The sequence below is a fragment of the Rhinoraja longicauda genome, chromosome 30 (assembly GCF_053455715.1).
Source record: "Rhinoraja longicauda isolate Sanriku21f chromosome 30, sRhiLon1.1, whole genome shotgun sequence".
Taxonomy (NCBI): domain Eukaryota; kingdom Metazoa; phylum Chordata; class Chondrichthyes; order Rajiformes; family Arhynchobatidae; genus Rhinoraja; species Rhinoraja longicauda.
Genome location: NC_135982.1, coordinates 28,537,056 through 28,825,413, shown reverse-complemented (window position 1 = coordinate 28,825,413; position 288,358 = coordinate 28,537,056). Strand labels below are relative to the sequence as shown.

The 288,358-nt window shown below is 42.4% G+C and overlaps 1 protein-coding gene across 2 annotated transcripts; it reads left to right on the top strand.

Moving 5' to 3' along the window:
• The first annotated feature begins 61,900 nt into the window (after positions 1–61,900).
• Positions 61,901–277,910, top strand: vps13d (vacuolar protein sorting 13 homolog D). Of its 2 annotated transcripts, XM_078425504.1 has the most exons (70): positions 61,901–62,098; positions 68,028–68,105; positions 68,514–68,704; positions 75,134–75,214; positions 77,640–77,756; positions 78,338–78,442; positions 79,347–79,517; positions 79,958–80,058; positions 83,393–83,561; positions 83,794–83,895; positions 85,003–85,222; positions 88,008–88,190; positions 90,308–90,438; positions 91,865–91,940; positions 93,131–93,310; positions 94,434–94,564; positions 95,354–95,486; positions 96,509–98,731; positions 99,763–99,920; positions 101,218–102,255; positions 103,865–103,955; positions 107,704–107,830; positions 109,386–109,566; positions 115,303–115,485; positions 123,463–123,694; positions 123,921–124,131; positions 124,832–125,003; positions 125,800–125,915; positions 126,833–127,045; positions 129,693–129,955; positions 131,057–131,190; positions 131,777–131,932; positions 135,126–135,342; positions 136,532–136,606; positions 136,913–137,113; positions 138,450–138,539; positions 142,081–142,221; positions 142,987–143,103; positions 145,929–146,003; positions 149,160–149,177; positions 152,288–152,393; positions 153,001–153,153; positions 153,422–153,557; positions 154,600–154,647; positions 157,601–157,751; positions 159,763–159,973; positions 160,606–160,853; positions 162,046–162,237; positions 162,353–162,479; positions 163,532–163,674; positions 164,184–164,314; positions 165,782–165,957; positions 167,587–167,710; positions 170,264–170,499; positions 174,430–174,547; positions 175,033–175,196; positions 176,049–176,157; positions 180,946–181,122; positions 183,074–183,193; positions 184,132–184,281; positions 185,525–185,680; positions 188,867–188,963; positions 192,793–192,941; positions 194,283–194,417; positions 197,922–198,089; positions 224,389–224,521; positions 228,381–228,576; positions 262,115–262,246; positions 273,392–273,632; positions 275,709–277,910. In XM_078425504.1, exons 1-70 carry the CDS (start codon positions 62,002–62,004, stop codon positions 275,829–275,831), a joined length of 13,248 nt encoding a protein of 4,415 aa, XP_078281630.1. In that variant the 5' UTR covers positions 61,901–62,001; the 3' UTR covers positions 275,832–277,910. The 2 variants fall into 2 exon arrangements, with proteins under 2 accessions (XP_078281630.1, XP_078281631.1); XM_078425505.1 differs by lacking the exon at positions 149,160–149,177.
• Positions 277,911–288,358: the final 10,448 nt, after the last annotated feature.

Below are 288,358 nucleotides of genomic sequence, written 5' to 3'. Positions count from 1 at the left end.
GGGGCTGCACACGGAGGACCAACAGCATATTAGGCAGGTGGTCAATATCAAAACGAATTTCCCTGCAATGGCTGATCTTAGCACGGACTGAAACCTGCTCCTTGCTAGTTCCTTATAATTCTTGACTTCCTGAATGCCAAAGTTCCACCTGTGCCACCCTTCATTATACGCAGTGATTCAACCCATTCAGTTTTCTACGGTTCAGAAATCCCAAGATTCACAGACTTCTGTGAGAATAAATTTCTCTTCATCTTTTTCTTAAGTGAGTGATTCCTTGTTGTGAAACATCGTCTCGTTCCAGAGTTCACACATGAGAAAACATTCTCTTGGCATTTCCTTCATCCAGGTCCCTAAGTGTCAAATAATTCACTTGGCCTCATTGGAGTCCTTTGTCACTCAGAAGCACCCACTCTGCTCAATCATAGGTTATCTTACAATTACTTGTCCTTATGTGGTCATGGGGAGAACGTATGAACTCCATACAGACAGCACCTGTAGTCAGGATTGAACCCAGGTCTCTGGTGCTGTAAGGCAACAACTCTACCGTGCACCACCGTGCCGCCCCACCGTGCCGCCCCACCCTGTTAAATTTAAATATGGTGACGGTCTGAAATTCACTAACTAAACAATGAGCAGCCCGTCTGTGCATTCCAACAGTTAACCAGCAAAAGATTATAATCAACATCTTGAAGCTTCCTTTTTGAGGTCAGGTTTGGTGCCCATTTTGTGTAAGTCCTCGTGGACTTGCGTTCTAGTTTTGTGGGGAAACCTATCCCCAATCCTGAAGGACACATTTCCCCTTTAACACAAAGCTCTGACGCACATGGATGCGTTGCCTTCTACAACGTTATCAATTCTGATGCTGCTTCATAGCAGTAATTTCCATAACAGATTATTGATATAATGGCTTCATTATGTTGTCAGAATGTGCAGCATCGGAATGGTAAAATGCATCAGTACTGATATATTCAGAAGCCAAAGCCAAAAAAACAAAATGTTCTATCAAATATTTTGGCGTCGTAACACCTCTGTTTGAATCCACAGACTAAAAAGCTGTTCTGTCAGCTGACAAGAGGTGAACTATCAATCAGTTCATCATCTTAAACTGAATATGAATTCCATATAAATTTCTACACTGAATTTTTAATGTTCACTCCGCAATTCACTTGACAAGGGAATGCCACATGTTGAAACTGCTACCCTGCAGCCCAGCCATGATTGGCAGTTCTGGTAGATACTAAGGAGCTCTCAGTTCCATTTAAAGATGGGGTTTTCTAAACATCTTGGCCAATCTTCTTCCCTCAGTTGACATGACCACAGAACAAGTTACCTGACTACTTATTTAACTGCAGTTGACAGAATCTTGCTGTTTGCAATACTAGGCAATACACGTGCCTGCAAGACATTCTTACTGTACTTCAGAATGACAATCTGTCCTGTGCAAGATATCTGAATGATGTGATACCAAGTGCTTTGTAAATGCAAGTCTCCATCTCGTTCAGTTTAGTGGTAACCTGACAGTAAATTTGCAAATGCATTCAAAGACCCTGCAATGATGTTCGATGTATGGAATTGTGAAAAGTTTTAGTTTAGTTTCGTTTAGTTTATTGTTGTCACGTGTACCGAGGTACAGTGAAAAGTTTTTTGTTGTGGGCTATCCAGTCAACGAAAAGACTAGACATGATTACAATCTAAAAGTTATTCTCTTATCAAGTATCTATACACTGTAAATAGCATGACTGTCATCATGTTTTATCTTTCCGCTGACTGGATGGCAACCAACAAAAGCTTTTCAATGTACCTCAGTAAACTACGCTGAACTGAAACAATCAATCATTTAGTGCAAGATAAAGTCCAATAAAGTCTGATTAAAGATAGTTCAAAGGTCCCAAATGAGGTAGATGGGAGATCAAGACTGTTCTCTAGCTGGTGAGAAGACGGCTCAGTCACCTAATAACAGCTGGGAAGAAACTGTCCCTGAATCTGGTGGTGTGTGTTTGCAAACTTCTGTACCTCTTGCCTGATTGAAGAGGGGAGTAACTGGGGTGAGACTGGTCCTTGATTAAGGGGTGAGACTGGCCCTTGGTGGCCTTGCCAAGGCAATGTGAAGTGTAGATGGAGTCCATGGAAGGGAGGTTAGTTTGCGTGACGGTCTGGGCTATGCACATGGGGGCTGGAGGCTCCAACTCTGCACTTAAACACACTGCAGCTCAGAGTGTTTCACTCCACATTTTGGATCTTCTCTGATACCCAAGATTTGGATGTTAGACATGTTCCATCCCTCAGCTTGGCACCCTTCACTCTGATGAAAACATATATTTTTTTAATGGTCCTCATTGCCAGATTTTGTGCTTCATGAACTGGCTTTTAACAGCAAAGGAAGGAAAAGATGATTCTGCTTGGCTCTTTGTTGTTGATAGGCAGCCCTGTAAAAACCCGGAGGTTAAAGATGCATTACTGCAACGATCTTCCACAAACATGGCAATGGGTTAGACATCAGCCGCTAACTCACTTCACTTACAATTGCAGACTCCTCCAAACAGAAAATGCTGTTACACTTGAATAAATATCACAACTAGACTGACCAACTTCAGTCACTCTATCAGGTCACACTAAATGTTTCTTCATTGCGGCTTGTTTCAACAGCAGCTCAACTGAGGAGATAATGAGATAAACATAACCTCTTGTGCTGTTGACTGGTTACAGAGGTCCTTTGAAAATTGTACTGGGACAACCTCAACCCAGTTCTTTATGAACTGTCAGCCATGGCACAAACCCGGCACATACTCTTTGGTCGCTGGCACCACATTGCTCAGAGGCCTGAAGAAAGATGAATGTGAGAAAGGCGTGCCATTTTGGGGCAGGGGAGGAGGGGTAGTGGGAGGCTCCGGAAGAGATGGGACTCAGACGTTGGGGAGAGTCCCGGCCCAAAACGTCACTTATCCATGTTATCCAAAGATGCTGCCTGACCCGCTGGGTTATTGCAGCATTTTGCATTCTTTTCAGCTTCTGCAGTTCCTTGTTTCTACATTTTGAATGCTCCACTGCAAAATCTCCTCAAGGTATGCTTACTTTGAAGAAGTTCTCCTCCTCTCTCCAACAGGAGTTCCATGAGACCTTCTCTCACTGCTCCCCCTGTGTGATTCCTCCTGTTCTCAGTTTGAAGAAGGGTCCCTTACCGAAACGTCACCTTTCCATGTTTTCCAGAGACGCTGGCTGACCTGCTGAGTTACTCCAGCACCTTGTGTCCCTTTCAGCACCTGCAGTTGCTGGTTTCTACAATAAACCACTTTATAGATGACACTCTGAATCCAGTATACTGCATCACCTTAGGCCATTATGTGACCAGGGTTTATCTACTATCACAGGAGACACACAGGAGCACATTAGTATTTGCAGGTCTTAGCTCGGGTTACACGTAATAAAAGGCCTATGTTGACTTTTTTGGATTACCTTGCACTAGGAGTATTGACATTGCCTAACCTTGCCCAGAACACCGTGTTAAGACACTACGGTTTTAATCTCACCATTAATAAATACAAAAGAAAACTATTATTGCAATGCCTTTAAATTCCTAAATTTCTAGGTCCCCTTATGTTTTGGAATGTTAAAACTGAACAGACCCATGACTCCAAGTAACGTATCACCACTTTTTTCATATTTATATGCCAGAAAGTGAGGGAAGTTAGAAAGTTATAAAGGAAAAATGAATATTTAATGAGTTCCATGAGTCCCCTGCTGAGTGATTAGTTATAAATAAACGGAAGAATTATGTGCAGGGGGATCGTTACTGTCAAATTAAACTATTGTACAGTGAAAAGGAATCGCTACCAATTTTGTGACAGAACATTTAACCTCAGGAGGACATAAAAAACGATTCCAAATATTATCAACCTTTCAACTTAATGACAGTTAAGCAATAATGTGAACTGTCATATCCAGCAGAGACTAGGTTAGCAATTAAAGAAGACAAACGTAAAGGTTGAGCTATTTGATTATTCATCTTGTCAGCAACATGGTAACACATGCTGTATTATTGATGTTGTTCATTTACCACCACTGCCTTCCCACAGGGTCAGCTTATGCATTCAACTTCCTTTAATATTTTATTGTTTGTTTACTACTTTCTCTGCGCTTTAACTACACTCTTGCAGTCGTAATGTTGATGTTGGGTCAGGGGCCACATTATGTTTGAAGGGTTCCCACCCATCGGCTGATCCACCTTCGATTGAAACTCCAGCTAGTTTTCAGTGAACGGCAAGAGTCAAGTCTGAAGGGAATTATTGCATGGTGGTTAAAGTGCTCCGTGAGTAATCGAGAGGCCTGAACTTAAACCCCTTCTATATGAGTTTAAATCCCACCAAAGCAGTTGGGGAATTTAAATCCAGTTCATTCTGAAGTCTGGAATTAAAAAGCTGGCATTGGAAATGATGCCCACAAAACTACGGTACCAGATTGCTGTAAAAACCCATCTGGTTCATTAACGTAATTTAAAGAATGAAATCTGCTCTCCTTCTCCAACCTGGAGTCTCTGTGGCTCCAGGCCCATAGCAATGGCCACCGTTTAATTATCCTCTAAAATTGCCTAACAACCACCTGGTTGCACTGAACCACTAAAAAATAAACCCCACCTGGGATGTCAGCAACCCAATTTGATTTGTATTTACATCCTTGTGCAAATTAATCGAACCACAGGCTGATTTTGAATTTTTTTCATATGATGAGTTTCTATGTCCACAATTTGTTCTTTAGAGCCGATAACATTCAAAACAAATTAAAGATAAAATATAACGCGACACGGTGGCGCAGCGGGTAGAGCTGCTGCCTCACAGCACCTGGTTCGATCCTGACTACGGGTGCTGTCTGTACGGAGTTTGTACGTTCTCCCTGTGACCTGCGTGGGTTTTCTCCGTGATCTCTGGTTTCTTCCCACACTCCAAAGACGTGCAGGTTTGTAGGTTAATTTGCTTGGTATAATTGTAAATTGTCCCTCGTGTGTCGGAAAGTGTAAGTGTGCGAGGATCGCTGGTCGGCCATAATTCGGTGGGCTTAAGAGCCTGTTTCCACGCTGTATGTCTAAACTAAACTAAACTAAACAATCTCACACCAGCATTGCATCAGTATTGCAACATCTGCCCACTGTTTTAACATCGTTTGAGAAGAACTCATCAACAAATTCATAAAATGGATATCGCTCCAGGGAGGCAAACAAAGATCATAACCTTGCATCAAACCTTGCATTTTCAAGAGAGAGTTAGATTTAGCTCTGAGGGCTAACGGAATCAAGGGATATGGGGGAAAAGCAGGAACGGGGTACTGATTTTGGATGACTAGCCATGATCATGTTGAATGGCGGTGCTGGCTCAAAGGGCCGAATGGCCGACTCCTGCAGCTATTTTCTATGTTTCTATGTTTCTATGAAGTTACTCAGTCACAGCGAGAGATTGCAAATTAGTAGGGCTGATCCAAGCTACTGTGTGCAGGATTGTCAAGCAAGGGTCTGAAAACAGATCGCTATCATCCAAGAGGATGGGCAGGTACGGCTGCAGAATGAAGGCGACTCCAAGTGATAAGGCCTTGCTGAGTCGGGAAAATAAGAAGGATATAAAAAAGACAAGCAATGCCCTGAAGAAAGTTTTGAAGGCAGCAGGAGTCTCAATGAGGTGAAGCACTGTGTGCAAGCCTCATTGAGGTTGGTGCCGTAGCCAGAAGACCTGTGAAACAACAACTTCCAACTGCTGCGATCAAGAAGCAAAGATACCAGTGGGCCTTAAAATGTAAAGAATGGACTTGTGAAGACTGGAGAAAGGTGTTATTCCGTGACGAAAGCCATTTCCAGGTTGACGACCTACATATTCGGGGATCAGTCGGAGAGCTGTGAAAAACTGCAACATGGACCAGTTTATCAAACACCCTGAAAAGAAGATGTTCAGGGGTTGTTTCAGCTCCACTGTGTCGCGCCACTGCACCTAGTTGATGGAATGATGAGATTGCCGTAACGTATCGGTGAATTGTAGAGAACAGTGGTACCAGTGATGGCAAAGACCTTTCCAGATAGATCTGGAACCTTCCAGCAAGACTTTGCACTGTGCCACACGTCAAAGATGGTGACCAGTTATCTTCAGCAGAAGGGGATACGTGCCCTGGACTGGCCTGGTAACTCGCCAGACCTGAATCTGATTCAGAATTTGTGGTCAATGATCACAGAAAGACTGAAAGGAAATAGACAATAGACAATAGGTGCAGGAGGAGGCCATTCAGCCCCTCGAGCCAGCACCGCCATTCAATGCGATCATGGCTGATCACTCTCAATCAGTACCCCGTTCCTGCCTTCTCCCCATACCCCCTCACTCCGCTATCCTTAAGAGCTTTATCCAGCTCTCTCTTGAAAGCATCCAACGAACTGGCCTCCACTGCCTTCTGAGGCAGAGAATTCCACACCTTCACCACTCTCTGACTGAAAAAGTTCTTCCTCATCTCCGTTCTAAATGGCCTACCCCTTATTCTTAAACTGTGGCCCCTTGCTCTGGACTCCCCCAACATTGGGAACATGTTTCCTGCCTCTAATGTGTCCAATCCCCTAATTATCTTATATGTTTCAATAAGATCCCCCCTCATCCTTCTATATTCCAGTGTATACAAGCCTAATTGCTCCAGCCTTTCAACATACGACAGTCCCGCCATTCCGGGAATTAACCTAGTGAACCTACGCTGCACGCTCTCAATAGCAAGAATATCCTTCCTCAAATTTGGAGACCAAAACTGCACACAATACTCCAGGTGCGGTCTCACCAGTGCCCGGTACAACTGTAGAAGGACCTCTTTGCTCCTATACTCAACTCCTCTTGTTATGAAGGCCAACATTCCATTGGCTTTCTTCACTGCCTGCTGTACCTGCATGCTTCCTTTCAGTGACTGATGCACTAGGACACCCAGATCTCGTTGAACATCCCCTCTTCCTAACTTGACACCATTCAGATAATAATCTGCCTTTCTATTCTTACTTCCAAAGTGAATAACCTCACACTTATCTACATTAAACTGCATCTGCCATGTATCCGCCCACTCACACAACCTGTCCAAGTCACCCTGCAGCCTTATTGCATCTTCCTCACAATTCACACTACCCCCCAGCTTAGTATCATCTGCAAATTTGCTAATGGTACTTTTAATCCCTTCATCTAAGTCATTAATGTATATTGTAAATAGCTGGGGTCGCAGCACCGAACCTTGCGGTACCCCACTGGTCACTGCCTGCCATTCCGAAAGGGACCCATTTATCCCCACTCTTTGCTTTCTGTCTGTCAACCAATTTTCTATCCATGTCAGTACCCGACCCCCAATACCATGTGCTCTAATTTTGCCCACTAATCTCCTATGTGGGACCTTGTCGATGGCTTTCTGAAAGTCAAGGTACACCACATCCACTGACTCTCCCCTGTCAATTTTCCTAGTTACATCCTCAAAAAATTCCAGTAGATTTGTCAAGCATGATTTCCCCTTCGTAAATCCATGCTGACTCGGAATGATCCTGTTACTGCTATCCAAATACTCAGCAATTTCGTCTTTTATAATTGACTCCAGCATCTTCCCCACCATTGATGTCAGACTAACTGGTTTATAATTACCCGTTTTCTCTCTCCCTCCTTTCTTAAAAAGTGGGATAACATTTGCTATCCTCCAATCCACAGGAACTGATCCTGAATCTATAGAACATTGAAAAATGATCTCCAATGCTGCCACTATTTCTAGAGCCACCTCCTTAAGTACCCTGGGATGCAGACCATCAGGCCCTGGGGATTTATCAGCCTTCAGTCCCATCAGTCTACCCAAAACCATTTCCTGCCTAATGTGGATTTCCTTCAGTTCCTCCATCACCCTAGGTTCTCCGGCCCCTAGAACATTTGGGAGATTGTGTGTATCTTCCTCAGTGAAGACAGATCCAAAGTAACGGTTTAACTCGTCTGCCATTTCTTTGTTCCCCATAATTAATTCCCCTGCTTCTGTCTTCAAGGGACCCACATTTGCCTTGACTATATTTTTCCTCTTCACGTACCTAAAAAAACTTTTGCTATCCTCCTTTATATTATTGGCTAGTTTACCCTCGTACCTCATCTTTTCTCCCCGTATTGCCTTTTTAGTTAACTTTTGTTGCTCTTTAAAAGAGTCCCAATCCTCTGTCTTCCCACTCTTCTTTGCTATGTTATACTTCCTCTCCTTCATTTTTATGCTGTCCTTGACTTCCCTTGTCAGCCACAGGTGTCTCTTACTCCCCTTAGAGTCTTTCCGCCTCTTTGGGATAAATTGACCCTGCAACCTCTGCATTATTCCCAGGAATACCTGCCATTGCTGTTCTATCGTCTTCCCTGCTAGGGCCTCCTTCCAGTCAATTTTGGCCAGTTCCTGCCTCATGCCTCTGTAATCCCCTTTGCTATACTGTAATACTGACACTTCCGATTTTCCCTTCTGCCTTTCCATTTCAAGAGTAAAACTTATCATGTTGTGATCACTGCCTCCTAATGGCTCTTTTACCTCTAGTCCCTTTATCAGATCAGGACCATTACACAACACTAAATCCAGAATTGCCTTCTCCCTGGTAGGCTCCAGTACAAGCTGTTCTAAGAATCCATCTCGAAGGCACTCTACAAACTCTCTTTCCTGGGGTCCATTTCCAACCTGATTTTCCCAGTCTACCTGTATGTTGAAATCTCCCATAACCACCGTAGCATTACATTTGTGACAAGCCAATTTTATCTCCTGATTCAACTTGCACCCTATGTCGAGGCTGCTGTTTGGGGCCTATAGATAACTCTCATTAGTCAAGTCAAGTCAAGTCAATTTATTTGTATAGCACATTTAAAAACAACCCACGTTGACCAAAGTGCTGCACATCTGACTAGGAAAAAAAGAAACATACATTAGGGTCAACATTAGGGTCTTTTTACCCTTACAATTCCTCATTTCTATCCATACTGATTCAACATCGCCTGATTCTATGTCACCCCTTGCAAGGGAATGAATATCATTCCTTACCAGCAGAGCAACCCCACCCCCTCTGCCCACCTGTCTGTCTTTTCTATACGTTGTGTACCCCTGAATATTCAGTTCCCAGCCCTGGTCCTCTTGTAGCCATGTCTCAGTGATCCCTACAACATCATACTTGCCCATGACTAACTGAGCCTCAAGCTCATCTACTTTATTGTTTATACTACGCGCATTTAAGTACAACACTTTAACTTCTGTATTTACCTCCCCTCTCACATCGGTCACAAATGGCCCTGCCCTTAATCTCTTTTCCCCTCTAGAACTTCTGTTCCCATTCTTCCAAGAGTCTTCTGCAATATCTCCTGTATTCCCTTTAACCTCATCTTCATATTCACAATTTGTTAACCCCTGTGTTCTGCAGCTGTGGCTCACCGGCAGTCTCTCTGTCTTTTTTGTTTTGTTTTTGTCTTTGTTATCGTTTAAATGTTGCTTTTGATTTATTTTTAACTCTGTTTATGTGGGGGGTGGTGGGGGGTGGTGGGGGAAACCTTTTTTTCCAATCTCCTCCTCAACTGAGATGCGACCTTTACCGTGTTGTGTCTCCGTTCGCGCTACGGCCTAACACCGTGGAGTCGGCGGCCTCCAACTGGGATCGACCTTGAAGACTCCGGTCGCAGGGCCTGGACTTACCATCTCGGAGGCTTCGGCCGTGGGCCCTGCAGACCGCAACATCGGGAGCTCGCAGGTCCCTGGCTGGCGACCGGCTTTCGGGAGCTCCAGCCGTAGCAGCTTCGACCGCCCCGAAGCGCGAGGTTTGATTGACCCGCTCGCAGGCCCCTCATCGCCCTGCGTGGCACGGCCGCGGCACTTTTCATCGCCTGGTGGGGGCTCAGGACCTTCATCGGCCTGCTCGGCTCGGCCCTGGGACTTTCCATCGCCCGGTGGGGGCTTCAAAAGTTGGGAGCCTCGATCGCCTCGTGGCACCACGGGAGAAGAATGAGGAGGAGATAAGACTTTTCTTTGCCTTCCATCACAGTGAGGGTGTGCCTGGAGCAATCACTGTGATGGCTGTTTGTGTTAAAATTGTAATTGTGTGTCTTGTGTTCTTTATTGTCTACTGCCGGACCCTGACGTGAGAGGACGCTGGCGATATTTGTTCGCCTCTTCTCAGTCAGGATAGTTCGTTTGTTTGTTTTTATGTCTTAACTGTATTGTAAAGCGTCTTTGAGCATTTGGAAAAGCGCTATAAAAAATAAATGTTTATTATTATTATTATTATTATTATAAAAAATGACATTAGTAAGATAAAAAGACAATATTAAAAATAGGTAAAAAGACAATATTAAAAATAATCAACATATATGATTTGAAATGTGTTTATGAGTTCAGAAGCCTGATGGCCTGATGGTAGAAACTGTTGTTAAGTCTGGTGGTACACAGCCATACTCCTGTATCGTCTGCCTGACGGTAACAAGGAGAACAGCCTGTGTGCTGGGTGGCTGTGGTCCACGATGATGCTGCGTGCCTTCCGCAGGCACCGAGTATCAGTGAGTTCATATAACTGCATGCCTCTGACATTCACAAGTATTTAAAAGCTATTAAAAATTAATCACGCTATTAGATTTTCCAAAATGTTTTTCTTAAGATGTTTTAGACACTTTAAACATTTAAAATACAAGAAAACACTTTAACGTGAATAAAATTAAATTAACTCAATTAAAAGAAATGTAAAGTGAGCTGCTGGGAAATGGCAGAATGCTCCTCCTTGTGCAATCAAATACTGAAGGATGGTGAGGAAGTTGCCAGGGAAGACCTCCCTAAAAGTTCAAAAATTTGTTGTACAGGCCGCCTCCTGAGTTTCCTGACAATTACTTGTGTTCCTGCTTTTTTCTAACATCTACCTATCTGACATCTATCTCTCAGGGTCCAGAAGAGGTTTACAAGAATGAGTGGGTTAGCATATGATGAGCGTTAGACAGCATTGGGCCTCAACTCACTGGAGTTTAGAAGGTTCAGGGGGGACTTCATTGAAACTTACAGACTAATGAAAGGTATAGATAGAGTGGATGTGGAGAGGATGTTTCCACTGGTGGGAGAGTCTAGGACCAGAGGTCATAGCCTCAGTATTAAAGGGTGCTCTTTGAGAAAAGAGGTGAGGAGGAACTTCTTTAGTCCGAGGGTAGTTAATCTGTGGAACTCATTGCCACAGAGGGCTGTGGAGGCCAAGCCAGTGGATATTTTTAAGGCAGAGGTAAACAAATTCTTGATTTGAGCGGGTGTCAAGGGTTATGGGGAGAAGGCAGGAAAATGGGATTAGGAAGCAGAGATCAGCCATGATTGAATGGCGATGTAGACTTGATGGGCCGAATGGCCTAATTCTACTCCTATAGCTGGTGAACTGGTGAACTCCTGCTGCCATGTGAAGGTGTATAGAATAGCTGGACAGATCCTCTTCACTGTGCCTTGACAGACACTTCTCTGCAACATCAGATAGATACTGGATTCTCTGACCCCTTGCTTGTTGACATCTAATATCGAATATCTTGCCTTATCACTTGTGTACAAGTAGGGAAAAAACGAATCATCCATCGCGTGGTGAATTGCAATGTGATGGGATCTGCCACCTCCCAGGCAGATGGACAATAATCTACAACTGCCTCAACATAATCTCCAAACATCTTTGACGTTCACAGCCAACTCCAGCTCTTTTCAAATCAGTGAAATGAAATGATAACTCTTTTTCGGGCCGGATAAAAATTGAGAACCAGGTGAAGCCTTTGAGATTGGAGTAGGAGAGGCATCTAAGGTGGAGATCAGCTTTAATTATTGCATGGCAAAGCAGACCCAAATTGGCCAGCCCTAACTTTAGTTTAGTTTAGTTTAGTTTAGTTTAGTTTAGAGTTTACAGCACGGAAACAGGCTGTTCGGCCCATCGAGTCCTCGCCGACCTATGATCCCCGCACATTATCCCTATCCTACACATATTAGGGATAATTTACAATTTTATACCAAGCCAATTAACCTACAAACCTACACGTCTTTCGAGTGTGGGAGGAAACCGGAGCACCCGGAGAAAACCCACGCAGGTTCACAGGGAGAACACATACAAACACCGTTGTACAGACAAGCACAACAGTCAGGATCAAACCCGGATCTCTGGCGCTGTGAGGCAGCAACTCTACCGCTGCGCCACCGTGCCGCCAAACATTTTAATTTAAGGTTACAGCCACTACCAACAGCCACTACCAGCTATTTTTTTAAAGTTCCATCTACTTCCCACCACAACCTCGTTTGAATCCCAGTTACAAGTAACAATGGAACTACTGCTGCATTTCTTCCTGCAGCCTTGAAGCAGATAGATATTACTCAAAGTACATCAATAGTTTTCTGTTATGAGTCCTGTCATGGAAAGGATTTCTGTCAAAGCAAACAGAAAATAAAGCCTATCAGCTTTTATAACCTGTTTCAGCCAATCAGTTACCCTGTTGGGTTCCCCATTCATTTCAATTTCATCACACTATTAGGAAGAATAGTAGATTTCATTTTATTTATAAATTATTTCTCATCCATTTAAATTTATCAGTATTAATTTGTTTTGTGCATTTTGGAAAGGAAGAGCTTTCCTGCGTGCTATTAAGAATGCTTTTTATTACAAAACATTAATCACATAACAACATTTAAAACAGATTTACGGTTAAAATGCAGGATAATATATGCACGTGGAACGGCCTCTTATATCCGTGGGAAAGGGAGTAGGACTTCAGAGTAGGGTCGCCAACTGTCCCGTATTAGCCGGGACATCCTGTATTTTGGGCTAAATTGGTTTGTCCCGTACGGGACCGCCCTTGTCCCCTATTAGTAGGGTTGCCAACTTCCTCACTCCCAAATACAGGACAAAGGGTGACGTCACCGCCCCGCGCCCCACGTCACCTCACCCAGCCAGCGGGACAAACTAATTTAGCCCAAAATACGGGATGTCCCGGCTAATACAGGACAGTTGGCAACCCTATGTCGGTGCGAGTCAGGCTGAGGTCGGAGTTGGGCCGAGGTGGACGCGTCTCGCCGCCGAAAACAAAGAGGGACCCAGCAATGGGGGGAGCTGCCGAGAACAAAGGGGGCAGGAAGGAACTGCAGATGCTGGTTTAAATCGAAAATAGACACAAAAGGCTGCAGTATTTCAGGGGGAAAGCAGCATCTCTAGAGAGAAGGAATTGGTGACGTTTCCAGTCGAGACCCTTCTTTAGTCTTCTCCCCAGAGATGCTGTCTGTCCAGCTGAGTTTCTCCAGCATTTTGTGTCTGTCTTCGAGAACAAAGGGGGACTCGGCGTGAAGGGCCATCAAGAATAAACTTGTATTATACAAGTTTAAATATTATACGTGAGTTTGACGGTGGTATTTATCCATGATATATCTGATCTGATTGGATAGCATACAAAACACAGCTTTTCGGTACACATGACAATATTGAACCTGAATGTTAATACACCTTCTTTCATTGGCCACTATCCTGCAGTCATTGGTGAGAAACCTTTGGCTGGATACAAAAGTGATTCTTTCATGAACGCTTCATTAATGCCTTAGGGAATAAGCAGATCGATGAACAAAGCCTGAGAAACACAAAAGCACTATGAAAAAAAATTATAAATTTCCTCATTTAAAAATTGAACAGAGAAACAGAATTTATTGAATTTATTTCATACAGCGACAGTTGTTGAACTCAGAAAGGAATTAACAGAGACTGGAAATTAACTAGGGCTGAAACTGAAAATTGAATCAAATTGTTAATAGTGAATTAATGGAACTAAACCTGATTAAAACCGATCAGTCTGAAAGTGCAAGGTTCATACATGAAGAACATAATTAGTTTTGTGTGGGCAAAGTGTTTCGGTTGATTGAAATCGTACTTCATTCAAATTGGCATTATTCTCTTTATTTACTTCATCTTGGTACAACTCCACCAAATGTTAAAAATAGACAGCTTAACCACTTGCATTTTAACAAGAGAACATTGTTCAATGAAGTAACTCAGGGTCACATTACAGTGTGCAAATTTGCTTTTCACATTCTTACGTATGAAGACCCAGTAGCCTAGAAATTGTGCATTCTAAAACATTCATTACAGGGTCGTAACACAGTGAACCATTGACCGATCTGGTTGTGTCGTAGAGTCAAGTAGAATGAACCTGTCATGCCTCTGCCAACCATCAAAAACTCATCTATACTAATCCCATCTATCAGCACTTGGTTGATAGCTTTGGCTGTTAAATGCTTGCTTAGATACTTCCTCAATACTGTGTGAGCCTCGGCCTCTATCATCCTTTCAGGCAGTGCTTTACAAATTTCAATCAGGGTGAGAAAAATCCTTCCCACTGCCTCATTACATTGTACTCGTATGGAAGGTATGTGATAATTCACCCAACAGGTGGTAAACCTCCCAGCTTACTTGTAGAATAGTGTTGCAATTTACCGTAAGAGAACATCTGTTGTGACCTAACATAACAAAGTTCAATGTCCGCAATGGGATAGAGGTGAATCGGACAGCACCCTAGCTTATGGAAGGACTGTCAGAAGCCTGATAACAGAGTGGAAGAAGCTGTTCCTGAGTCTGGTGATGCACACTTCCAAGGTTCTGTACCTTCTGCTGGACGGGAGGGGAGAGAATAAGGAGTGACCTGGTGGGACATGTCTTTGATTATGTTGGCTGCTTTTCCGAGGCAGCATGGTATAGATATAGTGAACGGTGGGAGATTTGGTCTGTGTGATGGATATAATTTATGCAATCGTTTATCTGCAAGACATCCCAAGCTTTTACATATAATGGCTGTTCTGACAAAGAACATGTAACTAGTTCAGTAAACATCTCACAGCAGCAAATGAAATGTTCCCAATCATTCTGCCACTGGTGATATTGTGTAGAATATGGCGAGTCCGAAACTTGCTAGTTGTAGACGAAGTTTATTGCAGCCGCAATACACGAATACAGAATCAAAACAACAAGTTACAGGACAACCAATATAAACTTACTGTCTTCCTTGAAGACTTCGCCGAACTGGCTAAAACGGGCGCCAAACGCGCACCTGACATCGCTGGCCAATCAGCGATGTCGCTTGCTGGACCAATCCTCATGGTCGCGTTCCCACGTGACCTCGCTGGCCAATCCGAGGGTTCGACGACCTGGACCATTCTCTATGGTCGCTACATGACCCCCCCCAGAACCCGAGGTGCGGAACCTAGCAGGGAGCCGGATTTCGCGACCATAACGAGTACGGAGAGGGACAGCCTGAACCACAGGAGCCGGAGGTTCCGGACTTGGTGGAACAGCCGGAACGGGAGGTTCTGGAGGAACTACCGGAACGGGGGGTCCTGGAGGAACTGCCGAAACGGGGGGTCCTAGGGGAACTGCCGAAACTGGAGGTCCCGGAGGAACTGTCGGAATGGGGGTTTGTGGACTGGGCGGAACTAACGGAGGTCGGCCTCTTCTAGGGGTTTGACCGACCAGGACTGGTTGATCTGGGTCCAAATGGGCAGGTTTGAGCCGGGACACCGAGACGAGTTCACTCTTGCCGCCCATGTCTAAGGTGAAAGTAGCCGTTCCCTTACGTAAAACCCGAAACGGCCCTTGATAGACCCTCTGCAACGGGGCGCGATGGGCATCTTTACGCAAAAAAACAAACTCACAGTCCTTCAGGGAAGACGGTTCATGTACCATGGGACACCCATGACGTGAAGTCGGCACTGGAGCCAGGGAGCCCACCCGTTCCCGGAGAGCTGCTAACGCTGATGGGACTGTAGGGAGCAGGGCTGAAGTGTCCGGAAACAGATCTCCAGGTACTCGAAGGGTCGAGCCATATACCAGCTCTGCGGACGACGCACCGAGATCTGGCTTAGGAGCCGTCCGGATGCCCAACAGAACCCAAGGGAGTTGGTCTACCCAGTCTGGGCCTTCAAGCCTTGCACAGAGGGACGCCTTAAGTTGGCGGTGGAACCTTTCTACGAGTCCATTTGCCTGGGGGTGATATGCAGTTGTGGGTTGCAATTTGGACCCGTACAGTTCCGCCAGCGCGGCCCAGAGGGACGAAGTGAACTGTGGTCCTCTGTCAGTTGTAATAACTGCCGGGACCCCGAAACGAGCTACCCAGTGAAGGGCCAAAGTCCTAGCACAAGACGCTGACGAGATATCACACAATGGGAAAGCCTCTGGCCACCGGGTGAACCGATCCACCACCGTGAGGAGGTGGGTGTAGCCCCGGGAGGAAGGCAAAGGCCCGACCAAATCCACGTGGATGTGGAAAAAACGAAAAGGCGGGACTTCGAAATCCTGTACGGGGGGCTGGACGTGGCGCTGGACCTTAGCGGTCTGACAGGGCACGCAGGAACGTGCCCATCCCGCTACCTGTTTCCGCAGGCCATGCCAGACAAACCTCGCTGCCACCAAGGCAGAGGTTGAGCGGATGGACGGGTGTGCCAGCCCATGAATGGCATCGAAAACCCGGCGCTGAAGGGAGGGCGGTACTACCGGCCTGGGGCGAGGAAGAGAAACATCGCACCAGACTTTCGTGCCCTCCGACCCACAAGCTACCTGGGCCAACTTCAATCCCGAAGTGGTGGACTGGTACGTCGAAACGGTATCCGCCAGGAGCTGTGCCTCCGCGAGCTCCTGGGGATCCACTTCGCAGTCCACCGCCGAAATAGGGGGAAAAGCAGGTCTAGACAGGGCGTCAGCAACGGCATTCAGCTTACCCGCGACATGACGGACATCTGTGGTAAATTCTGAGATAGCAGTCAGGTGCCGCTGCTGGCGGGCCGACCATGGGTCAGACAATTTCAAAAAAGCAAATGTTAATGGCTTGTGGTCCGTAAATGCCACAAATGGGCGGCCCTCGAGGAAATACCTGAAATGACGGACAGCTAAATGGAGAGCTAGAAGCTCTCGGTCAAATGCGCTGTATTTCAGCTCGGCCGAATTTAGTTGCCGGCTGAAAAACGCTAAAGGCTGCCAACGGCCACCAACCTGCTGCTCCAGAACCCCGCCCACCGCCACGTCAGAGGCGTCAACCGTCAGGGCCGTGGGGGCGGAGGGGCTCGGATGGACCAGCATGGTGGCGTCTGCCAAGGCTGCCTTAGCTGCCGTAAAAGCCGACTCTGCGGCCGGGGACCACAACAACTCTACCGGATTACCTGCAAGGCATTGGAAGAGTGGGCGCAGGACTCGCGCCGCTGCCGGAACGAATCTATGGTAGAAATTAACCATGCCTACGAACTCCTGCAGCCCTTTTACTGTGGTAGGCCTGGGGAAAGCCCGGATAGCCTCCACCTTCTCTGGCAAAGGGACAGCGCCGGCAGAGGTAATTCTGTGACCTAGAAAATCGAGAGCAGGCAGGCCGAATTGACATTTGGAGGGTTGAATAATGAGCCCGTGGTCTTGGAGCCGCTGGAACACGGTCCGCAAATGGGCCTGGTGTTCTTGCACTGAGGGGCTGGCTACCAGGATGTCGTCTAAATAAATAAACACAAAGGGTAAATCCCGGCCCACGCGGTCCATCAGTCGCTGGAAAGCCTGTGCCGCGTTCTTTAAACCGAAAGGCATACGCAACCATTCAAACAACCCGAACGGAGTAATAGTTGCAGTTTTTTGTATGTCCTCCGGTCGCACCGGAATCTGATGGTATTCTCGCACCAAATCGATTTTGGAAAACACCACCGCTCCTTCCAGTCCAGATGAAAAGTCCTGTAGGTGCGGTATGGGGTAGCGATCAGCCGTGGTGACAGCATTGAGACGCCAATAATCGCCACATGGCCTCCACCCCCCAGATGCCTTGGAGACCATGTGTAACGGCGAGGCCCACGGGCTGTCAGACTGACGAACAATTCCCATTTCCTCCATCTTCCTGAACTCCGCCCGTGCCACCACCAGTTTGTCTGGCGGTAGTCTCCTGGCCCGAGCGAAAACGGGAGGGCCTTCAGTGCGGATGTGATGGACTACACCATGCTTAGCTGAAGGTGCGTCAAAACGTTGGACGAGCAGCTCTGGGAACTCTGCCAGAATCGCAGCATACGAGTCGGGGGCCGCGACGACGGCCTGGACAGTAGGGCTGGGCGAGGAGGCGATTGCCGGAGCGACGTGCTCGTCTTCAGCAGCGGGTCGGAGGTCGTTACCGCGGACATCAGGAACCAGTGAAAAAGCCCAGAGAAAATCTGCGCCCAGGATCCCTTGTTTGACGTCGGCTATGATGAATGGCCATTCATATGTGCGGAGGCCTAAAGCAAGGGACATCTTCCGTGTGCCGAAAGTGCGAATTGGGCTGCCATTAACCGCGATGAGGGTGGGACCTGTCTTACCCGATCTGGTTTCGAGGTCGGTCGGCGGCACTATGCTGACGATGGCTCCGGTGTCTACCAAAAATTCTGTGTCCGTGAATCGATCATGGACATAGAGGCGCCGGTTCTGGCCAATCGTAACTGCCCCTATGTACGATCGGCCGAGGCATTTCCCGCGAAGGTACAAGGCAAACGACAGTTGCGGGATTCGTTACCCCATCGTAGGTGATAATAGCACCAGCCGCGCTTGTGCGGATCTTTTTGGCGGGCTTTCGGGGAATTGGCGGGAGACGTGGCGCCATCTTTCCGTCGCTGTGGCGTGGTCACCGATGTCGAGACTTTGTTGATGGAATCACTGGCCTTGTTTTTTCCCGCTATGAGCGCGTCCGCTTTCGCTGCATATGCTTCGGGGTCCTTAAAAGAACAATCCGTAAGCAGCAGTCGGACATCCTCGGGAAGTTTCTCGCGGAATGCCTGTTCAAACATCGGGCAATCCGTATGCTCACCGGCTAGCACCATCATTTCAGCCATGCGGACGGAAGGCAGTTGGTCTCCAAGCTCCGGTAGGTGCAGAAGTTTTGCCGCACCACCATGCTTATTTAACCCGAAGGTTCGCAGTAATGCCTTCTTCATGGTTTCGTATTTGTCTTCCGCAGGTGAAGTTATGACAAACCGCATCATGCGCTTGGTTGTGTCCGGCGATAGAGCGCTGACGAGGTAGAAGTACTTCGTGGAATCGTCCGACACCTTCTTTATGTGGAATTGAGCCTCGGCGTGGATAAACCAAGCTTGCGGTGCGTACGTCCAAAATAACGGAAGATGAACGCCTGCCGCGCCTGACTCCAGTGTGCCCTGCTCGGTCATCGTCAACGAGGCGTCGGGTTCCTGCTCAGTTGGTGATCGTCCAGATCACGTTCGGGGTCACCAATATGGCGAGTCCGAAACTTGCTAGTTGTAGACGAAGTTTATTGCAGCCGCAATACACGAATACAGAATCAAAACAACAAGTTACAGGACAACCAATATAAACTTACTGTCTTCCTTGAAGACTTCGCCGAACTGGCTAAAACGGGCGCCAAACGCGCACCTGACATCGCTGGCCAATCAGCGATGTCGCTTGCTGGACCAATCCTCATGGTCGCGTTCCCACGTGACCTCGCTGGCCAATCCGAGGGTTCGACGACCTGGACCATTCTCTATGGTCGCTACAAGAACACAAAGTTAAGGGGTCACTCAGCAGATCAGTCAGTATCCAAGGAGGACATGGATAGGCAATGTTTTCTTGAGACCCAGTCTGAAGAACAATCCCAACCAGAAAGTCGTTCATCCAATGTCCGCCACAGATGCTCACCGACCCGCTGAGTTACTCCAGCACTCTGTGCTTTGTACACTAGATTCCAACATCTATCATTCCTTGTGCCACCACTGGTGATATTGCTTGTTCAGGAGAGGAATGTTGGGCTGGACAATTGTTTTTGTGCATACCACCATGGTATCTTATCCATCAACCTGTAACATCATACGTTACATGTGTCCTGATATATGGGCTTACTTCCTTCACCTCAATTTATCAACGAAAGTATTATTTATCACGATTACGTAAGGGGTGACATTAGGCAAGACATGAAACCATGTTGAAAATGATTCTGATGTGTGTGTAATAGATTCATGCACAAGTCAGTGAAGTGCACAAGTTCCATAACTGTCTCCGTGAATTGTGCGGGATGAAATAAGTAGTGTGCAAATTCACACACATTTGTCGTCTTAAAACAAAAATTGCAACATACCAAAGGAGTGTATACATAGCTGGCCTCCATCAGGCACAAGTACATTGTGTGTGTACATTGTGTGTACATTGTGTGTGTACATTGTGTACATTGTGTACACAAGTACATTGTGTGTGTACATTGTGTGTACATTGTGTGTGTACATTGTGTGTACATTGTATGTACATTGTGTGTGTACATTGTGTGCACATTGTGTGTGTACATTGTGTGTGTACATTGTGTGTGTACATTGTGTGTACATTGTGTGTGTACATTGTGTGTGAACATTGTGTGTGTACATTGTGTGTGTACATTGTGTGTGTACATTGTGTGTGTACATTGTGTACATTGTGTGTACATTGTGTGTGTACATTGTGTACACAAGTACATTGTGTGTGTACATTGTGTGTGTACATTGTGTGTGTACATTGTGTACATTGTGTGTACATTGTGTGTGTACATTGTGTGTGTATATTGTGTGTACATTGTGTGTGTACATTGTGTGTGTACATTGTGTGTGTACATTGTGTGTACATTGTGTGTGTACATTGTGTGTGTACATTGTGTGTACATTGTGTGTGTACATTGTGTGTACATTGTGTGTGTACATTGTGTACATTGTGTGTGTGCATTGTGTGTGTACATTGTGTGTACATTGTGTACATTGTGTGTGTACATTGTGTGTGTACATTGTGTGTACATTGTATGTGTACATTGTGTGTGTACATTGTGTACATTATGTGTACATTGTATGTGTACATTGTGTGTGTACATTGTGTACATTGTGTGTACATTGTGTGTGTACATTGTGTACACAAGTACATTGTGTGTGTACATTGTGTACATTGTGTGTACATTGTGTGTGTACATAGTGTATGTACATTGTGTGTACATTGTGTGTGTACATTGTGTGTACATTGTGTGTACATTGTGTGTGTACATTGTGTGTGTACATTGTATGTGTACATTGTGTGTGTACATTGTGTACATTGTGTGTACATTGTGTGTGTACATAGTGTATGTACATTGTGTGTGTACATTGTGTGTGTACATTGTGTGTACATTGTGTGTGTACATTGTGTGTGTACATTGTGTGTGTACATTGTGTGTTTACATTGTATGTACATTGTGTGTGTACATTGTGTGTGTACATTGTGTGTGTACATTGCTGGCCTCCATCAGGCACAAGTCGTTTCCTGCCAGCAGGAAGAGTTAGAGTAGGTTCAGTCAGAACACTGTGGCAATATTTTACCCTGCAAAGTGACATGTCTATACTGCTGCACAGTACATAACCTTTACCCTGGTAAATAAGTAGCATCTCCTACACAGTAACACAGTAAATAACTTTTATGGTCTTCGATAGGCACAAATTCTCATGGTAAATCACTGAGTAACATTTACCTGTTCAATTGCAGTGAGTTATTCTTACCCATATTCGGGAAGATAACCCTTGCGAAGCTATTCACACACAGCAGTCTTTTCCCTAATGCATAAAAGGTACACGTAGGAAGGAACTGCAGATGCTGGGTTAAATCATGGACACAAAAAGCTGGAGTAACTCAGCGGGTCAGACAGCATCTCTGGAGAAAAGGAATAGGTGGCGTTTCAGATCGAGACCCTTCTTCAGACTGAGAGTCAGGGGAAAGGGAAAGGAGAGATATATCTTCTGAAGAAGGGTCTCGACTGAAACGTTACCTATTCCTTTTCTCCAGAGATGCTGTCTGACCCATTGAATTACTCCAGCTTTTAGTGTCTATCAATGGGTTTTTGGTGAGTGAAGACATAAAGGAATAATGGGGTTAATAACAGCACAGGTAACAGTGGCAGAATGGCCTCTCTTTTTCTGTATCTCTAAACCTAATAAATGCCAGAACAAACAGCAAATCAATCATTGCATACTGACGGATCTATTCCTAGATGCTACACTGTTCAGAAAAACGAGCTGTAACAAAAGCTTACAGGTAAACACCTGCCTAGAAACCCACTTGTAACTAAGGGCTTTCTTACATTACATATACCTCCAGTCCTCTGCTGCATCAAAATAAATATCTTATTGCCTGTCATCACATGGATTTCTGCAGTTCATTCCATTGTTGACCAACAGAGATTTTAAACCTATTCCTTTGCCTTTTAAGTGCGCAATTATGTTTTAAAAAAAATAAACTTTCCTGTTAACAGTTAGAAACGAGGAAAAGATAAAATTCTACGAATTGTTCCAGTCAGTTATCAATCAATTAAATCTCCTCCTTCTGCCATTATTTAATGAGGTGAAGTCAGGGCTGGGCAGGATGTAACAGGTTTCTCTTGTTTCTTGAAACAGGTGAAGGTCACCTGTGGAATAACAAGGAAGCAGAGCTGCTCGGTGGCAGGCTGACATTTGATAGCTGGCTTGTTTGACAGAGGGGCAGGAGCAGCAAACATCAATGATTACGCAGTCCGTCGAGTGTTGGAACATGTCAGCTCACAATGGAATTTGCGGGGAAAGCCATTGTGTCGGCTGCTTTTGTGGTCACCCTGACTTTAATTTACAGGTACTACAGAATAAGATCTGCCAATGCCGCTCGAAGACGGGACCTGGGAATCTGTGAGCACCGGGACTTAGCAGAATCTCTAGAGAAAAGCACTTCGGATCCAGAGCCGTTGCCAAGTTTTCAAAGTCTCAGCAGCCAGGGAAATGTCAGTGACCCCACAAGACAGATTAATGCAGGTAAACACGAGGAAACCGGCTTGAAAACGCTGTCGGTGGATAAAACGGCTGATATTCGATGCACGGAGAATCTCCAAAAGACAGGTGAGCTGAACAATGGGGTTGGGAAAGTTAAAAGCCAGCGTCTGTGGGGAAAACATGGACAATCAGGTGCCTCCGGGTTCATGAGCAATCGTCTGGCAGAGTCAAGCGGTAAAGATCCAACTCCAAACAAACTCACCTGTGCTGCCGCTGGTGTGTGTGGGGTCAGAAACTTCCAAGCTGAGCAAAGTAATAACACAAAACCCAACCAGAGATCGGCAGCAGTTACGGACGAGAGCAAAAGTGGTGAGAGTGATCAAATTGTAGGGGAGGAGGATTATTCAAACAGTATCAGACCTCAAACAGGTACGGAACAAGAATTGGATGCTTATCATAACGGTGAGCCTCAGCCGGGTCAGAATGTTAGTGCCTTTGATGTTGTGATTGCTGACGATGACCCTAAAAAGATAGGTCTGTTTGTAAATGTTACCGAGTCCCTCCAAGATCTTCTCCTTTCACCTGCTTCTGATGCTGTTAAATGCACTCCGTACAAAACCGTTAATGATCAGCCCTCTGAACCTGCAGAAGATGAGATGTTGGAAGATCTCTTCAATGGCCACTGCACAACAGGTAGTGCCGGAGAACATAAGAACAACTCTGGTGCCTGCAAGATATACCCTGACATCCAAAGTCTAAGATCTAATACTCCATCTGTTCAATCTGCCTATCAAGTCAAACATGAAGAAGCCCCAGCTGGCAATGGATCAGAAGGTAGGCTAAACATTTTGCAGCTCTGCGTGGGAGTGAATCACAAGACCTTCGCTACTTCAGAAATGGCAGGAGAGGCAAATGAACAGCAGGACAGAAATAACACCTGTCTCATTGTTCAAATTACAACAGATCAAGTTCCCCTTGATACAGACAACCTCAACAACTCAGCTTTCCAAAACCGGATGACAGACCTGCCAGAGGTTTATTGTTCTTCAAATGCAATTCAGGATAATATAGTTCCCTCGCAAAGTTTGACTGTTGAGCCAAAAGTTGTCAGTTCCTCGTTATCTGACCTGAGCCCATCTGAACATCCAGAGACCTCCAGTATTTCTTACTGTCCAACCGAGTCTGACATCAAGAAAATAATGGAGGGAAGAATAGTCTCCAGAAAGCACAGTATTTCAGCAATTGCCGAGACCCCAGAGTTTTTAATCGACTTCCAGTCAGAGGCACAGACTTGTTCAGAGGAAAGCATCTCAGATGGCTTTCACTCTCGATCATCTTCACTCGCTGACGTTAGCTCCATTTCTCTGGGCTGTCTGGTAGATTCATTGTATTTGTCTCAGCCAGATCTCAGCAAGGAAACAACAGTGGAGATTGTGGCCGGAGCCAATTTCATTCCCATCCCTTTGAGCAATCAATCAACTGCAGAAGTCATGAAATGCCGCTTGGATCTGGGGAACTGTTATGAGATTTTGTGCGTTGCAAAGAAACATGACCTGAAGGACCTGCAAGGCGCTGCTTATCAAGTCATGAGTGACAATTACCTGCAGGTTTTGAAGAACCCAAGTATTTATGGTCAACTCAAAGCAGATGAAAGGGAACTGATCCTGTCGAGAAGGATGCATGGGACAAAGTATTTGATGGTAGCTGATGTCGATGTCCAGGAGAATGCCTGGACCAAGACCCCAGTTCAACACAACGTAGAAGGTGAAACCACTGCCCGATCCCTGAAGCCTTTTCAGAACAATCACAAGGTTTATTATTACAAGAATGATAATGATTCCTGGTATCCATTAGTCGAGCTGGAAATTGAGTCAATTTCCAAGGACTGTGCTTTATGCACCATGTATAATTATCTCTTTGTTGTGGCTGGTTGCCAGGGATCTGGTAAAGGGACCAAACTATCCAACAAAGTATTTTGTTACAATCCAGTGACTAACATTTGGAGTGAGATAAGTCCACTCAACCAGGCCAGACCCAATTGTAAGCTTGTGGCTTTGGACGGGTATCTTTATGCAATTGGCGGAGAGTGTCTTTGTACAGTGGAGAAGTATGATCCCAGGAAAGACAGGTGGACCTTCACTGCACCTCTACCACGAGGAATCTTTGCTGCTGCGCACAAAGCCACTGTGTGTAACGGCGAGATTTATGTCATTAGAGGTATCTCCTACAATCAGCTTCTCAAGTACAATCCCCGGGAAAACTCATGGAATGATTGCATCATGATGAGGAAGAAGGACAAGACTACTGACATTGCAGCTGTCAAAAACTTCATCTACAGGTTTGAGATCAACCAGGATTCTGGTGTCAGTGTGTTCCGGTATCATATCATCACCAAAACTGCTTGTGAGTGTGCATCGAAACAACTTGGCAAGATGGCGTCCTTTCAGTGTGCTGTCATGGATGACACGATTTACTGCATAAATAAACAGTTCATGATGCAGTTTGTAGCTCGTGAGATGTCACCTTATTTTAAAGCAGAAGATCGCACTGTCCTTCCTGGAGCAAAAGGAATTTTGATTCCCTTTGTTCTTACACTGCCAGATGGAAACTCACCACAGACCCGAGTGTAATCTCTATTGAAAATCTCCGTTTTGCAAAAATGTTGACAAGAAAATTGTTTGATATTGTTACATAAAATACTCACCAGGTAAAATTGCATTTGTGGAAAGTGAAACAGAGTTAACATTTCAGTTTGATAATCTTTCATCAGATGAAAAATCATTGACCTATGAAATATCAACTCTCTTTCTCTCTGCACAGATGCTGCCTTATCTGATCATCTGAGCATTCCTGAATTTTTTTTCAGATTTTCAGTATCTTCACTAATTAGCTTTTAACATTGCTGTGTGTTTGGTATACCAATAGCAAAATATGTCTGATTCCTTTTCTCTCAATCATTTCAAGTGATGTGCGCCCTCTTGGCAATCTCTTTCTGCCTAGAAGTCATTCGAGATTGGACCTTTCTGCACTGCCTTTCAATAGCTGACCATGAGGAAACTAAGTGAATGAGATCAGATCTTGTTCATCTACCCCACAAGCATTTGAAGGAAGCACAATTTCAAATTGCAATTTAAGTGAAAGCCCAATAGTCACAATGACAGGTACTGTCAAGGCTTGTAAAAGTATGAGAGAATTAGTGATTAGTTTTATTGATTGTCCAGGATGTGTAGACAGTGAGTAGCTATTCCTGGGTTGATTCTTGGTTGGGTTTCCAGCTCTGGTGGCGACATCGCGTCCACTCCTTTGGGAAGTGCTCATCATTAAACGCTGAGTAGGATTTGGTCATCAACCAGAAACATTAAATATGTTTCTCTCTCTGTCGATGCTACCTGATCTGTTGAGCATTTCCATCAGTTTCTGCTTAAGGGTCTCGACCCGAAACGTCACCCATTCCTTCTCTCCACAGATGTGTAAGGGTTAACAGTAGGTAAGCAGCTATGTAGGTGCTATTGCAAGAGTGCAACATATTCCAGCTTGGTTAAATCGCTGAGGCATCCTGTTTGTCAACACTTAGCGTTGTTTATGGCTGATCGCATCCGTCTGATATCAGCAACTGGCGTTCAAAGCTTAGATCTGTTAAGAAGAACATCTTGCCACATGGACTGCCCTTTGTTCCCAAGAATGGAGAGGTTACGTAGGTCACGACTGACAGGGAAGACACATAGGTCCTGAGGGACACATAAGATATGTAGGACATTGTAAACTTGCCTTATAAGGCAGCGATGGAAAAGTACTGGCACATGTATTACGGGTATAAAGTGTGTGTGTATGTGAGTTTTCAGAGAGAGAGGCTACCATAGCTGCCTGAGCGTTTCTGAACGCTCCAGTGCCTAGGCTCTCTCCCACTTGGGTGAGTACAATAAAGAGGTTAAACGAACTCCGTTGTCTGACTGTTTCTGTTAATAGGCCACGAACTACAACAGATGCTGCCTGACCAACTGAGTTACTCCAGCATTTTGTGTCTATCTTCGGTTTAAATCAGCATCTGCAGTTCCTTCCCACACAGTTTCTGTTTATATTTGAGTGTGATCAGTCATACTGCTCAGTCATGCATTTCCAATAAAAATAATTCAGATATTCACAGTTAAAGTTCACCCATGGCTATGTCAATAAGATATCAGAAGTGCATCAAAACCAACTCAGTACAGCCCAAAGAAGCAGGAGAGCAGAGAACATGGCCAATTTTTCAAAGCACTAATCTACGGAGCTAAACCAGGGCTGGGGAGTCACAGGCAGACGCTGACATATGGTACAGGTCCTCTCAGCCACCATCACACATCTACATCTGTATCATGTTCCTTCTCACATCTCCATCAACCACTTGATTGTCTTGCCACAGCATGGGCAAATTACAGTGACCAATTAACCTTTTGAAAGAGCAGGCTTGTTCTCAGTCTTCATGCTTGTTGTCAAGTGCTTGAAGATCAGCTAGAGTATGCTGAGGAAGGGGAAGTGCCCTGCTCCTCCCTCTCTGGAGAGTGACATGCGATTGTGTATCAGGTCATAAGGAATAGGAGCAGAATTAGGCCATTCGGCCCATCAAATCTACTCCGCCATTCAATCATGGCTGATCTGTCTCTCCCTCCTAACCCCATTCCCCTGCCTTCTCCCCATAACCTTTGACACCTGTACTAATCATGTATTGCTCCTCTGAAAACAGTCTCCTATGACAGTTTTTAAATATTATTTATAGTAAAATTAAAATATATATATTTATTATTATCTATTCATTTCAGTGCTGAAAAAGTCATCAGTTCTAGAGCTGAAACTCTCCTGTCCATCATCACTATTTGAAAGGATTATTCACAAAATGCTGGAGTAACTCAGCAGGTCAGGCAGCATCTCAGGAGAGAAGGAATGGGTGACGTTTCGGGACGAGACCCTTCCTCCTGAGATGCTGCCTGACCTGCTGAGTTACTCCAGCATTTTGTGAATAAATACCTTCGATTTGTACCAGCATCTGCAGTTATTTTCTTACACTATTTGAAAGGAGGTCTCTTTATTAGCTCCAACACCACAAACCTGGAAAGCAGGGCATGCGGCTGAAACAATTGAGACTCTGTGCCAACCCCCCCCCCCCCCCAACCCCTCAGCATATCTCGAGCTAACTTTCAATCGTGCGAGAACAAGCTCGAGGAACTGCTGTTTCAAAGAGATGTTAACGACTGGTGTGTTCTTTGTTTCACTGAAATATTGCTCACCCCTGATTCACCTAATCCTGCTACACAACCTACTGTTCCTCCATTAATCGTATAGACTGTACAGAATCCTCAGGCATGGTGTCTGCTTTCTAGTCAATGATTCGTGGTGCACTGATGTGATGGTCTTAACTCAGATCTGCTCGCCTGACCTAAAATATCTCATAATAGAGTCATACAGCATGGAAACAGGCCCTTTGGCCCAATGCCCTACACTAGTCCCACCTGCCTGCATTTGGCCCATATCCCTATAAACGTGTCCTATCCATGCATCTGTCTAATTGTTTCCCAAACGTTGCAATATCTATCCATAACGAGCCGTTCCTTTTACCTACCTAGTGAATTCACCTTTGCTTTCATGTCAGCAGTCCACATACTATCTGAAGCCAACACCAGAGTGGACCAGATGAATTATACTTTCTCATCAACTCTCTTGAAACAATAAACCCCGCTGCCCTGTCTATCACAGCTGGTAACTTCATTCAAGCTAACGTCAGGAACATACTCCCAAATAACATCTGCATGTCTCCAGCCCCACACTTTGGACCACGGCTGCACCAGGGCCGTCTTAACGCATGGGCCTGATGGGCACTTGCCCGGGGCCCCACGAGCATAGGGGCCCCATGCTGATCTGTGTATGTTAAGTGAATTGCAATAAATAAATACTACTTTAAAAATGTAGGTTCAATAAGTGCTTTGTTCGCAACATTTTCGGTCCCTAAGTGTTTTTTTCGCAACATTTTCCATCCCTAAGTGCTTCTCACAGCGATCTGTTTCGCAACAATTAGCTCCCTAAGTGCTTTGCTTTTCCATCCCTAAGTGCTTCTCACAGCGATCTGTAAGTGCTTTTCGCAACAAAGTAGCACTCTAAGTCCATCGCTAAGTGCTTTCCGGTAAGTGCTTTTCGCCGGCACGACAGGGGGGGAGCTGGTAGGGAAAGGGGGGTGGGGGAGAGTAACGGTGGGGGCGACGGGGAGGGTGGGAGGAGGAGGGGCCCCAGTACACTGCTTTGCCCGGGGACAATAATGCTGTAAAGACGGCCCTGGGCTGCACCATCAAGTATGCCTGTTCTTCCATCCCTTGCCCTCATTTCAGCCAGTCTGATCCTCTGTTCCTGCTGATTCTACTAGCTGAGGACAGAGATTGAAACATGAGGCACCAACAGAAATAGTAAAGCTGAGGAGACTGCGGGTTTACTTCAGGTTTGCCTTGAGTTGGAGGACTAGAACATAACTGGAACTTCATTCAGCCTGAATAAATGTACCTCAGTCATCACCAGTTTTATCAACACATCTGTGTTGCGACAAAGACAGTTTGGATCTATTTAAACCAGAAACCTTGAATGAACAGTGAGACTCTCTCTACTAAAATCCAGATTTGAGGATCCGAGCCCCCCCATCCAGACCAAACGATGGAATCTAAAAGAGAGTCATGTCGATTTGAATCATTTAAAAACTATTTTGCTGAAATGCCCTTGAATTTTTATTGTTGATAAAACTATTAATTCTTTTCAGGGCCTCATTACATGAAAAATTCTCTTCTTAGTTTTATCACTGCCATCAAGGAAGCCAATTCTCATAAGAAGTTTATAACACTGCATATGCCATAAGCAAGATTTTATAGGCTGCCATCTGTAAGATATGCAAGCTAAAGCTTCGCTGTTGGGCTCCTGTGTACAATTCTCTGCTGCACGAGTATGTAAATTTTCAGGAACATCTTCCTGAAGCTGAGCTTCCCCTACAAGGGAGTGCAGGCGGTTAGTGTGGGCCAAGCCTGGAAAGGGCAGTTTTCCTTTACACCTGGACTGCCACGTTAAGGATCACGATGCACGTTATCTGCAATTATTTCAGCATCCGGGTGGGAAATTGCAGGAAACGTCACCTTATGTTCAGAGTTTTTCTCCCGTGAGCAGACGTGCCAGGAATGTAGAATAATCAAATCATGTTAAATCAGTCCTTCTACTTTTGGGAGCAGGTATGATTGCCAGGGCAACTTTTACTTCAGGCAGACTTACTCTGTAGGTTTTTCTGGTTTGGGACTGGCATCTTATGAGTGTATGCCACACACTACATACTTTGTAAGGCCTTGAATCACAGACATAAGGCTGGCACAATAACAGAAGAACCACATTGTCCTTGTTTAATACTTTCCTGAACAGTGATTTTGACTCCTATAAACATCGTTCATTATTACCTTTGTGGATTGTCAATTTATTTCCTTCAACAGAAGAGCAATACACATTAAAACCTTGATATTACCACATAATCATTTTCTTCCCTCATTGATTTTGAACACTTGTATTAAATGGACAGTTCTGAACATATCCAGAAACTATAAATTGGCCAGAATTACATTGTGACGTAGTTTACCACAAGCAGTAACTACCAGCAGGAACCATTGTACACTCCATCATAATTACCTATATATCCCTATTGAAACAATTAGCTTCAGTCCCAGGTGCGATATTGTTGAAATAGCTTTTGGGACATGAACCAATGTGATTTGCATTGCTATCAGTCTGAAGAAGGGTCACGACCCGAAACGTCACCCATTCCTTCTCTCCAGAGATGCTGCCTGACCCGCTGAGTTACTCCAGCATTTTGTGTCTACATTGATATCAAGTGATTTTGATTTAGTATCTTGTATCGTAATTCAGGATCATTCTAAAATGGCCTTACACCATTTCACAAGAACCACATTTTATGTATGATGTCATTTACTTTCTATGCAATATCATCCCTATCCCTGGAGCCAGCTCAGCAGCCTCTTGTCATCCTCAACACCCAGTCAGCACATGGCACACCAATAGATATTGCATTCCAGAGATTCACTACTCCCTAGAATGGGTAAATATCTCAATGTACCTCTTATTGTTCATTTCATCAAGTGTAACCTTATCCTATGCTCCTCTCCCAATGCTGTAACCTAACAACAGAGTACTATCAATTGCTATATCAATTTTAAGTATTTATTTCTGATCTCTCTCTCTCTCTCTCTCTCTCTCTCTCTCTCTCTCTCTCTCTCTCTCTCTCTCTCTCTCTCTCTCTCTCTCTCTCTCTCTCTCTCCCTCTCTCCCTCTCTCTCTCTCTCTCTCTCTCTCTCTCTCTCTCTCTCTCTCTCTCCCTCCCTCCCTCCCTCCCTCCCTCCCTCCCTCCCTCCCTCCCTCCCTCCCTCCCTCTCTCCCTCTCTCTCTCTCTCTCTCTCTCTCTCTCTCTCTCTCTCTCTCTCTCTCTCTCTCTCTCTCTCTCTCTCTCTCTCTCTCTCTCTCTCTCTCTCTCTCTCTCTCTCTCTCTCTGTAATTGAATGGCGGAGGAGATGTGATGGGCTGAATGGCCCAATTCTGCTTCTATGTCTTATGGTCGCCATCTTAAAACTGTGACCAGACTAGGCGGAATTTTTATGCTTGTCTTATTTGCCTCCTGGAATCTTCAGCCGGCGGTATAACTCAGATCTTATGTCCTTGAAGTCAGCATGGACAGGCACCTGCAATAGCACATCTCCACCAGTCTCTCGTAACTGAGTTACCATATTGTGGTTCCCGCTAAAGGGGACATGAATGACAGCATCTGACTTTTGCGTGGGTGAGATTTACATTTGAGGTGAATTTCCCAGTGTTTTGTGACATTGCAATGCATGTTCATCAGCACTGCAGTAGTGGCTTGTTCTGTCGAGTTACAGAAAGACACAATTAGTGTGAGACTGCACTTTATGCTACTTGACATTTTCTTTGAAATTTGCAATGTTGAAAGTGTTTTAAAATAATTTGCAATTTTATGGTGAATATATTGGTGGTAAAATTCACTGATCTTTGAAATCAAATATACTGTAAGCTAATAAAATTTTCTCATGGCAAAGCAACGACAGACTCCATAAATTCTTCCAGTGTTATTCTGAAGAGTTTTCATCTGCCACACTCAGCTTTCCCTAAGATTTAAACACCATTATTGTGATTTATTCCAATGTCATTCTCAACTCAGTTTTGATATCAACCCTACCAGTCCTTTCTATGGTGCCAAACACTTCAATGTAAATATCCTTAGCTCTAATGGCAGAGCATCGGCATGAAACATTAACTCTGTTTATCCCTCCACAGATACTGCCAAACTCGGTAGATGGTTGGTAAGATATATTCAGCACCAACTAATCAGGTCATTCATCCCCCTCTGACTTTATTCCCTATTCTCCTGCCAACACACAATTCTCAATATCTCATTCCTAACCCCATCATGTGAAGCCTGTTGAGTGGTGCAGGTTTAGTTTTGTTCAGTTTAGATTAGTTCTGTAGGGAAACAGGCCCTTCGGCCCACCGAGTCCGCACCGACCAGCGATCCCCGCACGCTAACACTATCCTACACACTAGGGACAACTTACATTCATACCAAGCCAATTAACCTACAAACTTGTATGTCTTTGGAGTGTGGGAGGAAACCGAAGATCTCGGAGAAAACCCACGCGGTCACGGGGAGAACGTGCAAACTCCGTACAGACGGCACCCGTAGTCGGGATGGAACCCGGGTCTCTAGCGCTGTGAGGTAGCAACTCTACTGCTGCGCCACTGCGCGCCCGGTGTGCATGGAAACCTGGTTAGGAATCGGAGCAGATTTATTTGAAATCCTATCTCTGATCGAAGAGCTCACAAATTCAATGTGGGTATGGTGAACGATCAGATCGTCAGTTAATGGAGGCGGCTGATTTCTGCCACAGCAGGTACAAGTGCTCTCAGGTGAGTCCTCAAAGAACAAAACGAGGCAGAAAGTTGATGGACACAACTTAGGCAAGGGCAGCACGGTGGCGAAGCAGTAGCGTTGTTACCTTACAGCGGCAGAGAGCCCGGTTCGATCCCGACTACGGATGCTGTTTGTACAGAGTTTGTACGTTCTCCCCGTGACTGCGTGGGTTTTCTCCGAGATCTTCGGTTTCCTCCCACACTCCAAAGACGTACACGTTTGAAGGTTAATTTGCTTGGTGTAAATGTAAAATTGCACCTAGTGTGTGTATTGGGCGGGTTCGGTGGGCCGAAGGGCCTGTTTCCACGCTGTATCTCAAAATTAGACTAAATATTGCGCTGGAGTAACTCAACGGGTCAGGCAGCATCTCTAGACAAATGGAACAGGTGACATTTCGGGTCGAGACTCTTCATCGCTACCACGTGGCAAAAGTTGCTCGTGCCCTCCAATTTTAGGAGGAAAGCACAAGAACTTGGAGAAGGTGCAGAGGGGATTTACAAGAGGAATGGGAATTTAGAAGCTGGGCTTGTTCTCCTTACAGCAGAATATGTCAGGAGGAGATTTAACAGATGCGTTCAAAATTGTGCAGGATTTTGATTGAATAATGAGGGAGAAATTGTTTCTCGTGATGGGAGAGTCAGCAGAGGACACAGATTTGGTATCATTTGCAAAAGAACTAAATTGGAGATGATTTTCTTTTTGAGCTGCTGTGCTTGTGAAGCAAAATGCACTGCCTGCATGTCTGGTGGAAGCAGATTTAACTGTAACTTTCAAAATGAAATGGGATATTCACTTGATAAGGCATAAAACTTGCAGGGCCACAAGGCAAAGGATCGGATCAAAGAGTTGGCATAAATACGATGACAAAATGCTTGCCATTCCACAAAGTCACAATAAATAGCACCCTCTTCCTAATTTACGGTTCCCCTCCCAAAGCATGCTCTCTGCGTAAGTGAAATAAAATGTACTTTATAACCTGTTTCTCATGCTTCGACACCTCCTATTACACAGATTGCAAGAGTCGGCAGCAACAGAAACTGGATTAGATATAAATGCCGGTTAGTCAAGCTTGCAAAGCAGAGCCTCTAAGAGTAGATTAAACATTCTCCTGCAGTTGCTTTGCTTCAAGCAAACATAATGTTTAACAATAAATAACTAGCTGCAGTGGAAAGCAATCCTTTGGGACACACGACAACGTGTGGCATTGAGTCTGCAATTGAAAATGAAACAACAGGAATAGAAAATGTTCCAAAAGACTGCTTTTGTTTAGTTCCAAACAATTGAACACGATTTGCATTCAAACTTCTCACATAAAACATTGTGATTTCTTCTTTTGCCAGTTGCACGGAATTGAATTGTAGATCAGCCTGATCTGATTAAATGGTAGAATAGCCTCGAGGGGCTGAATGGCTGAGTTTTGTTCCCATAAATCTGCTGAATATTCTGCAAAGAAGAAAACAAAAATCATCAAAAGTGCCCACTTTTGCTTTACAGCTTACCGAGAAAGGATGCAAAGGCAGAATGGAATAAACAAGGAAACAATTTCCTCATGTGTCTCTCAGAAAGAAGAAGTTAGATGTATGTGCAGTTCACAACGTCAATGTTAACTCCAATCAAGAAGCAGATGAGCAGAAGGTAAGCAGATGGCACACTCAGCTCACTCATGGCACACTCAGCTCACTCATGGCACACTCAGCTCACTCATGGCACACTCAGCTCACTCATGGCACACTCAGCTCACTCATGGCACACTCAGCTCACTCATGGCACACTCAGCTCACTCATGGCACACTCAGCTCACTCATGGCACACTCAGCTCACTCATGGCACACTCAGCTCACTAGGTCTGGATTTGCACATCAGATAGTACAATACAATACAATACAATATATCTTTATTGTCATTGTACCCAGGGGTACAACGAGATTGGGAATGCGCCTCCCATACGATGCAATAATTTAGGTAATTTAGACAGCAGCAACCCAACGAAACGAACAGTTGTAACAGTTTTGGACAGGGTAAAGTAACCGTACAGCTAGCCAGAGAGATCCTTGCAATGTAGGATTAATCCATCTTATTCATGTCCATAGGTTCTAGGAGCAGAATAATGACATTCCCCCCCCCCCCCCCCCCCCCCCTTTGTCTACACTGTCATTCAATCATGGCTGATCTGTCTCTCCCTCTCAACCCCATTCTCCTGCCTTCTTCCCATAACCCCTGACACCCGCACCAATCAAAAATCTGTCAATCTCCGCCTTAAAAATATCCATTGACTTGGCCTCCACAGCAACGAATTGCACAGAATCCCACCCATAGAATATAGAGAGACAAAATGGGCCATTTGCTTCAACTAGTCAGTGGTGGAGTTCATGCTTCACACCAGTTTCTTCCCATCCAACTTCATCAGAACGTGCTTTGTAGTGTATCTGTCAAATACTTAGTCTGTCTGACAGTCTGAAATATTATAATGAAAATGCCTTCTGACAAGTGGCTGTGAAATGTGAGTAATCTCTTATGAATTCTTACACACAGCAGTGTCACAGATGATGGCTCCGAGATCTACTGTTCTACAAAGTGGGAGTGGATTTTAAATTTGTGATATTGTGTAAAATATATGACTGCGTATTTCACATTAATACCAATTTTACTGGTTCTAAAGTCCAACTGTGCTTTAATTCCAGCTTGTTATTCATCCTCAGTTTTCATTGTTCAAATTTTATTAACTCGTTCTTGTGAAATGTCTTGTGTAAAACGCAAAGTGCTGGAGTAACTCAGCAGGTATTTATTCACAAAGTGCTGGAGTAACTCAGCAGGTATTTATTCACAAAGTGCTGGAGTAACTCAGCAGGTATTTATTCACAAAGTACTGGAGTAACTCAGCAAGTCAAGTCAAGTCAAGTCAAATTTATTTGTCACATACACATACTCGATGTGCAGTGAAATGAAAGTGGCAATGCCTGCGGGTTGTGCACAAAAATAATTACAGTTACAGCATATAAATAAAGTTAATAAGTTACTAAACATAGCCAAAAAGTGTCGACAAAAATTTAGTCTCTGGGGTTATCAAAGTTGACAGTCCTGATGGCCTGTGGGAAGAAGCTCCGTCTCATCCTCTCCGTTTTCACAGCGTGACAGCGGAGGCGTTTGCCTGACCGTAGCATCTGGAACAGTCCGTTACTGGGGTGGCAGGGGTCCCTCATGATCTTGCTTGCTCTGGATCTGCACCTCCTGATGTATAGGTCCTGCAGGGGGACGAGTGTAGTTCCCATGGTGCGTTCTGCCGAACGCACTACTCTCTGCAGGGCCATCCTGTCCTGGGCAGAGCTGTTCCCAAACCAGACTGTAATGTTGCCGGACAGGATGCTCTCTACAGCCCCAGAGTAGAAGCAATGAAGGATCCTCAGCGACACTCTGAATTTCCTCAGTTGTCTAAGGTGGTAAAGGCGCTGCTTAGCCTTACCCACCAGTGCGGCAATGTGCGTTGCCCACGTCAGATCCTCTGCGATGCGGACTCCCAAGTATTTGAAACTGCTCACCCTATCCACAATAGACCCATTTATCTCCAGTGGCGTGTACGTCCTTGGATGTTTAGCCCTTCTGAAGTCCACAATCAGCTCCTTTGTTTTAGTGACATTCAAGAGGAGGCTATTGTCCTGACACCAGAGTGCCAGATCAGCCACCTCCTCCCGGTAGGCCTTCTCATCGTTGTTGGAGGTATTTATTCACAAAGTGCTGGAGTAACTCAGCAGGTATTTATTCACAAAGTGCTGGAGTAACTCAGCAGGTATTTATTCACAAAGTACTGGAGTAACTCAGCAGGTATTTATTCACAAAGTGCTGGAGTAACTCAGCAGGTATTTATTCACAAAGTGCTGGAGTAACTCAGCAGGTCACACAGCATCTCCAGGGGATGTGGATTGACAACATTTCGAGTCAGAACCTTTCTTCAGTTTCTGCGTGTTCTACATGTTAAACATGCTCTAACAATGGAAGTTGTTGTTGTTGTTGTTGAAGTCAAGACGTAATCACGTTGAGAGGAGGAGGTCTGAACCTCCCTCAGAAGAGTTTCAGTTCAGTTTATTGTCACGTGTACCGAGGTACAGTGAAAAGCTTTTGTTGCATGCTAACCAGTCAGCAGAAAGACAATACATGATTACAATCGAGCCATTTACAGTGTATGGATACATGTTAAGGGAATAACGTTTAGTGCAAGGTAAAGCCAGCAAAGTCCGATCAAGGGAAGTCTAAGAGTCACCAATGATAGTAGTTCAGCATTGCTCTCTGGTTGCCTGATAACAGCTCGTTAACAGCTCGTTAAGAAGAGTGTGAACTGGCTTATGATAGCCTCCCCTTTTTCAAGTTCAATCGCCCGGTGCTCCCCTCTCAAAGCTCTTATGGGAAGTTGCCACTCAGCAGATTACTAAAGCTAATAACGGCTAAAGTGCCATTCAGAGTCTACACACCTGTAGCTGCATCAGGAGGAGCCCAAGAGTGTCAATAATAACCAGTGAGTGCAGATTTGGATCAACAGGAAATAAGGGAACAATTCCTCCTTCATTGCAGAGTGATAGAAAGAAAACTATTGCAAGCGATCAATTTTAAGCACAGCGAAAGGACATTCAAGGCAGCGGGTCCATGCTGGTGTAAACGCTCCACAGAAGGACCAGCTTTCATGTACGCCTGGCTCTAGCCCGACAACCTAGTGTTTGATGCTGAGTGCCTGAATTAGAGCCCCATTCTAATCCTGACAATTATATCATTGTCGGTACACAAGACTATTGAAAGAAAATGAATAGTGACGGAAATGTGGGTGGCTGTAGATAAGACAGAATACAGAATAGGAACAGCCTGGCAGCCATGGCAGAAAGAGGCAGCCATTCCTACACTCTGAAAAGCTAGGCTGTGATTCACACATTTTCATTCAAGCTAGCCCAGGGGAATCGAAACATTGAGCTGCTTATAAAAACCCAGTTTGTTTAATAAAGAAGAAAGGAATAATGCACATCACTATATCACTTCTTATCACATTCTCGAGATGTCCCAGAGCACTTCACAAACAATTAATTTTTATTGAAGTTAAACTGCTCTTGCCACCTAAGCAAACTCAGCTGTCAATTTGTACACAACCGACTCTCACAAAAAGAATGATCAGTTAATATAGTTCTTGACAAAATTTGTTGAGAGAAGGAATGTGGCGCCGTGAATCGTGAAATCTCTTAGTTTGGAATGAGATGTTAAACATCTGTACGGGCCATCAGAACAGGCAGGCGAGCTTGTGTCCAAGAGACCCCATGTTTCCTTATGTGCCTCCATGTCACATTTCATTCCATGACATCCTTCTGAAGTTAGACACAAAACGCTGGAGTAACTCAGCGGGACAGGCAGCATCTCTGGAGAGAAGGAATGGGTGATGTTTCGGGTCGACACCCTTCTACACATCCTTCTGAAGTGTCAGTGTACACTGTGTACCTCAGCTTGGAGTGAGGTTGGAACACGACCTTTTAACAGGGAGACAAACTGAATGATTGCTGTTATGAAATTCTTTGCAGTAAATTCCAAGTCTCTCCCCCTCATGGGAGAATATCGAAAACTGCCGTGACCTTTTAATGGTGGGAATTGCAGCAAGTCTCATGTCTGCCAATATATTCACATTATTTTCACATCTATTGATTTTTAATTATTTTGCTTTTGTTTTATAGTAACAGGACTCAAAACATTCTGTCAGAAATACTCACACCAGTTAGGATTAGTGCTGTGTTCTGAACAGGCTATTTAGCATATCAGCCAAACACTTAGGCTATCTGACAGCCTGACATTTTGAAATGAAAATGCCATTTGACAAGTGGTTGTAAAAGCTGAGTAATCTCATATGAATCCCAACACCTGGCATTGTCACAGAACCGATAGCTCTGTTTAACTAGAGTGGGCTACTTCTTCATCTAGTGTAATAGCATAAAATGAGTTCTAGCAAGTCAGTGCCCCATTTACATGAATCCCAATTTTTATTTCAATTGAAGTCCTAAGCTCTACCATATGCTGAGATCTTTGTGTGTCTCAGATTCTGCCCTGATGCACACTGTCAGCAACATTACTCCAACAAGAAAAGGCATAAAGTGCTGGAGTAACTCAGCGGGTCAGGCAGCATCTCTGGAGAACATGGATAGGTGACGTTTCACAGAGTGCTGGAATAACTCAGCGGGTCAGGCAGAATGGCTAGAAAACATTACTCCACCTAGGCAAGAAGGAATGGGTGACGTTTCAGGTCGAGACCCTTCTCGACCCGAAACATCACCCAATCCTTCTATTCAGAGATGTTGCCTGTCCCGCTGAGTTACTCCAGCATTTTGTATCTATCTTCGGTGTAAACCAGCATCTGCAGTTCATAGAAACATAGCAAATAGGTGCAGGAGGAGGCCATTTGGCCCTTTGAGCCAGCACTGCCATTCATTGTGATCATGGCTGATCATCCATAATCAGTAACCTTGTCCCCATATTCCTTGATTCCACTAGCCCGTAGAGCTCTACCTAACTCTCTTTAAATTCATCCAGTGAATTGGCCTCCACTGCATTCTGTGGCAGAGAATTCCACAAATTCACAACTCTCTGGGTGAAAAAGTTTCTTTTCACTTCAGTTTTAAACGGCTTCCCCTTTATTCTTAGACCTTCCTACACATTACTCCATCAAGAATAGCCTTACCCTTAGCTTATGGCGAGTCTGGAGGCTCGTTCTTTGTTGAATAAGTTTATTGCGACAGCAACATTCGATTACAAAGTATAACGAACGAGATTACAGACAACTATTAATTCTAACTGTTCACTTCGAAGAACTCTCCTAACTCACTGGTTTTGGGCGCCAAAACCACACGTGACGACGCTGTCCAATCAGCGGGCTCAACTCCCTGGACCAATCCCTACGGTCGCACTCACACGTGACCTTGCTGGCCAATCTGAGGGTTCGACTCCCAGGACTAATCTCTATGGTCGCTACAAGCTGTTGATCTCCTGAGTAGAATTCCTTCCAAGAACGTATTGCCTCTAACTCAATTTCAGTTCAGTTTCAGTTTTGGTTTATTGTCACATGTACCGAGGTACAGTGAAAAGTTTTTGGTGCGTGCTAACCAGTCAGCAGAAAGACAAGACATGACTACAATCGAGCCATTTACAGTATACAGATACATGATAAAGAAATAACATTTAGTGCAAGGTAAAGCCAGTAAAGTCCGATCAAGGATAGTCCAAGGGTCTCCAATGAGGTAGATAGTAGTTCAGGGCTGCTCTCGATTTGTGGTAGGACTATCTACCAGTTCTGTGACAATGCTGGGTTACATACTGCTGAGTTGTAAGCTACCCAAGTGAAATATGAGGTGCTGTAGCTTTAATTTGTGTTTCCAAGGGTTTGGTGGCAGTATAATGGATTCATTGGTAGATAATCTTAGTTTTGCAGATGAGTAAAGGCCCATTCTCTCATATGCTGCAGTGAATGAATCCATAATGACTAGGAGCAAGACTTTCAAATGTGTGCGTTTGTCAGCGTCATTGGCTTACTGCAGCATGGTCACTGAGGCCGGAGTGACCTTGGCTCAGCTGTGTAGGTTGCAGCAGTTGAATAGCTTCCCATTTAGCTCTACTCTAGCAGGAAGTTTGTTGAAGATGAATTGAAGCATTACACTGAGAAAAACTGAGAACAAATGTCTCACATGAGCTCAGACTACAGTAGCATTGATTCTGTTGTAGATATTTGGTTAGAATTTGTAAGGTTAAAAAAGGCCATACATGGTGGTTGATGCTGTTCCATGTCGTAGAGTTGTACAGCAGTGAAAGAGGCCCTTCAGCCCAACTTTCCCATGCCAAGCAAGATGCCCCATCTAGCCTAGTCCCACCTGCCCACTTTTGCCCATATCCTCCAAACCTTTCCAATCCATGTACCTGTTTAATTTGACTTTTAAATGATGTTATAGTACCTGCATCAACTATCTCCTCTGGCGGCTCATTCCATACACCCACCACCCTCTGTGTGCAAACGTTACCCCTCAGGTACCATGATGATAAAAGACTTGCTGGATTTTATTCACTCTTTGCGTCTGCAATCTGTACTTTAGGTCACGGACTAGATCTGCAAAGACCGTTGTTAGATGAGATTATTCAGAGAGAAGTGCGGAAGGCATGTTCACTAAGCCCTAGTATGTGAGAGATGGATGTGTGGATCAGCAGTTTGAACACTGCCCCTTTGCCTCTGAGACATACACAAGCAATGCCGATGATGAGGCCAGAAAATCTAAGAAGCAGAGGTTGTATAATCGCTTTGCTACTTCCTCATGTTTGAATTGAGTCTGAGTTTAGACTTGCTTCACAAATCTTCTTTCCCACAGCAATACTACTGCTGGGCCATTCTTTGTCACGTGGGTGACCAAAAATGTGAAAAATTGTGGAATACATCTCTTCTAATTCTGAAAGCATTACAGGTATATTGTTTTGTACAGTATATATGACTTATATATGTCGAAGTTTATCAAGTGAAAATTGTATATGTTATGATGACAATGTTTGTTTAGGGTAAGAGGTCAAATATGACTGGTCGTGTGTGTGTCCATTAGAAGGAAAGGGTAACATTTTGGGTCCAGAAGAGGGTCTCAACCCAAAACATCACCCATTCCTTCTCTCCAGAGATGCTGCCTGTCCCGCTGAGTTACTACAATATTTTGTGTCTACCTTCGATTTAAACCCGCATCTGCAGTTCCTTCCTACACATTTTCCCATTGTGGGCTCCACCTTTCCTAAATCTGGCTTTGATCTGTTCTTTTCATACCTTTCGTTCATTTGCTCTCTGTAACTTTTCATTCCTCTAGCTTCCCTCTCCCCTGACTCACGGTCTGAGGAAAGGTCTCGACCCGAAACATCACCTATTCCTTTTCTCCAGAAATGCTGCATGACCCACTGAGTTACTCCAGCATTTTGTATCTATCTGGGGTGTAAACCAGCACCTGCAGTTCCTTCCTACATATATACAAAACAAACTGCTCATTATCACATTTTTTAAAACTTTTGCGAAGCCTTGTTTGTAAATTCTCTGCTGTGATTCATACATCACGATAGTTCCAACATCTTAAACATACTTCATTGCTGTGAGTAGGTTTTGGACATCTCGAGAGTGTGGAAGGCTGAATATAAATGTCGTTCCTTTCTTTCTTTGAAAAGGAACCCGCCCTAGGACCAGCAGAAAGAGAAATGAAGGAGAGTTTCGCTGTCAGTAATCTGGGACAGAGGGTGAATGAGATCCAGAGGGCTGCTAACTTTAGTTACAATCGATAGCCTTCCAAGATGTTCAAAACCTAGGGACTGGAAAACAGGTTTAAAAAAAACCAATACCTGACAGTGAAAACAAACAGCTCATGATTGTGCCTGAAATTTATTGGAGTGTGTTATTAAGAATCATGAGTCATCAAAACAGCCAAACAGGTGCACCGTTATATTTTTGTACAGAAATTATATGAGAATAGCTTTCATTAAGCCCCAGATTAATGTGGTTACTGCCACCTACTGGTACATTAAAAATATTGCAAATGCCAAGGACAATGAGGCATTCCAATAATATTCACAATCTGTGTACTAGCTAAATATTTTCAGTGCTGCATTGGAATTTGGGTTTCCGTAAGGTCAAATTGAACAAATGCCCCAATTTTCCAAGGCTGAAAAGAAATTGTAGAAATAGCATTTAATGGCAGGGACAATTTTACAGAATTCCTGCAGGTTCCCTCCTGAATGTAATGTGGGATAAGCATCAGGCACTTAAAACGGAGTCATTTGCCAAAAAGAAAACCAAGTTAAAGCGAAGGAGGGAACAGCAGAAGTAGAGAGAGGTGGGAGGCAGGAAGGTTCCTAAGTTCTAGAAGCAGAATTAGGCCATTCACCCATCGGGTCTACTCCTCTATTCAATCATGGTTGATCTATCTTTCCCTCTCAACCCCATTCTCCTGCCTTCTCCCCATAACCTTTGACATCCTTACTAATCAAGAATCTGTCAATCTCCATCTTAAAAATATCCATTAACTTGGACTTCCACAGCCTTCTGTGGCAATGAATTCCACAGAATCACCACCCTCTGACTAAAGGAATTCCATCTTTGGCTTAGTTTAGTTTAGAGATACAGCGTGGAAACTGGTCCTTCAGCCCACTGAGTCAGCAATTCCTGCATTTTAACATTATCCTACACGCACACTAGGGACAATTAACATTTTTATACAAAGCCAATTAACCTACAAACCTGTACGTCTTTGGAGTGTGGGAGGAAACCGAAGATATCGGAGAAAACCAACGCGGACATGGGGAGAACGTACAAACAAACTCCGTACAGACAGCACCCGTAGTCGGGATCGAACCCGGGGCTCTGGCACTGCAAGCGTTGTAAGGCAGCAACTCTACTGCTGCGCCACCGTGCCGTCCATCTCGTTTCCTTTCTAAAGGTACATCCTTTTATTCTGAGGCTATGATGCCTCTGGTCCTAGTCTTTACCACGAGTGAAACATCCTCTCCACATCCACTCTCTCCAGGCCTCTATGAGAAAGCTTTGCCTGGTTTCTGAATTGAATGAATGGGAATCATGTGAAATTGATGCCATAGAAATGAAGAAGGTCTGCCATAAAAACAGGGTGATCACAACGTTAATTCTAGAGGCCGAGTGGTATCTGTGAACGAGGTATTTGTAATGCTGATGTGTGCACGTCAAACCCTTCTTTGGCTGACAGGAACTAGAGAGAATTACGTTTCGGTTTTGTTGTAATTGGGTGAGAACAAATGTAGAGCTTGATATTTATTTTTATTCACTAGTGACATTGGTTCCTACATGAACTAAGTGACAGTGACATTCACCATGAACACAAAGCGTAATGTAACTACAGATAATGCCAACGTTCAGTTAAAACAGCCATTGAAGCAACATGTGGGATGTGGGCTTGCTAACAAAACATAGGTCAGCACTGCCTTTATTATGGGGGCCACAGAGATCATTCTCTTACTTCAGGGGGGATTTTGGAATCTTAGAATACGAGTTTGTTTAAAGCATGTGTGTGTGCTAAAGTCATTCACTATATGTTCCAGTGTTACAATCCAACAATTCTATAAAATAGTTTCTGTCATTCAATTCAGAAAAAGCAATTGTTTATATGAATTCCAGTTTGCAACAGGAACGTTCTTTTATTTCATTTTTTTTGTGTGGCTAGTACAAATGATTACAGCCTCATAATATTTCAAATCAATCCAGTATGCCCCAGTGTTAGGTGTTTCAGTCATTTAGCATCATGTTAGATTGCTTTGCTACTTTGCAAAATTGTACAATGGGTGATCACAAGAGAGCAGCCTGGCTTACTTTTCCCCCTTTCTTCCACTGAGGTTAAAGTCAACCTTGGAGATAGTTTGAATATTTTAAAGTACAGCCTTGAGATGCAAGCATCCTGCTCTAAATACTGGATTTCTTCAGTGATCGGCTTCTGATCGACACCGTCTGCACTTCATCTACACTGCCTCGGAAGAGCAGCAACATAATCAGGGACCACTCACACCCTGGTCATTATCTCTGCTCCCCTCTCCTAAGCTTGAGAGCACATACCACCAGATCCCACAGCAGCTTCTTACCCACTGTTATCAGACTCTGGAACAGACTTCACATATGCTAAGGATGTATTCCTGATCTTCCAATCTACCTGCTAATGGCCCCTGCATTGTTTCTTATCTGCACTTTCGCTAATAGCTACAACACTATATTCTGCACAGGAAGGAACTGCAGATGCTGGTTTGCACCGATGATAGCCTCAAAATGCTGGAGTAACTCAGCAGGTCAGGCAGAATCTCTGGAGGAAAGCAGTAGGTGACGTTTTGGGCCGGAACTTTTCTTCAGACGTTTCTTTAGTGTCTGTCTACATTATATTTTGCATTTTGTTTCCTTTTCTGTTTTCTATTACCTACTGCATTCACGTATGATATGATTGTACTCATGTATGGTATAACCTGCTTGAATAGTGCGTAGAACAAAGCTTTTTGTCTTGGTACATATGACAATAATAAACCAATCCTCTAATACCTGATTCACAATGACCACTGTTCACTTGTAAGACTGCTTATTCTTTCACATTTATAACCAAATACTGCCAATTCAGTCATGTTTGCTTTGAAGCGTGAAAATAAAAAAAGCAAGACAGACAGGCGTACACACACACACACACACACGCATGTGCAGGCATATATACACACACACACGTGTAACACGAATAGTTACCCCTCCCTTGAAAAGGAGATAAGAGATAAAAGACATTGTGATCAATGGTGGTGTCCACCAACTACAGCTTTGTATAAAACCATCTAACGATAGCTTGGTATAAAGCATTTATTTAATGGCGATCACAGGATTTCAGGCCTCATTGCCCATTGCAAAGCATACAGAATATTTCACCAATGACAGTGTGCAGGAATCAGTTATAACTCGTAACCATTTACTGTCGAGTCTTTCAGATTCTTTAAAAAACACCAGTAATTCACTGTCAATGCCATGCAGTGAAAACATCTTTCTAAGCCTGCAGAGTATTTACTAAGCTTCTTCCATGATGGATCTTCTGATTGGACCTGTGCTCGAATAGTTATCAGAGCCAACTGCGGACCAAGTTGCACTTATTACCCAGACCCAAACCCTGCAAATATTACTACCACTATAACAACATTTAAAAGTCATTTGAACAGTGTATGAATAGGAAAGGTTTTGAGGAACATGGGTTATATTTGGGACAAATGGAACTAGTATAGATGAGCACCTTGAACAGTGTGGAGTGGAGTCTGTTTCTGTGCACTATGACTCTGTTCATCTTGTTTAATACTCCAATACTAATGATAATAATGGCAAAAAAACTATATCCCTGGTTTTGAATTCCAGTTTTAAATTGAGAGTGTAGATTCAAGTTTTAAGCATTTAAACCATGGCAATATTTCCAATGCAGAATGTCTTTTGGGTGAAACATTAAAAAGAAGTCCAAGTTTGACACAGAAGGATGTGGAGGCTTTTCTCTTATTTTCTTTTACAGCAGAGATTGATAGATTCTTGATTGGTAAGTGTGTCTAAGCTTATGGGGAGAAGGCAGGAGAATGGGGTTGTGAATGAATGAATGAATGAATGAATGAATGAATGAATAAGTTTATTGGCCAAGTATGTACACATACAAGGTATGTGCCTTGGTGCTCCGCTCACAAGTAACAACACGAACATACAGTAAACAATTACGAATAAAGCATAAAACATTAAAACATTAAGAATACAACATTATGGTTTAAACATGTGAGTGAAATAAACCAAAGCAAAAAGAGGCTACAGACCTTTGGTTATTGGGTAGAGCGACTACTCGTGGAAAAAAGCTGGTTTTATGTCTGGCTGTGGCTGCTTTGACAGTCCGGAGTCGCCTTCCAGAGGGAAGTGCTTCAAAGAGTTTGTGGCCAGGGTGAGAGGGGTCAGAGATGACCTTACCCACTCGCTTCCTGGCCCTTGCAGGGAAAGATAGATCAGCCATGATTGAATGTCGGAGTAGACCTGATGGGCTGAATGGCCTAATTCTGCTCCCATCACTTTTGAACATGAACTTATGTTTCCTTCTTGGATGCCACACCACTATTTCTAAGTACAGTATAATTTGTTCCGGCCAAAATATATCCCTTAACCACCAACCACTAAAATGGTGTATCTGACCATTCATTCCTGTGGAAGTTCCTGGCAACCTCATGATTCTGTTTTTGTATGGAACTATGTTTTATAGAGCCTTCTCTTTAAAACACATCTAAGTGCTGCTAAATAGGTGGGACATGTTTTGAAAAATGCAATATCTCTGCTTTATTGGCCATTATATTATACTTAGCAGATGGTAACAATTCCTTCTGAATGGCCAGAATACACACCAAATGACAAGGCCAAACAAAGTCAGAGTAACCTATTATAAATAGGAGAAAGAAAACCTGCTGGTTATTATACACTTAGTGTATTCTTACTGGAGTCAGAATACCACCTATATACTAAAACTCTCATTTGTTTGTTTGTTTGTTTGTTCCTGAACTACAGCCAAAACGGTACACGACAGTGCGACACGTTTAGGCCCACCTTACTCACCGTCGTCCCTTTGGTGCTAAAGGAAGAAGTTTCATTGAAATCGGTGTTATATTTTTTAAGTTGTTCACATTTTAAAGTTTAAATCTATCTCCGAGGGAGGGGGGAGGGAGGGAGAGAGGGGGGAGGAGGGAGGATAAGGGGGGTCGAGGGGGATGGAGTGGGGGGGAGGGGGAGGGGAGAGGGGAGGGGGAGGGGAGGGGGGAGGGGGGGAGGGGAGGGGAGGGAGGGGGAGGGGAGGGGGGAGGGGGGATGGGGAGGGAGGGGGAGGGGAGGGAGGGGGAGGGGAGGGGTGGGAGGGGGCGAGAGGGGAGGGGGGAGGACAGGGTGCTGCACCATTGCAGGAGAGGTTTGGCCCCAACGTGCCCACTTGGTCTAGTTAAATTATAAAAACAAAAGAGCATGGAAGTTGTGAGGTCATGTTACAGTTGTACAAGACATGTATCTATCATGGTAGACACAAAATGCTGGAGTAACTCAGCGGGCCAGGCAGCATCTCGGGAGAGAAGGAAAGGGTGACGTTTCGGGTCCCTTCTTCAGATACACTGTAAATCGCTCGATTAAGATAATTAACTGAGCTGATAGGAGATATACACAGATATAATTTCCTTCTGAAATGGCCATAAGTCTTAAAATTCGTTTTTAGTTGTAAAACTGCAGTTTAACTTGATGGAAACGTGCCCTTCGGCCCATCAGGTCCACGCCAACTATCGATCATCTGGGTTTTCCCACTTTCCCATCTACTTCCTACACATTAGGGGCAAGTGGGTTGTGGGAGGAAACCGGAGCACCCAGAGGAAATTCACGTGGTCACAGGGAAAAAGTGCAAACTCCACATAGACAGTACCCAAGGTCAGGATCGAATCCAGGTTACTGGTGCCGTGAGGTAGTAGCCCTACCAAATGTGCCACTGTGCCACCCTATGAATTAGGCCGTAAGAATTAGACTGATTGGGGATAATGTCAGGCATTACTTCTTTATACAAAAGGTAGCAGAAATCTGGAACTCTCTTCTCAAATAAAGTGAGTAGGATGGGCTTCAACAGAAAATTCCTCAGCTGAGCTTGTTGGATTTTGCTAAGGCAATAAAATTAAGGTTATGGATCCAATTCAGTCAGATCAGTCAATGACCACACAAAATGGCAGAAATTACTTAATGGATTTCCTCGTGTTTCTTTCATTCACAAGTTCACAAGTTATAGGAGTAGAATTGGGCCATTCGGCTCATCGAGTCTATGCCATTCAATCATGATTGATCTCTGCCTCCTAATCCCATTTTCCTGCCTTCTCCTCATAAACCTTGACACCTGTTCTAATCAAGAATTCAATTGTTGCCACAGGATTGTGAGCCGTACTAGTCAATGTTTGGCAAGTTTTAAAGATCATCTTATAGGTGATAGAGAGATGTGCAGGGAGGAACAGCAGATGCTGGTTTAAACCCAAGACAGACACAAAAGCCTGCAGTAAGTCAGCGAGTCAGGCAGCATCCGTGGAGAAAAGGAATAGGCGACGTTTCAGGTCAAGACCCTTCTTCAGATGGATGGGTTTAGACACAGAGTTCCAGTGCGGAAGGAATAGCCATTAATTGGAGAGTCACAATGACCAGATGGCAAAGATCTTATTGAGTTGTCGGGCTCCAGAGTTTATAGCATGAAAAAAGGGTGCAATTATGAAAGGATTTAACCACACAGATGAAAGAATTAGTAGACAACTTTTGCCAGCCAGAAGCCAGAATATGAATTAAGCTTAGGTTTGATCTGTAAATGGATCAAATAAGAGGAATGGTTTGGTAGAAGCTGAGATGAAGTTTATAAAGAATGGAAGGTGGGATGCTACACAAGAGAACATTGGAATAGTAGAATTGGGAGGTATCAAAAGCAAGGATGAGACTTTCAACATTAATGAGTTTAAGTGGGAGTGGGAATGCGTGATATAAGGTATAAAAGTCTTTGTTACAGGATCACACAAACCTGTGATACTGGGCTCATCAAAACGGGCTGAGTTGGGCAATAAATCCCTTATCGCTTTAACAAATGTCACATCTAACAGGAATAGATCATTGAAGAAGGGTCCTGACCCGAAACGTCACGTATCCATGTTCTCCAGGGATCCTGCCCGATCTGCTGTCCTTTTAGGAATAGAAGTCTATTCAAGGGTTTCCAAGTTATAGATAAAAAAGTTTAAAACATTTATCGAAAAGCAAAACACCGCCGATGTGCGATGCGGATTTTGTGAAAGGTCATTGATCTGAAACATTAACTCTGTTTCCATCCCCACAGTTGGTAGCTGGCCTGCTGATTAGCTCCAGCTTTTCTGTGTTAAGTTTAAACATTTATGTTGGTTGCTTCATTGGAACAGTGGTCTTTGGCGACACCCAGAGGCAATAGCTGAATAACTGCAGCAAACACAGCTAAGATCAGAGCTCCACAAGAGTTTCATCCTCCAATGGTGAAGAGAAAAGAGGAAAAATTAGGGGGAAAAAAAAAAAAAAATCAAATCAATAAGGATAGTTACTTCCCAGCTGTTATCAGTCAACTGAATGATTCTCTTGTTAGTTATAGTGTTATCCTGACCTCCCATCTACCTCATTGGAGACCTTTAGTTTTTTAGAGATACAGCGCGGAAACAGGCCCTTAGACCCATCGGGTCTGCGCCGACCAGCGATCCCTGCATATTAACACTATCTCACACCCACTAAGGACAATTTACACATACCACGCCAATTAATCTACAAACCTGTACGTCTTTGAAGTGTGGGAGGAAACCGATCTCGGAGAAAACCCATGCAGGTCACGGGGAGAATGTACAAACTCCGTACAGACGGCGCCCGTAGTCAGGATTGAACCTGGGTCTCCGGCGCAGCATTCGCTGTAAGGCAGCAACTCTACCGCTGCGTCACCTTTGAACTATCTTAATCAGACTGTACCTCGGTACATGTGATAATGAAGAACCATTGAACCATTAAACATCAGTATGAGCTCTATGGAGAGCAGGCCACAGCTATTATCAAGGCTGGGTGTTACAGGTTACAGAATGGTGAACTCCAAAAAGGAAAATGTAACTTGCATAGCAAATTTAATATGTACTAGACCAAGTGGACCCGTTGGGCCCATAACTCATTGGGGTGCCATTGTGATGTTGGGAAAAATCGCACTTTTTTCTTTAAAATAAATGCCTTAAAAAAATGTTTTTTAAATCTCAATGAAAATCTCAATTTTTTCTGCATTGGTCTAGCACCCTCCCCTCCCCTCCCCTCCCTCACTCCATCCCCTCAACCCCTCTTCTTCCCCTCCCACACCCCAGTCACCCACTCTATCCCCCCTTATCCCCCCGCCATTCTTAGGGGCTCTCTGGCGGCGCCACCATTCCCGCCCGCCGGGTTTCCATGGTGACGTGGAACATGGAGGTATTACTGCGCATGGGCGGCGGACGGGCACAACAAGTGGAAAAGGGATTTATTAAAGTTTAAAATCTGAATAACAAAATATAACAATTTGAAGGTCAATAGGATTTCTTGATGCAGGAATTTTCAACATCAGCATCATTTCCCCTTTTCACAACAGGAAGGAGTTGGCGAAAATCGCCACAACAAAAACTAAGAATGCCGCCAAAAGGCTCATCGTTCTTTTTGCATAGATGTCGAAGATTTCTGTCCACCACTTCAAAGCTCTCCCTCCTAATCATCGGGCACTCATCCGGAACAATCAGTCTCACACTCCTGATCAAATGAACCATGTTGGAGTTCTTCTCAATGTTGCACATGGTATTATCGGTCACTTCGATGGGTATCTTGAATCGAGAATGTGCAGTTCTTCCACCAGGCATCAATGTAGCTGCCATACCAGAGGACGCTACAGCAAAAGCAACATCAACTTGACCTCGAACTTTGGAGAGGATTGTTTTGCCCATTCCTGCTGGTGTATCAATGAAAAACAATGAAGGAACATTCCTTTCCAAGCAGCTGCACACATGGTCATACACTGCTCTTTGCTCAGCATTCAGCAGAGGCTCCTTCTCTTCAACAAATCACTGTTGTTTAGGTCTATTGTACTGCAGTTCACTCAGCAATTCTGGATTGTCACCATCAAGGTTCATCCTTCCATGTCTTGGTAGTGGCACATGAAAGTATCCCAGTGTCTTGTTGTAATTCACAAGCTTGTCTTGAATATACAACAGAGCCTGATCATGATGCCTCTCATCAATCATGATGCCTCTCATCAATCATGATATTTGGATCGTCAATTGTTCTCCGTTCTCTTTGAAGGTAATCTTCAGACATTGAATTCTTGAAGCGATCCCATAATTGTCATGGAGTGTTGATCTCAGCAATCGTCAGCAAAACAAACAAATCTCTTATTGCTTCATGGAGTCTTGTCCGCTCAGCATCTTCCATCGTCTGTTGCCAATGGTCATCAGTTTGCAACAAACCTCTTTCTATGCAGACGTCTTTGAAGGAAGGAAGAATATGTCCGTCATGTGTTCTCGATGAATCGAAGGATATCGGCCCTTTTACGTGATGGAGAAGCAGTCTCAAGTAGTAGAGGTCACATCTCAAGTAGTAGAGGTGAATCGGACAGTGCCCTAGCTTATGGAAGGATTATTCAGAATCCTGATAACAGATGGGGATCTGCCCAAAAAGAGCAGGGAGAAGAAGGAATGACCAGGGTGAGACAAGTCTCTGATTACGTTGGCTGCTTTTCCGAGGTTACGTGAAGTGCACATGGAGTCAGAGGCGGAAAGCCTGGTTTGCGTGATGGACTGGGCTATATCCCCACCTCACTGCAATTTCTTGCAGACTTGGATAGTTCCCAAACCAGTAAAACCTTTTAATGAGATTGCTAACAGTAAATAGTGTAATAACAAGTAACTGCAGATGCTGATTTACCAAAGATTAAAATAAATGCTGAAGTAACCCAGTGAGTCAAGCATCTCAAGAGAATATGGATAGGTGACTTTTCAGATCAACACCCTCATGCAGTAAATAGTGTAGATAGAAACAGAAAATTGAGAAACGGCATTAACAAATTGGGAGTGATGAAAACGATGACAATGGAGTTCAGCACTGAATGTGGAGTCATCCATTTTGGATTCTAATTAAACACCACAGATTTTTTTTTCCAAGAAGACAAGAACTATGGACGAGCAAGAATCTAACTGAAGAACCCTTTGTGGAAAGGCAAAATATATAAAAAGGTCAAATGGATTGTAGCCATAACATTTAAGGATATAACTCTAAAGTTAATGCGTGCACTCTCTTCTAGAATATTCTGTTCAGTGCCGGTAAATAAACCAGGAAGGAAATATGACCTTGGAGTGGCATAAAATGCTCATTAGCAACGATGATTTGGGACTAGAGTGGGTAGTTGTGTTGGCTAGGCCTGTATTCCTGAAACTTTAAATATTATCTATATTCAGCATTAAAACTGATTGAAGAATTAACAAAGAGAAGCTATCTGCTCTGTCATGGAAGAGCAAAGAATATTGGACGTATCTTTTGATAGCGTTTTATCTGTCTGTGGATGATGTCAGTAAGCACTTATTTCTCTTTATGACAGTGGAAATGTGCAGTTGTCTGCCTTGAGAACAACGGAGGTTTTGTCAGTTGTTTAGTCAGTGAAATTAAGATTTTTGTTAAAAGTAATGAATTTAAGAAATATAGAAAAGTGTTAAAGCACAAGGATAGGTGATAACAAGGGAAGGGGTAGAATGAAAAAAAGGAAATACATAAAACCAGATACATTTGAACAGACATTTATACTAAAAGTTAAAATTTGGTTTGTGTTTAATTTTGATTTTTTAAAATATATTTAAATTATATTTGTTGTTAACTATTGAACTTTGAATAACTGAAAAGGTTTTTTAAAGAATACCACTCTTACCTGCTGAGTTACTCCAGCATTTTGTGCATAAGATTACACTTATTATTGTTTATACTTTTAGTATTGTTATAAAGGTTTAATTTAATACCACCAAACCCTCCCAAAGTGTGGCAATTATCAGGTGGTGTCTCAAGGGAGCATTTATCAGTTTGTATCAATACTTTTTTAAACAAACCAAATCTCAGAACATTGCTCAATCCCAACATAAATAATTTTGAAAAACTGCCCAATGTTACAAATGTATAGATGAACAGGTGCCCAAGAATGCAAATACATAATTTCTGCAAAGAACATATGTAGCACAAAAAAAACTAGTCAATCAGTCCTGATGAGGTGCCACGGATGCTGAATTCCTACAATAGTCTGTTTTTTTCTCTCTAAATTACATCACCCACAGTCTCTTGTGACTCCAACTGGCCACTACATTTTAAGTTCATGAACAGAATTCAGCACTAGGGTTAGTGAGGGCGAGTTGTAAAGAGATAATATCATGGCTGATCTACCATTGAATTGTAGAGTAGGCAGGAGATGCCAAATTATTTTTTTATGATTGTTCTGTACATACAAGTGTCCGGGCCTCCAATGAGAACAAGATGCAATTTATCTTACATCCTCCGCACTCTCCTGCCTAAGTGGCGTGGCGTGGGCGGTGGAGAGACGCCCACCTACGGGCGAGTAATGGATGATGAGAAGAACACCTGTGTGAGGGCGGCGAGCATTTCCACTGGGGACTGGGGACTGGGGGCTGGGGACTGGGGACTGGGGACTGGGGGCTGGGGACTGGGGGCTGGGGACTGGGTGCTGGGGGCTGGCGGCTGGGGACTGGGGGCTGGGGGCTAGGGACTGGGGGCTGGAGACTGGGGACTGGGGGCTGGGGGCTGGGGGCTGGGGGCTGGGGGCTGGGGGCTAGGGACTGGGGGCTGGGGGCTGGGTGCTGGGGGCTGGGGGCTGGGGACTGGGGGCTGGGGGCTGGGGGCTGGGGGCTGGGGGCTAGGGACTGGGGGCTGGGGGCTGGGTGCTGGGGGCTGGGGGCTGGGGACTGGGGGCTGGGGACTGGGGGCTGGGGACTGGGGACTGGGGGCTGGGGACTGGGGGCTGGGGACTGGGGGCTGGGGACTGGGGGCTGGGGGCTAGGGACTGGGGGCTGGGGACTGGGGGCTGGGGGCTGGGGACTGGGGGCTGGGGGCTGGGGACTGGGGGCTGGGGGCTGGGGACTGGGGGCTGGGGACTGGGGGCTGGGGACTGGGGGCTGGGGGCTGGGGACTGGGGACTGGGGGCTGGGGGCTGGGGACTGGGGGCTGGGGACTGGGGGCTGGGGACTGGGGACTGGGGGCTGGGGACTGGGGACTGGGGACTGGGGACTGGGGGCTGGGGGCTGGGGGCTGGGGACTGGGGGCTAGGGACTGGGGGCTGGGGACTGGGGGCTGGGGGCTGGGGACTGGGGGCTGGGGGCTGGGGGCTAGGGACTGGGGACTGGGGACTGGGGGCTAGGGACTGGGGGCTGGGGGCTGGGGACTGGGGGCTGGGGGCTGGGGACTGGGGGCTGGGGACTGGGGACTGGGGACTGGGGGCTAGGGACTGGGGACTGGGGGCTGGGTGCTGGGGGCTGGGGACTGGGGGCTGGGGACTGGGGGCTGGGGACTGGGGGCTGGGGACTGGGGGCTGGGGACTGGGGGCTGGGGGCTGGGGACTGGGGACTGGGGGCTGGGGACTGGGGGCTGGGGACTGGGGACTGGGGGCTGGGGACTGGGGGCTGGGGACTGGGGGCTGGGGACTGGGGGCTGGGGACTGGGGGCTGGGGACTGGGGGCTGGGGACTGGGGGCTGGGGACTGGGGGCTGGGGACTGGGGACGCGGCAGCGGCAGTAGCAGCGGGTTGGTTGGCGCCAACCAAGCCGCCGCCGCTGCGCCAAACCGGCGCAGCATTCCTGAAATGGAAAGTAGTTCATTTCCCACAACTAACACCCCTGACCTTGATGACCACTAAGAAAAACACACTAAAAGGTTTTGTAATTCATTTCAAAATTGCTTCCATTCCATTTAAATTAAAAGGCCTCTGACAGTATTTCTCATTGGATTGCTGTCAGGAACTTTGCGATATATATAATCCTGTGTTCATTAATGTCACCACTTGCTCACTTTGGCAGCACATATCTTAAAACTGGAGTGACATAGAGGAGATGAACAAAATAATTGGTTTGTGCCATCACAGGATGAATGGTAAAAAGCCAAAGTGGAACAGTCTTCATATTTAGAGTGCACACATTCAAATACATACGAAATGTATGGTGAGTAAAGAGAATTAGATATTTTATAAATTATTCTTAATGGAGTAACTCCAACAAGTTTCCTGTGGAATTGAAGCAAATCCCACAGATTCACCACCCTCTGCCTAAAGAAATTCTTCCTCGTCTCCTTTTTAAAGGTAGGTCCTTTTTATCTGAGGCTATGGCCTCTAGTCCTTGACTCTTCCACTGGTGGAAACATCCTCTCCACGTCCACTTTACCCAGGCCTTTCACTATTCTGTAAGTTTCACTATTCGGTACGTAAGCCACCTCTGGACTCTCTCTTCTGCAATACAAGCATCCTGTGGTCTTTCTCAGTGCCTGTAACTTGAGCACCAAATGACATTAATCTATATAGTTAAGTTCAAGCTTCTCTCCTTCTTCTCACAAGCACTACCTCCTGGACATCTACAAGCACAGATATTCCACTTGGAGTCACTGGATAATGACTTGGAGTCACTGGATGAAGTGCAGCAGTCATGCCAGTCTTTCCTCTTCCTGTCTCAAACAGTGGCCAATTATAACGACCTCAATGCTGGTGTGATGACGATCAAATGACACAACACAGACCAAAATAATTAATGTCTTTTTTCACAAAATGCTGGAGTAACTCAGCAGGTCAGGCAGCATTTCAGGAGAGAAGGAATGGGTGACGTTGCGGATTGACACCCTTCTTCAGACTGAAGAAGGGTCTCAACCCGAAACGTCACCCATTCCTTCTCTCCTGAGATGCTGCCTGACCTGCTGAGTTACTCCAGCATTTTGTGAATAAATACCTTCGATTTGTACCAGCATCTGCAGTTATTTTCCTACACTAAAATAATTAATGTTATGCTTAAACCTCAATTAACTGACATTCTTTTCATTCCTTTGATGATGTTAAACCTGTGCACAGTAATCTAATGGGAGATTAGACTCAGTTACAAATAATTAAATGTGAAATTCATATTAACAAATCAGTTGAGCCTCTCCCAGTGGTGATGTACTGCTACTGTTATATATTTATAATTAAACTGATGATAATGTAGTGTGATGTTTACACTTCTCATTTATTGATGATATCGTATTGTTAGTTGTCACCGATATAAAATATCTTTGATAATAATAGGAACTTCTGTCGATTATGTTCTGCACAACTTGTAATGGATGTATGTTTATGTGCTCATCAGGAGTATAAATAAGTGTAAGAAAATAACTGCAGATGCTGGTACAAATCGAAGGTATTTATTCACAAAATGCTGGAGTAACTCAGCAGGTCAGGCAGCATCTCAGGAGAGAAGGAACGGGCGAGGTTTCAGGTTGAGACCCTTCTTCAGACTGGAGTATAAATAATATCAGTTTTTTTAATTGGCAGGCACTGATTTCCTGAATCAGAGAACAGTATGTTTAAGCCGCACTCTATCTTTCCTGTGTAATATACATTGACACATTGCTGCAATGCTGCTCTGTCAATGTTAAATCAAATTTGCCTGTTTAGATGGATGTTAAAGATGTTTTAAAAGTGCTTAGCAAATTTACTAAACCTGGACAGGTGGTGTGTGATTCACTCAAAAGAGGTAACTGACTGTTTATGTGTGAAGTAAAGTGAATGTCACGGCTTAGTACCACACTGCACAGAAATCTGCAACACGCATACATCCCTCATAATTTTATTTTAGCTTGAAGATATAATTTGTTTTACAGGAGACTGTTCAGTTTTGGTCACCATGTTATAGAAAAGATGTTGTCAAGCTTGAAAGGGTTCAGAGATAACTTACCAGGACTCGAGGGTCTGAGCTGCAGGGAGAGGTTGAGCTGGTTAGAACTCCACCCCTTGGAGCACAGGAGGATGAGGAGTGATCTTATAGGGATGTACAAAATCATGAGGGATAGATGATGTAATCACAGTCTTTTGCTCAGAGTAGGGGAATCGGGAACCAGAGCACGTAGGTTTAAGGTGAGGAGGGGGAGGTAGTTGAGGCAGGTACTATGACGATGTTTATAAACCATTTGGACAGATACATGGATAGGATAGGTTTAGAGGGATATGGGCCAAATGCAGGCAGATGGAACTATGTAGATGGGGCATGTTGGCTAGCGTGGGCAAGTTGGACCAAAGGGCCTGTTTCCACGCTTTATGACTCTATGACTAAAATTATGCCAGTCAAAACTAGAACTGCTGGCACAAAACCAAATGGACATGGTGGTTGCATGATACTGCCTTTTCTTAGGATCTAATTGTTCCAAATCCAAAACTTGCCACACAGATATGTAGGAACAAGCCTCAGAAAAAGATTAGGTGGAAAAATTAAATAAGATGAAAGAGATGGGAAGGGAAGGGATGAAGGAAGGGAGGAAGGAAGGGAGGGGAGGGAGGGGAGGGAGGGAAGGGAGGGGAAGGGAAGAGAAGGGAGGGAGGGAGGGAGGGAGGGAGGGAGGGAGGGAGGGAGGGAGGGAGGGAGGGAGGGAGGGAGGGAGGGAGGGAGGGAGGGAGGGAGGGAGGGAGGGAGGGAGGGAGGGAGGGAGGGAGGGAGGGAGGGATCAAGGAAGGAAGAAAAAGAAGAGTAGCTGGAAGGAAACAGAGACAGGTAAGGAGGGAGGGGGTAGGAAAAGAAGGTGGAAGGGAAGAAGGAATGAAGGAAGGGGGTGGAGAGAGATAGAGAATGGGCCATTTACGTTTACAATCTGTTCTTTTGTTCAACTGATGGTGCCTGAGCTGCAGCTTAACCTCATGAGGTCAAGGATTTCGGTCAATAAAAAATTAAAGGTTTAACATACATTAATACATACAATAAAAAACATATATCTGAAATATGAAAATATCGCTTTGTTAACAAAGACATTTTAAGTTATGATAATAAAACAATACATATTGTAGCTTTCAGGTTAGTCACCATGAGAGACAAAGATCGTGCGTGGTCTCGACAGAGTGGATGGGGAAAGGATTTCACCTCTTTTTTGAGAATCTAAAACAAAGGATTATTGACTCAAATAAGAAGTTACTCATGTAAGACATAAATGTTTTTTCTTCCATCAGAGAGTCATAAACATTTACAACTCTCATCTTCAATGGCCAGTGAAAGTAAAATCGTCGTTAAGGTAGCTTCTTGAATAAACTTAGTGATGAAAGATTACCACAAGTAACAGGAAGCAAACTTGCAATCAAATCGGCCATGATCTTAATGAATAGCAGAGCAGATTAAATGGGCTGTGTGGTCTACTCCAGCTCCCAATTTGAATCTTCACATGATAGTTATGATTCTTCATGTCTAAGTGACAGCAGAGGAGGGGCACGGAACTGTTGTCACTGATGTTCTGGTGAACCTAAAGATGGCAGCAATTGACATATGGATAGATCTCTTCTCTTTCATCTGATAAAGCCCCTTAGTATTGGGATTCGGTTTTTGTTGTCATGCGTACTGAGATGCAATGAAAAACTTTGTTTTGTTGATTTCCAGGCAAGTGATACCATACTTGAGTACATGAGACATCAAGTGTAAAATAATTCAGCACCTAGCGTTACAGTTCAAGAAAGTGCAGATAAATTAAAGTGTGAGGCCCACATCGAGGTAGATTGGAAGATCAGAAATTCATACCTAACAATCCTGTTGTACAAGTAAATGGTTCCCTGAAAGTGGCATCGCAGGTCGACAATAGGCAATAGACAATTGGTGCAGGAGTAGGCCATTCGGCCCCCCCTCGAGCCTGCACCGTCATTCAGTGTTATCATGGCTGATCATCCACAATCAGTATCCTGCCTTCTCCCCATATCATGTGACTCTGCTATCTTTAAGAGCTCTATCTAACTCTCTCTTGAAAGCATCCAGAGGATTGGCCTCTATTGCCTTCTTCGGCAGAGAGTTCCACAGATTCACAACTCTTTGGGTGAAAAAGTTTTTCCTCATCTCCGTTCTAAATGGCCCACCCCTTATTCTTAAACTGTGGCCCCTGGTTCTGGACTCCCCCAACATCAGGAACATGTTTCCTGCCTCTAGCATGTCCAATCCCTTAATAATCTTATATGTTTCAATAAGATCCCCTCTCATCCTTCTAAATTACAGTGTATACAAGCCCAGTCGCTCCATTCCTTCAACATATAACAGTCCCGCCATCCTCGTGATCCTACGTTGCACTCCCTCAATAACAAGAATGTCCTTCCTCAAATTTGGATACCAAAACTGCACACAATACTCCAGGTGTGGTCTCACTAGGGTCCTGTACAATGCAGAAGGACCTCTTTGCTCCTATACTAAACTCTTCTTGTTATGAAGGCCAACATGCCCTTAGCTTTCTTCACTGCCTGCTGTACCTGCATGCTTACCTTCAGACACCCAGATCTCGTTGTACTTCCCCCTTTCCTAACTTGACACCATTCAGATAATAATCTGTTTTTCTGTTCTTGCCACCAGAGGATAACCTCATTTATCTACATTAAAATGCATCTGCCATGCATCTGCCCACTCACACAATTCACCAAGTGCTCCAAGTCACCCTGCATCCTCACAGCATCCTCCTCACAGTTCACACAGCCACCCAGCTTTGTGTCATCTGCAAATTTGCTAATGTTACTTTTAATCCCTTCATCCGAATCATTGATGTATATTGTAAATAGCTGCGGTCCCAGCACTGAGCCTTGCGGTACCCCAATGATCAAGGCTGTCATTGTTCCTTTTAGCAAACCACAGCATTTTCTATCATGTGGCCAAATCATGTTCTATCACGTACTTCATATCATGTTCGATCATGAACTTCATATTGGGATCATTATTTTTGATGACAGCAATTGTTTTCTTGATGTAGAAGAATGACTTTGATATCGTGGTGCAATGTTAGTGTTAGTGTGTTTTCATCTTGTGATCCCCACTGCTCAAGATCTTAACAGATCCTCATTTATCAGCATTTGGCATTATATTCCAATAGCTCTCCACATCTACTTCATTAAACTAGTCTCATTGACTGTCTTGAGGTCTAGAGTGGCGTTTTCATCCTTTGAGTGAGCATGCAAGAGGGCAACCGCTTCCAAAAGAGCATCTCATCCACGCTAATAGACAATAGACAATAGGTGCAGGAGTAGGCCATTCGGCCCTTCGAGCCAGCACCGCCATTCAATGTGATCATGGCTGATCATTCTCAATCAGTACCCCGTTCCTGCTTTCTCCCCATACCCCCTGACTCCGCTATCCTTAAGAGCTCTATCTAGCTCTCTCTTGAATGTACTTGTTCATAGAGAAACCATCTCATAGAGTTATAGAGCATGGAAACAAGCCCTTCAGCCCTACTTGCCCATGTTGAGCTAGATTCCCATCTACATTAGTCCCACCTGCTCACTTTTGGCCCATATCCACTCAACTTTTCCTGTCCATGTACCTGTCCAAATCTCCTTTAAATTATGCTATAGTACCTGCCGCAACTACCTCCTCTGGCAGCTTGTTCCATGTGTACCCATTGTGTAGAAAAAGTTGCCCCTCGGGTTCCTATTAAATCTTTTATAGGCCCGGACGCTGTAGGCCCAGACGCTGTAGGTCTGGGTGCTGTAGGTCCGGACAGTGTAGGTCCAGAGGCCGCCTAACGGAGGTTGCGTAGCAACCCGCTTCCCGGCCCGGGCGGTCACCATTGGTGGAGCGGGAGCACGTGGCCGCTGGCTGGATGAGGTCACATGGGACGCGGGGCGGTTACGACACCTTGTCCCGTGTTTGGGAGTGAGATAGTTGGCACTCCTAAGCAGGTGGGACTAGTGCAGATGGGGCATCTGGGTTGGAATGGGCAAGTTGGACTGGAGGGCCTCTTTCCAGGCAGTATGGCATGCCATTAATTCTGATCTTCTTGCCACATTCGTATTTTCCATTCTCTTCATTATAACATCACTGCCATTAGAAGCATCTGATGTGCTTCCAGGGGTAACACTGGGTCTAACTTTTCTTTTGTCTGCATTAAGGATGGTTAATGGGCATTGTCAACGCCCAAAGCATTAATGAACAGCAAACATGCATCAATTCCTTGCCCTTTTCTCTTCTTTTACTAACGTTGACACAAAGAACTATAGATGCTGGAGCATGGCGTAGAACACAAAGTGCTGGCGTAACTCAGTAGGTCAGGCACCATCTCTGCCGGAGGTCGTGGACAGGCAATATTTTGTGTCAGTCCCTTTCTTCAGACTCACTATTAATTAATATTCAGACTTAGTATTACTGCTTATTGCCGTGTAAAAAAGTTACCATTGAATGATCAATGATATTTAGGAGTCCTGTTGTGCCATGAATCAGGGCCCCGGCCGCACCTGCTCTTCACCTGCTGGCGGCGCTGCCGCGGGAGGAGCACTGTCCGAAGCGGGCGGAATGCGCATGCGTAATCTGACTGGGCTGGTTGGATGGGCGTAGTGCGCATGCGCCCTCTGGATGGCTGGGCTGGGCGGAGTGCGCAGGGGCAACCTGGCTGGATGGAAGGGGCGACGGGGGCTGGGCGGAGCGCGCATGCGCCCTCTGGATGGCGGGCTGGGTGGAGTGCGCATGGGCAGCCTGGCTGGTGGGCGGATCGACGGAGCTGGGAGGAGCGCGCATGGGCAGCCTGGCTGGTGGGCGGATCGACGGAGCTGGGAGGAGCGCGCATGCGCCCTCTGGATGGCTGGGGGCTGGGCGGAGTACGCATGCGTAGCCTCGCAGGATGGACGGGCGGATCGACGGAGCTGGGCGGAGAGCGCATGCGCCGTCTGAATGGCTGGGCGGAGTACGCATGCGTAGGTTCGCAGGATGGATAGGCGGATTGACGGGCTGGGCGGAGTGCGCATGCGCAGCCTGGCAGGCTGGGCGGAGTGCGTATGCGCAGCCCAGCTGGCTGGGCGGGGCGACGGGGTTGCTCTGGGTGGGCGGAGTGCGCATGTGCTACCCTCCGGCAGCCGCGGGTCATCGCGTGCGGCCTTAGCAACCGCGGCCGCCAGCCCGCCCGATCCATCCTCAGGCCGGGTCCCGGCGTCAGGCCGGCAGCGACACCCACACCCACACCGAGTCCAGCCATGCTGGAGGGACTGGCAGCCTGGGTGCTAAACACTTACATTGGCAAATATGTCAATAACCTCAACACAGACCAACTCTCCATTGCCCTGATGAAAGGTACTTGCAAACTTTTTTAACCACTGTTTCTCTGTCACCCGGCTCTGTCGTAGTGAATATTTCATTAATAAATGCTGTCTGAACGCGTGGGCTTTAAGTATCTAAGTATCTAATCAAATGCAGTCCTGTTAAAAGTGTATTTATTAATCAGAACCATTGGATCAGTGACCTTGGAGGGGTGAACCACTCTGATACCTGAAGAAGGGTCTCGACCCGAAACGTCACCCATTCCTTCTCTCCTGAGATGCTGCCTGACCCGCTGAGTTACTCCAGCATTTTGTGAAATAAATACCTTCGATTTGTACCAGCATCTGCAGTTATTTTCTTACACTATGATATCTGTACATGGTAAACATGGACAACAGGTGCAGGAGCAGGTCATTCGGCCCTTCGAGCCAGCACCGCCATTCAATATGATCATGGCTGATCAACCACAATCAGTAACCCGTGCCTACCTTCTCCCCTTATCTCTTGATTCCGCTAGCCCCTAGAGCTCTATCTAAATATATTTTGAATGCATCCAGTGAATTGGCCTCCACTGCCCTCCGAGGCAGAGAATTCCACAAATTCACAACTCTGTGTGAAAAAGATTTTCCTCGCCTCAGTTCTAAATGGCCTACCCCGTATTCTTAAACTGTACTTTTCCTCTCAGGAAGCTCCTGCGTGCTATAATTAAATATTAAAAGAAACACACCCTGTCCTCGTGAATGTAAACATGTGGTTTCACTTTTATCCTCTGCCTGCCTCTGTGTTTAGGAATGGTTAACCCTAATCAAATATTTCTGCTGTAATTTTAATTTCCACTATGCTGAGTGACAGACGAGGTTATGGAATTCATTGAGAAAAGTAGATGGACTGACCTGATATTAGGTTCAGAATTAAAATCATTGAGGTTTGGGTGGGAGGGAAGGAAGCTGATGTCTTACGTCTGAGGAACTCCACAATAAGGTGACTTTAGAGTGATCTGATTGTTATGGCACCATTGATTGTAAGAAATAATAAGTACAAGAAATCTAAGATGTTACTACTTGTGATATATGTAAGGATTATTTTTAAATGAATGGGGTGTGTATGAAATTTCTTGACCTCCACCCATTTGACTCATATGCAACATTACAACAGTCGATTTATTCTTTACAGGTGATGTTTCAGGTCAAGACCCTTCTTCAGACTGAAGAGTCTTGACCCGAAAAGTCACCCATTCCTTCTCTCCAGAGATGCTGCCCGTCCCACTGAGTTACTCCAGCATTTTGTGTCTACCTTCGATTTAAACCAGCATCTGCAGTTCTTTCCTACACATTTATTCTTTATAGCTTTGCCCTGGGAAGCATCAGAGTGAAATGCTATTTGTTTCTGTTGTTTGCTTGTGGCAGGAACAAATTAGGGATATCATAAAATTTTAAATCTGATTGATTAAAGTACTTTTGCGTCATAGCAAGTTTGATCCTGACTTAGTGTACTGTCTGTGTGTGGATTACAAGTTGCCCCAGACCACATGGGTTTTCCCCCAGCGCTCTTCTTTCCTCCCACATCGCAAAGATGAGTTTGTAGGTTAATCAGCCTCAGTAAAATTGGAGTGGATAAGAAAGTGCGATAACCAAGAATTAGTATAAATGGATGATTGAAGGTGAGCATGAACTACGTGGGCCTAGGAAGTTATAGAAGTTGTGAAAGAAACCTGAATTTAGTGAAATAATTTAAACAATTATTTATTTGAGTGGGTAAATAAAGCTCTGTTATACCTGTTAAGAAAGTTTACCGTTGAGGGCTGGTCAGGAGATGTGATTTAGGTGGTGATGGATGAACTGTACGAGAAGGGTGACTGCATTTGAGCACTTTGATTGACAAAGAATATTACATGAAGAGCATATTGAATGGCATGATGTGTTAGCATGTGTTTTATTTCAGGTGGGCAATTTTGAACTAAAGCCTGATTTTTGTTCTTTAAAGTTTGGGAGGTAACTGAATCTGCCTGCTATGTTATTTCACTGCAGCTTGTTTTTGTATCTGTCAGTTTCTCATAACTGAAATATAATAGTGGTAATTTGCTTGTGTGTCATGTTGCTTTTGGTAAAGTCAACTAACCTTTCATTCCATTATCAAGTTTATTCTACTTTTCACCAGTTTGCTCCACATGATAAGATTTGCCCTGTTTATTCTTATGACTGTTTCAGACTGACACCTGATTTCATTGATCTCAATTTACTGCAGTGCATCCTTGCATTCTAGGATGCCCATTCTTTGTTATATATTTTTCACTGTTTGTCGGGAAGTAAGCTATGAGCTTGACATTATGACCATGAATTGGAGTTTCTGCATATTTGGTATTTATGTACAAAATTGCAGTCTAAGCATAAAATATTTTTCATATAATTTTGATATTCTGCAGGCCTGCCTTTCATCATACTGCTCTGAACAGTTAACATTAGTCAGAGTCATTGAGCCATACTGTACAGAAGCACGCCCTTCAGCACCAACTCATCCATCCAACCAAGCTGCCTAACCGAGTTAGTCTTGCTAGCCTGTGCCTGACCCATATCTGTTTCCTATCCATGTGCCTGTCCAAGTGTTAAATGTCAGAATTGTACCCACGCCTCCCACTTCGTTTGGCACTCATTTCATATACGCACCACGCTCACCTTAAATCTTTGCCTTCTCGTTATAGACTTCTCTACTCTGGGGAAAAGGTTGGCTACTCACATTATGTTGGCCCTCATGATTTTATAAACCTCCACAATGTCACCCTTTTGCCTCTTACACTCCAGCCTCTACTTTCAACTCAAACCTGGGTTTAAATAGTTAATCAAAGACAGTTGAGTTAAAGGGTATTTCATAATCAGAACCATTGGATCAGTGGCCTTGGGAGGTGAATCGCTCTGATATCTGTACTTTTCCACTCAGGAAGCTCCTGCTTGCAATTAAGCCGCTCCTTTTAACTCAAACCTTCCAGACCCAGTAGCGTCTTCATAAATATTTTTTATGGAAAAACCTTTCCAGGTTAATGACATTCTTCATATTGTAGGGTGACCAGAATTGTACAGTGTATTCCAAATATGGCCTCAACAAAGTATTATCCAGCCATAAAATGACAAGCTAACTCCCATACTCAATGCCCTAACCAATGAAGGCAAGCATGCCAAACACCATCTCAACCATCCAGTTACCTGTGTCACCACTTTCATGAAACTATCAAGATCCCACTGGAATCTTCGATCTTCTAAACTGTCTACAGTACGATCAATTTTACTGTGATCTGCAACTTCCTACAATGCCACATACATTTATATCCAAATTGATCATTTTAATAATGGACAACATTAGACCCACTGATCCAATGTGGCTCACAACTTGTTTGGACTGGAATGCTGAATATTATTTATCTTTTGATGTAAGGTGAATAATCTCGGTTAAGAATAAAGTGCTATCAATTAAGTTTCAAAGAGTTTCAGTGCTGTTATTATATATTGAGGTCCAAGGAGCGTGTGATAATCTCCTGAACCTTGCCTTGTATCTCCAGCCTATATGTGAACGAGAACCCTTGGTCATCTCAACTATGAATCTTAGTGATGAACACATTCATTTTCATTTGCCTATGTATATCGTCTTTAATATAACAATTTTGCAAGTTGACTAGCCTTAATGGCGACCATTTGGTGGCTCTGACATCCACCATCATCTCGTACTTCGAGAGGCTGGTCATGTGCTCTCAACTCCAAGCTCCCAGACAGCCTTGATCCACTATAATTCCACAAGTGGTTCGTGGTCGATGCCATCCTTCTGGCCCTATGCTCATCCTGCGACATCTGGCTAACAAGAACATCTCCATCAGATTCCTCTTTAATGACGATAATTCTGCTTTCAACATCATAATTCTAACCAAGCACATCACCAAACACCTGTACCTGAGACTTGGCACCCCTCTGCAACTGAATCTTCAAATTTACTGACCCTTAGACCGCAATCAGTAAGGATAGGCGACAAAACATTCTTGATGATTATTCTCAAAACAGGTGCTTCACGGGGATGCGTTCTCAGCCTCTTAATATATTCTATATATATGACTATGTAGGCAAATTCTGCATTTGCTGCATTTACAAGTTTGCAGATGATACCACTGTAGTGGAACGGGTCTCGAACAATAACAAAACGGAGTGCAAGAAGGAGATAGCTAGCTCAATAACATAGTGTCAAGACAATAACCTCCCCCACAATGTCAGAAAAACAAAGGAGCTAGTCACAACTTGAGGAACTAGGCTGGAATACATGCCCCAGTCTATATCAATGGGGAGATGGTTGAGAGCTTCAAATTCCTGGGCATAAATATCACCAACAGTTTGTGCTGCTCAAACCACATTGATACAACTGCTAAGAATGCACACCAGTATTGATACTTCCACATAAATTAAGGAAATTCAGCATGTTTCCAATGATTCTTACCAATTTCTACAGATGCACGTCAGAATGCATCCCATCAGGATGCAACACAGTTTAGTTTGGCAACCGCAAGAAATTGCCGAGAATTGTGGATGTGGCAGAGTCCATCATGCAAACCAGCACATTGATTTTATCTGCACTTCATGCAGCCTTAGGAAAGCAGCCAACATAATCGAGGACCACTCGCACCCTGGTCGTTTCCTCTTCTCTCATCTTCTGTTGGACACTAGATGCAAAAGCTTGAAAGCACGTACAGCCAAATTCAAGAATAGCTTCTTCTCTGCTGTTTTAAGGCTCATGAATGAACCTGTCACAAGCTAAGGGTGATTTACGACCTCCAAATGGATCTCGTGGCCCTTGCAGTTCATTTTATGTGCACTTTCTCTGTATACACCATATTCTGCACTCTGTTTCCTTTCTGTTTTTGCACTATATAATTATACTCATCTGTGATTTGATTATACTTGTGTTTGCCTGCATAGCCTACAAATCAAAGTTTTCACTGACTCAGTGCACAAGATAATAATAACCCAATACCAGTACTTTGTTGGAGCATGAGCTAATAAAATTTGACCCGAGTCACATAGACCAGTAGCTTGATCGATGAAACAAATTTTAAACAGCATTTTGAAGGATGTTGGGAGAAGGGTAGAAGAGACGGATGGAAAAAATTTAGTTGAGAGAGTTTTGAGAGAGCTGAAAATTAGGGATGTGCAAAGAGCCAGAATTTTGAGAGAACATTCCCCCGGCCTATCATTATCCATAATTTCTGCAAGTTTTAAATACAGCTAAAAGTGACTACTGTTCAAATGTGTGCACTTTGTCTGCTTGTTTTGATACTATGTCCCCATCTCTTTTTTTCCTTGGAGGGATAAATCTTGCTGTGAAAAGGTTGGCTTGCTTGCTCACAAAAATAAACACAAACTAAGCCTACATTCTACAATGGAGGGATATGGATTATGTGCAGGCAGATGAGAGTTGGGTTTGGAATTATATTCAGCACAGTCATTGAGGACCAAATGGACTAATCCTGTGCTGTACTATTCCATGTTCCTTTACAGTTTCCTCTTTTCATCAGATTGTATTTGGCATTACTTTCAAGGTTGCTGTTTACATGACAAATCCCACAGTGGACTCTGTCCTTTGTTACAATTTTATTTAGCCAAATATTAGATTGTTTGGGAATGTATCCGTTTGGAAGGGTTGAATTGCACTCATGGGAATAACTTGTGAATGGGAAACCATGGGAATATTTGATTGAGATGCAAAGTTTGTAACAGTATTATTAGATATGTTGTATTGATGGTGTAGCAGTTTGGAATGTGATGCTTGTACTGGGACTGAAGGAACTTTTCTCTACATTTAACCATGTTTACTTGATTTGAAAGCGCCTAATCCTGAAACTGAACCAAAAGACAATCTTCGTTTTAGCAAGCTCCAAACTGTTACTGTTTTGCAGAGCTGTACTACAATTTGTGTTATTATTTCAATGTAGGTGCTGTTGAATTGGAAAACCTTCCTCTGAAGAAAGACGCCCTCAAAGAATTGGATTTACCTTTTGAGGTGAAGGCAGGTAAGCAAACATCTTGCCTTTTTCCAGACACAAAATATATTAATATAAAGTCCATATTTTCCATTTATTTCTGTGGTGTATATATCTTATTTCAGTATTACCTTGTAATAAAATTTTCAACTTTGAAAATAAGGAAATGCATGTTGTTTAGTGTAATTACTGAAGAAAAACTAATTTGGGGCAGAATTGTGCTCAAGGTGCTTTATCACAGTCCTATTGTAGGGTTGGAAGGAGGCTGGTAGAGAAAGAGAAGAGGGCTCAATGTCAGTATTTTGTAAGATGGCCCACATTTGGCTCTGAGTTTTAAAGGTTAAAGTTAACACTGGTCTTGTCAGTGAAGCCAAGATCAGGAGAAAGTTCCTCTTGCTATATATATTGTGTGTATAAAGTGTGTATGCACATTTTCAGGTTTTATTGGGAAGATAACATTGCAGATACCATTCTACCGGCCTCATGTGGAACCATGGGTCATATCCATCTCCAGACTCCATCTGATCGGTGCACCAATTAAACATTCTGAATTTGATGAAGAGACGGAACGGTCACTGGACAGGAAGAGAAAGAGCGAATTACTGAATGCTCTGGAGGCAAAATGGAAGGTTGGTTTCTTAGGAATGTAAGTTGAAAGCTCTCTATGCTACCTGTATTATAGTACGGCGCAGGTCTGCACTAAGACTGATACATTTCTACATAAAGCCCAACTTTAGTGCTGACTCCTTAAATTGTTGACTGGTTGATGTGGTGTACAATCTGACACTTCACTGTGAAGATCAATTCTCAATTTTAATTTTACTGCATAATTTTGTTCAGTGATGATCGGTAATGTAGAAAAGGTTGAGATGTAGTAATGCAGTAAAGGTGCAGTAATGAGATGTTTCTATTTTCAGAACTTTGCAGTTTCATGTGCCAGACCCATTGCCTGAAGCTGAATATGCAGATTTTCCCTATTCTGCTTTTATCATGAGTGTTCTTAGAAACAGTTGTTCCTTGCCTGAGATTTGTGCTTGGGAGAAGATTCAAAGTAGCACACCATATATAACAACTTGTTGCACTTTGTCTATACTGATAAGAATCCAATAGAAGAATAGAAGAGTAAGTGGCCAGATAGTCTAATAACTATCAAATCCTGTTGTAGTGATTCATACACAGCCTCCTATGTCCTACCCCATAGAACGTGCCATATTCGTGGAGAGATTAGACAAATATTTTGGTAGAAATCTCTAACTAGTTTAGTAAAAAACTCTTGGAGTACATCTCTGACTCCTGTGGGCAGTAGCAGTTGCCGATAGTCACTGTGACTGGAGGCACATCAGTCAAACCCGATTACCTCACGTAGCTGCTTCATTGGTCAAACTCAGATGTTTCCAGTTCATTTTGGAATGCCTGCAGTGAATCTACACTATCTGTAGTTATCAACCATCTATTTTCTGAAGTAATAAGCGGCATCCTTGTGTATGATCTAGTTTGTACTTTATATAACTTAAGCCAGTCTGCCTAACCTATCCACAAAACGTTAAACTTTAATATTTTAAATACTTCAAATGAATCTCTTTGAAATCTATCATTTTCTACAATATAAGAGCCACTTCTTCTTCTTGCTTTTGAGGCAGCAGAAGTTATGAAGCTGCTTCTGCTCCTGCTGTCTCTGTTTGTTGTCGTTGGCATGAATGAGGTCAGTTGACAGGGCTCACCACGGGGAAGTCGACAACATGAGCCCCTAAGAGCCACTGTTCTCACCTGATAGTTTTCTGAGGACCCCTACATTCTGCTGACAGGTTTGAGGTGTCTTTTCAGCACTAATCGTGTGAGGTGACCTAAACTGAACATTGTAATCGGAATGAGCCATTGTAAAGAGACAGGATGGTATTTCAGTATTTAATTTCATCATCTTAGCAATGCTTTAATAAACAACCTTCAATAATTTAGATATGTATCATCTGGGCCTTGCTCTGATCAACACCACAAGCACACAGACCTACAGGTTGTAGATCCACTGTCCCTTCCAATGTTTAACATTACACTCAGCTGTGTTAAAAGATTTGCATCCTTATTGCAAGTTAATTGAATCATCTGCTGATTTTTGTTATTTTTCATATAATAAGTTTCTATATCCATCATTTGTGCTTATATTTTTCTGAAACACTAAATCTCTCCGAAAACGTTATTCTGGTCATTTTTCATTCTCTGGCTATTCATTTCCAGTGGTTACTGTGAAATTTGCCTTCAGTTGGATGGTGTGGCATATTAAAAATTAAGTGTGGTACAGCAGAGAATTTGAACATGGGTAATGGAGGAATGCAACAGAAATAAACTACTTCAGGAAAAGAACCAAGAAGAATTCCAGAAGATGAGGATGGATAAACAAAGTGGGTTACTAGAATTCACAAAATGGATATCACTCCAAGCAATTCACAAAATGGATATCACTCCAAGGAGGCATACAACGTTGCTCCATGTCACAGCGAGGGGTTGCAAAGGTAAGGCGGTAGGCGAGTGACAATTCAATGACGAAAGCCATTTCCTGGTTCAGGGCCAACATGTTCGGAGATCAGTTGGAGAGCAGTGAGAAAATACCACATCGATCAGTTCATCAAACACCCAGAAACAAAAATGTTCTGGGGTTGTTTCAGCCATTCCTGTCTTGGTCTGTTGCACCCAGTTGATGCAATGATGAGATTGCTGCAAGATTTCGATGTATTGCAAAGAAGAGCGGTGCCAGAGATGGCATAGATTTTTCCAGATGGATCTGGAATATTCCAGCACTGTGCCGCACATCAAAGATGGTGATCCAATTTTTCCAGCAGGAGGGGATACATGCCTTGGACAGGCCTGCTAACTCACCTGACCTGAATCCGATTCAGAATTTGTGGATTAAAAAAGAATCTGATTCAAAAAGAGAGACTGAAAGGAAAGGACTGTACCACGAGACAGAACCCATTGAAGCTACAATTCACCCATGGTATCGAGATGAAAAAATCCTTGGAAACTATCAGAATCTGGTCGATTCCATGCAAAATCGTTTCAAAAACTTGATAAAGAACCAAAGTTGGATGTGACATAATGGTGCGATGGTATGTGAATAAAAGGTAGCCCTGCAACATATATACTGATATATGTTATATCGTGAGTGTATGCTTGATTCAATTAATTATAGCAAGGCTGTGTTACAGCTACATTCCCAATCCTCTTGTACGTCTGGGTCTTCTGTTTTTCCAATTTCAGAGCTCCTCAAGACACTTTTGTGTTGTCTATATATGCACAACTAAATGTGCAATAATAGCGAAGAACAGTGGCTAAAACAGTGATCGATGCAGGACTCCACTAATAGTGGCCCCTACGTGAAGCATGACCATTAATTGCCTTGGTTTTGTAATGAGTCTTGCGGTTGTGGTTGACAAATGGATAAAGTCTGCATTTGACTTGTGCAGAATCCCCGGGCATCAACCTGCATTCCAAAGTTGCTGAGTTTGTTATGACGAGGCACCTTGACGCTGCAGAACCTTTCATGCGTAAATGGGTGGAGTGTGTGGTTGGATGTTGTCCACTAGAACTGGTTAAGCCCATCCAATAGCAGAAAAAATATTAATAGTTGGCTAACCATTTTTCACACTCCGCACTGGTGAACTCTCAAAACATTTATTTAACCTGAAATCTGTAAAATTCAGAACCAGTTCAAACCATCAGTAAAGTTGTAAAAGTTTAGAAACCCAACACTTGCACAAGCTTAAAAACATTCTAATGACACAGGATCATTGGGCACATTCCCCAGCTTGTGTGCCTTTACATTACTGTCATTTCACGCTATGCTGCTAGAGGGCATTTTTGAAAACTACTGCAAGCAACTGATAGCACCTCTGGGACTTCTGCTTTTATGTGATAATAATTCCACAATTACCATCAGTAATGTGGTGGAAAGATTGCCAGATATGTGGATGCCAGCTAAATTCTGCCTACGCAAAAGCATCCAGTTACTTAATCATGGCAAAATCTTCTCTCCACTGACTTGGTAAACTTTGGTGCAGCACTATGAAGTTCGATTATATACAATGTAAATTGGACTTTGGATATCCCATCAAACCCATAGCTGCTGCAAAATATGTAAACTGCTTGTTGAGCTTTTTGAATTATTTGCAGGCCCCATTTGGTTGTTGCACCACAGAATGGTACAATACAGAAGCCGTGGAAAAAAACAGAGATTTCTTTAATGTTAAGCATAAATTCCTTGCTTTTATAAACCATGACTGGGCAGCACGGTGGCGCAGCGGTAGAGTTGCTGCCTTACAGCAAATGCAATGCCGGAGACCCGGGTTCGATCCCGACTACAGGTGCTGCCTGTGCGGAGTTTGCACGTTCTCCCCGTGACCTGCGTGGGTTTTCTCCGAGATCTTCGGTTTCCTTCCACTCTCCAAAGACGTGCAGGTTTGTAGGTTATTTGGCTTGGTAAATGTAAAAATTGTCCCTAGTGGGTATAGGATAGTGTTTCCGTGCTGTATCTCTAAACTCTAAACTAATGCCAAAGATAAAAATGCTTTTATAAATGGTCTTCCCTGCTTGTTTGCCTCTTTCAAAAAATTGGTGTGATAGCACCCACATCTCGCAAACTCTTTAAAATGAGACTTTTAAGCTGACCTTCCTTCCACTTTCATACAGTGATTCCAGATAATCATTCTGCATTTACATTTTTCTCTAGATCTTATAACTTGTTCATCTCCAATTATTACAGTTCAAAAGTGGGTGTAGGATAGTGTTAATGTACGGGGATTGCTGGGCGGCACGGACTTGGAGGGCCGAAAAGGCCTGTTTCCGGCTGTATATATATGATATGATATGATATAAAAGAAAAGGCATTTTATCTTTTTTGCAATCTCACAGTTGCAATCTGACCTATTGAATATTTTCTGCGTTTATTTCAGGGTTCTAATATCTGTAGCCTTTTGTTTATGTTGTCTTGGTGCAATCTTCCAACTAAATTAGTTCAAACTCTAGTTTATTACTTTTTAACTATTATGCGGTTTCCTTTTTCACAATGTGGTCAATGATCTCCTGAAGTGCGTTGGTTATCATTTGGTGTATTTCTGACTTTTTGTTAAATAAATTATCTGCACAAAGTTATGCTCTCTATGGGCCACCAGATTACTAACATGTACTACAAAGTTCAGAGACCCTTATACTAACCTACTGAGCACCTACATACAGTTCGTTCTTGTCTGTGAAAACCTTTCACCATTATTTATTTCATGTTTCTTAGTCAATTTTGCATCAAGGCAGTTACAAACTACGGATGAATGAGCGCACAGTTCAGTATTATAATGGAGGAATTAACTTGTTCAAATAGATTCATGTTTACTTTGAAATTGATCCCATCAATCATAAGAAATGCATCCCCAGCTTGCTTTGGCATTCAGATCATGGATGATCTGATCTTAGCTTGTTTTAACATTGTATAAGAATGTAGGGTGGTCTTTTCATTTGTTAAAATAAAGCTTTAACAAACATGAACTAAATTCACTCAAGTCAGTTGAACTGAAAACTTAAGTTGAAAATCAAATGGTATTTAAAATGTTGAAAGGGTTTGCGAGAGTTTAATAGGAGATTAGTGGGCAAAATTAGGGCACATGGTATTGGGGGTAGGGTACTGACATGGATAGAAAATTGGTTGACAGACAGAAAGCAAAGAGTGGGGATAAATGGGTCCCTTTCGGAATGGCAGGCAGTGACCAGTGGGGTACCGCAAGGTTCGGTGCTGGGACCCCAGCTATTTACGATATACATTAATGACTTAGACGAAGGGATTAAAAGTACCATTAGCAAATTTGCAGATGATACTAAGTTGGGGGGTAGTGTGAATTGTGAGGAAGATGCAATAACGCTGCAGGGTGACTTGGACAGGTTGTGTGAGTGGGCGGATACATGGCAGATGCAGTTTAATGTAGGTAAGTGTGAGGTTATTCACTTTGGAAGTAAGAATAGAAAGGCAGATTATTATCTGAATGGTGTCAAGTTAGGAGGAGGGGGAGTTCAACGAGATCTGGGTGTCCTAGTGCATCAGTCAATGAAAGGAAGCATGCAGGTTCAGCAGGCAGTGAAGAAAGCCAATGGAATGTTGGCCTTCGTAACAAGAGGAGTTGAGTATAGGAGCAAAGAGGTCCTTCTACAGTTGTACCGGGCCCTGGTGAGACCGCACCTGGAGTACTGTGTGCAGTTTTGGTCTCCAAATTTGAGGAAGGATATTCTTGCTATGGAGGGCGTGCAGCGTAGGTTCACTAGGTTAATTCCCGGAATGGCGGGACTGTCGTATGTTGAAAGGCTGGAGCGATTGGGCTTGTATACACTGGAATTTAGAAGGATGAGGGGGGATCTTATTGAAACATATAAGATAATTAGGGGATTGGACACATTAGAGGCAGATAACATGTTCCCAATGTTGGGGGAGTCCAGAACAAGGGGCCACAGTTTGAAAATAAGGGGTAGGCCATTTAGAACGGAGATGAGGAAGAACTTTTTCAGTCAGAGGGTGGTGAAGGTGTGGAATTCTCTGCCTCAGAAGGCAGTGGAGGCCAGTTCGTTGGATGCTTTCAAGAGAGAGCTGGATAGAGCTCTTGAGGATAGCGGAGTGAGGGGGTATGGGGAGAAGGCAGGAACGGGGTACTGATTGAGAGTGATCAGCCATGATCGCATTGAATGGCGGTGCTGGCTCGAAGGGCTGAATGGCCTACTCCTGCACCTATTGTCTATTGTCTATTGTCTATTGTCTATCTTATTACCACTCTACAAATAAATAAGGAAACATGAAATAAGGATTATAATTAATTATAAAATGCAATTCTTTCAATCTTTTGAGATTGAGTGATCGAGGCTGAAATGTAGAAGGCTTGTTTAGAGTAAATATCTCTATTTTGGAACAAAAACTTGCTCATTTTCTCTAAAACAAATAATCTTCTGGGATAAAATTTCAATAATTGTCTAGTGTAATATTTCCCACGTTTTATTGAAGTACTTTTAAAATTAAAGGGCGACTTTTGTTACAGAGAGACCAACAGCAGAAAGGGGAGTCTTATTGGTACTCAGCTACTGCGTCCATGGTAACCAGAATTGTGGAAAATGTGGAGGTGAGTGGGAAAGTTGTTATAAAATCGTTGTTATTTTATATGAAAAATAACAAAATAAAAACATTTGTTTTCAATAAACTGCTCTACTGAAGTAATTTTTGGAAATACATAATTCAAATTGTATCTTTGGAATTTTAATAGGAAGAAACCAATATGGAAAAGTTTCTAATTAGTATGTATGTGAAAAATACAACTTGCATTTAGAATCATTCCGGTAAGGATAGAAGCTTTGCCTGAGTTGTCATCAATTCATGGAATGTAGGCAAAGCCAGAATTTATTTCCTCTCCTGAACTACCTCTGAGAATGTCTTAGTGGCCTGTCATCTTGAGTTGTGCAGTTTGTGTGGTTAAAGGTATTCTCAGAGTTATTTAGTGGAAGGTTCGAGAATTTTTATGAAACAACAAAATATTCCCGAGACATAACTTAATGTGCAAGTGAACAATGGTGGCCTTGTCCCTTTGAAATTGATGCCCATTGTACTACGAAAGACTTGGTTGCTTCAGTAGATAATTTAAATAATACAAACTGAACTATGGTCGTCTGCCTGTTTTGGAGGAAGTGTACAAGACAAGAGGGGTACAGACTATGTTGCTTTTGATGCTGTTGAGTTAGTGTAGAGAGACAATGTGGATACAGGCCCTTTGGCCACTGAGTCCACGCCAACCATCGATCACCTGTTTACAATAGTTCTATGTTAGCTCACTTTTGCATCCTCTCTCAACACACGAGGGGCAATTTACAGAGGCCAATTAACCTGCACACCCATGTGCCGTTGAGCTGTTGGGTTTTATTGGAAGTGCACTCATCTGTGCAGGCGGACAATTGGAGAGTATTCCTTTTTATTCCTGACCTGTGCCCTGTAGATGGTGGAAAAGCTTTAGGAGTTGGAGGTTAAATCAATCTGCAAGAAATGATGTGTTGGTTAGTGCCGACTCAGTGTGCCAAATGGCCTGCTTCTGTGCTCAGTGACTTTATTTCCAACCTGTAACCTGCCATGTAGCCGCAATGTCTATTAAGCTGGAGCAGTCTAAGGCGCTCCACGGAATGTTAATACAAGATACAAGAATGGGAAGATAGATTCTCATAGGAAATTGAATTTGTTTGAGACGTGAGCTATTCATACAACTATTTTATCTGGTTAAACCTGAATATTTTGCTGAATGCAGGCACAATTGCTTTATTTGAGTAGTTGGGAAGGAAGCATTCATTAATGGCAATCATCAGCAGTAAACATGCTTCACTCTTGAGATTGCAAGAAAGATAACTGATGAAGCAGCAGAGGTTCCTTGGGCCTCGAACATCGCCCTGATGAAATCCCATTGCTGAGCTGATTGGACATTGATTATCTCAGTCCTTCTGTGTACGGTTATTCCATCCAGTGAAAGACTTTTCTACCGATGACCATTAACTTCAATGTTATTTCTTTCGCTGGATACTGCACAGTCATGGTGCCTCACTCCATCTCTGGACTTCAAGCACTTTTGCCAATAATTGGGCCATGATTGTAACAAGGACTAGACAGGCAGAATCTAAAATATTCTCAATATTTGTTGGAGAGTTAGCGGCGCTTGTTGTTAGAAAGTCTTTCATTCTATCACTAATGATCAAGAGTAAGGTGGGATATGGATTTGACCTTTCTTTGTGGATAGCATACTCCAATTTGCAAATTTATTGGCCAGTTGCCAGTGTTTTAGCTATTTTAGTTAAAACTGCAACTGGTTCTGATGAACGTCATAAACACCAGAGCTGGAATGTTTTTGTGTCTCATAGCCATGGGTGTCTCTCAGCTGAGCCATGAGAATGCTCTCAGCTGTTTCCATATTGGTCAAAGACTGGCTTTTGTTATGACAGGATCCTCAGGAGGAGACTGCAATCATTCCACTCAGGTGCTTAGAAATGTTGCAGCTTTGTGTTTTGCACTAACATGTTGATCTCTGTTGTCAATGAGGATGATGATGATGCTCATTGACCCTTCTATTAGTTTATTTTTCATTGTCCACTACTGTTCACATCTGAATATGGCAGAATTTCTGAGTTTTGCGTGATCCTCTCAGTCAGAAAGTTTTGCGAAGTTTGTGATGGACTGAGTCATGTTTGTCATTGCTTTTGTGAGTGGAATCTCCAGTACCTTTAAGTGCAATTGCCATTAAATCCCCTGGGTTCCTCTGTCTTATTTTATGTAAACCAATATTATCTTGTGTAAAAAGTGTTAATAACTCTGCCCTCAATAATGTATGAAATCATTGATGGGTTTTGGATGCCATTTAATCATAGCATTGTCTGAATTTGTTTTGAATGTAGTGCACCCTGCAGTTTTAAGCAATGAATTACTTTTATAAAAGCTACTGTGTATGCACAAGTAGAGGACCACAGCTTTTATCTATGAGCTGTAATCTGAAAATGTGAGTTTTGTTTCATTTGTAGTTGAATGTTCGAGATGTCCATTTGCGTTTTGAGGATGATATCACTAACCCTGAACATCCATTTGCTTTTGGGATATGTATCAAGAGTGTATCTGTACAGAATGCAGAAGATGAGTTGGTAAGTTCCACATGGAAACAGTGAATGTAAACATTTTGCTACCTGTGTGAATTCTAACTTGTGGCTTTGGCTCAATGAGCCATCTGCATTGCACTTACCTTATAGGTCAATGGAAGTAAATCGCAATAGATTATATTTATTTAGTGATAGTTCCTTGAGAATATCAATTGTTGGTTATAATAGTCAAAAAATTCTTGTTCTTGTAAACATTTATCAGCCACTTATACATTCTATACATACATTCTATAACTTTCTTGATAGCAATCCGTTAACTATAGCACTAGAGTTACTCTAACACTTCTCTAGCACTTTATGCATTCTTTTGTAAACCAGCATCTGCTGTTCCTTGTTTGTTTAACATAACCAGGAAATCAGTTAGAGAAGGAAAAGGATTGTTTGTACCTGGCACATAGAGTTTAGTGGTCTTGGTTAAAGGTTAATGGGGAATCCACTGTACTTTAGAAGAAACAACACTGACAGGATAAAATTGTGAACAATTGCAAATTTCTTTGCAACTAAAGTAATTCCCCACAATATTGATACTATTGCTTTACTTACCACATTTTTTTTTAATTCCTCAGGTTGAAAAGTCCATAAGAAAGAAGAGATTAAAAATTGAGGATTTCAGTATTTACTGGGATATGGACGCTGAGTTACTGGGGGATGTTCCTCCTTCGGAACTCCAGGTATGAATTTTATTTACTTGGACTTCAATAAATCATTCGCCACTTGGAAATACACTTTGATACTATTTGAAAAGGATAAAATATTATCTTCATTGAGATGGGTTAAACCAACACCTCCGATGACCAGTGTCCCATGTAAATATATTAAATTGCGAGCAGTATGTTGTGACATGATTTATTAATGCAGTATAAATATTCTATTTCTTAATTTCTTCATGCATTTCATGACATGGTGATGTTTTGAGGGTGTGCCTAAACAATCTTGGAGCCCATGCCTCTTGAATTACTAGTCTGGTTCTGACATGATATCATTTAAAGTGTTGTTTCTGGTGTGCTATTAGCCTTTACAGTTAGTATCTTATTGAATTGATCAATAATGATGCTTTGGCTGACAGGACAAGTATGGAACACCATAATATTCTACCCTGCCACACCCTAATCCTCTTTCAACCCTTTTAATTGTACCTACTGGAGAAATATTTAGAGAATGACTCCAAATATATATTCCAGAAATAAAATGTTTTTTTTATTTCCAATGGTTCTCAAGCCAGATATGTACTTATGCCTGTCCCTTCACAATAAATTTGTACCTGAAACATTTTTGACTTCTTCACTGGTTACCTTGGTATTGATCAATGGTTTCCATACAGTTGCTGAATGAATGTTCAGGTGGAGTGTGTATGGAGAGAGTCATAACTAAAACTTAGCTGAGATCAATATTTTTTTGTATTATTAGGTGAGAATTTCCAATAAAAATAGTTGCTGAGATATTCCTTTCTCATCATATTAAAAATATAGCATTTGACTTTGATTCTATGAAGAACTGTTCTGACTAAGCGGTAATTATTTGCATGAGGGTGAAGAGAAGTATATTTGGATCTCACACATCTTTGTTACTTTCCAGGATGCAATAGATCATTGCCTGCAAAACAGAGATCACAAGTACATACTCGAACCTGTCTGCGCTTCCGCCCTTTTAAAGAGAAACGGAGCCAAAGAGCCCTTGCGTTCCCGGAATACACCGCGCATTGAGTGTGATGTCAAACTGAAGACAATTCCATTGAAACTTTCGCAGGTAAGCTGTTTGAACCAAAAATAAAGAGAGTAGGGGGTCATTCAGAGCAGTGCTTCTTAAACTCATTCACCCTTGAGTCTTTATCACAAAATTTTGGTAATTTCCGTCTTATTCTCCCTTGTGTATAATTTTATATATATTAAGTCATTCACCCTTCATGCACCCCTCTAGTTTTATTCACCCTTGGGTGAACCATTCACCAGTTTAAGAAGCACTGATTTAGAGGATATGTTAAATTCTCTTGATGGTAAGTTTTTTGGTCCATCAATTACTTCTGCATATTACACTACTATTCTGAAAGATGGGACAGTGATGTTCTCAGAGGATGTTGGTCAACTAACCAACAAGTCTAAGTGATGCTGAGTGGCTGAAGTTTGTTGCTGTTTCAGATATAAATTCTAAGTTGTTATCTTATTGTCCTTGTGCTACTTTATGCCCAGGTGCAGTACCAGCAATCGATGACATTCTTGAAAGAAATGGAAAGAAAAGAACGGCAACTTCAATTGAGAAAATGGAGACCTAAAGTTCCTGTTAAATTAAAGTAGGTCTCCCTTCAGTTTAATTTTTGTGTGACTTCTGGAAATTAACAAATTGACTTATTTTGCATCTTCGAGTTACATGTACGGGAGGCATTTTCATGCGCACACCTACAATGCTATCAGTGGTGCTCTGTATATTACTGATTAAAAGAATGAGCAAAGCTCGTTGAATTCTGCCAAGTTTTCCCATGAAAGTGCAAGACAAATCAAAATATAGTCTCTTCGATATATCCTGGTGAAAACTTTATTTGTTGAAAAGCATTTGGTAAGGTTCCATATATTAGCCATTTTCCAGGTTAAATCATATGATATCCTGGATGAGCTGCCTAACTGGACAAAAAAATTGGCTCATGGTAGGAAGCAGAGGGTAGTGATGGAAAGTATTTTTTTTGGACTGGAATTCTGTGCCTAGTAGTGTGCCTCAGGGATTGGTGCTGGGATTGCTTTTTTTCATCTATATCAATGGTTTGATTTAGAGTGAGAATTACAATTCATGATTGGTAAGTTACCAGATGACACTAAAATAGATGGTAATATAGACAGTGAAAATCATTATCAAGAATTGCATCAGGGTTTTGATCAGTTGGGCAAGTTGGCTGTGGAATGACTGATGGAGTTTAATTTGGATAAGTGTGAGGTATATTTTGCGAAGTCTAACCAGGGCAGGACATTCACAGTGAACAGTAGGGTGATGTAGAACAGAGGGATCAAGGAGAACACATACATGGCTTCCTGAAAGTGGTGTCGCAGGAAGAGAGAGAGATGAAGTAGGCTTTTGGCATGTGGCATTCACTAGTTGGGGAATTGAGTACAGACGTTGGAACGTTATGTTCCAGTTGTACGTTGGTGACATTACACTCAGAGGATTGTGTCTAGTTTTGCTCACTCTCCTGGAGGGAACTTGCCATTAAGCTGGAAAGAGTGCAGAGAAGATCGATGAGGGTGTTGCCAGGACTCGAGAACCTGACCTATCGGGAGTGATTGGGCAGGCTAGGAATTTACTCTTTGGAGCACAGGAGGCTCAGAGGTGATCTGGATAGAGTATGATATCCATGATAATAGACATTTGGACAGTCATGGGAAAGGTTTAGAAGAATATGGGCCAAACACAGGCAAATGGAGCCAGCTTAGACGGTCGACCTGGATGTTTCCTATCGAATATCCTGTTTCTCTGCTCTGACTTCTATCGTAACGAATATCAAAAGAGGTGAAAAGGATTCATTTAATGGTCTACTCCAGATCTTGCATTCTTCTGACCTCACTGAAATGAAATAATTGGAAAGCTGGTCCAATATTGAATTGATCACTTTGATATCAAAAGAAAATAGCTTTTCCTTCTCTCTGTGAGAGTTTTTTTCTTTTATGACAGCAACTACAATGGGCCTTAATTTTAACTGCACAGTCACCTTCCAATAATGAACAAAGATCTGACTTGTAAGTTACCACTGTGATGCCTACTGACCCATTCAAAATGCACTGACCATCAGCATCAGTTGCTTGATTTCAAACCAACATCCACCCCATTGATTGCTCATTTGGCAGCTAATAGACTATCTCCCTTTGCCCCGGTCATTGTCATTCCACCATTGCTTGGCCTGAAAGCGGTATAGGGAAAGGTGCTTACTTTTATAATATCCAGGAATTTTCAAGGCCTTAATTTGTTATTGGCATCTATAAGGTTTGAGAAGATAATCGAGCCTTTGCTCTTGGGATTCATAGATTTGACCGTGTATCTTTTTTGTTATATCACACAGCCACCTATCCATCCACGCATGCATGCCATGATTTATTTTTCTTTGTGTGATATTCCCATCGTTGAGCATTTTTTTGCGGCCATTTCTTTGATTGTAATACAAACAAAGTGCAATAAAACCATAAAATGCCCTGAGTTATTCATTCATCCATTACCACTGATCCAGCTAAATGCAGAAATTAATAACTCGCTGCCTGACTTGCATTGCTGCTAAAGAAGTTTTGCTGCTTTAATATCTTCTGAGGAAACTCAACTTTGAAATAAATGGAATGGCTTGTTGCTGCTGCACCAATGCGACAGAAGTCCTTGTGTTTCTTTTTAAATTTTAGGATTTTGATGGTGTGATAAGCCATTAATTATTGTCAAACAATTCCTGTCTCATCTCTTTAGATTTTATTTATTATTCATGTATTAATGAGACGTAAAAAATATAAATAATCTTTTACCTCTTAAATCTGTTGTTTTCTCCTTTTATTTTACTTTCTGTGATAAGCATCATAATTAACCATCATAATTTGCATTTGCTCGCAATGTCTACCTCAATATTCTTTAATTTAATCGGTTTGAGAGGTAAAAGCGTACTCTTTTATACATGGTGCTCTGTGTGCAGCATCTAAGTGACTTATTCACAACAAATTCCAGTGTTGAAGCCCTTGGAAAATCAATGCAAAACTACTGTACGTAATTAATGACTGGTGCAGTTTGTTCATAACGCAGAATAACGTCTTGAATCCTGCTGGGTTTTTTGAAGATTTTTTTTAGATTTAGAAATACAGCGCAGAAACAGGCCCTTCGGCCCACCGGGTCCGCGCCGCCCAGCGATCCCCACACACTAACACTCTCCTACACCCACTAGGGACAAAAAAAATTGACACACATTTGCCCAGCCAATTAACCTCCAAACCTGCACATATTTGGTTCCATGTTAATGAAGGGTAAACTCTTTTTAATTTAATCTGCTCTATCCATCATATATTTTACATCATTTATATTTATTATAAATTCCTATGTCCACCTTTATAATGAAAATTTACTGTGCGATTACAGAATGATGTGATTGCACATCAGTCTGCAGAAGAGTCTCGACCCGAAACGTCACCCATTCCTTTTCTCCTGAGATGCTGCCTGTCCCGTTGAGTTACTCCAGCATTTTGTGTCTACCTTCAATGTGATTGCACATACAGTGTAAATTTTGACAGGCTTCATGCAAATATAAAACGCAAAAGAAAGAATATATACCTCGTCATGTGGAGACCAATCCACATCTACATTCCCTGGCACATTTGCTATTGAAGCCACACCCTGTATTATCTGAAGACATCTGTTCTTCATGGCTGAATGAATAATTTAAATTTTGGAGCTATCAGATCACCCACTTATTTCTGTTCCTCTTATGATTTTTCTTTGACTATTGACAATCACATTTTAAATTATCTGCCAAAGTCAAAAAAGCACTCCATGCATTTAATGTCATGGGAGATCACCCATCTATCTAAACATATAAATGTATAGATTTTCTCAGAAACACTTCATGCAAACATGATTGGAAAAATTCAATTTTCTGTTCTTTCCCTTATAAATAGTTCCCGGGAGTGGTGGAATTTTGCACTAAATGCCAATCTTGCTGAGATTCGTGAGCAGAGGATGCGATTAAACTGGACCTTTGTGTTGCAACGAGCAAGGGATGCAGTATTCTACACTGAGAAATACCATCAAAAGCTGAAAGGAAATCTGAATTCATTAGAAGAGGAGGTAATGTGATCTTCGTTGGAAATGACTTATCAGTTTGACATGTCACTAGTTTAAGAACACTGTACAACCACTTTTCTGAATTACTAAAATGTGATTGTTTGGGGCGGCACAGTGGCACAGCGATAGAGTTGTTCAATCAATGATTGAAGCCAAGGAAGCCTTAGAGAAATCATATTTTAGTGTCACTTGCATCCCTCTGATACAACTTGTGCTGTACTGTTTTGTTTCGCAGGAGGAGTTAGAACGGATTGAGGATGAACAGAGCTTCGAAGAGCTGGAAATCTTGCGAGAAATTGTATTTGAGCAGTTCAAGAAGCATGATATACTAGCTGAGGTCAGGATATTCGATTAACTACTTACTCTTGTATACAGTTAGGGTTGTAGATTTAAATCAACAAGGTGTTCCATCAGCTGCAAAGTTGTGGTTTCTCTTGTCAAGAGTTTCCAACATAAGAAATCTGCGATAAAAGTCTGAATCCTGACATTGAAAGATAGTATCAATAGTCCAATACCCGAGACAAGCAGATCCCAGTTAGCCAACATTTCTTGCTAGCGTATCGTGGTGCCAAAGACCTATCGAAGGAATTCTTCCCTTCTGACTTAACCCTGCAGACCACTGCTACAGTGTGCCAAGCAATATCGACCGTACAGTGTCAGTAAGTTGCACTGTTGTAGGTACAGGTGCTCCTCAACTTACGATGGGGTTACCTTCCGAGAAACCCATCAGAAACCGAAAATATCATAAGTCGAAATGCATTGAATACACGTGATCACATGGCCAGAAGCGAGCGGTGGCTCGCCACGGGCCGCTGGCGTTTGTACCATTGCAAAGTCGAAATATCGTAAGGCAGGGAGCACCTGTAGTTCTATTCTAATAGTTCTACTGCACTTCTTTAGGGATCGTGGAGCTAAGATCAGTCAATTTGTGGCTATGCCCTTTGATCACAGATAAGTGCATTTATTAGTCCTTTGACGAGTAATTGTAAAATCTAGACACAAAATGCTGAACTCCAGGAATTGCTCAGCACCAGAGTGCAATCACCAAAAACTGATGAATTGCTGACTGCAAATTTGGAGCACTTTTTGCGCACAGGTGAAAATCCTTAAGTTGTAGACAATTGATACAGAACTAACAGTAGATTCACCGTTACTTAACGTTAGAATCTAAGACAGTATTTTATATATACTGGGTCCTCACTTAACAGAAGCTGAGAATGGCAGATTTGAAATTTGGAGCACTATTTTAATCTAGTGAGGTATGTTGGAACTTTGATTTTTATTTATGTTGAGTGCAGTTTAATGGTTGGGGCATGGGGAAAATACTAAAGTTGTTTTTCAAATCATTTATCTAACCGTTCAGCACTCAGGCTGCTTTGAGTACACACAGAACATGGAAATTACTGCATGTTTAAACTTGCGTTTATTTTGATCATTCTGACAGAAGCTGCGTGAGCCTCCCTCAGAAGCTCTGGGTTCTTCCTCGCATTCAAAGTCAATGCATGGAAACCGCAGTGGCGTGATCCAGTATCTGCAGTCTTGGTTCCCTGGGTGGGGTGGCTGGTACGGCTACTCTCAAACCTCCCAGCAAATGGAACAGGGTATCACTGTAGAAGATCTCACACCTGAAGAGCAGCAGCAGTGGAGCCCAGAGGAGTCATTAGGTATGATACGACTTGCATTCACACTACGTTCTTTAAGTGGTCACCTGGGATGTTGAAGGTGCAGTGTGAGTTAACCTCACCTTTAGAACATGTCTTTTTGGCAGTTGTGAAATTTTGGAATGTTTCCTAACAGTTACCTCGATATCCTGACATAGACACATTTAGAACATTGAAATGATTCTATCTTTACTGCTCGAAGGTATTTATTCACAAAATGCTGGAGCAACTCAGCAGGTCAGGCAGCATCTCAGAAGAGAAGGAATGGGCGACATTTCGGGGCGAGACCCAAAACGTCGCCCATTCCTTCTCTCCTGAGATGCTGCCTGACCTGCTGAGTTACTCCAGCATTTTGTGAATAAATACCTTCGATTTGTACCAGCATCTGCAGCTGTTTTCTTATACTATCTTTACTGCTAGTAATTAAGAAATTGTTGGTAAGATCATTTAAATTGAATCTCATAAATGTTATGAGTTACACGTCCAGGGTCCTTTCAACTTCTGAAGATGAATGTCTGTACTCCAAGAAGGTAGCAACCTAGCTAGGGAAGTTGGACGACGCACTCCCCTGTCATGAATTACTTTAATAATTCTGACTTCATGTCCTAGTTGTATCTTCCCAGCTCACCATTAAAGTGCTCACATTGTCAACATGTGTGGCGCATTTTTAATTGTTTAATGATTAAAAAACAGATTGGATCATTCCAACTTGTAATCTGTAATTAACTATGCAGAAGTATTGAACTATGGGTAATAGGAAGTAGCCTGCATTTATTATTTATATTAAAAAATGTAACAAAAATGTTATTAGAAATAAATTTAGTGCCAGCAGTCCCCTGCTTAGATGGAGGCTTCTGTGAAGTAATAACAAACTCCCCTTTGATTTGTGGATGGAATGCTGCCTCTGATCACAGGAATTTGCAGCCACAGTCTGCCCTGTGATTAATCCCTGTGATTAAGGCAAGTCTCCCATAGAAGAACCTTCACTATCCACCCTGCCTTCTTACCCTTTCCATAGCACCTACCAAATTATCTCTGGATGCCACAAACCTCTAGAAAAGCATTGACATTTCCCATGGGTTGGCACGCAGATGAGGCAACTGCTGTCCGTTTAACAAACAACAGTGTCTGTGAAACTCACAGATTGGCCTGAATTTTATCTTTTGAAACTAACTTCTGATTTGGCTTGAAAGGATGTACACACGATTTGTTTGTTACCAAAATTGCCGAAAATCTAATTGCCACTTGAGAATCAGCATCTTTGATATTTATGCAATTCACTAAGATATTTATTTTAGTTTGTAAAGTTTATATTTGAAATGTTGCTCTATTCTGTAACAGCCAATAGAATTATATAACCAGAAATCCTCCGCATCAGATGAAGATTACAGAATAGATGTCAGAGGCAACTAATGATTTTTGCCAGATGTTGCATGTTTCCCATTGGGATTTGTTCAAATTTCTGTCGTGGTCAATGATTGAGAACTCAGCCTCAACTCATAATCCTCTTAAGATCAAGGCACTTCATCTGTTATTTCGCGATCTTCCCTTTTCAGTTAGTCTTTACCATATTACTCCTTTACTATACTTTCCACACGAGGATAGAATTTGCTTTCTTTCATTTAAGAAAGAGAAGTCTACTTGACCTTGCAAACTATTGCATTAAAACCCAATCATTGTCTTCATCTGCCATCTGTTTGTGTTTGCAGAATGGGTCCCTGGACCTTCAATAAGGATATTTGTTCTCCCAAATCTAGTTTAACAAATTAACTCCAGCTTCCTTGCCACCATCCTGGCTGACATCAGCTAACTGAGTTCAGAATGAACATGAATTTCAGGTTTATCCTGTCTATGCAGCCTTGCTATTTATTGCTTTTACTAAATCACTTTGTTCCTCCTTGTTCAATTATAATATAATTTTTGTTTGTAATTTGTTACTGCAGTGGTTTGGGTGCAAATGACTACATTTGGAAGTTACTGTATGGTTTATGCAAAGATTGTAGAGATTGAAATAACTTTGAGCAAGTTTTCAGTATCTACCACCTGCATTGTATTAAAGATAACACAATGTGTTATTGCTTTGCTGGAAACCATGTTTAAAAGATGTTCTACAGTGAATTTTGAAGTGTTCAACTAACTTTTTATGACAAAATTGATAACAGTATGTGTGGAAAAAGGACAACCAATATTAGTCGTAGAGCTATACGGTACAAATACAAGGCCTTTGGTCCAACTCATCCATGCTGACCAAGTTGTCTAACCAATTTAGTCTCGCTCGCCTGTGCCAGGACCTCCTTATCCCGCAAAGCATCCTAATTATATACTTGTCCATGTGTCTGATGTGTCATAATTATACCTATCTCTACCACTTGCCCTGGCAGCGAGTTCCACATGCCTCGCATCTTTACTAGCTGAATGGGAAGAAATATCATTCCACTGTCAACTAGTAAATCTAGAAGAGTAACCGGCATGATAACTTGCTGCTCTCTGTTGACATAAGCCATTTTTTAAACTCCCTATTGCATATGGTAAATGTGTGAACATTTTGCATTCAGTTTGCTGTACCCAAATTTGTTGCTTTGCCTTGACAGTGGTACTTCTTGCAGCTGTGATATAGGCCAGGTGAAATTTGTAATGGATGTCTCATTGTAAAATAAAATCCTTGTTGATATGTTTGTTCATCTGACTGTTGAGATATTGGAAGTATTTTATGTACTCTATGAAAACTGACAATGTATTTAGTTTCCTTCAATTCATTGGGCAACTTTTACTTCATTCCTTTTATCAGATGGCGATGAAATCTTTAACACAATGACTGATACATCAAACATGAACACATTCACAAGGAGGGACCATGTTTTTATTAAACTGAACTTCCTGCTACAAAGTGGGACCATCAGCTTGCTGAGACACGATAAGGAGACTAACATTTGTGGAACTGAGACGGCTTTTGTGGAACTGGAGTTTTCAGGTAATTTTCAAAGTTGTTCAGGATTCGCCTTCATTCATCCTGGGAGAGGATCACATCTCAATGTGCAGAAAGTTCTGCAAGATTGCAAAAAATAAGAATGAATATGAGATAAGGTAAAACTGCATCAGTGATGCCATAATTGGTGAAAGAAAATTAATAAACCATTGCTTAATAATACTGTTGTCAAAAAATATTGCAAATTAGATACATTTCTTCAAAATTGGGGTGCGAATAGAATCCCCATTCCATGCTTATAATTGTTCTGAGGTTATGATAAGGTACCCAGGATGTAATTTACCTGGAGGTACAAGAAAGAAACTAAAGAGGAAGTCTCTTGGTGCTGCGTGTGTCTCCCATCGGGACAACATTTAGAAATGGGCAGCTTAATCTCTCCTTCGTTGCTCGTTGTGTTGGCACTCCAGTTTTCATCTTAAGAAAAATCCTAGCCTTCAACAATTTTCTGTGGTGACTGAAAATTGAAGCAAATGTAAGTAGCTCTGAATAAAAAGCAGGGAGGAAAAATACAGCGGGTTATACATGTGGTGCTGCAGGAACAGTTCATGGTCCTGGATGTTTAAAGAGAATGTACTACAACCATAATGCAGACATTTTTGAGATGAGGACTAGATAGTGTACTCAAAACACTTCTGAGGACCACTAGCACAAATGTGTAACTCAAATTTCTTGAGAGCTCTTTGCGCAATGATTCCAATGAAGCTCTGATGTTGAATTTCTTATGCAGCTGTGCAACAGAGTACCAATTTGAATAAATTAACAGTATAAGAAAATAACTGCAGATGCTGGTACAAATCGATTTATTCACAAAATGCTGGAGTAACTCAGCAGGTCAGGCAGCATCTCGGGAGAGAAGGAATGGGTGACGTTTCGGGTCGAGACCCTTCTTCAGACTGATGTCGGGGGTGGGACAAAGGAAGGATATAGGTGGAGACAGGAAGATAGAGGGAGATCTGGGAAGGAGGAGGGGAAGGGAGGGACAGAGGAGCTATCTGAAGTTGGAGAAGTCGACGTTCATACCACCGGGCCGCAAACTGCCCAGGCGAAATACGAGCAGCACCTCATATTTCGCCTGGGCAGTTTGCGGCCCGGTGGTATGAACGTCGACTTCTCCAACTTCAGATAGCTCCTCTGTCCCTCCCTTCCCCTCCTCCTTCCCAGATCTCCCTCTATCTTCCTGTCTCCACCTATATCCTTCCTTTGTCCCACCCCCGACATCAGTCTGAAGAAGGGTCTCGACCCGAAACGTCACCCATTCCTTCTCTCCCGAGATGCTGCCTGACCTGCTGAGTTACTCCAGCATTTTGTGAATAAATGAACATTTGTATTTTATTGTTTTAAGAAATTTTATGGGGTTTTAAGTGTTTTATTCTTTTATATTGTAAGCTTTAGTGTATGATTGATATCTTGTGGCTTTTGTTTTTTTTTAATGCTTGTGGATATCAATGGCATTTAAGGCATGCCAACTCTTTTGCTGATTTTGACGACATATTCAGCCTGGGGTCTGGCTTAACGGGTGGGCAAAGTTCTGTGCTGTGCAGGAGGCAGTTTTGGAGCCTGACAAGGACGTTAGAGAAGGCCTTTGCCTGCAATAAGGTCAATACAAAGCTAGTATTGCCTCAAAGGAACTTTGATCGTCCAGCAGAGATGGTTGATAAATACATCTCTTGATGCTCCTGAACACATCATCAGTGATGTAACCTGGGGTCATTGGGTGTTTTGGGTCTTTCAACATCAGACACCCCCGCCCGGGTGACCCAGCCGTGGTTGATCAGACCACGACTTGTGTTCAGGTGGCATTCGCTCCTGCCCATGGACCTCCTCTCCTGATCCAGAGCCATTTTGAGGCTTTCTCTGCTGCCTCTGTGGTCTTGATGGTTCTTCTCTCCATTCCGATGATGCCCAGTGCACCGGTAGTCACTGGTTGCAGATGAAAGTGGTGAGCTTGAGCACTTGTACTCAGTTGAAAGTGGTGAGCTTGAGCACGTACTGAGGCAGGCCAGGTAAGAAAGTGAGCCTACTAGTGACCACTACCGTAAAATATTTATTCAACCGGCGGTGTCAGAAAAACAATTGCCTTGTTCTTTTATATCTTTTTCCAGGAGTGAAAATTGGTGTGGAGTCCTCCCCTCGTACAGAATCTACCCTGTTCTCTGTTCAGCTGGGAGGCCTGTTCCTGCGAGACATGGCAACACAAGGTTCCTTATTCCCTGTCCTAGTTTCACCCAAACCAGTAGGTGTCAGTACATGGTAGCTGAATTACACTTGGAAAACATGCCTAATTAACAAAACATATTAACATTCAATTGATTTTTTTGGTGTGTGTTGTTGCTGTGTTTAGAATTATATCCTGATAAAATTTTGTGGAATTGTGTTTGCACGAAAGAGGAATTGTAAAACTTTGCTGAATCCATCACTCAGTAATTCATTTTGCCATCAGCCTCAGGAGGGAGCCATCAGTCAGTAGAATTTGTACAAGTGGCATACTGTTCCTAAAATATTGACTTACTTTGCTTAATTGAGCAGAGTTAGTTTTTTCTCCCTCCCATCAGTGGCACAAATCTTTTGATATCTTCAAGCAGATTTTCAAAAGCTTCTTAGGTTGCCACAAATCTGCTTGAGCTCAAAAGCCATCTCAAACGTAATTTTGATTTGTTGTTTTGTACAATTAATTTTCCTCCTTGGCTTTCTGGTGGTCAAGCCCAATTTTTGTGCAACGGCAAACAATGTTTTCAGTGTTAAAAAAATCCTATCTGGGTGTTTCAGTAAACAAGAGTACCAACCTGTGACATGAGTGGCCAAATTTGAAAATGATTAAATCATGATGAAATACCACAGGATTAAAAATGGGCCTACCTATGATCCTTTTGAGCTAATTTGTGATCAAAATTTGACCAATTTAATATTTTCAAAATTTGAAGAAAAAATGAAGAGAAAAAATGATAAATCATATAAGACATATAAGGCACTGACTGATTTGATGAAATCATGCTTGAAAAATGTCACAAAAAAGGCAAGAAAACACAGGGACATATCTGATATTTTTCTTTGTGAAAACAGATTTATTTATTTTTGTTTTGTCTCATTATTTTGACTGTACACCATGATCTATACTACTTAAAATACAGGATGTGAAACAATGGGAATATTACAAAAAAAACAGGAAAATAACCTGGAAGTTTGGGGACCTTCAGTTTCACCACTGAGTGCTGTATTTACGGAAACACCCATATACATGCAAACCATTGTTCATTTGATGGCCTTCTGATGAACTCGCACTGAATGTTAAAATGTTTAAGATATTCCATGAATTTTTGTGCCAGAGCATTTGCAAAGAAATCTCCATTACTACTTAAGTCATATTTGCTTACATTGGATATGACAATGATGGCTTGGTTTCCAGAGTCCAAGTGAATCAGAAAGTGTAATAGCATGCACCGATTCGGCACAACTTTTTCAACGTAATTGAACATCTCCTTTTATTTGGGGCTTGTTTAAAGATAATTTGAGGGTTTTTTTAAGTATCTGCATGAGCAGTTTCCAAGAGTTGGAAGTTGATGTATGGCATAATTAACTTGATATAGACTTTTGTGATAAGTTTCATGTAACCGCAGTTGAGAGAACCATATTGACTGCGTGCTTCCTTTGTACATTAACAGGAAAAAGATGCTGGAAGCTTATCACAGACATTGGGAATGCGTTCCACTTTGTCTGAGACTGCCAATGTGATCCCAGGTGAGGCAATGAACTGCTTTCATTATTGAAGGTGATAGATGAAAGCAATTTACTTTCAACAACCAAGTACAGCGAAACATCCAGTGTGTCTTGTACAGGAAAGGTTCTGCGGAGCTTTGTTTCTGCCACATAACTTCCAGGAAGGAGGGGATAAGGGAAAAAATCAAAGAGGAAGATAAATAATAGGATTTTGATTGAAAAGTATATTAATTTAAACTGGAAATTCTAAAGTGTTACTGTTCCTTTTTTCATGGGTTATGTAATGGATGGTGTACTTGGAATCCACATTGATGTAGAAAACCAATTGGGGGTTAGCAAATCACCTGCACTTCCAGCCTGGTACTTTGCACATGCTACCTAAACAGACCATGCTAGAGAGGCAAAGGTTGATCTACAGCCCCCCCCTCCACTGTAGACATAAGGAACTGACACTGCTGATTTCCAATAAAAGCGCTGGTGCAACTCAGCAGGTCAGGCAGCATCTCTGGGAAACATGGATAGACAATAGGTGCAGGAGGAGGCCATTCGGCCCTTCGAGCCAGCACCGCCATTCAATGTGATCATGGCTGATCATTCTCAATCAGTACCCCGTTCAAGCCTTCTCCCCATACCCCCTGACTCCGCTATCCTTAAGAGCTCTATCTAGCTCTCTCTTGAATGCATTCAGAGAATTGCCTCCACTGCCTTCTGAGGCAGAGAATTCCACAGATAGATGAAGTTTTGGGTCGGGACCCTTCTTCAGACCGATTGTGGTGGGAGAGGAGGCATTGAGGACAAAGCTTTACAAGTGGTAGATGGATGCAGGGGGAGGGGGGGGGGGCTTGATGGTTGACAGATGGTTGGTCAAAGGCCAGAGGTGAAAAGGCATAGTCTTCTAATTTGTCTACTGTGTATGCTGCCTTGTCTCCTTATCATACTTATTGACCTGAAACATTGGCTTGCACCTTTTGCCTCCACTGACTGCTTGATCCACTGAGTTCTTCCATCCTTCTGTATTTTGTTCCAGTTACCTGTATCTGCATTTTCTTTTGACTTCAGAATTTTGTGTCGTGCTGCTCAAGAAGAATATGTCATTTTATGTTCAAATTCAACAATGAGAAAGCAATAATGCTAAAGAAAAATTGTGAGAGGCATATTACCAAAGGGATAACTACTTTGAATTGACCTAATTTTGTTAATTATACTTACAGCTTCTTGCTCTCCCAGTAAGTTGCCACCAGTATTTGAAATGATCTATGAGAAAAATCCAGTTTGGAGTAACTACGAGAGAAGATTAGAAGTCAGCACTCGACCCCTCAACATCATCTATAACCCTCTAGTTATCAAGAAAGTCGCAGATTTTTTCTATAAGGGCAAAGTGCACACATCTGGTCAGTAAATTTAAAAGTCATCATTTGTTGTCTTGCATCTTAAAGTATCCTTTGGGAATGTGGGATACATGGAACTGGTGTTGGGAACATGGGCCAAGTGTGTGGCTGGAGGGACGAGGAATGGATTTAGGTATGCGGGTGATAATCGAGAGCTGGATTGTGGTTAGTTGCGGGTGTAAGATGGATGACAAAGGGTTTGAGAAGTGAGGAGGGAGGGTAATGGAAAAGAATTCTTGTGCTTGAGCCTAAACATATGCATGTCTATGCTTGTGCCAGGTGAGACCTGCACATGTGCCGATCTATGTGTGAGCATTAATACTCATGTAACACAAGTCTGGTCCCATCAGCAACAGAGCTGAATGCCACTGTACTGTCATAGTCTGGGTATCGTATTTTGACTCATGTTCCCTGGCGATGAGATATGAAAGACACAAAATGCTGGAGTAACTCAGCAGGCCAGGCAACATCTCTGGAGAGAAGGAGTGAGTGTCTTTTCGGGTCGCGACCCCTCTTCAGTCTCGACCCGAAACGTCACCCATTCCTTCTCTCCAGAGATGCTGCCTGTCCCGCTGAGTTACTCCAGCATTTTATGTTTATCTTCGGTTTTAACCAGCTTCTGCAGTTCCTTCCTGCAGAAAGATGTGATAGGCAGGAGTTGGCCTATTTAAAAACCAAGGCAGTGTGCATTGAGTGGTGAGTATCCCTCCTGGAAGAGTAGGACTGTCTTCTCTGATACCGTTCAGAAAATTATAGTTCTATAATTGGGTCGTGAAAGAACAATCATCTTGCACCTTAGCTTGATGCCAATATTGCTTCAGAATAATGGAGTTGATTTGACCATATCAAACTGGAGAACCTGGGATATAAACCACATTCTTCCACTATCTGCAGCAGGCCAGCAAATGGGTAGTTTAAATAGCTGTGAAGGACAAGGTTGTCTAAGAATTCCCAAATGAGGTCAATTTGTGATAAAGTTAATACACATTTTTTCTTTTGTACTTACAAAACAAAGCAATGTAGTTCTAATAATTTTAGTTTAATGTGTAGGATCTAAAACTAGCACTCAAATGCCTCCAGCTACTCTTTGTGAAAGATTGTGCATTTCTTTTCTCCTTTTTCATAGGCTTTGGTTACCAGTCAGAACTAGAGTTACGGGTGGCAGATGCTGCCAGAAGGCAATACAATAAGCTCAAGATGCAAACGAAGGCTGAAATCAGGCAAACGATTGATCAGCTACTGGTGGGAGAATTCATTGTAAGTCAGATGAATGCATTTTCATGCTTGAGCATGATCATATGATTTTCTGAAATGTATTTCATTAATTCTAAGCGGAAATGTGTTGGATAAATGATTAGTTGGATCATTGCCAAATCTGAACTGCAAATAAATTTCACTGTAAATTCTTGTCCGACTCAGTGTAACAAAATCATGGATTACATTTTAAGATTTTGCGCAACCCGCAAAAAGCTTCATCTGTATAAATGGGGATTCAGAATTCGTAATCTGTATGAATGGATGAAAGTGCATGCCAATGATGGCAACGTTTAAATTTCCATTGTTATCCCGAATCTCAGCTGCATTTCAATTGTAGATTCAAGTGCCAATGTAGAGATTTAAGTACTTAATCCTAAAATAAAATATATTTGAGTATTAAATTATTAACTGTCATTGCTGAAATGCTGAAGAACTGGGGGCGGTCACGGTGACGCAGCAGTAGAGTTGCTGCCTTACTGCGCTTGCAGCGCCAGAGACCCGGGTTCGATCCCGACTACGGGTGCTGTCTGTATGGAGTTTGTACGTTCTCCCCGTGACCGCGTGGGTTTTCTCCGAGATCTTGGGTTTCGTCCCACTCTCCAAAGACGTACAGGTTTGTAGGTTAATTGACTTGGTCTAAATGTAAAATTGTCCCTAGTATGTGTAGGGTAGCGTTAATGTCCGGGGATCGCAGGTCGGTGTGGATTCGATGGGCCGAAGGGCCTGTATCTGCGCTGTATCTCTAAAACTAAAATTTAAAAAAACTGAAAATGCAATTTTTTTCACCAGGAAAATGACAAACGCTGGATGATGAAGTTAGATATTTCTGCTCCTCAAGTGATTTTTCCAGATGATTTTAAATCTCCAGATTCTTTGTTGGTAGTTGTGGATCTGGGTCGAATTCTGCTGACAAACTTTCGAGGTAATTGCACCCGAGCCAAGATCAACGTATTTAATAAAATTTTCCTTAGAAGAATGTGTCAAAGTAAACAGGGGCGGCATGGTGGTGTAGCGGTAGAGCTACTGCCTTTTGGCGTCAGCGACCAGGGTTCGATCTTGACTATGGGTGCTTGTCTGTACGGCGTTTGTACGTTCTCCCCGTGACCTGCGTGAGTTATCTCCGAGATCTTCGGTTTCTTCCCACAATTCAAAGGCGTACTGGTTTGTAAGTTAATTGGCTTGTTATAAAATGTAAAATTGTCCTTAGTGTGTGTGGGGGAGTTTGCTGGTCGTGCAGACTCGGTGGGCCGAAGGGCCAGTTTCCGCGCTGTATCTCTCTAAACTCTAAGTCTATAATGACATTGTATGCACAGGGGCTGAGTTAAGATGTTACTTTGGCTTCCATATTATATTCAGTTGATTTGGCACCCAAGGGGAACAATAAAACTATATAATCTAATCAATGTCATTGTTACATATTTGAAAGACAAATGAGGTCACAACAATGCAAATGATAGAGCAGGATGGCACACTTTTTTTTAATCAGAATCACTTTATTAAAGTGTTAACCTTTTGTTGTGCATGTGGAGCTTTATTTAGGATATGTCAACCATCTAGTTTTATTAAGATGTTTCGTATTTCTTTATTGTACATTTGCAGTTGTGGAAAACTTCATTGATCCCATCTATTGTTCCAAATGGAATTGGATATTTACTGTTTGAGCTCTGAGGGAAACAAAGCTGAAACAAAAGTATAATCATTGTAGAAACGTGATAAAATCTAGATCTTATTGGACCTCCCAGTAATATGGATGAAGCAGATTATACAATCGATAGACAGTGTTTCAGCACTGCTAGTTATAGCTGTTAGTGTACGTGCATGGTGGAACTTGACAAGAAGAAAGCAAAGTTTTGTATGTAAATATACATTCACTGGTAACTGAAAACTCCCATCACTTTACAGTGAGATATTTGTCATCCTCGTCTCCGCTCTTTATATTTACAGATGAGCCCAAAAGCAGAGCCAGTGCCAGGCTTTCTGTCCAGGAAGAGGAACTCAGCGATGATGAATACAAGACACCACTGGCCACACCACCCAACACACCACCGCCAGAGCTCAGCTCCGATTCCGGGACGAAGCCCACTGAATCCCCAGGTTTAGGATTTACTGAGGAGCAGCTGCAACAACATTTTGTCAACAACAAGCTTTATGAGAAATACTCGCTGTCCTTCATGGACATGCAGATCATGGTGGGGCGAGTCATGGACAACTGGAAGCATGCTCAGGACAGTGAGGTTGGGCCAACACATGTTGTCGAGAGATTCAATGTGCTATTACAATTAGAACGGCGGTTAATGTATACCTCTGACCCAAACCGGCCTGGGGCCATGCTTTGTGGCACTCTGCCTGAGCTTAAAATACATGTCAATGAGGATAAAATAATGGCGTTGCGAAATTTTCTGCTGAGGATAACGGCTTCTGAGAAGCAGCAGAAATCAGGCGAGCAACAGTCATTGCGGCGAGAAAAAATCTTCAACAAAGTGGACAGCCGGGGCAAGCTACTGGATTCCAAGATGAGTCTGACACAGAGTGTGATGTCACTCGAGCAGCATACCCGCGAGGTCCTGGTTGAGTCCAAGCTGCTTCTCGCAGAGTTCAAAGTTAATTACATGCAGTTAGGAGTGGAGAGCAGTGGGCGATACATATCCGTGCTGAAGGTGTTTGGCATTAATTCCAACTTTGTGAAGAGGCCTTATGACAGCGAGGTGACGTTGACAGTACATGGCTTGCTCTTGGTGGACACGGTCCAGACATACGGTTCCGACTTTGACTTGCTGATGGCGTCTCACAAAAACTTGAGTTTTGACATTCCCACAGGAAGTCTCCGTGATAGTGGAGCACAGTCTCCTGTCTCCCCTCACCCCCCTATTACTCCACTGGCCAACAGTGGAACCTCACATGATAACAATAAAATCACACTGAGCAACTCGTTAGCATTGGGCGAGCAAGTGCCTCCATCGTCTACTGTTCTGATTAAACTGGAATATCAGTTTGTGAGCTCCGATTGCCCTTCTATGAACTTGGACAGCTCTTTACAAATCATGTCATTGCAGGTCAACAATTTGGACATCATCCTCAATCCGGAAACTATGGTTGAACTCATCGGTTTTCTGCAGAAGTCCTTTCCAAAGGCCAAAGAAGATACAACTCCAGAGTCCCCTCTTACGGATCCAGCCATGAGTTTTGAGGATAGAGAGTCGATTCAGTCCACCTATGATCAAAATACACAGGTGGCAGTCGAAATCCATCGGCTGAATGTGCTACTGCTTCGGACTGTCGAGCTAACAAGTGGAGAGAAACTGGGGAGAAAAATTGCGACAGCTAGTATCAATGGCACAAAGGTAAACGTTTCCATGGGGGGTCGGTTTGAAATGAATGGATCTCTTGGTTGCCTTCAGCTAGTGGATTTGACCCAAGATGAAGTGAAGAACCATTTTGTGGTGAGCATTGGAAATACAGAAGCATATGAAACCATAAGTGACTTTGGATTCTTTCGGTCTGTCTTCATGAGTTCTGAAACTGAGATGAATCATAGTGAAGCTCTGAGCTTCAACTTTATAGAACATTCAAAGGAAGAGTTTAAATTGAGTCTGCACATGGCATCTTTACATTATAACCATTCGCCCAAATTCCTTAAGGAACTCACCTTATCCATGGATGAACTTGAGGATAACTTCCAAAATATGTTGAAGAGTGCAGCTTCCAAAGTCTCCACTGTCTTGGTAAACAAAACAGCCGAGTACAGCGAGATGGTCTTACTTTTTGAAAAGCCACGGAAGACGAAGGATATGTTTGAACTTGATGACGATGTGGTTGCAGGGATGGAACCTCCTGAACAGAATCCAGTAAAATTAATCTTGAACATCAACATCGAATCACCCGTGGTAGCAATCCCACGGAAACCAGGAAGCTGTGAGCTATTGGTTGGACACTTGGGCCGGACGTCAATCCAGAACTTTGTAACCGGCGAAGATGATTCAGGGAGAGACCGGCTGCAAGTGGAAATTAAAGATATTAAAATGTACTCTCTCAATAACAGCATGCGTGGTTCCAAGACAGATGCCAGTGAATCTCCTCGGTCGGCATCCGGTGGTGCCAGCACCTCCAGTCAGGAAGAAATGCATTTCACACGGCAGGATTTCTTTGATTCCATACACAAGGGTCAAGGTCAGTTCAAAGTCTGTTTTTAAAAGAATAATAATCACAGATCTACATGGTTCTGTGGAGCAGCAGACTGCCAAGAGTATCAGGGAATTGCGCAGTTGATAAAGATGGCAGGTTTAATTCTTGGCTTGGGTTGCTTGTGAATATTAGATGAGAACAGAGGGTTATCTATGAGGCGTTAAGATTGCTGTCTGTACTTGAAGGGAATAGAAGCAGGTGTGGATCACTTGGCAACTCAAACCTCGTCTGCCTTGCCATTCACTATGACCATGGGTGATCTGCCCAGGTCTCATGTCCTCCTTCCAGCCAGTTACGTGAAGAATGGCTGCTTGGTTCCGTTAACTGCAGACCATCCGCCAGCCAAATAAATCGGAAAGAAGTCTTAGATTTGCCTTTAAAGCGAAATACTTAAGGATTAGTAATGGATTCTAGTCAATGCCTAACTAAATTTAACAAACTGTTGGTGGACCTCAATGAGTCAAGTAGCCCTGTGGAGATAAGTGGGCAAGATGACGTTTCTGTTCAGAACCCTTCTTCAGACTGATGAAATGTCATCTGTCCATTTCCCTCCACAGATGCTGCCTGTCCTGCTGAGTTCCACTAGCAGTTTGTTTTTGCTCAGGATTCCAGCACCTGCCAACTCTTGTGCCTCCACAAAACAAAAATTAGTGAAACACCACGGGCGGCATGGTGGCGCAGCGGTAGACTTGCTGCCTTGCAGCGCTTACAAGATCAGAGACCCGGGTTCCATCCCGACTACAAGTGCTGTCTACAGAGTTTGTACGTTTTTCCCATGACCGTGTGAGTTTTCTCCGAGATCTTCAGTTTCCTCCCACACTCCAAAGGCGTGCAGGTTTGTAGGTTAATTGGCTTGGTATAAATGTAAAAATTGTCCCTAGTGTAGGATAGTGTTAATGGTCGGTTGGTGCAGACTCGGTGGGCAGAAGGGCCTGTTTCCACACTGTATCTCTAAAACTAAAACCAAACTTGGCAGAAGTTGTATAATAAAATATTTTTTATATTATTTTCTCCAGCCTTTCATATCTTGAATGACACCACAATCCAGTTTGTTCTAGAGAAAATCCCAGTTGAGACAAATCCCGGGTCAGCCTTTCCAGCTGTTAACTTTTCGGATTCCTTTGAGACCACCAGTAAAATGAAGATCGAGGGGAAATTTGTCAATCCTTTGAAGGTAAAAGATTGATCATGCCATCGCTGGTTGTAGTTGTGAATACTTGATCATGCCATCGCTGGTTGTAGTTGTGAATACTTGATCATGCCATCGCTGGTTGTAGTTGTGAATACTTTTCTGTATTATGTGCAGTTGACTTCATTCACAATATTGTATTGAATAGACTTTTCCTGTTCCTTTGTAATTAGAGGCTCCATTGACCATATCATGTGATTCTGTCACTGTTCTTCAATCCATAAAACTTTTGTATTTTTTCTGATATTCTCTAAATGACTGTTCCCAGTCATTCCTTTAAATGTTTGTTGTGCTTTAGGTTCAGGGAAATATTTAATAGTATGAAAGTGTAGTTCTGCATTGTATTAATGATCGCACAAGTAGTTTAAATTTGGTACAATGTATGTGTCTCATATCGTCATGCCTAAACTTATGATAGACAAATGGATAGAAATAAGAAAATAATTATTGTTGAGGTTTAATACCTGGTTGATCTTACTGTTGTCAAGGATTGACCGAAAATATAAATCACAGAATAGTTGCAGCACATAAGGAGGACATTCAACCCAATAAAACAAGTACCAGCACTTTCTAAGAGCAATTCTGTTACCCCACTCTGCTTCCCTCTGCCCATATCCGTGCAAAATCTTCCCTTTTGAGCGCTACTATTGAATGCGCCTCCAGATTTTAGTCATGGCTGCGTTAAAAATGTTTTCTCTCACATTTGTTTTGGTTCTTTGGCCAGTCATTTTTATTCTGCACCAATAGTTCTTGACCCTTCTGTCAATGATAACAATGTCTCAATATCAATACAGTTAATATTTGAAGTATTTCTAGGATCCCCAGACAACCTGTTCTGCTATCAATTCCAACATTTACACTTAATTAAGTTCAACATCCCTGGAATCACATTGCTAAATCTTTTCTGTGTCTTCTGTAAAACTTTTACACATTAGAACTCAGCACAATGCACCAATTATGGCTGAACCAACGTTTTATAACATTCATCATGACTTCTTGCTCTTTTACTTCCTGCATCAATTTGTAAAGCTCATGACCCTATTTGCTTTTTCTATCTATGGCTATCAAACTGCACTTCTAAGGTGTGGATCTATAAAATCTCATAAATAAAGTAGAAAGTATTGGAAACATTGAGTAAGTTAGGTGGAATCTCTTAGAGTGAAAAAGATAGGGTTAATAGACAGCTGTTTGTCATAAGTTCCTGCCATTCTCATAATTGGTTGGGAGTGTTTTGATAACAGGATGATTGGAATAACTTGCAACTTGTTTCCTTATTCTGCAGGTAATGTTAGCAAAGCATGTTTATGAGCAGGTCTTGCAGACGCTGGATAACCTAACATACAGTGACGATCTCGGCAATATCCCACACGGTTCAGCCGATGGTGTGCCAGACCTCCATAATGTCTCTTCACCATTGAGAGGTCAGAAGATCGCCGATCTTCAACGAGAATGGAAAGAGAGTGGACTTTTCGGTCGAGTGAGCTATCCATCTACTCCAGTCAATTCCTTTCCGATTCCAGAGTCAAAATCATTCACTCAAATACAGGCTAATTTCTGCATCTCTGAGTTACAGGTTCAATTGTGCGGTGATCTTGCTTTGGAAGCACAAGGTTTGGTTAGTTTAAAGTTTAAAGACTTTGAAGTTGAGTTCAGTAAAGACCAGCCTTATACTCTGTCTATTCAGGTAGCTCTACGGTCACTGCTAATGGAAGATTTGCTGGAGAAAAAAACAGATTCTAAGCACAAGCATTTAATGGTGTCGAGGGGAGCACCAAAAGCTTCCAGTTTCACACAAAAGGAATATTTGTCCCAGTCTTGCCCTTCTATCTCCAATGTGGAGTATCCTGAGATGCCAAGATCCTTGCCAGCTCACATTGAAGAAGCACAAAATGTCTTCCAGTTTTATCAAAGACCATCCTCGACACGAAGAAAACATAAGGAAGATCAAGATGCAGAATGTCATCTGACCCCTCCACCATCCCCAATACTGAAAACCTCCAAGGTGTACTGCACCAGAACAAACTTTGATGATTCATTAGTACATATCAATATTTTTCTGGTAGATAGGAAGCACCCTGAATTTTCTACCCGTTACAGTAAAGTCAACAGGAATGTGGATGTAGATTTTAACTGCTTGGATGTGCTGATTACACTTCAGACCTGGGTAATGATCTTGGATTTTTTTGGGATTGGATCAACAGCCAACAACCATGGCTTGAAACCTCCTGTGGAGGAGCCTCAACCTCAGATGCAACCTGATGAAACAGGTGCTCCATATGATGCAGGCCTGGAGCCAGTAAACACAAAGTTAGATCTGAAGGTACTTGATTTTTGTTGTCTTGTCTTGCTATGATGCTAATGAATTGCAATGTCAATAACAATGACTGATTAATACGAGTAGGACTGATTTGAATACATTTCTCTAGTGTTTCCCATTTAACAAAGACTTCATTTGAATACTAGTAGTTTGATTACAGGAGCAACCCGCTTAGAATGTCAAAAGTATGTTTACCCAACTGATGATATTGGATCATTGTAGGAAGGAACTGCAGATGCTGGTTTAAACCAAAGATACACAAAATGCTGGAGTAACTCAGCGGGACAGGCAGCATCTCTGGAGAGAAGGAATGGGTGACGTTTCGGGTCCAGACCCTTCTTCAGACCCCTCTAAGGATCTCGACCCGAAGCGTCACCCATTTATTCTATCCCGTGATACTGCCTGTCCCGCTGAGATTCTCCAGCTTTTTGTGTCGATCTTTGATGATATGAGATCCATCTGTATCTGGGACAAGTTGTTACAACAGACCAATTCCCTGACCATTTTCATAAGTGTAGTGCTAGATCTTGCCATGTTAAAACTAATCATCCTTGTGTCTTGCATAAACTTGTGAAAATTTCTCAAGGATTATCAGGATTTAGAAATACAGCAGAGTATGGAGGAACTGAGAATACCAGGAATTTTATTTATTCAAGCTTGTTCTCAGTGAATTGACAGTGCAATGTTTGCCCTGTTCACTTATAAGGTAGTGTGCTCGTTAAGCCCTGAGAATGAACAATTCTACAATTTATTAGTTTAGTTTATAGATACAGCACGGAAACAGGCCCACCGGGTCCAAGCCGACTAGCCATCCCTGCACATTAATACTATCCAACACACACTAGGGACAATTTTTACATTTACTAAGCCAATTAACCTACATACCTGTACGTCTTTGGAGTGTGGGAGGAGACCGAAGATCTTGGAGAAAACCCACGTGGTCACAGGGAGAATGTACAAACTCCGTACAAACAGCACCCGTTGTTGGGATCGAACCAGGGTCTCCGGCGCTGCAAGCGCTGTATGGCAGCAACTCTACAACTGCGCCACCATGTCGCATCTCTGTCATTTGTTTAGATCTTTTACTGTGATTGATTGATTAATTGTATCACTGGTGTCCAGCCCGATGTTCCTCATGTCTTGTTAATTTAGATCATAAGAACTTTAGTCTTAATAGTGCATTTTTTTAAAATAGCTTCTCAATCTTGCATGATTTCAGTAGGTTTGCAGGCTTGAAAAAAAACTCTTGCTAATACAGTTACCTTAATTGATAATTCCTGTACCAATGAATCACCCTCTGCTTATATCAGCAAATTGTTAAAATATGTATTTAGAATTCATAAAGTTTCAAAAATATGAACAGCCTGTATTTGTTGATCTGAGTTTGTTGGGACAGGTAGCATCTCTGGAGAGAAGGAATGGGTGATGTTTTGGGTCAGTTCTTCAGACTGAAGAAGGGTCTCGACCCGAAACGTCGCCCATTCCTTCTCTCCAGAGATGCTGCCTGTGCTGCTGAGTTACTCCAGCATTTTGTATCTGCCTTCGATTTAAACCAGCATCTGCAGTTCCTTCCTGCACCAGACGAGTTTGTTAATTGTTTTCTTCTTTTTAGGTTCACTCACTGTCTCTGGTATTAAACAAAAAGACAAATGAGCTCGCCAAAGCTAATGTGTCCAAACTGGCAGCACATCTTGCATTGATAGGCAAGTTCTGATTACTGCACTCCTATATTTTGTGAATTCTGGGTCAAACATGTGTTAAGTACTAAAATCAAAGATTTAATACATAGTCATTGCAGTTGTGAGTAAATGCCACATGGACAAAATGTAATGCCTGACAAATGTTATGTCCTGATCTGTTCTTCATCTTTGAGCCAGAGAATTGCTACTCGTGTCTCTGCATATTCATTTGTCCTGTAATTAACTAAATGAATAAAATATTCACTATGAATTCCAGCAGAAAAAATGACAAAGTAATGTATTTTCCAGAGCTAAACAAAGTGCTGAAGTAACTCAGCAGGTGAGACACCACCTGTGGAGGGAATGGATAGGCGACGTTTCCGGTTGGAACCTTTCTCCAGACTGAAGTAGGGTCCCGACACGAAACGTCACCTATCCAATCCCTCCACAGATGCTGCCTGACCCGCTTAGTTACTCCAGCACTTTGTGTTGTGCTTAATGTATTTTCCAAAACAATAATCAGGAAGGGAGAAAAAAATGTATGAACTAGAATAGATAGTCCAATGTCAATTGTAGACAAGCTTTTGGAATCCATAGTTTAAGATCATTTTTGTGAGCATTTGGAGCTATGTGAGGCACTATTAAAAATTGGTCTTTTTAAAGGAAATTCCAGTATTTATAAAGCCAATGTAGCAGTCTGAAAATACATAGATTAAAAGAAGGCATTCCAAAAATATAGTTAGGAGAAAGATTTCAGCAGAGCTGAAAATTAAACTCTAACAAATGTAGACATAAAACGCTGGAGTAACTCAGCGGGTCAGGCAGCATCTCGGGAGAGAAGGAATGGGTGACGTTTCAGGTTGAGAAGGGTCTCGACCCGAAACGTCACCCATTCCTTCTCTCCCGAGATGCTGCCTGATGCGCTGAGTTACTCCAGCATTTTGTGTCTACCTTCGATTTAAACCAGCATCTGCATTTTTTTCTTCCCCTAAACTCTTAACAAATGGTTCAGAGACTAGAGGTCATGGTTTCAAAATAATTTGCAAAAAATGGGGGAGAATCTATTTCCACACAGAAACTAGTTAAGATCTGGAACATATTATCTAAAAGACCGGTGGAGTTTGGGTTTCAGGAAAACTTTTATAAGGCGATTTGGCAGTGCTTGTATTTTATTGACTTTCAGATGCATAAACATTGGATTGAATTAAATCGACAATAGCACTGGCTTGATGGACCAATTTGTTGCTTCTTCCACTGTTAAAGACTTAGAAAAAAATTAGCAGTACAAAAATTTGGCTTTCAGGCAGAAACCAATGGATGTGGGTTGATTGATAATTTAAACCAGAGAGAGTGGGTAATGAAATTGGCCAAAATAGGGGTTAACAAACAGAAAAAATGATGAAAGGTTTCTCACGGTTATTAAAGAGTTTTAAGTGATAGGTAATGTATTGCATCTAGTAATGCAATTTAGGAGCAACTAAAATAAAGAATATTATAAACATGATGGAAAGAGGCTGAATTGTATGGAATAGCAAGATGATCCCAGGGTGATCAATCATAAATCGTTACATATAATGAATGATAGGTATATAACATAACAAAGGAAACAATAACAGATTTTGGGATTTATCATTAGATACAGAGTTTATGATATTAGTACATGAGATGCATTTGTCATGATCACTACACTGTTTTGTAGTTTCAGTGATCTGTTTTAAAAAGAAAGTTAAATTCATACTGTTACCCCATGTACTCTTGCACTCACCATTACTCCTCTCCTGGTGGCTGAGACATCCTTGGACAGATGTGTACAGGACAGTTTCATGTCCTAATCAGAATGAGTGATGTTTGGACTCCAGTCAAACAAGACAAATTGCAGTTTGTCTCCATACCCATTCCAGATAGTTCAAGTAACACCTGTCTGAAACCACTGCCTGAAGGATAAATATGCCTGCAATGTGATCATCCTGACCCACATCCATTAAAACATTTAGTAACCATTTTTATCTTTTCCCCATTCTAATGACTTAACAAATAACCTTTTGTATCAGCATATCCAGTTGTTTTTATACGGTGCCTTTAAGGGACACCATATAACCTTTCTGGAGAGAAGGAATGGGTGACCCTGAAGAAGGGTCTTGACTTGAAAAGTTACCCATTCCTTCTCTCCACAGATGCTGCCTGTCCCGTTGAGTTACTCCAGCATTTTGTGTCTATATTCGGTCTAAACCAGCATCTGCAGTTCCTTCCTACACCCAATAACCTTTGTGCTGTGGCTCCGCATTTTGAAAAGTAAAGTTCCACCAGTAGGTGTCATCCAACCTCTGTTAGAACTTCGATCAAGAATATTGCACTAAAATAACAAAAAAGACCTGGCACATTATTCGTGCTGAGAGTCCCCACAAATGGTTTGGCTGTAATTAGTTACTCTGACATTCAGGTTATGAAAACAGATAAAATTTGCTCCTAAATTGCATTACTAGATGCAATATATTACCTATCACTTAAAACTCTTTATAACTTTGAGAAACCTTTAATAATTTTTTCTGTTTGTTACATGACAGCTTTATTCGTGTATTTTAAGATAATTCGGCAATTCGTTTTCTTCAGATTGTGCATAAACACAGAAACTTGTCTTAAAAGGATAGTTCATTGTAAAAACCTGGACAGTTTATCCACTTTTCCAAGATTGAGATTTACAAATTAATCTTTGCAATGTGTGTATTACTGAACATTATTGCATTTCTCGAAATGATTCATCATTAGCTAATCTCTCCAGATTTTTGATCAGAAGTTAGCTCAGGTACAAACTTATAAGTTGACTTTAATACAACCATAGCCAATCCTAATTCTACCCAAGTACAGCAATCTGTAATTACTTTGCTAACGGACTGACCTTTGCCCAGAATCACTGTCTGACCAGTGTTCACAATGCAAACCCAAACACTGAGGATGTGTCCAACTGTTAAAGCTTGGTCCCCAGCCTTTTGGCAGCAAAATGTTGTCCTATCAGGATGCCAACCAAGCTGTTCAAACCGCCTTGAAAAATCTACAACTTCTATCAAAGCTAAGCCGATCCAACCATTATGTGAACCCACCAAGTACAATGGAGTCCTATTGGGTTTGCTCCAGCAGACTGGCTCTGTGTCTAACATATTACTTACAAGTTCTCAAATCCATTGGGTTGAGGAGCCGACTGGCCTGCTCCTTTTGTTCTGTTGTTCTTATTTTCTTGCATTGCATCTGTAAAGTATTATTGACTTAGGCGCTACATAATAAAATCAGTCCTCAATCCTAATACTGTACTGCACCACAGAATGGTAGGGTACCCATCAAAATCTCTCTTTTCCATTAGATTCCCATTTTCTATTCTACTGCAAGAGTATTGTTGACAATGCATTCTCTCTACCTTGAGGACTCCCTTATAGGGGAATAGAGCACCAATAACAAAATAAGTGAGAGATTATTAATAATTACTTCTGGTAATGACAACAGAGTCAACCTTGATACACACTGTTCCAGAATTGGAAATCTATAATGCCTGGGCTGAACCCATTAGTTTATATTGGGCAAGGATGGTGGTTAAGATTCCCTCTAACATTGATTTTTAAAATAAAAGATTTAAAAAATGGATTGTCATAATGCTCCCATTCTGTTAATAAAGTTATGAAGTTGTTCAAATTTAGGAGAGTTATTGAACTGTTCTACCTGTCAACCAGCAGGTCCCTGTCCCTGCTTTGCTAACTGTGAACCTTCCTTTTATACTTTATAGATGGGGACTTTGCTCTGCATGGCAGTCTTGGCAGCCTCTCCTTAAGTGACCTGACGTCTCACGGAGAGCTGTACAGGGAACGCTTCACCACCAGTGGCAAGGAGGCATTAGTGTTCAACATTTACAAGTATGCGTTTGCATGCGTGCATTTCCTTTTATTAAACGATTAAGTTTCACAAAAATCATGCAAGGTTTCAAATGTGGTTTCTGAGAACTCTAGAAATCAAGTGGGATGGTTAACAATCTCAAACTGAGTTTAATTGGACGCAATCAACTTTGTGGTTTAAAGCCACAATGGGCAAGAATGCTTACATTGGTCATTGAATTCGTAATGTGCTGGACTCATGGTGTCACAGGAAGCTGGAAGGTTTTTCCTGTTTCTACCTGTTGAATTCCAGGCACAATGGGGATTACTGCTCATGAAAATATCCCGTATTTTATTTCAGAATAATTTGCACTAGAATGGTGCAGTATTTTTTTTTAAAGGAAGATTGCAGGTGTTGGATCGTAACGAGATTGGTGCTTGAGGGAGTAAACTACAGCTGCTATTAAATCCTGATTGACATTGTAAATTAAAGAAGCTGCTACTGATCTTAAAAGATTATTTTGCCTGAAGTAAAAAATATTTCCGTACAGCTTGGATAGAGTCTCATGTTCCATTAGTTCTTAGAAAAATATACTCTTTCTGTTTTCCACGCCTCTATATCAATGAAGAGCATAAATTCAGTAGCAGCATCTCAGTCCCCTGCCACCCTCCCACCCCCACCCCCTCAATTCATATTAGTGCAGCATTGAAACAGACCCTTCGGCCCACTGAGCCCATATCGACCATCGACCACCCGTTCACACTAGTTCTATGTTATCCCACTTTCTCATCCACACCTTACACATTTGGGGCAGTTTTACAGAGGCCAATTAATCTGCAAACCTGCGCATACGTGGGATTTGGGGGGAACCCGGAGAAAACACACACAGTGACTGGGAGAACGTGCAAACTCCACACTGACAGCACCCGAGGTCAGGATCCAGCCTGGGTCTCTGGTGCTAGGAGGCAGCTGCTCCCCTGTGCTGCTATTGCACGTTATGGTTGCAAGAAAGCAAGTATTGTAGCAATGAGCAGCATTTCTATTGTTTACTTCTGAATATATATCCAGATTCTTCTAGAAACGTCACCAGGATGGAAATCGCAGAAATTGCAACCATACACCACACCTTGTTGGTGTACCAGTACAGTGTTAATGAAAACCAGTCCAGCTGATGCCATTTAAACATTGAGACTTAACATTCACATTCATCTTGGCTTTATCCTATCTTCTCCTGTATCCTTCACCACAATAAATACCACTTTTAAATGTTAAATTTCGCTTGACAATGATCTCCTGTGCATCCCCCATGCGTTACTCCTCAATTGGTGAATGTGTTTTCAGCTGCCTTGTGCTTAAGTTGATGGAATATCATAAGCCTTTCCACCATTTACTTTATTTTCTCCTTTGAAACTCTGCTGACGGCATATCTGATGCGGTCACCTCTCCTGGTGAATCCTACTTTGATTTAGTTTCTGCTTATGAAGATGAGGAATGTCTTCAGCTGCATTCAGCATAAAATATGTTATTTAAATGAAAGTAAGTTAGGTAAGTAAGTAAGTTTTTGGCCAATAAAGTTTTAAATTTGCTTAAAATTAGATACGGCAGAGCAGACCCGAAGCTGCAACGAGACTGTGACATGAGAGTGAGTTTCCAGATGGCATCGGTACAGTATGTGCACACGCAGCGCTTCCAGGCCGAGGTGGTGGCATTTATACAGCACTTCACACAGCTGCAGGATGTACTAGGGAGACAGAGAGCAGCTGTAGAGGGACAAGCGGTAAGTTGTTCACAGAAAAGTCATCAAATCAGATGCGACCTCGGGTTTTCATGTTGTCACAAACACAGCACATGTGGTGAACTCATGTCATGGCCATTTCATCAAAGTTGGAGGAGGTAGCTCCAAGCACATTCCTATCGATGGTTGAAACGTCCAGCATGAGGGTGGCAAAGACGAGACTGAAACATTGGTATCCACGTTCAGTTTGAAGTGTTGAGTGGGTGATTCATCTTGTCATCCTCTTCTGATTCCCCCCCCAAAAAAATCACAGAAAAACGAGAATTCCACCAATTTGATTTTCTCCATGTGATATCAGGACATGGCTGGATATTGCAAAGGCTGTAGGACTAGACAACATCCCAGATGCAGTGATGAAAATGTGCTAACCAGACATGTTAGCCGTAGCTAATCTGTTCCAGTACGCACATTGATGGCGGTCACAGCTAATCTTCTACCTCAGCTCCATTTCCTGCATATCTTTTGATCCTTTCATTGTCCTAATAACCAGGAATCTATCAATCACAGTTTTGAACGAGCCTCCACTGCCCTTCCAAAGATACAGCACCTACTGAGTAAAGATATATGTCCTCAATGAACTCCTAAAAAAACCTACCCATTATTCTGCAACAATGACCCTTAAATATAGACTTTTCAGCCAAGTGAAGAAACTCCCTGCATCCATCCTGTTTTCTAAATTCTAGAAAATACAGAATTATTGTACTTCTCCTGCAGCAGAATTTCCATCCCTAGATCTTATCAAAGAAATCTGTACTGCACTACTATGACAAATACTAGTTTTTAATTAAGGAGACTAAAACTGCGCACAATATTCAACGTTCAGTCTCACCGAGGCCCAATTAAATTGCAATAAGACCTCTTTCTCCTGTGCCAAAATTATTTTGCAATAAGCCATCTAACTGCTGACAGTACTTGCACTAACTTCTGACTTGTATGTAAGGTCACCCAGGTCTTATTGAGCATCAACATTTCCCAATCTGTCACCATTTAAAAAAATACTATTGATTTACTGAATTGTGCAGCAGAATGGGTCTCTTTGCTTTTTCCCATAGTATTCACACTCTGAAGTAAGATGGCATAGCAGAGTCTTTCAGAGGGGATCTTATTGAAACATATAAGATTATTAAGGGATTGGACACGCTAGAGGCAGGAAACATGTTCCCGATGTTGGGGGAGTTCGAGAACCAAGGGCCACAGTTTAAGAATAAGGGGTAGGCCATTTTGAACGGAGATGAGGAAGAACTTTTTCACCCAGAGAGTTGTGAATCTGTGGATTTCTCTGCCTCAGAGGGCAGTGGAGGCCAATTCACTGGATGCTTTCAAGAGAGAGTTAGACAGAGCTCTTAAAGACGTACAGGTATGTAGGTTAATTGGCTGGGTAAATGTAAAAATTGTCCCTAGTGTGTGTAGGATAGTGTTAATAGTGTTAGTGTGCGGGGATCGCTGGGCGGCGCGGACTTGGTGGGCCGAAAAGGCCTGTTTCCGCGCTGTATATATATGATATGATGATATGATAGTGGAGTCAAGGGATATGGGGAGAAGGCCGGAACGGGGTACTGATTGTGGATGATCAGCCATGATCACAGTGAATGGCGGTACTGGCACGAACGGCCGAATGGCCTACTCCTGCACCTATTGTCTATTGAAACAAAAGCTAATCAAGATCCTCTTACTTGATGAATTGTATAAGCTGCTTGCAGGCCCTTTGAATTCTGTTGAATAGTCTACATAAATTAGCACACAAATGGTTGTGTGTAAAACCCCCATGCTGTCATTTGTACTAGTACATTCCGCAATTCGTTTGGCCATATATATTCTTTTAAAATGAGCCCAACATAATTGTTTCTTGGCAGACTTTACTGTTAATTAAAAGTAACACTAAAAGTGATGCTAAACTGAAAAGCTGTGATGATTTTAAAATATTGGATTTTTTTGGCAATTACTATTGCTTGTCTGTTTGATTTCCTGCTCAGCTGTTTAAAATGCTAACGTGTTGATTAAACAGATTATAATAACTGGTTAGCATTGGTCATCCCTGTATTCTATTCATCAGCACTTGAAACTGCAGAGTGCTGCATTGGTGACTTGTGTAGAGAGAACTTACATCTTATGTGTAGGAAGGAACTGCAGATGCTGGTTTAAACCAAAGATAGACACAAAAAGCTGGAGTAACTCAGCGGGTCAGACAGCATCTCTGAAGTCAAGACCCCCTGTCTGAAGAAGGTTCTTTTCTTTTCTATTCCTTTTCTGCAGAGATGCTGTCTGACCCACTGAGTTACTCCAGCTTTATGTGTCTATCTTCGAACTTGCATCATAACTCTTAAAAGGGGTCCGTGCTGAGACGCCAACTATTTGTAATCAAATTGACTTGATTACCGGGGTTTGAAGAGATTGAGTGAACTGCAACTAAATTTGCAGATGATACATGAAAAGGTGATTAGCAAGTTGTGAGGAGTCTACAGAGTCCGGAAAGGGATATAGATGAAGTTAGTGGAGTTGGCAGATGGAGCATAATGTGTGGAAATAAGAGGTTATACACTTTTGAAAAAAGAATGAGAAAGCAAGTTATTATTTAAATAGAATCAGAATGAATGTTACAGTATAGAGGAAACTAAGGCACCTAATACATGAATCCAAAAGGTTAGTGTCTAGGTGATGCTAGTAATTAGGAAGGATATTGAAATGTTGGCATTTGTTGCAAGCTGTATGATGTAACTTTACAAAGCGCAGTTCAGACTCCGCCTGGAGAACTGCATACGATTTGAGTCTTCATGCTCCAGGCAGGATGCGCTTGTATTGGAGATGGTACAGAGAATATTCGCTGGCTTGATTCCTGAGATGAATGGGTAGACATATGAAGAAAGATTGAACAGATTGGGTGATCTTATTGAAATGTGTAAGATTTGACAAGGCGGACGCTGTCAGGATATTTCCCGTTGTGGGGTTTTCTTTAACTGTGGGACGCAGTTTCACACAGAGAAGAGTGGGAATTTCTTCTCTTGGAGGGTTATGATTTTTAGGAGTTGTCAACCCTAGAAAACAGTTGAGGAGGTATAGTGTTAGAATGATTCAATGCAGAAACAGGCCCTTCAGGCCACTGAGTCTGCACTAACCAACAACCATCCATTTACACTAACTCCTCAATAATCTCACGTATTAAAATTCTCCCAACATCATCAACTCCCCCAGATTTTATCCTCACCTAAACACAACAGTGTAACTTGTTTTTTTTGCATTCTTCCTTCCCAGGTAGATATGTGGCCAATTAACCTACCAATCCACACGTCTTTATGCATGAGTTTTCTGAATGTAAATGCATTAATTTTCTTGCATTTATTTATTCACCTAGATGCTTCCTTCTATAATGTTGGTATTTTTTTACTAGATTTCAATAAAAGTTCTTTAAGCTAATTTCTGATTCATACTGTTTCCGTCCATAGTTTGTAAACTATGTAATTAAAGGGAATTGGGACTCTGTGCACATTGAGAGGCAAGTTGGCCATAAATATAAGAACTGTAATTCACTGCTGCATTTTATTGGATTTATAATTATAGAATGCTTTTCATGTCTTTGACCATTATTGCTTGTTTTCATTAAACAGTTTTGCATAAAGAATGTTTAAGTTTGTGGTTCATACAAAAGGGATCCTCAAGGAGAGAGGGTGGTGAATCTGTGGAATTATTCGGCACAGAAGGCTGTGGAGGCAAAGTCAGTGGATATATTTAAGGCAGGGATAGATAGATTCTTGATCTGTATGGGTGCCAGAGGTTCCGGGGAGAAAGCAGGTGAATGGGGTTAGGAAGGAGAGATAGATCAACCATGATTGAATGTCGGAGTAGACTCGATGGGCCGAATGGCCTAATTCTACTCCTATCTCTTATGATCTTACAAGAGGGACAATGTTCCTAAATATGGTGACAAATAACATATAAGCACAGTGAGATTTCAGCAGGAAAGTGATTTATACCTTTGATGAAGTGACAAAAATATAGCCAGAAAAAATATTTGAATTTACAGATAAATCCATAAAGTTATAAATATGAATTTGAAGTGGAACTGCAATGGAAGTAAACTTTAAAATATCTGTTAATGTTCAATTGGTGGTGTATAAAAATATATTCTGAATAAACTACTGAGAAAAAAAATCTAAGTCTCAATTTATATTATCCCAGACTTAGAAACATAGAAAATAGGTGCAGGAGTAGGCCATTCGGCCCTTCGAGCCTGCACCGCCATTCAATATGATTGATCATGGCTGATCATCCAACTCAGTATCCCGTACCTGCCTTCTCTCCATACCCCCTGATCCCTTTAGCCACAAGGGCCACATCTAACTCCCTCTTAAATGTAGCCAATGAACTGGCCTCAACTACCTTCTGTGGCAGAGAATTCCACAGATTCACCACTCTGTGTGAAAAAAAAAACTTTCTCTTCTCGGTCCTAAAAGACTTCCCTCTTATCCTTAAACTGTGACCCCTTGTTCTGGACTTCCCCAACATCGGGAACAATCTTCCTGCATCTAGCCTGTCCAACCCTTTAAGAATTTTGTAAGTTTCTATAAGATCCCCCCTCAATCTTCTAAATTCCAGCGAGTCCAAGCCGAGTCTATCCAGTCTTTCTTCATATGAAAGTCCTGCCACCCCAGGAATCAATCTGGTGAACCTTCTCTGTACTCCCTCTAAGACTTTTACGCTTCAGCTACTTTGCAACACATTTTAGTTTCAGCTGTGTAGTCAGTTGGTATTTTTGGCATGTAGAATTGTTATTATTTATCTGCGAACATGTTGGCCAGTACACCTTCAGATGTAGAAGAGCAATCAAAGCCATAATCAAAAGAAACACATAATCTGACAATTTTTGCCAGCTACTGTTCCACCACTGCTCCTGCTCAAATGGAGTGAAATTGAGGTTAAGGTTATTGGATATTGTCAACGCTCATAACTCCAACACTGAACAGTGACAAATTAAAGGTGGGTGTACGCAGGTACGGGATGAGACATGGTGGTCCAGCAATCCCAGAGTAGATATTTACTACAGTAGCAATTTCCATTTATAATGAAACCATTAAAATAGGAAAGTCTGGTGCTCTCCAGAGATAAAATGGAAATACTCAAATGAGTTTCATTAGGTTAAGAAAGAAGTAGTGAAGTGGAGAGGTTCTCAACTTGAACAGAGCTGATTGATGGAGGAAAGTAACAGACTTTCTAGCTGAGGGGTAGGTCTTGAGCCAGTAAAAATAATGTAGAGACAAGACAATAAATTAATGCGAGCAAGATTTAAATGGTTCTGCAAAAAGGCTACGGTGGTAAGAATAGTGTTTGATCAGCTGCTCTTGACTTGTGTAATTCAGACCTTTTAAATTAAGGTAACAAATCCAAATCATTAGGTTTGCCGATTATAGGTTTGCCTGCAGACTATAATTTGAATACCTCAAGATTAGACAAGACACAGCACAAGATATTCTGTATGAAACTGACCTTATCAGTGAGAGTGGGAAGCATGGTTTGTGTAAATGCCATAAGAAGAATTAAAACTTAATGTTTCAATGAAGGATTATACTTAGAATTTAAATCTGTCTTTCCTCTTCAAAAGCATTACCTAATCTATATTTGCAGTATTTTCCGTTTTTCAAGATTTCGAAGCTTTGTGTTTTTGTTTATTATGGTCGTCACTAATTTATTTTCCGTCGCTCTCCCCACTTGCTTTGGGGAGCCTAGGTGCGAGACAAGGCACAGAGGACCTCTCGGGTGCTGCTCGACATTGAGGCTGGTGCTCCAGTCGTCCTGATCCCAGAAAGCTCCAAATCAAATCAGCTGATTGTGGCAAACCTTGGTAAACTGAAAGTGAAGAACCAATTCTTGTTTGCTAGATCACCAGGGACATTCTCGCTGCGAGACAAGGTAAAAAATAAATTCCAAAATTCATGTTGTTCTCGCTTCGCTGGATAAAAATTCCATTCATTTTCCTTTTTCTCTGATTTTTTTTTTTTACCAATTTTTCTCATTTAATATTATGTTTCATATTTCCGGTTATGTTTATTTGGAGACTATAATCCCTTGTCTTATTAGGAAAATAAAAATGGAGCCGTGTTTGAAAATAGGATACATTATCATATCATCATATCATATCATATATATACAGCCGGAAACAGGCCTTTTCGGCCCTCCAAGTCCGTGCCGCCCAGCGATCCCCGTACATTAACACTATCCTACACCCACTAGGGACAATTTTTACGTTTCACAATCATTATAGATTGAACTTGCCTAGCTCCCTCTGATAAACCTTCATGCACTGAAAATTTTAAAAAAGTCTTTAATTGAGCCTTATATCTAGGAAATCTAAGAAAATTATCATTAAATAAGATGGTTGAGAAAGAGGAACATAGAGCACGAGGTGTGGAAAAGTATAGTCAACAAAGCCATTGATAGTATAGGAAGGAATGGAAATACATAATCTATTGTATCGGCAGGCTATAAAGAGTTTCGTTGAGACATGTCTGAAGAGTTGTTACAGGTAAAATGGAGTCATGATCGAGATAGCATTTGTGTATGACAAGCTTAAAGTTGCTCAATTTATAGATACAAATTGTTTTTCTTTTATTTGCAAAAGCAGATGAAGCATAATCATTGAGTTGTATAAATTTTAACTGGAATTCCAGCAGTTTTAAAGGATAATTGCTGTGACATGAAAGCCAACAGTGGTTTGTAATTGTGCATTGAATGCTATCAGATGACTGAAGCCTCATGAGGAGTCTGTCTGATAGGTTGATTTCTAAAAGTTGAGTTGCACAATTTAGAGATTTTGAGTTAGAAACCTCAGTTTATGATGGGAGCCTGCAGTTGGTATTGACATCACAGACCAGACAAGAAATGAAAAGCAAAGAGTTCCTATACCTCCTGAAAATTATGTGCAATTTGACATCAGTCAGTGAGGTCAGTACCTGGTTTTGTTGTGTTACTGCCCAGCTCATACAATACAATACAATACAATACAATATATCTTTATTGTCATTGTACAGGGGTACAACGAGATTGGGAATGCGCCTCCCATACGATGCAATAAATTAATTAATTTAAACAACAACAACCCAACGAAACAAATTGTAACAGTTTTAAGACAGAATAAAGTGCAAGTAGATCTGTGCCGGATCACTGTGCGTTTTGACCATCCGGCTCAGCAGGACCGGTTCATAGCAGCTATGGCCCTGGGGATGAAGCTGTTCCTGAGTTTGGAGGTGCAGGCGTAGAAGGCCTTGTATCGTTTGCCTGATGGAAGGAGTTCGAACAGACTGTTGTAGGGGTGTAAAGAGTCTTTGTGGATGCTGGTGGCTTTTCTGAGGCATCGTGTGTTGTAGATGCCCTCCAAGGCTGGTAGCTGTGTTCCGATGGTCCTCTGAGCTCTATGGACTACCCGCTGAAGAGCTTTCCTTTCTGCCTCCGTGCAGCTGAGGTACCACACAGGGATGCCATGTGTTAGGATACTCTCTATGGTGCAGCGGTAGAAGGTCGTAATTGTAGAATAATTCTGTGGATGGGATAGCTTGTTCAATTGTACCTTTGCTGCATTAGGAAAATTGGTGGAAAACATAGAAAATATGTGCAGGAGTAGATCATTCAGCCCTTTGAGCCAGCACCACATGTATAATATTATTACCTTTGAATCCTTTACTTACTATATTAAATATAAGACAACTATTTGGATTTGTTTGGCCACTAAGTGAGGCAGTGTTGGCAAAATGATCAGGTTCCTGCTTGAACTCGGTGAATGCTGTATGATGAGGATAATGAGTATCTGCTGCATTTTCCTGGTTTAAAATTGTCAGCATAACAGATGAGCTGTACAAATCTAATCTCGAGTTTGAGCTGTCTTGTAAGAATAATAAGTGTTCCAAAAGCTGTCTTGAGACCGACAGTGATTGGCGATTCTGCATTGAGTCTGGCCTGCGTTGTCAAGCTAATTGCAAGTTTGCTGGCAGTTAAGCCTTGCTATCGGGTAATGACTGATGGGCTGTGAATGACCTGGAGTGGAGGCCATGTTGTCACGATAATAGCTTGTATCCTGAACATGACCCAGGATTGAGGCTGTCTGGGGAATCACTATTTCCTCTTTGACAGGAGTTCAAAAGACTGGATTATCCAGCATTAACATCCTCACCCATGGTAGAAAATGTCCTGTTCAAATTTCACTTAAATATGGAATTGATTATATTAGCATAACATGTGTGCTAGTCCATTAATTTTGAATTTAATGTAGTGCAAAATAAATCATTTGTAAATTCCAGGTTCAAAGGCTTACTAAAAATCCCTCGACTGTATGTATAATTAAATGCAAAATTTTGCAGTGCTCTTCTGAAGAAAGCAAGCATGCTGTTTATTTATTTATTTTACCTTTTGCGTTCACTGTGTACACTTAAAGTGGTTGATTGATTTTTTTTCATAACATGTGACTTAATGTTGGTTTAAGTTTATTTATTTGCCTTTTTTTCCTTTTCTGAGAATTTGATTTTGCACGCCAATTCATACAAGGACCCATCATTATTTGAGGTACACAGACAAGATCGCGTCTTTGAATGCTTTTGCAGAGGCAATGTGTCGTGTGATATTTCCTCGTGTGTTCATGCACTTTTCACTGTCTCCCAAGTAGTTGCACCTTCGGTAGATGATTATAATCCGTAGATTGTTCTGATCTGTACACTCCAGAGGATACCCAGGTGTTTAATAATGATGCAAACTTAAATGGTTTGGAATTATTCAAATGTTTTTAATATTGCAGCTTGAGTGTGAAAGGTATGAGGTGGGAACCTATTGATTATGGTTTTCATGCCTGGACAATGCACTTGGATTTCCGATTTGACATTCAAAATTAGTGGGTTGATAAAAATGATATGGGCACCTCAGGTCAAAAGTGTTTAATAAATACTGAAAAAGGAACAATAAAATTGTTACTTGCAGCAGCATAACAGGTCTGTAAACTCAGTACTCGTAGATAACATAAAATCAAAAAAAGTTCAATACATTTTTTATAAACAATATTAGTCCAAAACAACAGCCTAAAGTCCCTAGTTGCAACCAAGTACATTCGTAGTTTAGTTGATGTTTGTGGTGTTTAAGAGCCTAATGGCTGTTGGGAAGAAGCTGTTCCTGAACCTGGAAGTCACAGTTTTCAGACTCCTGTGCCTTCTTCCTGATAGCAGGAGTTTAATGAGAGTGTAGCCAGGGTGGTGTGGGTCCTTGCTCATGCTCTCAATGATGAAATGAAATGGATTGGTGAAATATGCTTAAATCTCAATCTTGAGGGTGAAACATGTTGGTAAATGAAACCCCCAGCCTCTGTGGAGAGAGAACGGGTTGCAAAAATGCTTTCACTATTTTTAATATTTGGGGTGAAATCTATGTGAGAAAGAGCTCTGGTGTCCATTCTGTAGAAAAAAAAGAATGAATGCCCATGACATTTTGTGAATTAGTGTGCCTCCTGCTGTTGTAGGGAATAGATATAGGCATGCATCATTGATTTGTGTATGAACACAGAAGATCATCAGCAGCAGGGTGTGTGAGAGTTTGATTTGACCCTATTTCCTGCATGTGATGTATTTAAGAGGTGCCCTGCACCAGTTTGAACCGTCTATGCTCGTGTTCCGGGCACCTGCATGAAGATTGCCTTGTGTTCTCGATAGTTTTTTTGATATTGAGTTGAATGACCCTCATGAATCACTGCAGTACACATCCCCATTCAGCCTCTGTGAAACCAGGATAATTCATTGAGTTATCACAGATTAGGCTGCAAAGACTGTTTAAACAGGCATAACAATTCTTGTTAAACCATTTGGTGACAACCGCAAATACATTTTAACTCGGGTATGAGATAGAAACTAAAAAACACTGTCGCTGATTGCACCTGAATCAGTTGTGTTGATCATGTTTCTTCACCGTATTATATCAGTACCACCGATTGAAATTATGTGCAATCTGATTGTTGCCCTGTTTAGTTTCGTCTAATATAATTCTACCTCGGTATGCCTTCTGCTAAAATTCTCATCCCTGGTAACTTCCAGCATTCTATCCTCTAACCTTGAAGTTATCGGAAATTCTGCTCACTACAGAACACTTTATATCACCTTCTGTTCACCAATAATTTGGGGTACATCTGCATTCTTCTATTTCTGGTCTTCTGTACTCTCAATTTTACTTGAATCGGTGGTGGTCTGGACACAGCCAGAACTCTGGAATTTGCTCTCTGAATTGCTTCACCTCCATACCTCTGTTTCCTCATTTTAGATGCAGGCTTATGATTTTCCCTTTGACCAGCCATGTATTACATGTATTACAATGTTAAAAATGCTATGTAAAGACAGATTACTGCTGTGGCCAACTAATTTCAAAGGAATTCATTACAATCTCATGAGTTTCCCTGAATATACAGCTATTATCTAGTAGGACTCTTAACGTTTGTGAAAATGATTTTAAAAAAAGCCCTGTGGTACACAAAATTAACTAAATACTTTAAGAATGCAAGCAAGAATACCACAATAACACATATGTAAATATGTAATGTTACGCTTTGTCTTTAGGTGTATAGTTGACCAGATAAGTCTGAATTACACTGTAACATGAATCTCAAATGTACCTGTAGACACGACATAATTATTTCTACCCAGTTGATCCTGAAGTTAGTTGTGAAGTTACCTTGCACAATCAACTTAATTTAAATATTATTTTACTTGCACAATTAAAACAGATTTATTTCTGCTGTCATTTGGCCCGTGGAAAGTTTCCCGAATTGAGGGACTTCCTAAACTTCATTTTATAATTAAATTGCCAATCTGCAAACACAACAAATTGCATATTTATTCGCTAGCACTCAGTACAAGAGAACTTTTTGCCTTGTTAAAATTGGCTGAAGAAATGATTAATTTTTATTAGCTTTAATCATTAAATGACGAAGCTTGTATTGGATTGCAGTGAAAACTTCTTCTGCAGGCATGCATCATTGCACTGAACTGCAGAGGGTGGATGTGCAACCTCTGCTGCTATTGTAAGACGTGCTTTTGTGCCTGATAAACATTTATCTTCCTACTATTTTCCTTGCGGTGTTTTTAATTTTAAATCTGTGTGTAAATACTAGCTTGGAACATCTCTCCTGCCAAATGGAGTGCAGACTTTCCTAAAGGGTAATGAAAGCCTAGTAGTTGTTATCTTATTATGTAATAAACTGACAAAGTCACCTACATTTTCTTCCCTTTTCTTTTTTAAAGTGATCTAATAACCGATTTGAAATTGCCCAAGAAGTGGAACATAAATTTGCTAATTTATTTTATCTTGACATTGTTCTATTTATTTTCCATTCATTGCATGCTGAAGAGATGGCTTCTGAGCCTATATAACCTAACGCTCGGCTGTCAGAACATCCGTGCCATAATATAATCTAATCAATATATTGGACTGGCCTGAGATCGGATTATAGCTATACTGAAAATGAGTGAAGTCATTGACAGCAGTTTCAAAATAAATTGACACTAATCTACCAAAGAATTTCACTGGCTACAGAAATGCACTAATACCTGTAATTGCCACAATCACATGAAACCAGGATACTCTTAAATGTAAACAGAAATGGCAAAAATACATTATTTTGCATTCTCGGAATGAACCGTCTAAAACTGGAGGAACAGGGTCATGTTCAGATTCTTGTGACTAAGGGAACACCGTGCCGCTGTAAGCTCGGTAATTTTAGACGGTAATTGTACACTCTAATCAACTTAAAACAGGAAGGATATGGCTGCTGCATGAAGCCTTTTTAAAAATCTTTGAGTAGCGTTTCATGCAAGGGTTTGTATAGTGGTTGCTGTGCTTACTTCACAACCTTCACAAATAGTGGTTTTCCTTTTGTGAGCCTGATAGAATTAACAGGGTGGAGGCACAGGAGACTATAGATGCTGAAATCTTGAATGAAAAGCAAAGTGCTGGAGGTACTCACGGGTCAGGCAGCACGTCTGGAAAGAAATGGGCAGTCAGTGTTTCGGGTTGGGGCCCTTCTTCAGACTGAACAGGCCCATAGTCGCTGGGTAGTATACTATAAATAGCAAAATAGCCAATCTTAATAATGCCCTCTTCTAACTTCCTCTGATTGTTCATTGTATTTTTGCTGCCACTTTAGCAACAAGCACTAAAATGATAATATAACGCCACCTGGAAAGAATTAGAAATTGGAAGCACTGGACATACTCCGTTTAATCGTCTGAGTATTTGCAGCTTGTTCTGTTTTAATTTAAGATTTCCAGCACTCATTGTATTTTGCAATAAGAACGGAAATGCTGCAAGAACTCAGTCATTCAAGCAGCATGTGTGGAAAGAGAGCCTGTCAACATTTCCTACACATACTGTCAACATTTCAAATCAGCAACCCTTCATCAGAACTAGGTAAAGTGTTTAAGCAGAATTAGGGGAGGTGAAGGTGGGTAGAGGTGAGACATGCAGAGATGGGTTGTAGAGAAACAGTGGCGCAGCAGTAGAGTTGCTGCCTTACATTGCTTACAGCACCAAAGACCCGAGTTCGATTCTGGCTACGGGTGCTTACCTGTACAGAGTTTGTACATTCTTCCCGTGACCACGTTGGTTTTCTCCGAGAACTTCGGTTTCCTCCCACAATCCAAAGACGTACAGGTTTGTAGGTTAATTGGCTTGGTATATATGTAAAAATTGTCCCCAGTGTTGGATAGTGTTAATGTGCGAGGATCGCTGGTCAGTTTGGACTCGGTGAGCCGAAGGGCCTGTTTCTGTGCCATATATCTTAACTAAAATAACTAAATGTGGAACAGCAGATGCTGGTTTCCAAAAAATAGACCACAAAGTAAGTCAGGCAGCATTTCTGGAAGGCATGGATAAGTGACGTTTCAGGTCAAGACCTTTCTTCAGGTAAGTTATGGCACGATCACAAACATAAGAACTGACCATTAATGAGGCATTTAAAAGAAACGGTGAGAAATTGATATAAGTGTGATTGTGGGGAAAAAATGAGAAATTAGATCACCTGAAGATGAAGAATTCACTGTTCATCCCCGAAGGTTGCACTGTGCTTTTTCTTTGGCTTTATGAAGAAAGAGATTACCAAATAAATAAAATTGTAAGTTTGCATTATTTAAATTGGAGTGATCTGCATTTGTTGATGAGTGTTTTTTGTTTAATAAACACAACTGAATTTTAAAATATGTAAACCTGTAATCCTCTCTATCCATTTTTTATTTCCAGCTTTAAAAGGTTGTATACCAAAATAGTTCATCTAAATGCACTGTCTGGTACCTTGTAACCAGGCATGAAAAAGTGCAGAAAAAATTAAATGTTTCATGATTTTGTGAGCATTTGAAATATGTTTTATATCCTGGGTTCATTGATCTCTCTAGACCTAGGAATTGTCTTTTTGAGTTAATACGTATACTAGTAATTTGGTTATCTCTAGTCAGGAATTTGCCCCGGGAAGTGATTCACAACTCTAATTATGGGAAAAACAGAGAAAATGGGTCCAGGAGTTGGCCATTTGGCCCTTTGAGCCAGCACCGCCATTCAATATGATCATGGCTGACCATCCAAAATCAGTGCCCCGTTCCTGCTTTCTCCCCATATCCCTTGATTCCGTTAGCCCTTAGAGCTAAATCTAGAGACATTAGGATGTAGTAGATGCAACCTGCATGACAGATAGTGGGAGAGAATCCAGGTTTGCTGCAATGAGGCCAAATGGTTAAGTCAGCAATGAATTTACATTATAATCTTTCAAATGTGTATTTGGATAGATTACATATTTTAAACATGCCGTGGTGCTGTGTTTTTGCCTTTGATCTGTAGCTTTGTTGTTGCTTCCTCAAACCTTTGGTTCTTTTATGCCAGGAACCTGAGAACTTCCCACCTGGAGAAATATTAATCCAGAAGACCGCAACGAACACCACATCAGATCCTCTATCCATTCCTTGCAGACCAGACAGACTTGGTTCTGGTGCTAGTTGCTCCAGTGAAGCTCTTCATAATAAGCCACAGTGTGAATCTGAAGCAGGAGCGAAACGGAAAACACAGGAAGGACAGCATGAGCAACCTCAGATTGTGGAGCTAAAGGAATCCGAGGGTAATAAAGCAAATTTTTTTTTAAAAACATTTAGGAAATTGTCTTAATCTTGGAAAGCAGGCTAGAGATAATATGGAAATGTGATAAGCCTAGATGGTCATCTTCTATTCACTTGCATATCATTTGCAAAGGAATACATTTTTTGAGAAATGTTCTCCTGTTACTTTGTGTACAAAATTGAAATATTTCTGAGGTCTTAGTGGAAATACTTCCTTTTTTTTTTCAGAAGAGCATGTCTGCCTGCTAGACTGCATTGTGGTTGACCTACAAGACATGGATATCTTCACTGCAGAGAGACACCCCAGGGAGCGTGCTGGAAGGACAGAGAGCAGTGCTTCGGACCTGCTTTTCCCATCCTATCTGGTCAGACATCTTGATGGGAACCTGCTGAAAGAGCGATGCTGTCTGAAACTGCAGGTTGAACGTAACCTGGATAAGTAAGTGTTTGTTCTTTCCTGCCTGATGAGACCACCACTAAATGGTTCCTCCATGATTCCCCTGGCTCTACAATGATCAGTGTATGTCCTCGCACTTTGCAATTCCATCTGACATTGCTCCGTGCAATTTACTGGCTGATGAATAACGTTTAAAAAACAGTAAACAGTGGGGAAGGAGCTGCACTGTGAAAATTATAGCACAGACATTTGGTAACAATGATAAATTTACTGTGCTTTAAAAACAAAAAGGAAATGACTTATTTTGTTCAAAAGTAGTGAGGACAAAATAGTTGGCATCGACTCTAAATTGCATATGGAGGTATTGAAGAAGCTATTGGAGGATTGCAGTGCATACATTTAACACTTTTAAAGAGAAACAGTGATAATTACAGAGTGGAGGTTGAATAATGAAAGGGTATGAGATGACAAGAGAGGTGGAAATATTCTGATTTACAAAGTATTTACATTTTTTGAAGTTTTGCTTAAATGTTGCGTATCCATCGCAGCAAATGGTCGGGTTGGGTAAAAGCTCTGAGAGGCCATTTTATAAAACCTAGAGGATAAAAGAACTGAACCACTCATTGTTCCATTTATTATATTTCATATTGATGAGCCATACAACTATCTCTGAAGGTGCTCAGAATGAGATTTCGTACCAGCTGCACTGTGCCTTCTTGTGACTATCCTTCTGTTCACTCAGGGAGATCAGCCACGCAGTCCCTGACATGGCTATCCATGGCAGCCTCTCATCAGTCCATTGCTCTTTGAATCTTGGTAAATACAAGTTAATCCGTGGATTAATACAGAACAATTTAGGGGAGCCTATTGAAGAGTTCATGAGGCCATTTGATTTACAGGACCCCAGCATACATGTAAGTACAGTATAACATAACAGGATCTAGAAATATTTGGGGTTGGAAATGGACCAAGTTAAAGGCAGTGCTGAAATGAATCCCACTCCTGCAGGATAACAATTAGGATCCTTGTTCCCATGCCAATCTACCCCATTCTCCAGTGCTATCCTTTCCTCTTTGTCTTTTGCATTCTCCCTTGCTCTCTCTTCCCCCTCCCCACCCCTCTTCTTTTTAATAATATTTTATATTTAAGAACATAGAACAGTACAGCACAGGAACAGGCCTTCCGGCCCACAAAATTTGTGTCAAAACACGACTAGTTAAATTGATCTCATCTGCTTGTACATGATCCATATCCCTCTATTCCCTGTACTTCCATGTGCCAATTTTAAATGCTACTTTCTAATCTGCCTCCACCACCACCACCCTTGGCGCAATGCTTTCCAGGCCCCCACTGCTCTGTGTATAAAATAACTTGCCCCACGCATCTCCATTTAACCTTCGCCCTCCCCCTTGATAGTTGTGTACTGATTTAAACTTCTAATTCACCCACTCTGATCTTCCTTGGACCGTAGGTACTCGGTCACTTTACTGATGTTGATTTGCTTGGCTTGTACACTGAGGCCCCGGGTACAATATTCCCTCACCAAGGCAATATGTTCCCAAGCCCAGCAAATTGTCAGCCAAAACATGCAAACATGGAACACAAACCATTCAGGTTTTGGCTTCTTGTCACAAAAAAATGTTGATGAACATGGTTTCTAATATTCTTTTCAGGCATTTGGTTTATTTTAATTGTTTCTGGTCTTCTCAGACTGTTCTCACCGGAGAGGTATACACGAACATGTCGTTTCTCATCGATATGATGAATGTTAGCTTGGAGCTTCTCGGGTCCAAGGGCAAGAATGCAAGCAGCAGTTCACTAGCAAGGTATTTGCTGCTATTTGTACATGTAGTTCTCCCCTGTCACGTACCTTATATTGGGCTCCTTGAATCAGGCAAATTGCAGAAGAATAACTGAGAATGCTTTTCACTGTACCTCGGTCAACTAAACTGTAAACCTGCTTAATATAAACCTTTTATTGTGATATTTCTGTGGGTTATGAATAAAATTTGTATCAAATTTGTACGTTGCAATTAATCCTGTGCATGTGTTGAAAACGTGGATCAAATAGAGTCCTCGATTGAAGGAGAGTTAGAAGGCAGATGGTTGAATCAAGGCACGCATGCCAAATTAATGCCAAATTGGACTTGAAATTTGTACCGTGTCCAGAGTTTTATAAATACATTGATTTGGGAAGGAGTAAAAGCAATTGGTTGCAGCAGGGAATTGTTCTCGCCAGAACAAGCCGAGGATTTGTGTTGCAAACCTGAGGGGATCAGCGCCAACACAGGGAGGAGGGCATCACGAGAGTCAGTTTACGGAGGCAGTTTTCATGATAATTGGACAGGTAGGAATTTATAGAGTAAAGATGATATCCAGCAGCGGAGTGAATTCTGTACCAGACTGAAGGTTCAAACGGAAAAGCACCTGTTCAACATGAATGATTTGGAATGCATGGTCAGAAGGGGCAATAGAAGCAGATGTGATCGTGGTGTCCAGAGGGGAAACTGAATAAGTACTGGGTAAAATAATTGTGGTTGTGGCGAGAGGGTGTGACCGGCTGGATTACTCTTGAACAGAACAATATCTTGAAATCAGTTGATCATTAGCTTCCTTCGCTACACTATGATTCAATGTAAGGTTTTAAACATGTGAATATTACCTGTTTAAATCACTGGAAGATGTACTGTGAAGAAATAAATCTTGCTGAGTTTTTGAATTAGGTTGACTATTTATTTTTCAGGTTTGATTTCAAAAAGTCAAAGCTACTTTATGAGAGTTTTTCAAACACGACAAAGTCTGTAAATCTGGTCTCTCACTCAATGATGGCTCATGACACACGAAGCGCTGGACAAGCAATCAACCCAGATGTTAAAACTAACGTGTTTCGATGCATTTTGGATGCATCAAAAAGTGGTAGCAACCAAGCGTCCTTGCAAATGGAGCTACATTACAGGTGACAAACAATATAGCTGTTTTAGCATTGCAATTGATAGCGGGTTTTCATATCTATGATTAGAAATGGGACCAAGCTGAAATCTCTGTGGATATCTCATGATGACAGGTCAGGCTCAATTGTGATATTCCCAATGAATGAATATCCAGCGTAGGCTTCTTGTTGCATTAGTGATAATTTTTCAAAACTCTTTAGATTCTCGAGTAGTTCCTGAGGACTGGAGGGTAGCTAATGTAACCCCACTTTTTAAAAAGGGAGGGAGGGAGAAAACGGGGAATTATAGACCAGTTAGCCTAACATCGGTAGTGGGGAAAATGCTAGAGTCAGTTATTAAAGATGTGATAGCATCACATTTGGAAAGTGGTGAAATCATCGGACAAAGTCAGCATGGATTTACCAAAGGCAAATCATGTCTGACGAATCTTATAGAATTTTTCGAGGATGTAACTAGTGGAGTGGATAAGGGAGAACCAGTCGATGTGTTATATCTGGACTTTCAGAAGGCCTTCGACAAGGTCCCACATAGGAGATTGGTATCCAAACTTAAAGCACACGGTATTGAGGGTTCAGTGTTGAGGTGGATAGAAAATTGTTTGGCGGACAGGAAGCAAAGAGTAGGAATAAACGGGTCCTTTTCGGAATGGCAGGCAGTGACTAGTGGGGTACCGCAAGGCTCAGTGCTGCGACCCCAGTTATTTACAGTGTATATTAATGATTTGGACGAGGGAATTGAATGCAACATCTCTAAGTTTGCGGATGACACGAAGCTGGGTGGCAGTGTTAGCTGCGAGGAGGATGCTAGGAGGCTGCAGAGTGACTTGGATAGATTAGGCGAGTGGGCAAATGCATGGCAGATGCAATATAATGTGGATAAATGTGAGGTTATCCACTTTGGCGGCAAGAACAGGAAAGCAGAGTATTACCTGAATGGTGACCGATTGGGAGAAGGGGAGATGCAACGTGACCTGGGTGTCATGGTGCACCAGTCATTGAAAGCAAGCATGCAGGTGCAGCAGGCAGTGAAGAAAGCGAATGGTATGTTGGCATTCATAGCAAGAGGATTTGAGTTTAGGAGCAGGGAGGTTCTGCTGCAGTTGTACAGGGCCTTGGTGAGACCGCACCTGGAGTATTGTGTGCAGTTTTGGTCTCCTAACCTGAGGAAAGACGTTCTTGCCTTAGAGGGAGTACAGAGAAGGTTCACCAGATTGATCCCTGGGATGGCGGGACTTTCATATGAGGAAAGACTGGATAGACTGGGCTTGTACTCGCTGGAATTTAGAAGACTGAGGGGGGATCTTATAGAAACATATAAAATTCTTAAGGGGTTGGAGAGGCTAGATGCGGGAAGATTGTTCCCGATGTTGGGGGAGTCCAGAACCAGGGGTCACAGCTTAAGGATAAGGGGGAAGTCTTTTAGGACCGAGATGAGAAACATTTCTTCACACAGTGGTGAGTCTGTGGAATTCTCTGCCACAGAAGGTAGTTGAGGCCAGTTCATTGGCTATATTTAAGAGGGAGTTAGATGTGGCCCTTTTTGCTAAAGGGATCAGGGGGTATGGAGAGAAGGCAGGTACAGGCTACTGAGCTGGATGATCAGCCATGATCATATTGAATGGCAGTGCAGGCTCGAAGGGCCAAATGGCCTACTCCTGCACCTATTTTCTATGTTTCTATGTACATCAATGAAGAGTGGGTATTTTGATCATTTATTGGCAAGACCATCAATACCCATAAGAACTGTATCCTTGTGCAAGTTAACATCTTTTTATGAAACATTAGAATAACACAAGTAGGAGTAGCCTTTCAGCTTCCCAAACCTGCACCGCCATTCAAAATGATCATGGTTGTTTTGCCCCAGACCTAATCAACTCTTCTGATTAGATTAGAAATGGTTCTTGTTAAATACACCACAAGTAGAATTCCTTGAAATTCCTTATTCACATGAAGCTCACAGAGTAAACAGTGTACATACAGTAATAATAAATACATTGATAATACAACGACGAGTGCAAAACACCATAGTGCATGATTGTAGTGCAAAATCCAAGCAGCACAAAAGAATACGAGTACAATAACAGGATAACCGATGAGATAAAGTTAAGAGTCAGTGAACATAGAAACCACTCCGGGAATAGGGTGTTAAAGAGTGATTGGTTCAGGAGTTGGATAGTAGTGGAGAAGAAGCTGTTATTATATCTGGACCTCCAAGCTTTCAATCTCCTGTATCCTCTCCCAGAAGTTAGTAGAGAAAAAAGGGTACGGCTAGAGTGACAGGCATTCTTGATCATACTTCTAGCCTTCCTGATGCTCCCCACTATGAAGATGGACTGGATGGAAGGAGGTGATGAGCCTGTGATGGACTGGGCTGTGTTCATCGCTCTTAGTTGAGTTTTAGTTTGGGGATGCAGCATGGAAATGGGTCCTTTGCCTGGTCTACTTGCCCTCTTGAGAATGCTATGGTGTGGCCCTGAGAAATAAGTGATACCTTGACCTATTCAACCTAGTCAGTGCTGTCCAGAGGGAATTAATAGTTTAGCATCAAAGAGTAAAAGTAAGCATGCAGAATCTTTCCGTGAAATAATCCACTGTGTGTTTGTGATAAGTTGAATCCTTGCTCAGTGGAGAATTTTTATTTTTCATTACCCAGGTCGACCAGAGATGCTTCATGTTTCACAGTGGTTCTGAATAACCTCCGTGTTTTTGTCATATTCGATTGGTTGATGCTTGTGCGCGATTTCCTGCAAACGTCTGACAGCCCAAAGAAACCAGAAAATGCCTCGCCAGCACGTGACCGAAAAGTGGGCAACGAAGTGTTGGTTCCCAAAACTGTGAAGTATGGAGTTGTCACAAAGCGTTCTTCAGTGCCAATGCCAAATGAGAAATACCTGGAAGTGAAAATCAACGTAACTGGTAAAAACTGCAGTTTATCTTTAGAAAGTTAATACATTTTTATATGCCTATTTGTTCCCAGATCTATTTCACAGGAGTAAATCTTTTGAAGGTATCTGGAGAATAATTTTATATTTCCTTAAAATCTCCATTCCTGTGGTCATAGCGGGGGAAAAAAGCCAAAATAAACCGGGGAATTTTAACTAGCGGGGAATTTAACAACGGCCGCTCTGGCACCAGTGACAGCTCCGGCACCTAAACAGTTAGCTCTGCAACACTGCATAGCGGTAAGTCGTTCATTGGGTATAGGTGTCAGCTGCTTAGGCATTGGACAGACAGTTTGAAGTTCTCTCTCTCCTGAATTCGGTGGTGGTGTTTGGACACAGTTGAAACATTATAATTTGGCATGGATTCATCTGGACTTGGAAGGGTTAAAATTACCAATAGTTTTCACCATGAGGACTGGCTGTGGCATTATTGGCTGGACTGTGCACAAATGCGATATTGATGGGTAAATGGGGCTCACTGCTTTTAAGTCGCTTGTTAACAATTATTTTATTTGCTCGGACACGCATAGGTTATGTTCATCACATAATCTTGGGGCAGCAAGCGTTCATGTATGAAAAATAATTCAGTGTGGTAAACTATACAATGCTGAGCCTTCCTCTCAAGTAAAAAAAATAATTTTAGCCAACAGTTGCAGAAGATATTTTCTTGAATTTTTATTTCTGCTTTCACAGAATTGTTCGTACATGCATTAGTCAGCGGTATCCTGAGAAGCAAAATGCCATCTCTTGGCTTCAGTGGTCTATTGCTTACAATACCTGAATAAGTCAAATCTGATTAAAGCACGTACTGAATTTGACTTGATAAAACCATTAATTTACAGGCTACCAAACCAGTTCCACACCATGTGATTAGCATTTAAATGTCTTTGAAGCAACCTGCATCTAAAATCGTTTTTTTTAAATATACCATGCCCAAATAAAGTAATATTCTTTTGAGCTGCTCCCATTGAATGGGATTGTCTTTTCAGTTTTGTAGTTTAAGGGTTAAATGTCATTTCTGTCTCCAATCCCAATTTAGCATGAATTAAAGAACCAACGATAATTATTTCCATAGGTACTGAATTTGTAGTGGTTGAAGACGTGTCATGCCATGATACAAATGCAGTCATTCTGAAGGCCACGACTGTGCTCACCTATAAACCACGTCTGGTAGATCGGCCTTTCTCCGGCAGTCTTGGAGGAATTGAGGTAAGAATCACTGCAAGATCATATGAAGAAAATAAAGTTATTTTACAAGTTAACGGTAATTTTGTTTTATATCGCATTGCAATGAGATACGTTTTGCACTGTGTAATCAAAATAACTTTCTAAATATACTCCTATTCATAAAAGATTAATATCACAAGTGAATTTTTAATTTGTCATTCGCTCACTATTTCCAAAACAGCTTACTTTGGGTTCAAAACCCAGAGATACCATTCACTTAAACATTGAGAAAAATCAAATATAAAGATTATAGAGTCATAGACTCTATAATGAAGTTTACTTCAATTTAACTTGGGGTCTGTTGCATTGAAGTCAAAGAACTGGTTGTATTATGATATTGCATTCCTCATGGGACTACTTTTCCCCTGCTGCTCCTTTCTTACCGATGTGACTAAAGTCAGTCACTTGAGTTGTAAAATGTCCACTATGTACTGCAACACTTTTAAAAAATAAATTGCATTTATATTTTCATTTTTTTAAACTGCAGCAAACATTGGCTAGTTTTATTTTCTCATTTTTGTTCCAGAATGTAATTCTAAACCTGTTTGCTATTTTACCCTGTTTACAGGTGTTTTCGTGTCGACTTGGCAGCGAGCAAGAGACTGCATTGTCCATTATCGATCCCGTAAATGTGCAGATAGAATTGATTGGAAACCCTATCTACCAGAGGAGCTCGGGTCTACTGGATGCCTTTGGTAGTGAGGATTTCCCACCAGTGCTTGAGGTATCATTTTAACAGATGGCTTCTGAGATTTGATTGTCAATCTGTGATTGTTAATTGTCCTCAGCTGCGCAGTAGTTTGGAGTGCTACAATCAGATTAGCTCCTTAGTTAAGAAGAAGGAAAATAACTGTTCCCTTTCTTTAAATACTGCGTCTAAGCTCCTGCAGTCTAAGCTACTGCGTCTAAGCTCCGGTGGGACTGTCGTATGTTGAAAGACTGGAGCGACTAGGGTTGTATACACTGGAATTTAGAAGGATGAGAGGGGATCTTATCAAAACGTATAAGATTATTAAGGGGTTGGACACGTTAGAGGCAGGAAACATGTTCCCAATGTTGGGGGAGTCCAGAACAAGGGGCCACAGTTAAAGAATAAGGGGTAGGCCATTTAGAACGGAGATGAGGAAAAACTTTTTCAGTCAGAAAGTTGTGAATCTGTGGAATTCTCTGCCTCTGAAGTCAGTGGAGGCCAATTCTCTGAATGCATTCAAGAGAGAGCTAGATAGAGCTCTTAAGGATAGCGGAGTCAGGGGGTATGGGGAGAAGGCAGGAACGGGGTACTGATTGAGAATGACCAGCCATGATCACATTGAATGGTGGTGCTGGCTCAAAGGGCCGAATGGCCTCCTCCTGCACCTATTGTTTATTGTCAGTTGACTCTTGCATCTTTCAACTTGAAAGAGACATAAATTTGAGGGTAGATGAAAATTTAAAAAATCTGCTGTGCTGGAAATCTGAAATAACAATAGAAATGCTGGACATGTTTAATGTTTCTCTTTCCATGGATGCTGCCTGAACTATTAAGTGATTCCAGCACATTCTATCCTTTTTAAATGTCAGGATTCTGCATGAAAACGATATTTTTGTCAGTATGTTATTGAAGAAGCCTTTAAAGGCATTCATCAGTAAGTTTGGGTTTAAAGAAGAGTAGAGAGAAAATCAAGCGGTGTTTTATTTGGAATGGCAGCTATTTACAGCCCAGTGATTGAACAGATTCCAATTGATAATGGTTGTTTATTAGATCACTTTTGTAAACGAATGCACATTTAACATTAAAGTACTGTGTCTTGCGTTACCATAAATATATTTTATAAGAAAACCGAAGATGAATAGCACATGAGATTGAAATACTGATTGCAGGGAAAACGACAAACTGCCAGTGGCAATTTTGCTGAGTTGCTTTGCTGACCTTTGTCTAACCCTGACACTACTGTAGTTTCCAGCTCTTATTACGCAGGGCATCACATGCAAGAATCTTGGAGAAAATTGCTACTTTCTTTTCCCGGCTTGCTTCATTTGCTCTTTTAAGCAATGCTCATAATTTGCAAATCACCTTGAGGCAGTTAGACACTAGAGTTTATGGATTGCAGAATAGAGAAACAGAGGAAGTCAAACCAAAGTCGTAAAGGATTTCCAGATGTAAGTTATTGCTATATTAATCATAAATCACGAAGGACGATAAAAAGGCTTTTGGCTTTGAAAAGAAGAGTTTTTAAATCAAACAGAAACCCAGAAGTTTTTAACTTCAAACCATTTAACATTTTGATCAATGCACAGAGTAATAATCCAACAGGGACAAATACAAATATCATATATTTAGTGCTCCTGAACTGAACATCGTCGTATAATAAATCAAGAATTTGGAATAAAGATTAAGAAAGTCTGAACTTAAGTTTGTCCTACAATTCTAATGAGCTTTTGCCCTCTTTGACCTAAATTATAATGAGCATCACAGTTACACAAAGCTCTATATCAAGGGCCTTAATTTATAACATCTATTTCCTAGAACAATAACGAGTGAATATAATTTTACACCACTGCTAACATAAGATTGAGACTTGAATTTGAAGATCAACAGCAATTTTTTTTATTCGTTAGTTTTAAAAGCTTTAATTTTCCCTGGCTGTGGCATGAGAAATCAGCGTGACACACCGGCGTCTGAAGCCCTCCTCATAAAGCCACTGTAATTTTCTGGGTTCAAAGCAAACATGTGGTGGTACTTTTAGTTGAGAGTGAAGAACAGATTCAAGGAAATAGGAGGAGTTGGATTTTGGATGTGGTTACTGTTTTATGCTATGATAATCACTTGCAGATTTATTCAGCTTTTAAAGATTAAGACAAGATGAGGTTATCCTCGGTGGAATTATCATAGTGAAGGCATGCTGTGTGCGGCTCTGTCTAGCTTTACAAGGGAAGAATGGACACTTGACTGAGCTACTGGAGGGCAGCCAAAGTTCATGAAATTGACACTGAAGGTCTCTAGGTGGGAAAGGAGAGAGAGGATACATGGAGGTGCGTGATATTAGATGGAAAGAAAAGAGAAGCAAAACATTAAAAATGATACACTGTCTTTACACAGTCAAAATAGTTGGATTTTTTTTTAAAAATCCATTGCCAAACCACCTTATTTATCCGGATGTAGTACTTGCAGATATTAAACTGTGTTGAATCGACCAGCATCAAGGGTAAAAAGCTAAAATAGATGCTCCAATCATTCTCATTAAGTCAGTGTATAAAATGTGAGTCTGAAAGCACATGCTCTGAAAATGGCCATTCAAATGGCTGAACATCAATGGTTCCGATACAAATTTCTGCCTTTTATAAGTTCCAGATCTTATTGGTTCCAACAAGATTGCTGTATCCCATTTGGCAAAATGATGTTAATTCCAAGAGAGCAGAAATATCGTCAGTTTATATCCAGAAGAAGGGCAAGTGTGCAATCTGTGAGCATCATAATCCTAAATCCTGATCATTGAGTTCATGCCACTGCCTCATAGTGCAGGTGTACGGGGTGCTAGCTGGTTGGCGCGGACTCGGTGATCGAAGATAGACAGAAAATGTTGGAGTAACTCAGCGGGACAGGCAACATCTCTGGAGAGAAGGAGTGGGTGATGTTTTGGGTCGAGACCCTTCTTCAGACCTGTTTCTGTGCTATATCTCTAAAGATATGAGGCAGAAGACTGTTGCTGTTAGTTTTTTCCCCCCTAAAGTGATGAGCTTCAATGACAATTCAAAATTAAGACCGAATAATTTAAGAGATATTACTGATATCTTTTTACTCTAGACTTCATTTTTCATGTTCAAAAGTAGAAAGAAGACTAGATAATGCATAGAATAGAATTATAGATAGATACAGCACAAAAGAAGCCCAGAGATATCTGTCCTAATCTTAAACTTATTTTGTTCTTGCGCTTCAGATTCAATTCTCCAGTCTTGACATCAGACTTTCATACAACGATGTACTGCTATTTCTGGCGATAGTGAAGTCTATTCCGAAGCAGACCACTGCAGTGCCAATCATGCCTGATCCTGAGTCAATGAATGGCAATACCAACTCATTTCGTTTGACAGGCATCTCAACAACAGGACCTGAGAAAAAAGAAACAAGTAGACACCAAATAGATCCTGTCCTTGGTAAGTAATAAGCAGAGCAACAGAGCCCCTTTATAGATTATCCTTTTTGTCCGTAGTCTGCATACCCCTCAAGTCTCTACCAATGTGGTATTGGACAAATAATAATTGGAATTGGTATTGCTTTAATATTGTCACATGTACTGGGATACAATGGAAAAACTTTGTTTGTTGTCCAGTCAAAGCATTCTATACATGAGTACAATCAAGTCAGATTCCAAGTAAATCTTACCCCCCTCACCTTAAACCTATGTCCTTTCGTTCTCAATTCCCCTACTCTGGGCAAAAGACTCTGTGTGTCCACCCGATCAATTCCTCGCAGCATTCTGTATTCTGTACTCGATCTCGCTATTATTCAATATGCATCATCTCCACTTCTAAATGCCTCCATTTGTCACAATGTCCATCTATTAAGCACTTTACTAAATATTATAACTGCTATTTTATCAATAGTTCAATGGTACTTTAATGGTTCACTCATCTTACTCATTCTTTTATTTTTTTCTGAGAGTTTCCCCAATTAATATCAAAGTATATGGGTTGTTTTGTAATGTCAACATTTAAAAATGCAAGTTGGATTCAAATTGTCTAGACTCAATTCATTATGGGCAAGTGAGGTCAAGATTTCATTGTATCATTCTTGACTATTTTTAAACTCTAGTTAAAAGCTAGCTTAGTCAGTTCATCAAATAATTTCATGACTGCCTCATTAAAGAAAATATTCTTCTATTTCAATTACTGGAATGAACTCCTAATTGAGTCATTTAGGAATACCTCGATGGTTAATTGAAGTCAAAATCCATATGTTTTCCCCTTTTTATTTGGCAGCTTACAAAGTCACTTTATAAATTACAAGTCTATAAGATTTGAAAGTGGGGAAAATTCTAATTTGGACTTAGCTGATTCACATTAATCCTTTCCATTTGAAATCAGTCAAAAACCATCATATAAGGGCGGCTGAATAATGACGACAATTCAGTGAATGCGGAGTGGTGTAACATGTTTTGCAGCTTTGCGCATTTTCCCACAGGGTTACCTTTCCAGAATAAAAACTGTTGCTTGTACTAATTGTATATACAATGTAGGTGATATGGTGGCTTATGTACAATCCTTAAATTGCCTTTAACTAATGTGAAATGCAGAGATTGTTAATTCTAATTATACATCAGCATTTTCTTTCTTTTTATTGCAGAGTTGCAGTTGGATCGCCTCCAAGACCTTGGATTTAACCTGGACGATTGTCGTAAAGCATTGCTGCAATCCAAAGGTAGTGAACATACATGGAATTCCAACTATAGAGTATATTATTTTTGGTCGTGCTCCTAATGTTGGAATGGAAAATTATTCTCTGGAATTTGAGGAGAGGAGGAAAAATTAAGACTAATTTATCAAATAGTTTATGAAAAGACATTTTAAAACCATTTGGGTTCTTGCTCTTTATCCAGTGGATGCCAATTAAAACAATAACCTGCATTGGTGGTACTTTGATTCCACAGCATTTTACTGTTTGTTATAAACAGAGCGACTGAACATATTTAATAATTTAATTCCTGTTTTGTTTCTAATGGCACAGGCCAGCTGAATCAGGCAGCCATGTGGTTGTTTAAGAACGCTGAGCCAGTGTCGGCAGGTGCAGCAGCTACCAGCAGTGATGGTGGAGCAGCTACAGCATTGCTCATCTCCGGGGTGGAGGTGAAAGCTGAGAGCATCTGTATCTGCTTGATCGATGACTGCATGGATTGCGATGTACCTCTTGCTGAACTTACCTTTTCAAGTAGGTTACTTGTTAAAAATTACTTCCAGCTTCCTTAATAGACAAGTTGGAAAGGCCATTGTCTGATTCAGTACTAACAGAAGCAAGCTTCCTGCAAGGACTCTATTCCATTTTCTCAGTTTCTCCATCTCTATTCCAACAGTTCTGTTGACAAAACTTTCCACACCAGTCCGTTTAAAATAGATTCCGTTTTCTTTAACCAGGACTTCCATTTTACCATAGTTGATGAGGGTGATCAACCCTCTCTGTCTCCTACGCTCCTGATCTCCCTCTACACTCCCTCTCTTACCAGGCAGAACAAGGACAATATGTCCTCTAGATCTTGCCTTCCACCCCACCAGCCTCCATAGTCATCTCATGACACCAAACTTTGTTCAAGATGGATTTCAATTTGTTAAAAGTTTACAACATTATGGAGAGATTTACAGATAAGTGTATAGAAATAGTAATTGGATCAAGAGTTCAATAAATCATACCTTTGCCACAGCTCAAGGTATAACTGGACCCAACTATCCATCAATTTTGTTGCAGTACACCAAAATACAGTTAGCAGCAATGTGATTTGGAAATTACAGAAGGAGAATACACCAATCAGCCAAAACATTATGACCTGATGAGCCAAAACATTATGACCACCTGCCTAATATGCTGTTGGTCCTCCGTGTGCAGCCCCATACGCAGCAGGGTGCGATGCACTGTGTCTTGTCACACATTCCTCCCGTGACCACCATTAAAATGGTCTGTGACTTGTGCCACAGTAAACCTTCTGTCGGTTCAGACCAGACGGGATAGCCTTCTTTGCCCTCGCGCATCGATGAGCCTTGGGCGCCCAACACCCTGTTGCCGGTTTATGGTTTGTCCCTCCTCGGACCACTGTCGGTAGGTACTCACCACTGATAACCGGGAGCACCCCACAAGCCTTGTCGTTTCAGAGATGCTCTGACCCAGTCGTCTGGCTATAACAATTTGGCCCTTGTCAAAGTCGCTCAGGTCTTTACTGCTGCCCATTTCTCCTGCATCCAACACATCAACTTCAAGAACTGACTGTTCACTTGCTGCCTAATATATCCCATCCCTTGACAGGTGCCATTGTAACAAGATAATCAATGTTATTCACTTCGCCTGTCAGTGGTCATAATGTTTTGGCTCATCAGTGTGTGTGTGTTGTTAACAAAGGATAATCCTAATTTCTGGGAGTGACAGCAGATGGCTCTGGAACGCACAATTCTGGAGCAACTATAGAAGGGGTTTCATTTATTAAGCATGTTTTTATTGATCATTGAAACAGGACCCATTCATATTTAGGTACTTAAAATTGATTATTTTCTTTATTTAGGATTATACTTCCTGCAGAGAGTGGGATCAAACCCAGAGGGGTCGGCTAATTTTACTCTTTCAGGAGATTATTACAACCGTGAGTTGTCAGGTAAGATCTTATTAATTTAAAATAGAAAATACTGTATAGTTCAGTCTGAAGAAGGGTCTCGACCCGAAACGTCACCCATTCCTTCTCTCCTGAGATGCTGCCTGACCTGCTGAGTTACTCCAGCATTTTGTGAATAGTATACTTCAAGTAATGATTTTGCATTAATATGCGTGCTGGCATGTACCAAGTATGTTCAATGTAAAATTGTGCAGGACCCACCCTCTTAGTCTGGTCCCGATATGGAGAATGTGGGATGGCTAGTATCACTCTGGCAGTTTGCAACGAGTGGATTGGGAAGGTTAAGACTTACACTGGAATTTAGAAGGATGAGGGGGGATCTTATTGAAACATATAAGATAATTAGGGGATTGGACACATTAGAGGCAGGAAACATGTTCCCAATGTTGGGGGAGTCCAGAACAAGGGGCCACAGTTTAAGAATAAGGGGTAGGCCATTTAGAACGGAGATGAGGAAGAACTTTTTCAGTCAGAGAGTGGTGAAGGTGTGGAATTCTCTGCCTCAGAAGGCAGTGGAGGCCAGTTCGTTGGATGCTTTCAAGAGAGAGCTGGATAGAGCTCTTAAGGATAGTGGAGTGAGGGGGTATGGGGAGAAGGCAGGAACGGGGTACTGATTGAGAGTGATCAGCCATGATCGCATTGAATGGCGGTGCTGGCTCGAAGGGCTGAATGGCCTACTCCTGCACCTATTGTCTATAGTGAAGTAACAAATCTGTAGACTAGAAAAGGTGAGACAATTGGCTAACACCGAAGATAGACACACAATGCTGGAGTAACTCAGCGGGACAGGCAGCATTTCTGGAGAGAAGGACATCTGAGAAAGCGTCTCGTCCTGAAACTTCATTCATTCTATCCAGAGATGCTGCCTGTCCCGCTGAGTTACTCCAGCATTGCGTGTCTTATCGCATGAATAGATTTTATCTTTGCTAGATATATTTATTTTGCCTTCACATGGAAAACACCTTAATGATAATCCTCAAAGCTGTAAATGGGAAAAGAAGCGTTTAGAACTTCAGAGCTTCTATAATGTAAACATACTTTTCCCTGGTCCACAAGGAAAATCCCCTGTGGCATTATGTTATGCCCTAGCATTTATTACCTTGAAATATTTGAGTGACAGAACAATATTCAGCTGCAGCAACCACTAGATGGGGCTAATATCTCGCATTATTTGAGAGGGGTTCTGTGCCACATCACCACCTGTGCTTCATGCTGTACAGTACTCAGGATGTTAGAAAAAATTGCAAATATTAAACATCTGAAGCAAAACAAATGGTTAGAAATGCAAAGCCTGTCCATTGCAATCCACGCCAATTTGGGTAATTTTTCACAGAAATTCATAGTGCTCTTGAAAATATTTTATATTAAGAACAGTAAAATGTTATATTCAAAGCATTAAGCTGCGTGCTCTGCCTCAAATGCAGACTCGCCTGCTGTGCATTTTTGGCTCCTTCTGTTTTAGCTTTCAATGATTGTATTCAACATTGAGAAACTGGATTTTCTGTGTGGCTTTAATACATTGTAGGTTAGCTGCAGGCATGATTTCCTGAGTACTAAAACATTGAACAGTTACTTTTGAGTGTTGTGTTATCAGTGTATGTGTTCTTGTCCTTGTGATTACACACCATTGGATGAAGTGAAAATGTGAACTACTGCCAATGCTAAAAACTTAAAATCAGGTACATTTTTTATTTGGTTTTAAAAATTGTTGCAATTTTGAAATTTATGAGGGAACATTGATATTAAAACCCTCTGATGCTGGTCGTGAAGGCTTTTGTTTTTTTAAAGCTTGTCCATGGAGCCCCCACCCCCCCTTTCATCTGAATCATTTAAATTACAATACACTGGGACATGGGACCTGACGAGTTGTATGTGCGTTCTTTTGATTTTCTGGCTGACGTGGCATATTAGCGAACAGACTGCTGGATAGGATTTTCCAACACCAAAGACTTTATGTCCTGCACAGACAACAAGATCTTTCAGCAGTAGCCAAATCTCTGCACAAAGAACAGAGTAGCAGTGTTGTTTGATTTATTATTTAAATAAAAGCTTTTCTGTACTCAATTAATAATTTTAGATCATATTGCTGAGGAATTTGAAATTGAGGGCATTTTGATTCCAGATTTGTTGCAGAAATCTAATAATTTATACTGTTTTTTTCTTAATTAAAAAAAGAATTATGATGAGCTGTAAGACCTCAGGTTTACTTTAAACTTTATTTTGCCAATCAGGTCTCCAATGTATCAGTATTTAACTTTCTGGCCAAGTTATTGGGAAAACCTCATGCTCTTGCATCTGCATCCAGGGAAGCATACTTTTCCTGCAAGCTGCAGTTAGGCATATAGTTCAGGCACGGATTGGTACAGCTAAATCTCAGGAACATTCAACTGCATTCAGTTATATTTTCTGTTTTGGTCAGGCAAGGACCAAAATAGTGTGGATTTGACATCTGGAATGTTAGAAGTCTTTGCTCTGCTTGCACTAAATTGGCAAGCTCTGATTATTGTGCAGTTTTTGAAAAGAGTCAAGTTTTATTGTCATATATTCCAAAACGAAACAGTGAAATTCTTACTTGCAGCAGCACACCAGATATGTAAACGTAGTATTATCAGCAACTGCATAGAGTTGCATGTTGCATAAAGTGCCTAGTACTCTATGTAACTTGTAACTGTTGTAAACAAGCTGCCTTGGCAGATTTTCCAGTGGTTAAATTTCCAGACTAGTATTTAGTACTTTGACACCTTACATTTGATCCAGAGACATGAATTGGAATTGGTGAATTTAAATTCAAGTCATTCAGTTATGATCACAAGGTGATCATAAAAGAAGAAAAAAAACTGACTCATTGATGTCCTTTGTGAATGAAATTATCCAATCATTCTCCCCCCCTGACATGAATTACTAGTCCACAATCCAAGGGGTAATTAAAGGCAGGACAAAAACAAGTTTACGTCCCATGAATAAAATTTTAAAAATTTGAATCTTGAGTTTTAATAACACAAATAAACTGAGGTCTTTCAGAAAAAACGGAGATATTACGAGGGCCAAAGTACCATATTAGGTTTCAGCAAAGAAAAAATCACTCTACCTAAATCGTCATTAAATTAATTATTGTTTGGTTTTGCTCTTTTCTAACTTAGTTCAAAGTTTGCAGTGCAATTTTTAAGAATTCTATGGATGAAATGATTAATACTTGAGGTTACCCTCCCCAATCCAATTCTGACAAAATACAAAATTTGAATTAAAAATGCTGTCAGTGGATCTTACCAGTCATTAGTGACAAATATATCAACAAATCGGAAGTGTAAATGGACCAACTCTCCTCGATACAATATTCAGGAACCTGCTAATAAACCAATTTAACAAGTCTGTTGACAAGGTAACAAGCAAGAATGTGACTTGGTGCAAAGCTCTATCTGTTCAGTTTCAAATTCTTCACAAACTTTAGATCAATTGCTTTGGTGCAGTTCGTATGCTTGTCATAATTCGGATGTCTTAGATCTCCCCAATATTTTCACACTAGGGTGGGAGCCTTTTGCTGAACCTTGGACAACGTTCCTGAGTTGGCAGCAGCAGGCAGCTAGCCGTCTTCACCCACCTCGCCTTAAGTTAGATCTCCAAGCAAAACAGCGGCTTGACATCAACATTACATCTGTCCTGATGGGTAAGGAATCTTCAGATCTTAGTACAGGCATTGTGTTTGCTGTTAACTTGAGGATTACCTGTCGATCTATGAAAAAGCAATGCCAGCCATTAGTTCACAACAATTTGTACGAGAGATGTACAGAAAACCTATTGTAAATGGATGAGGTACAGCAGTGAATTGTGAAATCTGCTTCTATACATCTCTGTTACACTTATACATTTCAGTTGGTATCCTTTTATTCACAAAATACTGGAGTAACTCAGCAGGTCAGGCAGCATCTCGGGAGAAGGAATGGGTGACGTTTCGGGTCGAGACCCTTCTTCACAAACGTCACCCATTCCTTCTCTCCCGAGATGCTGCCTGACCTGCTGAGTTACTCCAGCATTTTGTGAATAAATCGATTTGTACCAGCATCTGCAGTTATTTTCTTATATATCAGTTGGTATCCTTGCTGTCTCCTAGTCTCTTTAGTGGCTGGTTTGAAGGAGGAAGAGTTCTGGATAAAGTGTCTCCACGGATGTTAAATGTTTATTTTTATCTGTCAAATTTTCAGTATTTGCAGTTCCTGGCCAAGAATGATACACTCCCCATTTCTTGATTTAGCCTCTTTTGGTAGATCAAACAAGGGGAATGGCAACATCCACTCAGTATCATCTAAAAGTACATACATACTACGTAAAGTGTTGTAGGAACAATGGGGTTTGGCTGTAACATTATTCCAAAAGCATAATTCCCAACGTCACCCAATTCCTTTCTTGTTCCTTTTCTGTTTGTTTCTTATAGAGCAGTACAAAAGGACAAAAGCCTCTTGGATTGCAGACTACTGCAAGGAAGAAAGTGAGAGTTCAGAAACATCTCAGTGGAGGACTGGAATATATGGCGATCCATTACATGGACAGAGTAAGTACTTAATATAAAAAGAAGTAGGACACTTTCTTCCATTGTTAAAGGCAATAAAAGTCTATCAGAAAATTTAACTTAGCAGTCTTGTTTAAATTATTGGCTCTGAAAGTGCACATAGAAAGTAGAACAAGCCCTTCGGCCCACCAAGTCCCTGACGAACATGATGCCAAGTCATCATGTCAAGGGTCCTGATCCAAATTGTCACCTATCCATGTTCACCAGAGATGGTGCTTGACCTGCCGAGTTAGTCCAGCACTTTGTGTACTTTTGTGTAAACCAGCATCTGCAGTTCCTTGTTTTTACATGATGCCAAGTTATCTTGACAAAATGACCATGGACTCATGATTGAAGGTTGCAAGCTCCCAGTTGAACATATAACATATATTGAAAGGTTAAAGCAGCAAATGCAACAGGCTGTTCTCATGGACAAAAACTCACTAGATGGAAATGTGGGTCTGATGTGTCTACATCCCAATGTGCAACTGATGTTTCCATCAACTCCAAAGGGCAGAGGGAAATATTCATACTGCGTAATAGCTAGATTTGTAAAATATAGTTCCAAATTCATAAATTTCTAAAATATGTTAACATTGTCAAGAGTTCAAAATCTGTTATTAATTATTAGTTATTTAAAAAACAAAGGCTTGGGAGTTTTTCATTTCTGAGTCACAATGAATGCTGCTTCTTTCTGCTATTTGATCTCCATACGTCAACATCAGACCCCTGCAATAGCAGGAAAGTTTCCATTATGTACTGGAGCAGTTTAAGAAAGGACTATCGGAGAGACCATTTTGTGTCATTGGGTTTGGGACAAACCTGGGCAAATGGGGCCAGCTTAGAAGGGGCATCTTGGTGGGCATGGACTGGTTGGGCCAAAGATCCTGTTTCCATGCTCTATGACTCTAAAAATTAAAAGCTAATGAAGACATTTTGTATAAAATGTGCATTATACCCCTCCATGACACATTGGTCAACCTGAGGAGCACCTTCAGCAACAGACTGGTCCCACCAAGGTGGACCTTTTTCCCCTGTGGCTATCAAACTGTACAACTCCTCCCATTTTTGTAGTGGGTAGACTGACCCCCCCCCCCCCCCCATCTTTACACATTCCTCATCCTGGTCTTTTCCACGGGAATTTGATTCCATGTTTGTGCAACATTGCATATGTGTTGTGCAATAACTGGTCACTTAAATTTCATTACTATTATAATGCACATGACACTTCCAATGCCTTGTAACTGTACCTTGTGACTGGTGGCAGACCAATTTCCCTCTGGGATAAATAAAGTGGTGGTATCGTATCGTATTAAATCCCAGATGTGCCCTTTTGGAGTGAAGTTTTCTCATAAGAAATGCAGTTACAGTTCTGTGACAACCTCTCCCCCATTATACAAAGTCCAAGTATGTTAACAAATCATTTAAAAAAAGCATTTTAATACTAAGCTATTGGGACAAATTATTCTCCAATGACATGTGCCACTGCTAAGCTAAGGAACTTTACCAAGTGTCGTTATTCATCTCTACCCACCACCTCTATAAATCTTCCTCAAATAGAAGCTGCACGTTTCCCCTTCTTAAGCTGTGCAGGTTATGCAGTAAAAGCCTGTTGATTCATCTATTAAACTACAATGAATGAACTTTGACTTTTCAAAAAATTTCACTGATGAACTTCTGGCGAACAGTTATGTTTGTGACACTTTGCAAAGTTTGGGAAGCGGTCTTCTACAAAGTACTTTTTCTAGCGAAGAAAATAATAACTTATTTTGTTGTTACTTTATATATCCCCACACTGTGCGCTAGTTTCCCAGACGGCCTGTCAGGCTACTTTAAAATTATGCTGACCAAATTGAGAGTCATGTGCGGGTCAGTCCCTATTGTTTTCATCACCATTTTGGCATACCTGGTGGTCCATATGAATGAAATGTTTACTTTAAATTATGTTATTATCTCCAATTAAAAGACAAACATATTAAACAAGGTTTCCCTTCACCTGTCAGTAATATAAAGATGATTTAGAATGCTTCAGCATGCAATACTGAAGTAAATGTTCAACAAAACTGTTCACTCTTTAATACAAAGCAGATGCAGTTTAACATGGTTTGTAAAATGCCAATGAGTTTTAGAGACTTTTTATTACTTTGAATGTGTTGAATGAGCACTTTGATTATTGCTAAATCTAGGTTGACATCATCGGGGAAGTAAAACCTGCATCGCCGAAAAACAAAATACTAATATTATCCTTTTTGTACTTGTTAAATGACTGATGAAACCCAAACTTAAGAATAAGTCAATTAAAATTTCTGCCTAAAAATCATCAATAGACACTTCATAATACAGTCTACCCTCCTTATTACGGACTTTATAATGGATTTTGGTTATAATGGACAGAACGTGCCCACAGTAATCGGACACCTTAAGTAATCTTTAAGTACAGGAACTGCGAGTTACACTGTGGGAGGCAAGCAATTGCTTCGGTTGACACTCATGCAATGATGCTCTATAAACAATGCAACAAACTGTCTTTTTGTATTTTTAGCTCTTAAGAAGCACTTGGCATATGTTAGTAACTCATTACCTCCCTTACTGGGTTATAACAGACAATCAGCAGTAATGGACACCATTCCCCCCTCGCTACCCCACGGGCCTTTCACAATGAGGGTTATCTGTATAGACTTTGTATAACATTTAAAATACAACATTAATTTTTATACCTATCATCATTGTACTCATATTTATTGATCATTACGTTTCTCAATCTAAGTTTATGTGGGGAAAGTGAACCTTTTACTTTCTAACTCAACCTTTTTCTCTCTCTCTGCCAGACAGCCCTCTAGCCTATCTTAGAACGAGAAGCACTGCCAGTTTGACCAACCTGGAGCGGCAGATATATGCCAGAGGTACTGTACCTGGGAGTGGGAAGAAGTGAAAACAATGTATTTTTAACAGATACGATACAGTGTAACATGCCAACAAAAAGCATTTGACTATTGTCTTATATTTTCTTATCTAAACCTTTTCAGTTTACTAGTCAGACTTAGGGGTACATTATCCATTGTTTTGCTGTTTTGTGCCCATGTATCTTTGTACATTTCACTCTCAAGTACCCAAGTGCCCAAATAATGTTAATTTTCCACCCCTCTCCCCCCCCTGCTAGTCAGACTTGTGGAAGGGCTCCAAACAAACGGGTGCAAAGCAAGCCATTGATTAAGATCTCCCAAGTGCCAGCCAGAAGAAAAATGCGAATGTAAACTTTTTTTTTAAATTTATCGTCTAACCCAGAGTCTTTCTGTCTCAGCTGAAACTTTACTCCAATTTGGAACGTTTATCCCATTGTGTGAGCTGCTTTGAAGGTCGCCTTTATATTCTATTGAGCACATTCCATGGTTACGTACCTATCCAGATTACCAACCTCCCGATGTACCCTCCTAAAAAATGACAAGACCAAATTCGGATAAGGCAACCTATTTTCAGTACCTACAGTGTCCATCCTGAGTGAGCCATTTCAATTCTCCTTCCCATTTCCACACCATCCTGCTCGTCCTGTGCCTTCTTGATTGCAAGAATAAGGCAAAGGAATGGAACGGCACATCATAGTCCACCTGGGAAATCTGTAGCTTAATGTTATGAAGATTACTTATCTCACCCCATTCTCCTTCTACTCATCTTCTGGTCCTCCCATTTTTGTCGACTTTCTCAAACTCCGTATCCCCTCCTTCAGTCCACTATTAGCTCTTTCTGATTCCATCCATCTACTTCCGACACGTTCCATCAGCCACTCCCCACCCATTTCACTCTCCCACCCTCCCCCACCTGGTTCTGGTTCCATCCATCCTTCACCTCTTCCCATTATCACCTTCCAACCGTGGGAGCCTTTGTGTTCTAATTATCTCCAACCTAACTGTTCCAGCTTCACCTTCCCCCCCCCCCCCCGGTCTATCCTTTTTTTTTTAACGTGGCCTCAGTCTATCATCCACTTGTTCTGAAATCCAACCCTCTCCCTCCCCTACCCGGCCCAATCTGCCCGTCATCCCTCACTCACCCTTCAGTGCATCAGTCACATGTTGGGCTTTGTCTCAACAATCGTCTCCGTTTTAGACTGGCTATCTCCCCTCTCCACTCTTTGTTCTGATGCAAGGTTTTGACCCAAAATGGTGGCAATCCTATCCCCCTCCTCCCCCCCCCCCCCCCCCCCCCGCCCACAGCTGCCACTCGAGATGTTGAGTTTCCCCAGCAGATTTATTGCTCTAGATTCCAGTACATATAAACTCTTATGTCTCTAGATTATACACGCACATGCACACACCAAAATGTGTTCCATCCTCGAGATCAGGGGTTCCTAACCTTTTTCGTTCCGTTTACCTCTGGCAACTTTTCAAAAATAAATTTACCCCCACCCTGTTTTCAGTAATTTGAGTTTGCACTTCTACCATAATAATGCAACCGACAAAGGGGAAATTTTAAAATACTGTTTTTAACATTATTATTTTAAGTACAAATAACAATAATGGGAGGTGAAATGTACCCCCTGGGGGTAAATTTACCCCAGGTTGGGAACCCTTGCTCTAGATCATTTGGACCTCTCTTGAATTGTACAAGAATGTACAGAAGGCTGCCTTGTATTGTCTGTAATGATAGAGACTGTTTTAGCCAACTGGAAGAAGAGCAGTCCAACTTGCTGTCAGTGTTTTATTTCAGTTATTTCACAGATGGCATGCTACATAAAAAGATGCTGGCTCTATTTTCCCTTTACCATGTAACTCTGATTACATAGAATCAGGAGATTTACAACAGAGCAGGATGCCATTTGGCTTGTGCCAGTCAGAAAAGTACCCACCATCCCACACTTGATTGGTAGCCTTGCAAGTTACAACACTTCAGGTGCGCATATAAGAACTTTTTGGCCTTGGTGAGGATTTCTGCCATTATGAACCTTTCTGGCATTGAGTTCCCAACCCCTAACATATCCGAGTGGGAAAAAATCCTCTTTTTCTTTCTTATCTTTATGTAAATTACTTTAAATGCATTACAGCACTGGAACTGGCCCTTTGGCCCACAGTTTCTGATTCCACGTTTATTCCCGTTTACACTATCCAGGCCCCTTTTATTTTTATACAACAAAATTAATCTCCAATCAACCTCCCCTGTTCCAAAGTCAACTGCTCTACCTTCATCTTTACTCTCAGGTAAAAAGTTTAATCCTGGCAACATGCTCATAAATGTCCTCTCCATCCTCTCCAGTGCAATATTTGATGATCGGAACTCTACACATTTCTAAAGCTATGGCCAAGCAAGAGTCGTGTATAGTTCCAGCATAAACCTCCCATGTCCTTTTATCTATTCCTGGGCTAATAAAGAAAACATCTCATATGAAGGTTTACACTGGCCCTCAGGATTGATTGCAGTAATTTGCTCACCACTTGTTAAACAAACTGGTCTGTAATTATTTGAGCAACCTCACAACCAACACACCAATACCATTCCTGTAGCAAGGGATGATCAACAAATGATTATCGGAACCCTGTGCAATTTCTGAAGAAAGGGTTCGACCTGAAACGTCACCCATTCCTTCTCTCCAGAGATGCTGCCTGTCCCGCTGAGTTACTCCATCTGTATCTTCGGTTTAAACCAGCATCTGCAGTTCCTTCCTACACTCTGTAATTTCCTCCCTTGCATTTTTTTAACTGAGGAGAATGTATTTTTTTCTGGATCTGGTGATGAACTCACTTACAAAGATGTACATAAAACCTTTCAGATTTTCTTTGATTTTCATTTAAGACTAGTTTGTGAAACGTTGCAATTGAGCATGCCAGGATCAAGTATCAATATTTAATATAATCCCATGATGATGTACCCAATTGCAATTTGTCTCAGACGTGAGGTTTGCTTTTTAGCAGCTCTGAGTTTCACTCAGCAGACCAAGATTATAGGACAGGAAAAAATTTCAAGAGCTATTTAGTGTACTATACATGAGCATCAAATAGATAAGTTGGTTTTCTGTTCATTTGTTCTTTATGGTACAAAATGATTCTTTCTCTTTTCATATTATGCTTCAGGACCAAGCCAATTCTTAGGTAATTATCCAATTGTTTTGTTCATAGGTTGAAATCTATGGGTAGTTTTCACATCGGTGTATGTAGTTGTGAAGAAGGGTCTCGACCTGAAACATTACCTATTCCTTTTCTCCAGAGATGCTGCCTGACCCACTGAGTTACTCCAGCATTTTGTGTCTATCTGTGGTGTAAACCAGCATCTGCAGTTCCTTCCTGCACACTCTCAGCTGGGTAGTGCACCAGACAGATCAATCAGGCACACCCAATTTATGGTGTTACTGGTTTCTAGATTGTTGAAATTGATGTTCTGGAACTTGGAGAAGCCACAGTACATGCACTCTTGGATGATGATGTATCATGTGCTGAGCAAGATGACTCCTCACATTTACAAATAGACACATTCTGATTTTTGTTTAAAATATGAACTGTATATGTTCTTTATTATTGTAAACATCAAAATTGTATATTGTTACAAGTTAAGACAAGAGGCCCATGATTGTTGAAAGCAAAAGGCACCTTTCATCATGTGATTTTTCGGGTGTAAGAAACAACTGCTATGTAACAGCATCAGGGCCATTCTTAGTCATGTGTGGCCAAAAATGTGAAAAATTGTGGAATACATCTCTTCTAATTCTGGAAGCATCACAGGTATATTGTGTTGTACTGTATATATGACTTAGGTCGAAGTTTATCAAGTGAAATTTTTATGTGTTTTGCTGACAATGTTTGTTTAGGGTAAGAGGTCAAATATGACTGGTCACGTGTGTGACCTCACATGGCCACACACGTGACTAAGAATGGCCCATCATTGCTCATCCCAGCAGAGTGTGTGAGCTGGGAGCTGGGTCTTGAAAATTGCTGGAAAAGTCTTCACAGAAATCACACATTTGCAAGTAAATAATGCCAAGCTTGCCAGCTGAGTGTAATAGAAACCAAGATGTACGCACTGTTTATAAACACACACACACACACACACACACACACACACACACACACACACACACACACACACACACACACACACACACATATAGCTATATGGTTGGTAGCATGCTCGTAAAATTTGATATTCCTTCCACACGTTGCCAAATCGTTTAACTGCACTATGAAGGCAGCTCCTTGCTATTCCAACAACAGTACTGCATTGGCTAGACTGGATTAAGGGACACAATTTCAAGTGTTTAATTTTATCATTAAAAGTCACCATCTTCATTTATTCGCAGAAATTTAATCCCATGCTAATGATCTTCGCGATGGTGTTTACAAATATTTCTCAATTCTCATCATAGATTCTCTTCTAAAAGAATCCTGATAAATATTTGATTAACATTAGTTTATTAAATTAATTTTGTCTAATATTTTTACAATCCTGTTAATTTTAAATAATGTTTGTTTATTAAAATACTTTACAAAATAACTTGATCCTAAAAAATACCCAACAATACAACATATGGGCAAGGGGTGATAAGTGGATAGTAACAACAGTGCCATTAAAGTTCCAAATAATTACAATTTCCAACCTTCCTTGACATTCATTGATATTGGTGTTTGTTTCTAATGTGCTTATAAATACTCCTGCACTCACAGACAAGAGCCTGGGAATCACCATTAGCTGGAAACTCATCTGGAGCAGTCATTTAAATGCTGTGGCCACAAGCATTGGTCTGGCTGTCCTCTGGCGAGTTACTCATCTGACTGCTCAAAGCCTCTCCATAATCTCCAAGGCCAAGTGAGGGGCATTATGGGATACTCTGTGCTGGTCTGGATGTGTGCAGCTGCTTCAACTCACAAGACGCTCGCACAATTCACCATGAAACATTCTACCAGACTAGTTCCCAGTCTCCCTCCACCCAAAGGCCATTCACCACCCTAAATATTCCTTCCCACCACCTGCAGTGCACAATGGTGTTAGTGTACACCATTTGCAAAAACGCATCGCGTTTACTCAACAAATTCACTAAGCACCTCCCAAACGCACAACCCATACTGCCAAGTAGGGCTGGAGCAGCAAGCATATGGAAATATCGCAACTTAGAAGATCCCCTGCACGTCCTGATGTGGAAATATATTCATCATTACTGGGTCTAAACTCTGGAAGGCCCACTCGACAGCACTGTAGGAGTATTGGTTTGATCTATTGAAAGATAGAGCATGAAAATCAGCCAACCGAGTCCATGCCGACCATTGATCAACTGTACACACTAGTTCTGCATTATCTACTTTCACCTCCACAGCACACAGGCAATATACAGAGGCCAAGGAACCTACCAATCCTGATGTTCACTCGAATGTTTGCAGCAACGTGGCTTACAACACTAAATTCCCGCGGGTAATTGGGGATGGAGAATGTATGCTGGCCTTGCCAGCGATGTTCAATCCTGAAAACTGGATGTGTCTCATTAATAAGAAAAAGTGCCACCTGTAAGATGTGATTCAGCGTAACGTCTGAGTTTATGTTTAACTTGGCCCTTCAATAAAAAAAATGATGAACTGGTGAAACCTCAGCATGATGATTTACATCCTGAGTCATGCACAGTCACATCCCTACGTGCTCCTTAATAGCATCCGCCAGCAAGGCTCCCAGCTGCCAAACTACTATTTTCATGGGTGCTGGGAAGTTTATTGTCATGTGTACCGAGGTGCATTGAAATGTTTTTGTTGCGTGCTAACTAGTCAGCGGAAAAACTATACACAATTACAATTGAGGCACCCACAGTGTACAAATACATGATAAAGGGAATAATGTTTAGTGCAAGTTCAAGTCCAGTAACGTCCAATTAAAGGTAGTCTGAGGGTCTCCAATGAGATCGATAGTAGCTCAGGACAGCTCTCTAGCTGTTGGTAGGACGGTTCAGTTGCCTGATAACAGCTGGGAAGAAACTGTCCCTGAATCTGGGGGGGTGTGTTTCCACACTTCTGTACCTCTTGCTTTGATGGGAGAGGGGAGAAGAGGGAGTGGCCGGGGTGGGACCTGTCCTTGATTGTACTGCTGGCCTTGCCAAGGCAGCGTGAAGTGTGGATGAAGTCAATGGAAGGGAGGTTGGTTTGTGTGGCGATCTGGGGCAAATAAGGTTTACGGTGATCTACTCCCTATCAATGGTGTCTTTTAATTCATTTGTTTCCTTTTGCAGCAGAGGAGAAGATACCGAAGCGTCGGCAACCTTTTGTGCCTTACGCTCTGAGGAACCACACGGGATGCACCTTGTGGTTTGCCACGCTCACAACCACTCCAACAAGGTACAAAATGTTCTCTTTGTGGCATCTTAAATTCTAATAATGGCTGATGGCTGGATATTCCATTACAAATATTAGATTTTATCCTTTAGATTGGTCATTGGCAAAGATGCACTCATAGAAATTGCTAATCTGTTTACCGATTGCTATGCCGAAAACCAATACCAGATGGTGAATCTGTGGAATTCATTGCCACAGGCGGCTGTGGAGGTCAAGTCATTGGATATTTTTAAAGCAGAGATAGATAGATTCTTGATTCGTACGGGTGTCGAGGATTATGGGGAGAAGGCAGGAGAATGTGGTTAGGAGGGAGAGATAGATCAGCCATGATTGAATGGCAGAGTAGATTTGATGGGCTGAACAGCCTAATTCTACTATCACATGAACAGATATATCCATGCTAAATGTCATTGATCATTCAGCAGCAGTTGACTTGCTTGGCATTTCTTCCAACTGTCCCCTCTTCCTCAAATTAAGTTTATTTTTATAACTTCAGAATTGAAAGTACTCACTTCAATATGAATCGTCATTCTATTGGACTGATGCTGTGACTGTAAGTGAGAGTAGTTTGATGCACCCGCAGTGAAGGAGATGTTGTTTTTGATTGTAGAGTGGCCCTGTCTCACAGCGAAAGCCCGGGGTACATGCATGAAGCAACTGTGGCTGACCTTGACGACCAGCACAATGTCAGTCAATGGCGTGAGGTGCTCCCAGGAGAAGAAGTTCCTTTCGAGTTTGAAGCCAGGGAAAAACTAAGGCACAGGTGTGTGAAACAAGATGGCATGGCATTCCTTCTATAATCTCATCACTGTTGTAACGGTATTTGTGCTGCGTTGGTCTGCGTTAGATGTGCTGTGTAAAATTGTGTAGCCATAACTGCAATGTAATGTAAACTGTGTAATGTAATTGCATGTAATGTAATAGACAATAGGTGCAGGAATAGGCCATTCGGCCCTTCGAGCCAGCACCGCCATTCACTGTGATCATGGCTGATGTAGTAATGTTACTACACTTTGCATTTGTACCAACAGACACACCCATGAGTTGAAGATTCATCAGCTTTTGGTCCGGGTGAACGGGTGGGAGCAAGTGAGCCCAGTGTCTGTGGATAAAGTCGGTATCTTCTTCCGCTGTGCAGCACCCGATCGCAACAACCAGTCATCCATGGTAACTGTGATTAACTGCCTGCACGTAGTTTGTCAAAACTTATACCATTCAAAGACTCTGTATTTTTAGCTGTAACATGAGATTCTGAAGAATCAACTGCTTCAGAATTTTTTTTAGCAAATAATAATTTGTTTTTTTTAAATAGCATATAAGGCGATATCATCCATAGCCTTACGATTTTTTTAAAAAGTCTAGAGAGGTTTGCTGAACTTGAGTCAACACTTTGGTTACAGTAGAAGGACCACATATATATTTTAGGTTACCATCTTACGAAAAGAAATAGAAAAACTCAAAAGGATGCAAAAACCATTTACATAGTTTGATAAAATGACACTAATTGGGATAGAATGAACAGGTTGATTTTATGAAACGATGCGGTTGAGAAGTAATCTATTCAAGGTTTTTACATTTATGAAAGGTTTTGATAGTGTAGCCTTAGGCATATCTCCATTTGTCCACAAGCATAGAGTTAAAAGGCGCAATACAACTGACTAGAAAAATTATATTAAAACATTTTCCAGGAAATTGGGCAGTTGTTTCAAATTGTACCGATAAATTTAAGGGAAATTCCTACAATCCTTTGAGGAGAAGGGGATTCTGGATTTGCAGAAAGATTTAGATGAGGTAGCATGGAGAATTGAGCATAGTAGAAATGAACTATTTGGGCCAAGTTGACTTTCTACGTCAAAGATACAGGAGAGAGGAAGAAAACTGTTTTTTTCCATCTGTAAAGTAAAATTCCCTGATGATAATTCGCTGAACACAATCGAGAGGTAATATATAGCCTTTTCTGCCTCTGTTTATTAATTTGATCAGATCAGAAGCTCTTTGATGTGAGTGAAATATTAAATGTAAAAGAGCTAATTCTGATCCCGATAGTTGGTGGTTCAAATTAAACCTTCCATCTCAATCGTTAATTGTTTGCCCCTATATGCAAAAGTATATTATGAAAGCTACACGATTTCAGATGCTGATGCACAAGAGTCATAAGACTTAACACATGTTGCTTTTGTAATGTATGTCTACTTTCTTTGTGCCGCAGGTTGGAAGTCCCATTAGCAAGACCAATATTATACATCCACATGTTTATGTAAGCATTCTTTTACTCTCTGATCACAACCCTCTTAAAAAAATAATGTTACTTTTTAAAATTGGTTTATGATGCAATTTTGTGCTGAATTACTATTATTTTAAATGTCATTTTTTCCAAATTGCCAGGGATGTGATTTTTGGAAATTTGTATTGCAAGAATGTCTCAGTTGTCACCATGCTGTTTATGATTATGATGTATAGATTGTGTCATTTATATTTACATTCCTTTGTGGCGGTCCCTGGGTATCAGGCCACTCCTTGGGTCAGCCCCCTCGTCACTTGACGGACAGGCTTAAGGGGTTAAGAGTCAGCCCGTTGGGGGGTGTGGTTTATCCCGAGGTGGACTTCGCTGTGAGTAGAAGCTCACAGCCAAATAAAGACCTTTACTAAACCTGCCTGGCGTCCAGCCTTTTCTCTGCACTCCGCCAGGCCACTACATTGGTGACCCCGACGTGGTGCCGGTTGCGCAGCCACGCCCGCGAGGTCGCCCTCCGTCCACGTTACCCCCATCAGTGTCTGCTACGTCCCCTCCACCTGTCAGTCAGTCGCCGGTCCCTGCGCCCGGCGTGTTGCGCACCCGGGCTGGACGCCTCGTGCGCCCTCCTGTCCGCTTTGTACCTCCGGTTCTTCGGGGGGGGGGGTCCTGTGGCGGTCCCAGGGTATCAGACCACTCCTTGGGTCAGCCCCCTCGTCACTTGACGGATAGGCTTAAGGGGTTAAGCGTCAGCCCGTTGGGAGGTGTGGTTTATCCCGAGGTGGACTTCGCTGTGAGTAGAGACCTTTACTAAACCTGCCTGGCATCCAGCCTTTTCTCTGGCCAGGCAGGCCACTACACCTTTGTATTTCTTCCTTCTTCTGAGAGTTCCCGCTCATTCTGTTTTGTGATATTATTTCTTGAATCAGGTTTGTGTGATCCCCAGAACACACTGAACAGTAGAATTTAAACAGTCTAGTCTGAGCATTGGATGGGCTCTCAATACATCAGCATTGTATCATTAGAAATACAATGGAATTTAGTATACTAATGATTACACAGTGTATACTAATGATTGTATCATTAGTATACACTGGAATTTAGAAGAATGAGAGGAGATCTGATCGAAACGTATAAGATTATTAAGGGGTTGGATACGTTAGAGGCAGGAAACATGTTCCCAATGTTGGGGGAGTCCAGAACAAGGGGCCACAGTTTAAGAATAAGGGGTAGGCCATTTAGAACTGAGATGAGGAAAAACTTTTTCAGTCAGAGAGTTGTGAATCTGTGGAATTCTCTGCCTCAGAAGGCAGTGGAGGCCAATTCTCTGAATGCATTCAAGAGAGAGCTAGATAGAGCTCTTAAGGATAGCGGAGTCAGAGGGTATGGGGAGAAGGCAGGAACGGGGTACTGATTGAGAATGATCAGCCATGATCACATTGAATGGCGGTGCTGGCTCGAAGGGCCGAATGGCCTCCTCCTGCACCTATTGTCTATTAGAAATATATATTTTAAATTACAATTATTTCCTCGTGTGTATATTTTTGAACTCCAGTTTTTGTAGAACAATTAAGAGAGAAACAGGGAGTTTTCCTGGTGTTCAGGCAATATTTCTCCATCAACCAGCATCTATTTGCCACTTATCAGACAGCACGGTTTTCACATTATCTTCTATATTTATCTACATTCAGAACAATAAAGCATTTTTAGATATCATGCCAACATGATTAGTAATTAAAACAATAAGTGTGCATGTTCTTCCATGTGTATCTTCAGTCAGGTCGTGAGTCTAACATTATCAAATATATATCTGAATACTCAATGCTCGGCTCAGGAGATAATCTAACCCCTTTGGGAGCTACCAGTGCCGGGTCTGCGTGAATAATTTAACATATGGCATCCAATCATTTACTGAGTTATTAAAGATTTTAACAATTAGTGCATTATTGGAATATAATATAATAAAAAGGAACTGCAGATGCTGTTTTTTTACCAAAGATAGGCACAAAATGCTGGATTAACCCAGCGGGTCCACATCTGGAGAGAATACATAGGTGATATTTTTTGTCTCGGACCTTTCTTCAGACTATTATACACAATAGGTGCAGGAGTAGGCCATTCGGCCCTTCGAGCCAGCACCGCCATTCAATGTGATCATGGCTGATCATCCACAATCAGTACCCCGTTCCTGCTCTCTCCCCATACCACCTGACTCTGCTATCATTAAGAGCTCTATCTAGTTCTCTCTTGAAAGCATCCAGAGAATTGGCCTCCACTGCCTTCTGAGGCAGAGAATTCCACAGATTCACAACTCTCTGACTGAAAAAGTTTTTCCTCATCTCCGTTCTAAATGGCCTACCCCTTATTCTTAAACTGTGGAACTAGATTAAGAGTTTAATATCCAAAATATAGACTTTTCCACTCGTCTTTATTTTCATTGTTATAATTATGTATATTGCTTACTGCGAGCTTCATGTGAATAAGAAATTTAATTGCACCCAGTTGTAAAGGATAAACTAATCTGTAGACAGACACAAAATGCTGGAGCAACTCAGCGGGTCAGGCAGCATCTTGGAAGAGAAGGAATGGGTGACATTTCGGGTCGAGATCCTTCTTCAGACTCTTCGGGTCGAGTCCCTTCTTCAGACTGATGTCAGGGGAGGGGGCAGATCCCGCCCCCTCCCCTGACATCAGTCTGAAGAAGGGTCTCGACCCGAAACGTCACCCATTCCTTCTCTCCCGAGATGCTGCCTGACCTGCTGAGTTACTTCAGCATTTTGTGACTACCTTCGATTTTAACCAGCATCTACAGTTTTATTTCCTAAAATAATCTATCTTGTTTTTCGTACTGAAGGGAGTACTGCAGATAAGCTTGTAGGTTTTACCATTGCACAGATAGCTATGATCGTTTATTAATAATGTGTTACACTTGATCCTTTATAAGTAAAGTGTTTCACTCTTCTCTCTTACCTTGCAGTTCTCAGCTCTTCCCCCTGTCCGGGTTGTCTTCTCCGTGACTCTTGAGGGAAGCGCAAGGAAAGTGATAACAGTCCGCTCGGCACTGACAGTGAAAAACAAACTGGAGGTGCCCATGGAACTGAGATTGGATAGTCCATCTGCTCCAGACAGTAAGTTATTAATCCATGCGGCACTAAGTTGAGATTTTTCTGTGGAAATCCATCTGCAATTCAGCAGTACTAAAACAATAGACAATAGGTGCAGGAGTAGGCCCTTCGAGCCAGCACCGCCATTCAATGTGATCATGGCTGACCATTCACAATCAGTACCCCGTTCCTGCCCTCGCCCCATACCCCCTGACTCCGCTATCATTAAGGTAACAAGGCAATTCCTACAAAGGATCATGCCATTATAGGAAGGATGTCGACAAAATGGAGAGGGTACAGAGGAGATTTACTAGAATGTTGCCTGGGTTTCAGCACTTAGGCGACAGAGAGAGGTTGAATAGGTTGGGTCTTTATTCTTTGGAGCGTAGAAGGTTGAGGGGGGACTTGATAGAGGTTTTTAAAATTTTGAGAGGGACGGACAGAGTTGACGTGGGTAGGCTTTTCCCTTTGAGAGTGGGGAAGATTCCAACAAGGGGACATAGCTTCAGAATTGAGGGACAAAGGTTTAGGGGTAACATGAGGGGGAACTTCTTTACTCAGAGGGTTGTGGCTGTATGGAATGGGCTTCCGGTGGAAGTGGTGGAGGCTGGCTCGATTTTATTATTTAAGAGTAAATTGGATAGGTATATGGATAGGAGGGGATTGGAGGGTTATGGTCTGAGTGCAGGTAGATGAAACTAGGTCAGGGAGAATGGTCGGCGTGGACTGGTAGGGCCGGACAGGCCTGTTTCCATACTGTAGTTGTTATATGTTATATGTTATCTACCAAGCCAATTCATCCACTTTTGCTACAACTTTGTGTGCTTTCCACAAAGTGAAGTAGTGATTGGGAAGAAGTTCAAAATATATTTGTGTGGAATTTAAAAACAGAAGGTGGGAAATCTGCAGACGCTTACCCTCCCTTGCAGGAGCCCAAAGGAGGTGTTTAATCAGAGCTGGTACTGGTTGTTGTAAAGCCACTCTCAAGACGTGGGGTTATATAAACACTGAAGATGTCATCTGCATGTGTGGCACTCAACCACAAAGTATGGAGCACCTATTGAGATGTCCTCTATTGGAGCACCAATGCAAAGCCGAGGATCTCACAGAGAACAATGGTATTGCAAAGAGTTGTGCTCAGTTTTGGCTGAAACACAATATCTAGCATGTGTGGACACGATGAGAAGAAGAGAATCAGGAAATCACTAGCTATGAGCAGTGTGGAAGTTCAGGTTGTCAGCCTTTGTACAGGATTCCTCAGCCTCTGCACAATTGCAGCTAATGCTGAACTGCAGTAATAGACCAGGAGCTCAACATATGGGGCCAAAGCAAAGCATCAGCAGGTGAACAGAATCCTGTTCTATGCAACCAAGTTCGTCAGTAAAATGGAGACACAAGAGACTGCAGATGCTGGGATCTAGAGCAAAACAAAAACAAGCAGCTGGAGGAACTCAGCGGGTCAGGCAGCAACTACAGGCAATCAGATAGTCAACGTTGGAAGGTTGTAGGACTAGTCGGCCCATAATGTCATTGGAGCCTAGAATACACTGTGTGGGTACTCTCACAACTTTTAAAGAGAGCACTTTAAAGTGCCAGGGCATAGAAGGCACACATCAGATGTTTGTAAATGAGATTCATGTAGATGAGTAGGAAAAAAACTGCAGATGCAGGTATAAATCGAAGGTAGACAAAAAATGCTGGAGTAACTCAGCCAGTCAGGCAGCATCTCTGGAAAGAAGGAATGGGTGACGTTTTGGGTCGAGACCCTTCTTCAGACTGAACAAGGGTCTCAGTCTGAAGAAGGGTCTCGATCCGCAACGTTACCCATTCCTTCTCTCCAGAGATGCTGCCTGACCCACTGAGTTTCTCCAGTATTTTGTGTCTACCTTTAATGTAGATGAGTAATTGATGACATGGACATGGCAGGCCCAAGGGCCATTGTCCTGTGTGACTCTGACTTTACAAAGATGGTTTCCTTTTTGATTTCTTTCAAATCTATTGCCAATTGCCGATTAAACCAATGTAATCATTTCAGAACCGGTGGTGCTGCCAGCTGTGCTGCCTGGCGACTCATTGGCAATCCCTTTACACCTGACGTCCTGGCGTCTACAAGCCAGACCTAATGGATTTGGTTTGTTTTTCTGTAAAACGCCCATCCACTGGACCAGTGTGGCAAAAGTAGGAGAAGTGAACAGCAGCAAGCGAGAGTGCCATTCGTCAGACTGTGATAACAATAGCTCCTTCAGGTAAGCAGTGTGCTCTTTTATCTGCTGCATTTATCACTGGGAATCCCCTAACGTGGTGGATATTTGAATATTAATACCAGCTGTTATCAGACAACTGAACCATCCTACCGCAACTAGAGAGCGGTCCTGAACAACTATCTACCTCATTTAGAGACCCTGGGACTATCTTTGATCAGACTTTACGGGCTTTAGCTTGCACTAAACATTACTCCCTTATCATGTGAATGGCTCAATTGTAATCATGTATTGTCTTTCTGCGGACTGGTTAGCACACAACAAAAGCTTTTCACTGTACCTCGGTACACGTGACAATAAACTAAACTTATTTATACATGCATTCTTCAAATATATTTATGACATGCAGCCTTTAAATGTTTTGCCTAATCATCAGATGTGTAATGACATTCATTCACTTGCTTCGTCTACAATTATGAACATTTGCACTCAGCTTACGGGTACTTAAATCAAATCTTTGTTGAATTCTAAAAATATACACGTTCAGTTTGCAGCTGTAAATTAGTAAAGGTGAAATAATAAACCTTTCTGTTTATTATTGTGAATTTTCCAGATCACTGTCATTGGAGTATATGAATGTAACTGTGACACCGTGACTTTGTTGTCATTTCATCCAGGTACTGTGTGGCAGTTAAGAAAGAGAACTACCCTGATTACCTGCCCTTAAATTTAATGTCTGGCAATGCGATGCAGGTTTACCGACAACCGGGACACACCATCTACTTGTTGCCCACCCTGGTACTGACAAACCTCCTCCCCTGTGAGCTGTCCTACTATGTCAAAGCCACCCCCATCAGTGGGTCATTAAAACGAGGGAAAGATGCCGTGCTGCACACAGCTGACACGTCTCAGAACATCGAGCTGGGTAAGATACTGGTTGTTTAATCTGTTCCAATGACCGTAAAAGCAGGCAACATCTCCAAATTGCAAAAGAGTAACACTTTATATTTTGTCCAAGCATGTTTTAGAAACTTTGTGAGATAAGATGTTTAAATGTACCATTCACGTGTGTTTGAAAACACACATATAAGTTCTCTCGCTTACTCTTATTGAAGCAAGAGTCTGTTTAAAGGAAGAAGCTTGCAACTGAAGTCAGAATCAGAATAACCTTTATTGTCACCCAGAAAAACAAGTCTTTTGGACGAAATTCCATTACCCACTGTCCAACAATAAGAGCAATAAAAATAAGCAATTACACACACAATCACAAACCAACACAAAACAAAAAAAAGAAACATCCATCACAGTGAGTCTCCTCCAGTCACTGATGGAAGGCCAGAATGTATTTTTTCTTCCCCTGCCATCTTCAATGCAGAATTTACCCTGCCTTTCTTTAGCACATGCTGTTAAATACTTTTGTATTTAAGCTTCACTTTTAAAATAAAATTGTCCCAAGGTTAAATGAAAGGATGTGGATGGAGGCTTTGGAGATGTTGGAAATGTTGCATCTATCAGTATGCTTTTTTCTCCAAATTTCTCTAAAGCATCGGAGACTTGACAGAAGTAAATAAAATATTGAGAGGCATATATAGGGTGGATAGTTAGAACCATTTCCAGGTGGAAATGTCAAAGACTAGAGGACATTACTTTATGGTGAGGGGGGGGGGGATATAAAGGAGGTGTGCAGGTTACTGAAATGCGCTACCAAGGCTGGTGGTGGAAGCAGATACACAGGCAGAATGATTCATGTTGCTTCAAGCTCAGCAGAGACATCATGGACTGGATGGCCTGTTCCTGTGCTGCACTTTTGTATGTTTGATGTAAATCAAAACTCATGTGACACAGTTCAGAGTGTTCCCAGCATCCTGGTCAATTTTGCTCTGAAACTTTACCACTAAAATTAAATTAAACACAAATCCCAGAAGTGGTTGCTGTGAGGAATAGTGATGTTCCTTGTTACTTTATATCATAAAGCTTCATTTAATCAAAAAAAAACAAAAATGCAGATTTTCTTAATCTGAAATGAAAACAGCATTTCTGTTCCAATGTCATATTAGCCATTTAAATGCAAAATAAGCTCTTATTTTCAGAATGCATTTAATTATTTTTTTTGTCAGGAATAACACTTGAAAACTTCCCCATGTGCAAGGAGCTACTGATACCAGCAGGGACCACTAATTACCATGTTCGCATGCGACTCTATGACACCAATAAGCGCATGTTGAATCTGAGCATTCGGATTGTGTGCAGAGCTGAAGGTTCCCTGAAGATACTTATCTCTGCCCCTTACTGGCTCCTCAATAAGACGGGTAAGAAAAGGGTTCAGATTCCAGAGTAAAAATAAGTGCATACATTGTAACACTGCAAGTGGTGTGCAGAAATGAACCCTCTGAAGATTTCTGCTTCATCCCCATCTTCCCACAGGCTTGCCTCTGATTTTTCGGCAGGACAATGCGAAGGCTGATGCTGCAGGACAGTTTGAGGAGCACGAGCTGGCAAGAAGCCTCAGCCCTCTCCTGTTCAGCTTTGCAGACAAAGAGCAACCCAACATGTGAGTGATAAATGTAACGCTACACTCCCAGCTTTATCTCCCATCCTCGATGTGACTATTCTCCAGTTTCAACAGTTCGTAATTAAGGACAGGATATGTCCATCCTTTCACCTTTGTTAAGGCCTAGCTTTAACTTTTAAGATGCCAGGAATTATAATGTTTTCAAAATTCTTTGAGTCAGTATGAAATGTACATGTCTGCTTAAGTGAACCCTAAATCTAGATCTTAAAACTACCTTATTTTCACTCTTTCGCAGTTATGCTGAAATCTTCTTGACCTAAAATGTTAACTGTTTCACTTTGTACAGTTGCTGCCTGACTCACTGATTTTCTGTTTTGTCTTCACTACTTAAACTCATTCTTTAGTGGGTGACCAGTCCTTTACCTTTTCAATTTCTCTTTGCAATTGGACTGATTTGCAGTCAGTTTGTTTCTTAAAGTGACATCCTCAATTCCTTTGTGCCAAAGTTGCCACCTCTTGTATCTCACTCATTTTACCTGCAGATTTCCATCTTTATTTCTTTTCCCCCACCCTCGCCATCTTTCACCCACCCTGAAACAATAAGCATTTTTCTATAATGTAGATATAATGTAATTAAATACCCTTTGTGGAGCATTACACTTTCATTATTCTTTTCACTCGGCCATTGGAAAGATCTCATGACCTAATGTAAAGACAGTTAACAGCCATTTGATAAACGGAACATTTTGAGTCATTACTTGATTTCTAAACAGACTATTTTAACCATTAGCTGCAAGGATCAACACTTAATTTTTTCCACCAGCTATCTCTATCCTAGGTTCGAGGAAGGGTCTCGATTCGAAATGTCGTTTACCCATCTCCCTCCACAGATGCCTCGTGGCCGGCAGATCCGCCATCAGTTTGTTTTTTCCACAACGTTCCAGCGTCGCCAATCTCCTGGGTCTCCGCCTCACTTTTGGCTGTGCAACGATACAATATGATAGAACTTTATTTATCTCAGGAGGGAAATTGATCAAATGTTCACCAGGACACGGCAAAATTGTTGTTCACATTTCTGATGATCTTTGCAGGTGCACCATGAGGATTGGAAAGGGGATCCACCCGGATGCAGTACCCGGGTGGTGTCAGGAGTTCTCCCCAGATGGAGGCAGTGGTGTCCGAGCCGTGAAAGTGATTCAGCACGGGAACAGACCAGGACTTATTTACAGTATTGGTAAGGCTGGACAAAGGTTTTCACTGACTTACTTGAGATATGTGCAGGGGTTGATGAATGGAATCCTCTTTCATCATTGCAAAAGCACAGCTGTTTTGTCCAGTGCCAACAATAAAGTTTTTATCCCTCAATTTCTGCTTTGCATTACTGGGTCTCCAAACATGCTTTTATATTCAAGGATACAAAGTGCTGGAGTAACCTAGCAGGTCCAGCAAACAAGGGTAGGTGAAATTTCGGATCAGGGCCTTTCATCAGAAAATATTCTGAAGAATGGTCCTGACCTGAAACCCTTCTGAAGAAGGGTCCAAACCCGAAACATCACCTATCCATGTTCTCCACAGATGCTGCCTGACCCGCTGAGTTACTCCAGCACTCTGTGAAACATCACCTATCCATGTTCTCCAGAGATGCTGCCTGACCCGCTGAGTTACTCCAGCACTTTGTGTCCTTTTGTGTAAAACAGCTTTTGCAGTTTGCTGTTTCTAAATGCTTTTATTTTTCTGTTTCAGGAATTGATATTCGGAAAGGTCGAGGCCGTTACAGAGATACCAACATTGTAACGTTTGCACCCAGATACCTACTGGACAACAAATCCTCTCACAAATTGGCTTTCGCCCAACGGGAGTTTGCCCGAGGCCTGGTAGGCTTGCGCTTTCTGATGCTGTGAAGGCATGACACGTTAAATTGTATTTTGGAAAGGAATGTCTTACTAAATGCAGCAGAAACTTGGAACTTACTGCAAATATTTTTTTTCTCATGAGCAAACTTGATGAATTCCTGCATGCACTGCATTAGGCTTTCTCTTAAAATAGATGAGGAAAGGATTTGATAGTGGGTCGGGACATTTCCACAAACGTTTTGCGTACACAAGTTTGCAAGCTGAAGTGATGCAGAAACAGCAAAATGAATAGGTTGGGCAGACCCAGGGCAGGCTTGCTGGAACGGTTGAGGTAACATGATGACCTCATTTCATCAGGGTTATACATTGTTAGTAGCTTTTAATTGGTTATCAATTTAGCCCATCAGTGATATTGTAGAACTGCTTTTTATCCTTTCTAAAACGTTCACCTATTGTATGAATATTGCACTTTCAATTTGCTACTTGGTTCTCTCTCCCTGTTGCTTTGCTATGTATGCCTGTGTCAGTACAAGATGGATGCAGATAAGAAGACCTATTCAGCTCATTTCGGCTCATCCATTAGGAAAGATGCTACAATCCTGTTCTCATGACATTCAAATGCACCTCCATTGCCTGGAAGAGTATTCTGTCTGTTTGTCAGTGTTGATGTGAATTTGCAGACGTCAGTCCTAATCTGTGTCGTTTGTCCTACCATTGTTTAGTTTTAGCAATGTTCCTCTTATTCTCAATTCTCCTTTCATTAGCCTTTTTCTAAATTTAAAAACCTAAATTTCTTCCGTCTTTAACAATAGCATTATACTTTCCGCTAAGGATCAGTCCAGTGGCTGAATAGTGTTTATAAATATATTTCATTTCATAATCCTCGCCACATAAATTGTGACTTGGGTTTCAATCTGAAATTTGAATGCTTCTTACCCACCAAGGTGGTGAGAGAATAATAGTGTTAAAGCTTCTCCTTAATGGATTAGCAAACTGCTCTTGTCTGATCAGGCAGATGCAGCTAAGAGCACACACTATCTGTCAGTTGCTATATATGCACCTAATGGATATTTCATTGAATTCCACCAGTTTCATCTCTTTAGTGATTTCTGGGACTTTGCTTTGAACAAATTAGCTTCAGAATACCCTGCTTTCATACGTTTATGTCAGCTATGGATATAACGAAAGTCATTCTACTCATTTTGCTTATCCATTAACAATGAGGATGTAGTACAACTAACATGACACTTAACTGCTTAAGTAATTACATTTTTCACCTGAACCGCCAGTCCTCAATATATTTTGCCCCATAATTGGATTTTAAACCAAGAATTTGCATTTCACAAGTATTTTAGTAGAATTTAAGCATTTGATGAAACCCCATTAAAAAGACATAAATGTCATCTTCTTTCCTTCCTTCCTTCGGCATCATTGTCCTGACAATAAATCACTCTTGACACAACAATGAATTTAACCTTTCTTTTTCAGGGCACTCAAAATCCAGATGGTTATATTTCAACTCTACCTGGAGCTAGCGTGGTTTTCCATTGGCCAAGGAATGATTATGATCAGTTGCTATGTGTGAGGCTGATGGATGTTTCCAACTGCACTTGGTCAGGGGGGTTTGAGGTGAACAAGAACAGTTCCTTCCATATCAACATGAGGTGAGAATTGTATTCCGGGGAAATAAAATGAGGTAGCTGAAGTCAGGGTCTTTCATAGCTCAACAAGGATATTGTTGACAGTTAGAAATTGGTGAGTTGTGCTATCAATAAAAAAGCAGGATTGCCTTGATCTGAACAACTTATGTTGCACACTTCCTTTTTAAGATACTTGGGTCCCCTTTACAGAAGTTATGAACCTGCTGCGTTACCAATAATATGGGCCAGCTCAGTCTGAAGAAGGCTCATGACATCTGTCCATTCCGTTCAGAGATGCTGCCAGACCCACTGAGTTCCTTCAGCACTATGTTTTTTGCTCGATTTCAGCATCTGCAGTCTCATGTCTCCACATTGGTAATCTGTTTGGAATGATTAAGACTCTTTTACCCTCTTCACCTTGTTTCAGTGTGTTGGGTCTTTAATCTCACATCCATCACTGGAGAGCTGGGGTTTATTAGTTCCTGCCAAAACCCCTGGTGGGATAGTAGAGTTACTGGCAGATTGCGAAAAGTTAGTCATTTGTTTCATTGATTTTATGGATATTTAAGAACATGCAACAGTTTGTGTTAACTGGCTTAGTGCAATGCCTTTTGTTCGGAAGGAATTTTCTCCATGATTTGATTTTGCTAAAATCCATTTTTTTTTTGTTTTTAGTTTTCTTTTTGCGTCATAATTTTGATTTTTAGAATGCTGGGAGGGTTTAAGAATGCCTTTTTTGTTGCTAGAATGAACAGTGAGATTGAATCCCAGTGACCAAAATAGTGGAGCACATGAGCCATGGCTTTCAGTTTAAAATTAAGCATTTAAAATAAACATGTTGGGTTTAAGAGGCCAACAGCCAAATATGAGCCTTTTTTTTCCATGTTAACTATTTAGCAAACCTGGGCTTTTCAATATCTGTTAGATTTTCTCGCCTACATACTGGTTAAATCTTAGCCATTTTGCCTGCTCTCATTATGATAATTCTGAAATCAGTTCTGAAGTCTGGATGGAATGTTAATGTGCAATAGGAAAGGCTTATTTATGCTTTACAAGTTTTAGCTGTTGCAGTACACCTCTCCCCACGACATGGTATTCTGGGGTTCAGACAAGTCTTCATGACATATTGTATTCTGGGTAGGAAAATAACTGCAAATGCTGGTTCAAATCGAAAGTATCACAAAATGCTGGAGTAACTCAGCGGGTCAGGCAGCATCTCAGGAGAGAAGGAATGGGTGACGTTTTGGGTCGAGACCCTTCTTCAGAATATTGTATTCTGGGGTTCAGACAAGTCTTTGATTTCCAATCCAATGCTGGACTACTTAAATTTGAGGTGCTGTTTAAATAAATGAGGCACAACTTGCTTCGGTGTCCAGAGACCAGGGAGTGGAAAATTGGCACATTTCCATTCCTGAGCTTTTTGTAGCAATTCCAGAGGGAATTTTCCATACGTCAGAATAAAATCACTGTTGGAAATCAACTTCATGATTAACTGTCCAAGTCAATCTCACTGTCCGCCGAGTATTAAAATCTAGATTTGTGGGAAAATTACTGCAGAAAATTGAAAATACCAGAGAGACGCAGAGGTAAGCAGGGCAAATGTACAAGAAACAGGCTGATGATTTGAACTTCCAAATACGTTTTGTTTTGCAGGGATACCCAAGGTAATTGTCACCTCCTCCGGGTAGAAATCACCCTTAAAGGAGCAACGTACCACATTGCATTCAGTAACTCTGAACAGCTGCCACCTCCATTCCGCATTGACAACTTTTCAGAGGTAAATCACTCTTGGCAATGACTATTGCCCATGCATCTAGAACACACCACTCTTGGCAATGACTATTGCCCATGCATCTAGAACACACCACTCTTGGCAATGACTCTTGCCCGTGCATCTAGAACACACTTCACTCTTGGCAATGACTATTGCCCATGCATCCAGAACACACTTCAAGTGTTACAAACACAGCTCTTCAAAATGTTGCCACAACCTGGAAACATGTTACGTAGATCAATGCTGATTAGATATGTGTAACAGAACATGCTAATCGTCCTACTTAATGACACTTCACAGCAAACTAACCTTTGGCAAGAGTTTCAGCCATCTCCAAAATAGACTCGTCAAATGCATCGTAACAAACTAGGAATGTATTTGATCTTTAGAAACATTACAAAATAAGGACAGGATAGGAAAACATTGTCATTCAAACTTGATGCTTCATTCAATGAGATCATAACTTTTTGATTTTTAGATTATAATTTGGTCCTCGGCTCCCAAACCAACAGAGATAATTTATCTGCTATAAGTAATTCCTAGACTTGAACACAATGGTGTAATTTTTCATTCGGTTATGCCTGCATTTCCTTATAGTAAGTGTGTTTGAATAAAGTACATTTACTTATTTCTTCTTTATTTGTATTCTTTAATGCTTCACACACACATTTCTGAGATCTCTCTTCTGATTAAATAATTTTACATCCTTTACTTCTGTTACATAAAGCACAATTTCTGACCAAGAGTCTGTTCTGTACCCTTGCATTTGATTGCAAAATATTATTAATACGATCATTTCCCCTGGGGCTATCCAGCTCAGTTCATTTACTGGGTTAATGTACATTTGATGACCCCTATTTATCTTACTGATTAGACCCTATTCCCAGCTTATTTCAGAAGCGGCCACCACAATGGTGCTGTTCCTTCGTATTGTTGTGCCAGTGATCCACAAAATGGAATGCTTAGTTTCCACAGCACTCCTTCAATCACTTGGTTTTCCTACAAGATCCCAAAACCTTTCTGTATATTTATGTCACTTTGCAAAATTACTCCAGAATTTTTAGCTCAAAACCCTTAGAATTATAGTCCTGCAATTTATCTTCTGATGCATGGTTACAGCGCAAATAGAATCTCTTTCTTATTTTTTCCTCCGTTAACTGTGGTGTGCATTTCAACAATTAAATCTTTCCTTTTACTTGCCAATGGTCTCTCCAGCAAGTGTCATCAGGGAAATAACATATTCTGTTGATCTCTCAATCCTGTTTACAATGCTTTCTGTTTCCCCATAATACACTTCCCCTCTCTAGGCAACCTCTGTTCATGGTACCATATTCACCATTCTGGTGCCCTCCTGGTGGTCTCTCTTCTTACTCAGTGAGGAAGCGTAGAACATAGAATAATACAGCACAGGAGCAGGCCCTTCGGCCCTTTTCCTTGCAAGCAAAGACAGTGTAATTGTTGGGTAGGATCAGTTTCTGCATATTCTCATTCTTTTTTTTTCTTGCATTCCCTGATGTCTGGAGAAAACTGCCAAGAGATACCCCCTTTCCCCTGTGTGAGCAGTTCTTCTAAGTTGGACTTCATGTCAGTGTTTCTGTGCTGGCAGTTCAAGGCACAGACATCCACAACGCCTATTAGTTTCAAGTAGTCTTGCTGTACACAATTCCTCACATTCTGTAGAGCAGACTCACAACTTGTTCTGTTGTAGCTTTGTTAATATTATTTATAATTTACTGTTCAGTCTGTTTTGTTTATTTTTAACTAGTTACGCATCACAAACTAAATATGAGAGAATAATGAGAAGACAGACAAAGCAGCATACAATTTAAAATTGCTTTTATTTTTAATTAGCACTGGTTTAAAATGAGAATGCTTTAAATTATTTTTGCAGCTTTTATCCGTGTTTGTTTCAATATTGTGTGTATTTGCAAATATGTTTTTTTAAAACATCAAGGAAGATAGTATATTGAACTGCAGAAGTTTTAACCTGGGATGCATATTAGACCAGCATGCTGACTAGTTTCAGTTAGGTTTATTATTTGTATAGAAACATATAAAATAGGTGCAGGAGTAGGCCATTCGGCCATTCAAGATGATCATGGCTGATCATCCAGATTCGGTACCCCGTTCCTGCTTTCTCCCCATAGCCCTTGATTCCGTTAGCCCTAAGATCTATATCTAACTCCCTCTTGAATACATCCTGTGAATTGGTGCAAGATCAAATCGTACTTAAGCTTTTGCACTTACTTTGTTGATTCAGAGCAACTTTGAAAGTACTACATAATGACCATTCCAGTAATAGACAATAGACAATAGGTGCAGGAGTAGGCCATTCGGCCCTTCGAGCCAGCACCACCATTCAATGTGGTCATGGCTGATCATTCTCAATCAGTACCCCGTTCCTGCCTTCTCCCCATACCCCCTGATTCCACTATCCTTAAGAGCTGACAATGCGAGTAGGAAGGTAGAGGAAGAACTGTTCTACCAATGTCATGACATCGTGAAGTATGTATCTGCCTTCACATTAAGCTCCTAATCTCTCCTCTTTTGTATCAGGTTGCAATTATTTTCAATCAACACGGTGTGGTGGAGCCAAGGCTAAAGACAGAAGTAAAACCATCCAGCTCACTAGATTATGCTTGGGATGAGCCTGTTCTTCAGCCTTTTATTACATTATCTGTGAAAGGGGCAGGCTCATCAGAAATTACCTGTGATATGAATGATTTTAAAGAGTCAAAGCAGCTTTATTATGAAAATTTCATCTACATTGCTGCCTCCTATACCTTCTCTGGGTAGGTTTTTTTAAATATTGGTTGCCTGGATTTATGTTTCATTGGAATAATGTTCATTGTTCAAGGTTCCTTGCTGATATCAATTATTTAAGTATAACTTCAGGATGATTTTAGATGGTCATCATGAAACTCTTAACAGCTTAAGCTGAAAGGAAAATAATCTCTCAATATCATTGTATGCATTTATTCTAGCTCGCATATTAATTCCATTGTATATAAAACTTTTAGTATTCAATCAGGGTGAACAGTGAGAGAAAAAATGCGTAATCAAGGTAAATAGATGAAAGATTTGGAGACTAATCTTTGCTTGTGAGTGCATCAACATAACCTTATTTTTGAAAATGCTAATAACTTTCATGACTTCTAGTTTCTTCCCATGTCAAGATCAGTTCAACTGGTGGAACAATGTGTTCATGATTTTGAAAACCATTTAACAGATTTATATATTCGCAAAGGAATCCTCGTGCCAGGTGGCGCTAACTCAAAATCAACATGAAGTTCAAAAATATTGATTGGAGCTGATTGGAACTCTGTTTTTAAGATTCTTAGAAAGTCTAAGTTTTGTGACTACTTGTTTAGTTTAGTTTCTTGTCACGTGTACCACACGCTACAGTGTAATATTGTTTAGTTTAGTTTCTTGTCACGTGTACCACACGGTACAGTGTAATATTTTTTTGTTGTGTGCTGTCCGGTCAGCAGAAAGACTAATCCATGATTAGAGTCAAGCCATCCACAGTATACAGATACAAGATGGTTCCAAGTGACCTGGGAATAATGCAGAGGTTGCAGGATCAATTTATTCCAAAGAGGTGGAAAGACTCTAAGGGGAGTAAGAGACACCTGTGGCTGACAAGGGAAGTCAGGGACAGCATAAAAATTAAGGAGAGGAAGTATAACATAGCAAAGAAGAGTGGGAAGACAGAGGATTGGGACTCTTTTAAAGAGCAACAAAAGTTAACTAAAAAGGCAATACGGGGAGAAAAGATGAGGTACGAGGGTAAACTAGCCAATAATATAAAGGAGGATAGCAAAAGTTTTTTTAGGTACGTGAAGAGGAAAAAATAGTCAAGGCAAATGTGGGTCCCTTGAAGACAGAAGCAGGGGAATTTATTATGGGGAACAAAGAAATGGCAGACGAGTTAAACCGTTACTTTCGATCTGTCTTCACTGAGGAAGATACACACAATCTCCCAAATGTTCTAGGGGCCGGAGAACCTAGGGTGATGGAGGAACTGAAGGAAATCCACATTAGGCAGGAAATGGTTTTGGGTAGACTGATGGGACTGAAGGCTGATAAATCCCCAGGGCCTGATGGTCTGCATCCCAGAGTACTTAAGGAGGTGGCTCTAGAAATAGTGGAAGCATTGGAGATCATTTTTCAATGTTCTATAGATTCAGGTTCAGTTCCTGTGGATTGGAGGATAGCAAATGTTATCCCACTTTTTAAGAAAGGAGGGAGAGAGAAAACGGGTAATTATAGACCAGTTAGTCTGACATCAGTGGTGGGGAAGATGCTGGAGTCAATTATAAAAGACGAAATTGCTGAGCATTTGGATAGCAGTAACGGGATCATTCCGAGTCAGCATGGATTTACGAAGGGGAAATCATGCTTGACAAATCTACTGGAATTTTTTGAGGATGTAACTAGGAAAATTGACAAGGGAGAGTCAGTGGATGTGGTGTACCTCGACTTTCAGAAAGCCTTCGACAAGGTCCCACATAGGAGATTAGTGGGCAAAATTAGGGCACATGGTATTGGGGGTAGGGTACTGACATGGATAGAAAATTGGTTGACAGACAGAAAGCAAAGAGTGGGGATAAATGGGTCCCTTTCGGAATGGCAGGCAGTGACCAGTGGGGTACCGCAAGGTTCGGTGCTAGGACCCCAGCTATTTACGATATACATTAATGACTTAGACGAAGGGATTAAAAGTACCATTAGCAAATTTGCAGATGATACTAAGTTGGGGGGTAGTGTGAATTGTGAGGAAGATGCAATAAGGCTGCAGGGTGACTTGGACAGGTTGTGTGAGTGGGCGGATACATGGCAGATGCAGTTTAATGTAGGTAAGTGTGAGGTTATTCACTTTGGAAGTAAGAATAGAAAGGCAGATTATTATCTGAATGGTGTCAAGTTAGGAGGAGGGGGAGTTCAACGAGATCTGGGTGTCCTAGTGCATCAGTCAATGAAAGGAAGCATGCAGGTACAGCAGGCAGTGAAGAAAGCCAATGGAATGTTGGCCTTCGTAACAAGAGGAGTTGAGTATAGGAGCAAAGAGGTCCTTCTACAGTTGTACCGGGCCCTGGTGAGACCGCACCTGGAGTACTGTGTGCAGTTTTGGTCTCCAAATTTGAGGAAGGATATTCTTGCTATGGAGGGCGTGCAGCGTAGGTTCACTAGGTTAATTCCCGGAATGGCGGGACTGTCGTATGTTGAAAGGCTGGAGCGATTGGGCTTGTATACACTGGAATTTAGAAGGGTGAGGGGGGATCTTATTGAAACATATAAGATAATTAGGGGATTGGACACATTAGAGGCAGATAACATGTTCCCAATGTTGGGGGAGTCCAAAACAAGGGGCCACAGTTTAAGAATAAGGGGTAGGCCATTTAGAACGGAGATGAGGAAGAACTTTTTCAGTCAGAGGGTGGTGAAGGTGTGGAATTCTCTGCCTCAGAAGGCAGTGGAGGCCAGTTCGTTGGATGCTTTCAAGAGAGAGCTGGATAGAGCTCTTAAGGACAGCGGAGTGAGGGGGTATGGGGAGAAAGCAGGAACGGGGTACTGATTGAGAGTGATCAGCCATGATCGCATTGAATGGCGGTGCTGGCTCGAAGGGCTGAATGGCCTACTCCTGCACCTATTGTCTATTGTCTATTGTCTATTGTCTATTGACCTGATACAGAAATGACTGAGAAACAGACCGTACAAATGATAGATATCTGACTAAAACTAAGGGTTAGCAAACAAGAGTATTAACATTGGGCAAATGTTCCATCTAAAATGGCACAAATGAGATTTAATCTTTCCGATTGGGTTACCACCAACTCTGAATGTACTGTAGCCAATGGCAACTTCACAATAATCCAGGTTTATTTGCGTAGAGAACAGATATAAACCCGTGATGATTCCAGTCATCTGACACGTCGCTTTTGTGGTGGGATGCAGTGACAATCTCTCAATATTTAGGCCAGTTGTGAAGGAGGTGCAGCAGAACATAGAACAGTACAGTACAGCACAGGAACAGGCCCTTCGGCCCACAATGCCCATGGCGAACGTGATGCCAAGTTGAACTAATCTCCTCTGCCAGCATTAAAGTCCAATTAAAGATAGTCCAAGGGCCTCCGATGAGGTAGATGATAGGAGGTAAAGGGAATGGATAAGTAAATTCAAGGATCGCCCCTATTGCAAAGCTGCATGGATCTAGAGGAAACTAAGGAACCTTCAACCACAAACTCTGAATTAGGCTTAATGAATAAGCCTTTCAAAACTGAAATAGCTTATCCTTGTATTTTGAATATAAAATATATTTGAAATTAGATGAAATGGCATTGTTTTGATTAATATGTTGGACATGACTCGATGGGACTTACTTTGGAATTTAAGCCCCAATACAGAGTCGTGAGTATTCAGTCAAGAATGACATCAGCGCAATGCTAAAGATACTATGGGGGGGTTCGTGCAAGGTGTCAATCTGAAATCCCTTCTCCTGGCAAGTGGACCCTACTCCCTTGGTACCATTTCAAGATGTTTTTTTAAAGTACAATATTTTCATGAAGCTATGACTCATTAGCTATTGAGCGAGTGACTCCATTTCATGTGATCTTCATTGCCTGTGAAGCAAATGTGAGGTTGTGAAAAGTGATGTACAGGTGCTTGATGATTCTTCCTTAATAAAATGCTAAATTTGTGTTGTTGTATTTTTAAACCAGGCTTGTGGAATCCTCTGGAAGGCCTGTTGCTCAAGGTTCAGGGAAGAAAAATGTTCGATGTGCAGAGTTAGTGCTGGATGTTGCACCCAAAACTGGAAGAGTAATCCTGAAGAAAAAGGTAAAAGGAGAAAAATATAATCTGTGAGGAAATCGTATTGAAAACTGTTCTTTCTTTGGAAAATATCTTTCAGGGGACAGTACAACCTCTTCAACTATTAATCACAGAGACTGCTAAAAAGCACGTTTTGCCAGACTATTTGCCAGCCTAATAGGATTGTTCCTCAGGCCAATTATGCTGTAATGAGATTCATTCCCTCTAAGTGCGGCACTGATGTCAATCATGTACATGAAGGTTTGTACATGAAGAATGGCACGTTCATTGGAGATGGCCAGTCCCCTGAAACTAAAGCCCAGCGAGCGTTGATACCTTGTGGGGCATAAAAGTAGGGGCAATCAGAAGATAAGATTACAGTTAAACTAACTTCATTCAGTGACGTCATAATCTTGTCGTACTTTGATGAGCAAGTGTTAAATTATTCATTTAGCGTATATTCCGTTCTTTGCTTTACCTGTTAACCATAATAAAATTCTGCTCAAATCTAGGAACCAGGTAAAAGATCACAGCTTTGGCGCATGACTGGTAGTGGGATGTTATGCCACGAGGGTTCTTCTCCTCCTCATAACCCCAACAAACCCTCGTATAGTGAACCGCCACAGTCGGGGTTGGTCCTCGACATTGCAGGCGTGGCTGCTGTCACCGACTGCAGGTAGTGTTTGCAAACTTGTCAATGGGTGAAAGAGACAAAGTTTAATTCTCATTCCTTCACTTTCTCGATAGTTGTGGTCTAAATTGGTGCTCATTTCTTCAGGCACATCTCTTAGTTGTCAACAGCCATTTGCCTTTAATTAATTTAAAGGAGCGTGAGGATGACCAATATACCAGCAATTACGTGATTGCTTCTGTGGATTGAATGTTCAGGAAAAGCCTTTCCTCAGAGTGGTAAACAACTGAGGTGGTGTCCATAGTAACAAGACTTTAAAATCTTGGTAACTGACTTTCTCATGATGGCTCAGAACATCATCTAGTTTAACATTTGGATGAATTTGGCTGCAACAATTCAGCACTTCTTTGTTCCATTCCAATGAATGTATAGAATATAACTCATTGCTGTTCCATAAAATGAATTACAATCCTACTTTTTGTTTGTTTTTCTTTCTTCTTATAAGGCAATACATTTTGAACTCCAGGTGCTCAACCACAGGGCCATTCTTAAGTCTTCAGTGATTACAAGCTGGCTGTTCAAATAATCATTTAAGGACACTAATAATAATTTATATATAGATATTTATTTACTTGCTTATTTGTATATATATATATATTTATTTATATTTATATATATATTTATCTGTGTGTATATATATTTATATTTTTTTATTTACATATATTTTTATATTTATGTTTATATGTATATTATATATAAATTATATGTGTACTTGTGTGTATGTATATATATTTATACATTATATAACAAGTAATGGAGCCCATTCAGAAGATATACCTGTAATAAGTGTATACACATGGATAACATGTCCTCCTGCTCCTCCTCTGTGTGTTGCAGGTATGAGCCACTCATGCTGAGAAAGCCTGAGCGGCGTCGCGGCACCACCCAGAGTTGGTATTTCCAAGATGGGCGCCTGAGCTGTGGCCAAACAAGAATGGTAGTACAGGTAAGAGCAACAACGTTAGCAGCATAAACCCCTCGTGTAACTATACAGCCATCGTTAAGTGGATGGGAAAGTGACTGTACCATCCCAGAAGGTTGCATCGAAAGAAACACACACGTTGAGGTGAGGGGCAGAGTAAGAGAGTGGTTTTCATTGTGTTTGGGGGAAATGTCACACATAATGATTTAAGGACACTCCCTTCTGCCAATGGATTTAGCTTCATATGATACACCACCGCAGAATCCAAATTTAAGCAATTCAAATTAGGTATATTGCTTTAATTTATTACCTCAGATAACTCCCATGCAATACCTGTGGCAGGTTGGTAATCACCAGTGCAGCAGTTTAGTAGTTGCTGACGTTTTATAAATACAAACCTTCAGCACAGAGAATTGGCAGATAGAAATTTTCAAATTCATTAAAGCTGTGACATGATGCTACTTCACTTAGAATAAGTAATTCATGCTACCGGAAGACTTCAATGAAATCATCACTTGCGAGTCATCACTTTCTGTATTCTATGGAATATATCTTTATTTGCACACACACTCCCCTTGCAATTCAATCCCGGGTGCTCAGGGTTTGTTCATGCTGCACGCACTCCTTAAGCCAGTATGTTCTTTCCAAGAGATGGTGGCCAGAATTGCCCTAGTTCCCCAAGCATCATTCAGTCAGGGTTTTTACTGCATAATGTCAACGCCCATTCCATATAGTGCACGGGGGTTATACTTTATGGAATGTGAAGAGTAAATGAGATTAGCCCCATACCTCTGCATAAGGTGCTTCTTCCCACTGAGTGGAAGGTCCGGTGGTAAAAGTCCCGTATGCTGGAATACACGCCCCTGGGTTCCTTTGGATCTCTGGTGTGTCTAACATGGAAAAATAGGTGCAGGAGTAGGCCATTCGGCCCTTCGAGCCAGCACCGCCATTCAATATGATCATGGCTGATCATCTAAAATCAGTGCCCCATTCCTGCTTTTTTCCCATATCCCTTGATTTCATTAGCCCTAAGAGCTAAATCTAACTCTCTCTTGAAAACATCCAGTGATTTGGCCTCCACTGCCTTCTGTGGCAGAATTCCACAGATTCACAACTCTCTGGGTGAAGAAGATTTTCCTCATCTCAGTCCTAAGTGGCCGACTCCTTATTCATAAACTGTGACCCCGGGTTCTGGACCCACCTAATATCGGGAACATTTTTCCTGCATCTAGCCTGTCCAATCCTTTAAGAGTGTTGTATGTTTCTATACGATCCCCTCTCATCCTTCTAAATTCCAGTGAATACAAGTCCAGTCAACCCATTTTTTCATCATATGTCAGTCCCGCCATCACGGGAATTAACCTGGTGAGCCTATACTGCACTCCCTCAATAGCAATAATGTCCTTCCTCAAATTAGGAGATCAAAACTGCACACAATACTCCAGCTGCCGTCTCACCAGGGCCCCATACAACTGCAGTAGGACCTCCTTGCTCCTAAACTCAAATCCTCTAGCAATGAAGGCGAACATGCCATTAGTTTTCTTCACTGCCTGCTGTACCTGCATGCTTACTTTCAGTGACTGATGTATAAGCACAACCAGGTCACGTTGCACCTCCCCTTCTTCAAATCTGACACCATTCAGATAATAATCTTCCTTCATGTTCTTGCCACCAAAGTGGATAACCTCACATTTATCCACATTATACTGCATCTGCCATGCATCTGCCCACTCACCCAACCTATCCAAGTCACCCTGCAGCCTCATAGCATCCTGATCGCAGCTCACACTGTCACCCAGCTTTGTGTCATCCACAAACTTGGAGATGTCACATTTAATTCCCTCGTCTAAATCATTCATATGTATTGTAAATAACTGGGGTCCCAGCACCGAGCCTTGCGGCACCCCACTAGTGTCTGCCTGCCATTCTGAAAAGGACCCGTTAATTCCTGCTCTTTGCTTCCTGTCTGCCAACTAGTTCTCTATCCATGTCAATACCCTACCCCCAATACCATGTGCTGTAATTTTGCACACTAATCTCTTGTGTGGGACCTTGTTAAGGGCTTTTTGAAAGTCCAGATACACCACATCCACTGGCTCTCCCTTGTCCATTCTACATCCTCAAAACATTCAACAAGATTAGTCAAGCATGATTTCCCCTTCATAAATCCATGCTGATTTTGACCGATCCTGTCACTGCTTTCTAAATGCGCTGCTATAAAATCTTTAACAATCGACTCAATCATTTTCCCCACTACCGATGGAAGGCTAACTGGTCTATAATTCTTCTTTTTCTCTCTCCCTCCTTTCTTAAAAAGTGGGGTTACATTGGCTACCTCCAGTCCACAGGAATTGATCCAGAGTCGAGAGAAATTGGAAAATGATCACCAATGCATCCACGATTTCTAGGGCCACCTCCTTGAGTACTCTGGGATGCAGACCATCAGGCCCTGGAGATTTATCTGCCTTCAGACCCAACAGTTTACCTAACATCATTTCCTGACTAATGTGGATTCCCTTTAGTTCCTCCCTCCCAGTAGATCCTCGGTCTCCTAGTATTTCTTGGAGATTGTTTGTGTCTGCCTTAGTGAAGACAGATCCAAGTACTCGTTGAACTGTTCTGCCATTTCCTTGTTTCCCATTATAAATTCACCTGTCTCTGATTGTAGGACCAACATTTGTCTTCACTAATCTTTTCCTTTTTACATATTTAAAGAAGCTTTTAGAGACAATTTTTATATTCCCTGCTATATATATAACATATCATCACTAATATTAATATCCTCATAAATCTTTACATCTATCTATCCATCTTTGTATTTTGACAAGATTGAAATGTACCAGCTATCAAATCCTCTAAGACATTGATAAACATAATAAATAGTTGAGACTCCATTGCAGATCCTTGCAAGGTGTCACGTGCCACGTTTTATGAATTGGGTGACCTGCCTATTCACCCAAGTCATTTCACAGCCAGTTCAATACTTAGCTCACTTTCCATGAGTCTGCCATGAGAGGTTTCATCAAGTGCCTTCCACACATACAGTTAATGTTCAGAGACATTTCTCAGACTGCCGCTTTTTTTCACCTCTCCAAAAAAGACCTGTGTTTTATGAATCCATGCTGACTTTCCAAATATCTAAAAAAAATCTTCAAAGCAGAAATAATTGTGAAAACTAGTCAGTCATCCTCTATCCAGCACTGGGTAGTTAATTTCACCTTCAAAGCACTTTTGTCATTTCTGTTTCCATTCTTTCAGGGATTCCCTCCAGCACCATGTTTTTGCAAATGTTTCTCACAAGCATTATTACATTTTGGAATTCACCCTTGAACCTGATTCTGATTCTGTTCTTCCCTGCTTCTGCCTGTTTCCGCGAGAATTAATAAATAGCACGTTTTTCCTCTTCCTGAGTCAGGGACACTCAGGCCAACGGCAGCACCTCAACTGGTTGAGATAAATTAAACCCAGATTCAAGCTCGCTGCTCTATGTCTGCATTTTGAAATTATGGTCAATTTTACTTGATAAAAGGAAAACGTGCACTTGAGAGGAGTTTAGGCAACAAGCCAATGCTGGCGGATACTGAAAAGCAAACCACTTAGTGGTGACACTTGGTGATTTGTTGCATGCAACATGTTACAGTCTGTTATTTCTATTAGACGTGGTTGTTTTTCCACGGGTAGCAATGTTCTTTTGTGCCGAGCACACCTGGGGTAGACAAGCTGATTTGCTGGCATTTGTTTTGTTCAGATCTGTTAATTTAAGTTTTTCAGAACGTTGCATTCACAGTTACGGAACTTGAACAACAGGTGAGGTTTTCAGCAACGACTGGCAATTTTTAACACAGGAAGACGCCCCGAGGCGTTCCACAGCAGCAGAACGAGGGGAAGAAAATGACACTGTGATAAAGAGGGAGCTATTTGGGATAAAGACGGAGATATTTGGGAATGGTCATTGAAAGTTTAGTGCTGCACGTTCAGATACAGGGTTTAAGAGGCTCTAATAAAGGGAACGGAAAAGTATTGAGGGGCTGGCAAACAGGATCTGACACTTACAAGCTTGAATGCACACACATCAGAGAGAGGGCAAAAAGAGTGAGGATGCTAAAGTTAGGAATCGGATTTCTTACACATTCAGTGGAGATTACAGCAATGGGTGTAGCAAGGCATGGAGGAATTTGAACAGGAGAATGAGCATTTTAATTTTAAGGTATTGGCGAACTAGATTAGCACAATACTGATAGCTGAGCAGAACGGAGAACAGTACAGGAACAGGCCCTTCGGCCACAATGTCTGTGATTGATTTTACTTTTGATGCTTTTGCCAGCAAGTTCAGTTTAGAGATACAGCATGGAAACAGGCCCTTCGGCCCAATATATCTACGCGTACACTAGTTCTGAGTTATCCCTTTTGCATCCTACGCACTCGGGGAGATTCACAGAGGCCAATCAACCGTTCTTTAGAATGTGGGAGGAAAATAGAGCACCAGGAAAAAGCCCGCGTGGTCACAGGGAGAACATAGACTGCACACAGACAGCACTCGTAGTCAGGATCAAACCTGGGTCTCTGGCGCTATAAGGCAGCATATCTACTGTTGTGCCACTGTGCTGCCCCTGTATATGCATTTCATATGATCATACAACTCGTGTGCAACACATGGGTAATTTATTACTAATCTGTGACTGTATTCAACTCATTTGTGTAGTTAACTTTGGTCTAGTACAGGTTAAAATTGTATTCTAACTGGAACCTTTTTTATTTGTGTGTGTGTGAGAGAGTGTGGTGCAAAGTATCTTAAATCTTTGATTTATCTAGATAACTAAAGGCATTTCAGGCTTGTACGATGGAGCAGAGGTGGTGCTGGGTCCAGAACCAACCCTTGGCCTGGAACCAGTTCCAGTTGAGCAACAGTTCATTAACCAGAAAATGAGACCTGGTTCAGGAGTTCTTTCTTTGCGAGTTATTCCAGATGGCCCTACACGGGTGTTGCAGGTATGCTGATGACAAGCGGGTTAACCAAAATGTATCTTCATAGGTAGACACAAAATGCTGGAGTAACTCAGCGGGTCTGGCAGCATCTCGGGAGAGAAGGAATGGGTAGGGTTGCCAACTGTCCCGTATTAGCCAGGACATCCCATATTTTGGGCTAAATCAGTTTGTCTCGTATGGGACCGCCCTTGTCCCGTATTAGTAGGGTTGCCAACTTCCTCACTCCCAAATACGGGACAAAGGGTGACGTCACCACCCCATGCCCCACGTGACCTCACCCAGCCAGCGGCCACGTGCTCCCGCTCCATCAATGGCGGCCGCCCGTGCGGGAGCACGTGGCCGCTGGCTGGGTGAGGTCACGTGGGGCGCGGGGTGGTGACGTCACCCTTTGTCCCTTATTTGGGAGTGAGGAAGTTGGCAACCCTACGAATCGGTGACTTTTCGGGTCGAGACCCTTCTTCAGACTGCTCCAACATTTTATGTCTACCTTCGATTTAAACCAGCATCTGCATTTTTTTTTTCAGATATATCTTCATATTTCCTTGTAGAATACATTTTTAACAGATGACCTTTTCCTTCTGGATTACGATTCCACACATCAAACAAAGCATCATTTCCCATCTCAATCATCTTATGTCTTAAGAAGAATTCTTTCCTCTCCCTCCAACTTTGTTATGGGCCAACACTGTACAGTATATTTCTGTCCTCTGTGCAGCACAGCAGTTATTTTCAATCTGCTTCTGGTGCAGATGTTCCTGAATATCCTCATCCCTTCCTCTAGTCCAGTCTCTACCAATATTTCTTCCAACAGTTTCTGCTACTTGAGTGATTTTGCTTACATGCAACCACTATTTTTCTCCACCCATTCCCCAGGCAACCTCTAACTCAAACACCAGTCCAGACAGTTTGTCACCACCCACCTCTTATTTGGAAAAGCCACTCTTTTAATACATTTCCTCAGACACATATGTTTTCTGTTTAGGGTGGGGAAGATATATGTCTTTAATTACTGATTGTACCGCCTCCCTGCTACACTGGTGACTCTCTGAACTCGTTCTTGCACTTGCTCCAAGTTTCAGAAATTAATGTTAAATGCTTTCAATTTTCCATTTTGTCTTTCCTGCTCTGATCCATTCATGCTAGTTGATTTTCTCCCGAGAGGTCCCAAAAACATTTTTTAAATTTTCCTGTGCTTTTTTGCATAGCCCTCTTTCCGTCTTTTCCACCTGTTCTTTGATGTCTTTTTGTTGATTCATTGAGTTGTTCTTCTGTCGTTCTTCTCTTAAATAGGTCACCCAGTTCATTTCTTCCTCCCTCCCTTGGTATTTCAGTCGTTCCTTTAACCCTATTTCCCATTTCCATCCCCTGTCCTGCAAAATGATGTCCTGTAGCATCTTTCATGGTTTGTGGACATTCTAAGTGCTTTACACCAAGTATTTTTGAATTGTAAGAAACAAGGCCGCCGGTTCTGCCAGCAGCAAGCTCTCATTGACAGTAACTTAATAGTGTCGAGATAATCTTTTATCCAACGTTTCTTGTACAATTGGATCTTTTATGAGAGTGGACAGAATTAGATTAACATTTATTTATACAGACATACTTTCAACAGCACAATTGCACAGGTCTTTGGAATAGTATTTGCACCCGCACAATCTTCTGACTTCGAGATGGAAACATTGACGTATATGACACTTTTACTTGTTTATTTTTCTTTTGAATTCTAAATATTTAGTATTTATACCCGAAAATTAAATTCTCCTTTCCCTGTGATGCTATCTCTGCATTTTCTATGTAAGTTTGGTTCGTGGATTTTGTAGAAATCTTGAATGGCAAATTTGTTTCCATTTGATGTTTGTATTTTATATAATCACTCTGTTCCATTGGTTCTGTACTTTCTGAACCAGTTAATGGTTTGTAATTTTGTTGGTCTTGTGACTGTTTTGGCTTGTTGCAGATCACTGATGTACAGCATCGCAGAACCCATCGTTCCCTCACGGGGACCGAAGAGTGTCCACTAGCCGAAGTTGGTGAAATCCGGAAGTTGAAGAACTTGGAAGCTGAACAAGAGTTAGAGGTGTGACTATGTTTCGTTTCAGATTTTATTTGTAATCTTCTGATGTGTTTGATTCAAAACAACAAGAAGTTTCCAAAACACCTTGTCAGGCACAGAGGAACAGGACAAACTCCCCAGTCTGAAACAATGTGACCAGTTGTTAACAGACTAAAATAAATGTAGAAGTTTGATTTGCCAGTTATTAATAAAGAACAATTTCTCTGCCAATGTATGAAGACTGCTGCAACATGCAGACGTTGATGATGAAAGCCACCCCTTAATTGTCCCTGTATGCCCCTTCCAAATGGCTCAAGCCTTCGGGAATATCTTGCATCACATTTATCCAATCCTATTAGGATTTTTGTATTTTTCTATGTGAATCCCTCATTCTGTTAAATGAAAGTGAATGTAAACCTAATTGACTTAATTTCTCCTCGTGTATCAATCCTACCATCCCAGGAATCAGCTTGGTGAGCCTTTGCTAAACTCCCTCCGTGGCAAGAACATTCTTCCTCAGATAAGGTGAACCAGCTGCACTCAACACTCAAGGTGTGGTCTCACCAAGGCCTTGTCCAACTGTTGCAAAACATTCACAATAAAAGCACCCCGTCATCAGTGGAGTGAATATTGCACGTGGTGTTGCAATTCAAGTCCAGTTTCTTTTTTTGTATGTCACACAATTGCCACCATATTCAGTGACCAACACAATGGGTACATATTGAGTTAAGACCCAATCATGCTTCTATTTGATTATCCACAGGTGATTTTTCATGCAAGGGTCACACATAAAATGGCCTTTGGAGGAGATGTAAAATGTTATGTCTGTAGAACCCTGCCCAAGAGTTAACGCCTTTTGAAGAATGAATAATTTTATATCGCTCCACTGAAGGAAATCAACTTTGATCGAATTAAGTATTTTACCTCTTTAAAGAAACGTGTATTTTGCTGTAAATCTGCAGGTTTTGGTGAAACTGGACGGTGGAGTTGGTTTGTCGTTGATCAACAAAGTCCCCGAGGAATTGGCATTCGCCACTCTGACAGGGATAGATGTTCATTACACAAAGGTCGCCACTGGTCAGATGCTCGAGGTCAGCATTCAGGATGTACAGGTAACCAGGCACATCTTAACCATGTATTGAGCACTTCAATGCCTCAAATTTGATCATTTGAAGACACATAAAAATGGTACAAACAATACAGGCCGCAAGCTGGATTCTTCATGGCCCGTGATGCACATGCTTTAACAAGCTGGATTCTTCATGGCCCGTGATGCACATGCTTTAACAAGCTGGATTCTTCATGGCCCGTGATGCACATGCGTTAACAAGCTGGATTCTTCATGGCCCGTGATGCACATGCTTTAACAAGCTGGATTCTTCATGGCCCGTGATGCACATGCTTTAACAAGCTGGATTCTTCATGGCCCGTGATGCACATGCGTTAACAAGCTGGATTCTTCATGGCCCGTGATGCACATGCGTTCTAGACTAGGCAAGGAGGCAAACAACTAACACTGGCTGGAGTATGAGAAGATTGAGGGCCGGCAGTGTGCAGATTATGCAGCTGTCGATGTTTATAGTTCAGTGCAAGGAAAATTATGAGCTGTGTGGAGGGGAAAAAAGGCGATGGGATTAGTTTTGGGTTCTTCAAAAAGAAAGCCTGAAGAAATATTGTTGAATAGCCACATACTGCATTGTAAATTATGAAGAGGAGGATTGGATAATTATCCATCAATGCTGGATGTTTCTACTCGTGGGAGAGTCTAGGATCAGAGGCCACAGCCTCAGAATAAAAGGACGTACCTTTAGAAAGGAGAGCAGGAGGATTTTCTTCAGCCAGTGGGTGGTGAATCTGTGGAATTCAATGCCACAGATGGCTGTGGAGACCAACTAATTGGGTATGTTTAAAGTGCAGATTCTTGATTAGCAAGGGTGTCAGGAGATATGGGGAGAGGGCAGGAGAATGGAGTTGACAGCGAAAGATAGATCAGCCATGATTGATTTGTGAAGTAGACTTGAACTGAATGGCCTAATTCTGCTCCTATAACTTGTGAAACTCTACCAACATTTACTGTTGGCATCTAAAGATCACTAAGTTTCTTTAAGATGTACTATGACATTTTGTGTTGGAACAGAGAGTGTGACCAGTTATAAATGCTTAAGTTATCTCTACTTAGACTGGTTTTTGAAAAATATGGTGTTTGAAGCCATTCAGTTTTGTAGTGCGAGAACACTCCTTTAGAAAATATATTTGTTAAAGAAAATCAGGAGAAATTCAACTGCACCATTTATTTTTCTTTATTATTAATTGTTAAAGGCTACTTAGATTTTGCTTCCTTCTGTTTGTCACAAGATTGATAACCAACTTTTGGGAACAACACAACCTATAATCCTTTCTCTAACACCCAACACCCCTGAAAGTGAAACAGAAACCATTGAATTTGGTCCTGCTGTTCAGATCAACGCAATGAAGATCCCAAGCAAGAACGCACTGACTGAACTCTTCAAGGTGAGTCTTGAATAAATCAGATTCTTCAGTATACAGGTACTCCCCAGGTTATGATGGTTCGTCTTGCGATAGTTCAACTTTGCGATGGTGCAAACGGCAGCTACCCGTGGCGAGCCGCTGCTTGCTTGCGGACACATGATCGCGCTTTTTCAATGCATTTCGACTTGCGATACTTTCAGTTTCCGATGGGTTTCTTGGAACGGAACCCCATCGGAAGCTGAGGAGTACCTGTACTGAAGATTGACTTGGTTCATGTTTATAAATAAAACGTCTAACAGCACAGCAAATTACTTGGAATGTATAGCAAAGAAAAAGGTTGTTGAACTAACCTGTCCATTATACACAAATTTATTCCCAGCCCAAACAGCATTGAGCAAAGAAGAATAGTCTCCTACCCATAAATGGTTATTTGCAAAGGTATTAAGTGATGCATGTCAAAACTGCATGAATTAGAGGAGCTCACGTTTGATCTCCAGACTGATTTTGCAGATAATTACTGGGACACAAATTGTGGTGCTCTGGTTGGTCTTGGCTTCTCTAAATGCGGGAACACTTAGCTAGGATTAGTCGCGAGCAGCTGGCCCTTGCAATAATAGTCGAGTGTGGATATCGAGTGAGGACATGATCAGATTTGGCTGGAAGGCACTATCATTGCAGGATAACCTGCCAACATATCATCTTGCATGTGAAGCAGTCTGGATGGCTTCCAACTCCAGTGAAGCTTTGAGGAGCGACTTCATATACCCTTATTATGTACAGCTAGGATAAGCACCAGGTGGCGATGACAATCTAGAAATCCAGTTAAAGTACAATGTCCATGCCTGTGGAATGCAGTCACCCATCTTACACCGTGTTTTATTATCCAACCTTTGGTGTTACAGCAGCAAGGAAGGTTTAGAATAGAGGCTCAAGACTAAATCAGTATTAGCCTCTATTCCTGGAGGACTTTCAGCCAAAGCTGTCATCTCCAACTCATCAAAACTGAGGCATGCTTCCTTTAGCGAGCATCATTACTTGATAGGATAACAACTGCAGGCATTTAAATAGCTCTTCAATCTGATTCACTCTCTTCTTCACAAATCCTCCCTATCTGTGATGGTTAGTCAGACGACGGCAGACTTCCCAGCCCCTTATACTGCAGTACACTGAGTGAAATTGGCATAGGGAAGAGGTTAAATGTAGCAGTTCACTTTTCAGCAGAAGTCAGGAGTTTTTTTATTCTCATACATCCCAAAACAGATCAATGAAATTCTTACTTGCAGCAGAACAACAGATATGTAAACATCGTGCTCTGTAAACACCATAATAAGCAACAAAAAAAGTTCAGTCTATATATATATATATTAAAGAAAGACAAACAATAATAGTGCAAAGACAAAACCACTGCTCCCAAATCTATGTAGCTCGGAGCTGATTTGGAGGTTTAATACCCTGATGGTTGCATTCTTCTCACTGTAAAATGTTGGGTTTTATATTCACTGATCAAGGGACAGCAGTCACTGCTGATGTTGAGGGCCGCTCACAAAGATCGAGTGCCTTCTGTGATCTGAGCTCCCACTTTTTCCAATATTGGCTTCTATTCGGTGTCAGTTCTCAGAGATCACTCACTGCCAGCAACTGACATAATCTGGTTAGCTGACACTCAACCAGCATGAATCATTCTTGCAGACCAGAAACTGAGCAGAATAAAGTGCTGTAGGAAAGAAAACTGCAGATGCTGGTTTAAATCGAAGGTAGACACAAAATGCTGGAGTATCTCAGCAGGTCAGGCAGCATCTCTGGAGAGAAGGAATGGGTGACGTTTCGGGTCGAGACCCTTCTTCAGATACGGTGCTTATAATTTGAGCAATTTATGAGCTTATAATTTCAATATTTACACAAACTGCAAAGTTTGGAGCATTCATGTATGATTCTGATAGAAGCTGAAAAATAAACTTCAGTAAATGTATTCTATTTTAGGTGCACTGTTACTCGGGTAAGAAAGCTTAAAAGTGTTTTAACGGGAATAACATTTTTCAATTCATTTGTTTACAAAATGGCGCAAATTATGTAAGTGTTGAATCACAGATGAGAACTTTAGGATTTCCACATTAAACTGGGTATGGTAGAAGTCATTAGAATGTTCTCAGTTTCACACTGTGTGCCAGCACGTACAAGCTGTTTCACAAAATATGTATCGTCAGCAACAGCCATTCTGCTCACACCTCTGTTAGTTTTTTAAGTGTTTACTGCTCTCGCCCCATCCTATACCTCAGCAACATTTCCTTGTAAAATCTGATCTCGGATTTCTGGTTGTAGTTTGTCCTCTAATTTACAACTCTGTATATCATTGATTGCTGGGATTAATGGTATTACTGACACAGGTGCAATGTCTGTTTAGTTTTAGACCAGCAGAAATGAAGACTAAATTATGGATTCCTCAGTATAGTGTGTCACATTGCAGTTCTATGTTTTCTTGGGGGGGGTGTTTTGTGCTATTAATTTCTTCAGACAACGATCCACAGAAAAATATATGCTGTTTAAAAAATAGCGAAGTGGTAGGAGGTAGAAATGCAAGTCGATCCTCATTTGACCTTCGGATAGGAGTAATCAATTTTTGCACAGCATGGGCAAGACTATTGGTGTAGCTGCCGCTGACGTGTAACTGGTTATAAAGGGCATAGAAGGGAGATACTGAGCCCTTGTTCTGTCCAGAAACCTTGTTTTGGAGTAATGAAAAGATAATTAAGTGCAATTGGTCTCCTTCACCCAATACAGCAAATAAAGAATTTCAGGTGAACTTACACCAAAATTGACAAAATGTAGTTCAAATAAAATGGTATGTAGCAGAATTTAGAAAGTTTATTGATCTTGAAATCATGTTTAAGGCTGGGGAAAGAACGGAGAGAAAACTCAACATTAGAATTTCACTTTCTTGTCTTCTCCTTTTTTTGGACTAACAGTGAAGTAACATGTGTACGAAAAAAACTGCGGATGCTGGTTAAAATCAAAGGTAGACACACAATGCTGGAGTAACTCTCCAGTCTGAAGAAGGGTCTCGACCCGAAACGTCGCCCATTCCTTCTCTCCTGAGATGCTGCATGACCCGCTGAGTTACTCCAGCATTGTGTGTCTACCTACTGAAGTGACATAATATTTATTAGGTTCGTGCATTTATAGTGACGCCATTTCTTTCTGTATCTCCAGCACCTCATGACCACAGTGCGGAAGCTGACAGTTCAAATCGAAGAGAAACTCCTGCTAAAGCTATTGCAATTTTTCGGCTTGGGACAGTTGGATCAAGGTACAAAGCAGGGTATCAATATTGCCTTGCTGCCCCGTGTAGATACTACTGCAGAGTGGGTAAAAAAGCAATGTTAACCATGGACTTTGCAAGGGGCACAAGGTTGTTGTATACAAAATGTTGATGTACTGGGCTGAGAGTTGCACTCAGACAACCATGCATTAGGCCTAAGATAGACATAGGGTCGTATTAGCCGGGACATCCCGTATTTTGGGCTAAATTGGTTTGTCCCGTACGGGACCGCCCTTGTCCTGTATTAGGCCCGCAGGCCGCTGTCGGCCGGGACAGTGTCGGCTAACGGAGTGTGTTCGCCTAATGGAGGTTGTATAGCATCCCGGCCCGGGCGGCCACCATTGGTGGAGCGGCAGCACGTGGCCGCTGGCTGGGTGAGGTCACGTGTGGCGCGAGGCGGTGACGTCACCTTGTCCTGTGTTTGGGAGTGACATAGTTGGCAACCCTAGGGACAAGCAGCGTCTGGAGAGAAAGAAAGAGATGCTGCCTGTCCCGCTGAGTTACACCAGCATTTAGTGTCTATCTTCGGTTTAAACCAGCGTCTGCAGTTCCTTCCTACATGTGTATTAGGCCAACATGTCTGGCTAGCACCTTGGAGGCATTTTCTTTCAGTGTTAGAAGTGAACATATCATACTTGTAAATCGACATTTCATTCAGTTTGTTTGTATGTATTCATTATTTCGTAATGTTTCACAACTAACAATACATTTGTTGCACCAAAAAATGTTAATTGAATAGTTGAAAGTGTAGGGCAGTGGATCACAGAATTACTGCAGAGTTTAGTAGTTTTGGTTCCTATTGATGAAACTAACCCCTCGTTTGCCTTTTCGGACCTTGGCTTGATTAACCCAAGAAGGGTCTCCACCTGAAATGTCACCCATTCCTTATCTCCAGAGATGCTGCCTGACCCGCTGAGTTACTCCAGCTTTCTGTGTCTCGTGGGTTGTAATTTTAATTATTTGCTTAATTCAGTTCCACCAGATGTTTTTGCTTGTTAGTTAGTTGTAGTTAACAACGTTATCAATAGATCATTACATTCAATACCATGATCTGTGGTGTTGTTTCATTTACAGATTGATTACACTGAAAAATATGTTGTGTAAAATATTATGGCTCTGGTAATAGCACCAGAAATCCATGTGCTGGGTTTTTCCATGGATACCAATTATCAAACACATTTAAGATGACAACGTCTATCAGAAAGCCACTTCCCTTACTCATCTCACCTAAGGGTAGAGTCTGATTAATATGGTTATCGTGTTTCATCTTGAGGACAGGGAGGCTGAAGTCCACTAATTCAAAGCATGATACAAGCTGAACCCCAGGGTCTACTGCATATGGGTGACTTTACGTACTATTGGAGGAGTGGTTAACATCTTAAAATGTTTTTTAGCTAGAAAGTTGAAACAGATAGACATACAGTATGTTCCCATTTATACTCTGTTATTAGGCGATAGTCTGCTATTTTTATGTTTGCATTTTCTTCTTCTTTAGAATCTACTGTGGATGGGGTTTGTATGTTTCAGGATCATGTCCAACCTTTGAATACCAACAATCCAGCCCTGATGCTGGAGTGCATTTCTGTTATAGAAGGGTCTCGACCCAAAACGTCACCCATTCCTTCTCTCCCGAGATGCTGCCTGACCTGCTGAGTTACTCCAGCATTTTGTGAATAAATCTGTTTATAGTTTGTTGATGATTTCCATTGTTGATTGGCCTTTGAAGGTTGGAAAATACCTTTTTCTTTAAGTCTCGCCAATGAATACATTCTAGATAAATATTTTTTCAGCTTACGATATAGGTATGCCAAGGAAATAGGATTTAAATATTATTAGACACTTGTTCAGCTTAGTGGGATACAGTTGTATGGTTCATTAAAATACAAATGTGTGGATACTCCAATGAAATGGAGAATATCTGCTCTAGCCTGCAGGCTGGAATCTAACTGGGGGGGATGGATGGTTTGTATACGAAGCAAAAGATACACCAGAATATATTGCTACATAATCTAATTGAGGGGTTCAAAAAATTCTGTAGCTTAATTCTGATTAACTTTCTGCCTTCAAATCACTCCAGGATGTGTTAATCATTATAATCTGTGTTATAAAATGTCAATCAATTTTATTTCAATCAGTAGCACTCATTATGGGCTCCAACTGCAACTAAACTGCGCTTCATTGATGTTCACCCAGACTTTATCGAGGCTTTTTACTTCACACTGATAGAGCAAAAAATCTATTTATAATTGCTTGTGAAATCCATGAACAGTTTATATGATTGCCGGTGGAGCACATCTTTATTCTGTTACTGGATTTCAGATGGCTGGGTGGGGGGGTTGGGGTGGGGGTGAGGGTGGGAGATAGAAGGCAGGTTGCTGAGTCTAAACCCAAGGAGAAGATTAAAGAAGTAACAAAGTGGTTTGACGTTCTGTTTCAAATCAACAACTTCCTTGTGTATAATTAAGTTTTTCGTTATTATGAATAACACATCGTCTAATCGTGGGAGAGTCACCGTCTGATTTGGAGGATTAAGGTTCCTTTGTGTTTGCCAGAATACCAACAAACTGCAACTGCCAAGATTGGCCGGTGAGGGTGATAAGCTCTTGACAAAGACTGAGGAATCCATTGCAATTCAGAGATGGTGAATTCTCTGGAGTAACCTTTCTATAAACTATTGTTTTTAGATGGTTATTCAAACAGGGAAATGAAATGCACAAAATATTTCATGGATCTGGCAGCATTAGTGGAGAGAGCAACAGAATTAACCTTTCAGGTCAATGAAATAGATAGAGTAGCTGCCTCACAGCGCCAGAGACCCGGGTTTGATCCTGACTTCACGCGTTGTCTGTATGGGGTTTGCATGTTCGCCCTGTAACCCCCATGGATTTCCTCCAGCTGCTCCGGTTTCCTCCCACATTCCAGACACGTGTGGGTTTGTAGGTTATTGGCCTCAGTAAAATCCCCGTTAATGGAAAGGGAGTGGATGAGAAAGTTGAATAACATCGTCGTGGCTATCCCTCGAGGTCGAGGATGATGGTCTACGTTCCGATGTCAGAACGAACACGCCTGTGTGTGCGTTTGTTTAACGTGTACTTGATGTTGCACTCCAAGAGCACACGGTCCTTCACAAATCAATCAACTAATTCCAATGGCAAAGAAACCAAGACGATTGGAGCTGATAGATTTGTTGCCGCCTTCACAGCTGTTGAGTTCAAGATAACTTTGTCCGCCTGATCCGCCGTTGAGGTCTTGTACGTTGGATCGTTCTTAGTCTGGATCCTCATCCTCGACCTTACCACCATGGGTGGCCCTACCAGAAGCTAGTGCTTCCGACGGCATCGCCCTCGGAATCATGGGGACACGCAAGCCTCTTCACCACAACAAGGTGAACGATGCGAAGAGAGTGAAGATCACACTAACATAGAGTTAGTGTGAACGGGGCATCGATGGTCAGTGTGGACTCGATGGACCAATGAGCCTTTTTCAATCCTGTATTTCTAAATTAAGCTAAATATCACCGCTTGTTTTTCCTCTCCACAGATGGCTGACCCGTAGGTTTTGTTCTGTTCTTTAGATTTTAAGATTTTAAGCACCTGCATTTTTTTTTGCTTTTTGATTTGTTCTCTAGGGTTTCTATTTAATTAAACCCTCCATCAGCACTGTCAAATGATTCCTTATCACCATCTTAATTTACCATTGATCAGTGAAGCTCAAATCTAAGTGACCATGTGTGACTCACTAATTAATTGCATTCAGTGTACAAGAACAGTTCATTTCAGATGTGAACGTTTGATATCTTAAACTCCTTCCTTCACAGATGTAGAAAAGCCAGATGAAAATGCCCCTGAGCAGAACAATGAGAAAAGTGGAACAGCAAAGCGCTATTATTTTGAAAACCTCAAACTCAGCATGCCACAAATCAAGATGAGCGTATTTACCTCGAGCAAGCTACCTGTTGAATTGAAGGCAAGTTTCTTAAGATCGCGCTGTTTAGAGTCATAGAGTCATAACAGGCCCAACTCATCCATGCAAACCAACATGCCCCACCTAAACTGGAAAACACAGACCACTCATCCACCGTACCGGCTCAAACTGTGGCCAAGTCTGCAGATGCGACAGGTCTTTAATCAGAGGGCGGTGAATCTGTGGAATTCTTTGCCACAGAAGGCTGTGGGGGTCAAGTCAGTGGATATTTTTAAGGCAGAGAGAGATGGATTCTTGATTATTACCGGTGTTGGACGTTATGGGCAGAAGGCAGGAGAATGGGGTTAGGAAGGGAGAGATAGATCAGCCATGATTAAATGGCAGAGTAGACTAGATGGGCTGAATGACCTAATTCTACTCCTATTCCTTTATGACATTATAAACCACTTCAGAACCCATAGAACTCTGGTGGAAACATGTTGGAGGTCTGATTAAGAACAATCGGCATTGATCAAACAAGTGGGAAGCAATTTATAACTACAGCATCACAAATTTGTGAAAAATAAAAGGAAATTGAGACAGTTCTGTTGCAACTTGTTTGGTCATAGAATTAGCATAGTTTGTAGATGTACAGGAAAATATAACAACTGTTTTCCATTATACGAGCCCCACATGGTACTAATATAACTAGACAATGTATCAAATGTTGGAAATATTTGAGACAAGCAGCAATTCTGATGGATTTTGGGAAATACTCTGTTGTTCCAATGGTGCCATATATCATCTAGATATTGGAGACTTAGACAAAGCCTTGTAATAACATCTCACACAAAGGATGATGAATGTTCTTCAGTGCTGCACAGGAATGTCAGTAGAGAATATCTCTTCAGATAGTAGAATGGGAATTGATAATTCGACTATTGAAAGAAAGGCGCAAGTGCCATGTAACTGAACCAAGAAAACATACGTCAGAGATCAGAAACAGTCGCAGTGAAATATTTGAAATAACCGACCAAATAAGACCAAAAATAAAGCTGTCGGTCGGCTCTCTGAAGGAATTAGCTTACAGACGAAGGGACTTTCCTTGTCCTTAGTGATTATTTTTTTGGTTCCCATCATCACTGTCAGACTTTTGACCTTTGTAAATGGCACAATCAAAGTACATGAATCATCCTAATCTTATGGCATGGTTAAGTCGTAGATGTCTGTTGATAACAGAGTAAAATTGACAGGTTATTTTCCCTTGGCTCCCTGAGGCACTGCTCCAGCTTTGACATGACATTCCGAGGCAGCTTTCACTCTGAACTCCCTGAATTAGTCATCCTTTGCTCTTATTTTTGCAGGTATCAGTGTGGTGTTATTTTTTTTTGTTTGTTGTTGCAGGCTTTGAAGGGCATGCTGGGCATCCGGTTGATCCGTTTTGAGGATGCAGTTATCCACCTGGACCCTTACACTAGAGTGCACCCATATGAAACGCAGGAATTCATTATCAACGACATTCTCAAACATTTTAAGGAGGTGAGAATTTAGAGTGGGCATCTGAGCTGGTCAAACAAGAATTATTATTCCGCCAACGGTTAAAATACAATTAACACTTTAGAAGAAGGGTCTCGACCCGAAACATCACCCATTCCTTCTCTCCTGTGATGCTGCCTGACCTGCTGAGTTACTCCTGCACTTTGTGAAATAAATACCTTCGATTTGTACCAGCATCTGCAGTTATTTTCTTACATTAACACTTTAGACATACATAGTCCAATAGTAGGAAATTGTTCTACATTTTCCTCTTGGAGGCTCTGCAGGTGAAATAATTTGCATTCAGTAGTGGCACAGTGGCACAGCTGCAGAGTTGCTGCCTTACAGCACCAGAGAGCCAGGTTCAATGCTGTCTGTACGGAGTTTGTACCTTCTCCCCGTGAGTTTTCTCCGGAAGCTCCGGTTTCCACCCACATTCCAAAAACATACAGGTTTGTAGGCTAATTGGCTTTGATAAAATTGTAAATTGTCCCTAGTGTGTTGGATAGTGCTAGTGTGCGGGGATCGCTGGTCGGTGTGGTCTCGGTGGGCCGAAGGGCCTGTTTCTGCGCTGTATCTCTAAACTAAATTAAACTTTACATGTATACAGCTCACAGTAGGAAATTGTTGTAGATTTTCCTCTTGTAGGCTCTGCAGGTGTGAAGCGTGAAAAAGGCACAGCGGTGAATTAATTGGCCTACATTAAATAACAAACTGCTTAGAGGAGCTCAGTGGGTCAGGCAGCAATTGTGGAGAGTTTTTTTCCCCAGAAATAGACTTTATTCGTAATAAAGCATGTATACAAAACAAGACACTGTGCAAAACTCTGTTAATGTGTATTACATTAGTGCCTCCCTTTTTCTATACTCATGGCACCATTGCCTGCTATTGCCGGTCACCTGAGGAGATATCAATAGAAAATAGGTGCAGGAGTAGGCCATTCGGCCCTTCGAGCCAGCACCGCCATTCAATGTGATCATGGCTGATCATTCTCAATCAGTACCGCATTCCTGCTTTCTCCCCATACCCCCTGACTCCGCTATCCTTAAGAGCTCTATCTAGCTCTCTCTTGAATGTATTCCGGGCCTTGTTTCAGGGGAGATTGCCCCCCCTCCCGACTCGGCCCCTCATTATCCAGTAGCAAAAGGACCCCAGACTATAATCCTCCCATATGCATTGGCTGCACCAAGCTTCAGTGTGGTCAGACAACAGTCTGTGGTTGAGACTCTTCTTCAAGACTGGAATAGGGGGGAGATAGGTAGTAGAAAGAGAAGAGAGGAATGGGCGATGATTGGGCTTGCAAGTGATAGGTTGGGACTCATGGAATGCAGATGCCAGTGGATGGATTCAGTTTAAGGAAGGGTTGTCACGACCAGAAACATCGCCAATCCATGTTCGCCAGAGATGCTGCCTGACTCGCTGAGTTACTCCAGCACTGTGTCTATTTTTAAGAAAGGGTTGAATGGCCGGTGAGTCAGGTGGCGTTGGACAGGGTGGAGGTAAACTCAAAAGCTCGAGGTGATAAGTGGAGAAGACAAAGTGCAGCAGGGTGGAATGTGATAAGAAAGGAAGGTGAGATTCCACCATTGTATTGGCAGACAGTGTCTAATTAACACTGTTTGCAGCACTTAGCATGCAATGTGTGCTTCAGAAACTGAATGAGCCTTGACTGGAAGAGCAGGCTTAACCAGAGGGACGGGCTTGCTTTAGTTAAAAGGCATGATCTCACTGAAGACCAGAGGAGTCGCAAAAGGTTGCAGATGCTGGAATCTTGAGCAAATAAACAGTGTTGGAGGAACTCAGTGGGTCAGGCAGCATCTATGGAGGAGTAATGGACATGGGATGCTTTGGATTGGGACCCTTCTTCAGACCTATCGGTGTTAAATCTGGACACCTGGACCAGATGGATTACATCCCAGGGTTCCAAGAGATAGCTGTTGAGCTGCAGGCATTAGTGGTCATCTTTCAAGAATTTTTAGAGTCGGGTATAGATCCAGAAGACTGGAAAATCGTGAATTGTAACTCGACTGTTTAAGAAGGGAGAGAGGCCAAAGAAAGGAAATTATAGCGGGACAGGCAGCATCTCTAGAGAGTAGGAATGGGTGACATTTCAGGTCTTCAGACTTGACCCAGTCTCGACCCGAAACATCACCCAATCCTTCTATCCAGAGATGCTGCCTGTCCCACTGAGTTACTCCAGCATTTTGTGTCTATCTTAGGTTTAAACCAGCATCTGCAGTTCCTTCCTACAAAGGAAATTATTGGCCGGTTTGTCTGACATCAGCGTTTATCAGCATTATCAGAGATGTATCAGTGGTGGGTAACTTGCATTTGAACTTATTTTCCCCTCTTGTGTTCAAATGGTGCTGCTACATTAACTGGTGTGATTCTCATTCCCCATGAGTTCCTCCAACACTATTTAGTGATAATCAGTCTCTGGGATCGTGCTCTGGAGTCGTGAGGACGTGAATGGGATTAGACCCTAGTCTCTCTCAACCTGTTCAGGGAATGAAGAGATTATGGAATTTCAAAATGACTATGAGAGAATGTTTTGATAGAATCTACTTCTAACAGTATCTGGACATTTTATTTTGATTTTCTTTAATGAATTCAATCTGAATTGTTTTCCTTGTTCATGCTCCACATAAACAACAAAGGGAAACAAATTTAAGAGTTATTTTTAATCTCAACATTCAGCCCAGATGGAAGTAGGCAAATGTCCAGTTTATTAGTGAAATTGGAGTGTACACTATCTGCAGAAGAGCTTGGAATAGTATTTCCCTTCTCACGCATCTGAAACTAAAATACATTTGTGCTTTGTGGGTTCTATAAAGTATCTTTAGGACAGACGTGTGCTAGAATACAAGGAAAGCAAGAATCACAAAATGGTAACATTTCAGAATTTAAATTCTGTGCAAAGAAAATCTGGATAATAAAGGCTGCCATCAAAGGTGGTTGTGAAACTTTCAGTGGCAGTGCCATGCAGCGGAACAGCATGCAAACAGACTATTCTGTGTATTGAGTTTATGCCAACCATCAAGCACCCATTTACACGTTCATTTGCTTCCCACATTCCCCTCGACCCTCCAGATTCCTATCATCTTATTGAGATGTTGGGGGGAGAATCAAACACACCTAGAGGAAGATAGACACAAAAAGCTGGAGTAACTCAGCGGGACAGACAGAATCACTGGAGAGAAGGAATGTGTGATGTTTCGGATCGAGACCCTTCTTCATACTCAACCTAGAGGAATCTCATTTGGTCACAGATAGGACATGCAAACTCCAAAGATGCAGCACCTGAGGTTAGGATTGAACCTGGCTGCGAAACCTGTGAGCCAGATGCCTGAAATTAAGATTTTTGTCAGTCTCACGTCGAAGTGGTTGCCTTTTGAGGTAGCTGAGCCAGTCATGCAACTATCTTCCCAAAGGTTAATGCCAAATCTTATAAAAATGGACATTGTAACATTGGTTATTTCTTACGGTAAAATGTGTTTTTGTTATCAGGAATTGATGAGTCAGGCGACTCGAATACTGGGCTCGGTGGATTTTTTGGGCAATCCGATGGGACTTCTGAACGACGTGTCGGAGGGCGTTTCGGGGCTGATCAAGTATGGAAACGTTGGAGGCTTAATACGAAATGTCACGCATGGAGTCTCCAACTCAGCAGCTAAGGTACATTTGATGAACAATGTCATGATGCAGCTGTTAGATTTATTTTCATCTACTGGTCAGGAAATTTTTCTTTGAAGATGGTAAATTTTAGCTAATGATCAGTGTTTTCAGTTCAAGTCTAGTTTAGCCTGTGCTATGTTAAGTTAAATCTCTCATCTTGAAGGCATTAAAGTGGGAAATTCCAGTGGGATTTCAGAAGGATGGAATGGCACATACGTCAAGTTGAAAACCACACGGAAAAACTATTTCCACCAGGCTTTTGTAATCAAATCCAATGCTGTGCATGAAAAATAGTTACTGTCTTTTCTCGGCATTTTATTTGGAATTGTACTTGAAAAGTAGTTTATCAACTTGGAAGCTCTGTGGAATATTCTGAACTTTTGAAAGTCACTATATAAATGCAAGGTATCACAAAATGCTGGAGTAACTCAGCAGGTCAGGCAGCATCTCAGGAGAGAAGGAATGGGTGACGTTCCGGGTCGAGACCCTTCTTCAGACTGTTACTCCAGCATTTTGTGATAATGCTGCCTGACCTGCTGAGTTACTCCAGCATTTTGTGATCCTTCTCTCCTGAGATGCTGCCTGACCTGCTGAGTTACTGCAGCATTTTGTGATACCTTCGATTTTTACCAGCATCTGCAGTTATTTTCCTATGCTATATAAGTGCAAGTTATTTGTTAATAATTATAAAAGATTTTGCCCTTCTAATCAGTGAGTGTAGAAATCCAGATTGATTACATCAGAGAATTTTCTAGGTTGACATGGAGTGTCCAATACTTTATGATGACAACCTCAGCCATTTTGGTTTCCTTGTGAACTGAGGTTTGCAATCCAGCTCAGTGGTGGTGATGCAAGTGGTTGGAAATAATTAATTAATAGCTTTGAATGAAATATACTGCAGGATGCTCGACTACGTTGACTAAATCATTTTTTTGCGTGCCAGCACAAATAGATATATACCTCTATTCATCAGCATGATGAACTTTGTCAGAGTAAAACCCCTCAAAGAAAATGAACATCGGAAATGCGGTTTAAATAATCAGATGTAGAGATGACCATTGATAAACAATTTGCCATGACTCAGTTTCCTGGCATTTGAGTTACTCTTTGGTTACTCTTGATTTGCAAAATCAGGACAGCAGCATTGTTGCAAACAGTGTGACCTGATCCTAGAGCATAATTTCCATAGTCTTTACATCTGGTACCACACCTAGCATGCCTTTCTACATTCCTATTAAATGTTCCTCGTTGTAGAGTATAATTTTGTTATTGCTAATGGTCTGTAGTGTCTGATGGAAAGCCGGTTTGGAGAAACAAGGTAATGGGCGGGCACAGTGGCGCGGCGGTAGAGTTGCTGCCTTACAGCGCCACAGACCTGGATTCCATCCTGACCTCAGGTGCTGTTTGTCTGGAGTTTGTATGTTCTCCCTGTGACCGTGTGTGTTTTCTCTGCGTGCTCCGATTTCCTTCCCTCTTCCAAATCGTGCAACTTTGTAGGTGAATTGGCTTCTGTAAACTGTCCCGAGTGTATAGGATAGAACTAGTGTACGGGTGATGGTTGGTCGGCGTGGACTCAGTGGGCCAAAGGGCCTGTTTCCATGCTGTTATTCTATACTAAACTTAACTAAAAACAAAAATTCACCAATTTGATAGGATTAGTGTTGAGATCTGCTTCATCATTGAGAGTTATGAACATAAATTATATGACTTTAGCAAGGCCTTTAACAACGTACTGCATGGTAGGCTGGCCTGGTAGTTTGGGTCCATGGGATTCAGGGTGAACTACCCAATTGAATACATAATTGTTTAGAAGCAGAGGGTGACCCAGGGATTAGTACTGGGTAGGGTTGCCAACTTCCACACTCCCAAATACAGGACAACGGGTGATGTCACCGTCCCGCGCCCCACGTGACCTCACCCAGCCAGTGGCCACGTGCTCCCGCTCCACCAATGGCGGCCGCCCGGGCCGGGAGGCGGGTTGCGTAGCAACGTGGAGCACGTGGCCGCTGGCTGGGTGAGGTCACGTGGGGCGAGGGGCGGTGACGTCACCTTGTCCCTTATTTGTGTGTGAGGAAGTTGGCAACAATAATTGTTTAACAGAGAGACCTGGGATGCTGGTACATAGTTAATGAAGGTGGTGACACAGGTGGTCTGGGCGATGGAGAAGGCATTTGGCACACTTGCCTTCATCGGGAGAGGTTGGGATGCAATGTTACAGCTGTACAAGACATTTGCAGTACTGCAACAGTTCTGGTCGCCTTGCTGTAAAACAAAATGGCATTAAAATGGAAAGGCTGCAAAAGAGATTTACTGGCATGTTCCCGGGTCTGGAGGGTTTGAGTTAGGAGATGTGGATAGGTTGGGTCTTTATTCCCAGGAGCTCAGAGGCTGGGGGGTGACCATACAGAGAGGTATATAAAATAATGAAGGTTAACAGCCACAGTCTTGTTGCTCAGGGTTGGGGAGGCTAAAGCTAGAACACTTTCGTTTAAGGTGAGAGGAGAAAGATTTAAGAGACCTGAGGGGGGGAGTTTTTTCACACACAGGGTGGTGCGTACACAGAATGAGCTGCCAGAGGATGTGGTAGAGGTCGGGTAGAATAATGTGTCCCATTTTCTTTTTGATTTCTAAAGGTTGTTAAAGCTAAATGCTTTTCTAATTTTATTAATTGTATATTGTCTTGAACCCAAAGAGCTTTGTAAACATTATCTGTAGTTGCCATTTATCTTGTGAAGGAGAGAGAGAGTGGTGTTTTCATAACAGTTTGAGCTGATGTGCAGTTTTAGTTCAAATAAAGTATACAGTGCCCTCCATAATGTTTGGGACAAAGACCCATCATTTATGTATTTGCCCCTGTACTCCACAATTTGAGATTTGTAATAGAAAAAAATCACATGTGGTTAAAGTGCACATTGTCAGATTTTAATATAGGCCATTTTTATAGATTTTGGTTTCACTATGTAGAAATTACAGCAGTGTTTATACATAGTCCCCCCATTTCAGGGCACCATGATGTTTGGGACACAGCAATATCATATAAATGAAAGTAGTCATGTTTAGTATTTTGTTGCATATCCTTTGCATGCAATGACTGCTTGAATTCATGGACATCACCAGTTGCTGGGTGTCTTCTCTGGTGATGCTCTGCCAGGCCTGTATTGCAGTCATCTTTAGCTTATGCTTGTTTTGGGGGGCTAGTCCCCTTCAGTTTTCTCTTCAGCATATAAAAGGCATGCTCAATTGGGTTCAGATAGGGTGATTGACTTGGCCACTCAAGAATTGACCATTTTTTAGCTTTGAAAAACTCCTTTATTGCTTTAGCAGTGTGTTTGGGATCATTATCTTGCTGTAGAATGAACCGCCGCCAATGAGTTTTGAGGCATTTGTTCGAACTTGAGCAGATAGGATGTGTCTACACACTTCAGAATTCATTATGCCACTACCATCAGCAGTTGTATCATCAATGAAGATAAGTGGGCCAGTACCATCAGCAGCCATACATGCCCAGGCCATAACACCCCCACCACCGTGTTTCACAGATGAGGTGGTATGCTTTGGATCTTGGGCAGTTCCTTCTCTCCTCCATACTTTGCTCTTGCCCTCACTCTGGTATAAGTTAATCTTCATCTCATCTGTCAACAAGACCATTTTCCAGAACTGTGGTTGCTCTTTTAAGTACTTCTTGGCAAAATGTATCCTATTCTTGTAGTTAACCAGTGGTTTGCATCTTGCAGTGTAGCCTCTGTATTTCTGTTCATGAAGTCTTCTGCAGACAGTGGTCATTGACAAATCCACACATGACTCCTGAAGAGTGTTTCTGATCTGTCGGACAGGTGTTTGGGTTTTTTTCTTTATTATAGAGAGAATTCTTCAGTCATCAGTTGTGGAGGTCTTCCTTGACCTGGCAGTTCCTTTGTGATTAGTAAGCTCACCAGTGCTCTCTTTCTTCTTAATGATATTCCAAACAGTTGATTTTGGTACGCCTAAGGTTTGGCTGATGTCTCTAACAGTTTTATTCTTGTTTCTCAGTAGGGCTGCCAACTGTCCCGTATTAGCCAGGACATCCTGTATTTTGGGCTAAATTGATTTGTCCCTGGGACCGACCGCCTTTGTCCCGTATTAGGCCCGGGGAGCCCTGTAGGCCCGGACGCTGTAGTCCCGGACAGTGCAGTAGGAAATAAAACTGCAGATGCTGATTAAAATCTGTGTCTATCTTCCGGATAGTGTAGGCCCGGACAGTGTAGGCCCGGACGGTGTAGGTCCGGAGGCCCCAGCGCCGCCTAACGGAGGTTGCGTAGCGACCCGCCTCCCGGCCCGGGCGGCCGCCATTGGTGGAGCGGGAGCATGTGGCCGCTGGCTGGGTGAGGTCACGTGGGGCGCGGGGTGGTAACATCACCTTGTCCCGTATTTGGGAGTGAGATAATTGGCACCCCTAGAATGGCCTACTCCTGCACCTATTGTCTATTGTCTATTTGGGAGTGAGAAAGTTGGCACTCCTATTTCTCAGTCTCATAAAGGCTTCTTTGACTTTCATTGGCACAACTTGATGTCCTCATGTTGATGAACAGCAATAAAAGCTTCCAAAGGTGATGGAAAGACTGGAGAAAAGACTAGATGCTGAGAGCTCTCTTATACCTGCATTAAGGAGGCGTTTAAACACACCTGAGCAATTACAAACGCCTGTGAAGCCATGTGTCCCAAACATTATGGTGCCCTGCAATGGGGGAACCATGTAAAAACACAGCTGTAATTTCTATATGGTGAAACCAAAATGTATAAAAATGGCCTTTATTAAAATCTGACAATGTGCACTTTAACTACATGTGATTTTTTTTCTATTACAAATCTCAAATTGTGGAGTACAGAGGCAAATAAATAAATGATGGGTCTTTATCCCAAACATTATGGAGGGCACTGTAATTGCTTTTCCATTTTGTCACAGAGCTCCACTGGGCGAACTCTTGCCGTTTAAATGTAACCCGTGGAGAGCACTTCAACATATTTATCTTGGCAAGCAGTTGAGGTTGAAAGAAAGTTCACATCAGCTGACTCTGCACTTGTCCTTTTGCTACACTGCCTATCTCTTAATTTTAAATAGTACTTTGATCCTAAATATAGTCACTGGAAAGAAACTACCCTTTCTCAAAGCTTAACTTAAAATATTTGTCTTGTTGCAGTTCACATGAATTTGAATAAACGAAGAATCTATAAAAATATATATTTCTTCCATTTTTGGTCACATAAATGTTATTGTTAGCAGCATCCTAGCCCTCCATGTGATAGACTGGAGAGATTTTGACAGCTTCAGTGACTCTTATCTTCCTTGTGGTATTGCGAGTTGTAAATTGTTTGTAAATTAACTTTAGTAACTCTATTAAGGAGAATAATCTTGTTTTCTACGCCTTTCTGTGCAGGCGTATACAGAACGTGCTTACTTAAAATTTCCAAGCTGTGTTTACAATTCTCCAGAATTTTAGTGTTATTGTGCAAATAGTCTAACATAGGATTAGCTTTCAATCATGAAAAAGTGTTCAAGCAATGTTGCCTCACTTCATCTAAGTGATGAAAAGGCAGCTGCCTCGTTTTATGCAGGGGCCTGCAGATGTTCCACTTTAAATGGTTTAAGATTGCATCCAAAATAATTTACAGCACCCAGTATGTACCACAGTGCATCGAGAGGTCAGTTGGAAACTTATCCCTTATTTTTGCAAATTATTTTCCGAAAATGTGTAACTTTGCTTATTCAGTGTGGTTAAGAAATTATACATAAAGATATCCTGATAATATTCAGATATCCCGCAGCAAATGTTTAATCAACAGCAGAGAAATTTTCTTGAAGCAGTTTTATCTGATTCTATTAATGTTGTCCTGTAAATTGTGTAGCAGAGAAGTAAACTTCCCCAAAGCTGTTTTGACAGTTTATTGTTCAGAACCAACAGGCTCTTGGATCAGATAAGTTGCAATGTGATTTTTGAAAGAGTCCTGTTGACTGGAGAGCATTTGCACCTTCACATTAGTGTTAGACACAAAATGCTGGAGTAACTCAGCGGGACAGGCAGCATTTCTGGGGAGAAGGAATGGGTGACGTTTCGGGTCGATACCCTTCTTCGGTTTAAACAAGTATCTGCACTTCCTTCCTTCCTTCACATGAATGTTTTTCCTCTTGTTAAACAAGGATGACTTTCTCATGCTTTACTTTTGCTGGCAAACTTTTATTGCATTGCTTTACGATGTGAATTATAACGTGTGGCACTAATAATCTCCTGCTTCTAGTTATCTGGTACTTAAAGGGCTTAATCCATGAGAGAAAGCAAGTATTGTGAGGGACGTAGACGGGATGGATGGCCACCATCCTTCTTGCTGGGGAGGGGAATCTAAAACCGTAGGGGAGATGTAAAGGCAGGTGAGAGGGGAGAAATGTAAAGGTGCTCTGAGGGGCAAGTAAGTGTTTCACACACAGGGTGGTGGTTATGTGGTACAAGCTGTCAGAAATGATAGAGGCAGATACAATTACAGCTTTTAAACGGCATTTGGACAGGTATTTCAGCAGGAAATTAGAAGGAACTCGGCTTAATGTAACCATAATGGGACCAATGTGGATGGTATCACAGTCAGCACGGGCAGGTTGTGCTGTCGGGCCCATTTCTGACTTGTATGTAGGGTTGCCAACTTCCTCACTCCCAAATACGGGACAAAGGGTGACGTCACCGCCCCGCGCCAAGCCAGCGGCCGGGCGACCGCCATTGGTGGAGCGGTAGCACGTGGCCGCTGGCTGGGTGAGGTCACGTGGGGCGCGGGGCGGTGATGTCACCCTTTGTCCCTTATTTGGGAGTGAGGAAGTTGGCAACCCTACTAATACGGGACAAACTAATTTAGCCCAAAATGCGGGATGTCCCGGCTAATACGGGACAGTTGGCAACCCTAGTTGTACGGTGCAATGGTTCTATGAGATTCAACAGGATATTGCCTGCAGTGGGGTAAACTTGGTTCCAAGTGACCTGATACAGAAATTACTGAGAACCAGACAGTACAAATGATAGATATCTGACTAAAACTAAGGGTTAGCAAACAAGAGTATTAACATAGGGCAAATGTTCCATCTTAAATGGCACAAATGAGATTTAATCTTTCCGATTGGGTTACCACCAACTCTGAATGTACTGTAGCCAATGGCAACTTCAAAATAATCCAGGTTTATTTGCGTAGAGAACAGATATAAACCCGTGATGATTCCAGTCATCTGACACGTCGCTTGTGTGGTGGGATGCAGTGACAATCTCTCAATATTTAGGCCAGTTGTGAAGGAGGTGCAGCAGAACATAGAACAGTACAGTATAGCACAGGAACAGGCCCTTCGGCCCACAATGTCCATGGCGAACGTGATGCCGTTGAACTAATCTCTGCCAGCACTGTGATCCATATCGCTGCATATTCATGTGCTATCTAAAAGCATCTGAAGTCCCACTATTGTATTTGCTTCCACCACCATCCTTGGCAATACAAGGAGGAGGAGCGGTTTGCACGGAGGGTTGCCGGGCCCGCAGGAGATGTTTGGATCCAATGGGTCCACACCCTCTAGTCTACTTTAAACTTTCCCTCTCTGACCTTAAAGCTATGCCCTCTAGTCTTTGTCATTTCCACCCTGAGAAAAACGCACCGACTGACCACTCTGTCTCTGCCTCTCCTAGTTTTATATACTTCGATCAGGCCTCCCTTCGATGTTTCAGAGAAGAAGTCTATCCAACCTCTCCTTATAGCTAATGCCCTTTAATCCAGGCGGCATTCTGATAAACTTCACCTGCCCCTTCTTCATAACCTCCACATCATTCCTATAATGGAACAACCAGACTGTACACAATTCTCCAAACGCAGGACGAGCTGGGAAGCAACCTCTTGTGCAAATAATACTCTATATTTCAAGTGTAAAAGCGGAACGTTACTGGGAAAGTGTGCAAAGGCATTCATCTCTCTAAACAGGATGCTGGAAAATCATCCCATCGGTAAATGCATTTTCCGAGATCTAAATATCTGCAGCAAAAAACGATTGGGATTGTTTAGTTTAGTGATACAGCGCGGAAGTAGGCCCTTCGGCCCACCGAGTCCGTGCCGATCAGCGATCACCCTGTACACTAGCACTATTCTACACACACTAGGGACAATTGACAATTTTACCGAGCCATTTAGCCTACGAACCTGTATGTCTTTGAACTGTGGAAGTAAACCGAACCACCTGCGGAAAATCCATGCAGGTCACGAGGAGAACGTACAACCCTGTACAGACAGCACCCGTAGTCAGGATCGAACCTGGGTCTCTGGCACAGTGAGGCCACAGTCCCACCGCTGGTATAGTTTATAAGACTACATCAAGAATACAAAGCCACAAAATGCATCTTCCTTTATGTCAAATGTAATAAAAGGACGTTCTTGTGTAAATGTTATGGTGAGGAAGCTGGGATTGGCTGCAATGTGCTCTTCATATTGTTGCTGTGAGCTGTGTTTTGTATGTTTATTTCCGTGACAAAGTTCACCCGTTTGTCCCCACATTTAAGTGCGTGCTTCTCATTGATTGCCTTCAGTGGGGATGCTCTGTTCTCATTCTCTGGCTGATTGTGTGCTACTGTCAGAGTGAAATGGCTGTTTTGTTTGATCTGCGTGTTGTTACCCCGGCAGAGAGAGTATCGCATAGATGCAACAAACTGGCTGTCCTCTGGTTGAACCTGCCAAGGAAGGCAGCATTTGGGGTCATTCCAAGTTCACAGTGTGGACTTTTGACTGTCCTGTGTATGAACCGGCTTGGGGACCCCTGCAGGGATCAGTCACTCAGGCCAGTAACACAAACCAATTTCTATTAGGCATCTGCAGGGACAAATCCACAGGGGCTGCTTGAAGGAGCTACCAACCTAATCAGGCATCTGTGGAGAGCGCCTGGTAGAGGGTGTGCTGGGCGACCTAGCTAATCAGACATCCACACAGACAGCCCGCTAGGGGGGTTTGCTCCTGGGTTAAATCGCCAATGCGCTATTGTCAGAATGCATTACTGCCCCGAGCTAATGACAAGAGGGGGAGCTGATTAAGGACCAGAGCTCAGGGAATGTGACAGCAAGAATAACAGAATCCTCAGGACCCTGTGAATCACCGCACGTTTGTTCAGTCATGCTCAGGGAAAAAACAGCAACTGGACCATTTGTTATTTGTCACGATACAAAAGAGACAAATCCCTGCACTGCCAAATGTCCACAGATCCTTTCTGTATGACAGAAAAGTGCTTCAGGTGACACTGTGAACTGTCCAATTAGTGTTGCAAGCCTAATACCACAGCTTCGAACTGCACTGAGATATATAAAGTCCAATTTTACATTCACACTTATTTCAAAGTCAGGATTGCACTTTTAATAGTGTTTCCTGGTAGAAATGTGTCCTGTTGTCCTATATAGACGAGCTGAGCGGTTAGCTTATGCTTAACTGGTGGGAAAGGGGGCAACCACTGTTTACATACATTTGCCACTATTTTTGTGATCGCATGGGTATTGGATAATTGTTAAATAAATTGTTAAAGTTGCTGAAAGCTTAAATTTTTTTTTTTTTTTAAGTCTTCTCTTGGCCTGGATGCTGAGGGGTAGAACTGGGTGTGCCACCAGCAATATTCCAATTCAAAGGAGCAATAGGTTGAGGTTTTATGCTGTTGATTTGCGTTAGCAGGGCAGCCACAAAATGGAGGCATGACACAGCTGTGTCCCTCCAGAGGACCCTGTGGGGTTCTTACTCACCGCATTATGCATCTGTCATTGTTTTCACTGAAAGAACCCAACTGCTGGTCCTAGTGAAAACAGCGACTATAACTTTGAGTTGGCACTGATGTTGCAAGTCAATAGTCCTTATAGTCCCAATAAAACGGCATTTCAAAGCCACTTTAATGTTTATGTTGTCCTGATTCCTTTTGCATGCTGGATGGTGTCAAATTACCAACAGGACAGCATGGTTCTTCCCTGAGGCACAATGTGACTGTAAAATTGCATTCTAATTAGGGTTGCCAACTATCTCACTCCCAAATACGGGACAAGGTGACGTCACTGTCGGCCGGGACAGTGCAGGCTAACGGAGTGTGTTCGCCTAACGGAAGTTACGTAGCAACCGGCCTCCGGGCTCGCGGGCCTAATACGGGACGAGGGCGGTCCCATTCAGGACAAACCCATTTAGCGCAAAATACGGGATGTGCCGGCTAATACGGGACAGTTGGCAACCCTAATTCTAATAGATACCAGTCAAGTAGTCATCACACTACTGCACACGATTGGCATTCGCCACGAGGAGCTAAAGCCGAAAGTAAATATATTTGTGTTGTATTTAAACTAAAGGAAAATTGGCAACATATGCTAACTTGTCTGCTGATTGCCACATTATGGTGCTTCCTTGACCTTTTTTTATATAGAAAGATTTTCGAAATGAGTCACAGTTAAAATCGGGTGTTTGAAAAATAAATATATTAACATGATTATTTTCTTTTAATATTGAGACAAATGGCGATTAAAATCCCACCTTTTAGCCTAGATTTACATATTCTAAGCAATCTGTTATCCGTTGTCAGCAGAAACACCCCATATATTACCTCAATAATAATGTTTACACCCATTGCCACCCCGGAAGCCCATGGTCCTTGATATTAAGCAGTAACTGTTCAGCACAAGCCCCCTCTGGCTCTCTGTATGAAGTTAAAAATTTAAGTAGAAAGGGACGCACAGGCCATCAATTTCTAAACCAGGGAGCTTTGGGCAAAATTGGAAGGCAAATCCAGAAGGCAGCTTGCATTTGGGGTGGTGCAGCAAAGGAGTTGCTGCCTCACTGCTCCAGAGACCTGAATTTGATCCTGACTACGGGTGCTGTCTGTACAGAGTTTGTACGTTCCCCCTGTGACCACGTGGGTTTTCTCCGGGTGCTCAGGTTCCCTCCCACACGCCAAACACGTATGTGTTTGTAGGTTAATTGCCTTCTGTAAAACTTGTAAATAGTCCCTAGTGTGAAGCATAGTGCTAGTGTACAGGCTGATCGTTGGGCGGCATGGAGTTTGTGGACCGAAGCGCCTGTTTCTGTGCTGTATCTCTAAAGCAAAGTCTAAAGTATAAATTGAGCAAGGGACTTACAAACACACTTTACCTCCACTGTACTCTATGTAATGCAGTTCATTGTTGCAATATTGGATGCTCAGCAGAATGTTGTCATCTAAGTCGGGCAAGACTGCGCTCTCATGAAAGCAAGTCTAGCGTGTTCATTATTTTGTACCGGCGCAGGGTGCAGTTCAGTTACCTGTTCAGAGGCCTGGATACCAAGACTCAAGTTCAAATCCCACCTTAGCAACTTTTGAATTTACATTCAAAGGGGGTCAGCCTCCCTTATCCAATTTGCTCATTGTGTGACTCCAAACACACCCCATGTGGCTGTCTGTTAAATACCCTCTGTCTGGCTGTTAAATACCCTCTGTCTGGCTGTTAAATACCCTCTGTCTGGCTGTTAAATACCCTCTGTCTGTCTGTTAAATACCTTCTGTCTGGCTGTTAAATACCCTCTGTCTGGCTGTTAAATACCCTCTGTCTGTCTGTTAAATACCCTCTGAAATCTTCGAGTAAGGCACTAAATTCGGGGCGGCACAGTGGCGTGGCGGTCGAGCTGCTGCCTTACAATGCCAGACACCTGGGTTCGAACCTGACTACGGGTGCTGTCTGTATGGCATTTGTACATTCTCCCTGTGACCTGCGTGGGTTTTCCCCAGGCATTCCGGTTTCCTCCCACATTCCAAACATGTACAGATCCTGAAAAATGAATGTATTGTTTAAATGCACAAAGACAAATGATCATGATGTGTTTGTTGTTTTAAATTCATCTCTAATATCTTATTAAGTGCATCACTGCCTTTTGAAGGTTGTAAGTGACCATAGAGGTATTCAGTGGATATTTTTAAGGCCGAGATAGATAGATTCTTGATTAATACAGGTGTCAGAGGTTATGGGGAGAAGGCAGGAGAATGGGGTTAGTTAGGATGGAGAGATAGATCAGCCATGATTGAATAGCGGAGTAGACTCGATGGGCCGAATGGCCTAATTCTACTCCTATCACGTATGAATATCTGGTTTAAATGCAAAAAGGCAGCACAGCCTTGGCTAAGCTATCAATGGGGTTGTTTCAGAAGCTGTTCAATCATTGGACATGGGTCTAATGCAAGGATTTATCTGTAATCCTAAAGTCAGGTGGTCCACCCCAACTGGTATGTCTAGTAGTTATGCAATATGTTTGTGTGTGCCTCAGAGAGAGTTCACGAGGCGAAAAGAAGTTAGAGTACTTCAGATGGTTGCTGCACAATGCTGACAGATGATTGATAACACTGGAATAACAAGAAGGCATTGCTGAGTCACTGTCCCTCACATTGAGTGATGGTTAACAAGCCAGCTGCTATCAAAGCGCCTCGTGTCACCAACTCAAGGAAAGCAGGTTGGCTCCTCTCTAAGTGGAGCAAAGCATGAGATAGGATCGCTCAGCAGCTTTATATGCACTGAGCTGCCTTCTGTGTTCTTCTGTGCACAAGGGTTGGAAGGTGCAAACTAATTTGTGGAAGGTATCTGTAAAGGGACCTCTCCTCTTTCCCTTTGGATGCAGAACCAATATGATCGGGGCTGGAAACCCTGCTGCACTGATCCAGTTCCACAATATGTGTGCAGCATGCATGAAGTGTGACCTTGTTTTGAATGCTGCTAATAATAAGGGACTAGTTAAGAACTGGTTACATCAGGTTATATCAATGAAAATTGTTGCAATTCCACAGGTAAGTATTGCCTCTCATCTTTTGTTTCAATGACCCTCATCAGCATTGCAAAGAATTTAATTCAATTAGTGAACATCGCACTTGGAAGGATGGTGATTTGAAAACACAGGCCTAATTGGCAAAAGTAGTAATACTGGTTGAGGTGCTGCCTGTCCCACTGAGTTACTCCAGCTTTTTGTGTCTGTCTTCGGTTTAAACCAGCATCTGCAGTTCCTCCCTACACATTCTGGTTCAAGGCACCTGATAACTTTCTAGTTGCTTATGTTTAGAGTCCTTCAGTGTGGAAACAGGCCCTTCAACCCAACCTGTCCACACCGACCAACATGTCCCATCTACACTAGTCCCACTTGCCTGTGTGTTGGCCCATATCCTTCTAAACCTGTCCTAGCCATGTACTTGTCTAAATGTTTCTTAAACATTGCGATAATACCTGCGTCAACTACCTCCTCCGGCAGTTCGTTCCATACACCCACCACCCTTTGTGTGAAAAAGCTACCCCTCAGGTTCCTATTAAATCTTTTCCCCCCTCACCTTGAATCTATATCCTCTGGTTTGCGATTTCCCCTACTCTGGGCAAGAAATTCTGTGTGTTTCTACTCGATCTATTCCCCTCATGATTTTGAGGGGAATATAAGATCACCTCTATAAGATCACCCCTCATCCTCCTACACTCCAAGGAATAGAGTCCTAGCCTGCTACCAACTTCAGCAAAGCTATTTTGCATTGTATGACTGGAACTTCTCTTTGGACCCTGAAGTAGAGGTCAAAAATTCAACAATAAATCACAGATCCCTGTATATAAATAGTTATACAGCTTGGATAAGAAACATGCAGAAAAAAACAGAGTCATGGGAAGATACCAATCTCCTCTAATCTTGTGTGATTTTTTGCAGATTGGGGTCGCTTTAAGGTTTCCTAGGCTACTTTGTATGAACTATATGTATTATTGGAGTCAAGTGTCATGCGGCAAAGGGAATGGACTGTGTAGGAAGGAACTGCAGATGCTGGTTTATAGACACAAAATAGATACCATTCCTTCCCTCCAGAGATGCTGCCTGCCCTGCTGTGTTACTCCAGCTTTTTGTGGGACTACTGAATAGCACTAAATTGCCTTTAAACTCGAATAATCGGGTGAAGATTTGACTTGTGGTGCTGGGGAAACTCAACCAGACCCAAGATTGACAGTGGTGACAAGGAAAACTGTGCAGTAACGTCTCATCAGCCCACTGCTCAAGAGGACATTCACCACAAGATGAAAGATATTGCTGGGGGTCACACAAAGTGGAAGAGCAGAAATACTCTGACCTTTTTAACCTGATCTTTTGCAGTTCAGCAAACGTAGCAGGGTCTCGAGATTGCCAGAAGCTGCAGAATGGCAATGTTTAGATACCGTGCCATAAAGCTCCCCACTGATACCAATATAACCCTGCTGTATATGTCAAAGCCACAGGATGCAGAGTTCCATCATCATTTGGGCATTTAAGTGGAGTTATTAAAGCAGTCATTTTTTATGATGGATGTTGCAGAATGTACACTGGACAAGAATCCTGCTGTGGGGCTTTTGTACCAGTCGTACACGGTACAATATTGTTACTCTTTAATTTTTATGTAACATTTTGTCTATGTAACTTTGTATTTAAACTAGTTATACGGGACAATACCCCTACGGTTAGCAGTATCACGCAACTGTTATCATCTACAAGAGATTATAAATTTGAACCTTTATTTTCTCCAACTTACTGTTTTGTCAACGCACGCCCCATGCACCCATCTGAGAAGTACTTGTGATTTCATGTTACATGTTGATGTCCACAATATGTACTCATTCTTTCTCTCTATTTTAATCCTGCATGCATCGAAGCATATCAGTGCCCACAGCTGGATAGCACAGTATCCCAGAGATCCGCGTCAGAAAGTCAATCAGGGAGGCAGTGAACAATTTAGAATTAAAATTACATTGGAAATGGGCCCATGTTGTTCCTGTTCATCTTTTGAGCATGTCATTTGAAATAATAGAACAGATTATCAAGAATACATTTGAGAAACATCCATACCATAACCTAACTAACTCATTCATTATCATTAAGGGTGAAAATCCTAAATTAACCAAAGTCTTCAATTTTTAAAAAGTGGCCACCTAGCTAATGATGGTTAGTCTCGTCAGCTGGTGTACTTTGCCTTCCAAAAGCTTGATAAGACCTCGTGCATGAAAATTGTACAACTGACTAATAAGTGGAAGATTGATCGTTATTATCTGATTTCTGTCATTGGTGGGGAGAGGTGGTGACTTGTGTTCTTAAGGTATCACAAAATGCTGGAGTAACTCACCAGGTCAGGCAGCATCTTAAGGTCTTGCTTATTTGATTAATTTATACAAAAAACCTTGACTCAAATTAAATAGCAACCAGTTAAAATTGTAAATTACACCAGACACACTAGCACTGTGGAGGTTAAGGGAATCGAGACATAATGAGTTGGAGCCAAAGGGGGCATTTAGATAAAAGATCAGCCACGATCTCATTAAATAATGGAGATGTGAAGGGAATAGTGGCCTGCTGCTTGTGTTGTATGATGTAGGAAGGAACTACAGGTGCTGGTTTACATCGAAGATAGACACTAAGTGCTGGAGCCTGTCCCGCTGAGTTACTCTAGCATTTTGTGTCTATCTTTGGTGTAAACCAGCATCTGTTTTAAAACAGAATACAACACAAGCAGAAAGTGGACACAAACTGCTGGAGTAACTCAGTGGGACAGACTCCAGCATTCAGTGTCTATCTTCTGCTGGCGTTGTATGGCAGAGGAATTGTTCAAAATTGCATGATCAATTAAATACTTACCTGGCAGTGGAGAACCAGTGGTCACGGTGGTCATTCTCCCAGTACGAGGCTACCCTACTGCACTCCAGGTGCGCTGACGCCTGTGATGTCTACCAAATGCCAGAGACAACTGCAAAGCTTGTGGTAGCGGGGGAACATCATTCGGTCTAACTACTGCATGGGTTTCCTCCGGGTGCTGTGGTTTCCTCCCACATTCCAAAGACGTGCGGGTTTGTACGTTAATTGGCTTTGTAAATTGCCCGTACCTTGTAGGATGCAAAACTGGGATAACAGAACTAACGTAGAACGAGAGTAGGGGTGATCGTTGTCGTCGTGGACTCGGTTGGTTAAAGCTCCTGTATCCACTTTGTATCTCTAAACTAAAAACTGAATTAAATGTCTGAATAAGTGTTCCGACACCAAATGTCGCCTAACCGTATTCTCCAGAGATGCAGCCTGACCCACCGAGTTACTCCAGCACTCTGTGTCTATTTTTTCTCACCCATAACTTGCCCCATGTTGTTGGATTACAGAGTTGGCCACCGTTTATGGATCACATTTGAATTGATGGATAAAATCTGTAAAATCCAGTTCATGGTTTATTGGATGCTATTCTTGGTCGCTGTTAGGATCTTTTGCAGGAATATATAAATAATAAAACTTCAAAGCTTTCTTTATCTTTAGTAACAATCTGCTGGAGGAACTCAGCAAGTCGAGCAACATTTGTGGAGTAAAATGATCAGTCGACGTTTAAGGGCGGGACCCTTCATCTGGACTGAGAGCAGAGGGCAGATAACCAGTACAAAAAAAACGAGGGGGGAGGCCAAGGCAAGTGCTGCTAGCCAGTGGCCCTCTACTTTAAATAATAATCATTTTATTTGTCATATGTAGGTTGGCTCTGGGTCAACGGTACAATGTATTTGACAAGACAACGGTCACCTCAGCAGTAATATTCCAAGGATAAATAAGATTTTTTTTAAAATGACATTAGTAGGATAAAAAGACTATATTAAAAATCAACATCTATGATTTGAAATGTGTTTATGAGTTCAGATGCCTGATGGCCTGATGGTAGAAACTGTTCTTAAGTCTGGTGGTACGTGCAGCCATACTCCTGTATCGTCTGCCTGACGGTAACAAGGAGAACAGCCTGCGTGCTGGGTGGCTGCGGTCCTTGATGATGCTGCGTGTCTTCCGCAGGCACCGCCGGTAGTCACTCCAAAGACGTACAGGTATGTAGGTTAATTGGCTGGGTAAATGTAAAAATTGTCCCTAGGATAAATTGGGTGTAGGATAGTGTTAATGTACGGGGATCACTGGGCGGCACGGACTTGGAGGGCCGAAAAGGCCTGTTTCCGGCTGTATGTATATGATATGATATGATATGATAAAATGCCCTGAATGGCCGGGAGACAGTTGCCAGTGATGTGCTGTGCCGTCTTCACCACTCTCTGTAGTGATTTGTGGCTGTGGGCAGAACAGTTCCCGTACCAGACTGTAATGCAGCCCGTCAGCAGGCTCTCGATGGTGCATCTGAAAAAGTTTGTGAGGATGTTGGCGTTCATGCCAAACTTCTTCAGTCTTCTCAGGAAAAAGAGCCGCTGGTGGACCTTCTTTGTTATTGTGTCCGTGTGCAGTGTCCAGGAAAGGTCCTCAGTGATGTGCACACCGAGGAGCTTAAAGCTGCTGACCCTTTCAACCTCAGCATTACCGATGTGGATGGGGAGATGTCCACTCCCCCGCTGTCTCCTGTAGTCCACGACCATCTCTTTAGTTTTGCTGACATTGAGAGAGAGGTTATTTTCCTGGCACCAGCTGTTTAGTGCCTTTACCTCCTCTCTGTAGGCCGTCTCATTGTTGTCTGTGATGAGGCCCAAGATGGTCGTGTCGTCAGCAAACTTTAGGATGCTGTTTGAGCTGTGCTTTGCAGTACAGTCGTGCGTGAACAGGGAGTACAGGAGAGGACTGAGCACACAGCCCTGTGGTGTGCCTGTGTTAAGGATCAGTGAGGAAGAGGTGTGGCTTCCAATTCTCACCACCTGGGGCCTGCCCGTCAGGAAATCGAATATCCATCCGCAGATGGAGGTCTCCAGTCGAAGATCAAGGAGCTTGGGGACAGGTTTTGGGGGAATAATAGTGTTGAATGCCGAGCTGTAGTCAATAAAGAGCATTCTCACATATGTATTTCCTTTGTCCAGGTGGGTGAGGGCAGTATGTATTGCCATGGCGATGGCATCGTCCATGGCCCTGTTTGGTCTATATGCAAACTGAAGAGGGTCCAAGGTGTCAGGGAGAGAGGAGCAGATGTGAGTTTTGACTAGTCACTCGAAGCACTTCATGATGACTGATGTCAGTGCAACAGGACGGTAGTCATTTAAACAGGAGGTTACTGGTTTCTTTGGAACAGGAATGATGATGGATGCTTTGAAGGAGGTGGGAACCACAGACTGACTCAGAGAGAGGTTGAAGATGTTGGTGAACACCTCTGCCAGTTGATCAGCACAGGCTCTGAGGGCCCGCACTGGAATACCATCCGGCCCTGGAGCTTTGCGTCGTTGACCTTTTTGAAGGACCGCCTCACGTCTGCTGTTTGTAAGGACAGTGTGCTAGTCCCCCTGCACACCTGTGGACTCATGGTGGGCGCTGTGTTGTCTGCATGGAACCGGGCTGGTAGACAAAGCACCCAGGGAAGGCCGTCTTCTGTGCTATCAATAGTTGACTTGAAGTCCGCGTTGGCTAACGTTCCTATCTCCAAAAGTGTCTGTCAATCATACTGAACATGTGATAGTACAGTATGTGCATAAAGAGCAAGCAGTCAAAAGTAAATCCACACATGTTTGCTGAGTTGCCTCGGAGATCTCGTCAGTACAGCCATCTGCACGGTGCATAGGAAACAGCATTTTTCAATCCAGATTTTTCAATCCAGATGAAGATTCCTAACCGGATTACAGACACAAAAAGCCGGAGTAACTCAGCGGGACAGGCAGCATCTCTGGAGAGAAGGAATGGGTGACGTTTCGAGTTGAGACATCTTCACCCATTCCTTCTCTCTGGAGATGCTGCCTGTCCCGCTGAGTTACTCCAACTTTTTGGGTCCATCTTTGGTGTAAGCAAGCATCTACAGTTCCTTCCTACAAATTTCCTCCCGCAGATTGTTTGTTGCTCCAGATTCCAGCAGGCTCTTCTGTCTTCATCCTTAATTGTGTTGTGACTTTATGAATGTCCTTTGCCTTTGCCTCAGGCATGCTTTAAGTGTGTAAGCAAGGCGTGTAACTGGCTCGGCCGGGCTCTAGGGTGTGGCTCTAACCCTAACCCATTTTATTTTGTGGTATTTCTGTCATTATAGACATTCAAAAATGTGATCCGTATATTTCACATAACAAAATATTGACTGGTGACACGTTTATTGTCTCGCCATCAGTTCTTTGCAGCAAAATGAAGTGATGAGAATTAGCTGACGTGTATGCTTTTTTTTGTGACTTTTACAGACACCGAAAGCTCCAATTAGAGTGAATAACAAATTAGCATGGATTAAGAATTGGCTAGGTGATAGGAAAGAGCGAATAGGCATAAATGAATCTTTATTGCAAAGAGGATCAGTACTGGGACCACAACATATTACAGTTGGTGTGAAACTTGGATGAAGGCGGCAAACATATGTTTTGTAAATTTGCTTATGATACAAAGATGGTAGAGAAGTAAGTTGTGAAGAGGATATGAGAATGCTGCCAAGAGATCCAGGTAGATTTGTGGCTAAAGATCTGAAAATCTGGGTTTAATAAGGATTTAAAAGTGTCCATTTTTACACAAAAGGTGATAAAGTAGCATATTATGTGAATGGTGAGAGATTTCACAACCTGAGATGCAGTGAGATCTGGGTGTGCTTGTGCATGATTTGCATTGTATGCAGATATTACAAGTAAACACAATACGATGGGCGGCACGGTAGCGCAGCGGTAGAGTTGCTGCTTTACAGCGAATGCAGCGCCGGAGACTCAGGTTCGATCCTGACTACGGGTGCTGCACTGTAAGGAGTTTGTACGTTCTCCCCGTGACCTGCGTGGGTTTTCTCCGAGACCTTCGGTTTCCTCCCACACTCCAAAGACGTACAGGTATGTAGGTTAATTGGCTAGGTAAAGGTAAAAATTGTCCCTAGTGGGTGTAGGATAGTGTTAATGTGCGGGGATCGCTGGGCGGCACGGACTTGGTGGGCCGAAAAGGCCTGTTTCCGGCTGTATATATATATGATATATATATGAACTGCTGGAGGAACGCATGTCGGGTTGAGTGCCTGCATCAGACTGAGAATGTAGTGGGGAGATAACTAGCAGAAAGAGATGATAGGGAGGGATGAGGCAGGGGCTGGTGGGCAATAGGTGGAACCAGGTAAGAAGGGGATGGAGGCTCCATTTGGAGGCTGGAACATAAGAGGTTGCCGATTCTGGAATCTGATAAGAAAGAAAAGAGATAAGTGGAACCAGACAAGGAAGGGATAATAGACAGATGAAACCAGCGGGAGAAGGGGATATGAGAACCAGAAGATATATTGAGTGGAATGAAACTGTGACGGAATGGTGGGGGAGGAGGGAAATCAGAAGAAAAGAGAAAAGATCACTGGGATAAGTCAGAGGGTGGTGAATCTGTGGGATTCTTTGCCACAGAAAGCTGTGGAGGCCAAGTCAGTCGATATTTTTAGGCAGAGATAGATAGATTCGTGATTAGTACAGGTGTCAGAGGTTAAGGGGAGAAGGCAGGAGAATGGGGTTAGGAGGGAGAGATAGATCAGCCATGATTGAATGGCAGAGTAGACGTAATGGGCCAAATGGCCTAATTCTACTCCTATCACTTATGACCATATGAGTACAGGTTACCTGAAATTGGATAGTTCATTGCTCATTGGGGTATAGACTACCCAGGCAGAATATAAAGTGCTGCTCTTTTATTTTGAGGAAGTGAGGAAGTTGGCAACCCTATTGAGGAGGTGCAGATGAATCTTTGTCTAACTGTCCAATTTGTGAGCGAGCTGGGGAAGGGGAGTCGCAGAGAGAGAGTGCTGTTGTGTTTTTTTTGCCTGAGTATTGAACGAAGTATTGTGGTTATACGTCAAATGTATAGTGCATTGATGAGCCCACGTCTGGAGTCATGTGTTATTGATTTTATTTTTAAAAAGAATGTTGCGTGGTTAGAAACAATCAGAAAATTCACTGGACTAATAGTTGGAATGGGCGTGTGGAAAGGATGAACAGGCTCGGCTTGTATCCACTGATTTGGAAACGTGAGAAGGGACTTGATTAGAATGTAAGAGGTCCTGAGGAATCTTGTCAGTAGCAAGGATGTTTCCTGTTGTGGGAGGAATAAGAGCTAAGGACCATTGTTTAAAATTGAAAGGTCAGAACAGAAAGGTTAGAACAGAAAGGGAGATTTTTTTCTCTCTTAGGGCTGAGAGTCTTCAGAACATTCTTCCTGAAATGATAATGGAAGCAGAATCATTGTGTTTCTAAGGCAAAGGTAGAAAGGGATTGGAAGGTTATGGATAGACTGAAACGTGTAGTTGTGTTTGCATTCAGATCAGCTCTGTTCCATTGAATTGGAACACTGTGCAGGTTTGAGAGGCCAAATGGATTACACGTGTTCCTAATTTATACGTCCACATTTTTCCATTCTTTTATACATCCAGCAGATGTTCTCTGCAGATTAATGATCTCGCCAATGTCTCCTTCAGCATGATAGCTCCCACAAACGTCTGAATGCCACATATATGAATTCTGTGATACTTGTGCCAAAAATGAATGCTAAGAGCACAAATTTGCCACCATGTGAACTGCCTCTTCTGAATAATGACTTACAATTAGGATTGCCATCTGTCCCAAATTAGCCAGGACATCCCGTATTTTGGACTAAATTGGTTTGTCCCGTACGGGACCGCCCTTGTCCTGTATTAGGCCCTGGGGGCGCTGTAGGCCCGGACGCTGTAGGTCCGGACAGTGTAGCTATGCAGGTCCGGGCGCTGCCTAACAGAGGTTGCGTAGCAACCTGCCTCCCAGCCCGGGCGGTCACCATTGGTGGAGCGGGAGCACGTGGCTGGGTGAGGTCACATGGGGCGCGGGGCAGTGACGCCACCTTGTCCCTTATTTGGGAGTGGGATAGTTGGCACCCCTACTTACAATATACTTCGGGGTTATCCACTTTGTGTGGGTGGGTGGATTGGAGAAGGGGGCACTTCATATCATCTAGTTTAACAATTCTATGTCATACTGAGGAAATGCATCATTTTTGTTGCTGCCAAGAATATAGGCAGAACTTTTACCAATGTTAGGACTAATTTCACCATTTACTTCACAACTATTTGCGAAATGTTGCTGAGTGCAAAATAAACTCTTATTTTATCCTGAGAAAACACTTTAATTCATTAGTATGTTGTGTTTTAGGACACTTCAAAGGTGCTGTAAATTAGCTAAAGCTAGGAATTCTTAAAAGTTAGCAGAAGCACTTTCAACTATGAGCACAAAAGGTTATTGGACAGAGTTATTCAGTTACTATTTATTGGACATTAATCTTTTCTTTTAACCAGATGAATTTTGCAAGAAATTCTGACATGTGATCGCTCCCACTTTTAGTATTTACAGTATCATTGTGCACAATGACCACTACATTTTCTCTCTTGCCATGAGACAAAGGATTAAAGAGATTAAATCTCACCAGTGGAGGGCTATATTTCTTTGAACGAATTCCAATCTGAACCACTGTGTGAGCCTCGATACTTTGTGGTCTAACTCCCAAGCAGACCAGTACCAATTGTAGTCCTCCTACACTGTCTCCAGTAAGATCAGCTAACATAGCAGGGCTAAGTCTTGCTACCTTCCAGTCTGTCTGAACCAGCGCAAGTGTTTTTAGTCAAGTGTCCTTCAATTATTTCAGAACAAATCCACACAAGAGACTGTGCTGGAAGCTCCTGGTTGTTTGTCAAATTTGCTGGAGGGTTTTCTAAAACCACAATATCGTCTTCGTGCTTGGAACGTAACCTAATCATTTTGTAGGAGAATTCAGCATTTAATAATTGCCATGTAAACTATTGAACTCTCAAAGCAACAATGTGGAACAGCTGTTGGAACAGTAATCTGAAAAAAAAACTTTCATTGTTGAACTATTAACTGCGTTCTTTGGAGTGGCTTGTAAGAAGTGAACTTTTCACCTGTACTTTTTTTTAAAACCAAAATTAAGATCAGAAGATGAGTTGTTTCTTTATGTGTATCAACTGAAAAATTAGGGGACTAGAGTTGAGGGCAGGGGAATTTATGTGAGATCTTTCTGGGCTCGGCATCAACAAATTCATGGACTTACTTTTTATTGGCCATTCACTTATAGTCACTTTGGAATAAAGGCAAGCTGTGTTGTTCAAACAATGGACATTGTGCCGAACCAATGTAAATTGTTGTTTAGGAAGGAACTGCAGATGCTGATTTACACCGAAGATAGACACAAAATGCTGGAGTAACTCAGTGGGACAGGCAGCACCTCTGGAGAGAAGGTATGGGTGACTTTTTGGGTTGGGACTTTTCTTGAGTCTCTGCATCGGAAACATCAAAGATGTTGCCTGTCCCACTGAGTTACTCCAGCTTTTTGTTACGATCTTCGGTGTAATTTGTGCCTTTTGTTTTCAGACTTTCCTTCTCTTGATGAAGCTACACAACCAAGTGGGCAGCATTCAATGGCAGGACTAGACAATAAACATTCACAGCTGTCCAGTTTTGAAGAACTACTTAGATAACTGACCATGGTCTGTGTCGGGCATCTGCAAAGATGCCAATTCCACCACTGATCATTGGAAAACAGTTGGAAAGATGTTGGGATTTGCTTCTCAGCCTAAAGTTACTCAGACCTCAAACCACAACTTTGATGTAAGAGCACCAGACATCCACAACTCTTCTTTTGCATTGGCCCAAAGCCTAGCAATTGACACATTGGCTCTAGAAATTGTGGACGCATTGGTGATCATTTTCCAATGTTCTATAGATTCAGGATCAGTTCCTGTGGATTATGAGGGTAGCTAATGTTATCCCACTTTTTAAGAAAGGAGGGAGAGAGAAAACGGGAAATTATAGACCAGTTAGTCTGACATCAGTAGTGGGGAAGATGCTGGAGTCAATTATAAAAGATGAAATTGCAGAGCATTTGGATAGCAGTAACAGGATCGTTCCGAGTCAGCATGGATTTACGAAGGAGAAATCATGCTTGACTAATCTTCTGGAATTTTTTGAGGATGCAACTAGGAAAATGGACTTTCAGAAAGCCTTCAGCAAGGTCCCACATAGGAGATTAGTGGGCAAAATTAGAGCACATGGTATTGGGGGTAAGGTACTGACATGGATAGAAAATTGGTTGACAGACAGAAAGCAAAGAGTGGGGATAAATGGGTCCCTTTCAGAATGGCAGGCAGTGACTAGTGGGGTACCACAAGGCTCGGTACTGGGACCGCAGCTATTTACAATATACATTAATGACTTGGATGAAGGGAGTAAAAGTACCATTAGCAAATTTGCAGATGATACAAAGCTGGGTGGTAGTGTGAACTGTGAGGAAGATGCTATGAGGTTGCAGGGTGACTTGGACAGGTTGTGTGAGTGGGCGGATGCATGGCAAATGCAGTTTAACGTGGATAAGTGTAAGGTTATCCACTTTGATGGTAAGAATAGGAAGGCAGATTATTATCTGAATGGTGTCAAGTTAGGAAAAGGGGACGTACAACGAGATCTGGGTGTCCTAGTGCATCAGTCACTGAAAGGAAGCATGCAGGTACAGCAGGCTGTGAAGAAAGCCAATGGAATGTTGGCCTTCATAACAAGAGGACTTGAGTATAGGAGCAAAGAGGTCCTTCTGCAGTTGTACAGGGCCCTAGTGAGACCGCACCTGGAGTACTGTGTGCAGTTTTGGTCTCCAAATTTGAGGAAGGATATTCTTGCTATTGAGGGTGTGCAGCGTAGGTTTACTAGGTTAATTCCCGGAATGGCGGGACTGTCATATGTTGAAAGACTGGAGCGACTAGGCTTGTATACACTGGAATTTAGAAGGATGAGAGGGGATCTTATCGAAACATATAAGATTATTAAGGGGTTGGACATGTTAGAAGCAGGAAACATGTTCCCAATGTTGGGGGAGTCCAGAACCAGGGGCCACAGTTTAAGAATAAGGGATAGGCCATTTAGAACGGAGATGAGGAAAAACATTTTCAGTCAGAGAGTTGTAAATCTGTGGAATTCTCCGCCTCAGAAGGCAGTGGAGGCCAATTATCTGAATGCATTCAAGAGAGAGCTAGATAGAGCTCTTAAGGATAGCGGAGTCAGGGGGTATGGGGAGACGGCAGGAACGGGGTACTGATTGAGAATGATCAGCCATGATCACGTTGAATGGTGGTGCTGGCTCGAAGGGCCGAATGGCCTCCTCCTGCACTTATTGTCTATTGACACATTCTGAGTGCGGAAAGTCTGGTGAAATGTGCTGGTATGCAAAAAGTATGAAATAAAATGGAAAAATAGGTTTTGATATTGGGGTCTCTGATTGGAGAAGTGTACCCACCCACTAAATTATCCTTCATCCTCATGCATATTGAGGCAATATGTTGAACAGGTCTGACTACCATAATTTTAAACATTCGTCACCATGAGGGAAGAACCTGCTGAAGGGAGAAAACTCTTTATCAATAGCACGGTTACGTTTAAGCGAGCGTGCATCTAGCAGCTTTTCATGGAATTAGATGTTCAGGAGCACCAAACACCTTACCTCAAAAAGATTGGTTTTATCCTGGGCAATGTTCTGGGTGTATCTCGTATGGTTAGATAATGGTCACAACCAGGATCAGGAATTCATCTCCACCACAGTTGTTCAACCCAATGTAGTTTAGACCTTATAAGACACTGTAACTCATATTATCACTTTATATGCAGTGAAATAAGTCATTTGGAATTCCCCTAAATTACTGTTGTTTGAACTAGATTCAGTTTCCAAGGTATAATGTGGTCTCCAATCTCCAATTTATAGTTCAAAAATGATCAGAGGAGAGCTGGTGTAACACCCATAAACATAATGCCATGCCTTCTAAAAGTGTGATATAATCAAACTGGTCTTGTCACATGTCACCGGTTCTGGATCAGGTTTTGTTTTTATTGAATTAGTGAGTGAGCCAGTTTAGCTTTGCACGTCCAAATGCTGAACTTGTTATGGCAATTGGTAGTCAGATTATGCAGGGCATGAAGTTCCCAGGTTTAAATTTGGACCATTGTTCCTTCACAGCGGGATTAGGACTGGGCAAGGAGAAAATGTACTTTGCGTTGCTGGATCACGTAACTGGAACAAATTCTTTCAATTACTGGAAAATTTTCACTCCAAGTCTTTTGATGTACAGAGTGGGAGAAGAGAGACACATTTATTTCAAAGTTGGCTGCTGAATTTTATAATAATAATAATAAATTTTATTTGTCATATGTAGGTTGGCACAGGGTCAACGGTACAATGAAATGTATTTGACAAAACAACGGGTCACCTCAGCAGCAAAGTTCTAAGAGAATCTTTTTTGTGACCATTTGTTTTTTTCATTTAGAGCTCATTATTGATGAGTTGCCGTGTTTCACTTACCTACTTTTTAAGTGTTTTTGTTTCTTCTTTCTCTCTCCTCCAGTTTGCTGGGACATTATCGGATGGATTGGGAAAGACCATGGACACTAGACACCAGACTGAGCGGGAATCCATTCGCTACCAAGCGGTGACCAGCGGAGAACACCTCGTGGCAGGAATTCAGGGGCTGGCTCACGGTACGAGGGAGGCAATTTCTGTTAATGGGTGAAATTTCTGCATTAATACCAGATCAAATAAAGTTCCGCATCCTTTGTGTATTCTATCCAACTGTGGGCATGCCGTTTGCAGGATATATTTTTACCATTCCTATGGTTTTAAAGTGTATTTCATATTTTTTTGTATTTTACAATGGAACCTTTCATCAGTCATAGCCTGCTTTCCAGCTGAATTTACAACAAGGTTGTCATGCTTTATAAAGATTAAATTTCACTGTAATGCATTTCATATGTCCCGTCCTTGGAGACAGAAGTTCTTTGCTAGCAATGAAAAAGTCAAATTTTCCCTGTTTTTTTTTTAACCTCAACACACTATTTGGAATCTTCGTCATCTCACAATGGAAAATCATTTAGATTATCGTCCAGCTAAGGAAATGGCACACTTACTGTTTGCACCAGGATTCATATACCAGCAACCCCTCCCCCTCAAGTTACCGAACTAGCCAAATTATAAACAAGATCTGTGCTGGACCAGTGCTTGGCTGACACATGAAGTGTGCGTACAGTTTTCCCCAACATTTTGTTTTTTTCATGGTTTTTAAATCTTTCAGTGAGAAATATTATGTTGTTCCTTTGTTGGTGGGGGCAAGGGTGGTAGAAATGGAAGTGTGGTGGAGTAGTTAACTGTTTGCATGCTTTTTGATTTCTTCTGCCTTGTCTACCTTCAACCACTTTATTCCGTCAAAATCAAAATTCGAATCAGATGTTAATTAACCCTTTCTTAATTGCCTTATATATTTTTACCATTCATCATCTCAAAGTTCTAAGAGAATCTTTTTTAATATGTATTCTTTCACGGAATGTAGCATTATTTGCCACTGATTTGAGGCAGTTGTGAGTAAATCTCGATAGAGGTGCTAGAGTCGTCTGTATCCCAGACCATGTAGAAATGGTAGATTTCTTTTCCTGTCGGACATTAATGAACCTGATGGGTTCTTGCAGCAATCTAAGGATGAGTTCAGATTAATTTAATTACCTGTATCTAAATTCCATGGTTGCTTTAGTGGAGTTTTGAACTCATCTTTCTGGATCAGTGGTCCAGACCTTGGGTTGCTAGTTGAGAAACACCATTACTATGGTACCTTGGACACAAAATGCTGGAGTAACTCAGCGGAACAGGCAGCATCTCTAGATAGAAGGAATGGGCGATGTTTCTGTTTGAGACCCTTCTTCAATCTGTAATCCAGCATCTGCAGTTCCTTCCTACACACTATGCTACCTTACCCTGATTTAAATGCATTACATTAGCCGTTGCACAAAAGTTTGTTCTATCAGTTGCTGCTGAAGGGCCTTGGAATTCAATGTAGCAGTATATTAAGTTAACCCTAAATACCATTCCTTAGACATAATCAATCATTATTCTATATGCATAGAATGTAGAACATGAAAATGTCTGTGCTGAACATGATGCCAAAATAACCCCATCTGGAGGGAACACACATGATCCATATCCCACCACTCATGGAGTCCTATAGTGCGGCAACTGGCCCTTCGGCCCAACTTGCCCACGCTGACCAACATGCCCCGTCTACACTAATCCCACCGGCCTGCATTTGGCCCATATCACTCTAAACTCATCCCTTCCATGTACCTATCTAAATGCTTCTTAAAAGTCAAGATAGTACCTGCAGATTTAGAACTACCTATATTTAGAAATAAATATAGTCGTGGTAAAATCTGGGTTTAACACTGACATGTTTGTAAAGATTGAATTGTTTTTAATATGAACTTTGTACAAAGATAGGAAGATTATGCTTTATGAAAGTTTCCACTGTTGAGGCATTAGCGTTCCAGTGCTATCACACTCTACCCCTCAGGGAATGGTTGAAATTCTGGCGTAATGTAAAAGAGCCAGGGGCCAGTTATAAACAATAGACAATAGGTGCAGGACAATAGACAATAGACAATAGACAATAGGTGCAGGAGTAGGCCATTCAGCCCTTCGAGCCAGCACCGCCATTCAATGCGATCATGGCTGATCACTATCAATCAGTACCCCGTTCCTGCCTTCTCCCCATACCCCCTCACTCCGCTATCCTTAAGAGCTCTATCCAGCTCTCTCTTGAAAGCATCCAACGAACTGGCCTCCACTGCCTTCTGAGGCAGAGAATTCCACACCTTCACCACCCTCTGACTGAAAAAGTTCTTCCTCATCTCCGTTCTAAATGGCCTACCCCTTATTCTCAAACTGTGGCCCCTTGTTCTGGACTCCCCCAACATTGGGAACATGTTATCTGCCTCTAATGTGTCCAATCCCCTAATTATCTTATATGTTTCAATAAGATCCCCCCTCATCCTTCTAAATTCCAGTGTATACAAGCCCAATCGCTCCAGCCTTTCAACATACGACAGTCCCGCCATTCCGGGAATTAATCTAGTGAACCTACGCTGGACTCCCCCAACATTGGGAACATGTTTCCTGCCTCTAATGTGTCCAATCCCCTAATTATCTTATATGTTTCAATAAGATCCCCCCTCATCCTTCTAAATTCCAGTGTATACAAGCCTAATTGCTCCAGCCTTTCAACATACGACAGCCCCGCCATTCCGGGAATTAACCTAGTGAACCTACGCTGCACGCCCTCAATAGCAAGAATATCCTTCCTCAAATTTGGAGACCAAAACTGCACACAGTACTCCACATGCGGTCTCACCAGGGCCCGGTACAACTGTAGAAGGACCTCTTTGCTCCTATACTCAACTCCACTTGTTATGAAGGCCAACATTCCATTGGTTTTCTTCACTGCCTGCTGTACCTGCATGCTTCCTTTCAGTGACTGATGCACTAGGACACCCAGATCTCGTTGAACATCCCCTCTTCCTAACTTGACACCATTCAGATAATAATCTGCCTTTCTATTCTTACTTCCAAAGTGAATAACCTCACACTTATCTACATTAAACTGCATCTGCCATGTATCCGCCCACTCACACAACCTGTCCAAGTCACCCTGCAGCCTTATTGCATCTTCCTCACAATTCACACTACCCCCCAGCTTAGTATCATCTGCAAATTTGCTAATGGTACTTTTAATCCCTTCATCTAAGTCATTAATGTATATCGTAAATAGCTGGGGTCCCAGCACCGAACCTCGCGGTACCCCACTGGTCACTGCCTGCCATTCCGAAAGGGACCCATTTATCCCCACTCTTTGCTTTCTGTCTGTCAACCAATTTTCTATCCATGTCAGTACCCTACCCCCAATACCATGTGCTCTAATTTTGCCCACTAATCTCCTATGTGGGACCTTGTCGAAGGCTTTCTGAAAGTCGAGGTACACCACATCCACTGACTCTCCCTTGTCAATTTTCCTAGTTACATCCTCAAAAAATTCCAGTAGATTTGTCAAGCATGATTTCCCCTTCGTAAATCCATGCTGACTCGGAATGATCCTGTTACTGCTATCCAAATGCTCAGCAGTTTCGTCTTTTATCTACAAGTTCACTATCCCAAATCCCTTGTCTACAGCCTATCTTCACCTGGTTCAGGAGTTTAGAACTAAGCATCGTAGCCACTCAATAAGAAATTAAAGACATCATTTCATTCAGAGATTTGCAAATTCTCTTTCCTGGAAGGCTGTGGGAGCACAGTTACTGAGAATATTCACCACAGATAAATCAGACTTTTGTCACAAAGACTATCATGAGAGTGTAATAATTGAGAAGGTGAAGTTGGGGTAGTTGTTCATCTGTGATATTACTGCACTGTTAAGCAAGCTCGAGGAGCCATCTGCTTTATTACTGCTTTGGTTTCTCATGTTTCATTGATTCTGGTCAATACATGGGCCTCATTTTTCTAAATTCTACTTTCCCCCAACAGGAATTTTGGGTGGCTTCACGAGTGTTATTACCTCAACAGTAGAAGGTGTGAAAACGGACGGTGGTGTTGGTGGTTTTTTCTCTGGCCTGGGGAAGGGACTGGTTGGCACCATAACGAAACCAGTGGCCGGTGCACTCGACTTTGCTTCAGAAACAGCCCAAGCAGTGCGAGAAACCACAACCGTGAACAATCACAGGTAACACAGGGAAATCCACATCACATCACAACGCAATGGGAGAGGGAGAGAGCATTAGGATTGGGGATTTCTCAGTGATTATCAGTTATTTATTTCTTGTCTCTAGTATAAAGATACAGCCAAATGTTTCTACTGAAAGCTATCCAGTGAAATCATACAATACGTGAACACAATAGATCCTCTTGTGGAACATCACGCAGGGATCGCCACCTTCTGATACCCGTCAGCAGAGCTTTGATATTTTTCACTAGCTTCTTTGAAAATTATATTTTGCATCAATTTTCTACGTTTGTGTTGTGCAAATAGATTAGAGATTTGTTTCATCTTCACAGTTCCAAGGAGTAGAGAGTAGGATAAACTGGCACGTACATATTTATCCAAGATGTTATTCAGGAATACTTGCATTATACATTAAAACTTTCTATGAACAACCTGTTTTAACAGCGTTAAGTACATTGTCTTGTTGGCCTTTGTGCAGGTTACTATATCCATAGATTCCAATAATAATTGAACAAATTATGCTCAGATTGTTAGTGTAGGGGTCTGCTATTATAAGTAGAGAACGTGCTATCATTGTGTGAACAGACTGTACGTGCATCAGTTGCTAATAATTTGCTTATAGGCCGCAGTACTACCTGTAACTTAATAGATCGTAAAACACATAGTTGCTTCTCCATGTCGATGATATGGATTGCCAGCAGAACAAAAGGATGAACAAAAATGACCCCCTTTAAAGGAATGTCATGGTGAAGCAGGAGTCCTGATGTCCCAGGATTTACATAATCTTTTAAGACTCTGTCTTTATTCTCCTGAGTAGTCTATTGGTTTATTATTGTCACCTGTGCCAAGGTACAGAGTAAAACTTTGTTTTGCTTGCTATACAGTCAATTCTTGCCATATGCGAGTACAATCAAGCCATACACAAGTACAACAAGCAGTGCAAAGACTAAAATGAACCAAGTGTGGAATGTAGTGGAACAGCTAGAGAGGAAGTGCAGATGAAAGAAATTGCAGGGGCCTCAATGAGGTAGGTTGGGAGATCTGGATGACACCCTTGGTTTATGAGAGGTCCATTCAATGGTAAAATAGAAGCAGGGGAAAAAAGCTTTTCCTGATCTGATGGTGCATGCTTTCATGCTTATTTATCTTCTGCCTGATGGGAGAAGGAAGAATGGCCGTGTTCTAAGCGCTCCTCATGAGCGGTCCTTGATTGCATTGGCTGCTTTCCCGAGGCAGTGTGAAATCCACGTGAAGTCGATGATGGGGAAGACTGGACTACATTCACAACTCTTTGCAATTTCCCTCAGTCGTGGGCAGAGCAGTTGCCAAACCATGTTGGGTAATGCATCGCGATATGATGCATTTGCATCTGTCAGACAATGTATTATTCTTATTAGCTGCCTGACATATTGTGCAAAATCACAGTACTTGGGAAGAAAATCTGTTTTCTTATATGAACACAATCCCAGCAGAATGCAGCAATAAACCATCTGAACACCTCGACATTATACCGCCCATGGGATTGCAGACTGCATTCCCTTCTGTTAATTTCATCAAACTGTAACCCAAACATTTCAATTTTTTCTAGTTTAAAATAGTAAGATTCTTTACATAGCAACTGTTATTATGGTTCTTATTTGATTTATTGTTTTCAGCTTGTCTTTTCAATCTTGCATGAATATATTTGACAATTCCATCATTCCATGTAATAATGTAGAGATTTGGCAGGGTTGAGAGGCCCTGAATCAGAAAATTGGGCCCATCTGACATAGCAAAATGAAGAATCTTAAAAGCAGAATGGTGGTTTGAATTTCATTAGAGTTTGCTTCAACCAACAAGCAATATTTATTGTGATGTAGAACCTTATAATATTTCAGCATCTCAACCACTTTTCACGATAAATAGCTTTTGAGTGTGTATGTTATGTAGGGAATCATTCTGCACCAGCAGCATTTCCCACTAGGGTTGCCAACTTCCTCACTTCCAAATAAGGGACAACGGGTGACGTCGCCGCCCCGCGCCCCACGTGACCTCACCCAGCCAGCGGCTGCGTGCTCCCGCTCCACCAATGGCGGACACCCAGGCCCCAAAAAATAATTGTTTTTTAGGGGGTCTAAGCGAGAAAACCAAAAATGAAAACCCAAACCTTATTACAAATCATGCAGAACTACTAGAAAGGATCAAAACCAAAACTAGAGATTTCAGCCATGGTCATGGATTTGTTCTCCATCAAATATACCGGTAAAAGAAGGCACCCATTTTACCTCTGCTTTGTATTAACTTCTGGTTAACACTGGAATGTCCAATGGATCACCTTTGCAATTTCTGCCAGCTCCACAAGATTCCACCACCCTCTCACTTTTACTCTAAACATTCTGACTGTGACCTCTTGTATTCTGTATCAGCTGGACCCACCACAAACTTCAGCAACATGACTCCATCTTCTATCTGATCACAGTCACTGCAAGACAATATTGTAGTCTTCAACTTTAGATGATTCACTTCTGGTATAGGAAAATGCCCATTTTTGCTCGTCATCATTTTGGCTCAGTTTTCCTTTTTTTTCTTGTTTCTTTGGGCAATCCAGCTGCTGGGCATGTCCCACTTCCTACCCATGAGTAATTCATTACACAGGCAAAGAGCTTTAAACTGATGTTAACTGCCCATTCACTCTCACAGCAGCTCCCTCCACTCAGATAGATGGTCTGAAGGTTTAGAAGGATGAGAGGAGATCTTATCGAAACGTATAAGATTATTATGGGGTTGGACACGTTAGAGGCAGGAAACATGTTCCCAATGTTGGGGGAGTCCAGAACTAGGGGCCACAGTTTAAGAATAAGGGGTAGGCCATTTAGAACGGAGATGAGGAAAAACTTTTTCAGTCAGAGAGATGTGAATCTGTGGAATTCGCTGCCTCAGAAGGCAGTGGAGGCCAATTCTCTGAATGCATTCAAGAGAGAGCTATATAGAGCTCTTAAGGATAGCGGAGTCAGGGGGTATGGGGAGAAGGCAGGAACGGGATACTGATTGTGGATGATCAGCCATGATCACATTGATTGGCTGTGCTGGCTCGAAGGGCCGAATGGCCTCCTCCTGCACCTATTGTCTATTGTCTAAGAAGGGTCTCGAGCCCAAACGTCACCCATTCCTTCTCTCCAGAGATGCTGCCTGACCCGCTGAGTTACTCCAGCATTTTGTGTCTATCTCCAGATAAATTCCCTTTGATCGAACCATTCCCCTCCAACCTCCTCTGCTTCCTGAACCAACTTATTTCCCCCCTTTCTGTAATTCGGATGAAGTGGTTACAGTTTTAAATGTTTGCAGTTTCTCTTTCCTACCTACCCTGCCGAGTCTTCCCAGCATTCTCCGTTTTTTATTTAATATTGTATCACCAGTGCCTGTTGGATATCTATATTGTGTATATCTGCATTTGACGAAGTCACTTCTCATTGAGTTTGATGCTTTGACATTGCGTGGCTGAGCCTCGTTGAATCCGCAGTAACAAAGCGGGGGATGTGCACGATCGCACCAAAAACTCCCAAATCAACATTGTTGAGTTGCAGCTTATCCATCCCCTTCAGAACATTTTGAGATTTAATAAAATTCAGATGTGTGGCTATGCACAGAGTTATCTTTAAATCAACCCATGCCCATCCATATACATTGCTCTTCGTGACTCCCATCAATGTGAATACATAGAAACAGAAAATAGGTGCAGGAGCACGCCATTCGGCCCTTCGAGCCAGCACTGCCATTCAATACGATCATGGCTGATCATCCTAAATCAGTACCCCATTCCTGCTTTCTCCCCATATCCCTTGATTCCGTTAGCACAAAGAGCTATATCTAACTCTCTCTTAAAAACATCTGCAATAGTCTGCACAGTGCAGCAGGGTGTATGGAAATTCAAACTAGTTAGTTTGCCTGCAGTCACATTGTGTAATGCTTAAAGGACTGTGATTGAACAAGGCATGCAAATAATAAAAAGCCTAATATTTAAAGCTAGTTGCACAGATGCTACTTTGCATTCTCCAGTCATTCCTCAGACTGCTTAGCTTTTTTTGTGTAGGAAGGAACTGAAGAAAAGTCTCAACCTGAAACATCACCCATTCCTTTTCTCCAGAGATGCTGCCTGTCCTGCTGAGTTACTCCAGCCATTTGTGTCTGTCTTTGGCTTTTTTGAGTTGCAGTTTCACTTGCAAGATGAGATTTGGGGGTTTCTGTGAGAACATAGTTATACTATGCTCTCTTTGAACAGTTCACGGTTTTATATTTCCATGCCTGAAAATCGACCTGTGCGCTTTAAGGTGAATAAACGACAGTGCTAATTGGCAGCATTGGACTGAGTGTTTGAATTTGTCAAAGCTGCAGATTATAAAATATCCCTTCGCCAAGCAAAAATGTAAAGACCAATTTATAGCTTTGTGTAAAGCAATGCATTTCCCCTTCTGGAAGTTGCCTTTGTTGTATGATACATTTTAAAACTGCCTCTCCCAAACCTCAAGGCTTACCTTTTATTGTGCATTTTCTGCTGATTTGTGTATTTGAGGTTTGCTTTCCATGTCTGAAAGTCTTGGTAAATATTTCTTTTATGTGAGAGCAATACTCCTTAAGAGTAAACAGAGAATTTAGTGGAGAGTGACTGAGTTTCAGGAGGTCAGTAAAATGTGAAGTGGCCTTCAGTGCATTGTTTAACAGAATGCTTCAAAGCTCGTAATGCACACAAGGGTTTAAACAGGAAGTTTCAATTGTAACTAGAATGATTGATGACTTTAGTGTGTGCTTTACAAGCAAAACCAGATTTTCCTAACCTGATTATTGCATGCTTGCTGACACCAATTCCCGTTTCTCAGCATTGCAATCTGGATCTAACTTGGTTGTTCTTAACTCATCTGAATCCTTTCAATGTATTGTATAAACGCCACTGCAATTATTCAAACTTTTGAAGGTCATTTGGCTGAATTTGTATCATAGTTCTGTGTTGAACCATTTTACTTACCAGACTACTTTTTTAAACACGTTGATCCAGATTCATGACGATATATCTGTATCTTGGTTTTTACCTTTGCCAATATCAACGTGGTAATTTCTGCCTGAGTGTTTCTCTTGTGATCCTTCTTTAGGGTTGCCAACTTCTTCACTCCCAAATACGGGACAAAGGGTGACGTCACTGCCCCGCGCCCCACGTGACCTCACCCAGCCAGCGGCTACGTGCTCCCGCTCCACCAATGGCGTCCATTATGGGGGTTATGGGGGAGAAGGCAGGATTTAATGGGGTTAGGAGGGAGAGATAGATCAGCCATGATTGAATGGCAGAGTAGACTCGATGGGCCAAATGACCTAATACTACTTCTATTCCTTATGACCTTATTAAAGGAAATGCAGGAAGATTTTGGTGGATGTGGGTATAAAGAGTTACTGAAACAAATAGAAGTAGAATTAGGCCATTCGGCCCATCAAATTTACTGGTAATTCCATTGCGTTTCAGAACAAGCTCCAGGGGTTCCTTTTTTTTCTACCCCTTCCCAGTGAAACTGTAGGGTTCTAACTGAGAATAGAGTTACTGTTCAACCTGATCTAATCCCAGAGTACAGGCAGTCCCAGTTTACGACAGTGTTCGGTTCCTGAGAACCTTTCATAACTCCAACTGCTGATAAGTTGGAAATGAACAAAAACATGTGTTGGGAGAAGATCAGAGAAACAGCAATGACTGGAAAAGGGGGCAAGTGAGGGAAGAGCTGATGAGGGAGTGGGTCTGATCAGTGCTCCTGGCTCACTCGACTCCACCCAGATCCCGAGGATTGTGCCTCGGGGCGGAGGTTCGGGCAAGGAGGTCGGTGGGAGAGGAGAAGGCAAGAGTATTCCCATCCAGCAGAACCTGGCTGCAACCCTACAGCAGTCAGCAAACCAAACACAACTGTATGTACACCATGCCCATACGTTGAGTTTTCATAACCCAGCAAAGAGCTGTTACTGAAACAAGCAGCACTGCAGGTAGCAAGAAGTACTATTGTAGTATGTATAATACTGAAGGATGCCAGTTATCTAATTCAACAATAAAAATGTTGACACAAAAAGCTGGAGTAACTCAGTGGGTCAGACAGCATCTCTGGAGAAAAGGAACGGGTGATGTTTTGGGTCGAGACCAGAGCCTTATAGCAAAATGATCTGCTTGGTTCTAATGGTGTAAAATTCCAAACATCCCTTGAATGCACAATGTGTTTCTCAGTCGGTCTCCTGTTCTTTGCTTGAGCATTGGGGGGGGGAAACAGTTGCAGCCAATGCTTGGCCATGAAAAACCATACTACCTCATACATGTGGCAACTCCAAGGTAAACTAGCATAATTAACAGCCCACTACTTAATGTCTGTTCTGCCATGTAGTGTCCCAAGTTCCCGCCTTTCTGGAGTGAATCCCAGTCTTTACAAGCAGAATATGTAGGAAGCACTTTGCATCAGGACAAGCTGTGCTTTATAAAATAAAAAGCCCAGGCAAAGGAACATCTGATGAAAATTCTGCCAAACTGGCCTGCTTATGTATCCCTGGAGTCTAACCATAATTATAAAGACAATATTCCATTGTGTTAATTAAATGCAGCTTAATATGCTATGTACCAGTGTGCTTCATTGTTTCTTTTGTGATGTTAGCTGGCAGTGATTTTGTTTTAAACTTACAATAGTTTTTTTTCCATCCTCCCTTCCCATCGGTTCTTTTGAAAGCATTGCTGGAGGCTTATTTCTACAGAAGCTAGTCAGTTGCTGATAACCTCAATCAAGTTGACACTCTTCATACGTAATAGACAATAGTCCCATCTTCTTTGTCCATTACACAAATGTATTTTTTCCATTTCAGAGGCAGAGCATATAGGAAGCATATTTGTGTAGTGTACAACCTTTAGGCAGCATGGTGGCGCAGTGGTCGGATTGCTGCCTTACAGCACCAGAGACCCAGATTTGATCTTGACTATGGGTGCTGTCTGTGTGGAGTTTGTACGTTCTCCCTGTGACCGTGTGCGTTTTCTCCAGGTGCTCCGGTTTCCTCCCACACTCCAAAGACGTGCAGGTTTGTAGGTTAATTGGTCTCTGTAACTTGTCCCTAATCTGTAAGATAGAACTAGTGCTGGTCTGTGTGGACTTGATGGGCCGAAGGACCCGTTTCCATACTGCATCTCAAAACCAAACTAAAGTAATTTCTCATCAGCGATTAAGAGCCTGTCCGTTGCGTTGCTAGAGTTGGTACTGCACAAGTCGACAAATTAAAGAAAATATGTGCATTAATATTATCTCAAGGTGATTTGATTTAAGGTAATGAAAAAGGTAAAAGCATTAGACAGAATAGTATCTTGTGGTAGGGTAATCAAGAACAAGGATAAATAATCTCTAATTTGGATATTCAGAGAACAATGTAAGATGTTATTAGCTTTCAAAGAATATGAAGTAATGTTAAAAGATAGAAGTTAACATCCAAATCAACCATGATTTGTGTGGCAGAGCAGGAGAGTGGTTGCCTTACAGTGCCAGACACCCACCCGGCTTACAATTTGTACATTCTTCCTTTGACCATGTGGGTTTTCTTCAGGTGCTCCGATTTCCTCCCACATTCCAAAGACATGCAGGTTTGTATGTTGATTGGTTTCTGCAAATTGTCCCCAGTGTGCAGGATGGAACTAGAGTACAGGTGATCATTGGTAGGTATTGACTTGTTGTTTCCACGTTGTATCTCTAAACATTTATTTCCCCCTTTTCCTTCTGCAATTCTTTGCTGTCTTCTTTGCTGTTGTAACTTCCAGACTCCTCTTTGTATTCCACCTTAATGTATTTCTTGCCTTGCTGAACCACAAATACATCTGTACAGGGCTTCTCCTTCATCCCTTATTTATGAAACCCTTTCTTAACCTGCTCCTTTTCACTGTTTGGTTACCTCCCTCTCCTCGCTCATCATCTGGAAGCGCAGGATCTCCATACTTTGTAAATCCAGAAGCTCTTGCTGCAGTTTCCATTTGTCTTTCCAACATGAATATATAGATGTGGCCAAGTTTCCAAAGATTCTCATCAAAAACGTGCATCCATATCTTTGGTTCTCAGCACCATCCTCTCCGGCTATACTTGTCCATGACTTCATCACTTGAAGTCTAACCTCAACTTACTCAAGGTTTTGTAGCTCACATCTTCCTCTGTTTTCTCATCTCAAAAACCTCACCCATATTAACATCACAATTCTCCAAGCTTCATTGTTAAACTTAAAATGTTCAGCTTTCTTGATTTCCTTTCCCAACTTTTGCCTAGAGATTGCATCTGCCTTGCACAGTGTCAACCTCAAAACACTCCTTGCTTTCCACTACACTATTGGTGTGCAATCATGTAGCTGCAATACTCCTGTACATCTTCTCTCCCACCTTCTCAAAAGAGGTTTTGCAAAGCTATTTCTTCAAAGATGCCTTTGTTTCCAGTGACTAAATCCCCAGTTTTCCTTCCTCTCTACTAATTTGGCACGGTCTCGCATTCCTATGCATAAACCATTTTGATACGGAGTCCTGCCTGTGAGAGGGAATTTAGAAATATGTTATCAAAGGGAATGTGGCCTCTACTCTTTTAATAGATATGTGAGGTATTGACATAATGTGAGAATAAAGCTGAAAATTAAAATAAGACCATCTTGGTGTCTCACAATCATCCTCATTTGAGTTTGATCGAATCGTTAACCAGGATCTGTTTTGGAAAAAAAAGATTGAGACGCACACACTTGGTAGATAGAGTCCCTTGACTCTTTCCTCTTTTATCTAGACAAATTGAAGGCTTGTGATGTAAAAAGAATCACATCATCTTCCTTGTTAACAACGTATTTCATTTGAGTTGTCAGTAACATGGTATTTTCTAAATAATTAATTGTGCTTGCTTGTTTGGAGATGGCTTCTGCCAAGAAAGAGCTTTGATTCTGAAAGCCTACAGAACAGTGCCTGTATGGAGTTATGTTGCCTGTGGGTGTTGGGGTCAATAGTACCAGCCCAGAACAGCACTGAAGGCAATCCTCAGTAGAAAGTAATGACTGAGGTAAGGTTGGGTGAGCTGCAACATCTTCAACTTTGTCATCAATGATTTTCCTCCCATCATAATTTCAGTAGTGGGAATGTTTGCTAATGATTGTACAATATTTAGTTTCTTTTACATTTCCTCGGACAGTGTTTTTTTCTTGTCACCTTGGGACGCTAATGTTATCCCACTTTTTAAGAAAGGAAGGAGAGAGAAAACAGGAAATTATAGACCAGTTAGTCTGACATCGGTGGTGGGGAAGATGCTGGAGTCAATTATAAAAGACGAAATTGCGGAGCATTTGGGTAGCAGTAACAGGATCGTTCTGAGTCAGCATGGATTTATGAAGAGGAAATAATGCTTGACTAATCTTCTGGAATTTTTTGAGGATGTAACAAGGAAAATGAACAGGGGAGAGCCGGTGGATGTAGTGTACCTTGACTTTCAGAAAGCCTTCGACAAGGTCCCACATAGGAGATTAGTGGGCAAACTTAGAGCACATGGTATTGGGGGTAGGGTACTGACATGGATAGAAAATTGGTTGGCAGACAGAAAGTAAAGAGTGGGGATAAATGGGTCTCTTTCAGAATGGTACTGCAAGGCTCGGTGCTGGGACAGCAGCTATTTACAATATACATTAATGACTTGGATGAAGGGATTAAAAGTAACATTAGCAAATTTGCAGATGACGCAAAGCTGGGTGGCAGTGTGAACTGTGAGGAAGATGCTATGAGGTTGCAGGGTGACTTGGACAGGTTATGTGAGTGGGCGGATGCATGGCAGATGCAGTTTAATGTGGATAAGTGTGAGGTTATCCACTTTGATGGTAAGAATCGGAAGGCAGATTATTATCTAAATGGTGTCAAGTTAGGAAAAGGGGACGTACAAAGAGATCTGGGTGTCCTAGTGCATCAGTCACTGAAAGGAAGCATGCAGGTACAGCAGGCAGTGAAGAAAGCCAATGGAATGTTGGCCTTCATAACAAGAGGAGTTGAGTATAGGAGCAAAGAGGTCCTTCTGCAGTTGTACAGGGCCCTGGTGAGACCGCACCTGGAGTACTGTGTGCAGTTTTGGTCTCCAAATTTGAGGAAGGATATTCTTGCTATTGAAGGCGTGCAGCGTAGGTTTACTAGGTTAATTCCCGGAATGGCGGGACTGTCGTATGTTGAAAGACTGGAACGACTAGGCTTGTATACACTGGAATTTAGAAGGATGAGAGGGGATCTTATTGAAACATATAAGATTATTAATGGGTTGGACACATTAGAGGCAGGAAACATGTTCCCAATGTTGGGGGAGTCCAGAACAAGGGGCCACAGTTTAAGAATAAGGGGTAGGCCATTTAGAACGGAGAGGAGGCAAAACTTTTTCAGTCAGAGAGTTGTAAATCTGTGGAATTCTCTGCATCAGAAGGCGGTGGAGGCCAATTCTCTGAGTGTTTTCAAGAGAAAGCTAGATAGAGCTCTTAAGGATAGCGGAGTCAGGGGGTATGGGGAGAAGGCAGGAACGGGGTACTGATTGGGAATGATCAGCCATGATCACATTGAATGGTGGTGCTGGCTCGAAGGGCCGAATGGCCTACTCCTGAACCTATTGTCTATTGAGCAACTCTATCAAGAGTGTCTACTCACCTACCCTAGTTATTCAATGGCATTACCAGTGCCAAGTCTTCCAATATCAGCATCCCAGCAAGGCAGCACGGTGGCGAAGCAGTAGAGTTGCTGCCTTCCAGCACTCACAGCGCCAAAGACCCGGGCTTGATCCCAACTACAAGTGCTGTCTGTACAGAGTTTGTACGTTCTCCCCGTGACCACTTGGGTTTTCTCTGAGAACTTCGGTTTCCTCCCACACTCCAAAGACGTAAAGGTTTGTAGGTTAATTGGCTTTTTCTTTAAAAATGTAAATTGTTGTGTGTGTGTGTATTAGTGTTAATATGCAGGAATCGCTGGTCGGCGTGGTCTCGGTGGGTTGAAGGGCCTGTTTCCGTGCAGTATCTCTAAACTAAACTAAACATCCCGGAGATTACCATTAACTGGAAGCTCAAGTGGAGCAGCCACCAAGATACTGTTGCCATAAGAGCAGGTCACAGGCTGTGGGTACGTTAGTTGCACTTGACGCATCCCCCAACCACAAATCTTTTCCACTATTTAGAAGGCGCATCAGGAGTCTGACAAACTACCTTCCATTTACCTGGATAAGTGCAGCTCCAGTGGTACTCACCCTCATTCAGAACAAAGCAACCCCTGTGATTGGCAACTCGATACGATACGATAAAACTTAATTTATCCCAGGAGGGAAATTGATCTGCCATCAGTCATAAAAGCACAAAATACATGAAACGTCCACTGTCCAAAAACTACACATTTCCATCATTGCTTGTTTACAACAGTCTTGTAATTTGCAACAGTCCACGTGTGCTACAATTGTCAGAATACGGTTCGTAAATGTTGCCTTGCCAGATGTGAGCTGCTACCAGTTTGGTGGGAGACACAAACTCATGAAAAAGCATGAACATGTCTTAGCAAGAGAGCTAATAGAGTGTTCTGTGGGAGTTAGCTCACAAATGTTAGTTGCTGGAATTCCAAAATATAATAACAATGTAAAAACAGCTCAAACATTTGCACTTCCAAAGACCTCGGTCCATGACTAAGGAGCTAAAGGGCTCCAGTCATCGTGAGATGGGCTTGCCAGCATTGGAATTCTGTATAGTAGGAAGCTTGTGTTTGCTGTCCACTTCATTTTAAAAAATCAACCAAGATCCTTATTGTGAAAGGCATGCACACACAAATGCAGGCAAGGAAATGGTTTCAGTTCTGAATTGCTCATGGTCAAATAACAGGCCATACAGATTTCACACTCTAAGAATAATGTTAATTATAAATGACAGCCATTCCTGTACCAAATCATTTGGCTTATTTGTAGCAATTAACTGAAATGGGACATTCCTAGAAAAAAAATTCCGCTAAATGGGTTAGAAATGGTACTGTGGAAGTAACACCAATATGTCTGGTGATAAATCACTGGTATCTAGTTGAAGAGTCTGAATTACAGAGCCAGTGCCAAATGCCCTCAGTAGGATGAATGTTGGAAGCTATTACATGGAATACTTAGAGTATCTGAAATTGTAATATGAGGTAGATAAACTGGCCTGACCGGTTTTGCCCACAGAAAGATAATCTTCCTGTTCGGTGAGCTTGAAGTCAATTACATTTTAGCAACATAAATTTAGACCATTTTAGTTGTCCATTTGAAAGTATCAACACGCAAATAAAAAATCTATCTTCACAGCCATTTATTATCCATCATAGCCAGAGGAAGAACTTGGGACAGGTACAATATTTAAAAATTTAAATACATTTGGGCAGGTACATGGATTGGAAAGGTTTAGAGAGATATAGGCCAAATGGGACTAGCTGAGATGGCCTGTTGCTGTGCTGTAGTAGGACTTTATGCTTCCATCATGCTGAAGGTGCTCTATATAATTCCAAATACACTTGTGCGAGTAAGATAACTGACCATGAACAATTCAAAAAGCAATTGGCGTCACACAGTCTGGAAACAGGCCCTTTGGCCCAACTTGTCCACACTGGCCAACATTCCCCATCTGCACTAGTCAGACCTGCCTGCATTTGCCCATAATTCTCCAAACCTGTCCTATCCGGAATCTTGGAATCATCTTTGATCAAACCCTCTCCTTCGACAAACATATCAAACACATCACAAAGACAGCCTTCTTCCACCTCAAAAACATTGCCCGTCTCCGTCCATGCCTCTCCTCCACAGCTGCAGAAACCCTCATCCACGCCTTCATCACCTCCCGTCTGGACTACTGCAACAGCCTCCTCTATGGCGCACCCTCAAAAATCATCAGTAAACTTCAATACATTCAAAACTCCGCTGCCCGCCTACTCACCCACACCCCGATCCGTGACCATATCACCCCCGTCCTTTACAAACTCCACTGGCTCCCCATCCCCCAGAGAATCCAGTACAAAATCCTCCTCATGACCTACAAAGCCCTCCATAACCTGGCCCCATCCTACCTGACCGACCTCCTCCACAGGCACACTCCCACCTGCACCCTCCGCTCTGCTGCTGCCAATCTCCTATCCCCCCACATCCGGACCAAACTCAGATCCTGGGGGGACAGGGCTTTCTCCATCGCTGCTCCCACCCTATGGAACTCACTACCCCAAACCGTCAGAGACTCCTCCACACTCACCACATTCAAAACATCACTGAAGTCTCACCTGTTCAGTACTGCCTTCAACCACTGAAGGTCACCTCACCTTCTGTCTCCTTTCTCTGTTCGTTTACTTATTTATCTATTTATTCACTTCCCTATGTTCTCTAAATCCCTGTAAAGCGTCTTTGAGTATATGAAAAGCGCTATATAAATGTAATGCATTATTATTATTATTATTATCCATGTACCTGTCTAAATGTTTCTTAAACATTGCAATAGTTCCTGCCTCAACTACCTCCTTTGGCAGATCATTCCCTACACCCACCACCCTTTGTGTGAAGAAGTTACCCCTCAGATTCCTATTAAATCTTTCCCCCTTAATCCTACATCTATGTCCTTACTTCCTTGCTTGCGTTTGTGTGTGTATGCCTTTCACTCTACGGATTATGGTTGATTTTAAATAATGAGGTGAACAGTAAACTTAAGCTTCCTACCATACAGAATTCCAATGCTGACATGTTTATCTCACAATCACTGGAGCCCTTTATCTCCTAAAATGTTGGACTGAGGTCTTTGAAAGTGCAAAATGTTGAGCTGGTTTTACGTTGTTATTGTATTTTGGAATTCTAGTAACTAACATTTGTGAGCTAACTCCCATAGAACACTCTGCTAAAACAGTCACAGCACTCTTGCTAACGGACATGTTTATGCTGTTTCATGAGCTTGCGTCTCCCACCAAAATAAGGGTAGTTGAACTTGATATTGTAAATATCAAAGCTGACTCTCACTAATTTGCTCCCATAATTTACATCAAACAGGGAAGATATCAAATCTGTTTTGAAACCCTGATGTGCGGGTGCAAAGCTGTATGTCTTGTTGCTTGCCATTGACATAAGGTACTCCTACATAGCAGTGTTAGTTTTGGCGAGGCAATGTCACGTTGAACTTTTAACCACTGTTCATTGTTTACATTCCCACCAATTGCCAATTTCCCCCTTTTCAATTAAAGTTAGTGGAAATGGAAGAGGCAAGCCTGCTGTGGCAATCGTAAAGTCTATGACAAGGCAGCACTTGCTATGGTTATGTGTATGAAGGGACTGCAGATGCTGCTTTACACCGAACATAGACACAAAATGCTGGAGTAACTCTGCCGGTCAGGCAGCATCTCTGGAGAAGAGGAATAGGTGACTTTTCAGGTCCAGACCCTTCATCACACTCAATAGGTGGCGTTTCGGGTCGAGACCCTTCATCAGAGTGATGAGTCTGATGAAGGGTCTCAGCCCAAAACGACATCTATTCCTCTTCTCCAGAGATGCTGCCTGACCTGCTACTCAACGTTGTGTGTCTATCTTTGATATGGTTATGTGTTGGAAGGAACTGCAGATGCAGTTTTAAACTAAAGATAGACACAAAATGCTGGAGTAACTCAGCGGGACAGGCAGCATCTCTGGAGAGAAGGAATGGGTGACGTTTCGGGTCGAGACCCTTCTACAGACTGAGAGTCAGGAGAGTCATGTTATGATAGTTTTTGTTTCTTGTTCATTCTAATATTTGAATACAGGTCAATTTTGTTATGGTAATAGGAAGTACTAAAACAGTTTATTCCCTGTTCATCTATAGTTCTGAACATTATCCGTTCAAATGTATATATTAATCCTGCACAATTTTTTTGCATAAAGCTGCGTTTGTTCCAAGCTAGTTTGGAGTAGCTCCATTAACTTTAATGGAGGTGAGAACTTTGAACTCTCCAGAGCGTAGATAAATCCCGAGCTGTCTGACCCAGGAGGAACATGGCTACTGGGCTGGCTGACTGACACCTGTTGCATGCACAGCTAGTCAAGGATTTCCCCGGGTCAGGTGTTTGACAACAATCCAAGTCTGTTCAACAACAACCCTCGGCCTCTCCATGTTTCACCTTTGAGGAAAATCGCACTGCAGAATGTAGTTTTCAGTCAGTATTTAAATGGTATCTAACTACAAGGTGGAGGTGTAGCCTAAACTGAAAGCATTCATCTACATTTCCTGCCTTCGGTGCCTAATAATCTGATTAATAGCCAGGTGGAGCTGTGCCCTCCATCAACATAATAAAAATCTTGAAACCTTATTGCGCTCAGACAACATTTTACCATTTAATAACTTTGATATAGTTTATGGTTCTGCCTCTTAGCTGTTGTGATGAGAATTTTATCTCATTAAAGGGCTTTATTACTTTCTTGTGCTGTATTCAAGTCTTTTTTATTGAGTGTGTGGGTTGGATTCTTGTACTTTTTCACTGCGCTGGTAGTTGGATTAGTCATGTAACGAGAGCTATTTCACTTGGCAATGGGAAGTTGCATGTTGTGCACAGCCACACAGTAACTGCTGTGTAAACAGGCGTGAAGAGACAGTTGAACATTCTGAACCCAGGGGTGCGTGCAGCCAGGTGATCTGACACTGCCTTGAACCCAGCCATTATCAGCAAGAGAGCTGTAATGGATCAGTCTCCCAGGTTCAGCCAGAGTTCAGCCAGTGTCCTTTTTTTGAAACCTTGTTATGGATCTGTGGGCGTGTTATTTGCAGGCAGCCGTGTGAAGGTGTCAGGTTTGGCAGGGAGGGTTGAATCTGTATAAACAGCAGTGACTGACAAAGGAGGGAGGGAAAAGCCTTTGCAGAAAACCACAAGTCGCCAATTATTACTGCAGTGCATTGTCAGGATGCAAAGTCTTTTATCACTGCTCTGAGATCTCATTGTGGGTGGAATTTGTGTTTGTGTTTTGTCTTTGTGGTGCTGATAATATTGAACCAACAGAGTTTTTCAGACTTCACGCAGGATTGTACATGCGTTTCATTCATGGAATCTTATTTGACATTTGATTTATAGCATAGATGTGAAGAGGCAGTGGGACAAATCATTATGCAGGTGACTGCCATTCCGGGAACACATGTCTTGTATGTATATATACTTAAAGCAACTTATACCAGTCTCCATTCAGTGAAAGAATGGGAAGCAAATTTAGAATGTCTTTATTCGAATATTCTATTTCTATGCAGCTAAATGTTTCTTTTTATCCTACAGTGGCTGATAACTCCCAAGTCCTTAAATGCACAAATTCACTTTAATCAGATTGTGAGATGGATTAGGGCCAACCCTGATATTTTACAATGTTTTTGACATGAGTTTGTTATTAATCTTCCATGGCTATAAGTTCAAGATTTACATTTCAGTCAGAAGCAATAATTAATCTCGGAAGTGAAATCGTAAGTGCGCTGTAAACATTCGTGAAGACACGGTTGAAGGTGCTGACCTCTCCCAAACAAGAAGGTCGGCAAACAACCAGGTGACCCGACACAGCACAAAACAGAAAAAATCATGTTTTAGCCCATTCAAATGCCTCCTACAGCAGCTAAGCAGCATCCATGTGAACTAAATGTGTAGGAAGGAACTGCAGATGCTGGTTCACACCTTAGACATAAAATGCTGGAGTGACACAATGGGTCAGGCAGCATCTCCGGAGAGAAGAAATAGGTGACGTTTCGGGTCGAGACACCTTTTCCGATTAAAGAAGGTTCTTGACCTGAATCGTCGCCCATTCCTTTGGTAAAGAAGATAGACACAAAAAGCTGGAGTAACTCAGCGGGACAGGCAGCATCTCTGGAGAGAAGGAATAGGTGACGTTTCGGGTTGTGTGTCTGAAGAAGGGTCTCGACCAAAACGTCACCCATTCCTTCTCTCCAGAGATGCTGGCCTGTCCCGCTGAGTTACTCCAGCTTTTTGTGTCTATCATTGGTTTAAACCAGCATCTGCAGTTCCTTATTCCATTGTTTATACTGTTGGAGGAATTCAGTGCAACATTTATGAAGGCAAAGGGATGGTCAACATTTCACGTTGAGAGCGAGTTCCTCTCGAGTTTGTTTTTTGTTCCCTGGGTTACAGCATCTGCAATCTCTTGTGTCAATAAGTTTACTAATTGTTCCTCCTAGTGACGTAACCAATCATCTTGGGTGTCAACCCCACAGTAATTGGTATACTTTCTCCAAGCCATTGCTAAATGTACCACTTGTCAGAAGCTTGGCTGAGTCATGCAGACTTCCTTAAACCTGTTGTGCAGCCAACTTCTCATTTGTGTTTTCCGATTGTTAAAAAATACTGCAAATGTCGGAAATCCAAAACGGAACAGAAAATCTGGGAAGCATAAACTTAGTTAACCAGCATCCATGGTGCATGGAGACAATGGTTTTGATTCATGCTCTGAATACAGTAATTATGCCAGGATTTCGTACATTTACAAGCACTGCGCTGTTACTTCCCTTGCAGCAAACCATCTTGCAGTTTGTGCAACTGGCTGGATCTCTGGTGTTGCACAACCTCAATTCTCCCTACTATATTGTGATTTTAAAAAAACATGTGGATCCAAAGGTTGAATATATACTGTTCATCGTTCCTTCCTCACACCTTCTGCCCCAACTTAGATTGTAGAAGCACGGTAACCTTTGGGCCTCAATTGAACATTTATTTTGATTACTGGCTAGTGTTACAACTATTGTATTTCAGCATAATTCTTGGTTATTATGGTTTCTTGGTTATTATCAAAGTTTCCTTGTTTGATCTGATCCAATGAAACTTCATGAGGTTCACTTATGGGGTCATAGAGTCTTACAACATGGAAACAAGCCCTTCAGCACAACTTACCCACACTGACCAACATGCCCCAGCTCCACTGGTCCACCTGCCTGCTTTTGGCCCATATCCCTCTAAACTTGTCCTATCCATGTACCTGTCCAAATGTTTCTTAAACGTTGCGATAGTCCCTGCCTCAACTACCTCTTTCGGCAGCTCGCTCCCTTAAAGCTATGTCCTTTGGTTTTCGATTCCCCTACTCTGGGTAAGAGACTCCTTGTGTCTACCCGGTCTATTTCTCTCATGATTTTGTACACTTGTGTCTGTAATCCTGGTACCAATGTACTGTGCACCTCTAACATAATCAGCACCTGGCTCAGAAACAACCAGAAAAGGTCATCAACCTGAAACATTAGCACAAGTTGCCTGACCTGTTGAGTATATCCAGCAATTATTTTAAATTCTAGATTTCCATCATCTGCAGTTTTTGTTTTGCTCAATAGTTCTATTGTGAATCCACTAACAGCTTAAATTCAGTTAGTAACCAGAAAGTAACATTCATATACCAATTGTTGGCAATATAAATCTGTTCTTTTATGTTTAGAAATGTCGGGTTATTGTGCAAGAGAGCATCAATTATGAACAAAGTAAGAAGAGGGATTAAGTCAAGTTGTGGTAATTTAAGGACGCTGAGATTAAGGTTTAAAATTCCAAACTTGCAAGAGGAATAAAATGGGGAGAGGTTGCAGGTTCCACCTGGCTGTGGAAATATAATGTGCTGAGTAGGAGTGGTATTAACTTGGCAGTGTTGTTTCATGACAACTCTTCCAGCAAGGTGTTAAACTAGGCTCCATCTGCTTCCTCCAGTTGGGACTATTTCGAAGAAGAACAAAAAATTATCCCACTACCTTTGCAAATATTTATTAAATATAACAGTGCTAAAAATAATATTGTGTGGTTATCGTCATATTGCTATTTGTGAGTTATTTGCAACATATTCAAATTAGTTGCTGTTTTTAGTACATTACAAAAGTGACTGCACTTCTGTCGTTGGTTTTAAAATGCTCTGGGTCTTGAGATTATGAAAGGCACCCTATCAATGTACTGTGTTCCAATGTGAGTTCTTGGAATCATTTGTCCTACATCCAACAGAAAGTTCTTGCTATTGTATTGGTGGGGAGAGCAATTTCAGAGGATCTTACAGTTATGAAATTACACAAGTCAACGCCCTATTTTGATATTTCCTCTTAAGAAGTTTGCAATTATTTATTTGTCTTGCTAACATTTGCCTTGGAATTTTTTGCATGTTAACAACACATGCATTCTACTTCATTTAGCATGCATTTATATTTTTCTTGCTGCCTGACTTTTATCAATGTAAATTCACCCTTAAGATTCAGGCATTCTGAGAGGACAAAGTCAAAAGAATACTTTGAAACATGTGAACTAACTTCTCTGCCTGAAAGAGAAAGATGCAGATGCATGCAGTGAAAATTCTAGTGATCTTAAAGTCTAAGAGATATCTTCTCTGAGGTGAGACAGATGTTGGATTAGACATCCCTAACCAAAAAGAAGGGATTGAGACGTAGTTGAAAAGTTGCTCCATAACTAAACCTAAGTTCCTTAACTGGAGCAACTATATAACTCTATCTATCTTGATTATGCACTTTTAGAAGATATTTGTTGTGGTTACAAAATAACATGACCCTAGTGCCCAGAGACTGTTGCAAGTTACAGCACATGTGGAAATGAGGTGTTTTCCATTGTAAACCCAACCAATGTGAAATGGTTTCCACCTGTTCGGTTCTACTGTGTGAAAGAGGTTAAACCTTTGCTGAAGAAGGGACTTATCTTAAACATATCCTGGTAATCAGTAGAAATATAATGGTAAGAAAATTTAGACTGCTTAAAATTGAGGTATATTCAATCACTGCAAGATGGTTTGGGTAAGGATTTCTAATGAGGAACAACACCAAAGCTTATCAAAAGGAATCACAAAAAAATAATTAAACTTTGATGTGTTTTGGATATAATTATGGCTAAGCAAATGATTAATTTGGAAACAATACATATTGCATCCATTAGAAGGCATGTTATAGATTTGGTCTTTCATAATTTATCCAACATTCATAAAACCAAGGTTAAAGAATCACAGTTACTCCAAATTAATGTCCATTTTGGCTATTCCATTATAGACCCTTTGGTGCTATGTACTGTGGTCCTCTTATTTTATTTCTCTTTCATACTTTTAAAATTCCTCTTTAAATTATATCTCTGTTGCTTCATGCTCTATTATAGCTCTGTATGAAAGCTTTTCTTCAAATGCTCCCTTTCATTATAGTAACAATCTAAAAGCCAGATCTTGAGTTTTATCTATGTGTGCCTTCTGGAGAGCATTTAACCGACTAAACTTTCATCCGTCATGCTTTCTGCGTTAGGGAACATAACACAAGAAAATATTGATCAAACTTAGCTGTTTGCCTCATTATACATCACCCTACATTTACAACAAAAAAAATCCAAGATATTTAATGGACACTATTTCTGAACCTCAATATACCAACCCTACTCCCCATTGCTGATGCTAGATCAGTCACAGAGGTTTTGTTCCTCCCCACAGTTACTTTTGAAGGCTCTGATTTAGTCTCTGCTGAGTCCAAACATTTCTAAACGTGAAAGTATTTACTTTATATTCATAATATCGGTGTGGAGCAAAGCTTTCTTCATAATCAGAATGTACACTCAATTCCTTTTAAAGTGGCTATTCTACTATTTTGCGGTAGAGTAGATGTTGTAGCTTGTTGAATAGTGCGGTCTGTCATAAAAAATTGTGTGACTGCTAATAGAATTCACACAGTGAAAACCTTATAACCAAGCAAGACTTGTGTAAATAAGGTCATTCTCCACCGTTTCTATGGCTAAAGATTAGCAGTGTGGAAATCCTAAGAGAAAATATCACAAGGATGGAGAAAAACATCCCGACGTCAGGTATGTGGTATTATTATTACACTAACATTCTTTAACGGTAAGATGGATTTCTCTAATTCTGCCCGTCTATTCCAGGTGTGCTTTCAGTAAAAAGGGATATACAGCCACACTCCACCATATTAAATGAGAGCTCTATTCCAATATATAAAAATAAAAGCTTGGCTGCTTAATGTTTTTTTTTAATGAAGTTAACATTTGGCTGAACCAATAATATCTCAAGTTACACCCTTAACAGTGTTGTGTAGTTGAAATGAGCTAGAACAATAATGGGTTGATCGTCATCAGCCTATTTGACCCACGGTTAAGGTGAGGAAAACCAGCCAAACATATGGCTTCTGAAATAAAAATCGGAAATACTGAGCGGGTGAGGCAGCATACATGAAGCAAGGAGCCGGGTTCCTTACAATAGATTTGGCACACAACCTCAGGTATGGAGTGCCAATCGAACAATAATCCTCTATACTGAGGTCCACCCACAAAGTGATGACTGAGCCTTGCCAGAAGCCCCTGAAGTAATGCCCTTATGGATCTGTAATATCCCTTTGTTGTCAAAAGCTCTTAAACTGTTTTTAAATGTCTCTTGATAATCAGAGTTATTAAAAAAAACAATCCACAGAGGCTTGAATAATTTAAAACTTAAAAGAAAAATTTTAAGCCGTAAAGTCCTAGAAACTGGAAATATAAACCATTTCTTTGCACTGTCCCTTTTGCACAGCGTTAGTGACTGTATTCAAGTGACCACTGGGTTCACACTTCAGAAGCCAGTCTTGGTGAGTGGAAGTGGAGGAGCAGATGCAAGGCCATTCAAATCCCTTTGTATCGGCTCATTGTTCTGCTGCTGGGCTGGGTCGTGAGTCCAGTGTTGGATGCACTGGCATCTGATCTTCAGTTTCACCAGCACGATAGGCAGCCAGCAACCAGCCCAATCCAGCATGTGGTTTTGTCAATGACTCTTCATCAGAGCTCTGAAATGACAGCTTCTAATCCCTGCCTGATGGTGTTAGCGAGTAAGTGGTGAAATGCGGCTTAATTGCAATGCCCCCTCTGATTATGGGTCTTTGTCTTGAAATGGGTCTTTGTCGTGAGGTTATTCACTTTGGAAGTAAGAATAGAAAGGCAGATTATTATCTGAATGGTGTCAAGTTAGGAAGAGGGGATGTTCAACGAGATCTGGGTGTCCCAGTGCATCAGTCACTGAAAGGAAGCATGCAGGTGCAGCAGGCAGTGAAGAAAGCCAATGGAATGTTGGCCTTCATAACAAGAGGAGTTGAGTATAGGAGCAAAGAGGTCCTTCTACAGTTGTACCGGGCCCTGGTGAGACCGCACCTGGAGTACTGTGTGCAGTTTTGGTCTCCAAATTTGAGGACGGATATTCTTGCTGTTGAGGGCGTGCAGCGTAGGTTCACTAGGTTAATTCCCGGAATGGCGGGACTGTCGTATGTTGAAAGGCTGGAGCAATTAGGCTTGTATACACTGGAATTTAGAAGAATGAGGGGGGATCTTATTGAAACATATAAGATAATTAGGGGATTGGACACAGTAGAGGCAGGAAACATGTTCCCAATGTTGGGGGAGCCCAGAACAAGGGGCCACAGTTTAAGAATAAGGGGTAGGCCATTTAGAACGGAGATGAGGTAGAACTTTTTCAGTCAGAGAGTGGTGAAGGTGTGGAATTCTCTGCCTCAGAAGGCAGTGGAGGCCAGTTCGTTGGATGCTTTCAAGAGAGAGCTGGATAGAGCTCTTAAGGATAGCGGAGTGAGGGGGTATGGGGAGATATGGGGAGAAGGCAGGAACGGGTACTGATTGAGAGTGATCAGCCATGATCGCATTGAATGGCGGTGCTGGCTCGAAGGGCTGAATGGCCTACTCCTGCACCTATTGTCTATTGTCTAAATGTTAACCCTTTATCTCCCTCCACAGATGTTGTCTGATTTGCTGGTTCCAGCATTTTCATATTTTAAATGCATTGCCCCTGCAATTGATTAGCTTGCTGATTGACCATGTGGCTGAGATACTGGAGACCCTAACCTACCATTGGACTTGTTTCCCAATAAAATCACCAGCTTCACTTTATATTCGTCTTGCTTTGCTGATCTTTCTCTACCCAAGACAATGGAAGAAAAGCATGTTTGAAAGTTGTTAAGTGCAGGTCATACAATATGCATTTATTTCATCATACATCAAGATGAAACAACATTAAAATTAAATTGTTTCATTTTGGATAAGTGAATCAAACAGGAGCTTTGATCAGCTCCTCCATATTGATGTGAGGTTAGTTCAGAAAATACCTATGCAGTGTTAGATTCAGTAACTCCTGTAAGTTAATATGGTTCACAGTGTTGCTGCTAGCTGCCTAACTGTTTTTGGCTGAGGACAGAATCAGGCTCAATTTGTCCAGTCACTCTACACTTCCATCCCCCACAAGGATGGTCTCGAAGCCCTCCGTTTCTTCCTCGACCGTAGAACCAGCCAATCCCCATCGACCAACACTCTCCTCCGCCTAGCAGAGCTGGTTCTTACCCTCAATAACTTCTCCTTTGACTCCTCCCACTTCCTCCAAACCAGAGGCGTAGCTATGGGCACTCGCATGGGCCCTAGCTACGCCTGCCTCTTTGTCGGGTACGTCGAACAATCCCTGTTCCAGACGTACACTGGCCCCATCCCCGAACTCTACCTCCGCTACATCGACGACTGCATTGGTGCTACCTCTTGCACCCATGCAGAACTCACTGACTTTATACACTTCACCTCCAATTTCCATCCTGCCCTTAAATATACCTGGACTATCTCTGACATCTCCCTCCCGTTTCTGGACCTCACCATCTCCATCACAGGAGAAAAATTAGTGACGGACATTTATTACAAGCCCACCGACTCGCACAGCTATCTGGACTACACTTCTTCCCACCCGGTCCCCTGCAAAAAGTCTATCCCCTACTCCCAATTCCTCCGTCTACGCCGCATCTGTGCCCGGGATGAGGTGTTTCAGACTAGGGCTTCCGAGATGTCCTCGTTTTTCAGAAAACGGGGCTTCCCCTCCTCCATTATAGATGAGGCTCTCACTAGGGTCTCTTCTACATCCCGCAGCTCCGCTCTTGCTCCCCATCCCCCCACTCGCAACAAGGACAGGATCCCCCTCGTTCTCACCTTCCACCCCAATGCAGTGGAACAGAGGGATCTGGGAATAACTGTGCATTGTTCCCTGAAGGTGGAATCTCATGTGGATAGGGTGGTGAAGAAGGCGTTTGGTATGCTTGCCTTTATAAATCAGAGCATCGAGTATAGAAGTTGGGATGTAATGTTGAAATTGTACAGGGCATTGGTGAGGCCAAATCTGGAGTATGGTGTGCAGTTCTGGTCGCCAAATTATAGGAAGGATGTCGACAAAATGGAGAGGGTACAGAGGAGATTTACTAGAATGTTGCCTGGGTTTCAGCACTTAGGCTACAGAGAGAGGTTGAACAGGTTGGGTCTTTATTCTTTGGAGCGTAGAAGGTTGAGGGGGGACTTGATAGAGGTTTTTTAAATTTTGAGAGGGACGGACAGAGTTGACGTGGGTAGGCTTTTCCCTTTGAGAGTGGGGAAGATTCCAACATGGGGACATAGCTTCAGAATTGAGGGACAAAGGTTTAGGGGTAACATGAGGGGGAACTTCTTTACTCAGAGGGTTGTGGCTGTATGGAATGGGCTTCCGGTGGAAGTGGTGGAGGCTGGCTCGATTTTATTATTTAAGAGTAAATTGGATAGGTATATGGATAGGAGGGGATTGGAGGGTTATGGTCTGAGTGCAGGTAGATGAGACTAGGTCAGGGAGAATGGTCGGCGTGGACTGGTAGGGCCGGACAGGCCTGTTTCCATGCTGTAGTTGTTATATGTTATATGTTATATGTTATTTCCATTTGGAGAAAACAGTCCCTTGGCTGAACTAACACTCTCGCAGCCCACAGAATAGGGCTGCCTCACCAGACTAACAAAAGGAGGCCCACGTGTTGCTGGCCGGCACCAGGAATGCTGTGTTTTACATACTGCTCGCTAAATCCAACAGGCATGTGGAAAATGGAGAATATGAGCCACACAAGCAATATGAAAGGGAGTATTTGTCCCACTGATTGCAGGCTGGCCTGTGGCCAGGGTTGATGCTGACCGTCTGCTGAACCATGTCGTTAGGCGTGTAGCAGAGCTGAACGGTGGGCAGGAGCCAATGAGTAAGCAGACTTCGTCCAAGAGTTTACACACAAAAGAGAATCTGTGTCCTGCGTAACCCCCTCACTCCATAAGTAACACACACAAGTAACCCTTGCACTCTTGCACTTGACACTGCTTTCATGCAATAAGGCCCATTGTCTCGGTATTTTGTGATTGTTTATTCCTAACAGCCTTCCCTTGTGCTAACATAGTTTTCAACCAACGAACAATAAGTAATGTGCTTATTGGACTTCCCTCATTGTTGATGCGCAGTGACTAGCAAATCACTGATCTTGTGCAGATCAAAGAAATTCCCTGAAGGATGCCACCTCTAATTGAATCTGGCCTCACCCTGCGGTAAGCCATTCGTGCCAGCTCCACAATCCACTACACCTCGACCTGTGCGTGACCTTTCTGTGTGACTATCCTTGCAATATCCAACACTTGTGTCAAATTCCATTGCCTGAATTTGGCAAAGCTGTTCTTTTAAATAACCTAGCGTCTTTACGGAAGTAACAGAAAAAGCAATTTGAGTTCCTTGATATAACTTTGAAACCAATGGCTGATAAAACAATGTAAATTGTAACTCTGCTTAGGAAGGAGCTGCAGATGCTGGTTTAAACCGAAGGTAGACCCCAAAAGCTGGAGTAACTCAATGGGCCAGGCAGCATCTCTGGAGAGAAGGAATGGGTGACGAAGGACTGAAGAAGGGTCTTGACCTGAAACGTCACCTATTAAATTATAACTCTTACTGTTTCATTCTATAGTACCACTTGAACAGAATTAGACAACTTTTGCTGATAACTTATTTTTGTATCTAAGTTCATGTATCTCACCTAACACAAGTCCAAAAATGGATGTTCTTGAATTTTCTTTGCTGGCATGTCTTATCCTCCACCTCTTGAGATTGGAAGGAAGGCTAGCTAAGACAGAACGGTTCACGATTCTTTGTACAGAATCCTTAAGGTTTTGGTAGTACCAAATTGGCCGAGTTTTCAGACTATTAGATCGTATTCCCACGATTGCCCCACCACACGTTTGATTTTTTCCTAGATTTTGCACAGTAGTATAATAAATTTTCCAATGAAAGAGGTGAATTTAAAGGGAGCATATCAAATAAAATCCATTGTGTTTAAAGGAAGACGCAAGAGACTGCAGATGCTTGAATCTGGAGATCTGTAGCTAAATTCACAGGTCTGGAATGTTTCTTAAGAAAAGATATCTCGCTGGATAGTAAAGGATAGGATTCCAGAGTGTTAATTCAACGTAACAAAGCATGATCGACAGCTTCTGAGAAAGGCAGTCAAAGGTCAAAGATCTTGTACTCGCTGGAATTTAGAAGACTGTGGGGGGATCTTATAGAAACATATAAAATTCTTAAGGGGTTGGAGAGGCTAGATGCGGGAAGATTGTTTCCGATGTTGGGGGAGTCCAGAACCAGGAGTCACAGCTTAAGGATAAGGGGGAAGTCTTTTAGGACCGAGATGAGAAAACATTTCTTCACACAGAGAGTGGTGAGTCTGGAATTCTCTGCCACAGAAGGTAGTTGAGGCCAGTTCATTGGCTATATTTAAGAGGGAGTTAGATGTGGCCCTTTTTGCTAAAGGGATCAGGGGGTATGGAGAGAAGGCAGGTACAGGCTACTGAGCTGGATGATCAGCCATGATCATATTGAATGGCGGTGCAGGCTCGAAGGGCCGAATGGCCTACTCCTCCACCTATTTTCTATGTTTCTATAAATTAACATCATCATGCTTTATAAAGGAGAATAAAACTAGGATCCCAGGTCCCTTGGGTCAGAAATTTGAGGGGTTTTCTCCATGAAGCCACATAATTAAAATATATTAGACCCTCCAAACAGGTGAATCATAGCTCAATATCAAAAAAATAATTATTCTGCGCGTGCAACTAATTTTACATTGATTTGTACATTTATCAAATTGCTAATAGGCACAGGCCAAAACGTTTGACGTAAATATTGTACATTAAGCAGGCAACAAACCTACAGAGCAGCCTTTCCAAATCTGCAGACTGAGATGCTAACCTTGCAGGCTGGCATAGTAAGATGTACACCAGCAATAAGAATGAGGAGGCCTGGGGTACAGTAGGTGATTGGCAGAGGTAAGCAGACATGCACCCACCTCAGGTCATTCACACCTAGTGCAAAGCACTAAATGCACTATATGTAGTAGCAGCAGCACTCTGGATCTTGCATGTAAAATTGGTTCTCCTAGCTTCAGTTGAACGATTGCTGGTGTCAAACTTATAATACTACATACTACATGTAGTGCTGCCAACACCAACCAAGGACGGCACGGTGGCGCAGCGGTAGTGTTGCTGCCTTACTTACAGCGCCAGAGCCCAAGGTTCAATCCTGACTTCGGGTGCTGTCTGTACAGAGTTTGTACGTTCTCCCCGTGACCACGTGGGTTTTCTCCGAGTGCTCTGGTTTCCTCCCACACTCCAAAGACGTACAGGTTTGTAGGTTGATTGGCTTTGTTTTTAAAAAATTGTAAATTGTCCCTCGTGTGTAGGATAGTGCTAGTGAACGGGATGATCGCTGGTCGGTGTGGACTCAGTGGGTCAGAGGACCTATTCCCATCCTGCATCTCTAAAGTCTAAACAGCTGATGAGTTTCAGGACATGAGTTATACTGCCTTTTATAACCTCAACTTACCTACAGTGCCCCTCCATAATGTTTGGGACAAAGACCCATCAATTAATTATTTGCCTCTGTATTCCACAATTTGAGATTTATAATAGAAAAAAAATCACATGTGGTTAAAGTGCACATTGTCAGATTTTAATAAAGGCCATTTTTATACATTGTGGTTTCACCATGTAGAAATTACAGCTGTGTTTATACATAGTCCCCCCATTTCAGGGCACCATAATGTTTGGGACATATGGCTTCACAGGCGTTTTGTAATTGCTCAGGTGTGTTTAATTGCCTCCTTAATGCAGGTATAAGAGAGCTCTCAGCACCCAGTCTTTCCTCCAGTCTTTCCATTACCTTTGATCCCAAACATACTGCTACAGCAACAAAGGAGTTTTACAAAGCTAAAAAATGTTACATTCATGAGTGGCCAAGTCAATCACCTGATCTGAACCCAATTGAGCATGCCTTTTATATGCTGAAGAGGAAACTGAAGGGGACTAGCCCCCAAAACAAGCATAAGCTAAAGATGGCTGCAATACAGGCCTGGCAGAGCATCGACACCCAGCAACTGATGATGTCCTTGAATCGCAGACTTCAAGTAGTCATTGCATGCAATGGATATGCAACAAAATACGAAACATGACTACTTTCAGTTACATGACATTGCTGTGTCCCAAACATTAGGGTGCCCTGAAATGGGATGGGGGGGGGGGGCTATGTATAAACACAGCTGTAATTTCCACATGGTGAAACCAAAATGTATAAAAATCGCCTTTATTAAAATCTGACAATGTGCATTTTAACCACATGTGATTTTTTTCTATTACAAATCTCAAATTGTGGAGTACAGAGGCAAATACATAAATGATGGGTCTTTGTCCCAAACATTATGGAGGGCACTGTAAGTTGCTTTAAAGAGGATTAATTATTTTGAATTGTAATGTAGACACATGTAACAGTTCGTCTGCATATGCAGGAACAAGATAAATAATGTATTGTCTTTCCGCTGGCTGGTGAACACACAACAAAAGCTTTTCACTACCTTGGTACACGTGACAATAAACTAACTAACTAACCCAATAGTTGTCACTTTGCTGTGTTTTAAAAGAAACTGCATGGTGGCATGGGATCAAATATCAAACTCATGGTTTGGGATTTAAATCCTTAAAGAGTAAATTATATGTGGGTACAATAAGATAATGATTAAATGGCTGAACTGGTCATTCGGAGGTCTGGACTACTGAGCCAGATCGCATCAAGGCAGGTGGCTTAGCGGTAGAGTTGCTGCCTTACAGCGCCAGAGACCCGGATTTGATCCTGGTTATGGGTGCTTCGCATAAAGAGTTTGTATGGAGTTTCTATGTTCTCCCCGTGACCACGTGGGTTTTCCACGGGTGCTCCGGTTTCCTCCCACATTCCAAAGATATACAGGTTTGTAGGTTCATTGGCTTCAGTTGTAAATTGTCCCTGATGTGCAGAATGGTGCTAGTGTGTTGGGATCGCTGGTCGCTGTGGACTCGGTGGGCCGAAGGGCTTGTTTCCGCGCTGTACCTCTAAAGTAAAAAACTAAAACTAAAAGGTGGGGAATTGAAACTTGACTTTTTTTTGTGCAAAGCTCATTTAGTTAAAAGTGACCGTGTGACCACATTATGGATGGTCATTTAAAAAAATCACCTGGTTCACTAACATCCTGTCAGGAAGAAAGTCTGCTGCCCTTAACCCACCTGATGTGTGCGCACCGCTCACTAAACAGTCCGCTCTGCTTTCACAAAAACTGCTGGAACATGACTAGCAGCCACTTTTCAAGGCAATTGGGAATGAACAATAAAGTCAGTGATGCTGATATTTATGTGAATAAATTAGAGCATGCAGGCCCCAGGAATGGCATGGGTATAAGAGGCCACTTGTTCTTTTGTGTTTGTTTACTACAACCAGTGATATTATATGTGCATTAATTCTCCGAAAAGACATGCCATGTATAGAGCTGTGTCTCTAATGAATGGTATGGTGGGGGGGGGGGGGGGGGGGGACTGCAGATTCTGGTTTACACCAAAGATCGACACAAAATGCTGGAGTAACTCAGTGGAACAGGCAGCATCTCTGGAGAGAAGGAATGGGTGACGGACGTTTTGGGAAGAGACCCTTCTTCAGACCTGGACCTGAAACCTCCATCCCCTTTTCCTTCTCTCCACAGATGCTGCCTATCCCGCTGAGTTACTCCAGCATTTTGTGTCGATTTATTTTAATGAAGGCCCTTATTGGCAATGTTCATGTGTCTGATACTCTGAGTTTGGGCGTTCAGCTGACCTGTGTACTACATTTGATCTGTGGCTGGGTGCTTGGGTTCACCACCCAATGAGCTACTCCCATGCTGATTTGCAACCAATGGCAGGTTTTTAACAAAACTTGCATACACCACCTTGACTGTTAACCCTAGAAAGTGCTAGTTCCTGCACTGAGCCCCATATGTTCTCGTACAAAGCTGTACAGTGTTCAGCCTTTCCAAAAATCAATAAGGCATTTGTTCTTGTATCTCATCAGTCTTTCAACATGTCTGTCCAGCTGCTCCTGTTCCAGCCCACAGCTGCGGCTGTTGGACTTAAAACCATAAACTCCCTTCACTCTGAGTTGTAACAGAGGTGTTTAACTTTACTTTTCCTTCTAACTTTCCAGCTAATCAACTTCATGAGTTTCCAAGATGTCAGGGAGCACTGCTGTAGTTTTGGAGAAGTTAACTCGTCACACACATAACGAGCACAAAGATTAACCTGGCTTCTCGCACATCAGACAGGAGAACATTTCCAGATCGTCCAAGGAAATGTGTAAAAAACAGATGCACCTACGTACGGGGCTGGCAATTCTAGCCCAGCCAGGGTGGGCTAATGTGTAAAACCTTCCTCCAAGAGCCACGCTGTGCTTTCTTCACTACTGAGACGCTGTTGAAAAGAGAGCAGGGATGGGAATTGAAATGCAAGTCTCGCAAGCAATTGAGGACAGACTTCCATGGGGTGTTAATTTAAATGTCTGGAAAGACCTTTGAGTAAAAAACACTGTAATTTCCCAAAGAGGCAGCTGTGTTCTGTCTGAAGCACTTAATTTTCTAAAGAAAGGTTTCCTTTTTATTATGTGTGGAATTTTTGACTTTTAATTAATTTGCCTATTTTCATTCCTCTAGTTTAGTATTGCATTAGGTTTTTGTTTTATTTCATGCTTTATTGTTTTAAATTCTGTGTTTGGTGTCTTTTCACCTTCTATGCTTTCTTTGCCTTCTCATTATTACTTTTTTCCTACCCACTTTCCCCCATTTCATTGTCAATCAATTTTTTTGCTGTAGTTTTCATTCTGGTTTAAAGAAAAGTTGCATCAAGGAAGGAGGCCATTCGTCCTGCCAAACCCCGACTAGCTCTATTCACCCAATCCTCTTCGTCTTCTCCCCATACTGCTGCAAATCATCCTAATATTTATGCAGCAACCTTGTAAACCCTACAATTGAATCTGCCCCCATGCATGGCTATACTTTGGTTATTTCGGAACTACTATCTACCTCATTGGTGACCCTCGAACTGTCTTGATCGGACTTTACTGGCTTTACTTTGCACTAAACTTTATTCCCTTGACGTGTATCTGTACGTTGTGAATGGCTCGATTGTAATCATGTGTTGTCTTTCCGCTGACTGGTTAGCACACAATAAAAGCTTTTCACTGTACCTCGGTACACATGACAATAAGCTAAACTGAACCATATGTGCAGAGCATGCAGATGCATGAAGGGGGGGGGTCCATCAATGGGAACTGTTTCTATCTCTTTACTTACAACTTCAATTCTTTTAAAATATATATTTTAGATCCTCAACTGTTCCAGGGAGAATAATCCCAGCCTCTCCACTCTGGCCACATTACTAAAGTCACTTGTCCTTCGAATCATTTTAGTAACTTTCTTCTACCTTCACCTCGTTCATGGTCTTCTCCCCGTGCCTCTTTTGTAGACTAAGATGCTAAGTGCTTCTTTGGTTATTTGCTCAATCTGCCCAGCAATTCCCCATAATCAAAGCACATATCCCTCCAGGTGACTCTGTGTCTCCTTTTTAGAAATCTCCTCTCTGGTTTAAGTCTCTACTCCTAGTTCCTCTTATGAAAACATATTACTTAGCCTTTTCTATGTTATATGTCATCCACCAATCCACCATCTTACCTGTACCTTCGTACGGTCCATTATAATCATCATCGTTCACTTCACTACGAGCAGTTGATTTTTCTTGCACAAGAGCTTATTGGGATATGGATTAACTTTCCATAAACACTGTGAAAATGGCTAGGCAGCGATAGATGAATATCTGAATCTGAAAGCAATTAAAAGCTAAGGAATGTCAATGAAACGTGGAAATGTGTCAGAGACTGATATTTTTAAAAATTCAAAAACACAAGTGCTAGCAGTAAACATTACATAGAAAATAGGTGCAGGACGAGGCCATTTGGCCCTTCGAGCCAGCACTGCCATTGTGATCATGGCTGATCATCCACAATTAGTAACCTGTGCCTGCCTTCTCCCCATATCCCTTGATTCCACTAGCCCCTAGTGCTCTATCTAACTCTCTTTTAAATTCATCCAGTGATGAATTTAATTTACTCCAAAGACGTACGGGTAGGTAGGTTAATTTGACTGGGTAAATGTTTAAAAAATTGTCCCTAGTGTGTGTAGGATAGTGTTAATGTGCGGGGATCGCTGGGCGGCGCGGACTTGGAGGGCCGAAAAGGCCTGTTTCCGCGCTGTATATATATGATATGATATGATATGAATTGGACTCCACTGCCTTCTGGGGCAGAGAATTCCACAAATTCACAACTCTCTGGGTGAAAAAGTTTTTTCTCGCCTCAGTTTTAAATGGCCTCCCCTTTATTTCATAGACTATGGCCCCTGGTTCTGGAAATATTGTTGTAAATATATGAAGAGAAAGGTTATGCTATTGGAGAATATGGGTAGAAGCAGCTGCATGTTCAGAGTGTCTGTACGATGAATAATATGGTAATGGTAGATTTGTGCGTATTCAATTCATATGCGGGTTCTATGTGCCTACGAGAGAACTTTGTCAGACGTCTCTGGTCTGCCAAACAGGCAGAAGAATGAATCTTAATCCACAGTTGGATTTCACCCTAACACAGTCAATTTTTGGTTCCCTCATCTTGACCAGTGATGTAAAACAATATGGAGTGGCTTTTCTCTCTCTTTTCTGCGATTTCATTGCCTTCTTCTGTACTCAGGCCACTAATCATTACCAAAAATGAAGAAGGGCAACAGAGTGGGATAGACACAAAATGCTGCAGTCACTCGGCAGGTCAGGCAGCATCTCTGGAGAAAGGGAAATAGGTGACGTTTCAGGCCGAGACCCCCCTTAGAGTGGGTGTGTGGTGCAATTGTGGGGAATTATTGATACTGGGAAAACAGGCTTTGATGAAGGAACCGAATTGACTCCTGGATGAATGAGAGTCGGGTAACATGTAATTATCTACCCTCTAATTGATCCCTTAGTGGCTTTCCCCCTATTTTTAATTGTGTATCTAAGATAATTTGTATGTTCTATGGATGGAAAGCCATATATCAAGTTGAGCTCTGCAGTATAGAACATCAACAGTGAAGTCTGATGAGTAATACAAATCTTTAAAGTGACTTTCTTGATTAGTACGGGTGGTCTTGATTAGTATGGGTGTCAGGAGTTATGGAGAGAAGGTAAGAGAGGGAGAGGTAGATCAGCCATGATTAAATGGCAGAGTAGACTTGATGGGCCGAATGGCCTAATTCTGTTCCTATCACTTATGAACTTATGATAACTTGACAACATCCATTTCTGCTGTTGGAAATGTTTTCCTAACTATCTTAATTCTTATGTTCCAAACAGGATGCTTAACCAGAGAAATCGAAAGCCGCGTTGTTGCATCGGTCCCCACGGCCTCCTGCCCCGCTACTCAGACAAACAAGCAGATGGGCAGGAACAGCTCTTCAGAGTGACCGACAACATTCAGGCTGAATTGTAAGTCAACATCATTTTTTTCTGTTGCTTAAGCAAAATTACTTAGTCTTGGACACCAGAAAAGGAGTTACCCGAAATTGTTGCATCTGTGCTCAGAGGGAATGTGAGGTGTTTTTCATTAACCTTAATTGGGCATTGGTGGAAGAGCGCAGATAGGTCAGAGTGTGAGTGGAATGGAGAATTAAAGTGACAGGTAGCTGGAAGCTCAGGGGCCCCTTGTGCAGAGTGAGCAACGTTAGTACCCAAAGCTGTCACCCAATCTGAAGAAGAGTCTCGACCCGAAACGTCACCCATTCCTTCTCTCCAGAGATGCTGAGTTACTCTAGCATTTTGGAGATTGGGTGTGTAGGAAGGAACTGCAAATAGTGTAAACCAGCATTTGCAGTTCTTTCCTCAACACCCAATCTACATTTGGTTTCTCCAGTGTAGAAAAGACCACATGCTGGCCGGCCCCCACATGCTGCACACACGACTGGGATTGGTGCGGGTGGATTGCTGCTTCATCTGAAAGGGCTGTTTGGCTGACTAGGGTGGAAGGAATGAGGTGAAAGAGCCAATGTTGCCTTTCCAACGACTACATAGCATCATGAGAAAGGAGTGGTCGGTGGAGATGGTGGAATGGGCCAGGCAGTTGCTGACTCACTCAAGAAAGGTCTCAACCCGAAATGTCACCTGTTCCTTTTCTCCAGTGATGCTGCCTAATCCGCTGAGTTACTCCAGCTTTTTTTGCCTTTGCAATTGAAGATAGTCACAATCTTTTTGGAATGGTAAAAGGAGAGGGGAGTGGAAGATGTAGAGAAGGAAAATGAGTCAATATTACAAATGGATAATCTACAGTGAGACTGGCCAGCTCTGATTCAAACATAGAAAACTAGTTTTCTGAAAACTTTGCCTGGTGGTCGAACCTCGATGAAGGAACCAGAAACTGCAAAGGGTGATCTTTTGAAAATGGATGCTTGTTGGGTAGAAGGTGAGGTCCAGGGGAATTTCTTTGGAAAAGAACATCCTTGGAAAAGAGGGAGTGAGATTTAGATCCAATGACAAGTACGGGTTTCTGGAGTTAGGAAGAGAAGTCAGGAGGATGTTGGTTGAGAGGGAAAGATAAATCAGCCATGATTGAATGACAGAGTAGACTTGTCGGGCAGAATGGTCTAATTATGCTCCAATAACTTCTGAATAACTAAATCAGAAAAACATGCATTTCCAAATCCTGGACTGCAGTCTGCATAAAGGCTGTATCCTAAGTGCTTGTTCATCTTGTTCTTGATGCTAGATCCTCATAAGAGATGGGGAGAAAGGACTGACCTTGATGTGTAAATATGGAATAAATATTGCCATCTTTCTCTGAAGAATACAGATATAATTTCTAAAATAGTTTCCAAAATGTATACCTTCCTGGAAAATAATGTACATTTTTAAACATTATTATTTTAAAGTGTAAAGTCCATTGAAATGTTTCATTAGAAGTATTCTGGTTGTAATCCTACTGCAGTTTTAAGAAAATGAGGGGGAAAAAACACTAGTTTTTCAATGGATTGTGACAGGAAATTATGATTTCATAAATTATGATCAGTTGATGCAAACTTTTGTTCACCCTTGTTCTTTCAGTTATGTTTGGCACAGGTTTAATGCTTTATCATCAGATAGTTTTTCCTGATGTCTAATTACTTGATAAACATAAAATCCACAGTACATCTTTGACTGATTTTGTAAATCTGTTTAACTAAGCCTATTATCTGTGATTTATGCCTTTTCTGTAACAAAAGCAATAGCATTTATATAGGTCATTTAATGTGGCAAAACATCCCATGATTCTTAAGCGTAGGAGTAAGATAATTTTAAAATGACGTTAAACCACATATTAGGATGGATGACCAAACAGTTGATCAGAGTCAGATTCTGGGATCTAGTTAAAGGAAAGTCGGGGGACGGGAAGATTAAAAAATGAGATTTCAGACTTTGAGGGTTGAAGGCACGGTTTCAAAGCATGAAGCGTTTGCATTTTCAGACGAGACAAAACGTCAGAATTAGCCAATTTCGCCAATGATTATGAACTAAAACAGATTACAGAGATAGGGAGAATGATAATGGAGTGGTTTGAAAACAACAGATTTAAACTTTACGATAATGCTTAACTAGGAGCTGATAAAGGTCGGCGTGCACAGGATTGGATGCAAACTGGGAATTAGGCAGCAGAGTTTTGAATGACCTCGGATTTATAGAGAGTGCAATGAGGGCAACTGGCCAGGAATTAGTTTTAGTCACAGAGTCACACAGTGTGGAAACAGGCCCTTCGGCCCAATTTACCCACACCAACCAACATGTCCCATCTACACTAGTCCAACCTGTCAGTGTTTGGCCCATATCCCTCCAAACCCGTCCTATCCATGTACCTGCCTAAATGTTTCTTAAACGTTGCAATAGTCCCAGCCTCAACTACCTCCTCCGGCAGCTCATTCCATACCCCCGCCACCCACCCTTTGTGTGAAAAAGTAACCCCTCAGGTTCATTCTTCCTATCTCTATATTAGTTGAGGGTTTCAACAGTAGGAGATGGGTCAGGATATGACCTTGAAGGTGATGGCATTCAAAACTAACATCGAGGCCAAACATGACCCAATGGAGTGAACAGATTTGATAGTTTTAAATAACTCACAATCTTTATCTTGGAAGTAGTAATATTTTCTCAGTGCTGCTCTATATTAAAGGTGTGTGGCATACGACCTTGGGTGGGTAGAAATGTTATTCGTAACAATGCTGGTGTGGTGGAAATTAAGAAAAATAATGATAACTGATGAGGACTTTCAAGACAGAATGTTTGCAGAAGTCAATTATAACAAACTATGGTCAAGAAAATAGATAGCATGGAGCTTTTTTTCATCGTTTCATGTGAAAACAACCGTTTTAGATCGTTTTGCATCATTCTAAGCATTTGAATACTTAGTGTCATGAATCATGTTGGTGCCTCTGATACAATTGCACATCAAATTACATCTTCCTTGCACAGTGCCACGTTTAGGGCACTGCAAGGACATGAGAGCATATTGTCCCAGGAACATAGACACAAAATGCTGGAGTATAACAGGTATAACAGAGCTTTATTTGTCGTTCGGTACCGAAGTACCGAACGAAACTACATAGCAGTCATAGAAAAAAAAGAACACAAGACACATAACCCCAACACAAACGTCCATCACAGTGACTCCAAACACCCCCTCACTGTGATGGAGGCAACAAAACTTCCACTCTCTTCCCCACGCCCACGGACAGACAGCTCGTCCCCAACCGACCCGCACAGTCCCCGCACCGGGCGCTGAAACGTCTCGCGGCCGAACCGGGCGATGAAAGGCCCGCGACCAAGCCTTGCGCAGCTAAGTCCCGTGGTCGAGCCGCACCAGCGATGTAAAGCCCCGCGGCCGAGCCGCACCGGGCGATGTAAAGTCCCGTGGTCGAGCCGCACCGGGCGATGTTAAGTCCCGCAGCCGAGCCGCACCGGGCGATGTTAAGTCCCGCAGCCGAGCCGCACCAGCGATGAAAAGTCCCACAGCCGAGCTGCACCGGGCGATGTTAAGCCCCGCGGCCGAGCCGCACCGGGCGATGTAAAGTCCCGCAGCCGAGCCGCACCAGCGATGAAAAGTCCCGCAGCCGAGCCGCACCAGCGATGTAAAGTCCCGCGGCCGAGCCGCACCGGGCGATGTTAAGCCCCGCGGCCGAGCTGCACCGGGCACTGTTAAGTCCCGCGGCCAAGCCGCACCGGGCGATGTAAAGTCCCGCGGCCAAGCCGCACCGGGCGATGTAAAGTCCCGCGGCCAAGCCGCACCGGGCGATGTAAAGTCCAGCGGCCAAGCCGCACCGGGTGATGTTAGGCCCCGCAGCCGAGCCGCACCCCGCGCCGTGAGGAAGAGAAAAGTTTCCCCCACCCACCCACCACCCACCCCCTCCCACACATACACAACCAAAAAAATATATAAAAACCATCCCAACACCGACACACAACAAAAAAAAAAGGAAAAAAGACGAACAGACTGCTAGCAAGCCGCTGCCGTTAGGCGCCGCCACTTCCGTAACTCAGTGGCTCCCACTTTGTCCAAGGAACAGCTGTGCTTGGACTGTCCTGGGATAACTAGGTCTTTGTAGTTCAACACTGGACTTGGGAGCACATTCTCTTAATCCTCTGCTGCAGCCCTATCACCACCCCACACCCCTCCATCCTCTGATTAATCCTCACACTCAACATGACCTTCAAGCTCCATCGCAACCCTCCAATAAACCGACACCCATCCAGCATTTTCTCATCACCTTTAATCGTTTAACCCACCCATCCTTCAACCCCTCAAGGCTTCTGACACAAAGATTTCTTTCCAAGCCCTCAGCCCTGCGATTATACTGTTGTAGGTACCAATCTTCTCTCTCTCTCTCCCTGCCTGACACCCAGACTCCAATCATCCCCACAACAGTTGCCCCCCTTCCATAGCCCTGTCCCTCCATACAACGACCCTTGGTCTTGCTCAGCTGTTATCAGGCAACGGAATCATCCTACCGCAACTAGACAGCTGTCCTGAACTACTATCGACCTCACTTGAGACCCTCGGACTATCTTTGATCGAACTTTACTGGCTTTATCTTGCACTAAACGTTATTCACATTATTCCCTTATCCTGGGTAGACACAAAATGCTGGAGTAACTCAGTGGGTCACGCAGCATCTCGAGACCCTTCTTCAGACTGATGTCAGAGGAGGGGGCAGGACATTCTCTCCCGAGATGTTGCCTGACCCGCTGGGTTACTCCAGCATTTTGTGTCTACCTTCGATTTAAACCAGCATCTGCAGTTTTCTTTCCTACACTTATTCCCTTATCCTGTATCTGTACACTGTGGACGGCTCGATTGTAATCATGTACTGCCTTTCCGCTGACGGGCTAGCATGCAACAACAGCTTTTCACTGTACCTCGGTACACGTAACAATAAACTAAACAGAACTCTTCGGGGCAGTGCAGACTTTTCGTTGACACCTCAGGCAGCTGCACTGTCTGTTATTAGGAGGCATTAAGCTTTTCTTCATGTACGTTTTTGCAGACTGGCATCATGGGTTTGTCGGAAACCTGTTTCAAACAAAGTTTGAACTTCAATGTAAATTGCAACACTGGTAGAAATTACCCACAAAACTGCTGGTTCTGTTCTATAGACAATAGGTGCAGGAGTAGACCATTCGGCCCTTCGAGCCAGCACCACGATTCAATGTGATCATGGCTGATCATTCTCAATCAGTACCCCGTTCCTGCCTTCTCCCCATACCCCCCTGACTCCGCTATCCTTAAGAGCTCTATCTAGCTCTCTCCTGAATGCATCCAGTGAATTGGCCTCCACTGCCTTCTGAGGCAGAGAATTCCACAGATTTACAGTGTTCTGCTACACATGTACGGCCTTGGCTCTGAGAAAGTGTCGTAACCAGGTTAAGATTTATTTGATTAGTAATGTATCTAATAATGCATATTTATTCACAAAATGCTGGAGTAACTCAGCAGGTCAGGCAGCATCTCAGGAGAGAAGGAATGGGTGACGTTTCGGGTCAAGACCCTTCTAATAATGCATAGGTGACTTCCTGATGTTCAGGCGTCCAGCCTTACTGCCCTAGGGGTATCCTGCACACTCTGTGATCTGTAGCCCTCGCCCATAATGTCTGCTTCACGTAATCATCACTGATACGACACAGTCGCCAGCCATGTCTGTCTGGACACTTATTATACCTAACTGTCGTTCATGAATTCCTGTGTCTCTTCTGTATCCTAGTTTGTTGACTGGCACTGTGACACGAAGTCAACATTTGTTCTCAGTTCAGCTTACAGAGCATACAGTAATAACTAAGGACAAAGCCCTTTTAATCATAGAAACATGGAAAACATAGACAATAGGTGCAGGAGTAGGCCATTCAGCCCTTCGAGCCAGCACCGCCATTCAATATGATCATGGCTGATCATCCAAAATCTGTGCCCTGTTCCTGCTTTTCCCCCATATCCCTTGATTCCGTTAGCACTAAGAACTGAATCTAACTCTCTTGAAAACATCCGTGTTGGTAAAGAAGTTAAAACTTCAAAGCTCGATTTTTTTTTTTAACGTTGCTGCTGCTTCCAGCCTTCATATGGTTTTGAAAGCAAAGCCACTGTTCTTGTTAATGGATTCCAGATGGGTGGAATCTTAGCCAGCATTTCATTTTGCGTCCGGCGCAGGGTAATTGCTGTGTGCTTCGCAGTGGCAATCCCACTGTACCTAGAGGACGGCAGCATGTGGATTTGGTTTTCATTTTAAACTATCATCTACTACCTCAGGGGTTTGCCCTCAACCTTCCTGGAACTTGTCACCACCCCCCATCCCCCAAAACCCCACCATCACCACCAGCTAACATCTTGGATCGGAAATACAAATGCTTCATTTCCAGATGTGCTGTTCTGAGGCTGAGAGGTTAATTTGCTAATCTTAATTATTTTTTTTCACTTAAACTCTCAGCTCTCCGGGACCTCACTCAAATAACCATTCTTCACTGGTAAATCTTGCCGGTGTGCAGTGTTGAGCTCGCTGGCTGCGACCACACCTCCCTCGTTATCTTGCAAGTACATGCATGCACACTTCCCAGCACTGCACGTCCATCATAAAGGGACATTTCCTGCCCTATCCCAATGGTACCAGGCCATTCACAGCATAACATATCAAAATGCTGTAAATACTCAAGTTCAGGCACATCAGTTCTAACCCAAAATGTTCCTTTTCCCACAGATCCATCTTGACCTGCTGAACATTTCCAGCAGTTTCTGTTTTAGTTTAGGTTTCCAGCATCTGCATTTTGTTGAAACTTTCGCTGCCTGGTTTAGAGGGTATTATCTATAAAGAAAGGCTATACCCACCTGGATTGTTTTCTTTGAAACGTCAGAGATTTAGGGGAGATCTGATAGAATTATATAAAATTATGAGTGGCATTGATGGGGTAAATAGTCAGAAGCTTTTCCCCAGGGTGGAAATGTCACGGATTAGAGGTGAGAGGGGGCAAAGTTTGAAGGAGATGTGAGGGGCAAGTTTTCTTTTTACACTGGTTGGGTGCCTGGAACGTGCTGCCGGGGGTGTTGGTGGGGCAGATACAACAGTAGCATTTCCGAGGCTTTTGGATAGGCACACGGATAAGCAGGGAATGGAGGATATGGATCACCTGCAGGCAGAAGAGATTAGTTTAACTGGGCATCATGATCGGCATAGACATTGTGGGCCGAAGGGCCTGTTTCTGTGCTCTACTGTTCTATGTTCCATTTGTAGCAGCCCTCTTTGTTCCTGGAGCTATCAATAAGATAACAGTGTAGGAAAAAACTGCAGATGCTGGTTAAAATCGAAGGTAGTCACAAAATGCTGGAGTAACTCAGCGGGACAGGCAGCATCTCTGGTGTAAAATAAACGCTGCTGCAGTTGTTGTGAGGCAAGTGTTTTATCTCACATGGTTACTCTATCACCCTTTTCCTCTCTGTTTTTTTTCCTTACTTGCCCTTCCCATTCCCCCCCACATGCTGCCACCCCACCTAACCCCCCCCCCCACCCCCCCACTCGCTCTCCTTGTGCCCTTCATTTCACCCCCTCCCCCAAGTTTCCTGTTATTATGGGGCAAAGAAGACTAAAATACCACTTCAGCAACAGTTTACAATCATCAGAGAGACACATAACTGTTAATCTGCTTTCAGTATTGTCCGTGAAGGAGGAATAATGACCAGAACAAGATCATTATCTGCTATCCTCAAACAGTGCCGTCAAATCTCCAGCATCCGTCTGGAGAGACAGGCAAGGCCTTGGTATATTATATTTCATCAAATCGGCATCTCTGCCAGATTCTGCATGCAGCACTCATCCCCTGGTGACGGGCATGTTCCTACTCCCTGCCGTCTCTCAGCTGAGATCCCTTTCAGATAGGGCAAATTAATATCCAAGTTACAAATAACTGGGGGATAATCCTTTTTTTGAATGGCAACTGAACCATCCTACCAGCTACTGTCTGCCTCATTAAAGACCTTGGACTATCTTTAATCAGACCTTACTGGACTTTTATCTGCATTAAATGTTATTCCCTTTATCATTTATCTGTACGACACGATTGTAATTATATGTAGTCTTTCCACAGACTGTTTAGCACTCAACAAAAAAAAAACTTTTCACTGTACTGCGCAGGACAAGAAACTAAATTATGAATGGATAATGTTGAATTAGTCATCCTCTGCTCAGTTTTCCTTTCCATTGAATTCTCTGGAAGGGACTATTGGGTGGGATATATAATAGGCAACATGTCCTAAAATCAGACACAGTGCTGGATTAACTCAGCGGGTCAGGCACTATCTCTGGAGAACAAGAATAGGCAACATTCAGGTCAGCACCTTTCTTCAGATCAACCCAACACGTCACTTATTCTTGTCCTCCAGAGATGCTGCCTTAGTTACTGAGAGACGTTGGGTTACTCCAGCACTTTGTGTATTTTTTGTACAGTAACAACTGCAGTCCATTATGTCTACATTGCCTAAAATTAACTTTACTCTCCTTGTATCATATCTCCTGTTTGATGCCATCGCATACCATCGCATGAAGCTCTGAAATGGGGAGTGGTGGGCAGTGGAATTGAGAGCAGAAGCTCTCATTATCAGACAGTGCATTACATTGGTATTTCTGTCACTGAAGTCTAACAACTTGCAAAATGGCACTGAACGAGGGCTGGCTCATATCCCATGTTGGGAATTTTCCATGTGCATTACCTGAGTGCACAAGAAAAAAAATAGCATACCTAAATGGAGCAGAAATATTTGATTTATGTGGGTGAAGGTATGATGGCATAATCGCTTCTGAAGCAAAATGACTGAGTCAGAAGATTGCTTTGACAGTTCATGCAGAGTTCTCAAACTGATCGGATTTAAAATTAGACCAAGGCCCAATAAAATTCCCAAACCTTTGCTGTTGGTATGTCATAGAACTGGCTTAATACAAACCCACAAGGAACTTGCTTGCAAGGAACACAGGAAGAAAAATGTTGATTTTGGCCTGTGACAGTGTATCCATTATAATTGGAACCATGTTCCTAATTATAGTGCGGAGACACTCACAGAGGTTTGTGATGTCCTCTCGGCTCTCGGAGATGCCAAGAGAGACTTCTAAAATAAGCAGGAAGTTCAGTTCAAGCAAGAGGATGCCAGGTGACCGTGGTCGGGTCAAGGTGACATCACCGCCCCGCGCCCCACGTAACCTCACCCAGCCAGCCAGCAGCCACGTGCTCCCTCTCCACGAAATGGTGGCCGCCCGGGCCGGGAGGCGGGTTGCTAAGCAACTTCTGTTAGGCGGCGCCCGGGCCTACACTGTCTGGACCTACAGCGTCCAGGCCTACAGCGTCCGGGCCTACAGCGTACGGGCATACAGTGTCCGGGTCTACAGCGCCCCCCGGGCCTAATACGGGACAAGGGCGGTCCCATACAGGACAAACCAATTTAGCCCAAAATACGGGATTTCCCGGCTAATACGGGACAGTTGGCCGCCCTACTACCAGATGAGCTTAATGCCCGTTAGGTCCATTTTGAACAGGCAAAGTTTCACCAAGATGCATCCCATCCCCATCTGCCTCTCTCCCATACAAACCAGTGGCAGTGGTCAAATATGTTTCCCTGAGGGTAATTTTCTGGAATGAGACTGACCTGTGTGTTATCTCTGGGCGTGTTCTGAAACCATGCGCCAATCCACCAGCCAGTCTTCACCGACATCCTCAATCTCGCACTTCAGCACACTTCTGTCCCCATTTGTTTCATCATTCCAATCTCCAAGACAAATAAAGTGACCTGCCTCAGTGACTATTGTCCAGCAGCTCTAACATTGATCATAATGAGGTGCTTTGTAAGTAATGAGGTGCTTTGTAAGTTTGCTAAAGCCCATATCCACGCCAGTCTTCCAGACAATCTACACCCCCTGTAATTTGACTACAGGAGAAAATAGGCCTTGAAGGACAACATTTCCTTTGCACTACAGTCAACTCTGGATCACTTGACCATGAGAACACCTCGATCAGGATGCTATTCAGTGACTGCAGCTCAGCCTTCAACACCATTATAACCATAAAGCTCATCCCTAAACTTCCATCTGTGGCTGGTTTCTGGACCAGGGCGGCACGGTGGCGCAGCGGTAGAGTTGCTGCCTTGCAGTGCTTGCAGTGCCAGTGACCCAGGTTTGATCCCGACTACGGGCGCCGTCTGTACGGAGTTTGTACGTTCTCCCCAAGAACAGCGTGGGTTTTCTCCGAGATCTTCAGTTTCCTCCCACACTCCAAAGACGTACAGGTTTGTAGCTTAATTGGCTTGTTACAAGTGTAAATTGTCCCTAGTGTGTGTGGGATAGTGTTAATGTGCGGTGTTTGCTGGTCGGTGCGGACTCGGTGGGCCAAAGGGCCTGTTTCCATGCTGTATCTCTAAGCTAAACTAAACCTCCTGACCCACATATCTCAGTCGGTTAGAATTAGTCATAATATTTTCTCCATTCCGAACCTCAACAGTCGTTTCCCTCGGAGTTATGTGCTCATTCTCTTCCTCTGCTCCCTGTACACCCATGTTTGTGTGGCCAACCTCAACACCAACTTGATCTTTAAGTTCACCAACGCTACCACTGTTGTCAGCTGGGTCTACAACAGTGATAAGGTGGACTGCTTTAATATTTGGATTTTGTGCTATAATCCTGCACCACTCAACTCTTTAGCACTCATCGTTGCATTTATTGTTATATTTACCGTTGCTGTTTGTACAATGTTTAATGAGTGAGCTTCAAGTGAACAAGGAGTTTCATTGTTTGGTGTATATGACAATAAACTAATCTGTAGTCTGGTACCGGATGAAAGTATACGCTTTATTAAAGAACAAAATATCTCCTGTGATAACATTACAAAGACAGTGTTGAGCAAAGCAAAGACTGTATTCTGTAGTCACACGGGCTTTACATTCCTCTTGATGGCAATTTTGCCGGGTAACCTGGTGATATTTTTCTCGTGCATTTCCTTTTAGCCAAGGCTGGTGTGTTGCTTGAGTTTTGGTGCCGTGTAAACCTCTGCTGCTTGGAATGGATTTAACCAAAAGCCGTGTTACTTTCTCTTTTCTAGTTTCATTGCAGTGGAGCAGATCGACAGTTATTGTGTTCTCATCTCCTCCAAAGCTGTGTATTTTCTGAAGCGTGGCGAGTATGTCGACAGGGACGCCATTTTCCTGGAGGTCAAGTATGATGACCTGTACCACTGCCTTATCACAAAGGATCATGGAAAGGCTTACTTGCAGCTGACAAAGAAAGCGGAGAGTTCAAGCAGTGGCGTGGCCATACCTGGCCCATCGCATCACAAGCCCTTGGTGAGTGTCGGAACCACTTGCACCGTTAACCCAGCAGACCAAATGAATTGCAGATTTTGTTCAATGATTTGTGCTAAACTCCCTAATCTGAGCTGGGTCAGTAAATGGGGCATTTCAGTCATCATCTACTGATCCCTGAACTAATGCAGTACGGTACGGTAGCGCAGCGGTAGAGTTGCTGCTTTACAGCGAATGCAGCGCCGGAGACTCAGGTTCGATCCTGACTACGGGTGCTGCACTGTAAGGAGTTTGTACGTTCTCCCCGTGACCTGCGTGGGTTTACTCCGAGATCTTCGGTTTCCTCCCACACTCCAAAGACGTACAGGTATGTAGGTTAATTGGCTGGGTAAATGTAAAAAAAAAAAATTTTTTTTTAAATAATAATAATAATAATAATAATAATTGTCCCTAGTGGGTGTAGGATAGTGTTAATGTACGGGGATCACTGGGCGGCACGGACTTGGAGGGCCGAAAAGGCCTGTTTCCGGCTGTATGTATATGATATGATATGATGAAAATATCAGCCAACTTTCATACTCCTTGTCATAAGGTCATAAGTGATAGGAGCAGAATTAGGCCATTCGGCCCATTAAGCCTATGCCGCCATTCAATCATGGCTGATCTATCTCTGCCTCCTAATCCCATTCTCCTTCCTTCTCCCCATGACCCCTGACACCCGTACTAATCAAGAATCTATGTATCTCTGCCTTGAAAATCACAATAATACTTTATTAGTCAAGTTTTGCAACATACGAGGAACTTCATTTGCCATACAGTCATAACAATAAAAAGCAACAGGACACACAAAGTATCTATTGACTTGGCCTCTACAGCCTTCTGTGGCAATAAATTTCACAGATTCACCACCCTCTGACTAAAGAAATTCCTCCTCATCTCCTTCCTAAAGAAATGCCCTTTAATTCTGAGTCTATGACCTCTAGTCCTAGACTCTCCCACTAGTGGAAACATCCTCTCCACATCCGCTCTATCCAGCCCTTTCACTATTCGATACGCTTCAATGAACGTCTACAGGGCTCACCTGTGACATTCTTCGGGATTGATGCCTGGGTTCACACCTGAGATTTGGCCAAATGGTCACAGGAACCTATCATCGCTGAATGACTATAAATCAAGTTTCAGCCCTTTAGCCTTAGTTCTCTAGCACACCAAAGGCCAATTTCTTGAATTTTCCCTGCACATGTGTTTATTATGTCTTGCTCATAGTCTGTGGTACATCAACATTGTAATGGTCAGTTCAATGATATGGCTTAATTGGTGGCTAGGTGCTGAATCTAAAGTCAGGTATTTATTCACAAAATGCTGAAGTAACTCAGCAGGTCAGGCAGCATCTCAGGAGAGAAGGAATGGGTGTTCAATCAACAGTAGTTTCATTAGCTGCTGTAAATTCCCACTTAGTGTGGGTTAATGGCAGAAATAATCGAACACGAGTTGATGGGTGTGTGTGAGAGAGACAATACTTGCAGAGATGCAGGGAAATGGGGCGGACTAGTAGTTTCAGTTTTCGTGATTCAACGAGGAAACATGCCCTTTGACGAGTTCGGGCTGACCAGTGATCCTTGCACACCAGCACGAGAAACATAGAAACATAGACAATAGGTGCAGGAGGAGGACATTTGGCCCTTTGAGCCAGCACCGCCATTCATTGTGATCATGACTGATCACCCACAATCAGGAACCTGTGCCTGCCTTCTCCCCATATCCCTCGACTCCACTCATACAGAGCAGTGCCCCAACTATCCTACACACCGGGAACTATATTTTTACAATTTTACCGAAGCCAATTAACCTACAAACCTGTATGTCTTTGGAGTGCGGGAGGAAACCGGAGCACCCGGAGAAAACCCACGTGGTCATGTGTACACGGGGGGAACGTACAAACTCCACACAGACAGCATCCGATAATTGTGGCTCCCCTGGGAGCTGGCAGAAACCAAATGCCCTCCTCCCACGTCATTATAGTATGCATCCACATTGGTTTCAATTCATGTATAGATTGTTAACATAATTAGTTTGTCTTAGTCCAAAAAGCAATGTGTTATTGATGTTTGTTTTCAGGTCCACGTGAAGTCAGAGAATCTTGCGCTCAAGATCTCGCAAGAAATTAACTATGCCAAAAGCCTCTACTATGAGCAGCAGCTTAAGCTACAGACCAATGAGAACCTGGAGCTGGACTCCTAATCGCCTCTCGACTGGTTGATAACAAGCAGCAAAGTACAGTAACAAGACCACACATGCCTCCGTATAATAGTTTATTGTATGAGCATGTGTGCAATGAACTCATTTTCTTTGAACCTCATCCCTGATGCCTAATTGAAGCTACAAGGTGGGGAATTAATAATATGCTTGGTTTTGGGACAGTTTATTACAGAAACTCTGATAAGGAGCAGGTTCTGTTCAAAATGTATTTTACATTTTATATATTGTATTTACAAAACAAATTGTGACAGAGTTGAGAGTTCTTTATATTTTACTAATCTGTACATACCTGTAATATTATACTTTCTTGTAAATATTTAGAAAAATCTCACAGGAAATGTCATGTACAGAAGCTGCATTCAAAACCAACTGCACCATAATATAGCAGATTACTTTATTGCACTAGAACTGTTCAGAAATGTACTTGATTTTTCGGGATAATCCAAGCCCGGCAGAGTGGTATGGCAACTTATCTCCAACAAGTCACGAGACCCCTTACTACTACTTTACTCTGATCCTTCCTTCCCATCGGTTTTTTTTCCAGAGTCTCTGAATAAGCAAGTTGGCAGGCAAGAATTATTGTTGGACTCTACAGAGGGAAACAATATGTGGCAAACTGGCATAAAAAAAGTGTTATGTTTCTATGATGCAGTTAAGATGTTATATTTACAGGAGACATTAAGGCATGGTGCAGTAACTGCTGAATGTTTGAGGAATTACTGCGTTTGGCAGGAAGAAGTGTTATCTGGCAGTGGCTAAAATGTCATCCAAGGCAAAAGACTGATGAAGAATTCTGTCTTCCTCTCTCTCGCGTTGGAGTGAAGTTAATGCTAGTTTGGTCTTGTAACTTCACCTCACTCGCCTTTGTCGGCTAAAAAAAGAGAAGTGAAATGATATCTCTCTATTTGCAGAAAACAGTAGAGGTGCATGTTGGTAAAAACCATTGAATGTGGTCAGATCCTAACAGTAACGGCCAAGTCTAACAGGGAAGGATCTGTAACTGCACTGAAAATTATTGTAAGTATATGTAAAGTTAGTGTGCTGAAGTCAAAACATTTGTAGCTAGGTGTTTAGAACTCTATAGAAAGGAACAATTACTAGAATGCATACGCAATACAATAGGCTCTTTGCACTGTTCATATGTGTTGAACACACTTATTTCAGTACATTCTTCTCCACTATGTCACAAGGAATCAATCACTATTTACAGTTTGGTAAATAATTGGTATCAAAAGTGTGGTTTTGGAACTGGAGAGTTAGATTTGGTGACTTTGTGGAAATTTGGAATTAGATTGGGACAGCCAAAGACTGCACATATGTAAGATCTGAAGGTATGGCCTCATTTGGAAACTAGACCAAAAGATGGCTTTCTGAGGGAAAGCAGAGCCAGCTTCTTCAGTTTCCACTAGCTGTTGCCTAAAGGACTATGAGAATCACGGATCAGCTTGCTTTGTGAAAGACCCCGACTAGACCCCCATCAAGCAGAAAGGCATTGGTCGTTGCTATTCCTGCACTTCTCTACAGAACAATCGCTGAGATTATCACCTACCTTCTTCCAGAATCAGGGGGCATGCGGGGGGATGTGTGTCAAAAGGATGACTTGTTTTGCAATTTTTATCATCAAATAAAATCACTTGTTATGAAAGGAAATGTGTATGTATAATATTCTATGCAACTTGTGGCATTTTAGGGTTGCCCCTAATATCAGCCCCTAACTTATCAACTTCTAGGTTTTAAACAGTGTTCAAATGTTTGTAAATTCTAGGAGCAGAATTAGGCCATTCGGCCCATCAAGTCTACTCGGCCATTCAATCATGGCAGATCTATCCCAATCTCCTGCCTTCTCCCCACAACCCATCACCCTGAGTGAGAATTGATATTAAATGTAATTTCAAATAATGTAGGTCATGACTTTGATCTCTGAAACTGGGCTAGACAGATAATATAAAGCCCTGCATTAGTCCGCTTTACTGGAATTAACCTAGTTTCAAATAATAATGTTTGCAAAATACAAGCTTGTTACTCTGGTCTTCTCTCTCTGAGAACGTAAGGAATTAGCTAGTGTGAAATGAAAATGTTCTACAAATGCTTTTAAGGTACATGGATTGGCAGAATAATACATTCTCGCACAATGGAGACAAGAAGTACAACTTAAAAGTCTCAAGTCAACCCTGAGTGAAGGTTGTAGCTAATGTACAGTGGGACTGAAACATATTACAGGAGGATATTAATAAACAAAAGAATGGGCATATAGTTGGAAAATTAACATCAATAGAGATAAGTGTGAGGTGCTACATTTTAGGAATATATTTACCCTGTAATCCACTAAAAACTGTCCAAAGGAGTTGGAAGGGCATTAAAACAGGTGTCTTAAAAACATAACATTATGAAGGCTTGGTATTATTTTCTGAGGATGGAATTTGAAAATCACAGTTATTGAATTGCTGTTGAAACCTGGTTAGACCACAGTTCGTGAGTACTGTTAACAGTTCATATAAGACAGTTATATAATGATATCAGAATTTCTGTTTCGCAGGACCGAATAATGAGTCTGGAAAAACTTTAGAAGGTGGAGGGTGAGCTGATAAGAGTAGAAGATGGAAAAGGTGATCATCTACAAGGACAATGCTAGACTAGTGCCCGTTACAAGGCACCAATAATACCATGAGCAAGTTCAGAAGAAAGGTAGACACAAAATGCTGGAGTAACTCAGCGGGTCAGGCAGCATCTCGGGAGAGAAGGAATGGGTGACGTTTCGGGTCGAGACCCTTCTTCAGAATAAATGTCTTTGCTCAGCGCCGGGTTAGAATGCGTCGGGAGAGGTCTCGCAAGTCTGGAGGAAGTAGATTCAACCAGACTTCCTAAAAACATCCCGTGAAGACAGATCGGGTTTGGTTCTGGTGTCTCCTACTATAATTTCCTCAGCTAGCAGCTTATTGAACAAGATGCTGAATCATGAACAGAAATGAAAACTTGCGCCTTTGGGAAAATAAAGTAAGAGTTTGCATAATTGTGGTTTTTAACAATTCTATTGTAGGCCATAGAACAAAGTGCAACATAGGAGCAGGCCCTTTGGCCAACAAGTCCCTGCTGAATATGATGTCAAGTTAAATTATCCTCATTTGCCTGCACGTGATCCATCATTCCCTCCATATTCCTTCATTCCCTGCATATCCATGTGCGTATCTAGAAGCATCTTAAATGCCACCCCTGGCAGTGTGTTCCATTAACACTACCCTACAACGCACAAGGGAGAATTTTACATTTATACCATGCCAATTAACCTGCAAACCTGGATCTCTTTGGAGTGTGGGGGGAAGCTGAAGATCTCAACGAAAACCCACATGGTCACGGGGAGAACATGCAAACTCCGTACAGACAGCACCCGTGATCAGGTTCGAACCTGGGTCTCTGGCGATGAGAGGCAGCAACTCTACCGCTGGGCCACCGTGCCGACCATTGTTAGTGTTCGGGGATCACTGGTTGGGGTGGACTCAGTGGGCCGAAGGGCTTGTTTCCGTGCTGCATCTCTAAACTGAATTAAACAAAACTAAATTTATTAGGTGGCACTGCATTAAGGTTAAGTTTTAAATCTGACTGGGGAATCGCAAGGATTTGCCCGAGGCCTCGTCTATTTAGAGCACGGTTCATGCTCTCTCCATTACTCATTTTGATTGGCAGTTTCATGAGGTCAGGCAGCGTGACCCCTCCGCAGGGGGTGAGGGTGACAGTTCATGGCCCATTTACCCCCAAGCATATGTTATACTGAAATAACAGGACCAGGACAAGGTTAGGCTGAGTGTTACACGGGCAGGCCATGATGGATCACCCTCCTGTTTCAGCCGTACACTTAACAACCTATTCCTCTCTGGCAGCAGAGACTTGGTGACCCCCTCCGATTCCTGAAATAGCAACCAACTACTTTTTCATCTTAATGACAGACCATTGCTGAAATGAATGCAGCTAATTCAGTTATGTTCCAAATTTATACTTCATGTATGCACGTATTACAATAATTCAAGACATCGTTTCAGTCTTATGTGGCCTCACTGCTCTCTAACATGACCCAACTAATATATTTTACTTCTCTGACTCCAGCAGAGTGAATTTATCACCTCGGGTCCCAGCACTCTGGAATTCCCATTCTTCCGCCTCTCTACCTCTCATTCTCAACTTTAAAATCAGTTTATCTGAGCAAAACGTATGATCATCCCTCATTCTCTCCTTTCGATCTACATCTGTTTTCCTCACGCACTTGTGATACGTTAGGATGCATTTCATCGAGGTTTATCACAGATTTTCTGGCACCGTTGGTTCCAGAGCCTTTCTGGAATATCCGTTCTGCTGGACCAACAGAGGTCACGGCTTTTGGGGGTGGGGGGAAGGAGGTCGTGTCAGCCTCGAAAGTCGGCAATGGGAACGAATCTGCTGGCTACAGGGGACAAAGTTGACCCAACGATCGGCACAGAAGTCACAATGATGTCGAGATCAGCCGCCTCACCCAGCCTCAGCGCCACATTTTCAGGAGGACTTCCAGAGGGGGATTTCAAGAAAGTGGGTTGACACAGAACTAGTGTGTAGGGACGATCAATGGATCTGTGAGAACCTGGTGGCTGAAGGGCCTGTTTCCATGCTGTATCTCGAAACTTAACCAAAGTACTTAATTTCTCTTTTTTCCAGACCCAGAATGTATCTGGGCTTGGATCAGGCATCTTTTAGCCTTGAACTAGCTGGCTGGGGACGAGTGATTTTGTCTGATCACCCTCTGTGTGAAACGTTCTCAAAGTTCAGAAGGATGAATATTGTTTCTTCCCACCCTTTACATTTCAAAAAAAGTTTAAATTTCTTATTGAGGTCAAGAAATATTCCAAGATAAGACACAGAGTGCTGGAATAACTCAGCAGGCCAGGCAGCATCTGTGGAGAACATGGGTAGGTGACGTTTCACAGAGTGCTGGAATAACTCAGCGGGCCAGGCAGCATCTGTGGAGAACATGGATAGGTGACGTTTCACAGAGTGCTGGAGTAACTCAGCGGGCCAGGCAGCATCTGTGGAGAACATGGGTAGGTGACGTTTTGGGTCTGGACCCTTCTTCAGACTGATTGTAGTAAACTGGAGAAGGGTCCTGACATGAAAGCTCACCTATCCATGCTTTCCAGAGATGCTGCTTGACCCGCTGAGTTACTCCAGCACTGTGTTCCCTGTTTCTAAATGAACTCAAGTTTCAAGAAGAGTAGCAATTACCGATAATGTTTTAATAGTGATGTTGATTGAGGGGGTAAGTATTAGCCAAGATATCAGGGCTAATTCTCGACCTCTCCTTTGGAATAGTGGGATATTTCACCTCCACTTGAGAGAGCAGTCGAGGCCGCAGTTTAATAGCATTTTCAAAGGCCCTCCCTCAGAGCAGACATGTCCCTCGGTAGTAACACAGAGCGTGGACCTGGATTGTTCTCCTCGATCGACAGTGGGATTCAGGTGAGAGCGCTGTGCACTAGAGCTTTAAAATACATCGAGCAAGCAAATAATCCATCTTCAGTGCCATGTGAACCATGTGAAATAAACACTTGCCTTGGTAATCTTCTGGAAGTGACAGCCCTCTGATAATGTGTGGGGCTGAGTTTCCATTGGGCAGGCAGTGCAGAGTGTGAGGATGACCATGGTCATTCCCCACCCTGGCCGGGTTATGTGAGGGTTAACTCAGTGAAGGGTTCATGGCGAGGCCGGCTGCAATCTCCCTTAATTAATCCGCTATTTGACTAACCTCACAGTGACCCTGGCCGCAAGGACACAGGCTTGCTGTCAGACCCTGCCCACCTCCCACCAGCCCTGCCTCCAGTACGGACACAAGAAACAGAACAAAATAGGTGCAGCAGTAGGCCATTCGGCCCCTCGAGCCAGCACCGCCATTCAATATGATCATGGCTGATTATCCAGAATCAGTCCCCCGTCCCTGTTTCTTGCAACACAGGGCATTTCACAGTACCTAGTAAGGTATCATTGAATTATATAATCAATCACAGTTTCTATTTCACAAGAATCCTTTCTTCAGCCACACTCAGGCAATTGTTGTTCGGATATAGACACAAAAAGCTGGAGTAACTCAGCAGGTCAGACAGCAACCCTGGAGAAAAGGAATAGAGGACATTTCGGGTCGAGACCCTTCCTCTGAAAAAGGGTCTCGACCCAAAACGTCACCTATTCCTTTTCTGTTGTAGGAAGGCACTGCAGATGCTGGTTTAAACCGAAGATAGAAAAAAAAATGCTGGAGTAACTCAGCAGGACAGGCAGCATCTCTAGTTAGAAGGAATGGGTGACGTTTCGGGTCGAGACCCTTTTCTCCAGAAATGCTGCCTGACCCGCTGAGTTACTCCAGTTTTTTGTGCCTATCTTTGTTCCTTCCTACACAATTGTTGATCGGATGTTCCATTCTGTTTACAATGAACCAACAAATAAAACTACACAAACATCATCTTTACATAGAACCTTTACATAGAGACTGTTCCCTCCGTAACTCCCTGGTCCACTCGTCCCTTCCTACCCAAACCACCCCTCCCCCCTCAACTCCATCCAAGGACCCAAACAGTCTTTCCAGGTGAGACAGAGGTTCACCTGCACCTCCTCCAACCTCATCTATTGTATCCGCTGCTCTAGATGTCAACTTCTTTACATCGGCGAAACCAAACGCAGGCTCGGCGATCGTTTCGCTCAACACCTTTGCTCAGTCCGCCTTAACCAACCTGATCTCCCGGTGGCTGAGCACTTGAACTCCCCCTCCCACTCCCAGTCCGACCTTTCTGGCATGGGCCTCCTCCAGTGCCATAGTGAGGCCCACCGGAAATTGGAGCAACAGCACCTCATATTTCGCTTGGGCAGCTTGCAGCCCAGCAGTATGAACATGGACTTCTCCAACTTTAGATAGTTCCTCTGTCCCTCACTTCCCCTCCCCCTTCTCAGTTCTCCCTCTATCTTCCTGTCTCCACCTATATCCTTCCTTTGTCCCGCCCCCTTGACATCAGTCTGAAGAAGGGTCTCGACCCGAAACGTCGCCCATTCCTTCTCTCCTGAGATGCTGCCTGACCTGCTGAGTTACTCCAGCATTTTGTGAAATAAATACCTTTGATTTGTACCAGCATCTGCAGTTATTTTCTTACACTAACTTTACATAGCACCACTGTTCCAAGGCTCATTTTGCAAGTATCACAGGATTTTAAGTGTCATAGAGAGATACAACACAGAAACAGGACCTTTAGCCCACCGAGTCCAAACTGACCATCGATCACCCGTTGATACTAATCTGACATTAATCCCCTTTATTCTTCCCACATTCCCATCAACTCCCCTCACAGCTCACTCACCTAAACACCCAGGGCAATTTGTAGCGGCTATAACCTACCGATCCACACATGGGAGGAAACAGTGAGGGTGTGGAAACTCCACAGTATTGAACCCCTGATCTCTGGAACTCTGAGGTAGCGACAGAACCCAGCTCTACCACCTTGCACCCACTAAGCCTTTAAGCCTTTGTAGCAGGTTTCAGATTTAAAGAAACAAAATTGCTAGAGGAATTTAGCAGGTCAGGCAGCATCTGTGGAAGGAAGGAACAAACAAACAGTGTTTCAGATCAGGTCCCTCTTTTGCTTGATTTCAATGGGGCTTCTTTGTCATGAGTACAACTGCACAGTGAAATTCCTCCTGCATATTTACACATGTGGGCGCCACCATGTTTTGCCGCCATTTCCAAAGTCCAGGCTTCAATGCTTCCATTTACAGTAATCACACTCCGGTTCAATCTTTTTGAAATAAATATCCTGAGCACATGATTGTGTACAATGCCTCTTGTACTATTTAACAAATTCCTGAAGATTAGAGGTAGGTCCTCCAATCTCTTCAGTAGCAGAATAAACAGCTGCTCACACCAACTCTCTAATCTGCAGGAACTCATTAAATAACAAAGAAAGTTGTTGGGTTTCTACATGTCATGTGCTCAGGATATGTTTCAAAACCATTAAAATACAGTGTAATTACAGTAAATCTGCAGACAAATAATACACCTATTGTGCACAACTAAATCCCATTAACTAAATGACTGCATAACTAGAAACAGAGAAAATAGGTGCAGGAGGAGGCCATTTGGCCCTATCGAGCCAGCACCACCATTCATTGTGATCATGCCTGATCATCCACAATCAGTAACCTGTGCCTGCCTTCTCCCCATACCCCTTGATTCCACTAGCCCCTAGAGCTCTATCTACTAACGTTGCTGCTGGTTGAATGTGGCCACATTTAAAGACAATTGCCAGAGATGCACCATTGTGGGTGTACTTGCAAGGAACTTGCAGTTTCTTCCAAAGGAAGAAGTTTCTTCCTGGGTGGTAAGGTGGTGCAGCGGTAGAGTTGCTGCCTTACAGCACTGGAGATCCGGGTTCGATCTTGGCTACAAGTGCTGTCTGTCCGGAGTTTGTACGTTCTCCCCGTGACTTTTGTGCGGGTGCTCCGGTTTCCTCCCGAACTCCAAAGATGTACAGGTTTGTAGGTTAATTGGCTTGGTATAATTGTAATTGTCCCTTGCGTGTGTAAGATGGTGTAAGTGTGCGGGGATCGCTGGTTGGCATGGACTCGGTGGGGGGGGAAGGATCCGTTTCCGTGCTGTATCTGTAAACTAAACGCACTGGGATCTCCATGAGCTAAGTACGCCAGACATTAAGTGAGGCATGAATCCTCACATTAAACAGCTCACATTAGTTAAAACCGCAAAATCAGAGAGGGAATAGCTGTGCCACTGAAGGCACGCACGGCTGCCATGGCAGAATGATGATAATGGGGTGAACTAAAGGCCAGAAACTTAACGAGACGGTGATCATGAGAGGTTGTGAAGTATTGAGCTGCAGGAAAGCCAGAACTTCCACTGACGGAAATAAAAAGATACAAAGGGTTTCAGACTTGAAACATCGTCTGTTTTTCTTTCTTCAGGTGCTGCCTGGTCTGCCAGGTGTTTCAAGCATTTATTATTTCATTTCATCTTTCTAGTAAGGTCTATTCTTTAGCTGTTTGCAACTCAGTCGCAATTGGTAATTGTAACTGCAAAGTGCCAATTATCATCTCCACCAGGATTGTCTCAACCAACAGACCAAGCTCGCCTTCTTTGTGAAGTGCGTAACCACACTAAGCTGTGCATTTACATTAAACCCTTGAATAGCCGAGCAGATTTAAGAAAGTGCTTTGGCGTGGAGCCATCATATTTCATAAAGCTTTGGGGGGAAAAAAATCAGACATTTTGTTGTGTAGCGGAGTTAGTGTACGGAGCATAGAACCTTACACTGAATGTCCAGCAGCCTCTCCCAACAGCAAGGTGACTTCTCCATGACCACATACAAAATTGCCCTCAGTTATTTACTCTAAAGTGGTCAGGGTGTTCGATTAGCAGGGGGGGTGGGGGGGATTACCGAAAGCAGAGACTATAAGAGCTTATCCAAAATCCATTATTTTGTGCAAGATTGCATCTCCATCATTTTCTTCAACCCGTAACAAAATCTTCAAATAGCTTTGGGCAGCACGGTGGCGCAGCGGTAAAGTTGCTGACTTGCATCGCCAGAGACCCGGGTTCAATCCTGACCATGGGTGCTGTCTGTACGGAGTTTGTACGTTCTCCCTGTGACCTGTGTGGGTTTTCTCCGGGTGCTCCGGTTTCCTCCCACACTCCAATGACGTGCAAGTTTGTAGTTTAATTAGCTTGGAATCATTGTAAATTGTTCCTAGTGTGTGTGTGTATATGATAGTGCTAGTGTGCGGGGATCGCTGGTCGGCGCGGACACGGTGTGCTGAAGGGCCTGTTTCCGCGCTGTATCTCTAAACTAAACATTGATCTCTCAACTATCCAAGCAGCGAATGACTCTTTCCCCATCATAACTTCCAATGTAAGTATCAATCCTATCTTTGAACAGATTTCATCATTATACTGGCTGGGTAAAACTACCGTGAACCTGGAATCCAGAGATGAAGCACAAGAGACAAGGTGCAGGATTCTTGACCAAATAGCAAACTCCTCTTGGAACTCAGCCGATCAGGCAACATCTAGTTGGAAGGGTATAAAAGTACACCTGTACATAAAATGAAATTATTTTCAATAGAATTCCTAACACTTCACAATATCTTAGATTGCTTTGCCACAGTTCTCAACCCATTGTACAGGTTTCAAGGCAAGGCAAGGCGAGTTTATTTATATCGCACATTTCATACATCAATGGCAATTCAAAGTGCTTTACACAGAGCATAAAAAATACAGAACAATTCCACCTCATTTCCAGCTCCACCTCAATGCAGACAGTCCTCAGATAACATTTTGACAAATGCTCATCAGTTGATTTTGTCCATAAAATTGGGAATGGACAAGAATCACTCGGTGTGGTGACCATATGGACAAAATCAACTGTTTATATTACATTTCCAGAGCTACGCGTGGGTGGCACGGTGGCACAGCGGTAGAGTTGCTGCCTTATAGCCCCAGAGACTCAGGTTCCATCCTGATTACGGGTGCTGTCTGTACGGAGTTTGCATGTTCTGCCCATGACCTGAGTGGGTTTTCTCCGGGTGCTCCGGTTTCCTCCCACACTCCAAAGACATACAGGTGTGTAGGCCAATTAGCTTCTGTAAATTTGGAAATTGTTCCTAGTGTGTGTAGGAAAGGGTTAGTGTGCGGGGATCGCTGGTCAGCGCGGACTCGGTGGGCCGAAGGGCCTGTTTCAGCGTGGACTCGGTGGGCCGAAGGGCCTGTTTCCGTGCTGTATCTCTAAACTAAAACTAATTACAACAAATTTATGTAAACACCAGGAGCTGAAATATAGAGTGGACAAAGGTGTTGCCACAGTCTTGACCCGAAACATCACCTATTCCTTTTCTCCAGAGATGCTGCCTGACCCTCTTAAGTTACTCCAGATTTTTGTGTCTGTCCTCGGTGTAAACCGCCATCTACAGTTCGTCCCAACTTAAAGCCACACTGTTTTTAAAATGCAAAGCTCTAGGCTGCTTATTCAGCTAGAAACGCACTTCATGTTAGCAGTGATTTGCAGTATAAGCCTGACTAATTGGTGGGACCTGAAAGGGCAGATCTGTTACTGAGGGCTGGCATTCTAGAGTCAAGCAACAAGTGTGCCAAGCTTGAGTAATAGATATACCTCTCCAGGTCCCATCAGTGAATCAGGTCAGTCGTCAGCAGAGGCCTTGCAGGCCTGTGTGGCTGGGTTATCAGAGTATCAAGTCATCCACAGAGCACCCTGTCAGTTCCAATTCCCATCAAAGGCCTTGCAGTTAGCTTGACCCCACTGAGACCCAGTTTACAGAGACGGAGATGCTATTTTTTTTTCAAAAGCAGCATTCTCTTCGAATTCCTGACTGAAAATATAATTTTAATGCAGCCTTGTGACAGTTCTACTGAGTGTTAATTTTGTGAACAGTAATAGCACAAAAGGAAGCCAATCCCCCCTCCCTCAGTCCTGCATCGATCCAACACTCTTCCAAACATTCTCTTCCCTCCACGTGTCCATTTAATGCTGAGCCCGTGTTCTTTGAAAACCTGACTTCTGGCTCTACCACACCACACCACCCTGTCCCAAACCAGATTCTGGTCCTTTGTAAAGAAATATATTCCACCAATTTTTCCTACCTCGATTTTACATCTCTGATCCTCAGGATTATTTTATGGGCTTGATACATTTCAAAACAAAATTTAAATGGAGATTTATTTTTTTTTAAACTTTAAGTATCAGTTTTGGAATGTCCATCATATCTGAAGTCACCCCCTCATAGTTAAACTTCCTCATCACTGCTATCATCAGCGTCACGATGTCATGAGCATTAAACAACAAAAAAAAGGAAATAATCTAATACTGAAACTCACCGATTGTTCCACTTCCCTTCTTCAGTGTTAATGCAGCGAGAATGAGAATCATCGTTGGCAGCGAGGGTACGTTGTGAGATGTATTCCCCCCAGTCCATAGAGGTCACGCCCACCAGACATATTGTGGGCAAACTCTCAGAGGCTGAGGGATGCACTGGTGGGCAAATGGGTATCGGGAGGAACCCTTGTGAAGGGGGTAGAGTGATTGAGCATGGAAACAGGCCCTTTGGCCCAACTTGCCCACCGACCAACATGTCCCATCTATGGTCCCACCTGCCTGCGTTTGGCCCACAACCCTCTAAACCTGCCCTATCTATGTACCTGTCTAAATGTTTCTTAAACATTGCAAAAGTACCTGCCTCAACTACCTCGTAGAAACATAGAAAATAGGTGCAAGAGGAGGCCATTCGGCCCTTCGAGCCAGCACCGCCATTCATTGTGATCATGGCTGATCGTCCACAATCAATAACCCGTGCCTACCTTCTTCCCATATCCCTTGATTCCACTAGCCCCTCCTCTGGCAGCTCATTCCATACACCCACCACCCTTTGTGTGAAAAAGCTACTCCTCATGTCCCTAATAAGTCTTTTCCCCCCTCACCTTAAACCTATGT

Excerpts from the sequence above, each read along its gene's own strand:
- vps13d (XM_078425504.1), top strand. The coding sequence starts at position 62,002 with ATGCTGGAGGGACTGGCAGCCTGGGTGCTAAACACTTACATTGGCAAA. Across the intron at positions 127,046-129,692 it reads CAAATGGAGCTACATTACAG|GTCGACCAGAGATGCTTCAT; the intron begins GTGACAAACAAT and ends TTCATTACCCAG. Across the intron at positions 142,222-142,986 it reads CATTACATCTGTCCTGATGG|AGCAGTACAAAAGGACAAAA; the intron begins GTAAGGAATCTT and ends TGTTTCTTATAG.